Here is a 206,982-nt window from a genome sequence, read left to right on the forward strand (position 1 = left end):
GTATTATGATCCCAAACACCGTGTCAGTTTTCTATGTCAAAAGTCTAATAAAATCTTATAGCGCTAGATGAAGATAACATCTTGCCATCTCTCAGTGGGATTTTTCCTCGTCTTCCACCAGAGTTACGGCTAGAAACCAGAAAGCCCCTAATTTTAGGAGCATGAGCTGTCAATATACCCAGAATTTCTGCATGTGAACTGAGAGAAAGCAATTGAAGAACATGAAATGTTTATTATTTTCAAGAGGCAGAATATGAAGGTTGGGTTTACACCCCAGAAAAATTATGATGCATTTTGCAAAACCTTGTAGTAAAGAGGAGCATTACATTTTTAATCACTTGAGACAAGACAGAGCTCATTGTTCACTTTTATTTTAAAACTACTTTCTGTTTATTCTTTGGTAATTCATTGTTCCAGAAGTTCCTGCATTGCTGAGATTAGCAACATGAGCCATAGACCAGGCTGTCAGATTGCGAAATCCCATAACTGCTAGACTCCTCTCAACCTTTCTGCTTTTCGAGTCAGTATATGCCACTACAAACAAAGGTACTTAGCATACAAGGTGTAGAGCTGGATGAACACAGCAGGCCAAGCAGCATCAGAGGAGCAGGAAAGTTGACATTTCGGATCTAGACATTTCTTCAGAAATGGGGGAAGGGAAGAGGGTTCTGAAATAAATATGGAGAGACAGGGAGGCGGAAAGAAGATGGATAAAGGAGAAGATAGGTGGAGAGGAGTCAGACCTGTCAAAGAGGCGCGGATGGAGCCAGTAAAGGTGAGTGTAGGTAGGGAGGTAGGGAGGAGCTAGGTCAGTCCAGGGAGATGGACAGGTTAGCAGGTAGGAGATGGGAGTCGGGCTTGAGGTGTGAGGAGGGGATAGGTGGGAGGATGGATAGGTTAGGAAGGTGGGGACGAGCTGGGCTGGTTTTGGGATGCGGTTGGGGGAGGGGAGATTTTGAAGCTTGTGAAGTCCACATTGATACCATTGGGCTGCAGGGTTCCCAAGCGGAATATGAGTTGCTGTTCCTGCAACCTTCGGCTAGCATCATTGTGGCTAGGATGGACATGTTGTCTGCGGAATGGGAGGGGGAGTAGAAATAGTTCTTGACTGGGAGATGCAGTTGTTTCGTGCAAACCAAGCATAGGTGTTCTGCAAAGCGGTCCCCAAGCCTCCGTTTGGCTTCCTCCATGTAGACGAGGCCACAACGGGAACAGCAGATGCATTGCACCACATTAGCAGATGTGCACATGAACATCTGTTTAATGTGAAAAGTCTTCTTGGGGCCTGGGATGGGGGTGAGGGGGGAGGTGTAAGGGCATGTGTAGCACTTCCTGCGTTTGCAGGGGAAAGTGCCAGGTGAGGTGGGGCTAGAGAGGAGTGTGGAGCAGACAAGGGAGTCATGGAGAGAGTGGTCCCTCCGGAAAACAGATAAGGGTGGGGAGGAAAAAATGTCTTTGTGATGGAGTTGGATTGCAGATGGCGGAAGTGTCGGAGGATGATGCATTGGATCTGGAGGTTGGTGGGGTGGTAGGTGAGGATGATGGGGATTCTGTTTTGGTTGTTATTGCAGGGAGGGGGTGTGAGGGATGAGCTGCGGGAAATGTGGGAGACACAGTCAAGAGCGTTCTCGAACACTGAGGAGGGGAAAGACCCGGTCCTTAAAAAACAAGGACATCTGAGATATAAGGGAGTAGAATGCCTCATCCTGGCAGCAGATGCGTAGAGGCGAAGGAATTGGGAATAGAGGATGGAATTTTTGCAGGAAGGTGGGTGGGAGGAGGTGTATTCTAGGTAGCTGTGGGAGTTGGTGGGCTTGAAATGGATATCGGTTTCTATGTGGTTGCCGGAGATGGAGACAGAGAGATCCAGGAAGGAGAGTGAGGTATCAGAGATGATCCAGGTGAACTTAAGGTTGGGGTGGAAGGTGATAGTGAAGTGGATGAACTGTTCGAGCTCCTCGTGGGAGCACAAGGCAGCGCCGATACAGTCATCAAAGTAACGGAGGAAGAGGTGGGGTTTAGGGCCAGTGTAGGTGCGGAACAGGGATTGCTCCAAGTAACCTACAAAGAGGCAGGCATAGCTTGGGCCCATGCGGGTACTCATGGCCACCCCTTTTGTCTGTAGAGAATGGAAGGAATTGAAAGAGAAGCTGTTGAGGATAAGGACGAGATTGGATAAGCTGATGAGAGTGATGTCATCCGTGGTTGCTCCGACCGTGGTCACATGGCCAATGGTGGCGGGCACATTGTGGGGAAGGTCCTGGGTAGAGTTGGGAATTTGGGAGGTGGAGGATAGTAGGTACCAGTATCTATTTTCATATGAAAACAATCTAATGTCCTTTTTAGGACTAGATCGAGGCATCCCTTAATAGCCATTACTAACATTGTAGGCCCCACATTTCCAACTGGTGGTGGCTGCAAATCAGATGTGGCTTGGTCAGGTTTGAGGGTTTTTAATATCTCTGGTTCACTGAAATATTGTCACCAACAGAAGCTCAAAGCCAATTGAAATTCCAAGCACAAAATTCCAAAACTTCTGTTTTATGAGCACATTTCACACCTCACTTGTGAGTTGTATTAGACATCATATTATTGAAGCAGTTACAGATTGTGCAGTTAGTATCCACCCTAAGTAATCCCTTTTATGTTTTGCTTTTTCCTTGGCTTAGCCTAGAAAGGAATGGATGAACATAATGCTTTTTTTTGGAATAGAAAACAATACAATCTCCATCACTTGGTAAGGGATACCTGGCTCTAGAAGTGTGAATATATGCTTCTTCCCTTTTTTGGCAGATGCTGACTATATTCTGTGCTGGTTGCTGTCGTATACCATTGTTTATGAGAATGTCTCTTCCACGCTCTTAACTGAATGATAGTAATCTTATTTTTGATGACGTTACTCCTAGACTTCTGATGAGCCAGAGATTTGGCTGGCTTATATTTCTGCAAGTTTAACCCTTTCATACCTATTCACTTCATCTCTGTAGGCTCCATGGTCAGGATTAATTGCTCATATTTTACAGTTCAAGGTCATACCTGCGGTTTTGGATTATTTCAGATCTACGATTTCAGTTTAAGAACAGTTGTGACCTTCAACATGCAGATCACGTCTCTGTACTGTCGCTAAATTACGCATTGTTTCTCATTTTTGAACTGGCGGCTATGTGTATGATCGAGTTGTAGCGTTTCTTCATCATCACTCACCTCCTCCTTTCCCAGAATCACCTGGGCAGGTTGTGGTTCTTGGAATCTGAAAGGAAAACGATGAAAGATAGAGTGGCTAGTAAAAGGAAATGGAGGATCACAAGATATGAGCATTTATGCTGTCTGCAGCTGGTAAATTCAAGCAGATTGTTGTATCAAACGAAATTGGATGTTAGAAGAATTAAGTGTAGGGATCTCTTTTCTGCTGTTGAGGCCCTGCTGCTGGCCACTCCAGTGAAGAAGAGTTGTGCTGGATTTGAAATGCTAACTCTGTTTGTCTCTCCACAGATGCTTCCAGACCTGATGAGGTTCTCCAGCACTTACTCATCTTATGTTTAATGAAGACAAACTATTGGATTAGGAACAAGCAGATGGGCCTATCCTGACCATTTGCACCTGCAGCCTCCTGTTATGCAACAATTTGTCCTGCAAGTGAAAGTGTGTGACTGACTGTGGGTGATGTGATTATAATGGATGTATAGATAGCAGTGTTTTCCAAGCTGTAATGGCAATGTGAAATAACATTAATGGTGCTACCCCATAAATCTAGGCTCTCTGTTGAGGCAAGAACTCACTCAATAATGTAGTCACCACTGGCTGCATTTTAAAATTGTAAAGTTACTGTACCACATACATTAGAAATAATGGTCACAGATTCATCTGTGTAGCAATCTCTACATTCATTTTTGTGATGATTGAGTTTAGACTCCACTGTCACTCTTCTGACCTCATCTAATTTATTTCCCTCTCTCATCACAATTTTGTCATTGTTCTACTTGACATACAGTTCACACTACTTCTACCAAATCCTATTTTTGAGCTCCCATTCCTTCTTTATAGCAGAATCTTGCATTCTTATGCTTCATTAAATATTAGTAATTAAGCTCTTCACTTATTCCTGTGATATCCCTCCATCTACTTGTTCCAATTCATGTAGAAATAAAGCCAAAGCTTTGCTGACATACTGGATGAAGGAAATGTCATAAGCACTCATCCAGGGCTCAAAGTATACAATATCACTACTGCAAGGTCATTCTTTCTATTACTGTATTACAAATTGAATTTTATGACAATTCAACTTGCCTGTTGTCTTATCATCTATTGAAACTCGTGCAAGGTAATTTTGTGTTGCCCTGTCTAGTAGTGGTCATTTGTTAAGCTCAATTATGAACAGCCTATTTATTTTGTTTAATAAATGTAATTATGTGGAGTAAAGGACATTAATTTAACACAGATGTATAAACTTTTTTCTCTCCAATTCAGCATTACTGGCTGTTGTGGAAATGACACTGAATTACCAAGAGTGCAATTTAAAATCTATTACATAAACAAAATTAGACTCAAAGGACCACTAATGCTGGCATCATAAGGAATTGATAATTGTTTATACTGAGATTAATGGGAGCTCGCTGTGAGTATTTTAGTCATAACTTGGTTTCGCAATTATATTTATAGGAGCCAAGTTAGCTTAAAAAGTAAGGTCACTGGAGTATGACTCATACTTAGAATCATGACTTTATTGCTGATTATTGTTCATAGTAAGTGTTTAAACATTGAATAGAAAACAGCAGGTACACATTGTACTGTGTTAATGACTGAACATAAACTGATCTTTTCCAAGAATAGTAACTGGTTCTCTCACATGCAGTGTAATTCCTCATTGGGTGAAGTAAAAATAACTGCACCTTGCAAAGAAAATCACATTCAAAAATTACTGAAAGTAACATTGAGTATTAAGAAGGCCATGAAGGAAATCCAAACCACACAATGGGACTCATTTCTGAGAGGGCTGAAATTGCAAATCAGATGTTAAACTTGTGTAACAAATTAGTTAGATTATACTTGGAGTATGATACACAGGTCTATTCTTATGGAAAGGACATGGAGGCTATGGACAAGGTGAGAAAAAGATTCACAAGGAATATACCAGGACTGGGAACATATATTTATCAGGTGAGGCTCTACAGGCCGGTGTTCTTTTTTTACTAGAAAAGAGAAAGCTGAAGGTTGACTTGATGGAAACCTTTACAATAGTGAGAGAGGAAAGAAATGTTTCCACTCCACTGTGAGTCCAAATCCAGGAATCAGAATATAAGATAGTCATTCATAAATCTAACAGAAACTCCATGTAAAGCCTCTGATTTTGAAAGTGTTAAGAATATGTAACATGGTACTATAAATTGGAGTTGAAACAATAGCATTGGTACGTTTAATGGGAATTTAGATAGACACATGAGATACATAGGCTCCCTACAGTGTGGAAGCAGGCCATTCAGCCCATGAGTCCACATTGACCCTCTGAAGAGCATCCCACCCAGATCCACCCTATTCCTGTAACCCTGCATTTCCCATGGCTAAATCACCTAGCCTGCATATCCCCGTACACTATGGGCAATTTAGCATGGTCATTCCACCTAACCTGCATATCTTTGGACTGTGAGAGGAAACCAGAGCACCCAGAAGAAACCCATGCAAACATGGGGACAATGTGCAAACTCCACGCAGACAATTGCCCAAGGGTGGAATTGAGCCCAGGTCCCTGGTGCTGTAAGGCATCAGAGCTAACCACTCATCCACACAGGAAACAAGAGTAGGAGATGGCCATTTGAGCCGTCACATCTGCACAGCTATTCAAGGAGTTAATGTCTTCTACTTCAATGCTATTTTGCTGCACTATCCCTATATCCCCCGATATTTTTAATATTGAGAGACCTGTTCTCTCTGTCTTGAATATCTTCAATGGCTGAACTTCCAGAATCCTTTGGGGTAAAGAATTTCAATGATTCACTACTCTCTGAGAGGAAATTCACCTTCATGGAAATCGTTTACCTGTTATTCTGAGACTGCAACCCATGGTTCTAGATCCACCATCACCCAAACCAGGGGAGAAATCATTCCTGGATCTACCCAGCTTCCACAGCACTGTACATTAGAAAATTCATAAAATGCACCACCGTCTGAGTGAAAACATTTTTCCTCATCTCAGTAAATGGCTTGGCTTTTATTCTGCAACTGTGTCCCCTGGTTCTAGACCCCACAACTGGTGGATACATTTTTCCTGTATCTGCTCTGTTTATCCCTTCAAGAATTTTACAAGTTTTGATGATACTACCTCTCATTCTCCTAAACTCCAGAGAATAAGACCCAGTCTCCTCAATCTCCTCCATCTTCCCAGGAGTGTGAACCTCTGCTGTGTCTTTCTATGGCTAGCATATCCTCCCTTAGGCAAGAAACAGGACATGGTGAAATTTCACCACCATTCTACAGAACTGAAGCAAGACTTCTGTAATTTCTGCATTTAATTCTTCTTGCAAAAAGGCTAACATATTATTTGCTTTCCAAAATGTTTGCTACACCTGAACAACAGCTTTCAGCAACTTATGAATAAGAACATCAACACTTCCTCACCATTTAAGAAATGGTTTGCACCTTCATTCCACTGAACATCACCAATGTCACAACATTCAAATCTATCGGCCAAATGCTGCAGAGAGGGATTAGTGTACTGGGTAGGCACAGACTCAATAGGCTGAAGGGCCTCTTCTGTGCTATATGACTATATGACACTTACCAAACTGGATGACTTCACATTAATCAACATTGTATTCCATTTGCCATCCTCTTGCCCTCTCACTCATTCTGTCTAAATCCCATGGAAACCTTTTTGCATCCTCCTCACAGTTCTCATTCCCACCAAGTTTTTATATGATCTGAATACTTGTAAACATGACAGTTGGGCATAGGTCCAAATCGTTGATATAAATTGTAAATAGTTGGGGCCCAGACACTGACCCTGGTAGTCCTCCACTGCCTATGAACTGAAAATTCCTACTCTCCTTTTTCTGTCTGTTCACCAATCATCAATCCAGGTAGTGAGTTACTCCTAATCCCATGTGCTTTAATTTAATCTATAAACCTTCTAAATTCATAAAAATAATTCTGAAAGTTCAAATGCACCATATCCAGTGATTTCACCATTACATATTGTCCTAATAGCATTCTCAAAAAAAGTCTGACCAGGATTGTCAAACATGATTTCCTCTTCATAAATCCAAGTTGATTCTGTCCATTCAGAGAATTATTTTCTAAATATCCAGTATTTCACTCTTTACAATAGATTTTCCCTGCACTGACATCAAGATAACAAGCTCTGTAATTCCCTGTGTTCTCTCTCCCACTTTACTTAAAACAATGGAGTTACATTTGCAATATTCAAATCTACAGGCACCAGTGTAGAGTTACTAGAATTTTGAAGATAATCACTAATGTATCCATTATCTCTGTAGTTGCAACACTCTAGGGTAAAGTTCATCAAGTCCCAGCAATCTGTCAACTTTCAGTCTCATTAATTTCTCCAGTAATACCTTTTTACTTAAATCAATTTATTTCAGTTCCACACTAACAACAGGCCCTTAGATGTTCATTATTTAAGGGAAATTTCTTGTATCTTCCTCTCTGAAGAAAGGTGCAAAGCACTTATTTAGCTTCTCACCTGTTTCTCCTATTCTATTTTCTATTATAAACTCTACTATCTGGGAGGTTACATAGAAGAACAACGAAACTAAATACCCCTCCAGCCCCAAGCACAGAAGTTCTCTTCAGCTCTGTGACTTCACAAAAGCGTTAGATTTACTTTTCAAATTTACATTGTAATCAGTGAGCCTTTTTTAATATTTCATCCATTACTAGAACCCCTGCGGTGGTTGCGGTCAATGCATTAACCCGATTGCACAAGTAAGGGGAATCTCTTTAAAAAAGCCCCTTTTTCCTGGGAACAGCAGATTGTACAGTGAAATATGTCGGGTTACCTGCCTTCCCAAACCACATATAAATGAGTGGCTGTGGGCGAATGAGGCCCTTGGCCCCTGGGTAAGTGAGCAGCCTGGTGCCTTCCTCATCCACCCAAATATGGGAGATAGGTCAGGGCTTGGGTAAAAAGGTGATGGGAAGGTCACCCATGTCCCCCACCACGACCTTCAAATATTTTAGTTGGCATAAGGGGCATAAATCCAGTCCAATTTGTCTGCAGGAAGTGCAATGATACAAAATGATCCTTGCATATTGTGAAATGTGAACACTAGATGGCCCTATTTTGGAGTAATTGCATAGGAGCAAATATCCTTATTCCATCTTAATATCCTCATCCTTGTTCTCTTCTCCTTCTTCTGATATTCTTTAATGGAGGTTTATAGGGCAGCAAACTCAATAACTATGAGTTGTGTTTTTAAATACAGTGAAAAGCATAATATCTTAAGAACTACTTTGTTGTCATTCAAATATCAATAATATTGAAAAACACAGCAAAGACACATTTGTGGATGTATTCGCAATATAATTTTACTCTCATTTATGAAGGCCCACGCACAAACAACAATGAAATTGAGCATTTGAATATCAACAACACTTTACAGGTTTCAGCAAAAAGCCTGTGAACTGAATGATACTTTGTCACAAGTACAATGTTGATAAAAGTTTTGAAAAAGTCATTTAACTGCCATATGTGAGTGACTTGTCTGATTAGATAAACCATGAACAGTTGGTGCATGATGTCATTCTACCTGGCAAAACAATGCAGCTGTAATTAATTTTAATTGAAGCAAGTTTTCGATAGAATTTCCTATTTTTGTGATTTCACAAGATCTAACTGTCATCTGTTAAAAAAATCCACTGCCAGCAAGATTTTCAGAAATCCCAACTTCTGTTCAATTAGGAATACGCTTGGATAACTAGATATTTTCCAGTTAACATGGTGAAAGATATTATTACACAGTTCCAAGTAGGTAGGACTTGAACACAAGCCTCCTGGCTCAGAGGTAGGGACACTACTAGTGTGTCATGAGATCCCTCCTCATTTAAATAACTATTTGCTAAAGACTGGTAGAGAAAAATGGTATTCAATTGATCGAGCTCAAGACTTTAATGAGCCATATAGTTCCAGAGTAATAGGTTGATGAGCCCTGTTTATAGGGATTTGGAAGCAATCAGCAGTATGTTGTTATTGCAACAATTAGATAGCCTCGTAAGACATAACACAAACAGCAAACGGTTTGTAACGTATTATAAATATATATATTTCCCACACTAGACACTATAGGCAATTTACCATATCTATATAATATATAAAAGTATGTTAAAAAATGATTTTTTTGCAATTTTTAATTTTTTGTGAGAACTGATTAGGACTAAGGTAATTATATGCGAAAAGTAGAAACTAATCAAGGTGACATGGTCAGCCAGTCATCGGGGGAGACACGGTGCCTCAGTGGTTAGCACTGCTGCCACTCAGTTCCAGGGTCCCAGCTTCAATTCCATCCTTGGGCAACTGTCTGTGTGGAGTTTGCACATTCTCTTCATGTCTGTATGGGTTTCTTCCCATAGTCCAAAGACGTGCAGGCCAAGTGGATTGGCCATGCTATAGTATCTAGGGTGTGAAATGCAGAGATTGGTTCTGGGTGGAATGTTCTTTGGAGGGCTAGTGCACACTCATTGGGCTGAATAGCCTGCTTCCACACCAGAGGGATTCTACGATTCAATCAGCTGTGAGGTTAAATACACATCCCAACAATCTAATCACTCTTACTCCACCAGAACCTTTAAAAATACAATCAATAAGCATTTTCTGCATTTCTGATCTGTCACCAAGTTTCACTGCTTTCATTATCTCTCTGCCAATATTAATTAAACCACCCCAAATTGAACATGTAATCAAAAGTGTAGATTATTTTACGAAAGCTTAGCTCAAGGAGTAATGTGGGTGGTCACAGAGTAAGCTTAATATCAAAGAAGGTGGCAGAAAGAAAAAGAAAGTTATAGATAGATAGGGAACTTATCATAGGCTTCCCTCATTCATCTGTCACATTGCACTCATATTACAGGAAGCTGCACATTAATTATTGGATAACCTCAGATGAGGTTAAATTTCATCTCAGCACACAGTATCATACTGGTCGGTTACACAGCAATAAATGGAAAATAAAGAGCAAAAACCCTAGAGAGGAAATGTTAAGGGAAGGAAAACTTTAGCAAATAATGTTACTCTTGCCAAATTTCATTAACTATTGCATACTTGATATAGTTCTGCTACCACCGCTGTTTCACTTCCTGCAGCGGTTTGCTGTTAAGTTGTAATAATACTGAAAAGTGAACCATAAAATAATATAAGTGTACCAATATGTTAAGTCAGCAAAGGGAAAAGCGCATATACAGGTTTTCCAAAATAAACGCACAACTGAAATCTTAATGATTAAGTCTGAAGAACATTATTGCTTTTTGCAAATGCTTGGCATTGTACACTTCTGTTGACTGTGAGTGTTCTGTGGAGCTCAAGTGTGAGTGGGATTTTCTCAGCCTTAGTGATGGTAAGAAAATTAGGAAAATATGGTGTGAATGAAAACATCCAGATCACCGACATCAAGAAAAACACTTGCGATTTTTTTCCCCTTTAAATTTAAATAGAAAGCTCTAAACCCCACTAATAGCAGCAACTAACATATTTCCATGCATTTGCATGTAATTATTAGCTAATCTTTCCTCATTTGTATTCAGCTTACAATCCATCTTTCTTTGCCCAAGAGAGTGAACAGCATCGACTCCTGGCATGGAAGTCAAAGCGCTACCACTTGCTTCTCCAAACTTATAGATCTGGCTAGTCATCCTATCCGTGGCCCTCATGATTTTATAACTTCTATTACTTATTAGGCTTTGATGCTCCAGGGAAAAGAGCCCCAGCCACAATTCATCCACAAGGTCTACCACTGCTGCCAGAGAAACACCATGACATGTGGGAGATAAGCAGGCCATTCGGCCCATTGAGTCTGCTCTACCATTCAATGTGATCCTGGCTGATCTGATAATCCTGAACTTCACTTTCCTGCCTTTTCCCCATAACCATTGACTTGATTCACTTACTGATTAAAAATCTGTCTATCTCAGCCTTGAATATACAGAGAGGAGTCTCAGCACCAATCTGCAGTAAAGAATTCCACATATACTCTACACTTTAAGAAAAGAAATTCTTCCTCATCTGTCTTAAAGGTGCAGCCCCTTATTTTCAGATTATGTCCATTAGTCTCAGACATTCACAGAAGGGGAAACAACTTTTCTGCATCCACCCTGTAAGCCCCAGACATATCTTAAATCATAGTTACCGTTTTCATTAGACTACATCAGTTTCTAATCTCCCCTTACAATGAGGACAATCAAGTAGTCCAGGAAGTGGGATTCTCCACCATCACCAGCTACACCCAGGTACAGGGCAGTATAGCCAGCGTCCATACTGCTTTGACTATGGCCTAAAGCCAATCTGTGTGTTTTTCAATATTCATTAACAGGATGACAGCATCGCTGGCCAGGCAACGTTTATTGCCCATCCCTAATTTCCCAGAGGGCAGTTAAGAGTCAACCACATGGCTGTGGGTCTGGAGTCACATTTAGGCCAGACCAGGTAAGGATGGCAGTTTCCTTCCCTAAAGGACATTAGTGAACCAGATGGGTTTTTCCGACAATTGACAATAGACTTATTGTCATCACTGGATTCTTAATTCCATATAGTTTATTGAATTCAAATTCCACCATCTGCCATGGTGGGATTGAACCCAGGTGTCCAGAACATTATCTGTGTCTCTGAATTAACAGTCCAGTGATAATACCAGTAGGCTTCGGGGAGTCGATGGCCTAGTGGTATTATCACTGGACTGTTAATCTGGAGACCTAGATAACGTTCTGGAGACCTAGGTTTGAATTCTGTAGCCTCTAGTTCCAAGCTCCCGGGAAAAAGACCTTGTTATTCACCCTATCTATGCCTGTCATGATTTTATAAACCTCTATAAGGTTACCTCTCAACCTCTCATGCCCAGGGAAAAAGTTCAGTCTCTCCTTATAACTCAAACATTCCAGTCCTGGCAACCTCCTTATAAAATTTTTGGATGTTTCCCGGTTTAATGACATCCTTCCTGTAGCAGGACAACCTGAACTGTATGTAGTACTCCAAATGTGGCCTTACCAATGCCTTGTACAGCTGTAACATGACATCCCAACACCTGTACTCAATGCTCTGACGGACGAGGGTAAAAGTGCCATAACGTGAATAGCTGTGGTGCCAACACTGACCCCTGCATAACTCCTCAGTCACTAGCTGCCATCGCAAGAAAGACCTCTTTACCCATCCTCTCTGTCTTCTGCCAGGCAGCCAATCCTCTATCCTGCAAATGCCTTGCCCCTGACACCATGAGCTCTTATCTTATTTAGCAGTATCCTGTGTGGCACCTTGTCAAAGGCCTCTGGAAATCCAATAGGTCATGTCCACTGGCTCTCCTTGTCTAACTTGCTCATTACCTTCTGAAAGAATTCTAACAGATTTGTCAGCCATGACTTCCCCATGATGAAGCTGTGCTGACTCAACCCTACCTGACCATGCACTTCCAACTACTCTGCAATAGGACTCCATGTAATAATGTTATAGTGTCAGTTAAAGTCCATGAGCCTCAGGTGAGCAATGCTAGCAGTGGCAGAGTTAGAGTGGGTGGCAGTGGCACTCTACACAAGATAGCTGAGATAAAATGGTGACAACCTTTGCAGAGTGCAAAAAGGTCATTAACTGCTGGTTGTTGCATTTTACTTAAGTCACTGCACTCACCCAGGCTGCTGTCTGTGTCCAGACTGGCTGCGTCTGGCGATGTGGCCAATTTGACAGTCCGGAGGAAATAGCGCTGCCATCCTGTCCACCATGACTTACAGTCACTGCCAGTGATATGGGGTGCAATCTTCCCTTTTTGCGCCATTTCCTACTTTCCAGTGGTCCGGTGCAAGAACAGTTCCTGGCTTGCCACATCTCAAAGGTTGTGTTTAACCCATTTTTCTAATCAACCTGTACAGAGATGTTAGTACACACCTCTGGAGCAGGTGGGACTCGAACCTGGATCTCTGGGTCCTGGGATAGGGGAACCAACACTGTGAACATCACAATATCTAGTAGCACCAAGTGCTTTCCCTTTCCTTCCAGCTGATTCCACAAGCTGGGCACCATCAAGGCCTGTTGCATAATTAATTAGCTGACGAGCGAATAACAGAGAGTAAAGCTGACTTGGACCACAGACCACCCACAATGAATAGCTCCAAAATCAACACTTTGCCAAAAAATTCAAGAATTCAGCCCTTCAAATCTGAACTTTACAGCTCAGAATTTCGTGAATAAGAGGAAGTTAAACAATTACCTTTTCAAGTGGAATGCAGGTGAACTGTAGCTATGAAATATCATACTTTCTATGTGTGTGCTGTGTATTTCACATCACTGATGTTTTTTAAGGTGCAGTTCATAGAAAATTTTTTCTAATTATTTTTACTGGACTAGGAAATTGCATAAAAAGTAGTTGTGCTGCCAATTTACCAGAGATCTAAAACTCCTGAGTTAAACTTGTCCCTTCCAGGATTAATCACAACATTTTGGGTTGCATTTCACTCCTACTGGCAGGTTAGCAGTGGAGAAGCATTACTACCTGTCCATGTGTATCTATCACTAACCCATTAATCTTGACTCCCTTATTTGTTATATTGCCTGGGTTTGGAGCAATTGTACTGCCCTTAATGAGGTTACTACTGCTGGGAGGGAAGAAACGTCAATGCTGACCCAGCCTTTAAAAGGCTATAGCCAAATAAAGATGACCATAACCTTTCAGCAGTAGAAAGTACAAAATGTCTGAAAGCACAGTTCTTAATGGGTAAACAAACAGAGTTACTAATTATCTGATTTACCTCTGGATTGAATTCAATGCAAGAACATCCTGACACCCGGGCATTGAAAATCAGCAACGTCATTGGAGAACAATCAGTTTTTTTTATTCATTCACAGAATGAAGGCATCGGTGACCAGGCAGCATTTACTGCCCATCCCTAATTTCCCAGAAGGCGGTTAAGACTCAAACACATTGCCGTGGGTCTGGAGTCACATGTAGGCCAGACCAGATTAGGATGGCCATTTCCTTCCCTGAAGGACAAACCAAATGGTTTTTCCCACAATTGACAACGGATTCATAGTCATCATTAGATTGTTTGAAAGGATGTTGCAAAAGCTGACAATTCAACATCAAGCACTACTGAGCGCCATCATCCTGTTCTGCAAGATATGCCAAAGCACTAGTGCTAATCAACATTCCGCATGATTGACGAAACCTTCACTCACCTCCTTGCCTCGCACAATTTTTCTCTGTCAGAGAGACTCATCAGGCAAATGGAAACTTCTACAAGTATGCAAACACCACAGTGGGCAGACAAACAGCTGCCCTCAGCTATGGAGCCAAAGGACTTAAGTTTCATGGGCCCAATTTTTAAAAGAGTTCTGTCATATGCAAGCTAAAGAGATGTTTTGCATGTATAATGTTCAGATAGTAAAGAACTGGGATATGTCTACGACCCATATCTCTAAAAATATTGTAGAGATTTTCTATGAAATGTAGAACATCCTCGGGAGAGTGACAATCCAAGAACTTTCTGCAGCAGCTATGTGCTAGGAGCACACATGAACATGATAAACAACACTGTTGGAGTCTTAAGCTGTCTTTATTTCAATAGGATATTGTCTGAATGCTATGAAAACCTCAATGGAATAACCAATCAGTAGCATGTGTAAACTCATTCACTAACAATTTGACTGAATAGCTGTCACCCTTCTCCCTAAGGTCTCCCTCTAAGGAGCTGGCATGTAAGAGTATGGAAATTCTTATTGCAACTGTACAAGGGGCTGGTGAGACCACATCTGGAGTACAGTGAGCAGTTCTGGTTCCCTTATTTAATGAAAGCTATCATTTCCTTGGAGGCAGCCCAGAAAAGGCTGATTGGATAATTTCAGGTTTAGAGGGATTGTCTTATGAGCGAAGGCTAAACAGGTTGAGACTCTACTTATTGAAGTTTAAAAGAATGGGAGGTGATCTCATTGAAACATATGGGTCTCAACAAGTTTGACAAGGTAAATGTTGAAAGGAAATTTTTCAAACCCTATCCATTGCCACACCATTCCAGTTCCACATCAGCAATATTAATGCCCCACCCACCTCTTATTCCAATCTTGAAAGGTGGCCTCTCAGCATCCTGCTGAGGTCAAACTATTGAACGCTGCCACCCTGTCTCAGATCCAGATACTCACATCCGATTGCAAGACGCATTCCACGGCAGTCTTTTATTGACTACCAGTCCTCAGTCAGACAGGCAGAGTGTAACAAAGACTTACTTTGGAAGGCCTGCACTCCACTAATGTGAATTCTGCTTTGTACTACATCAATGCATCGCCCTACTTAATTTCAGGAAATATTTTGCATTATGCCTCGGAAGCCGTTTTCTTCCTGAATCTGTAGCTTTCTGTTTTTCTGCCACTTTTAAGTACTTATTCAAGTCATGCATTCCCCACACAGACTCCTGGTTAGACCATAGCAGGCGTATTCCAAGCATTGCACCTGCGAAAGGAAACAATGACCTTGCAGAAATTCTTGTGGCACAGTGGTGGTGTCCTTTTCTCTGGCCCAAAAGGTCTGGGTTTAAATATCACCTGCTCCACATATGTGTCATGAAACATCTGAACTAACTGATGCAAAACACCTACTCTAGTATATGATAAAGTGGTCGTGTGGGTTAAGATGACCTGCTAATTTATTGTGTTCTGAGCGCAGGAATTTGAATGCCATCCTTGTTGGTACATTGCTCATTATTACTTGAGCATATGTAGCAGAGTGGTAGTGTCCCTGCCTCTGAGAATGTATATCAGTTTGGTCTTTTCATTAGACTTGAATGCGAATTTTATTGTGGAAATTTGATTCTCATCCCAAAAATCCTATAGATGTTGATTTTTTTTCTGTTGGGACTCGGCATTTCTTCTCTTTTTCTATCACTGGATTTGAGTGTATTTAATTCAGTCCTGAGATGTGGGTGTCACTAGCTAGGCCAATATTTATTACCCATCCTTAATTGCTTAGAAGGCAGTTAAGAGTAAACTACATTATTGTGGCCCAGGAGTCACATCCAGGTAAGAATGGTAGTTCCCTTCCTTAAGTCGTTAGAAATATAATTTCAATTTTTTTATTGAATTGAAATCAAATGTCACCATCTGCCAACATAGAAATACTAGTCCAATGACAATAGGTCATCACCTCTACTTGATTCATTGCAAAAGCTCATTTGTTTGTTTTTATTTCCTCAGGGTTGGGGATTTCAAAACTAGAGGGCATAATTTTAAGATGACAGGAGAAAGACTTAAAAAGGACCTGAGGAGTAACTTTTTTGCACAGAGTGGTACATATATGGAATGAACTGCCAGAGGAAGTGATAGGTGCAGGTACAGTTACAACACTTAAAAGACATTTTGACAGGTACATGATTAGGATAGGTTTAGGAAGATATGGGCCAAATGCAGGCAAGTGGGACTAGTTTAGCTTGGGAAATGTGGTCAGCATGGACAAGTTGGGCCAAAGGGTCGCTTTCCATGCTGTATGACTCTATAACTCTGTTTCCCCTTGTGGGAGAATTTAGGACTAGAGAACATAGTCTCAGAGCAAAGGGGCACCAATGTAAGACTCAGATGCGGAGGAATTTCTTCTCTCAGAGGGTTGAGATTGTTTGGAACTCCTTGTCAAAGAGAGCCGTTGGGACAGGGTCCTTGAGTATAGTTAATGCTGAGATAGATATATTGCTGACCAGTAGGAGGTCAAAAATTACAGAGAGAGTGGACATGAGAGTTTTGGATTAGCCATAATCCTACAGAATGGCAGAGCAGGCTTGAGGAGCCAAATAACCTACTTCTGTTCCTATTTCCTATGATTTTACATTTTAGCAAAGCATCCATATGGCCCACTCTAATGCCTAATTCCAGACATGGACCGGTATCTCCTGATACTGGAAAAGAAAGGCTGCTAGAAGCTGCCTTTTCTATAATAACTGCTTCCCTGAAATTGGACATCATCCCAGGGCTCAAATACTCCATTGGAAATTTCCCAATCATCTATCTCGAAACATGCAAAGTTCGGGAACACCCCATAAAAGTAGCAGATTAGCAGCTTCAGCTGGCACAGAGGAGATCACATAGAGTTATAAATGGATTTATATGTATGCTTGCAATCTGTTAGAAAATGTCAGAGAAAAGAAATCTCCTGTACTATGTGCTTTTTGGCCTCTTCCCAGAACTATTCCTAAGTCCCAAGCAAGCTATTTTAAATAAATTAAAGGGTGGGAGGCAGTGGCATTGGGACTAGTGTTTCCTGAATTATTATACACACAGCACTGAGGACATGTTCAGCTCAGAATTATAAAATATTGTTGTTACCAGGATCAGCTGAGGCAGGCAGATTTGAACGACTGAAGAGTGTGGAGAATTTTAGTGTTTGAAGACTCAAGTAGCTTTTTGTTGTTGATATTCTGACACCATAGTCCTTGATTTGTTTCAAGCAGTTTTTGTAAGGGTGGGTCTATAGAGGAATGCGACCCTTCATTCCTCACACTTCATCCACAATGAGGGCTTCTTAATAACAGGGATGGTTCTTCTTATGCATGTAATACCCTTGCATTCAATTATCGTGGGGGAGAAGGAATATTGGTGGAAGATGAAGCAAAGGTAAGTCAGACAGCTTATACAGACAATGAGTCCAACTAACAATTTTTACCACCACCATAAAGGAAAAGGCAGGAGAACTTATATGAGGGCCTTAATAAGGAGATGTGTAGAAGAAGAGGCAATTGTACAGATACCACTTTACAAAGACCCACACTCGTTATCATAGAACATAGAACATAGAACATTACAGCACAGTACAGGCCCTTCAACCCTCGATGTTGTGCCGACCTGTCATACTGATCTCAAGCCCATCTAAACTACACTATTCCATGTACATCCATATGCTTATCCAATGACGACTTAAATGTACCTAAAGTTGGCGAATCTACTCCCATTGCAGGCAAAGCGTTCCATTCCCTTACTACTCTCTGAGTAAAGAAACCGCCTCTGACATCTGTCCTATATCTTCCACCCATCAATTTAAAGCTATGCCCCCTCGTGCTCGCCGTCACCATCCTAGGAAAATCATTTGTCTATGTAATCATTAGCTATGTACTGACATCTGATTTTATTATATATTTCATGAGAAATCATTTAATGTCAGTCAGGCTGCAACACTGATATGAAAAGCCATCAGGGAAATCATGCCAATTTTATGAGTTATTTTACCCCTCCAATTTTTCCCTCTCGTTTTCTCTTCTCAGCCCTTACTCATCTCACCCATAGTCACTTTAACAAGCATCACTATCAGCCTGGGCAATGACTGCTCGGTGAGCTACTTAATCCTGAGAAACTCTGATTTTCCACTAACTTTGTTCAAAATCTTCCTCCTTAGTTGGTACTAAATTTCAGCAATTAAGGAGATTTCATTCTAAAAGCTGTGCCCTTACTCTCACAAAGGAAAGTCTGCTGGCAGAAATTCTAGGTTCGAAATTGATTCAAAAGAACCCGTGCAATTATATTTTTAAAGAAAAAAAATTGGGATTAAAGGAAATGATACGACAAAACATTTTCTTAATCCATGGAAACCAATTCATAGTGAAAACCGATAACTTTATATGAAAAGGATTACATTGAAGCGTTGACTGGAACCATTTTATAGCCAGTATTGCAAATGGGTACCCTCTTGGACTCTTTAAAGTCTTCATAAAACCAGAAAATGGTGAAGGCTCACAACCCAGTGTTCCTCAGTATTCTTTAAACAGTTTATTGTAGCACCAATGACTTGCAAACATCAGTAAACTGCTTCATTCCAGTTAAATCAATACGTACAAATATTGCTGCTTTAACTTATGAACTGCATTCACTCAACCAATCCTTCAGTGTGTGTGTGTGTGCACGTGCACGCACGCGCACTCGTATGTGTCTGTGTGTATGGTGAATCCTGCTTGTGATAACCTTGAAGGTCACTGCCATGTCCCTAACCACATGTTTCTTACAGTATATAGATTGCACTCATGAGAACAGTTGCCATAAACCACTTCTGCTTTTGATTCTATACCTTTCACCAATCCCATATCTTGGATTCTTAAATAGTCCATTAACATATCAAAATGTTTGGATGGAGAAGATTCTGGATTACTAGCTTCATCAATAGGTGACTGAGTATCACTTAATGAAACAGTTTCTGGGAAGGAATGTTCCAAGGAACATGGGTGCATGGCCAGCCAAACCAGAACTCAAAGCTGGTTAGCTTGTAAATACGATATACAGTTCTCAATTTGATCATGAAATTCAGTGGTTGGCATAATCGCTTAAACCTTGGCAAGACACATATCATTGTGTGAGAAGAGTCTAGGCCCGAAACGTCAGCTTTTGTGCTCCTGAGATGCTGCTTGGCCTGCTGTGTTCATCCAGCTCCACACTTGGTTATCTTACATATCATTGTGCGGTCTGTTTGCATCTCCATCTTTTGATGAGTGTGTTCATGAAGTCACTTCACTATGTTTATATTGCATTTGAAGGATTACTTTTAAATCTATTCCAAAGTTCCATGGAATATTGGGAGATGAAATTTGGTTCATTTCTGATGGACACCCTCAGAAATGGTATTTTTCTCAAAAATATCATCACTTGAATTTTAAATTTTGGCTCCTTTAAAGTCAAATGTGCTTTTGCTGAAGTAATGACTACCACGTGTCTACTTACTTCATTGTTGGGTTGATAAATTCTTCAGAACTGTTCCCAATACTCCTATGAGAAGTGAAGCAGAAAGCCTGGTTAAATCACAAATCAGGTCCCTATTGCACTTCTGCAAAATATGCCCATCAGAATGGATACAACTCTGAGGAATTTCTTAATATTAGCGTTAAAATTTACATCTAATTTTTGTTTTTTTTAAGATATGGAGCATACAGCACATAAATGTGCAATTTAACCCACGCGGTCTATATTCTAGTTTTTACACTCCATGTGAGCCTCCCGTCAACATTTTTCATAAACCCTGTCAACATAATCTTCCATTCATGTGCTTGTTTAGTTTCCGTGAAATGCTTCTGTGCTATTCACCTCAATTACTCCTGTTGGCAGACAGTTCCATATTCTAACCACTTTCTGGATAAGGAGGTTTCTCCTGAATTTCTGATTGAATTTACTAGTAGCTGTGTTAATTCATGCTGAAAACTGATGGTGAAATAGAAAACCAGATGTTAATTTCTTTACTTATTTCTAGATTATTTTACAGAATCCAACATTACAACTTTCTGCCTTCTCTCTAACCAACAATCAGTATCTGAAAAATCTCTCTTCGTATGTACTCAAGGCAATTAATCAGTCAATGTCCTTCATCTGTGTATCCTTAACCTTAGTAAGGCAATTAATAGACCATTGATAGTTGTTTTGTATTTATAACCGCTACTTTTGAAAACCACAGGCCAATATTCCTGCTAATTACCTCTTCTTCCCAGTGATCCATAAGAATTTAAAGGGTGCAGATCCTTTAACTTTTTTTTTCATTGTCAAGCAAGGGTAATTATTGACTTGGACGAGGGGATTGAAGGATGGGTCAGCAAGTTTGCAGACGACACAAAGGTCGGAGGTGTCGTTGACAGTGTAGAGGGCTGTTGTAGGCTGCAGCGGGACATTGACAGGATGCAGAGATGGGCTGAGAGGTGGCAGATGGAGTTCAACCTGGATAAATGCGAGGTGATGCATTTTGGAAGGTCGAATTTGAAAGCTGAGTACAGGATTAAGGATAGGATTCTTGGCAGTGTGGAGGAACAGAGGGATCTTGGTGTGCAGATACATAGATCCCTTAAAATGGCCACCCAAGTGGACAGGGTTGTTAAGAAAGCATATGGTGTTTTGGCTTTCATTAACAGGGGGATTGAGTTTAAGAGTCGTGACATCTTGTTGCAGCTCTATAAAACTTTGGTTAGACCGCACTTGGAATACTGCATCCAGTTCTGGGCGCCCTATTATAGGAAAGATGTGGATGCTTTGGAGAGGGTTCAGAGGAGGTTTACCAGGATGCTGCCTGGACTGGAGGGCTTATCTTATGAAGAGAGGTTGACTGAGCTCGGTCTCTTTTCATTGGAGAAAAGGAGGAGGAGAGGGGACCTAATTGAGGTATACAAGATAATGAGAGGCATAGATAGAGTTGATAGCCAGAGACTATTTCCCAGGGCAGAAATGGCTAGCATGAGGGGTCATAGTTTTAAGCTGTTTGGAGGAAAGTATAGAGGGGATGTCAGAGGCAGGTTCTTTACGCAGAGAGTTGTGGGAGCATGGAATGCGTTGCCAGCAGCAGTTGTGGAAGCAAGGTCATTGGGGTCATTTAAGAGACTGCTGGACATGTATATGGTCACAGAAATTTGAGGGTGCATACATGAGGATCAATGGTCGGCACAACATTGTGGGCTGAAGGGCCTGTTCTGTGCTGTACTGTTCTATGTTCTATGTTCTATGTTCTAATTACTTAGGATGCTTGCACGAAAATTCTGAGTGGGTGCGTGGCTACAGTTCTGTGGTTGTGTGTAGGAGACTATCATCCTACTCAGCCTGGATCACAACCAAACCTAAGAGGGAAAGGTAAAAGCACAGTGTGCAATGCAAATCCCCTGGCGAAAGAGAGAGAGCTCGGTCAATGAGAGCTTCCAGTCTTTTCTGCCATTCAATTAGTTCATGGCTGATCTGTATATCGTCTCCATTTATCTGTTCTCTTTGGACTAACTAAAAGGGAATGGGCTTTAGTTTAGCACCTTGATTCCTGATATCATTATCATAAAGCACTGAACAGAGTATGAACTGTAAAAATACCTACCAATTTGTAATATAAACACTATATGTGAAGTAATGGAATACAATTTTTATTACAAGTCTGCAAATTAAAGCTAATTTACAATTCCTGTCAATGCTTTTGGGATATAAATGCAATTCTATATTCCTTCATCATGTATTTTCTGGGTCAGCATTACACATAATGAAAAGTAAAGTTAGTGCATTGTTATGGCAGCTGTGGATGTCAAGCAAAATGCAAAATTACTTCACTGCTATCTGTAAAAATGTCTCTGGCTTCCAAACTACCGTAACAGAGAATAATTTATCGATGTGTGCTAATGTGTTTTACTTCCATTTTGTTTTCCACAAAATGCAATTGGGAATAATTGCTTGATGACCACAAGTGGTTCCTTCAGTAACATTATCAAGTTAATTATTGCCAGCAATTGCCGCATTCCAAAACAGAACACAGCACTTAACCTAAATGAAATTAGCAGATGTTCTCGACTGAAATAAATGTATCACTTGCATTATGACTTGAGAATCATTTTATTTTTCCGTGTGCATAATGATCAATTAAACTATTAGAAAATCTGAATTTTGGCAGAAAGTTTGGAGATGGAGCTGGTAAATTGTGACCAGAATAGGCCATAAATAGTGTGGTAACCAAGAAATTGCTGATGGAAGTGAGAACAGAAATGGCTCCTTAAAGCTAACTCAAAAGGAGTGAAACTGCAGAACCTGAGGATTCTGAGATAATTATACAAAGTATCTAGCTACCTCATATCTAGTTTCTTTGCATTTAATGTCTCTGTAGTTCCTACTAAGTTTCAGTAAATAATTCATCTTTGATTTTTTTAAGGAGTGAGCAGAAAAGTAAAAATTTACTTTAGACCTATAAGTAATCACAATACAGCTAAGAAGTCTTTTTTCAATCCATAACTAAAATAAAGGAGCGTCTGCATCCCATAGCCTGCAATTTGCACCACACAAGTGCCAAGTAATGACCATCTCTAACGAGTGAGAATCTAATTATTACCCTTTGACATTCAATGATATCACCAATACTAAATCGCAGACTATCAATATCCTGGGGGTTACCATTGACCAAAAACTCAACTAGACCAGCCATTTATATACTGTGGCTACAAGAGTAGGCCAGAGGCTGGGAATCCAGTGGGAACTCACTTCCAGACCCTCCAATGACTGACCACCATCTGTACGGCATGAGTCAGGAGTGTGATGGAATATTTTCCACTTGTCTGAATGACTGCAGCTCCAACAACACTCAAGAAGCACAATACTATACAAGACAATGCTGCTTTCTTGATTGACACTCAATACATCACCTTCAACATTCACTGCCTTTACCACTCGTATGCATTGGGGGCGCTGTGTACCATCTACAAGATGCACTGCAATAACTCACTGAAGTTCCTTTAAAAGTACCTTCCAAACCCATGATCTCTATAGCCTAGAAAGATATTGTAGCAGGTGTTTGGTAACGTCACCACTGCAAGTCCCCCTCAGTCATGCACCATCTTGACTTGGCAATAACTCACCACTCCTTCATCATCACTGGGTCAAAATCTTGGTACACATGTCCTAACAGCACTGCAGGTGTACATACAGCTGGCAGATTGCAACAGTTCAAGGTGGCAAATTAGCTCCAGCTTCTCAAGGGCAGTTAGCGACAGTCAATAAACATTGTTCATAGCCTATAACTGAATAGTAAAGAAAAAAAAATCTAGCTTCAAATGAGTACATTAGGAGGGTTCAAGTTTCCCTGAAATGTGCAAGAAGTGCTTCCAAATGCTAAAATTCATGGTGAACATTCTCAATTTAATTGACAATGGAAGTAACTACAGGTTATACAGGAATTTGAATGTCTCCTGGATCAAATTTCCTTGTGGTGGTCACCCCGCAGACAGACAAGGTGAGAGTAGCAAGTGGGCCGCCAGTGGAAAGGGTAGGAAGGGGTAAATAGTGCAGGAATCGTCCCAAGATGTAGGGGTCTCAAGCTAAAATTCAGCTTTGTCTCTGTTAATAGTGGCAATGTTTCAAAGAGTCTCAAGGGTGGCAAGAGACTGCACCAGGGGTTATAGCAAAGTGTAGTAAGTGAGGAAGCAATGGTGAGAGGGCCTGGCAAGCAATCCAACTACTGTCAATGTGAAACCCCTATGATTTGTCACTTCCTGAGTTGCCAAGGCAAGGAACATCACAAAGAAGGCGCAGTATATTCAATGAGGTAAAAATAGAAATGTAAATGTGCTTCAACTTGGCTGCTGCTGATGTTTGTTTTTTTATTTACTTGTGGGATGTGGGCGTCGCTGGCTGGGCCAGCATTTCTTGCCCATCCCTAGTTGTCCTTGAGAAAGTGGCAGTGAGCTGCCTTCTTGAACTCCTGCAGTCCACCTGCTGCACATTGACCCACAATACTCTCAGGGAATGAATTACCTTCAAGTATACACAGTCAAGTCGAGACAAAAGAACCCAAAACTGTTAGCACGTCTATGTAGATATGTAACAAAGTTAGGATCTATCAAGCCCCCAGGTTTTACTCTGGGATTTGACAAATCCACAGTTGGATCAATCACTTGGCATGTACAACCTCCTGAATGGTATACTTTTATCCAGCTCACATCAGTCATCAGGCAGAGTGACCTGGTGAAGTGAAGGATTGGCCAATTGATGCATAGTCTTTCTAACACAAATGTAACACAATGGAAAGCAAATGGTATTTCCAAATAGTATTGTATCTGAATAGACTCTGCAAACATAATTTTCTAATTGTGCAAGATGTGCTGTGTTTGCTGATTCTGTACATTTCAATTTCTTACTAAACTTGATTTGACAAAGTTGACAATGTCCAGCATCTGGGCTTTTAGTCTAATTGTTAGGGTGTTCCAAGATCAAAGTGATCTCTATGAACTAATTAACAGAATAATGATTTACTTATGCACACCAGCATATAGTCACAGAGAAATACAGTCGAGAAACAGACCTTCGGTCCAACTCGTCCACGCTGACCAGATATCCTACATAAATCTAGACCCATTTTTCAGCATTTCGCTCATATCCCTCTAGACCCTTCCTATTCATGTACCGAACTAGATGCCTTTTAAATGTTTAAGTGTACCGGCCTCCACCATTTCCTTTGGCAGCTCACTCCATTCATTCACCACCCTCTGCATGAAAAAGTTGCCCCTTAAGTTCCTTCTATATCATTCCCCTCTCACCTTAAACCCATGCCCTCTAGTTTTGAACTACCCCACCCCAGGGAAAAGACCTTGGCTATTCATCCTACCCATGCCCTTCATGATTTTATAAGCCTTAATAAAGGTCACCCCCCCAGCCTCCAATGCTCCAGGGAAAATACTCCCAGCCTATTCAGCCTCTTCCATTCAGCTCAAATCCTCCAACCCCGGCAACATTGTTGTAAATCTTTTCTGAACCCTTCCTAGTATCACAACATCCTTCCTATAGGAGGGAGACCAGAATTGCATGCAATACACCAGAAGTGGCCGAACCAATGTCCTGTACAGCCGCAACATGACCTCCCAACCACTCCACTCAATGTACTGATCAATAAAGGCAAGCCTACCAAACACTTTTGTCACCTTCGTATCTACATGTGACCCTACTTGAAAGGAACTATGAAACTGTACTCCAAGGTCTCAATGTTCAGCAACACTCCCCAGGACCTTACAATTAAGTGTAATAAGTCCTGCTCTGATCTCCCTTCATTTCATGAAAATCATGCTTCAGTTCTCTGAGACAAGGATTTGCTTAAAGGAGTAACCCCTTTGCACTGAGCAAGAGAAAACACATTTATAATAATGAAAATGTCATAAGATTTAGACCATTGTTCTATGGCTAAGATGAGGGGGAGCTTATTTGCTGATTCCTGTCTGCTCCTTGGGGCATTATTCTATTTAAACTTAACAGATTTATTGTTATGAGCTCCCCAGTATGGGTTACAGTCTTCATTTTAGCCTAATTTTTGTCTTCACCATTGACTATAAAGCAAATTGCATTCAAAATTCACATAATCAATGCAGTGGGAATTTCTTCTTTCCTTACTGCGCCAGATCAAAGCATACCTGTAGGTGATGATTGCAAACAGGTAGGCAGCCAACCTAGAGAAAATATTCACACAGCATAAGCAGTATATTAAATGTACTTAAATTCCTTCACTTTTGAATAGAATTCACAGGTGGCAAAATAAGTGCAGATCCAAAGATCCAAAGGGATTGACCTCTTTGATTGTGTGTCCTAGGCTGTTAGAGGATGTCAGGGAGGATATAGCTAATGGGCTGAGGATGATTTTCCAATCCTAACTAGATTCAAGCAAGGTACCAGAGAACTGGAGTTCTACAAATGCTGCACCATTAGTCAAAAAGGTACGATAGGTCAAATAATTGTAGGCCAATCAATTGACTTCAGTCGTCATCAAATTACTAGAATCAATACAGGGAAACTGTTACTTAGAACCATACAACCCTTATACATCCTCAGATACAATGGGCCAATTTAGCATGGTCAATCCACCTAGCCTGCACATCTTTGAATGTGGAGGAAACCAGAGCATCCGGAGGAAACGCATGGAGACACAGGAAGAATGTGCGAACTCTGCACAGATAGTTACCCGTGGGAGAAATCAAACCTGGGTCCCTGGTGCCGTGAAGCAGCAGTGCTAACCACTGAGCCACCGTGCCACAGAAAGTCAGATTTATCAGGAATAGTCAGCATAGTCTTGATAAGTGGAAGTCATGTCTTACTAAAATATTTGAATTTTTTGAGAAGGTAACTGGGTGGATTGATGAAGGTAATGTATTAAATGTTGTCAACATGGGTTTTAGTAAGGCACTTGACAATGTCTCACATGCAGACTGGTCAGAAAATTAACTAAAGCTCTTGGGATATTGGAAATGTGACAAGTTAGATCCCAAATTGAATCAGTGACAGGAAGCCATGGGTGATGATAGACTGATGTTTTTGTCACTGGAAAGTAGTTTGAGTTCCACAGGGCTTAAGTTTGGGTCCCTTGCTGTTTGTGGTATGTATCAATGCTTTAGATTTAAATACAGAAGGTATGATAGGGAAATTTGCAGATTACATGAAGATTGACTGGGTACTTGTTAGTGAAGAGAATGGCTGTTTACTGCAAGATGACATCAAGACTTTGGTTGTGTACTCAGAAAAGTGGCAGATAAAATTTAATCCAAACAAGATTTATCAATAAGGCATCTAAGAAGACAACACACTCTCAACTCTGTCAGCAGCAATTATACAGACCTATCAAGATATCAGTTAAAGATCTATTTAAGAAAGCTATTCTTCAAAGGAGTACGTGGATGAGTATTTGTGGTGTTAAGTGTTGGCTTGTCTCAATGGTTGGATCTTTGCCACTGAGCCTTTCCCTTTTCTTAGTCCTACCCCTTCATATAACATAGACTGAATATTTACTGCAATGCCAAAGTAGTACTTCCATGTTGGAAATGCTGTTGCTCGGATGAGATGATAAGTGGAGATCCCATAGCTCTATTTGGAAAACATATTAGATCCCTGACCATTAATTAAGGAGCAGAACATTTCTTCTGATATCTGGGTCAACATTTTCCTTTTGACCATCATCACAAAACCCAGTGAGCTAGCCGATGATGCCATTACTTGTTTTTTGTGGCCCATTGTTCTATTGTGGTGACTATATTTGCCTATTTAATATGAGTACCACCTTTCATAAGTAACTAATTGTCTGTGAAGGACTTTGACATCCTGGTAAAATAAATGTAATCTATCATCACCAGCAAAGCAGCACTTAAACTGTCATGTAAAGGTGACAAAGATAATTTACGCTCTTAATATGGGCTCTTTCCAAAGTGGTAAAAGCCCCATTACAGCATACAGCAGATGACTGTTTTGTTCTTGAACAGATTTGCCTTGGTTTCTATGGGAAAAACATGAGGAAATCCTCAGTTGCCATCCAGGCTCCAGTAATTCATATCAAGGTATCTGGTTGGCTCTTGTGAAACAACGTTAATGCTCATCTCCCATTGTTTCGATATTCCCACAACATCTGCAATGGAGTGTAAAGGTGATGTCTATATTATAATGGAGAATATTTATGGAGCTATAACTAAAGGAATTTCTTTCTCCTATTAATTGGAACATTTCAGCGATACTCCTATTGGGAGATCAGTGCAATTGGTAGGAGACCCCTCTGGTGCTACAGAAACAATCCCAGGTAAGGAAAGTGCTTTAGGTTGTGGAATGGGGCTATCAGGACAGGAAAGGACCAAAGTGTTCTTCTGCAACATGGAGGAATAAAATGGATTTGCATTTTTATCTTACTTTTCACCACTTATCACAGTATTTTACAACCATGACACACTATTGAATGTTAAGTACTCTTAAAGTAAGAATTGCAGAAGTCAGTTAGTACAATCTTAAAGAGAAAGCAATGAGATCATGACGTGATAGCACATTTGTGTGATGTTGATTGAGGGGTATATATTGGCAAAGAGATAACTGTACTGCTTTTCTTTGAAGTAGCACCATAGGATCCCTTGCAGCACATTTGAGGATAGATAACTTGAAAGATGGCACATCCAACAACACTTTCTCAACACTCCACTGGAATGCCCTCAGCTTGTGAGCTTATGTCTTGAACATAGAACAATGTAACTCAGAGATAATGCCGCTCTGACCCTAAGCATGGTTAGTACCTATTTCCCTACAAGGCATCTTTAAAATGCAAAAAAGAAAGCACTGACCTCAGCACATAACAATAATCCATGATAAAGCTTATTAAGTGTTTCTGCATTTGTCAATTTTTACACTGGAACTGTGAGAGTTACAAACTTATGGTGCTTACTTAGCATAAACTGTTTAACTGAAAGAAAGATTCCATTGTTATGCATGCTATGCATCTACCACCGGTGAATATTTGTTTTAGCTCACTCAGTGGGAACTACTCAAAATCTCATGCTAAACAGGAGAACATTTTGGTCATCTATGCATTGATATTGGCAACTTTACCAAACACTCTGGTCACCAGCCTTCCAGTTTCCTATAGTGATGCCAACTTTTCCTTCTCTCATCCATCAAGTTCTTTTCAGTACAAAATGCTTTGCCAATAGTTGCAGCTCATTTGCAGCAAAATGCAAACACTGGAACTTTTTGAAAATGTTGCTCTATGCAACTTGAATTACTAGAAAACCGTAAATCGAACTAGGCCAGTATTGCTTTCCTGATTTTTTCCAAATCAAACAGTACTCCTGAAGATAAGTGAAGCTAAATAAATGAGCAACAAAGAAATAAGTAATAACTCAGAGAGAAGAAAAAGGTTTCCGCCTGTTAAATTTGCTAAGCACAGATTGTAGCATTAAAGGTTTCAAGTGTTTCATTAAATGAAAGTCAGATATATGGGTAATAAAAGTTAGATAAAATATTTTGGTTAACATGCCGATGACTTAATCTAGATTAAGAAAATAGGTTAACATTTAAAATATATTCCAAATGCAAGCCTTGAACCTAGAAGTAAGGGAACTTGAGTGTTAGGGAGAGAAATTTTTTAAAAATCACATCAAGAGATGCCTGCAGAATAAAGGAGTTGATTAAGTAGCTGCAGTCTCAGTTGAATGTTTTATTAAAGTTTACTTCTGTTACACTAGTTAATAGCCTAATAAACAGAGGTACCGCAAAGCACATCATCAAGTGTAGTTTGCGTCCTGGACAACGAACTGTGCAGAAAGTACCAACAGCTAGAGGATCCTTTACTCTACATTTTAACACTGGGGAAGCTGTTGGTATCACAAGGTATATCTGAGTACTATGAGGACAATCTTCCATTTGTTACATTTTCAAACACTTTAAAACCATGCCCTCTATTCTCAATTGTTTCATGAGTGGAAGCAGTTTCTCCCTGTCTACTTCAAGCTTCCATAAAATCTTTCCTCAGTTTTCTCCTCTCCAAGGAAAACAGTGCTGCCTTCTCCAATCTTTCTTCATCACTGACATTTCTCATCCCTGGAGCCACTCTCATAAGTCTCTTCTGCACTGTCTCCAATGCATTCACATACTTCCTATGGTGTGGTGCCAGACCTGTACACAATGCACCAGCTGAGGCCTAACTATTGTCCTATATAGATTCAGCTTAACCTCCTTGCCCTTTTATTCAATGCCTGAATCAATGAGACCTCGAGACTGTATGTTTTTTTTAAGACTTCTCTTCACATGTCCTGCCACCTTCAATAACTTATGTACATATACACCAGGTCTCTCTGCTAGTGCACAAACTTTGAAATTGTCCCCTTCACGCCAAGCCTTTATTTTACACCATTTCGTCATCTTCTTTGTACCAACGTGCATCATTTCACACTTGCCTGCAACAAACTTCATCTGCCATTTAGCTGCCACTCCACCAACTTTTCAATGTCTTTTTGAAGATCTACAAAGTCTTCCTTGCAGTTTACAATTCTTCCAAGGTTCCTGTCATCCACAAACTTTGAAATTGTCCCCTTCACACCAAGATACAAATCATTTATATACAGCAGGTAAAGCAAGGGTCCTAAAATCAACCTTTTGGGGAATTCCACTATAGACTTGCCTTTAGCCAAAAAAAACCCATTAACAATCACTCTCTGTTCAACATCACTCAGCCAACTTTATACCCACATTGCCACTATCCCTTTTATTCCATGACATATTACTTTCCTCACAGTCCAGTTGTGTGGCACTATATCGAACGCCTCTGGCTCAAAGTTCAGACCTCTAAAGCACATACCTCTCAACATGAACTGTATTCTGAATAACCTGAAAGGAAGTTTTCCAATTGGCAATGGTACTTGCATCAATTTCCAGCAATTGCTAATTGAAGACAGGTATTAGTATAATTTTGATGTCTTAGTAATTTCTGCTTATATATTTCTGTGACACCACCAAAATAAGAAAACTGCAAAATGATAAAAAAAGACTTCTACCAAAGGTCATTCTGGTAATATATTACATCTTCTTTGAGGCAGTGACTTGTATTTGAATAAAGAAAATGTTTTCACCAGGATTATTTCCTCTATGATAAATATTTTTACTCTCTCAAGAACATCTCACTTGATATCTATTTTAAATTACATTTCAAGAATTGTTCTTTGCGTTCTGTGGTCTTGTTTTCTTGATATATTTTAAGCTTGATATATTTCAGTACTCTTATTAGGCTTTCTTTAATCTGGCAAATGGCAATTTTAGAGATATGTGTGCTGTAGATCAGCTTTACCAAGGAATACAGGATCCAAACATTTTCTTCTCCTAGGAAGGGCTGAATTTTGGCATGACATGTAGCTTATTTTTCCAACATTTAGAAGTATGTTTTCATTTACAGTTAACTGTTTTCTACTATTGCATATGAGGGTTTGCAACTATATTTGATTCTAGCACTATGAAATATGGTCTAGAAGGAAAGTTTTAGGGATCTAAGGGATGTTAAGAGTAGATTAACTTTAGGCTTCAATATATTATTGCAATAAATCATTCAATAAACGGCTATTCATGCCATAAAAGATAACAGTTCACATTAGGAATCACAACAGACTAAACAAGGAAATTCTACACCATCATAGCTGAATTGAAAATATTTGCCTTTTCTTCATATTTTCATGATGAGGGGTAACTAATGTGAATTCAGCTGCTCATTGTGAACTTTGGGTGTACCATGATTGCAGCACCAACACTATTTGAGGCAATTTGAGTGCCAAGTGAGCTGTCTTCAGTGGAGAAACATCAGCCATGATCATATTGAATGGAGGTGCAGGCTCGAAGGGCCAAATCGTCCACTCCTGCACCAATTTGCTATGTTTCTAAAAGCAAATAGCATTTGCCCAAACACTACTTGTCAATCTTGATATCTGCAAAAATATACATTCATCAAATATTTTTGCATTCCTTCAAGCAAACCAAAAATGTTTTATAATTCTGCCATGAGGATAGTCAGTAATTTTCACACTGGTATACACCATCTGGTCCAGAGTGCTTTCCATCCTACTTTTAGAACATATATAACATAGAACATAGAACATTACAGCACAGTACAGGCCCTTCGGCCCTCGATGTTGTGCCGACCTGTCAAGCATTTCCACAATAACTTCAAAATGATGTGGGAATATTTGGGAAATGGTCTTTCCCCTTAAAGCATTAACATCTTTTGATCTTTATTAGGCTCAGAGTGGATTCTCAATTGGCATTGGATCCATCGGATTAACAATGCTGCCTCCTTCGTCAGCATAACATGTCCACATTTGATTTTTATTTTTCTTTTTCTCAGATTAGATTAGATTCCCTACAGTGTGGAAACAGACCCTTCAGCCCAACAAGTCCACACCGCGCTTTGCAGCATCCCACCCAGACCCATCCCCCTATAACCCACACACCCCTGAACACTACAGGCAATTTAACATGGCCAGTCCACCTGCCCTGCACATCTATGGACTGTGGGAGGAAACTGGAGCACCCGGAGGAAACCCACACAGACACGGGGAGAATGTGCAAACTCCTCACAGACAGTTACCCGAGGCTGGAATCGAACCCGGGTCCCTGGCACTGTGAGGCTGCAGTGCTAACCACTGAGCCACTGTGCTGCCCTAATTCTTTTAAGAATCCATCTATTCAGCCATTTTGAATAATATCTCATGTTATAATGCCAGCTGTTGGTAATACTGGACAAGTCAAATACCAGAGTTAAGACTTGGCTTGATAAAGCATAGTTTTATTCCTGCTACTTGTTTACCATGGTGGTCCGTCACTGACCATATTCATAAGAGGCTGTCAATGTAACTTAACCAAGGAACATTAAAATTATTATCCACAAAAGTAAAAAAAAAATAAACTATGTTACACTATACCTGAATTATTTGAAACAATCGTATTACAAGTGTCAGGAATAAAGATTCAACACCTTAACTCGCAGCAACAAGCTTACAGTCATTCAACCCTCAGTGAAGGATCATCCTTCTTCCACTGTGAAGTTTCATGGTCGTTTGGCATGACTGTAATTGGTGACTGGACTTAGTGACTTTAAAGCACACTCAGGAATTTTAAAAAAAGAGATTTCCATACCTCTCACTTCCAGCAGTTTTCTGCTTCTGGATTTTTGTTCTGAGCCACAGAGGAGCACTTCCCCAGACTTGGCGTCTTTGGAGACAGCTGAATTACGCATCCTTTTTCTCCAACTGAACCTGCAACACTGCCTGCCCTTCTGAACAATTCTGTCTTTCTGGGATACCTGTCACTAAGCAACTGCAGGTTTCTTTTTTCATAATCTTGTTTTTCACCTCAAGCTTCAGTCCAGCGAAGGTTTACCAGGCTAATTCCAGAGATTGTGGGCCTGATGTACAAGGAGAGATTGATCAGGGATTGTTTTAACTAGAGTTTGGATGAATGAGGGGGGATCTCATACAGACTTATAAATTCTAACAGGATTAGGCAGGGTAGATAGAGGGAGGATGTTCCAAAGGTAGGTGTGTCCAGAATCACGGGTCACAGTATGAGTATTCAGGGTAGACCATTTAGAACAGAGATAAGGAGACATCACTTCACCCAAAGAGTGGTGAGCCTGTGGAATTCATTATCACAGGAAGTAGTTGATGCCAAAACATTGAATGTATTCAAGAGGCGACTAGATATAGCACTTGGGGCAAATGAATCAAAGGTTATGGGGAGAAAGCAGGATTAGGTTATTGAGTTGGATGATCAGCCATGATCGTGAAGAACGGCAGCGTAGGCTCAAAGGGTCGATGGCCTCCTCCTGCTCCTATCTTCCATGTTTCTTTGTTTCTATATAAGATTACGAACCCTCAGTAAAAATGCTGTATCATCAAACTTTCAGATAACCATTTACTGACCTCAAAAAATGAAACTAAAACAATGTCCCTCTCTTCTAGATACATACATACACACAAACAATACAGATATTGTGTTATAGCTATTCATCACTTTTCCACTTTAGAAACCAACTTTCCAAAACATAATAAACTATAAACCATATTACAAAAGTTACCTTTATTCAGATACACACTGACATATTTCACATGTTCAATATTATTGCTTAAAACTGTAAATGTCATACTTCTTAACCACAAAGATTTGTCATAGTGACAAATATAGACAGTTAATCTTTAAAATCTTATCAACCAACATAGAAGAAACTGAATATAGACCTCATGACATTGCACTTCTATTTTCCTTTAGTTTGATAATTTTTTTTTCATTTGGCTCAAGCAAACTTTGTAATTGGCTCCTTATTGCTCATGGTGAAACACAGTGAAAACCATATTTTTAACTAAAGAGAGAGGCATAGTCCTATGTAAAAAGAGCTCAAATTTTTGCAGCGACCAACCAAGGAGGTGAATAGCAGAGAACCAGTTCATCATTTTCACTTCGTCATAACATTCTTCTTCTCCTATTGGTCTCTACAAATGCCTTTTATCTTTCAAATTTAATGTTTTTAATTATTAAAATTTAACTTCTTCCCTTTCCATTGACTGTTTACTTCATTATCTTTCTGACACTTGAAATAAGTATGAGACAGAATTATCACTAGCGCTTCCATTTTGACATGACAGTCATGAGCTACAGTAATGCAAGAACAAAATCATTTGTCTCATTGTTGCCACTAGATGGAAGTCTATAGCTTAATGTGAAATTATAGCAAAACCAATGTAGTTTTAAGTAAATAACAATGGCTGTGTGCTAAAATGCAATGCCAGGGAATGCAATGTAGTTTGTGGGTTATTAGACTTAGCATCACCTATGATGTTCAAGGTCATTAATTTTCAACATGCATTCTCTGTCATATATTTTCTTTTTTCTTTATAATAGGTTCAACCATTGATTTTCAACAACTCTTTTTCCAACACCAAGACTTCTAACATGATCTATTAATATTGTCATATTTTGATAATGCTCAAGATTAGTTTTTCATTCCTATGTTTGATTCCAAAATCAAGAGTTCTTTCACACTGATTAACATCAGATCATTGAAAATAATGAGGGCTTTCTTTCAGGAAAAGAACAGTGATACGCAGAGATTATCAATCCGGTGAGATGAATGCTACACAGGAAGTTTTGCACTCATAAAGTTTCACCAAATGATGATGCGGAATGTTGTGAGAAATGTGAGACAGTATAAATCACCCACAATGGAGCCCTGAAGATAATCAAAAATCTACCCCTGCATCTTCCACTATGTTTTATTGACTGATTGAGCCATTTCCCTGCTCTGAAAAGGTGCACTTTTCTCAATGCCAGTAAGAAAGTTGACCCTAGGACTCCAACCACTTGTCAGGAAGTCTTTGAGCTGTGGGGCCAAGTTGAGGGAGGAGAATGGCTGAGCAATGGTGGGCTGAATCTTCTGACACCACCAGAATGCCACACAAACTCTTACTTTTGTCCCCAGCCATGGAGCTCTGCATTTCTCACCACGAATTCTGAACCTGACCTCTTCATAAACTTCAAGTGTATACCGTTAGAGCACGATGGGTCAGAGGAAAGACAAGTCACACCATCTTTTTAGGACACTAGCTGCTGTATTCTGGCAAATTCATTCACAAATGAGGAATTTGAAAAAGATTTTTAGTGTATTAGTGAGGAATGAGTGCGAAGGCAGTAAGCGGGCACAGTTGGCTGGGTCGCAGGTTTAGCAGGATGACACGGTGACATGGTGGCAGCTGAGTTGAGTGGCTGGGTAAGGTGACAGAGAATAAGCTGGTGTGGTCAGCTCAGGGGATTGGAGCATTAGTGGGTGTAAGTGTGTGAGGTGGTGTTGGAGAATTGGGGGGTAGTGTGAAGTTTTGGAGTGGGGTGTTAGGATGAGGTTGTAGACTTGCTTGCCGAGCCAGTGTGTTTGATTGTATGTATCTTGTCACCCTTCTAGGTAACATCATCAGTGCGCCCCCAGTGAAGCATTGGCGTTCTGTCCCACTTACTATTTATATGCGTCAGTTTGCAGGGGTGGCTGGCATCACTTCCGTTTCTGTTTTTGAAGGTTTGTATATCGAGCCCAGTTCAGTGTCTTTGTTGACAGAGTTCCGGTTGGAATGCCAGGCCTCCAGGAATTCCCTGGCACGTCTCTGTTTGGCGGAATTCCGGAACTCCATCAACAAACACATTGGACCCAAAATACAAACCACTGAAAAACAGAGTCTGAAGTAATACCAACCAGCCCAGCAAACCGACGCATATAAATAACAAGAGGGACAGAACACCAACACTTCACCAGAGGCGCACTGACGATGTTACCTAGCAGGGTGACAAAACGTCTGAAATCAAACACCCTGGCTCGGAGAGCAAGTCTCCAACCACATCCACAGCCTGAGCTACAAATCTTCTCCAAGACTTTGGGGAGTTAGGAAGTTGTCAGAGGATGTCAGCAGTGTCCAGCGTGTGCCAAGGGGGAGTAAGGGGTTGGGTCACATGGGGAGTCCATGTATGTGTGCACCTTGGGTAGGGGGAAAGATAGGAAAAGAGGCCATTTAGCCCCTTGAACATGGCCTGTCTTCGGTAAGGACATGGATGAACTGAGGCTTAACTCCATTTGCCTGTCTTGGGCCTATGTCCCTTGATACCCTTGCTTAATAATTTTTAAAAATTGTCTATCTCGGATTTAAATTTTACACTTGAATTAGTATTGACTGCTGTTTCAGGAGAAGAGTTCCAAACCTTCACTATTCTTTATATGCAGAAGTGCATTCTAGCTTCTTTTCTGAATGGTCTGACCCTAATTCTTAGACGATGCTCCCTGGTTTTAGAATCATCAACCGGTGGAAATTGTTTATCTGTATCTATATGGCCTTTCCCTGTTAATATGCTTAAAACTTCAATTAAATCACCCTTTAGCCTTCCAAATACTTATAAACAACTAAGTCACTAACTAAATAAGGCTCATGGTCATTACGAGATCCAATTTTGCTTGTCCCCTTGTTGCACCCAAGACATATTGCCATAGGAAACTAAGATAACAAGGTGTACAGCTGGATGAACACAGCAGGCCAAGCAGCATCTTAGGAGCAGGAAAGCTGACGTTTTGGGCCTAGACCCTTCATCAGAGAGGGGGATGGGGAGAGGTTTCTGAAATAAATAGGGAGAGAGGGGGAGGCGGATCGAAGATGGAAAGAGGAGAAGATAGGTGGAGAGGAGACAGACAAGTTAAAGATGTGGGGATGGAGCCAGTAGAGGTGAGTGTAGGTGGGGAGGTAGGGAGGGGAAAGGTCAGTCTGGGGAGGACAGACAGGTCAAGGGGGCAGGATGAAGTTAGTAGGAAGGAAATGGGGATGCAGCTTGAGGTGGGAGGAGGGGATAGGTGAGAGGAAGAACAGGTTAGGTAGACGGGGATGAGCTGGGCTGGTTTTGGGATGCAGTAGGGGGAGGGGGAGATTTTGAAGCTGGTGAAATCCACATTGATACCATTGGACTGCAGGGTTCCCAAATGGAATATGAGTTGCTGTTCCTGCAACCTTCAGGAGGAGGCCCAAGATGGACATGTCGTCTAGGGAATGGGAGGGGGAGTTGAAATGGTTCGCGATTAGGAGGTGCAGTTGTTGATTGCGAACCAAACGTAGGTGTTCTGCAAAGCAGTCCGTAGGAAACTATCCTGGACACCCTCTAGAAATTCAAACCTTTCTGGCAGGTACTCGTCTATGTTAAGATTAGAAGCCCCCATCAACACTACTCTGCCTTTAGTACATAGTTATCTTGTACAATCTAGCATCTCTGAGCTGCTACCAGGTGATCGAGACCTATTGTGGTTATCGTTCAATCATGGTTCCTCAGTTCCTCCCATAAGATCTCCACTGGGTGTTTTCCCCTCGTTACATCCTCCCTCAACATAGAAGTGATTCTGTTTCTAATCAGTAATGCTACTCCACCCCCTCTGCCGTTTTCTCTATCCGTCCTATAAACTTTTTTACTTGGTGCATTTAGTTGCCAGGCGTGACCATCCTGCAGCAACGTCACTGTGATGATTACTATTATCGTAGATTTCAATTTGAATCTGTGCCTGCAGCTCATTTAATGTGTTCTTTACACTCGGTGCACTAATAGAAAGAATACTAATTTTAGCTGTACACACTGTCTTGTCCTTCAGAACATTTTTTAAAAAAATATTTCAGTTAGTTGTACAGTTACCCAGGAGTTAAGACATGCCTTTTTGCTTCCCCCTAGTCTCCAACTCCAGCTAGATTCGGAGACATGTTGCATTGGGAATTTAAACTAGCTATTCGGAGTAAGGGACATCCGAGGGGTCCAGATGCGTATGTTTAACTGTACGCCCGCGCACTGTGTGTTTATTTATCAGTTTGTTTTGTTTTTAAATTCATTGCTTGCCTCAGACACGTGAGCAAAACTTTCCCGGAGTAAATGCCCACACGCTGTGCTCGTGTTCCGTGTTGTTTTTGGCTCCCGGAGTTTAGGAATAGCGCAAACTGAGGCCGTTTGCAGAACTGCTAATACTGACCTCGGCTCTCCTACAACGTCTTGAAAACATGCTCACTATCACTGTAGCATCATTGTTGTATTATTCTGGTAAAGAATTATAAGAAGCATTTTTGTGTGCTAAGTAAACTGCCTTGTGAGTTTTTTTTAGGTGTTCCAGTTTGAATCAAAATATTGAAAAAATCCCACACATTGCAATTTGTTTTGCTGTTTATGTTTCATAGTAACTGTGCATGATGAAATTTTCAGATCTGGAAGAGTATCTTCCTTCGCGATCAGCTGCTCCTTTCCTGAACAAACCACTAGTATGTAACAGATGCAATTGTACTTGGCTGTCGTATGACTGAGTCCCGCCTGTAGGGCTGCAGAGCGACTATGTGACACCCCTCTGCACTGACCTCGAAGGGTTTGTTATTCACTTTTCCGCGATTGATTCGGGGATAGTGATTAGCCTGTGAGCCTGCAGAGGGAGCGACACAACTGCCGCTGAACCTCCTCACAATCTCTTCACAATTACTGATAGCTCACACACTCAACACTGCTCTTCCAGCCAGTGATTTTAAAAAAAGTCACGTTGACCAGGAGATTTGTGAAGACCTGCTTTTCTTTAAAGGTAACGTCATTTTTAGACATGTATCTGCCGCTTCTAGAAATAAAGTGATAAATAAAGGTTGAAGTCTGAGTTACAATTCTGTACCTTAGCATGTAGAAATGCTTTATTCATGTTCATTGTAGGCTATTTTACTAGCCTGTCATTTATGACGTACTTGAACTGTTACAATGGATTTTTATACATACAGGGTTAAAAATGCTAATAAGATATCAAAGATAGGTGGGAATTTAAATGTTCAGAGATGGAGAGAATATCCTTTTAGGTGAAGTTACCATCAAGTCATTGACTCTGAAAATACTTAATGCAATGTAAATTAATAGATTTAATTGAAAACATGTGTAGGAGGATCTGTAATAGCATAAATACTTTATTTTTCATAATGCACTGTTGCCTGTCAAGACTTGTCAAAGTGTTTAGTTTAAAATTGAACTCATTCCAATACAGCAGTGCAAAACAATCCTTTATATTCGGTTTTTGAATGATAAATATAAATGAATTGAAAAGCATGGTAGAGCTTGCTTTTGTTAACAATAATAGATTGCATGTTGTTATTGTCCAGGTACAAGATGTTGCAATGGTGCCTGCTGGTTGCATTTATTTTGAATACCATAAGGTCACAGGAAATTGATGAAACCATCACATATACGGTAAGATGCTACTAAGAACTGATAGTTAAGAACTACATAAGATTCTATTCTAATTTTGCTTACAATCATTCATCATTCACAATAATAAATGCACCATGCATTCAACTCTAAATACTTTTGTTCCAGTGTGTTTATAGTGTGTTCATTTAGTTGCTTGCAATTGAAGAAAAAACACCTTTCTTAATAACAACAGTTGCTTCTCACTAAAAACACTGAGTGAAATGGTGGCAGTCACTTATTCTTTCCCTACACTGTTATACAATATTATTTTCCTATTAACCCAGACACAGTGCTGCACTTTGAAATCTCTCTTTGTCCTTATGTTCTTACAGCAGTGTACAGATGGTTATCAATGGGATCCTGAAAGACAGCAGTGCAGAGGTGAGACCGTGAACTTGCAAACTGGGAAGTTTTTTTTCCTATCTACACTTTCGTATTTATTTGTCGTAATTTGCCATATATTTACTTAATTCAGGGTGTTTTATATGTTTATTTTGATAGTAACAACTTCAGAATTGTTTCAGCATTCTCATACATAAAATATCAATTAGATTCCAGAACTAGCAATTGTAATCCATTTTAATAAATGTACTGAATACAGCGATCATTGGAGCAGTATATTCAGTATACTGTTTGAAAGTAGTCACTGTTTTCAGGCAATGCAGAAATGACAATGGGCCAGATTTTGTTGAAATAATAACACAATATGAATGATGCATTCCATTATTAATGCATAAATTGGCCAACAATTTATAGGAAGTAAGATGTTCAGGAATTGCAAATTGTCACAAATTGCTAGCCAATATAAGTCTCTCTGTTGATAGCAGCATATTTGCAAGATCTTGCAACTAACCACTGAACAACTTTCATGAAGTTGCTGTTGTTGCACAGGAATTATCCAGTAAACATGCAACAGAAAGTCAAGTTGACGTGTAATAACACATATTTCCTTTTAGTGACTTCATGACTGCCAATTAATATCCCTTGCCCAGAATGAAAGCAGTTATGTGGAGTCTCATCCTTTTTCAGGTGTGAATTGCATTACAAGATTTTAAAAGCACCACTCTTTAAAATGAATAACAGGATTAAAGTAGGCAGAGATTTTCACTTTTCCCAACACTAGGAATAGTGAACTGTCGTTCCTATATTTCTTTAAAGTAAAATAGTTGCATTTGTATAGCAATTTTCCTGACCGTGAGATAAGGTTCCTCATGATAGACTGCGTGGCAAGGTTAGATCACACAGAATATCGGGACAACTAGACATTTGGATACTAGATTGGCCCAAAGTTAGGAGACAGAAGATAGTAGTAGAGGGTTGCTTTTCAGACTGGAGTCCTGTGACCAGGGATGTGCCACAAGGATCGGTGCTGGGTCCACTGCTTTTTGTCATTTAGATAAATGATTTGGATGTGAATGTAAGAGGATTGGTTAGTAAGTTTGCAGATTTACCCCAAAATTGGTGTTGTAGTGGATGCGAAGGTTAACTCAGAATACAATGGGACTTTGATCAGATGGGCAAATGGGCCAAGGAGTGACACATGGAGGTTATTTTAGATAAATATGAGGTGCTGCATTTTGGAAAGGCAAATCAAGGCCAAACTTACAGACTTAACAGTAAGGCCCTGGGGAGTGTTGCCGAACAAAGAAACCTTAGGGTGTTGGTTCATAGTACCTTGAAAGCAGAGTCGCAGGTATACAAAGTAGTAAAGGTGTTTGGTACGTTTGCCTTTATTGGTCAGTACATTGAGTATGGGAGTTGAGAGGTCATGTTGCAGTAATTCAGGACATTGGTTAGGCCACTTCTGGAGTGCTATGCTCAATTCTGGTCTCCCAGCTACAGGCAAGATGTTGTGAAACTTGAAAGGGTTCAAAATAGATTTATAAGGGTACTTCCAGGGTTGGAGGTTTTGAGCTATAGGCAGAGGCTTGAATAGGCTGGGGCTATTGTCCCTGGAGCATCGGAGGCTGAGGGGTGATCTTATAGAAGCTTATAAAATCATGAAGGACATGGATATGATGAATAGTCATGGTCTTTTCCTCAGGGTAGAGGTGTCCAAAACTAGAAGGCAAAGTTTTAAGGTGAGAGGGGATGATTTAAAAGGGACCTCAGGGGCAACCTTTTCACACAGAAGTTGGTGCGTGTATGGAATGAGCTGCCAAAGGAAGTAGTGGAGGCTGGTGCAATTACAACATTAAAAGCCATCTGGATGGGTATGTGAATAGGAAGGATTTAGAGGGTTATGGGCCAAATGCTGGCAAATGGGACTAGATTAACGTAAGGTATCTGGTCAGCATGGACAAGTTAGACCGAAGATCTGTTTCTGTGCGTACATCTCTATGACTACTATTAGAAGAGTGGGGGGAGTGGAAAGACCAGAAAATTACAACCCTGTAAGTCTAACGTCAATGCTGGGGAAGTTTCAAGAATTAATTCAGGTACAGAAAGCATGTGCACTTGGAGAGCCACAGATCAATCTGTGATAGTCAGCATGGACTTGATTGATTAATTTTATTGTCACCTGTACCAAAGTACAGTGAAAAGCTGTGTTTATGTGCAGTACAGGCAGATCACAGCAGGATCACATTTGAAAAAATTGAATTTTTTGAGAAGGTGTCCAAGATTGATGATGAAGGCAATGCATTGGGTGTGGCCCACTTTAGCAAGGTTGGTGGTAAGATCCTTCAAGCCAGATTGGTCATGCAAGTAAGACTCCATGGGATCCAAGATAAGGTAGCACATTGGATCCAAGTTGCCTGAGAAGCAGGAAGCAGAGGGATCTTTCTGTGAAGGTTCCCCAGCAATTGGGTCTGACATCCTTGCTGTCTATCATGGTGTATATTCACGGCTTAGACTTAAATGTAGAGGATATGCTTAAGAATTTCGTGGATGACACAAGAATTGGTAGGGTGGCAAATAGAGAGGAGGCTAGCTGTAACCTGCTGGAGGATACCAACAGACTATACAGAGGAATAGCAAGTTGAATTCAACCCAAAATAGAGTGAGATAATGACCTTGGGGAAGGGTTAATAAGGCAAGGGATTATCCCAAAAATGGTGAGCCCTGAAAATTACTGAAGATCAAAGGGATCTTTTTGCACAGATGTGCAGTTTCCTGAAGGCAGTGCAGCAGACATGTAAGATGGTTAAGAAGATGGACGGGATATTTGTCTTTATTAGACAAGTTGTAGAATATAAGGATAGATCGGTTATGCTGGAGCCATAGAAAATGCTAGTTAGGCCACAACTGGAGTGCTGCTTGCACTTCTGGTCATCATGTTATTGGAAGGATATGATTGCATGAGAGAAGGTGCAGAGGAGATTTAAGAGGATGTTGCTTGGGCAGGAAAGCCTGAGCTATGATGAAAGATCAGCTAGGCTGGGGTTGTGTTTTCCATGAAGCAGCAAAGTTTGAGAGGGCACTTGATAGAGATGCACAAGATTATGAGGGGCACAGTTAGGATGCATAGGAATGCAGGCTTTCCATCAGTAAATAAAGGACCAGTCGAGATGTAAAATGGGTATTAGAAAGAGAAAATGGCTCCATCATTTTGAAAGCAAAGCTAAAGTGAAGGACAGCAATCTTGCTCTGAGGTTGCTGAATTCACTTTTGAGCCCTAGAAGCTGTAAAGTGTCTGCACAGAATGATTTTTTCCAACAGTTTGTGCTGAGCTCCATTAAAACACTTCGGAGGCCCAGGATGAAAATATTAGCATGAGAGCAGGATGGTTTATTGAAATGTCAGGTTGCTGGAAAGCTAGGGTCATTTTTATGGACAGAGCAGAGATGCAGAGCAGTCATCAGTCTGTGCTTAGTCTCACCAAGGCAGACAAGGCCACATTGTGAGCAGCAAATGCCGTACACTAAATTGAACAAAATACAAGTAAAATGTTTCTTCCCTTGTTCAAGGTATGTTCAAGGTCTTGGACACTGAGGAGAGAGGAAGTGAAAGAGCACATGTTACATCTTCTATCATTGCATTCAAAGGTGCATGTGGAGTGAGAAAGTATTAGGACTGATAGAGGTGTGTACCAGAGTGTCACGGAGGGAATAGTCCCTGTGGAATATCGATAGTGGAGACAAGGGGAAGATGTGTTTGGTACTGGCATCCTGCTGGAGGTGTCGGATATGGCAGAGGATGATCCTTTGAATGCGTACGCTGGTGGTGTTGAAAGTGAAGATAAAGGGAACCCTATCATTGTTCTGAGGGAGGGGAAAGGATGAGGCAGTAGGCTGGGCAATGGGTCAGACATGGCTGAGGGCCCTTTCAACCATAGTGGACGTAATCCTTGGTTGAAGAAAAAGGATGACTTGTTGGAGGCACCCAGTAGAATGTGGTATCTAAACAGTTCAAAATTGATGAGATGTTGGGTAGGCTATCTCTGCTTAAATTTGATAAGGTGACAGAGACTGGATGAGATACATCCAAGGATCTTAAGAGAAGTAAAAGTGAAAATTGCAAAGGCACAAGCCGTAATTTTTTGATCTTTCCTAGGCACCAGCATGATGCTAGAGTTCTGCAGTGTTACAAATGTTTGCAACCTTGTTCAAAAAAAGGATTACAATACAAGTCTAAAAACGACAAGTTACTCAGTTTAAACTTGGGGTTTAAACCCAAGGTTAACCCTATCGCAAACTTTTTGAAGTGATAATTTGGCACATAATTAATGGTCACGAGGACAAATACAGGCTAATTAAGTAAAGCCACCATTGATTTGGTGAAGACAAATCATATTTAACCAATTTGCTTGAGCTTTTTGATGAGGTAACAGGGCAGATGAGGGGAATGCTGCTGATGTGGTTAACTTGGACTTCCAAAAGGCATTTGAAAAAGTGCAGCAGACTGGTAAGCCAAGTTAGAATTTGTGGAATAACAGAGACAGTGGCAACGTTGTTATGAAATTGGCTGAGTGACAGGAAACCAAGAACGGTGGTTAAAGGTGTACTGTGCACAATTTCAAAATTTGTGGATGATACAAAATGTGGAAGTATAATGTACTGTGAGGAGGTTATTGTAGGACCTCCAAAGCACATAGGTTAGTGGAAGTTGAAAAAGTGGCAGATGAAATTTAATGCAAAAATGTGGAGTGTTTCATATTGCTAGGAAGAAGGCAGAGAGATAATATGAACAAAGGGTGAGTTCTAAAGGAGGTGCAGGAGCATAAGTACCTGGGTACACATATACATAAATTATTGAAGGTGGCAGGACAGTTTGAGAGTGTGGTTAATGGAACTGCAGTCTCGCTTCTACTTATTTCCCAGTAAAACTATTCCTCTCTCTCTTACTTTGACGACTCCTCCAGTATAGACCTCATCTCTGCTCCCTTAAGTCAAAAGGGACAGACTTGAAAGGATATGGCAGGCACATGCATAAGTCATCCACTGTCTGATCAGGCTGGACACTCAAGCACTACCTGGTCTTGCTGAATGTGCTAAACTAGCTCAGTGTTCCAGGACCATCCTGGAAGGTAAAGATTCCACCTTCCCATTTCTTTTCATGACTGCAAGCTTCCTTCTTAAACCCTTCTCCCCTTACCTCACCCTCACCTTGAAAAATATATGCGTAAAATTCATGGCCCCCTTTGCTGCTAAGATTAAGACCATCCAATCTTGGCCATGTCCTTCCCTGCCACAAGCTAACTTGACAAATTTCTTGTCAAAATGCAATCAGTTATTTGCTACCTGAACTTGCATCTTTCTTTGGATTGTCTCCTCTGTCCTCCTTCATTGAGTTTTTCTTGAGCATAAGATGTACCTCTTCCCATTGAACTGATATCCACCTAACATGCCCTCCTAGATCCCATGTTAGATGCTCCTGTTAACACCTCTCTCTCTCTCTGTGTCTCTCTCTGTGTCTGTTTCTGTTTCTGTCTCTGTCTTCTGTCTCCTTCCCTCTCTCACTGTCTCTCTCTCTCCCTTCAAGTGTTGCCACTGTTTTCAAAATTTACCATTTGTCAAATGCTCTCCACAAAACCGAACCAACACAGGATCCCACTGTCCTTGCAAACTATGCCCCATTTCCAATCTCCCTTTCTTCCCAAAACACATTGTCTACAATTCATCCCAAGTCCTTCCAAATCTGTGCCCATCTTTCTCATGTTGTTATCCTATATGGGTCTTGGCCACAGCTACAGTACTGAACCAGTGCCGATCAACATCACAAATGATAAACTGAGCAAGTGTAGAATAACAGAAGGATCTTAGAAAGTTGGTCCACAGATTGCTGATGGTAACTGGACAGTTAAACAAGATAAAATGGTTGAAAAGCCGCACAATGTGCTTTCAATTTTTTGCTTATGACATAGAATATATCAACAGGGATGCTATGCTGGAAGACAGTATTAATGTTACTGCCAGAGTATTGTATATAGCTCTGGTCAGCATGGATGTTGCAAGAACTGAAGAATCTTAGCAATGAAGTGAGATCAGATAGTTTGAGTTTGTTCTCTTCTGAGCAAAGGACGCTAAGGGAAGATTGAGTTGAACTTATGAGTGACCTAGAGCTAGTTCCATAGCAGAGAGGCCAATGACCAAGAGGCATAGACTTCAGATAATTGGAGTTGAGAAAAAAAATCACCTAGTTGCTAGGATGGCTTGGAACTCTCTGCTTGAAAGCAAATACATAAAACAATCTTGGATGTGCATTTGAAACAATGTGCCCTTCTGGGATACAGATCATGACTGGGAAAGTGGAACTAAGGCCGGATACCTCTTTTTCAGACAGAACAGACCCCGTTGGCTGACTGGCCTCCTTCCTTGTTGTAAATTTTTCATATTGCTGTTGTTCTTTTTCTCTTCCTGTACCTAATTTGATGTAGCAGCAGACTTCTTTCTGAGTCCTTCCTCTGTTTCTATCTTAATTTTCTAATCCCTTTGGCTAAGGAGAAACGCTGTTCGTGCTGTTACACACTCGGGACCCGAGATGACTTGTTGCCTTTGCTATGCTGTCATCAGCTCACATTTTAAGCAAATTTGTAGGGGAAAATACGACTAAAACCTGATCATGATGAAAGAAATCTATTGACAAGGCATGCCAACAAAATCTGACCCATCTGTGACTCCTCTGTACACTTCTCAGTGTTAAGTAAATCTTTTGTTGGTTATCAGATATTGATGAATGTGAGACCATCCCAGATGCTTGCAAGGGAGAAATGAAATGTATAAATCATTATGGAGGATACTTATGCCTGCCTAAAACAGCTGTTGTTTTCCTGAACAACGTGACGACGGCTCCTCCTGTTGTTCCCGATCATGGTCCTGTTCCAACTCAACAGTATGCAATTTACCCTCACTTCCCACAGCGTCGATGTCCATATGGATTTACCCTTAATGAACAAAATCAATGTAAAGGTAAGACAGCAGCTTAGTAACTTATTTCTAATTGTTCCTTGGGGTACAAACATTGATGATATTGTACTTGTACTTTCTTGCAAAATATTCAATCGACATGCATTATTATTTAAAAGTTTTCCCTCGATCACAGAAACAAAATATTCATAATTAGAGTACAAGCTCTATTTAATTTGTGTTTCCACTGTCAGCAGACTGATTTTATTTTTCCTGGGTTTTTATCCTGCTTTGTTTCGTACTGGTTTGGAAGATTTTTTTGATGCTTCATGTTCCCTCTTGCCAATTGGGAAATTCAGAGCACTTGATGATCCATGAGTCTCCAGTGGAATACACAGTTCAAGTGGGGAAGTCAGCCAGTGTCACTTCTCATGATTTTCTCAAAGTTCCCTGTGTTTTCCAAACAATATTGTACACTTTAATGCAGTGGAGAGTTCTATACAAGTATAAACAGTGCAGTGGATCAGTAAGAAATGTCAGATAGTGGCTATGAGGCAATGTACTGGAATATGGTTTGAACCCACAGCCTCTCTGTAACTAATTTCCAATCCTGTGCATGCCACCAGTGAAAAGAGTTCAGCCAGAGTTATAAGGGAGGAGAATCATTTGAGAGAACCACTCAGTTTCAGAACAGTTTAGCACATGCTGCAATGATGGAGGCCTGGAAGTTGGTCACCCATGCTCTTGGCTACAGTAAATCATTGGCCTGCATCATGAAAAGTAGAGGGGGAATTGTTTTTATGAATAGACTGTTAAGACCTGAAAAAAAACCTACCTTACGAGATGAGTTGCTTTGAAATTTTCTGATTCACAAATGAGTGTTTACTTGATTGCAGATCATGAAAAGGTCAGAAGCAAGAGAGAGAGAGAAGCAAATAGATAAAAAGGTACTTTTGAAATGCAAAAACACAAGAGAGAAATGGAAAATGAAATGCCAAAAAACTGAAGGAGGACTCTTTGCCAAAAAGAGTGCTGAAACAGTGTTGAACTGTGTGTACATCAGTATTTAATTGCACTGGCACAATCACTTGAAAATACAAAATACTCTCTTTCCAAATAATTAGGTGCAAAAGTCTTAAAAGGTGGCAAGACAATTTGAAAAGGCTGTTGAAGCATATGGAATTCTTGTTTTTATAAATAACATCAGAGAAAACTGCAAAGAAATTGCATAAAATCTTCATAGAACGAGTCAGACTCCAACTGGACTTTTGTGTCTAGAGTGACCATCCAAAATGTAAAATGACTCATGCGTATGTGCAGGCATGAGCCATGACATCAACAGGCTGCAGAAGTTACCGTGTATGCACGGCTGAGATCTGCATGCCAGGATGCATCTGCACACGTGCATCGAGCAACCATTTGTTCCTTGTGCAGTGATTTCAGGAACACTTCATCCAAGGATGGCTCCCACTGAGGCCAACATGATTGCATATGAGCTGCTAATGTTGCTGCCCTTAGCATTGGCTAGGGTTGAGAAGGAAGCTGTGGCTGAGATGGACGTTGGGGCTCACTAACAGGAATTTCCCATCCTCAGTAGTGTCTCCTCATTGCCCAGCTCTCTAGGACCTCTACCCTGCTCAGGCAGGGATCCAACCCAGAACCAAGAGGCCCATGCTTGGATGTTGGAAATTGGATGAGGGAGAGCAGAAGGAACAGGGGAACCACAGCAGTAGTAATACTAGGCCCAGTCTGCAGCCTCTCAGCTCCAGAAAAGCCTCTTCCTCAGGTGGGGAGGCCTTTGTAAGGTGCACACAACAAAAGGGCAGCGGCCGAGGAAAGACTGTTGAGGGAGCTGGTCTTCACTTCCCACCTTGTCTCCTGTATGACACTTCCAATGAATTTTCAACTTCCAACAGATTCCAGAGACTGGCTCAATTGCTTACCATCACTTCATAATTACATTGAGTGCCACTTCACTCACACATGCACTTTGTGCCAGCTATAACTGGCATTCTTAGCATTTGCGCCCTATTCTGGGCACCACACTCTTGGAAAGATATCAAGGCCTTCAGCAAAAAACAGGTACGTTTGTATGGCACTTTCCACATACACCAGATATTCCGAAGTGTTTTACAACCAATGAAATACTTTCACAGCATAGGGAGCATAGTTAACTTAAAGCCAGATCTTTCCAAAGTGAAATTTGGAAATATTCCTTAATGTAAAGGGAGGAGAAGTTTGGAAGTCTCTTCATCAAATGTCAACTGAGGCCGAATTGGTCATTAATTTTAAAACTGAGATTGCTAGCTTTTTATTAGTACAGGAGAAGATGTGGAATGTTGAGCAAAGGCATGTATATGGACTTATAACACAGATCATTATTGATCTCAGTGAATATAAAAACAGGTTCAAGGGGCTTCAAGGCTTTTTAAAAATTCTTTCATGGGGTGTGAGCATTATCATCAAATCCAACAGGTATTGCACATGTCTTGTATTGCTGCTGTTTGCTTGGTCTAGACCTGCCCACAGTGCTGTTTGGAAGTTCTAAGCTTCTGACCTGGTATCAGTGAAAAAACAGTGATGTAGTTCCAAGTCAGGATGGTCTGTAGCTTGGAGGGGAACTGGGTGGCGGTGTTCCCATGCAACTGCTGTCCTTGTCCTTCTAGGTGGTAGTGGTTACGGTTCTGGAAGGTGCTGTCAAAGGACCCTTGGTGAGATGCTTCAGTACATATTGTAGAAAGTACACCTTACTGCCAATGTACATTGGTGTTGGAGACAGTGAATATTGAAGGTGTTAGATGGGCTGCTGATCAAGTGGACTGCTTTGACTTAGATGCATCAACTTCTTGAGTTTTGTGGATCTGCACTCTTCCAGTTAATTAAAAAGTATCGCGTCACATTCCTAACTTCTGTCCTGTAGATGATGGTGAGGCACTGGAGAATCAGGACATGAGTTATACCCCACAGACTTCCCACTCTCTGAACTAATCTTGTAGCTACAGTATTGAGATTGTATATCTGGTCAATGCTAATGCTTGGAATGTTGATGGAGACTCTCTATGATGGCAGTACTGTTCAATATCAAGGGGAGCCGGTCAGATTCTTCCAGACCTCCCAGCAGTTAATTGGACATTTCAGACCAAATGGTCATTGCGACTAAATTGCATTCACTAGCCAGAACCCCTCCCAAGCAGAAGCAACTCCCACATCAGTCCTGTCAGTAGAAACTTGAGCCTTGCCACAAAATTCAGATCATTAATACTGTGGCTATGAGACCAGTTCAGTTGCTGGGAATTTTGCCGTAAGCAATTCAATTCCTGTCTTCCCAAATCCAGTCCAATGTCCATAAGGGACAAGGCAGGAGTGTGATGGAACACTCTCCACTTGCCTGAAAAAGTACAACTCAATAATTATCAAAAAGCTCTGACACCATACATGATAAAGAAGCCCCACTTGACTGACCCCTCAGCCACGACCTCGTACCCTCCCTCTATAGCCAGCATATGCTGGCAGCTGTGTGCCATCTCTAAGATCCACTGCAGCAACTCAACAGGACGTCTTTGATAGCACCTTCTAAACTTATGAACACTACCGCATGGAAGGACAAAGGTGAGAGAACAGACAAATGGGAACACATTACCTGCACGTTCTTCTCCAAGACATCCACCATCCTGTCCTGGCTGTTCCTTTATCAAAATCTTGGAACTTGGTTCCAAATAACATGGTGGGCGTACCTTCACCATGTAGGTTGCCATGGTTCAAAAAGGCAACTCTACCAAGTTGGCAAAGAAAATCACAGTTGCTCAATAAATATTCTTGCGAGGAGTACCACATAATGGTGATGAATAAAAAAATTAAAATATAACAGCAGAATGTCCATAATGAATGTTCCACTTGCTCATTTTAACTTCAGTGAAAGAGAATAATTGCAGCACCTTAAAACCATTATTCCTAAGTTTTGTGATATAACTGGATTGAAATCAATAGAGGAAACAAATTAAGCAGTATATGAATGGGTCTATGACGTTCTGTATCACTTTCTTTAGATCTTCAGCATTATTTCTTTGTATTGAATTCAATGCACAACAACCTTTTGTGTGTTTGGAAGTCACTTGTGAAGTAATTTTGAATGTGAATTGAACACAAGTCCAAATTCACTCAAATGTCAAAAAGCGGGTTGAGATTAGCTAAGGTACATAATAGAGGTTCACCAGCATTGACTGCTTGCGAGGGAAAGCCCACAGTACATTTCAAAAATAGAAGGATTGCACTGAGTGGATACTGAGGAGATTCACCGGAATGTTGTCTGGACTGGAGTGATTCAGATATGTAGAGGGACTAGATAGACTGGGACTGTTTTCCTTGGAGCACAGAGTACGAGAGGGGATCTGATTGAGGGGCATAGATAGGAAGAAACTTTTCCCCTTCGTAGGAGGATCAATAACTTGGAGATGTCGATTTTAAGGTCCAGGTGGGATGTTTAGAGGACGGTTGAAGAAAAGCTCTTTTTTTCTCAGCTGGAGGATGAAAGGGTGATAGAGACATGAACCAGCGCAAAATTTAAGAGTATTTAGATGATCACTTGAAGCACCATAAAATACAAGATTACGAAGCCAAGTGCTGGAAAATGAGACTAAAATAGATACTTGCTTGATTAGCAGCATGGGTGTGATGGGCCAAAGGACCTTTCATGATGCTGTAAGACTGTACATGTGAAAGACACAGTTATACATTTCCTGTCACTGACGATGCCAATATTACTTTTAATAGCATAACCCAAGGTGTAAAGTTGTACAAGTAGATAAAAGGTTATGTCAACTTACATATTCAGAAACCTTATTGGAGTGACTTATGTCACAAATGTCAAGATGTCTTAAATAGACTAGAATTTGTCACAAAATAAGATAATATTTAGAAACAGAGGACAATAGTAAGTGCAAGGGAACAAGTTTCAAAACGGATAACTCTAGCTCTAGAGCCAGCACTAACATTAGTCTGATAGCTTAAATTGTCTCTTTCCGAACTATAATTTCTATGATTCTATATATAGGAGTAAAATGGTGTTTGAGCAATAGGGAATCCTTTTATTCATGGAAAAAAATAGTCATAGAATCAGCTGTCAGCCACACCTCAAACAGAATGATCTGGAAAAAGTTTGGCCTGCCATCAGCATTTTTCTGTGGGAAGCCATTTACTGGCAATTTGTTTCAAAGAGTCCAGTTCCAGATCCAGTCAAATACATTGAGGCAATGCCAAACAACTCACCAAAATGTGGAAAATGCAAAATTCTGGAACTACTTCACAAAGCGAACAGAATCCCCAATGCAAATAGCCAGGCCAAAGCCATATAGGTGATAATAAGATTATACTAGAGAATTTGAGGGGATAAAGAATTTGTAAGTTAATATTAACCTTCTGAGGGTGTTATATAATAAAATACCATTGCTTTTAGACCAAGTCCAATTCCAAACATTTTGTGGGAGCTTTACTTCAATTAACCATGCTGTGTGAAACTTTCACTATTAGTTACTAACTCACCTTATTTATACACCTAATTCATACCTAGTTATCCTTTAATATGTCCATCACCTCTTCCTTAGTTCCATATGATTTCAGAGATTCCTTCATACCATATTAATGATAACATTAGGCAAAAGGATAAAAGAGATAGGGTGAATATGAAAGAGTAGTTGAGATTGAAATATTAAAGAGCTAAATTCTCTTCAATGCAAATTCATTTACTAATCCGAATGCTTTTGTATCGATTTGCTATGCTAACTCACTCTTTACCATTGTCAGGCTGAACGGCTTTTATGGCAGTTAACCTTGTGGATGTCAGCAATGTGCGCCAATTAAAGCAAAAATATGCATTCATAGATCAATTGAATGAATATCAAAAATGCAAAGATCTCAGAATTATTCTTAGTTCTTTGTAACTGCTTGATTTTAAAGGTGGGTTTTATTGGTGAGACTTGCACCTTACTTCTTTAATGCACCTGGTGTGGAGAATATATCAGAGTATGAAATAAAATTGTCATTTTTTAAGTTCTAATAAGTGTGCAAGACAATGGAAATCATTCGAAATGGATATTATAGATTTGAAAATGTAATGATATATATGCATGAAGTATTTTATGTTACTGACATAAATCATGTTCTTTGCCAGAGCAGATCAATGGACTGAAAGTTGAACTTCCGTTTGTATTAAAGTAAAACAGTCAGATTAAAACTAACTAACATGTATCAATTTCCATTTGCTTTCTAAATTTATAAAGTGATGATCGGTTAATTAATAGATAATTTCCTGCAGATGCTTGTTTTTCCCTTTCTGATGTGGAGCTTGGATTCTTTCGCTGGATGTTTTTAAAATTTTTTATGCAAGAATTGTAGTTGAAGAACAGTTGCGTGATCAACTTTGGGCTCTAAGGACACTTTAATGCTGACATCATTGAGAAATCTGGAGATATTTTATATGGAGATTAGTGGAAGCTCCCATGTGTATTACAGTCAGAACTTGTTTGTTTGACCACATTAATCACAGTCAAATTAGGCAGATAAATAAGGTCAATGGTGTATGAGTCACATATACAATAATTATTATATGTTTCAACATCACACTTGTTAAAATAATTAGAATCCTTGTGGAACAGGGCTAGATTTTGGCACATGACTATATACTGAGTTTTTTTATCTTTTTGAGACCATCTCAGGTAAGTTATTTGGTTTTCTTCAGGAACGATTAGTGTATATTGATTTTAATATTTAACTTTCATTCTCCATATACTTCATCTGTTAAAGGGGAGCAGCAGTATGCATTCTTAAAACAGTCTGAGCAAATATATTACAAATATATGTAACAATGTTTATTCCTTCCTGTTTCCTACAGATATATACATCATGGTTGTAGATAGCATACAAACTGTCAACTCACATCTATATATTGTTGTATTCATATCTTCTAAATACTGAAGAATAGATCTGCTGTGTTAACTTACTTGGAATACACCAGGGACAAAAACACGAGATTAGAAGCAATAACAATTTTTCACGTACAACATGAACCCTGTAAAAATAGATGATGCGGAAATGAAAAGGGTATGGATTGGCCAAGACTGCCAGTCTGGCAAAAATCTATTTAATTGGCCAACAGTAAAATTAAAGACAGCGATAACATCCACTCTTGAAGTAAATCGTGCAAACAGAAAGACTAATTGAGGACACCAGTGGAAAAGATGAAATTGGAAATAAATTCAAAGCTGTTCTGTCTTATCAACATTGAATTTATGAACAGCAACCCACTAAATGTAGATGGTAACTTAATAACAAGGCAATAATTTAAATTGGGTTTGTTAAACAAAATGACTGTGGTGCAAGGTTTTGGATGTGTACACTTGACCCCTCAAGGGTCGAAGTGATGGTGGCACAAAAATGTGGCTGGACTAGTAATCCAAAGGCATAGACTAATGTTTTGGGGACATTGGTTCAAACACCACGATGTTATCTTGTGAAAACTAAATTCAGTTGATTGAAAGAAAAGCTGAAATTGAAATAATCATTAATTGCTGTAAAATTCCAGTGGGAAGAAAATCAGCCATCCTTAAGTTCCACCTATCAAAGATAGGTAACACAGGGCCCACTATCCATGAAAAAAAGTGAAACAAAATCTCTTCAGGAAAATTAATAGAACTGTGCAAAATACGCAGAAGAAAATTCAGTGAATGTAATGCTGTTATATAGCAAAATGAAACATTTCAAAAAGGAAGAAACAAAATTGAATAGCAAAACTTCAATAAATAATTTTGAACAAACATAAAAGAAACATAGCAGGAGGTGAGGAAACATTCAGGAGGCTAATCTTTCTGTCAGCTCTCTGCCACCAGCAATATTCTGCTGGAAATGCTCAGCGAATTCAATCTTTGAGTCAGTGTGGGCAGTAAGATTGAAATATAAATTACAAAGACATGTCAGATTCTGTCTCTTAACAGCGCTGCACAACATTTCTGGAGAATATCATTACTATGGAATGAGTGCAATGATTTGAATTTTAAAAGCCCAAGCAAGTATACATTTTAAAGTTTTCTTTTTAAAAGTCTTCACCCTATGAAGCATGCCATGCTATTATTACTATGGCCCCCAATGTAGTAATTTTCTTCTTTACCATCAAGAATGGAGCTTGACAGAGTAAGAATTATTACAGGAGCCCATCCACTTTGAGGCTTGAATTTACTCAAAGCTTGAACCGTTGTAATGGTGTGTCTACAGTGTGGGCTATTACTAAAGTGCAGAAACTTCAGAAAATTATGTTTTGAGTTATGCTATAACCTGATCCATGCATAATTCACTGCTACTTTGTGCTACTTTGCAGAGATACCAAAAATATTGAACAGCTAAGTATCATAGCTCACCTCCCTCAGTTAAAACAAGTGGTGAAATAAAATTTGCTGAATTAATGCCAATATGGCTCCACAGCAATGTTGACCATTGTACAATGGCACTGGAGGGCTCAAAGTTAACAAAATTTTCAACCACTATTTATTCAGCTCAAGTACTAAGCATGGGTTGCAACCAATTATTAAATGTGACTAGGGAGCACAGAAATCCATATGCCCTGACTTTTATATTTTGATTTCAGTTACAGTACAAATTCAACAATTTAATTCTGCCCAACCTGACCATTCTACGTATACATACTGTGATCTATTCATGTGTTGTCTAACTTAGAGGTGGGAACTCTACCACTGACCCAGTGGTTGTACCATCCTATTGAGTATCCTCCTGGGAATCGTGTCAGCATTTTTAAAAAATGAGCACTTGGGATTTTGACTTCATACACCGTAATAAGTGCACATCACAGAACTCTGGCAGTTACACATAGAACTGAAATTCACATTTCTCATTAATCTGCATGTGTAGGTTTCTGATACTATCCAATCTTGGGATTTATCTACAAATGAAAAAGCAGTGCTAAAAAATTGGTCTTTAAACACTTATTCACAATAACTGTCTACTGCCACATCTATAATATCAGCTGCTTCTCTGCTTGGATGGATTTGTTGCCTGCCATTCACCATCTTCAGTAAAACCTCAACTTGGCCAGAGCACCCTGTCTAAATCCTGTCGGCAGTACTGCTACCCTCGACCTTTGTTGACCATATTAGTTCCTGGTCCTTCAGTGACTCCAATTTCAAATTCTCTTCATTATATTTAACTCTCTTCATTGTTTTACGCCTCTGGCTCTTTCCTCCTATGTATCCTGTCTGACATTATCCCACCATGACTTCAATTACCTGAGCTTTAAGATCTGGAATTCCCATCCTAAATTTCTTCACCACCATAGTTACCTCTCTTTTAAGACATTGCTTAAATCCAACTCTTTGACCAAGGTTTTGGTCAATCTCCTTTTTATGTCCTTCTTTAGCTGATGTCTATTTTTCTCTGAATAAAATTCTGTGAAGTCATTTATTAAATTATAATTTCAAATAAATCAGCATTTCCAAACTTGCAGGTGCATAAAATTCAAATAAGATGAACCAATGGATAAGAAATACAAATATAAAAAAATTGACAATGACACAAGAGTCACATTTTCAATTGACCTTAGACTGTATACTGGATACTCATGGGTGGAACAACAGCATGTTCAGAAATTGCTAAAGAATAAGTTATGCAGAAACTGGAAGTATAAACTATCCACAGAGCTCCTGGGGCCACACTGGAGACATGTTAAAGTCATTTATAAGTAAAGCAGGAAATTAATGATGCTTTGATATTTTTCAGAGCTCCACAAAGACTGAAGTAGCCCCTGAAAACTAGAGAAAGTAAAGGTAGTCCTTGTATTGAGAAGGAAGCAAAATCTGGACCCAAAATATTAATTCTGCTTTTTCTCAACACTCAGCCAGATCTGTTGAGTTTTTCCAATGATTTTTGTATTTGCTTCTGATTTTCAGCATCCACAGTTCCTCAGGTTTTATTTTAAACTTAACATTTACACAGGGAAATGCTTAGGTCATTTGTAGTTGTAATACATGAATAGCTAAAGAGCACAATGTGTTAATAATTTGCATTTTTATTACTCCTTTCACAACTTGAGGACACTGCAGCCACTTTGTATTTTTGAAGTGTAATCACTATTGTAATATAAATACTAGGATCTTTAACTTCTTCCAAACTTCAATTCTAACGATTTACAGAATAACATGGGTATGGCTCATCATCTAGGTATTAATATGGTGGATACAACTGCCAATACATTTTCATAACACCCAATTGTCATCCAATCGAGTGGTACCCATGGTAACACCATTGAATGCCAAGGGGGGGTGGCTAGATCATCTCTTATTGGCTATGGTCATAGCCTGGCATTTGTGTGGTACAAATGTTACTCGCCACATGTCAGCCCATCCTGGATATTGTCCAGATCTTGCATTTGAACATGGACTGCTTCAGTATCCGAGGAGTTGTGAATGGTGCTGAACATTGTGCAATCATTGGCAAACGTCCCCACTTCTGAGCTTATGATGGAAGGAAGGTCATTGATGAAGCAGCTGAAGGATGTTGGGCCGAGGACACTACCCTGAGGAACTCCTGCAGAGATGCCCACAACCATGACCATCTTCTTGTGTGTCAGGTATGATTCTAACCATCAGAGAACAATGTTGGTAAATGCGAAGTCATCCATTTTGCTAGGAATAACAGCAAAATGGACTATTATTTAAATGATGAAAAATTGCAGCATTCTGCTATGCAGTGGAACCTGGGTGTCCTTGTGCATGAATCACAAAAATGTTGATTTGCAGGTGCAGCAGGTAATTAAGAAGATGAATGGAATATTGCTGTTCATTGCCAGAGGGATGGAGTTTAAAATCAGGGAGATTATGGCGCAATTGTAGAAGGTAGTGGTGAGACCACACCAGGAGGGCTGTTTTGGTCTCCGTACTCGAGAAATAATGTACTGGCATTGGAAGAAGTGCAGAGGAGATTCACCTGGTTAATTCTGGAATTGAGAGGTTTAGCTTATGAGGAGAGAGTGAGTAGACTGGGTCTATATGACTTGAATTTAGAAGAATTGTGGGGGGTGGTGGTGGTCTTATCGAAACATGTAAAATTACAAAGGGATAGATCAAATAGAAGCAGGGAGGTTATTTGCACTGGCAGATGAAACTAGAACTAAGGTCATAGCCTCAAAATAAGGGGAAGCAGATTTAGGACTGAGTTGAGGAGGAACTTCTTCACCCAAAGCCTCGTGAATTTGTGGAATTCCTGAAGCAGTTGAGGTGACCTCATTGAAGGCAAAGGTAGATTTTTGAACAATAAAAGAATTAAGGGTTATGGAGAGTGAGCGGGTAAGTGAAGCTGAGTCCATAAAAGGATGATCTTATTGAATGGCCAGCAGACTTGTTGAGCCAGATGGTGTACTCCTGCTCCTATTTCATATATAATTATTTGGTGAAACCCTCTAAGATAGATCAGAAATTACTTGTGCACTTACTGAATGGAGCCTTTTCTGTTGATAAATTCTACTATGTTATATGATGTTCTCAATTCAATGTGTGTATGGATTATAGCACCTTGTGAAACATATCTCTGTTCAGAAAGCTTAATACCTGGGCTGTAGTGCTGACCTCATCATGGAGAAACAAGTTGAAATGATGTAATCTGACACAAATTACATCAATAAATGCTTCTCCTTCACCTTAGCTCTGTTGAAGAGTCGTCTAGACTCGAAACGTGAGCTTGCTTTCTCTCCATGGATGCTGACTGACCCGCTGTGATGTCCAGTATTTGTTGCTTTCAGTTTACATTGATAACAGCTGTGATTCATTTGTGGTTTGAAAGACCCCACACAGTATTGCCAGTTTGAATCTTTGCAAGTGGCCAAGTTGCATAAAAATGGAAGGTGGCTATCACTTTGGCCAGGAGGACAGCATAGCCACCCACCCCTTCAGTTTGCACGTTCTGCTCCAGCAGGTTGTCCTGGGAGCTTCTCAGTCCTAATAATCTGTCTGTCATTTGGAGGAGATGGCATTAAGGACGGCAAGGTGGGGGAAAGCTTCAGCTGCAATGTTTTCATGTGGAGTCCCTTTGGCAGTCCTTGGCCCTGGACTCATTGGTGCATTTCTTGTCCTTCATTATTCTCTGTACCTTTGTTGTGCTGCGACCACAGTAATGATAACCCCTACTGTGGAGGGACCATTGAATCTGTGTTGAGAATATCAGAAATAGAACAGGTTCTTAGTAATGTCAGTAGTCTGCATTCACATCACCCTGAAATGACAACTTTATCATCATCCTTGAAACATTGGGAAATGGAGGACTCTATGAAGGAGAACCATGGATGCTTCTACATGGATATATGACATAGTGGACCCTATTCAGCTGTATGCAACTCTACCATGCTGCATTAGTATGAAAGGGGATTCTAAGTGCAGTACGATTATTGAAACCTTAACCTCCATCTGCCGCCAATCAACCAAGAAAGGCAGCATTGCATACAAGAGTATGTTGTCAAATACTTACAGTTCACAGTAAGAGGAAGTTAACTCTGAGTCCATGTGCAGTCTGGTAGCTTGGATTGTCTTTGTGAATTGTGGCCCACAAGTGACACTTTAAATGTTGCCTGTGATTATCACTTATTCACAGAGATGACTGTAGTCAATCTGTAATGTTCAGGATTGCTGGTGGCCAGGATTTATACTCAGCATAGTTGTTAACTGCATGTGCTTCATATGCAGAATTCTATGATTGTAAATATCTTTAACCTGTGATATACAATTGCCTGATTAGTGCAATTGTTAGTTGAAGGACTTTGCACAAGGGTGGTCACTGCTCTCAGGCATTAATAAAAGTACTCACTCTACCTACTTATGTTGTGGAATGCAGCCATTTCTCCATTTCCATTGTGTAGTTGTGATTTCAGTTGAAAATGCAACACAGGTTGCACTTCATGGAGTGAGTTGCCAGCTCAAAGCCCCCCAGCCCCACCTCCTGTACCATCATGTTTCTGACTTCCTTCCCCTTCCTGTTGACCCCATCAGTTTTAAATTTCTACATATTTTCACCAAAACCTTTCATTTAAATCGTGATCTCCCAACATTAGCTTGAGAGGTAATCTGATAGAAGTTCACCAAATAACGAGAGATATAGATAGAGTTAATGGTAGTTGTCTTTTCCCTAGAATGGATTAGTGGGCATATTTTTAAGGTGAGAGGAGAGAGCTTTACAAAAAAGACATAAAAAGCAAATTATTTACACAGAGGGTAGTTCACTGTGGAATGAACTTTCTAAGGAAGTGGTGGATACAGGTATAATTACAACGTTTGAAAGATATCTTTTGGAGGGAAATGGACCAGGAGCAGGCAAATGAGGCTAGTTTAATTTGGGATTATGTTTGGCCTGGAGTGGTTGGACTGACAGCTCTGTTTCTGTGCTATATGACTCTGACTCCATGATTTGCCCCATGCCAATCACAGCATTGTCCCTCTACCTTCCAGCAATGCTGCCTGTAATCTCCACAATTTCCTTTACTAACTTGCCCACCACAGCTCTTGCCCTTGATAACTCACCTTGAAGTTCAGTAAACAGACTCCTAGGACTGACTGGAAATACTGTTTGGGGAAAATAATTTTGTGGAAAGAGCCAAAAACAGAGTCTTCCTAATATTCAATCAGTTAAACAAAGCCAATCAAAGCAAAAATTGCACAATGTATTCAATGGTACAGAGTCATCTGCCACATCACATAATTGATCTGCGCATTCCTATTCAAGAGTTGGCAGAGAAAATAATAAAATAGAGCTATTTTCAGATGGGTTAGTGGAAATTGTGGAATCAGAACGAACAGTACCCCAGTAGGATTAACAGGTATGCCTCCTTAAAGAATAAACAATTTAAAAGATTATGATCCATCAAGACTAGCTGTAAAAATTACAATTGAATGAAAACAAGAAAATAAAGTCATAAGCATGAAATCATGGCTTTCAAATTCCAACACCATTGGGCTAAATTAACAAAAGTAATTAAAACAATTGAGAACTGTTTTGGAAGGAAGAATAAGGACAGGCAATAGGAATTATACAATTTTAAAGAGCGTGCAGGAGTAAAGAAGTCAGGAGGGGTTTAACAGACAAAATACTAAATCAAAACAATAATTACACATCTTTCCTGTCATAGGAGGCATCCAGAAAAGCATTGAAATAGCCTGATCTGGGGCTGGTAAAAGCAAAGGTGAAGATTTCAGTGGCCAAAAAGCTGATATAGGGGTACAATCAGGCATGTTGTGGAGTTGGAGTTTAGCAGCCTTTGGGATATAGTGATATAGCATTGAAACCTTAAGTCAGGATTGTGCAAGATGCCAAGGCTATATACTTCAGCCCTGGACTGTGGCCAGTGAAGGACTTGGAATCAGTGGCAAAGTTACAGAGTGTGTGGCAGAAGCCAAAGAACATAACTGGAGGATATTGTCGCTCATCCAAGGCTGGATGTCGAGCGAGCAGTTAAATGGGAGAGGGTGCATGTGAATCACATGGGGAAAATGAGCAGAATGAAACAAGAGAAACACACTGTTTCAAGTCTAGAGCTAGGGTTAATAGGATTAATGGGGCCTGGGGAGGGAAGAAATGGAGGTAACTAAATAGATGGTCTAAATTAAGATTAGCAACAAAGAAAATCACATGTTCCAGGCTCTTATTGGACTTTAATCACTGATGAATATAATATTTTCGGGATTACCAGCTCAGTGATTACAAAGCACAGCCCCACCCACTAAAACTCAGAATCACGACTACGCCTAAAATAATATTGAATCGCTTTGATCCAGGTTTTTATTTAGGTCTGTATAAATCTTGGTGTAGGGTTTACAAACTCATATTGGAATACCGATCAGCTTGAGGGGTGTGAACTGAAATCTAATCTAGCTGGAATCATAAAGTCTAGATAAAGATTATGATGCACAGATAATTCACAAACTGTTACACAAAGGTCTTGTGATGTTGCAGATTCCAGCTGAATTGATGTAAGCAGCTCATGTTCAAGTTGTTGGATGTCAGACATTGCTCAGGTTTCTTGATGGTGTTGACGTGTTGTTTATCACAGTTGTGTCGATTTGATTCTTTTGCAATTAACAACCCACAGCACATCTGTATGAAAGATCTGAGAACCTTTGTGAGGTGAATAGACAGCTATTCAATCTGCCAAGAGCATTCTTACTAACTAATCAACCCACCCCCTCCACAATAGCTCATATACGAAAGAAAACAAATACCCCACAAGTTCATACAGGACATTAGTCAGTAGAATATCTGATAGAACTTGGATCAATCTCAAGATTCTACATACAAGGCCAATTTACTGTGAAGTCAGCAGTGAAAAGTAAACTTCTAGCTACTTATTAAAGAGAAAATAAGCCTTCCTTGATTTATATTCTGTCACCAAAGTTTAATTACAAGCTAAAATTGGGTAAACTTTCCCAACTGCAGCCGACACTTGCTTGCATTGCATTCCAGGTAATCCTCGGACGAGTTTTTAATTTTCTTCATCGGGAATAAAACAAGCGTGTTTTGTGGACTTCAGTTTTGATTTACATGATATGGAATTTACTTGATAGTCCTACTTCCCCTCTATTCCTTCTGTTTGCTATATTTTATTTAGTATGCAGGTTTGCCTCCATGAGGTAATCCGCAGTAGACCCATATGCTTCATTATTGAAAAAAAAGCAAAAAACTGCAGACGCTGGAACTCTGAAACAAAAACAGAAATTGCTGGAGAAACTCAGCAGAGTCAGTGGAAAGAAAACAGAGTTAATGTTTCAGGTCCACTGATCCTTTTTCAGAACTAATTGGTGTCTAGGGGTAAAGATTGGTGTGTATACACAAGATGGGATTTGATGAAAGTAGAGGAGTAAATGATAGGTGAAGTTGGAGCCTAGAGAGAGACAACTGCAATTGGGCAAACAAAAGAATGGGTAAAGCTCAGCCTAGGACAATCAATAGCTGACAATGGCTTAATTGCAGTAGCAGCTCATGTGATGACAAGGCCTGATGTGTGGATATTGGGGGAATGCGCTCAGAACCTAAGATGATTAACTCAACATTGAGGCCTGAAAGCTACAGGGGCCCCAAACAGATATGAGATGTTGTTCTTCCAGCTTGCTCTGAGCTTCATTGGAGGACTGCAGCAATCCCAAAGCAGAAATGTTGTTGAGGGAACATAGCGGTATGTTGAAGTGGCAGGTAACCAGAAACTCGGGATCATTTTTGCCAACAGAACACAAAACAGCCCCCCAGTCTGTGTTTTGTGTCCCCCATCGAGAGGAGACAATATCATGGGCTGTGAATGAAGTAGACTAGATTATGTGAAGTACAGGTAAATTGCTGCTGCAGTTGGAAGGTGCGTCTGGGGCCTTGGAAGGTGAGAAGGGAAGAGGTAAACGGGTGGATGTTACACCTCCTGTGATTGCAGGGGCCAGTGCTGTGGAGGTGTGGGGAGGCAGTAGGAGTGAAGGAGGAGGGTACCACTATTACCTTACTAAACATGCTCACAACCTGCTTCCTCTAACAACTCCATTTCATTCTCCCAGTTTCTCCGTCACAACAGTTCTGATGACGCCAGCTTCCACAAGGCGGCCTCTGAAATGTCCACCTTTTTCCTTAAACAGTGGATTCCCTGCTACCATGATTGACAGGGACCTCAGCCATGTCTGACCCACCTCTCACACTTCAGCCCTCTCATCTTCTCTACCTCCCACAACACCGATAGGGTCTCAGTTTCCACCCCACAGCATCCACATCTGAAGGAGCTTAAGCCTCCATTTCCACCACCTCCAGCAGCATGGCACCAACAGACACACATTCCCATACTCTCCCCTCCCTTGTCAGTATTCCACAGGGAATGCTCTCTCCGAGACATCCTGGTCTACTCCTCCTGATCTTATTCATGTCGATGAAAGTATCCATTCGTGTAGAAATGTTGGTTATGGCCAACAGTAGCTCACAAACACTGTCTATGGGTAAGTATTTAAAGGGTAGCAGTGTTGGAGATTTGAGGAAGACATTGGAACTGAAGAGTAAATAAACAATTATAAATAACATATTGAAGCATATTCGAAAGGATAGGTATTACAGAAGCTTTTAATGAGCTGGATAAAGTCCATTAGCAGAACTAGTTAATGACAGCTCGAAGGTCAGGGATTTAAATGCTGAAAGATGGTGGAATGGACTTCTCTAGGCCAAGCACTCTGCATTTGTAAGAATAAAAAGCATTGGCTAGGAAAGATTTCTAAGAAGTACAGTACTGGACTTAATTCAAAGCAAGAATGGCTTTGGCTCCCTACACTATTGATTCTCACTCAAAATGTGCAGAATCGAATGATAGGTATGTGATTTTGTGCCAGAATTGTCTTGGCTCATTGAGTTTTGAACTAACAGAAATTTATGAAAGATGGGAGTAGAAAGCCAGCAGTCAAAGTATTTTAGAAATATAAGTTCAATGTGATGAAAGCTAAGACAAGGATATCAGAAATGGATAGTAGGGCTGGAGGATGAAACAAGCTTTTGGTGGAGATATGGCAGTGTTGGCATTGAGTTGTACTTCAAGTGAAAATGTCTCATCATGGCATAAAATGATCAAAATGGGTGTCAACTTGAGGAAGTAACCATACAGATTGGTGGAAATAGGAAGAAAGATTGGCTTTAGATTTTCTGTTTAGCGATAGGAATTTCTAAGTCATCCAGGTTCTGCTGGCATTTGGATATGTGGATAACACAGCAACAAGATGCAGTATTGGTAGAAGGCAGTCATGTCACATTTACAATAATCATATTTCTCTAGCAGCTAACACTTCATGTGACTCGTTGCCAATTTTAGGGTTTTCTTAATGCTCCATAATAAAATTAACCCGAAATATGTATCCCAAATAGGGGTTTAAGAGGAATCTCTCCAGCAGTTGGTATCAAACCTAGTGGTAGTGCTGATAGAAGGCTGTTGGAACCCTGTCCTAAGGACCTTCCTGTAAACGTTCTTCCATGTGGTTCCCTAGGTCCAGCTTTCTTTAGGTCCTTTATCTTCCTTCCATCATAGGCCAGAAATCAGCAGTCAATGTTCAATGCCACTTAGGTCTCCTCAATGAAACAGGTCATCTATATCTGTTTGCAGCAAAGCATGGACAACATTCAGATTTGGTCTGAAAAGTAAAAAATAACATGCATGCTGCAAAAATGGCATGTAATCCCCATCATGAGATAATTTAAAGCCTCTCCTTGACAGTCAATAGCATTGCCATATCGAAATCTACAACTTTCAATACCCTGAGGGTACCACTGACAAAAAACTGAACATGACCAGGCAGATAAATTCTGCAGTTACAAGAGCAGCTCAGAGGCTGAGAATTCTGCAACAAGCAACTGTCCTGCTGACTGCAAAAAGAATGTCAGCCATCTATGAGTCAGAAGTGTGATGAATACTGCTCTTACCTTGATAAGTTCAAGTCCAACAAAACTCCAAGTTTGACATCAACTAGGACATAGCAGACTACTTGATCTGCATCCCATCAAGTTCCACTATAAACACAAACTGACACCACTCACTAATCCTCCTTCAACAGCACTTCCCAAATTATGATCCCTAACACTTAGAAGGAAAAGGGCAGCAGATGCATAAAGGCAGCAATGTGGAGCTCGCTTCCAAGTCTCTGACCATCTGATTCAGAACTATTTCATTGTTTCTTCAGTGTTGCTGGGTCAAAGTCCTAGAACTGCCTTGTTTAACAGTTCTGTAGATGTACCCACACCACATAGATTGCAGAAGCCTAGAAAGGCAGCTCATGCCCCATCTGTCTCAAGGGAAATTGGGCATGGGCAGCAAATACTGCCTGTTCAACGATGTGAAAATCTGATGAACAAATGAGGAAATGCAGGAAAGATGATATGTTTGTCAAAATGTCTGAATGAAGAGCATCTTATCACCTAGGAGATAACTGAAAATCCAAAAGTGGTTGCCTAACACGAAGATAATGCAAAAGTACTTCTAGAAATTAGAACCAAGATATGGATGTATCTACAGCGATAGTTATTAGAGATTTGGTGAAAAAAAAGCTACTGAAACAGATCAGTGCTAGGAAGAATGTGGTAAACAATATTTTGGGTTTAAGCAAAATTGTTTCATATACATAATAATGAGAAGTGATACTCTGAGAAAAGATAAGAAGAGTATTTGACTGAAGGAATTTTGATCGGCTGATTCCCACTGTTTTCATGCTCACAGGCATAAGTGAACTATAATCGATCTTTGCTGCATGACACGAAACAACTCATGCTATAACCTAGAAATTGCCTTTGATGTGCTACACAATGGATTTCTGAAAGCTTTTCTTGCACAATATCATCTATATTCCATTTAGGCAAAGTTCTGCACATGAATATAGTGGACCATAATTTGTTAGTGCCCCGCAAAAACTTGGACGAGATCAAGATAGTTTATGGGTCAACCTAATTTGTATAATTATGCCACTATCTTAATGCTATCAGTTATTAGGGATTTGCCTCTTTTGGATAGAACTAACATATTTCAGGAAGATGTAAAGGCCAGCAATAGTTTAAGGAAGTTACAGTAGCTTGGATTGATTTGTAAGTAATCATTTCTGATTAATTTTTAATGTAGATTATTGGTGAAATATTGTTTACCCGATCAGACTTAAGTGCACAGTGGTGTTCTTCTGGGATTGGAATTGCACCCCTGTTAATTTTGATGTATATTAATAACCTGAAGTTGAGTGTTAAATGTTTGATTTCAAAGTAGGCCCTTCAGTCCATCATATCCATATTGATCATCAAACTTCCATCTATTCTAGTACCATTTTCCAACACATTGTCCATAGCTTTGGGTACTTTGGCATTTCAAGTGCTCATCTAAATGGTTTTTAAAGGTCTTGCAAATTGCTGCCTCTACCACTGTCTTAGGCAGTGAGTTCCAGACACACACATCCCTCATGGTGAAAAAATAATTCCTTAAGTCTCTTCTGAAACTAATAAAGACCAAAAGAACTACAGAAGCTGTAAATCAGAAACAAAAGCAGAAATTGCTGGAAAAGCTCAGCAGGTCTGGCAGCACCTGTGGAGAAAAATTAAGGTTAACATTTCGGGTCCAGCGACCCTTCCTCAGAACACTATAAACCTCCTACTCCTTACCTTAAAATCTGTACCTCACGGTTATTAACCACTGTATGAAAGGGAAATGTTTATCTCTATCTACCCTGTATGTACCACTCAGAACTTTTGTACACTTCAATCAGATGCCCCCCTCCACCTTCCCTACTGTAAGAAAAATAACCCCAACCTATCTGGTCTCACATTATAGCTGAATCAGTTCAACCCAGGCAACAATCTGGTGAGTATCCTGTGCAACCTGTCTAGTGCAATCACATCCTTTCTGTAGGACACTGCCCAGAACTGCACACAGCACTCCAGAAGTATCCTAACTGACATTATATACAGCTCCACCATAACCTTTTTGTTCTCATATTTCATGCTTTGACTAATGTCTTATCTACCTATGCCATATCCTGCTGCCTTCAAGGATCTATGGACAAGCAGACTCAAGTCCCATGGATCCTCTGTTTCCCAGCGTTCTACTATTTAATGTGTACTCCCGTGCCTTGTTAGTCTTCCCCAAATGCATCAACTCTCACTTTGCAGGATTAAAAGCCATTTCCCTGTGTTCAGCCCATCTGACCAACCCATCTATATTGTCATGCAGACTGAGGCTTTCCTCCTCACTAATAGCATACCACCAATTTTAGTGTTACCTGCAAACCTATTAATTGTCCTTCCTACATTCAACATTTAGGTCATAAATGCAGACAATAAACAACAAGGGACCCAGAGCCACACTCTGTGGTTTCTTCTGGATACAGGCTTCCAATCATTAAAAGCCCCCTTCAATTATCACCCACTGCTTCATGCCACTAAACTGATTTTGGATTCAATTTTCCAAATTCCCCTGGACCCCATGGACTCATAGCTTCTTAACCAGTTTCCCATGTGAAACCTTAGCAAAACCCTTACTGAAGTACAAGAGTATAGTGAAACAGGGGTATTAGACTGTTCAAATGTGTACAACCTATGGCAGCTGAAATTTTGAATGAGAAATGTGAATGATTACATTTTTGGAGGGAAAAATGAGGATAGGCAACTGAAATTAAATGATGCAATTTTAAAGAGGGTGCAGCAGCAGAGAAGCCAGGAGTGTGTTTAACATACAAAAATACTTGACAATGACAGGAAAAGTTGAAAAGATTATCACAAAATATACAGGATCCTACATTTTAGAAATGGAAGCATAGGCCAGAATATTACAGTCTTGTGGTGGAAGCAGGGTGGTGCAGGTGAACAGCACCCTAATATAGACTGCCTTGGCAGTGACAATGTCTCATGGCCCAACCTTCTGTGATTTTTATTTGCAGCAAGCAGCCTATTCACACATTGGTCACTCAAGGCTTTTAAATGGTCAATTATTGATCATTTAAATGCACTTTCCTGCCTTCACTAGAATTTTAATTGAGGGAGGTGTTTTCTTAGTATGTAATTGTCTGAAAGGATTAATACTGAGGAGTGCCTTAAGCACAACACAGTGAGAGTGATATCATATGAATTTGTGGGCAGAACAGCTTAAGACCTTGGAGCATTAAGACCCAACATCCAGGTCCTGCTCATAATCTCTGTAACAATGCCTGTTTTCTCAATGTAACCTACCTAGTTGCTAGCAGGCAATAAACCGCTGCTTGTTCAATACAAGAGTTTCTTCTAATTAGACCAGTAAGTGCTTTCCTGCACCACACTACAGTAAGCAGCCCCTGTAGATTCCTACACATAAAGATGATGGTATCAGCAAACCATAGTGAGCTGTAGACTCACTTCAGCTGTACATACAAATGGGGGGTAGCCGAGGGTCAAGTGTCTAGATTGCCAGAGGAAAGATGACAGATTAGTGGCCGGGCAAGGAGGTGGATACCAGAGGTATCCCGAAAGTATTTCCCCAAGTCCCCTACACCCAGCCCTTTCCGCCCCAGCCCTTCACCTGGATCAGCCACCTGGCCACAGAGATCCCAAATTTACCATTGCCTAAGCTCCATGTCTCTTTAGGAAATCATCTGGCAACTTTGAATTTTCTCCTAGGTGGGGACAACAGACCAACTTCTTAGCTGCAAGTTCAACCATGACACAAAGCTGACTGGAAGACATGTGCCGTGGGGAAGATGCATAGTGTCAGCAAAAGGATTTGGACAGACACAGAGTCAGCAAGAACATGGCAGATAGAATATAGTATGGAAAAATGTGAGGTTAAGCACTTTGAGAACAAAGGATGTACAGAAAGTCCCTTAAAAGACAAGAGGTTAGAAAGTGTAGATATAGAAAAGAGACTTGGGTGTCCTTGTCAATAAGCCGCTAAAGGCTAACATGCAGATGTAACAGGCAGATGTAATTAGGAAGGGAAATGGTATGTTTGCCTTTACCACATGTGGATTTGAATACAGAAGTTGTGAGGTCTGTCCTCAATTGTATAAAATATTGGTTAGACTGCACCTGAACTACTCTGTGCAGTCTTGCTCCCTTACCTCAAAAAGGATATTATTTCCATAGAAACAGTGAAACATTGTATATTGTTGTACATTGAAGATTAATTTGAGATCATTTTAATATAAGTTAATTCTTTATTTTACAACAGACCCATCTTTTGTCCTTGTCCCTTTTCTTAAACTTATTTGCATTAATAAAAAATAATTCTGTTATTGATGATCTATACAAAATGTTTCATCTACTGCCTTCTAAATTCAAGTAAATAGTATATCCTATGCATTGAAATTTAATTCTGGGGCCCACTACAATTGTTTATGTATTGGTCAGGTATTGTCATATTTATTCACAAGTCTGGATTTTACTGCTAAATCTGAGTAAAGTTTAAAAACATGTACATTTTGCTAAATTGCCTCACAATCCTATGTAATACAAAGGGAAAAGTCCATCAAAATATCAATATTTCTCAGTCTTCCAACATTACATAGTGCTGTAAAATAATTGGTTAGAAGCAAGAACCTGATTTTATGTAGTGTGTGGGGCAAGTATGTGCAATAGTTGGGCCAGAACCTAGTGAGGCTAAAGACACTCTGTGGTATTTGTGTGTAAATGGCACAACACTTCCAGGTTCGGAGCAGTTACTCAGTTAAATCCCAATATCTAAATGTTGCTGTCCAAATCCCAGTGTTAGCTTTGCCAAAACAGAATTCTGCTGTCTGCCTCACCATTTTCATGTATTGACTGATATGAAGTTGCTGTCTTTAAATGATAGATATAAGCTAATGCTACTATAGATATTTAAGTATCACTTTTAATGATGTAGTTAATGTAAATTTGTGCTAATCAACCTCTTTGGAATAGTAAATTAATTATTTCAAGTGTGAAGATTCATTCCCTCAAGTTTTGAAATTTTCAGGGAGACTTTTAAAAATGCCATTTGTTTTCAGATTCTTTCTTTACCTTTCTGTCTCTTTTTCACTTTCTTGATTCAATCTTTCCTGTCCTTCCTCAGATTTGACACTAAATTCATTCCCTTTAATTCACCCACCTCCTCAGTGATTCTGTTATCAATTCATCAATCCTTAAAGTTGATTTCTAAAGAAGATATCCTGTGGGTCACACTTGGACCCAAAGATGCCTAATCTCACTCACGTGCCATTATCAGTTCACACTTTCACTGATTAATAGGGGAATATGAGCCTCTGAACTGAACTGCTCCAGGATAATTCTAACTAATGGCAGATGTCACTAGAAGCCCCGAAGGCAGAGAAAATTCTGACTCATACTGCCAATGAATTGACTGGATTGCTCAACTCAAGCATACTAGTACTATAGAAGGGGGTCTTTTGGTGCAGTGATAGTATACCTATGTTTGGGACTAGAAGCTCTAGGTTCAAGTCTTACCCTGGGACTTGGCAGCCATGGAAGGTGTGTCATGATGCAGCCAAAAAGGCTGATTATCAATCTGTAAATCTCTCTGATGTGCCTATGACAGGCAGTTTGAATAAGAATGTTCCCTTTTCAGCCCAAACTGCGTGGTATTTGCAGTGCAACAATCTTCTCCCGTTAAAAGACTCCACACATATGTTCTTGCTAAGAGCAAGCATCATTCTTAGAGATAATCACAAAGACAACAGTGAGATATATTTTGAATAAAGGAGAGCAGTCTAGCTGCCATTGCAACAGATTCCAAGCTTACCCATTACAGGAGCAGATATTGACCAGTCAATCCATCAGCCCTGAACTTTTTCATCCTAACTCATCATCCTTTCTTCAAATCCTCTTGTATCTTACTTCCTAGTATCATCCTGCTAATTTTCAAATAGTTTAATTGATAAATATGTGTTACCTAAATGTAGAAAAATTGCAGAAAGCTGCAACACAAAGGGATTTGGGAATATTGTGCACCAAGCAAGAACTCTAGCACATGGGTGCAGCAGGTAATCAGGAAGGCTTATAGAATAAATGGCCCTTATTTCAAGCAGGTTGGAGTATACGAGTACTGCACCTACACAAGGTGTTGGTGGGATCACATCTGGAGCTCTGTGAGCAGTTTTGGTTCTCTTATTTAGGAAAAGATATAATTTCATTGGTAAATCACAGAAGGTTCACTTAGATGATCCCTGGTATAGAGGGACTGTCTTATGAGCAAAGGTTAACCAGTTTGGGACTGTACTCACTGGAGTTTAGAAAAGTGATCTCATCGAAACGTACGAGTTTCTTAAGATCCTTGACAGGGTAAGTGCTGAAAGGATGTTTTCCCTCATGGGAGAGTTTAGGACCTAAGAGCATAGTCACGGAATAAAGGAATGCCAAATTAAGACTCAGAATAGCAAGAATTTTTTTGGAACCCCTTGAGAGTTCTGGGGCAAAATCCTTGTGTATGTTTAAGACTGAGTTAGATTCTTGATCAGTAGGGAGATCAGGTTTGTGGGTAAAATCTAGAAAACTGAGCATAAAGAACCTCGGATCTGCCGTGATGCAGTTGACTGATGGAGCAGGCTTAAGGGGCCAAATCTTCCACTCCTATTCCTATTTGCTATATTCTCATGGAGCCATACATTAATCAGCTGAGATAACAAGGTGTAGAGCTGGATGAACACAGCAGGCCAAGCAGCATCATAGGAGCAGGAAGGTTGACGTTTCGAGCCTAGACCCTTCTGCCATTTTTACTTCACATACACCATTGAGTTATCTAAACAAAGTGAAAATTGGGATTCTTCATTTGGTTAAAGCCTCATTTTTCTGTGGCGAGTTAAATTCATCAAGAGATTGTAAATGGATTAATATCCAGAAATTCCTGCCAGAAGGTTTGTGTGTGTGGAATTAGATGAGTACAAAATTGGGCTTGACTGTGATGTTTCCCATCACTAGATACCTAGCCATTAATGGAAATGGAATAGCCAACATAGACTTCCACAACATTTACATTTTAATTATTAGCTAAGTTTATTCCTACACCTTTTCTTACGACTGCATAGAAAGTGATGATTAATGTTCTAAACTGCTGTGAATAGTTGGCATTCTCTCATAAAAAAAACAGGTCAGTGGTTCTAAGACATTACATGTGCATGATCGGATAACATTCCAATGTGCTGAGAGATAATAGACTTTTATAAACATAAAACCTTGTGAAGTACAGTGGAAATGTTTTACTAATCCTGGATACGAATAAATATGCTTTTGATCGCAGCAAATGTATTTAATGAACAAACCAGATCTTATTTTAGTAATGACTTCACCTATTTGCAATTTATCATCCTTTAACTCAACATCCATAAGAAATGAATATTTAGAAAACAAAGAAATTATTTTAATGTTGCGTTTTTTTTTTCCTGGCTATTCCACAAAAGAATTTGAGAGATCCAGAAGCTTTAGAAGCTTCTACAGTTACTTGTTCTCATTTGATGCAGGAAACATATACTTTGTTAGATTTGGCTCTGAACTTTTTGATGAATCATGCTTGGCTGAAAACTATACAAAATTGTTATTAAAATTGCTGAGATAGCATCAAATGTAATTTATAATACAAAATCACAGTGTTAGAGCACATTATCATCTGTCTAATTGATTTTGAAATATGTCTGCATCTGGCTTTGAATGTGGCTTGCAGAAAATATAACTTAATGCAAATCTCTGTGTTATATTGCATTATCCACTTCCCCAAACTCATAAACAAAAACATCAATTTCGAGGGATTAAAGATTATTATGGGTGGGCTATAAAGTGAAACATTAATCATCTCATGCTTTGTATTAAAGACTGGATGACTGTAATGCAAATAAATGAACAAAAACAATACAACTAAACCGTACGATATTAATACCATGCAAAGGACTCATTAGCTAGAACTATGGTTTCTTGCAGTATTTGAAAACTTAGAAAACACCTCGACATAAGTAATTATTTTTCAAAATATTGTTCCTGGTATCGTGGTTTTTGTTTTAGACAAAATAAGAAGAAACTAACTTATTTTCTCATTGACTTTAAAGGTCCAGTTTTTGGCAGTCATGATTGTATCCAACTTATAACCAATGGACTGACTACAGCTCAGATATAGAAAAATTTACGCGACATGCCTTTTAACAATAAGGGAGTGGGGACAATATTGTCCATGGCATATTAGAAGTTATCAAATCAGTTCACAACTTGTGAAACTAAATTAAAAATGATTAAGAAAAATTTGTGACTAAATAAAAACAAGAGGGAATTCCTATAAGTAAAAACTGTAGGAATTAGGGAATATACCACACCATGATTCCAGTTTGTTTTATATAATTGATTCTTAATAAAGTGTAGTCTACAAAAGATGGACATTAAATGCTGTCTGCCACAAAAACATTAAGATATCACAACAAATACATTTAGAATTAGTCAGAGGATTAGTTTCAATTTGTTTAGAAATCTGAATGCCAGCAGAAAGTCAAATTCCTTCTTGCTGCTAAGTCCTTAACCTGCAAAAGAGGTGTTTTAATCGAGCTTAACACATTTTTAAGTTAAACATGCTGTACAGCAGGAGAACTAGTTTGAAAAGTGCTCCTGAACGATGGATTATCAACAACACAGACTTTAGTCAGTTATAACAACCTGTATGTGCTTAAGTAATGGTGTCAAGTCTACTCATTCTAGCAGTAGAAAGTCCTTTGAACTCATGTCTTTTTTCATGATTGCACACATCAGTTGATGTAACAGCAAACCAAATTCTAATGTTTCTACTGTGTGAACAGAGAATCCTTTGTTACTTTAAATCTGTATTTTCGTCTCTTGCAGCTTGCTTGCCACTGTAGATCTAAATCCATCAGTAGGGAGGAACATTTTGACTCACAGTTGGCTTCATAATTGCAATTGCTGCTGTCCCATTATTGGCTGACCCAGTGTGTGATTAAAGCAGGAGAGTGAGGGCTCTTGTGAAACAATGGTAGTGTCCCTATCCTTGAACCAGGATGCCCAGGTTCAAGTCCCACCAGCTTTAGTGGTGCGTAATAACATCTCTGAACAAGTTGATTAGAAAATATCTAAAGTAGGAGAGTGATAGATGATAGTTCTGTCCAGTTTCCCTTCAAATTGAATGGCTATCATGTGACATTCCATTTAATCACCCGTCCAGGGACTGATAATTCATTCATTTGAGTGAAGATACGCAGGCATAGTGGCAACAGGACAGCTTGGATAAATAGAGATAGTAGGAACTGCAGATGCTTGAGAATCTGAGATAACGAGGTGTAGAGCTGGATGAACGCAGCAGGCCAAGCAGCATCAGAGGTGCAGGAAAGCTGACGTTTCGCGCCTAGAGCATTCTTCAGAAATGAAAATATTTCTGAAGAAGGGTCCAGACCTGAAATGCCAGTTTTCCTGTTTGATGCTGCTTGGCCTGCTGTGTTCACCCAGCTCTCTACGTTGTTATTTCAGCTTGGGTAAATACATGTGTAAATTTGTAAATCGTGATGAAGGGGATTCCACGCCCATTTCTCATTTCCCCCGCAATTTGGGCCTAAGTTAATGTTCATCACATGTTTGACATAGCACCATGTGACATCTTAATGTCCTTCAAACACAAAAGATATGTTTCATCTTTTGGATGGCTAAATGAAGGACCCAACGAAAGAAGTGTTGAGCCAGTTCTATATGTTTTCTATTTGCAGCATAATTGTGAACCTATATTTTCACATTTGTTACATCTGTAGTTACTTGCAGAATATAAATGAACAGAGTAGAATCAACGTTTATGTTCAGTGTTTGTTATTAAATACAATTCAATTGTTTGAAATGATAAACAATTTTTAAAATACCTGTTCATGGAATGTGGGCACCAACATTTATTGCCCATTTCTAATTGGCCAGTGCCAAGAGTCAACTACATTGCTGTTGAGTCTGGAGTCAGATGTAGGCCAGTCCAGGTAAAGATGGCAGATTTGCTGTCAATGAGCTAATCAACAGTGATTACATGGTGGCCATTAATCGAGTTTTTTAATACCGGATTTTTGTTTGTTGAATTCAGATTTCACCATCTGCCATGATGAATTTAAGCACACATCTCCAGATGATTAGACTGGTGTTGCTCATCTAGTGACATTACCTCTACATCACCACCTCCCCACAATTATTTGCGCTAAAAAAGTTTTCTGGAGATCCAGGGCTGGATTTTTGCTCCTGAGGTGCTCTAGTTGGAAAACCTTCTCAGTTTAAAGATCACTATTATGACCAATTTTCAATCCCAGGAAGTGGGACCTAGAGTCAGGGCTGCTGACCCTGAAAACCACACGAGTGGTAAATACAGAGGTTCTTTAAAAGGACCACCTTAGTTCTCCGGGACTTCGTCCTGTTTAATTTCAGAAACTGTTAAATGCCCCAGCCCTCATTTTCTTTTTCTCCCCCTTACACCTACACTCCCTATGACATCTCCATGCCAACTCCACATCACCTCATGTTCAATATCATCTCTTGCTCATCCACTTGGGCAAACCTAAGAGGTATGGTTTAAATGTAAAAAATGTTTCTTTTTACCGATCAAATAGAGTCATTACTCACATATATTTTACATAGAAAAAGATTCTATTTCATGAAACCTTTCCAAAGATTTTAAATTCCCTGTCAAGAGTTCAATCTGCTGTTTAAAAAATCAGACAAATTGCTTTTAGATAACCATGTCAGCTAGTTATTTAATAATCTCTTTAAGCTATCAATCAAAATGTGAACTCAGCAACTTGCTGAGGTCTGTGGTTTTAAAGCAACGACAACTCAACCAAGCATTCATAATGACCTCAGCTGTAATAACAGCCTTTAGAAATGTCAACACTGAGCTCTACAGTACTTTAGCCTATTTTTGTTTGCTTTTAAAGGGCAGGGACTTAAATCACTTAAGAGGATGACACATGTACAGACATATCTGCTTTACAAGAGCACTTACATGTACTCCACCAATGTTGAGTCCCACATTGTGGATTAAGGCCCTTGAAAAATGTAGTCTGATTCAATTCAGTGATAATTTTAAATCACCCTGCTGAGTTTGAATATGCAACCTGTGTGATTCGTGCCTCATCCCTTCAGCCTACCAGCAAAAGTTGACTTTATTGGATATGGGTGCAGGAGTTTCCCATTGGAGTCGTGCCATTTTTAGGGAACTCTTGCATGGCTCTAATTCCACAAAAATCAGGTCCCAAGTCACAGAGTTTTGGGCACATGTTTGTTTTATTTCTTTAAAAATGGAAGGAAAACTAGTGTTTTTTAACAGAAAATAGAATAGATTTGTAAGTATATCTGCAAATAAAAAGATGTACGGCTTTATTTGAAGGAAATGGCCATTCATAGCGAATGTGTACAATTCTGAAAGGCAATACAAATTTTTTAGAATAATTTTCTAGTATTGTGGTATAGTTTTGTGTTCCTCAGGTTAAGAATGTGAGTGTTGAGAAATTGAGCTGTAGATTTTTTCCATTTCTAGCCTTACAATCCACTCAGTTACAACATGCACAATCGCTGGGGGATGTTAAAGCCTTCCACAAATAAAAGTGCATTCCTACTCCACTGGTTTCACATTTCACATTCTCACATGAGCCATTTTTACAGTTTTTGAAATAAATGCCTGGTTTAAAGTAAAACGTTACTTAATTATCGTCAATTTTGTGCTGCAGACTCAACAACTATTATGAAGACATCTACAGAGAACATTTTGTAACAAGGTAAAGTTTGTGCAGATGTAATGTGCAAAAAATCATCAGACTAGACAACCCATAAAACAAAAGCTGCATGGATCATTGCCGAAGGTGGCTTACTGTCTCACAGATCCCAGATATTTTTGATAAATCAAACTTTCTACGTAATTATAAATTTTAAATTCAAAAAAGTGGTGCTGTACATTATACAGACTGATTGTTAGATTTAATAACAGATATTGTCCTCAAACCTTTTTGAATCTGATTAATGGCAGTATTAGACGTCAGACTGGTGGTTCTACTTGAACCTAAGTACATCCAAATTCATATAGTCGCAAAATCAAATAATGATTCCCAGTAGCATATTTCAAGAAAGAACTGCCACTATAATGCTGTCAGTATTTTATAACATTAACCAATTAGGGAACGAGTATATTGAAACAAGTTATCATCATAGCTCAGCTGGCTGTGAATCTTTTGAGTGTGAGACATCACATTTTCTCTCAATTACCACTTCTAGCAGCTGCCTGTTCATTGGCGTTAAACAAGAACTAACCAAAAGACCACCAGCGATGAAGAAAACCTCTATTGGACCACTGAACGCAAGAATGTAAATATTAAAAATTTTCAAAACAAGAAACTGTAATGGTCTGTGAGATGCCAGCGCACAGAAAAGTGTACTGCACATATCAATTGCCCTTTTCTAAGGGGTACCAAGCTTAATTAGTTTAATTGTGAACAAAAAGAGAACTATTTTGAATTCAGTTATAAATGTGTGTAGGGAGACAAAGATTAAATCAGCAGTCGTAGGTGTGGGGGTGAAGTGAGGTGATTGTGATGAAAACAGAGACAGGAGTGAAAAAGAGAGGTTTGAAGAAGACATTCATAATTGTTTTAGCACTTTCGGAGCAGATGTATTTCATTGCCTTTTTTTTCCCCACTATTGATGTAGAAAAGATCCAAGTGCTAAAAATTTGAATTCTTTAAGTAGTGAATCCAGCTAATTACATGCTGGTGAGCCTGACGTCAGTGGTGGGGTAATTGTTGGAAACAATACTGACAGATAGGATTTATTTACACTTGCCAGCAAATGGACTTGTTGGTGATAGGCAACATGGGGTTTTGCAGGGAAGGTCATGTTTCACCGAGTTGATTGAGTTTTTTGAGCAGGCGACAAGAATGTTTGATGAGGGAAGGGCAGTGGATGTTGTCTCGTAAGGCACTTGGTAAGGTACCTTATGGCAGGCTAGTGTAAAAGATAGAGTCTCATAGTATCCAGAGTGAACTGGCTAGATGGATACAAAACTGGCTTGCTCATAGAAGACTGAGAGTAGCTGTAGAAGGTTGCTTTTCAGAATAGAGATCAGTAACTAGTGGTGTTCCGCAGGGATTAGTGCTGCGAAGTTTGTTGTTGTCAATATATATAAATGATCTGGCAGAAAACGTAGGTGGTCTGATTTGTAAGTTTGCAGATGACGCCAAAATTGGCAGAATTGCAGATAAGTGAAGAGGATTGTCAAAGGATACAGTGGGATATAGATAGTTTGTAGATTTGTGCAAAGAAATGGCAGATGGAGTTTAGCCTGGACAAATGTGAGGTGATGCATTTTGTAAGATCAAATTCAGGTGCGAATTATACAATGAACAGCAGAACCCTCAGGAGCACGGACATACAGGGGGATCTGGGCATATGGGTCCACAGATCCCTGAAAGGACAACACAGATGGATAAGGTGATCAAGATGCCATACAGCTTGCTTACCTTCATCAGCTAGGGTATCGAATATAGAAGTTGGCAAGATACGTTACAGCTGTATAAAACTTTGGTTAGGCTGCATTTGGAATATTACATGCAGTTTTGGTCACCACACTGCCAGAAGGATGTAGTATTTTTGGAGGGAGTGCAGTGAAGGCTTCCCAGGATGTTGCATGGTCTGGAGGGTTTTCAGTGTGGAGATAAACTTGGACTGCTTTTCCTAGAAAGAGAGAGGCTAGGTGGCAACTTGATAGAGATCTACAAAATTAGGAGAGCGTAGATAGGTTGGATAGTCAAAGGCTTTTTCCCAGACTGGAAAGATCAAAGGCAAGAGGGCACAGGTTCATGATGAGAGAGGGAAAGTTTAGGGGAGTTCAGAGGGCGGTGCGAGCCTGGAACGCACTGCCATGGAGGTGGTGGAAGCAAGCAGATTAGCAATGTTTAAGATGTATTTTGACAGCCACATGAATGGAAGGCGAACAGAGGGATAGAAGCTGCGTACGGATCATAAGTAGTAGGCCGAAATAAGGACTAAGAATCGGCGCAGGACTGGTGGGCCGAAGGGCCTGTTCCTGTGCTGTATTAAAGACATGTTGCTGACAGATGTTTGAAATTTGGAGCCAGAACTGCTGAAAAGTGGTAATAAACTTAAGAGTGAGAGGACACAAAATGTCAGTTGTGAAAAGAAAAGGTGAGGGAGGATGCCAAAAATGACAGATGTGTGTAGAATCTTCAATCTAATGTGAAAAATAAGTGTGAGAGATAGCAGTATCCTGAAAATTACAACGGTGCCGCTGTACTATCACAGTGAGAGATGTTGCACAGGGAATGTAAATGTATTCCCAATGGAGAACTAAGCCAATTTTTCTTTGGCCACACATGTAGTCAAAGGTGGATGGGAATGAGCAGGGCTGCCCCTATTGGGTTGACCCCCCCCTGCGGGCAAATCATACTGGACGACATACACACAAAATCACATTGTACTTCCCAGATTTGAGCCCCTTCCTCCAGCTCCACCTGTCCTCCTTACGACTATGGCTCCAGACCCTGCCAGACCAGCTCACAGCTATCACTCACCTTCTCCTTCTTCATCTGTTCATAGATGCCTTGCCTCTCACATTCAATGCTGATAGGCTTAGACCAAGCCACTTGGCAACAGGCATGGGGGACTAGCAACCTCGGATTGGAGGAAGAACTCCCACAGAATCTGATTTCTCCCGGATCAGCCACCCGGCTCAATGGACGTTTCAGGGAGATGTTGGCTCTGACTAGGCCAATATTACCCCCTGCCTCTGGGTAACTTGAGAGTTGGCACCTGTGATCCCAAACATTGCCAGGCTCAGGCGCAAATTGCCTTGATTCATCATTTCCTAGGGACAGTCTTAGTACTGAGTGGAAGATAATACAATGTAAAAAGGGTCTTGATGAATTGGCATGATCACCAAAATCTGATCTGATTATATGAAGCAGTCCCAAAAACCTTGTGCTTTCAATGCACGACTTTGGTTTTGTTCTTCTGGATGAGGATTGACTCTTTTACTTCTCCCTATAGGCCAGGTTTGCTGCTGTGGTACCCTGTCTTTTGCAGCAGCCAACAGTTTCTGATATTCACGTTTGTAACTCTGTCACTTACTGTATGTTTTTATTTAGTGTTAACCACCACAAATTCATACAATTTGTCCCTATATTGTGATGTTGAAATTCTAAATAGTTTTCTATGTAAAAAGCACCACAAAGTAAAACAGCAAGGGCAGAATTTTCCCAATTTAAATTGAAGACTTCTTTCACAGGAGTTTCATGTTGCCCAGTTCACCATGGCACAGAGCAACTTTACTCTCAATTGTCCACTTTTTTAAAAATGTAATCAGGCACTTGGGCACTGTTTTCATGGAATTATGGATCCAGAGAAACAGAATTGCTAGCCACTGTCGGGACCTTCCAGTTTGCATGCCGTTGGCACCACATCAGGTACTGCAAGCTTGGAACTGCCCCTCACATTGTGATCCTTGACCAGTCACCAATGGCATGGCCCAAAGGAAAGGAAAGCTCACTCCCCACTTCATGGTCAGGGACCTGGTGATCTTAGTGGATGGTTCATGGAGAGGAGGACAGTCCTTCTTAATGAATACTACCACAAGAGGCCATGGCACCAGACCAAGCCAGTCTGGGTACAAATTGCAGTCTGGATCAGTGCTATGCTCCAGTTGAAGTGGGACACCCAATGTGGAGGAAGAAGGCCAGCCATCTCGCGTGCCTCACACAGGAAACTGCCACTGTCTTTGCTGTGCTATCTCGTACTTACAAGGCCACCACTCACTCGAATTCTGCTAGTGCATGCTCCTCTCACCCACCTCATCTTTTCACCCTTGCTGCCCTCTGCACTTCCTACCCACTCACCAACAACACCTCTCTACTGCTCCCGCATCACCATTAACAGCTCTTTTACCCACTCATATCACATACAGTCCCTTCCTGTGTCGCATCGCAAGAAAACATCAAGCTACCTTCCATATTGATGTCTCCACTGCACCCTAACTGACCTACCTAAATCCCTACACTCATTGCAGTGGAGCTGCGAGACTGACCATGACACAAATCCTGGATTTCAAGGACATAAATCCACAGATTCTGGTAGGATCATGTGCCTCATTGATTATGGCCAACACCTTGGACATTAATTGGACAAAGCCCTTTGACTGACTGTGGCAGTACCCTCTGACACTCTGTAATTCTCCTTCCTTCCCCTAAGACTTGTTTCCCCTTCGACTTTCAGACATGACCATTTGCAGGAGGCAAACACAGTGTGGAAGCTGCTGGCCCATGCTGCCAGTATGGGATTGACATTATATGGTGATGTACACTAACAGGCCCACCCCATTGAGTGTTCAGCATTCTCCACCAATGACAAGCAACCTGTCTCTCCCTCTGTGATAAAATGCAACGCAAGACACAGAGGGTGAAAAGCTGTTACTGAGCTCTGAAGGCCCTGTACACTGAGAAGGCAATGTAATACACACAGAGGCTGAGTGCTGAAGTTGGTGAGTGTGCACCAAGACAGCAATGTGAAGCCAGCAGCCTCCAAATAGCTGCAGCAAGAGTGAGAAGAAACAAAGCATTCTCAGTCATAGGCTGTTTTCTGTGTAAACATGTGAGATGCATGCGTGTCCCTGCACACAAGGCTACCTGACAAATGCATGTAAGCTATGTCAATGAGCTTCAAAGTAGATATTTAAGGGTTGAACTGGCGAGAGAGTCGCTCCAAGAGCAAGTTTGATGATGTGGTGAGGCTGAAGGTTTACCGATTTATGTGAATGAAGTGTCAAGGAGGGCAGTGTCTATGGGGGTTGTGAGGAAACAATTTGAGTGATGGCCGGGACAAACATTTGGCAAGATGCAGCCACCAGGCACCCGCCTCTGATTAACATGCCAGGAGTTTGTATCATCTAGTTTCTTAGGGAAGGAGAGGAGAGTTGTAAATGATGTATAAATAAGACAAGTTGGAGGCTTCAACGAGGTGCAAATACAGAGAATGAAGGCAGTTGTTTCTGGATGACATGATTCTGAAGTCACTATTGAAGCTTGAGGGGAAAATCACAAAAATATTTCTCAAAGTCACAATTCTGAACTTTTCCATTCGCTGTGTGCTTTAATACTTTACCTATCGTTGCTCACAACAGGGAGAGGAAAATTCTGTACCAAGAGTTAGATGATGTGATGATGGAAATCTGAATGAAAACCTTTACTTTGTAGTTGAAATTAAATTGAATTGAAAATAAATAAAGTTATCGACAAGGCAATAGATTTATAACAAATTGTAATGTGTATTTAGGCAAGTCCATAACAGCATATGATAGAGTTCTTAATACTTAAGAAAAAATAACTGCAGTACAGCTTGGGATTACTGACATATTTAGAATTTTGTTTGTGGGATTTTGCCAACCATAACTTATGCTTCTGATCTTACAGTTTTGTGATGACATAGCAAAAAGGAATTGAGCAATACTGGCATGTAGCAAAATAATAATCTTGTTTGGGCAAAGTGCAGTGAATCTTGCAAGCTGCACTGAGACAACAATATCTTACTTTTCATTTTGATCACTTAATTAAGATGAATCCATGATAAAATTAAGGGGCTATGTATTCCATACCATTTAATGACCTTTAGGAAATGCAACCAAAATCATGTCACTGAAGGCAGAAAAAATCAGATGACGATTGTTTTTTGTTCATAGAGTTTAATTCTATTGAGCATGCCTTGGTTAAAATTTAATCCTTTAAAGAAATAGTTTGGCTAAGTGATCCTGCAATGCTTTATCATGTTGGTGGAATTCAATGAGGCTTCAAAATGGGTATAGACACCACACCCATTGCTTCCGATGCATGCAATGTGTACCTTTTGACCTGCCTGCAAATTTTAATGATTGGAGTTACACAACCCAACTCTGAAAATGCTTTTGAAAGGCTGAAATGCTCAGCAGGGGGCCCTGAGATCGTGTGAAACTACCATAAACTCAAGATGCACTGTAGTGCATAAAGTTCACCTAAACAGAGAAGTCGTTCTGGCTGGAGCAGGCACAGGAGGTAATTGCAAAAGACTGTTTTATATGAGACAGACAAAAGAATGGTATAACGCTGCAGATAACAAGGTGTGGAGCTGGATGAACACAGCAGGCCAAGCAGCATCAGAGGAGCAGGAAAGTTGACGTTTCGGGTCTGGACCCTTCTTCAGAAAATGGGGGAGGGGAAGGAGGTTCTGAAATAAATCGAGAGACAGGGGGAGCCAGATGGAAGATGGATAAAGGAACAGATGGGTTGAGAGGAGACAGACAGGTCAAAGAGGCAGAGATGGAGCCAGTAAAGGTGAGGGTCGGTGGGGAGTTAGGATGGGGATGGGTCAGGCCAGGGAGGAAGGGTCTAGACCCGAAACGTCAGCTTTTCTGCCCCTAAGATGCTGCTCCACATCCTGTTTTCTTGGATTCTCCAGCATCTGCAGTTCCCATTATCACTGACACCAGCCCTAGCTGGTTCTACTACTTTCTGAGAGTTTGCCTGGAGGCATCTCTCCACCTCTGAATTTCCTTTACCAAGTGACCAAGGCTGCCAGTTTGAAACCCATTTCTGCAGTGTTAGGGTCTAGGCCCGAAACATCAGCATTTGTGCTCCTAAGATGCTGCTTGGCCTGCTGCGTTCATCCAGCTTCACACTTTGTTATCGAGGGCCGGTGTCAGTGCCAGGAAACCAGTTCCATGACCTGGATGCAGCACCGTAAGAAACTCAATAACTCAAACCTCTGCAAGTGTCTATTGATTTTTATCCTTGATTGATCTTTCTAAATCCTTACCAGTCATTGGTGTTAATTGACCAATCTGTACTTACTGGGATAATGGTAACTACTGATACTGGAGAATCTGAGATAACAACGTATAGACCTGGATGAACACAGCAGGCCACGCAGCATCAGAGGAGCAGGAAAGCTGACGTTTCGGGCCTAGACCCTTCTTCAGAAATGGGGGAGGGGAAGGGGGCTCTAAAATAAATAGAGAGGTGGGGGAGGTGGATGGAAGATGGATAAAGGAGTAGATAGATGGAGAGGAGACAGACAAGTCAAAGAGGCGGGGATGGAGCCAGTAAAGGTGAGTGTAGGTGGGGAGTTGGGATGGGGATAGGTCAATCCAGGGAGGACGGACAGGTCAAGGAAGGCGGGGATGAGGCTGGTAGGTAGGAGGTGGGTGTGGGGCTTGGAGGTGGAGGGGATAGGTGTGAGAAAGGACAGACCAGTTAGTGAAGCGGGGACGAGCTGGGCTGGTTTTGGGATGCGGTAGGCGGAGGGGAGATTTCGAAGCTTGTGAAGTCCACATTGATACCATTGGGCTGCAGGATTCCCAAGTGAAATATGAGTTGCTGTTCCTGCAACCTTCGGGTGGCATCGTTGTGGCGCTGGAGATGGCCCAGGATGGACATATCGTCCAAGGGGTGGGAGGAGGAGTTGAAGTGGTGCGCGACTGGGAGCTGCGGGGTAGTCCAGCAGTTTTACTAGGAGTGACCAACTCCATGACAGCAAATGCAGACTAATGTCTCACCTTCCATGATTCTACAAACAAAAATTCTCCGACATCTGAATGCTACAGCAGAAATTCAGTCTGCAGTCAAGCGAGATCAACTAAGTGCTATACTGCCTCAGCCAAATACCATCATGGCTGTGAATACTAACATTCAAAAAGGCTTTTGAGGGGTCATGACAATCTGTCCTTTCTTACTGGGATGCTACCCTGGGAAAGTGGCCTAAGCTTCATGGAGAACGAAACTACTCAGCTCTCTTAAGATGGTAGCATTCATCAACCACACTGCCACTCTGTGAGTCTCCCTGCTGGTGCCTGTCAGTCAGAAAGCCCACCCTGATGCTGTCTGTGCTGCTGTGGTACAGCCCCGGTGCTGCTCAACGACAGCCTGCAAAGCAATCTGCTTTCTCCCTCACAGATAGACAATAATCTACACCCACCACATTGCAAAGAGTAGCACTACGTATAAGCATTCAGACAGTCAAGGTACCAAAAGGGAAGCGTCAAGGAAATGTACACTGTTGACGATGTATTGAATATTGGATGATTTGACAGACCAATTTCATTTGGAATTTTGTGGTGGTCTTTGCTTTAGCACTGTGGCCATGAGGACACAGTGATTTTCAATAACAGGACAATAAGGTGTAGGACTGTTAGTAAACAATAAACTGAGGTTGAGATGGCTGGTACAGCAGGCAGATGAGATGATCACGGGCAGGTCGACAGAAAGAGGAAGTGTTGATTGTCTCCTCCTTTCCAACCACTCCAACTTGTACTTTTCCTCCTCCCCTTCAGGTGGACAATGCATCCATTGTGCTCATGGCTGAAACATGGTAATGGCAAGCCTGAGCACAGTGCAGCAGACTATCATGGCAAAAACTCTGGGGAGAACTTCAGTGCTGTCAAAGCAGCGGAAGTGTTACATAAACAATGCAGTGATCTTTTCAATGGCAGATGGTGTGGAAACACCACTTTCATTCCATTCACACTTTCCATGCGGCTGTGGGTCGTGCACCAGAGTCATGAGCCAAGTGGTCAGTAGATAACCCGCATCATCTTGTAGCCACACTCGTTGCATGTGGTGGTTAAAATTTAGATGGTGTAGTGATTTGAATGAAGGCATGTGGTTCCTACTCAGGTAGTAAGCATTGGCCCACAAGATCTGTTGATTTTGGTCATACACCACTGGACATTGAGGCAGTGGAATCCCTTCTGATTTATGGTATATCCAACAGTCAACATGTATTGTCTGCAAAGTGAAGTGAGTACAGTCAGCGGAACACAGCACCTGGGGAAACTTGCAATCCCGAAGCTATGTGCTCACTCCACTTACACATCTCTAACAAGGAAGAATGGAATGTATTCACCTCCCTTGGAATACAAGTAGTGGACCAGGCTTGAGTAGCTGCTTCACTTACTCCTGCTTTTATTTTGTATGTTCATGTAATTATATTTGAATGTTTGCATTGTGATAATTCATAAAGGTAATTTACCACAAGCACTTCAAGTTACTTCTTGGAGTCTTGTGTATCTACTAGTAATTGTCCTTTCTTCAAGAGTTGCCTCCATAGTCACTCCTGCTAATGGACAGGTATCTTTCATAGGCAGCCAGCTATTCTATTTGTGAGTTTCACTGATCCCACCTGGCTAGTTAGTTGGAAGTCCCAGAGCCTGCTTCTTAGTTGGCTGCTTCCAAGAAGAGAACATTTGATATCCCTCCACTTATGGTTTTCCAAACTGGAGTTCATTCCAATGTTGGAATCAACATGCGAAAGGCAAATTCAATTCTCTAATTGAGTACTGGATGGATTCTAAAGTCATTATATTTCCAAGGTTGGATTGCCAACACATGGAAACATATATCAGAAAATCGGCTCACACAGATGGGGAATAATCACCCTGTAATAAAGTAAAACTCCAAGGCTCCAACATGCTGTTAGTTTAATAGAGGTGCTAATCTATTTAAAATATAATAAATATGTTACATTAAAAAATCATTTACAGTATAAGCCACTTGACCCAACTAATCAATACTTATACTCCCAAACCAATTACCACTCCTCACCTGATGCCTGTATTTTCTTACTCCCTTCATCCTCAAGTGTGCATCAAGTCTCCTCTTTAAGGCATCTGTCTTGTTTATCACAATGGTCTAATTATTAATTGCTCATCCATGGGTTATTTTATTTAGACCCGTAAAATACATTGCTGGTTAGGAAGCAGACATTGCAGCAAACCTTTTTTATTTCTGTGTTTTGTATGTCTATCTGCAGTTTTCAAACCTACAGCAAATGAACTGCTAGGCAGCCATAATATTGTATACACACCACCAGAAGTCTTTCGGGTGAACTTTCTTAAAGTCAAGATGTGCAACAAAAGAAAGTTTAACAACTTACAATAACAATTCTATCTATGAATCTTTATATCATATAGATAATTTCCTGACAAGTCCAGGTCTTGCCATGGTGACGTTTTCTAGAGATGTTCTTGATTATTCCCCAATGATCATTGGTATTATCTGCCATTCCTATTTGTGTTTGGCACCTTGTACAAAATGCAACAGGACTAGGAGGCAGAGATAATGGGAACTGCAGATGCTGGAGAATCCAAGATAATTAAATGTGAGGCTGGATGAACACAGCAGGCCAAGCAGCATCTCAGGAGCACAAAAGCTGACGTTTCGGGCCTAGACCCTTCATCAGAGAGAGGGATGGGGTGAGGGTTCTGGAATAAATAGGGAGAGAGGGGGAGGTGGACCGAAGATGGAGAGAAAAGAAGATAGGTGGGGAGGTAGGGAGAGGATAGAACATAGAACATAGAACATAGAACATAGAACATAGAACAGTACAGCACAGAACAGGCCCTTCAGCCCACAATGTTGTGCCGACCATTGATCCTCATGTATGCACCCTCAAATTTCTGTGACCATATACATGTCCAGCAGTCTCTTAAATGACCCCAATGACCTTGCTTCCACAACTGCTGCTGGCAACGCATTCCATGCTCTCACAACTCTCTGCGTAAAGAACCTGCCTCTGACATCCCCTCGATACTTTCCACCAACCAGCTTAAAACTATGACCCCTCGTGCTAGCCATTTCTAGCCTGGGAAATAGTCTCTGGCTATCAACTCTATCTATGCCTCTCATTATCTTGTATACCTCAATTAGGTCCCCTCTCCTCCTCCTTTTCTCCAATGAAAAGAGACCGAGCTCAGTCAACCTCTCTTGTAGGGAGGGGATAGGTCAGTCCAGGGAAGACGAACAGGTCAAGGAGGTGGGATGAGGTTAGTAGGTAGATGGGGGTGCGGCTTGGGGTGGGAGGAAGGGATGGGTGAGAAGAAGAACAGGTTAGGGAGGCAGAGACAGGTTGGACTGGTTTTGGGATGCAGTGGGTGGAGGGGAAGAGCTGGGCTGGTTGTGTGGTGCAGCGGGGGGAGGGGATGAACTGGGCTGGTTTAGGGATGCGGTGGGGGAAGGGGAGATTTTGAAACTGGTGAAGTCCACATTGATACCATTAGGCTGCAGGGTTCCCAGGAGGAATATGAGTTGCTGTTCCTGCAACCTACGGGTGGCATCATTGTGGCACTGCAGGAGGCCCATGATGGACATGTCATCTAAAGAATGGGAGGGGGAGTGGAAATGGTTTGCGACTGTGAGGTGCAGTTGTTTGTTGCGAACTGAGCGGAGGTGTTCTGCAAAGCGGTCCCCAAGCCTCCGCTTGGTTTCCCCGATGTAGAGGTAGCCACACCGGGTACAGTGGATGCAGTATACCACATCGGCAGATGTGCAGGTGAACCTCTGCTTAATGTGGAATGTCATCTTGGGGCCTGGGATAGGGGTGAGGGAGGAGGTGTGGGGGCAAGTGTAGCATTTCCTGCGGTTGCAGGGGAAGCTGCCGGGTGTGGTGTGGTTGGAGGGCAGTGTGGAGCGAACAAGGGAGTCACGGAGAGAGTGGTCTCTCCGGAAAGCAGACAGGGGTGGGGATGGAAAAATGTCTTGGGTGGTGGGGTCGGATTGTAGATGGCAGAAGTGTCAGAGGATGATGCGTTGTATCCGGAGGTTGGTGGGGTGGTGTGTGAGAACGAGCGGGATCCTCTTAGGGCGGTTGTGGTGGGGGCGGGGTGTGAGGGATGTGTTGCGGGAAATGCGGGAGATGTGGTCAAGGGCGTTCTCGATCACTGTGGGGGGAAAGTTGCGGTACTTGAAGAACTTGGACATCTGGGATGTGCGGGAGTGGAATGTCTTATCGTGGGAGCAGATGAGCTGGAGGAATTGGGAATAGGGGATGGAATTTTTGCAGGAGGGTGGGTGGGAGGAGGTGTATTCTAGGTAGCTGTGGGAGTCGGTGGGCTTGAAATGGACATCAGTTACAAGCTGGTTGCCTGAGATGGAGACTGAGAGGTCCAGGAAGGTGAGGGATGTGCTGGAGATGGCCCAGGTGAACTGAAGGTTGGGGTGGAAGGTGTTGGTGAAGTGGATGAACTGTTCGAGCTCCTCTGGGGAGCAAGAGGCGGCGCCGATACAGTCATCAATGTACCGGAGGAAGAGGTGGGGTTTGGGGCCTGTGTAGGTGCGGAAGAGGGACTGTTCCACGTAACCTACAATGAGGCAGGCATAGCTGGGGCCCATGCGGGTGCCCATGGCCACCCCCTTTGTCTGTAGGAAGTGGGAGGAGTCAAAAGAGAAGTTGTTGAGGGTGAGGACGAGTTCGGCTAGGCGGATGAGGGTGTCGGTGGAGGGGGACTGGTCGGGACAGGAAGAAGCAGAGGGTCTTGAGGCCATCTGCATGCAGAATGCAGGTGTATAGGGACTGGACGTCCATGGTGAAGATGACGTGTTGGGGGCCAGGGAATTGGAAGTCCTGGAGGAGGTGGAGGGTGTGGGTGGTGTCACGGACTTAGGTAGGGAGATCCTGGACCAAAGGGGAGAAAATGGAGTCCAGGTAGATGGAGATGAGTTTGGTGGGGCAGGAGCAGGCTGAGACGATGGGTCGACCAGCGTAGGCAGGTTTGTGGATTTTGGGAAGGAGATAGCAACAGGCCGTGCGGGGTTGGGGAACAATGAGGTTGGAGGCTGTGGGTGGGAGGTGCCCTGAGATGATGAGGTTATGAATGGTGTTGGAGATGATGGTTTGGTGCTCGGGTGTGGGGTCATGATCAAGGGGGCGGTAGGAGGAGGTGTCGGAGAGTTGGCGTTTGGCCTCGGCGATGTAGAGGTCAGTGCGCCATACTACCACTGCGCCACCCTTGTCTGCGGGTTTGATGGTGAGGTTGGGGTTGGAGCGGAGGGAGCGGAGGGCTACCCGTTCTGCAGGGGAGAGGTTGGAGTGGGTGAGAGGGGACTAGGAGGCAGTTAAGGAACTGGAACAGACTTGATCTGTCCTCTGTTCTTTTTCACTGTTGTGCCATTGTGTGTGTCAACCTCATAAGATTGCAATTCAGAGCATGTTCTTGCCACCTTGGCTGGTTGTAATGCAAGTTCTGTGATACCCTGAAAGGAACTAGTTGCTTCCACCTGTCATTTTGGGAATTTTGTACTCCCATTTTTATCATATTCATCTTCTCTTAAAGATTTATAAACTGCTCTCACGCTAAAAAAGAATACTTCAGGTATGAGTCAGTAGATGGTATGCATTGACCTGGCAAACATGAGCTGTGCAAGTGATGAAACGATTGCATTCAGAGATGATGTTCTCAAGTGTAACATTGCAATGTGTAGATCTTGCTTAGTTTGCCTGCATTTGAGGATCAGATTTGTGACCATGCATTCATCTAAACCATTGAACCTGGAATAATGTGAAGAAAAAGTAGTGATTGATCCTCCATTTCACATACAGGCTCTGGACTGGCTTACCACTAGATTTCAGACCATTGTCATTAATGATTCACCTTGAATAAATTAAATATAGAGATGAGAGTGTGTGTGACACTTGAACCTGAACTTGAAGTAATGTACTATTGATGAATAATGGTGCCTATCTTTCCAAAAACTCTAATCAATGATGTAGCCATTCTGTGGACATGAGAAAGGTCAGATACAATGTTGAACCTAGGATGGGCAAGGATTTCATGTGCTATCAATGATTCTTTGTAGTAACTTGATATATGTCCTTGAAAACTTAACAAGGAATTTGATGTTGCTCTTGGTGATATCCAGCCATTGTACTGACTTAGTTGCAGGTTGTCTTGTCCAATCAATGCTTATGTTTGAGTGATGAAGTTATTGAGACAATCATCTCACAAAGGTTCTAGTATGGTGACACACCTTCCTTTAAGAATGACTCCTAGGGAGATACCTAGCTCATCCCAAAAAGGCCAATAGACTCTCATTTATTGGTGGACTTGCTGAATTGAATCTGAGTATCCTTCAATGTTATTTTTCCATCATTTCTGTAGTGTGGAATCCTTTGCTGTATCTTCTTGTGGAGCTTGGCATTGGTGGCGTTTAAAAGTCACTAGCTCAATTTGGAGAACATCTTCAGATTTGATGTCAATAAAGTCAAATTGCAGATCCAAGGATCAATATTCTGTTTTCACCAGGATGGATGGCTGTTAAGTGTATCCAATGTGACTATGAGATTACTTGGTTTGTGCCTTATGCCATGCTCGTAAACTTGGATTTTTATCAGGAGGCACTGCAATGTTGATCATGCATTGGCCAATGGTTTTCACTAAGTTTTCTCCAGTGGCTTGTGGTTGATCTCTACCATAAAGCTCTTGCTGAAAAGATAGGTATGAAAATGTATAACTCAAAAAACTGAAACTAATGTTTCCTGCTTACTGTTTGAAAAGTTTAACTGCACTATATACAGAGCTTTTGCAGCATCAGCAATCTGTTTGCCTTTTGCCGTATCCATGCTCTTAGATCTTTCTGTGAGGCACCTGTCTCTGGGTAACTTCCTTCCTAGAGTCATTAAATTGCATTTTTGATGCAATGATAGAGACTGTTTCAGTGCTGTGAAGAACTTAGTATTGGGAAAATGGAAGCCAACAGCTAAGTTCTTCTCTATTCCTTGACCTGTGACACCATTCCTCTCCTTAGTTCTATGGGGCTCTGTATCCTCTATCAATTAGAAATTAAGACCTTTTGGCATAATTAAGAATTTATTATGACAAGAAATTAAAGACACCTAGATATCTTCAAAGTTCATCCTTGTCTCGATTTGACATGGCTTTCACGTACTCCATTTAGATCAGAGTGTATGCCTGCACTGCAGTAGAGTCAAAAGAATTGATCAGTGACCTCCATAATAGGTCTATCTGTTTAGGCACTGTTCTCCTTTCCATTAATTTTTTCCTCATCATCTTTCTCAACAAAAAACAATCCTTGGTCCTTTTGAGATAGCAAGAACTGCAAATGCTGGAGTTAGAGATAACACAGCTTGGATCTGGAGGAACACAGGCAAGAGTCTTCTGAAGAAGGGTCCCGACCTGAAACATCAGCTTTCCTGCTCCTCTGATGCTGCCTGGCCTACTGTGCTCCTCCAGCTCCACACTTTGTTACCTCAATCCTTTTGTCCCTGCAGCTATTGCTCCATGCCCAACTCTGTAAAATCAATAAGTGTGCTGTCACTTCCCAAGTTCATGCCTATCTTTCCATGAACAAATTTGAATTCTTCTTGATCCCATGCAGTACCAAATGTTTTATAGAAGTCACAAATGATACCCTGTGTGACTATGTGAAAAATAAAGTATCCTTCTTGCTTCTCACTCTGTCTTGAGCCTGAAGGATGGTTGACAAACCTCCAACACCTCTGCAGATGAATGAGACTACACTCACGCTTTTATCAAAATATTAATAACTGAAGAATTTCCAACTATGATTTCCCTTCCCACTTGCACACTATTAATTCTGGATTTATCCTTGACCTCTCCAATTTGTTGTCTGCACACTTGTCCTTGGCAACATCTCGTAAGAACACAGTGTTTGATTCTATGTGTATATTGACAATTCTCAGCTTTACCTCACAAATGCCTCACTTAACCCCTCCACTATCCCGAAAGCATCAGATGGTCTGTATGCAATCCAGTACTGGATAAACTGAAGTTTCCTCCAACTAAATGTTGGGAAGATGGAAGCCAATAGCTGAAGGTCTCCTCTATTCCTCACCCAGTGACTCCATCCATCTCACTAGCATTTGACTGAGGCTGAACCACAATGTTCACAATTTTTAGTTCATATTTGACCCTGATATAAGCATCCAACTACACGTTTTTCCAAACACTAAGATGACCTAGTTTCAGCCCATAATATCGCCCGATTATACTTCTGCCTCAGCTAATGAAGCATTACCTTGCCTCTGTAACGCCTGAACTGAGCTATATTTTTACACTCTTGAACAAATTCCCGTGTCCCACACTCTGTAAATTTAAGGAGTTGTTGTGACTCCCAAGCTAGTGCACTGCAAATCAAGCCCCGCTATTCCCAGAGTCATAAAAGTTAAAGTTTGTAAAAAATATTCAAAATTTCCCAATTTACCTGTGCTCTGAATCCAGGTTAACAAAGTATAGACCAGGTTTCTGCACTTAACAATGTGATAGCTTATTATAAATAATTAGACTCCAGGTATAGGTAAACACTTTGAACTGTGGCATGTAAGTTTACTAATGAAAACTCTGTTCCCTTACAAGCTCCTCCTTACACAAACACAAACAAACATACACTCACAAAATCAAATGAATTATGGACAGGCAATTAAAGCAGTTCACTGGTTCTTGTTCACAAGCCTTGCTGCGATGACTGTAATGATTCTTGTGCTTGTCAGATGTTGCTTCTCAGTTCTTCTCTGGATGCTTCGGCTGGTTTACAAGAGGCACAGTAGGCTACTTCACCAACGAGACATCTCTGACTTATTAAAAGTCACAGTTTACAGCTACCGTTGAAAAAATCAAAATTGGTTTTCTTCAGGCTTAGTGTACTTGTTAATGCAGAGAACAGAGACAGCTCCCGAACTGGTGTAGTCCGAAAGCTTCTCTGTATCGTGCTCATTTAAGAAATGTTAGACAAAGAGTTGCAGTTGTATGGAATTGGGACTGAATGTAAAGGATATTTTACATGTAATGAAATATTTTTTAAAGCATGTTAACTCTAATTCCCACAAACAGCAAAATGATAATGATCAGATCATTTACTTTTTGTAATGGTGATTGAGGGACAAATATTGACCAAGACACAGAGGATAACTATGCTGCTTTTCTTCAAAATAGTGCTATGGGATCTTTTGTAGATGGAGGATCCATTGCACATCTGACAGTGCAATGCTCCACAGTTTTGCACTAGAACGTCAACCTTGATTTTTGTTCTTAAGCCTTGCGGTATAACTTCAGCCTGCAACTTCACATATAGTTTCTAATGAGCCTGTACAGAGATTATGCACTTGTGGAGCAGGTGAGATTTGAATCTGGGCTCCTGGTTCAGAGGCACAGACACTACCACTGCACCGCAAGAGCACTTCTGGAACTTTACATGTAATTCAGAGGCATCTGCACTACCAGCTGAGCAACCTGACTGCAGGTGAAATTACTCAATGGTAATGCATGAAATGACCCAACTATTTCATGGTAAAGTTTGCATTACAAAGGCCACAGTTAAATTTGTAAATAAAAATAACAGTCTTTTTTTGTTATTCATTCATGGCATGAGGGCATTGCTAGCCAGGCAGCATTTATTGCCCATCCCTAATTGCCCAGAAGGCAGTTAACAGTCAACCATATTGCTTTGGGCCCAGAGTCACACATAGGCCAGACCAGGTATGGATGGCAGTTTCTTTCCCTAAATGGGATTAGTGAACCAGATGAGTATTTCCAACAATCAACAATGAATTCATGGTCATCATTAGACTTTAAGTTCCAGATATTTATTGATTTCCAACTCCACCATCTGCTGTGGTGGGAATTGAACCTGGGTTCCCAGAACATTATCTGGGTTTTTGGATTAACAGTCCAGCGATACAACCACTAGGCCATCACCTCCCCATTATTAATAAATGAATTATTTTATCATAATGTGTATTTTACAGTAAGAAACTAATAAAATACAAAGAAAGACTTCCATTTGTGGCCACAATTTGGCACCATTCTGAATAATTTTAAAATAAGGGAACAAAATATAGCTCACAGTTTAGTTTATGACCTTACAATGTGACCTTTTTCTTTCTTAACTGGTATCCTAGTATTTGTGAAGCTAACTGCACAAATCTCATGTTAATTGAAAACCAAAAAACTGCTGCTAACCCAGAATTTAAATCACCTTTCTAAAGGATGCAGCAGGAGGCATTATGAGTGTGAAATATCTTGTGGAAAATGTTACATCAAGTTGCATATGAAGTGCTGGAGGCAATTATCCCATAAAAGGTTCTGTTCCTAATGTAGCATCAGACCGTGGAAACTTGTTGACAGTAAGTTGATTAAAAGCATATACCAACCTTATCTTTAAGCTAACCTTGAAAACAATAATTACATAAATGTAATCAAATATGTAATTCATTTCTCATGAAGACTAAGTTCTCATTTGTGCTTTGTTGAAAACCTAAACCTTTGCATTTTCTATTTTAACCAGCGTAGGTGACCTATAACAGAGTGACTGTTCTGCTGTCTCTGGGACATTAGGTTAATGGAGTTTATCCACAAAAGGAGTAGGCCAGCTGATCACTCCCGAATCAGATGGTGGAAGTTGGCAAAATATCTGACTAGTTGCTGCATCTTTGGGCAAAGTTTGTCCAAATGTCAGGATTTTCATTCTGGGACTTGGGGGGGGGGGGTGGTGGTGGTGGGAGGATGATGTAGGATGGAAGTGGGCCTGCCCCCCGCAAAGAAGCAGATCAGAGGAAGCCACAGGGGCTGCTGGGTGCTGACGTGATCTGTTAAAAAGGCCGATCTTGGTTATCTTGGATAAAAACCATAAGAACTGCGGATGCTGTAAGTCAGGAACAAAAATGAAGTCGCTATAAAAACTCAGCAGGTCTAGCAGCATGAGTGAAGGAGAAAACAGAGTTAACGTTTCGGGTCCAGTGACCCTTCCTGGTTATCTTGGACTTTGTCTCATTTAGGTTGTTGAATAATAGTCCCTGTAGCCCTCATCTCTGACATGTCCATCATATAGCTATTCACTCTTCATGGGCTCTTCTAGTTATCTTTGCCAGTTGAATGCCAGTGCCTGCCCCCATCCACCCTGCCCCTTTTACCTCCAGGTGAAACTTGTAACTCACATTTGCCCTTCCTCCTTTCATGTCAATTTGCCCAATATTCACTGCAATGAGACCACGGGAGTCTTGTTGAGACAGAATAAAATATAAGTTTAAATATCCATTACACCTTGTATTACAGAAAAAAAAACTCTCATTCATTAAAGCCCAAATGAAAGCTTTCCAATACTAAATCTCTAATAAAATCAAGTGGTCAAGTATTTATAAATCCACATCAAATTCAGCTAATCCTTTAATAACCTCTTTCAGCTGCCCATCACAATGTGAAACGGTACCCTAACTGAAATATTGATAGCTTGCAGAAAGCAACTGAGCATTAATAATAACATAATTATAGCATTGGGGTTGTGTCAACAACAGTAATTGTAACTTCTGGGCATTTTTTTTACTCTCACTGATACGGTCAGTGTAGTTGTAAAAACAGTTAAAGGGTTGCATATTTAAAAAACTGGACGACTTGACTGTTCAAGAAACACTATCCACCTTCCACATCTTTTAATACTTCTCTGAACACTCATTAACCTCATACTACAGGTTAAGGCCCTCGCTAGAGCAAAAATGAGGTATCATTAAACTCAGAACTGAGCTCCAATGGCCCAGCTAAGTCAAGATTACACCATGTTAATCAGATCCCCCCACCCCCCACCCCTGCCTAACTTTCCCCTCTGGTGAAATTGGAACCTTACCAGGGTTTCCAGATCCACTGTCTAGCCGCATTTTGGAGTCTCTATGGCTTCCATTAAAATCCAGACCTGTGTCTCCGTTTTGTCATCTTAAGGACTCCAACTCTGATCCAGTGGCTTTATTCCTTCAAAGACAAATTTACAGGATATTGTTTTCATCTAAAACAAAATAAATAGGTAAGGCAAAGAAACAAGTGGTAACACTATTCTAATCTGAATATACAGGTGATTCTTACCCAATTTGTCAACTGGACCCGATCAAATCTTCTGGGTTCAGCTTGCATTATTTATTCTGTACACATTCCAAACCTTAAACCCACCACTGACAAGGAGCTTGTTGCTTGAAGCAAGCATTTAACATTCTTTAGTAACAGCTTAATGAGGAGTACACTGCTCCAAAACAGTCCAAAACTGTTTTGTAACACTTGTTCAGCACTACATAGTATGGAGATGGAAACAGTGCTGTGTTTCCTGACACAAAAGTGGAAATTCTCCTGGAAGAAGAACAGGAAGGCTCTCTTTTTAAAACTTAAGAGTATCTTCTTCACAGAAAACAAACCCAGGGTACTTTGAAATTCAGACAGAAACTCAGCAGGTCAGACAGCGGCTGTGGAGAGAGAAACAGAGTTATGTTCCAAGTCCTGTATGATTCTTCAGAACTCGAAATCCAGTGGCCGCCCTGCCGAATCTTCACCATCCCCCCAGACCTCCCACTGACTGAGGACGAACGGTCAGTCCTGAGCAAGGGGCTCACCTTTGTCCCCCTACAACCACACATCAACGAATACCAGTCACGGTCGGACATAGAGCAGTTTTTCCGCCGTCTTCGCCTGCATGCCTACTTCTTCAACCGGGAACCCAACCCTCCTTCCACTGACCCCTTCACCCGCTTCCAACACAAGTCCTCCTCCTGGACACCACCCCCAGGCCTCCTACCCTCCCTCGACCTCTTCATCTCCAACTGCCGTCGAGACATTAACCGCCTCAACCTCTCCACCCCTCTCACCCACTCCAACCTCTCCCCCGCAGAACGGGCAGCCCTCCGCTCCCTCCGCTCCAACCCCAACCTCACCATCAAACCCGCAGACAAGGGTGGCGCAGTGGTAGTATGGCGTACTGACCTCTACATCGCCGAGGCCAGACGCCAACTCTCCGACACCACCTCCTACCGCCTCCTCGATCATGACCCCACACCCGAGCACCAAACCATCATCTCCAACACCATTCATGACCTCATCACCTCAGGGGACCTCCCACCCACAGCCTCCAACCTCATTGTTCCCCAACCCCGCACGGCCCGTTTCTATCTCCTTCCCAAAATCCACAAACCTGCCTGCCCTGGTCGACCCATCGTCTCAGCCTGCTCCTGCCCCACCGAACTCATCTCCACCTATCTGGACTCCATTTTCTCCCCTTTGGTCCAGGAACTCCCCACCTATGTCCGTGACACCACCCACGCCCTCCACCTCCTCCAGGACTTCCAATTCCCTGGCCCCCAACACCTCATATTCACCATGGACGTCCAGTCCCTGTACACCTGCATTCCGCATGGAGATGGCCTCAAGGCCCTCCGCTTCTTCCTGTCCCGCAGGCCCGACCAGGCCCCCTCCACCGACACTCTCATCCGCCTAGCGGAACTCGTCCTCACACTCAACAACTTCTCTTTTGACTCCTCCCACTTCCTACAGACTAAGGGGGTGGCCATGGGCACCCGCATGGGCCCCAGCTATGCCTGCCTCTTTGTAGGTTACGTGGAACAGTCCATCTTCCGCACCTACACAGGCCCCAAACCCCACCTCTTCCTCCGGTACATTGATGACTGTATCGGCGCCGCCTCTTGCTCCCCAGAGGAGCTCGAACAGTTCATCCACTTCACCAACACCTTCCACCCCAACCTTCAGTTCACCTGGGCCATCTCCAGCACATCCCTCACCTTCCTGGACCTCTCAGTCTCCATCTCAGGCAACCAGCTTGTAACTGATGTCCATTTCAAGCCCACCGACTCCCACAGCTACCTAGAATACACCTCCTCCCACCCACCCTCCTGCAAAAACTCCATCCCCTATTCCCAATTCCTCCGCCTCCGCCGCATCTGCTCCCACAATAAGACATTCCACTCCCGCACATCCCAGATGTCCAAGTTCTTTAAGGACCGCAACTTCCCCCCCACGGTGATTGAGAACGCCCTTGACCGCGTCTCCCGCATTTCCCGCGACACATCCCTCACACCCCGCCCCCGCCACAACCGCCCCAAGAGGATCCCCCTCGTTCTCACACACCACCCTACCAACCTCCGGATACAACGCATTATCCTCCGACACTTCCGCCATTTACAATCCGACCCCACCACCCAAGACATTTTTCCATCCCCACCCCTGTCTGCTTTCCGGAGAGACCACTCTCTCCGTGACTCCCTTGTTCGCTCCACACTGCCCTCCAACCCCACCACACCCGGCACCTTCCCCTGCAACCGCAGGAAATGCTACACTTGTCCCCACACCTCCTCCCTCACCCCCATCCCAGGCCCCAAGATGACATTCCACATTAAGCAGAGGTTCACCTGCACATCTGCCAATGTGGTATACTGCATCCACTGTACCCGGTGCGGCTTTCTCTACATTGGGGAAACCAAGCGGAGGCTTGGGGACCGCTTTGCAGAACACCTCCGCTCAGTTCGCAACAAACAACTGCACCTCCCAGTCGCAAACCATTTCCACTCCCCCTCCCATTCTCTTGATGACATGTCCATCATGGGCCTCCTGCACTGCCACAATGATGCCACCCGAAGGTTGCAGGAACAGCAACTCATATTCCGCCTGGGAACCCTGCAGCCATATGGTATCAATGTGGACTTCACCAGTTTCAAAATCTCCCCTTCCCCCACTGCATCCCTAAACCAGCCCAGTTCATCCCCTCCCCCCACTGCACCACACAACCAGCCCAGCTCTTCCCCCCCACCCACTGCATCCCAAAACCAGTCCAACCTGTCTCTGCCTCCCTAACCGGTTCTTCCTCTCACCCATCCCTTCCTCCCACCCCCAGCCGCACCCCCAGCTACCTACTAACCTCATCCCACCTCCTTGACCTGTCCGTCTTCCCTGGACTGACCTATCCCCTCCCTACCTCCCCACCTACACCCTCTCCACCTATCTTCTTTGCTCTCCATCTTCGGTCCGCCTCCCCCTCTCTCCCTATTTATTCCAGTTCCCTCCCCCCATCCCCCTCTCTGATGAAGGGTCTAGGCCCGAAACGTCAGCTTTTGTGCTCCTGAGATGCTGCTTGGCCTGCTGTGTTCATCCAGCCTCACATTTTATTATCTTGGCCACTTGGTGCTGCCTCCTTTAGATAATTGTAAGGTACTGCCAGCTCTAAGATGAGCGGCTACATTACTCCACTGGGGGGTACAAAATTGAGAGACACCAACATGAGTTCAAGATAGCCTGCACTCCTTAAAACTAGGCTGCACCTTTTAAAGGCAAGCTTTCGTCTGGCTGGTGTCATTGATGGAGCTGATTATAGAAGACAGTTTAAACAAAAAGAAGAGTGAATTATGGTGTAACATGGCAGAGACCGAGCTCCTAACATATCCAAAAAGTATTCTGGAAACCTAGGTTATTGAGGTGCCAAAAAGGAGAGATGTTATCTACTGCAGGGGCCTGGCACAAACTTTTAAAATGCAATATGACCAGCAGCTATTGTGGTTGATGCCAGGAGTCAAGCCACAAGAACCTGGAATCAAAGCCGCAATAAGTTCACTGGTATCGCATGAGTGGCCAAGGTCAATGAATATAGAAGTGAGGAATATACAGTGAAGAAGGTTATCTAAGGTTACAAAGACCTATCGATCAATTGGGCCAATGGGCTGAAGAGTAGCAGACGGAGTTTAATTTGGATAAATGCAAGGTATTGTATTTTGGTAAAAGAAACAAAGGCAGGTAATACAAAGTAAAGCCTTAGATAGTGCTGTAGAACGGAGAGACCTAGGTTAGTAACATAATTCTTTTAATTTTGCATCATATATAGATGAGGTGGTTAAGAAGGCATTAAGCACACTTGCCTCCATTACTTAAACCTTTGAATATAGGAGTTGGGACATTATGTTGAGGTTTTACAGGATGTTGGTGAGGCTTTTCCTGGAGTATTGTGTCTAATTCTGGTCACCCTATTAGAGGAAAGATATTTTTAAGCTGGCGAGGGTTCAGAAGAGATTTACTGGGATGTTGCCAGGAATGGAGGGTTTGAGTTATAAGGAGAGGCTGGGTAGGCTGGGACTTTGTTCACTGGTGCGCAGGAAGTTGAGGGGTGACCTTACAGAGGTTTATAAAATAATGAGGGCTATAGATAAGGTGAATGGCAGGTGTCTTGCCCCTAGAGTGGGGGATTTCAAGATTAGGAGGCATATTTTTAAGGTGAGAGGAAAAAGATTTTTTTTAAAAAGACATGAGCGGCAATTTTTTATACAGAGTGGTTCATGTGTGGAGTGAACTTCCAGAAGAAGTGGTGGATGCAGGTATAGTTACAACATTTAGAAGACATTTGAATTGTTTTATCTATTCACGGAATGTGGGTGTTGCTGGCTTGACCAACATTTATTGCCCAGCCCTAAATTGCCCAGAGGCCAGTTAAGAGTCAACCACATTGCTGTGGGCCTGGAGTCACATGCAGGCCAGACAAGGTAAGGATGGCAGATTTCCTTTCCTAAAGGATATTAGTGCACCAGATAGGTTTTTCCTGACGACTGGCAATAGTTTCATGGTCATCATTAGACCCTTAATTCTAGATTATTATTGAATTCAAATTCCACCATCTGTCGTGGCAGAATTCAAATCCAGGTCCCCCGAACATTACCCAGGTCTCTGGATTAATAGTCTAGTGATTATACTTCTTGGCTATCGCCTATACCTAAATACATGAATATGAACTATTTGCAGAGATATGGACAAGTGCAGGCAGGTGGGACTGATTTAGTTTGGGATTATGGTCAGGGTCGACTGGTTGGACCAAAGGTTTTGTTTCTGTGCTGTATGACTCTGACTCTTTGACTCTATGAATGCACTTTCACATGCCACAGGCTACAAGCAGGGTGAAAGGTAGTGTAGTCAATGTAATTGCGACAGTCACTAGGATTATTATGGATGTTGTTGACAGCCGAACCCCAGATAAAGCATTAGAAAGGAAAAAAGCAAGAAAGAGTCTGAAATTCACAATATGACTGGGTGGAAAGTTTGAAATAGAATGAAATTTTCCAGTTTATCGGTCAGTAGGAATTGCTACTACTAGAGTCATTGATATGCCAGAGAAAGAGGAGGGGTAGAACAAAGAATGTTCCACAGATTGTATGAAAAGGAATGTGTAGCCAGCACCAATATAGGTTTCAGTAATGGCAGTTTTTATCTGGAGGGAGTGAGCAAAGTCAAAGGGAAAGTTTCTCATATGTAACAAGTTCAACCAAGTGGAGAAGGTGGCAGTGGGTGGCCACTGGTTAGGCCTTATTCATCAAAGAGGCAGGGACTCCTTAGAACCCCCCCCCACCCCGCATTGGGGAATGGAGGTCTCAATAGAATGGACTTCCAGAGGGAGAAGGAGACAGTTAGAGTCAGCAGGCTGAAAACTGTGAAAATAATGGAGGCTGTTAGAAGAGCCATGGATGTAGGTGGGAAGAAACTCATAAGAGAGGAAGAAATAGTTAACTTTGGAAGATATGAGTTCTATGGAATATAAACAAACTTAAACAATAAAGCTACCAGGGAAAGCCTGTTTGTAGATTCTAGAAAGGGAATAGAAATACATTGTTAAGTGTTGAGGGTCTGTCAATACAATGGGATGGGAACATTTCTGGAAGAGAGAGGTCTGTAACAAATGAGAAACAATCCTTCCGACATTCTACCCTTGACTTAAAAACATCCAAACTTTGCTGCCTCTGTTCTAAGTTATTATAAGATTTGTTCAGCCGTTACTCCAGTATCATTGATTTCAGGTGGCTTGGGAATTGCCTGTTCAACTCTATACCATGCTTTCGTCCTTTAGGACATAACCCTTAATACTTATCTTTTTGGCCAAGCATTACCATCTACCCTAACATCACTACATGTGACTCAATATTAACTTTTGTTTGACACCCTGCTGTAAAAAGCCTGGAAATAGTATCAGAGATAATGGGAACTGCAGATGCTGGAGAATCCAAGATAATAAAATGTGAGGCTGGATGAACACAGCAGGCCAAGCAGTATCTCAGGAGCACAAAAGCTGACGTTTCGGGCCTAGACCCTTCATCAGAGAGGGGGATGGGGTGAGGGTTCTGAAATAAATAGGGAGAGAGGGGGAGGTGGACCGAAGATGGAGAGAAAAGAAGATAGGTGGAGAGAGTATAGGTGGGGAGGTAGGGAGGGGATAGGTCAGTCCAGGGAAGACGGACAGGTCAAGGAGGTGGGATGAGGTTAGTAGGTAGATAGGGGTGCGGGAACAGCAACTCATATTCCGACTGGGAACCCTGCAGCCTAATGGTATCAATGTGGACTTCACCAGTTTCAAAATCTCCCCTTCCCCCACCGCATCCCTAAACCAGCCCAGTTCGTCCCCTCCCCCCAGTGCACCACACAACCAGCCCAGCTCTTCCCCTCCACCCACTGCATCCCAAAACCAGTCCAACCTGTCTCTGCCTCCCTAACCTGTTCTTCCTCTCACCCATCCCTTCCCCCCACCCCAAGCCGCACCCCCATCTACCTACTAACCTCATCCCACCTCCTTGACCTGTCCGTCTTCCCTGGACTGACCTATCCCCTCCCTACCTCCCCACCTATACTCTCTCCACCTATCTTCTTTTCTCTCCATCTTCGGTCCGCCTCCCCCTCTCTCCCTATTTATTCCAGTTCCCTCCCCCCATCCCCCTCTCTGATGAAGGGTCTAGGCCCGAAACGTCAGCTTTTGTGCTCCTGAGATGCTGCTTGGCCTGCTGTGTTCATCCAGCCTCACATTTTATTATCTTAAAAGCCTGGAAATGTTTACTCTGTTAAATGCGCTGTATAAATGTAATATGTTGATGATATTCACTGGTTGAGTTGTGGATGAAGGGAGGTAAGGGAAGATGTCTGAGAATTATGATTTGACCTCTATGAGATCGTGGCCAGATCACAAACAAATGCATCACCCCCTTAAGCAGGCTTTATGATGATGTCAGAAGAGCAGCATCAAATCAAAGTAGATGATGCTGCAGTTGGTGCTGATGCAAGTTTAAGGATAATTCCTCTGCCATAGCACTGATCAACTAACGGTGGATCCCATAGAATGCTCTGCCTGTTTCTCCTCCTGGGTGGCTTTTTATTGCTGCCTTTCCAAGTAGGCACTTGTTAATTACCATGTCTTCGTTGTGTAGCGTATACTATTTCAAATTCTGCAAAACGCTTCTACACTTTAAGTATAATTCAGCTATTCAAACTGTCAAATTCTCAATTTAAGAAGCCCTGTTACACAATTTTTGAAGAAAAGTAATAACTTAGACAATTGTGCTGCTGTTTAATTCCTCAAATTCCCATTTCAGAACTAAAACACATAGATTTTACAAAATCTGGTTGTTGTTTCTGGTACTTCAGATGCTTTTTTCCTTGACAATATGTGTTGTCGATCTAAGCACACGAAAACTTTCAACTTAAACAAAAACGAGGATTGCCTACTTTGAAGAAAAGTTGTATCTGAGAGATTTGCTGGATTTTTCTTTCCCTAAATTGTCCCCAGGTCTGCTATTGATGACATTCCGAGCTCACCCTGTCAAATGCCATCTACTGAAGTTCAAATTTGGTTTGTTAACTGAAAGTTACACTTGCCCATTATCCAGAGGATTTGTTTACCCAGACTGCAGGCTCCAGCTATGGCACTTTTCCAAAATTACATAATTCTTTCTTTGTGCGTGTTGCTCCAGGAAACAAAGAATAATTTTGTAATATTCATGGGGAATGCAATACAGATTGAATTTTCAGATCGCCATTTATTTCCTATCTTGTGTGCACACAGGCACACAGGCATATCTACATTTTTTCTGTATGATATATAATAATTAAAAAGTGAATACTTTCAGGAACTGTAACGTTTCCTTTTTATTATAAATTAATCTCATATCACAGAATAGTGTGCCAGTATGCTGCACAGTGAAGTTGCAAAGCTTAACTTAGTGGTTAGTGTTGCCATGCTACCAAGGTGCCGATTTTAACAGAGCAATCTTAGATGGAAAATAATTTGAGGTCAAATATTTCTTCACAAAGAGGATTGGAGACAAGTTGTCCTCTTGTACCTCCAAGTGTTTGTTGACTGTGCAGCATCTGCACTGGACACATGATGGAGCATTCTTTCTCATTGTAGGTAATCAAAGGCTTTATTTTAGTGTCAGCATCACAATGCATGGTCACCCCATGCCCAGTCCCATTGAAAGAGGCTGTACATCCATGCTGCCATTCATCTTCATTTCACAGGTTATGCTGCTGACTGCCTGTACACTCAACAAGGGACCCAACAACATATGTAACTAACATTACATAGAGTGCAGGAGCAAGCCATTCAGCCCATCAAGTCCACACCAACCCTCAAAGGATTGCCCCACCCAGAACCAGCCTCCCTACTGTATCCCTGCAATCCTGCATTAACCATGGCTAACCCACACAGCCTGTTCATCCCTGGACAGCACGGGGCAACTTAGCATGACCAGACCCCCTGACCTGCACATCATTGGACTGTAGGAGGAAACCAGAGCACCCGGAGGAAATCCATGCAGACATGGGGAGAACACACAGTTGCCCGAGGGTGGAATCGAACCCAAGTCCCTGTTGCTGTGAGGCAGCTGTACTAACCACTGAACTACCATACCACCCCAATATATTGACAGCCTGAATCTCTTAAGGACAACATACCAGAGCTGCTGCAGACTGAGCATGGCTTGTACACGAGCAGAAGAGCAGAATATGAAGCGACAGGCAAGAGAGAGAGCAATCATAGGATTTCTGATATTGCTCCAGAGGTATTAGTCAAGAGTTGGAAAGGAGAGCTGCAGTAATCCTGCTGGAGTCAGGAGGCCTTCAAGATGCAGCCTGAGAAGAGAAGGGAGCGGGTGTCCGGCGAGGTTACTTTTGGAAAGCCTGGTCCCACAGACCCAGCAGCAGTGTCACAATTGGTCACTCAAGACAAATGCAACTCAAAAAACATTTCATATCCACTGCACCAGCAACCTCTCATGCTACGCAATGCACCAAACACCTAACACTCACTGGTCAGTAAGACTCTACCTAACATTCACCACTTCTCCTCACCCAGTGCCAATGTTTTGAGGTACATGAACCTGCTGTCCTTCCTATTAGCACATCACCTCCTCTGCTTGCCGATGTCTCTCATCCAGCCATCGTGCTGTTCTCACTTGGGCTAATGCTGGAGACGAGTATTATGCCAGGGATAGAACACTTTTCCCCAGTATCCAGCCTCTTGTTCTTCTTGATGGTTACATCACAGAATGAAGGTGCTGCTGCCACGGCATTGGGCATTCACCAAGAGCCTCTTCTGTCACCATCGTAAACCAACTTGATGTTAATGTCTTGCAGCCAGAGAGCATCTCCCCTTTAACGGCTCCCACAGCTACCAGTAGTCGATTGCACACGGTGCTGTTGGGAATCCCAATCATCTCTCAGAGCCATGAGCTCTTCTCCTGCTACTCCCTGATCAGTGGGAAGTTAGCACAGAAATTTTGCATCCACATGTGATGTCCTCCTTGATGTAAGAGATTGCTGATGTGACCTGTTCTGAAGGATCACTGATATAGAAATGATTGCGGTCATGACTCACAGGATCACAGCGCCCGGATGTGACCACAGGCTCACAGGGCCCGGGTGTGACCACAGGCTCACAGGACCCAGGGTGTGACCACAGGCTCACAGCGCCCGGGTGTGACCACAGGCACACAGGGCCCAAGGTGTGACCACAGGCTCACAGGACCCAGGGTGTGACCACAGGCTCACAGCGCCCGAGTGTAACCACAGGCTCACAGGGGACTAGGGTGTGACCACAGGCTCACAGTGCCTGGGTGTGACCACAGGCTCACAGGGTCCAAGGTGTGACTACAGGCTCACAGGGCCCAAGGTGACCACAGGCTCACAGGGCCCAAGGTGTGACTACAGGCTCACAGGACCCAGGGTGACCACAGGCTCACAGGGGACTAGGGTGTGACCACAGGCTCACAGGGCCCAGGGTGTGACCACAGGCTCACAGGGGCCAGGTGTGACAACAGGCTCACAGGGCCCAGGGTGTGACCACAGGCTCACAGGGCCCACGGTGTGACCACAAGCCCACAAGGCCTGGGGACAAGTACAAGCATTCTCCTACAGGGCATCTGCCTCCACCCTGTGGATCCTCTGTGTGGTTTTGTTCAAGAAATCACAGTTTACTCAAAAAAGCGATCAAAATCATTGTTGATTTTAAAGCAGTTAGCTAACAGTAGTTTAGATGTGATGCAAGAGGTAAGTACATCAAACAGACATCCATCCTGTAACACATGAGAACAATTTAGTGATTCCCACAGGGAATGAATAGATATTGGAAACAGGAAGATGCTGATCACCAGTTTGCTTCGAGCAGTTTGCTGGTCTTGTGTTAGACAAACAGATGGCTGAAATTTATAGCTGGAGGTTCCAGTTTCTCCTGTTCTCAATCTTCTTGAAACTACCGAAGTTTTCAGCCCATGTCAGCAATGATCATTTAAAGAAAAACTCTCCTTTGCCATCTTGTGCTAGGTTAAGGCACTTCAATGATCATTCACCCACTACATATAATATACAAACAATGAGCCCTATGGTGAAAGTAATTTGTGTAAGGAAAAACATTTGGATGGAATTCTTTGAAAACTTTGCAGTATGTTGAAATTAACTTTTTTTGTTACAGGGCAGTAATTTTGTTAATGGTCTTGACCAATTTCAAGGGTAGGTGATGGCCCAGTGGTATTATTACTAGACAATTAATCCAGAAACTCAGCTAATGTTCTAGGGACCCGGGTTTGAATCTCACTATGGCAGGTGGTGGAATTGGAATTCAAAAAAAAATCTGGAAATAAGAATCCACTGACCACAACGGAATCATTGCTGATTGTTGGAAAAATCCATCTGGTTCACTAATCACCTTCAAGGGAGGAAATCTGCCACCTTCATCTGACCTGGCCAATATGAGACTCCAGACCCACAGCAATGTAACTCTGAACCTCTGTCTGAAATGGCCCAGCAAGCCACTCAATTGTACAATTTGCTACAAAAACTCAAAGAAATGAAACCAGACCGATCACCTGGCATCGACCTCGGCACTGGAAAAGACAACGGCAGAAACAGCCCTGCTGGCCCTGCCAAAGTCCTCCTCACTAACATCTAGGGTCAATGTCACAATTGGGAGAGCTATCTCACAGACTGGTTAAACAACAGCCTCACACATTCCTACTCACAGAATCATACCTTCCAGACAATGTCCCAGACACCACCATCACCATCCGTGGATATTTCCTGTCCCACCAGCAGAGGGGGCGGCACAGTGACATACAGTCGGGAGGGTGTTGCTCTGGGAGTCCTCATCATTGACTCCGGCCCCCATGAAGTGTCATGGCTTCAGGTTAAACATGAGCAAGGAAACCGCTTGCTGATTACCACATACCGCCCTCCCTCAGCTGATGAATCAGTACTCCTCAATGTTCAGCAACACTTAAAGGAAGCACTGAGGATGGCAAGGGTACAAAATGTACTCTGGGTGGGGGATTTCAATGTCCACCACCAAGAGTGGTTGGGTAGCAGTATGACTGATCGAGCTGGTTGGGATCTAAAGGACATAACTGCTAGACTGGGTCTGCGGCAGTTGGTGAGGGAAACAAGAGGGAAAAACACACTTGACCTCGTCCTTACTGATCTGCCAGCTGCAGGTCCATCTGTCCATGAGAGTTTCGGTAAGAGTGACCATCGCATAGTCCTTGTGGAGATGAAGTCCTGCCTTCACATTGATGACAGCCTGCATCGTGTTGTGTGGCACGATCACCGTGCTAAATGGAACACAGACTTTGCACAGATCTAGCAAATCAAGACTGGGCATCCATGAGACGCTGTGGGCCATCAACAGCAGCACAATTGTACTCCAGCACAATCTGTAACCTCATGGCCTGACATATCCCCTACTCAACGATCGCCATCAAGCCAGGGGATCAACCCTGGTTCAATGAAAAGTGTAGGAGGGCGTGCCAGGAGCAGCACCAGGCATACCTGAAGTTGAGGTATCAACCTGGTGAAGCCATAAAACAGGACTGCCTGCACACCACGCCGCAAAAGCAGCAAGCAATAGACAGAGCAAAGCGATCCCACAACCAGTGGATCAGATCTAAACTCTGCAGTCCTGCCACATCCAGATGTGAGTGGTGATGGACATTAGATAACTCACTGAAGGAGGAGGCTCCACAAATATCCCCATGCACAGTGATGGAAGAGCCCAGCACATCAGTGCAAAAGATAAGGCTGAAGCATTTGCAGCAACCTTCAGCCAGAAGTGCTGAGTGGATCATCCATCCCAGTCTCCTCCAGTGGTCCTCAACATTACAGATACCAGTCTTCAACCTATTCAGTTCACTCCATGTGATATCAAGAAACCATTGGAGACACCAGATACTGCAAAGGCTACCAGCCCTGACAACATTCCGGCCATAGTACTGAAGACTTGTGCTCCAGAACTTACCGCACCCCTGGCCAAGCTGTTTGAGCACAGTTACAACCCTGGTGCCTACCTGACAATGTGGAAAATTGCCCAGGTATGTCCTGTACACAAAAAGCAGGACAAATCCATCCCAGCCAATTACCACCCCATCAGTCTACTTTTGATCATCAGTAAAGTGATGAAAAGTGTCATCAACAGTGCTATCAAGCAGCATCTACTCAGCAATAACCTGCTCAGTGATGCCCAGTTTGGGTTCCACCAGGGCCACTGAGCTCCTGATCTCATTACAGCCTTGGTTCAAACGTGGATAAAAGAGCTGAATTCCAGAGGTGAGGTGAGAGTGACAGCCCTTGATATCAGGGCTGCATTCGACTGAGTGTGGCATCAAGGAGCCCGAGCAAAACTGGAATCAATGGATATCAGGGGCAAATGCTCTGGTGGTCGGAGTCATACCTGATACGTAGGAAGTTGGCCGCGGTTGTGGGAGGTCAGTCATCTCAGCCCCAGGACATGTCTGCAGGAGTTCCTCAGGGTAGTGCCCTCAGCCCAACCATCTTCAGCTGCTTCATCAATGACCTTCCCTCCATCATTAGGTCAGAAGTGGGGATGTTTGCTGATGATTGCACAATGTTCAGCACCATACGTGACTCCTCAGATACTGAAGCAGTCCATGTTCACATGTAACAAGATCTGGACAATATCCAGGCTTGGGCTGACAAATGGAAAGTGACATTCATGCCACACAAATGCCAGGTTGTGGCCATCACCAATAAGAGACAATCTAACCACTGTCCCTTGACATTCAGTGGTGTTACTATCACAGAATCCCCCAATATCAACATCCTGTGGGTTACCATGGACCAGAAACTCACATTAACACAGTGACTACAAGAGCAGGTCAGAAGCTGGGAACACTGTGGCAAGTAACTCACCTCCTGACTCCTCAAAGCCTGACTGCCATCTACAAGGCACAAATCAGGAGTTTGATGGAATACTTCCCACCTGCCTGGATGAGTGCAGCCCCAACAACACTCAAGAAGCTTGACAACATCCAGGACCAAGCAGCCCACTTGTTTGGCACGATATCTACAAGCATTCACTCCCTCCACCACCGACACTCAGTAGCAGCAGTGTGTACTATCTACAAGATGCACTGCAAAAATTCACCAAAGATCCTCAGACAGAACCTTTCAAACACATAACCACTTCCATCTAGAAGGGCAAGGCCATCAGACATGTGGGAACACCACCATCTCCGAGCTCTTTCCAAGTCACTCACCATCCTGACTTGGAAATATATCACAATTCCTTTACTGTCACTGGGTCAAAATGCTGGAATTCCCTCCCTAATGGCAGTGTGGGCCAACCCACATCATGTGGATTGCAGCAGTTCAAGAAGGCAGCTCGCCATCAACTTCTCAAGGGCAACTAGGGATGGGCAAGAAATGGTGGCCGGCCAGCAACACCCACATCCCACCAATGAATAGAAAAATGAAAAGGAAACTGTTCATTGTGACAACCAATTCAGTCAAGTGGAGGAGTGTCGCGGTGGATGGGAACTGGTTGGGGCTCCATTCAAGGAAAAAAACAGGAAGCTCTCAGAAAGTTTCGCTGATGGTTGGAGACATCGAGGGATTGGATGGAACCAGTGAAAAGAAAACTTTTACGGCCAGAAAGCTGGAAACTATTGAAGTGACAGAGGCATTGTAGGTGTCATGAAAGTTGATTGGGAAGAGATTGGACAATGGGAAATAAAACAGTTGCGATCAGAACATTAGAATTGGAGTACAAGTAGGCTGTTCAGCTCCTCAAGCCTGCCTGGTCTTCAACAGATTGTGGCCGATTATATCCCAGGCTTTAACTCCCCTTTTGTGACATATCCTTATAGCCATGAACTCCCCAATATTCCAAAAATCTATTTACCCCTTCTTTAAATGCCTTCAGTGATCTACCCTCTCTACCATTCTGTTGCAGAGAATTTCAGACATTGATTACTCTCTGAGAGAAGAAATTCCTTCACATCTCTGTTTGAAATGAGTGTCACCTTATTCTGTAACTGTCTGTTTGTTCGAGGCTCACCCACTAGTGGGAAACAGCTTCTCGACATGTCAACCTCACGCACCCCCCCCCTCCGGAATGTTGTATGTTTCATAAGATCACCCTTCATGCTTTTTAACTCCAATGATTAAAGGTAACCTGTTTGGCTGTTTTTGATTAGTCAACCCCTTCATTCCAGGAATCAGCTAGTGAATGACTTTTAAACTGCCTCCAAAGCCAGTGCATCCTTTCCCAAATATGAAGACCAAAAAGTGCATACAGCACATCGGGTGCAGCCAGGTCAACATCCTGCACAGTTGGAATAAGACTTCCCTATTTTTAAATTCCAGCCCCCTAACAATAAAGGCCAGAATGTCATTTGCATTCTTCATTACCTGCTATACCTGTATGCTAACTTTTCTTGCTTCATGCACAAGGACTCCCAGATTCTCTGCACTGCACACTCTTGGAGCCTCTCTCCATTTAAATAATAATATTATGCTTTTTGATTCTTCCTACCAAAGTACATGACCTCACAGTAAGTGTCAGTGAACAGAGACTTCTTTGTCTATATCCAGTAGCTCTCCTTGAAATTCCAGAAGGTTAGTAACCAACCTCCACAAATACAACACAATACTTCCACTAACTTGCAGCAGAGCCAAATTCACAGCCATTGCTTTCTGACACAACATGGAAAGTATATGTAGCTATACAATTGGAAAGCTCAGCACTAAATTCTGAACTGTTACCGATGCTCTCTCAAAAAGTGACATACTCGCTAAGAATGATTTATTTTGTCCATTTACCTTCCCACCTAAAGAGCATCTTAGAAATAAACACTGTTCCTTTACAAACTTTGATCCTTTATAATTGAATGTTCAATTTGGCATGATGCTAGGAGTCAGAAAATACATCTGAACTGTGCTGCACAATGTTCTATCTTGGCCCAATAACTCTGCCCTGAAATCTAAATTTATTTTCTTTCATATTCACTTGTGGTCTCAGGTTTTTTAATTTTTTTTTAAAATTTCTTTATGGAAACTACAATCATTGCCCAACACAGCTTGCTGCCTCTACAACATTGAGGTGCTTTAATCACATCTCAGACCACGACATTTAGGTAAATCTTTAACTTGTCACCTAGCTAATAAGCTGGTATTGTGAATCAATGGTTTCTACAATGCCACTTTTATACACAATGGTGATTTGAAAATTGAATTCATCATTACAGAGTCCTGTTGTCTGAGATAAAACATTTATTGCTGAGCTCCCTTCCCCGTCCCCATTTCTGAAGAAGGGTTCCGACCCGAAACGTCAGCTTTCCTGCTCCTCTGGTGCTGCCTGGACTGCTGTGTTCCTCCAGCCCCACACTGTGTTATCTCTGACTACCACATCGGCAGTTCTTACTATCTCCAAATTTCTGTGGCTGCCTTTTTCACCACTTAACAGGAGTATCACTAGATTCTACTCATTGTACCAGATGATCAGAAGAGAAAAGGCGAAGGCAGCAGACACAAAATTCAGCTTGATGCCATTCTGCCCAATGTTCTATCTTGGCCAATAACTCTGCCCTGAAATCTAAATTTATTTTCTTTCATATTCACTTGTGGTCTCAATGCATTACACTAGTTGTGACAGCTTTAAATTTCTGATCCAGTTCATTTGTGTGATTTTCAGTTTCTCACGGACAAAGAAAAAGTTGCATTGTGGAAAGAAATGACTGTAACACACAATTTTATAATACACAATACCATAATGCAACATTTCACTAAGATCTTTGTGTCTCATTCAATCTCCCATGTTATCTTTGATGCAAGCAAGTTTAGAAGTTTTAAGATTTCTTCAGATAATAATAAGTATATGAGAATATTTGCTGGTAAACCAGTTTGAATTGTGTTAGTTCATTCTTTAGAAGGAGAGATAAATGATTGTCTGTTTAGGATAGGCTTTGGGCTTTTCAAAGATGAAATAGAAACATAAATCTTTGTGCCCTGTTGGTAGAATAAAAATGTTAGCTGTGTATAGAACTTGGTTAAGTTTCAGAATGTAGGGAGATCAAATACATGTTTCATGTAGATTTATCATCATTAAACTTCTATTTGTGATTTAGTTACTTTCTCAGAAGATAGAGGTATATTCTGGATAGTGTCCATGGCAAGGAAAGTAAATGTCCTATATGAAAAAACAAGCTCAGAGATCCAGACAGCCTTCTTTCATTCTTAATGTTTGTAACTTGGGACCATTGGTTCACATCTTTCCTTAAAGCCTCAGTTCTGATCATTTGTAAAATCTCAAATGAGCAAAAAAAAAAAGCCTATTGACTTATACTCAAGACATCTATTATGTATCGTTTAAAAGTAATCATGACTCAGTGATTTGTTGAAACATAAGCCACAAAGTGACTTCTTGGCAGGATAACTGGAATTATAGAATGACTGAGTCAGTGGTTTTGTTTTCAGGAATTCACAAAGCTCAGATAGTGTATTTCTCATGTAAATTGAGGGCTGAAATTGCACAACAATTAAGGGTTTTCTGCCACTTTGCTGGAGCAGAGCAAGCAAGTGGTTCAATGTTGTGGCAGCTTTAAATTTCAGATCCAGTTTATTTGTATGATTTTCAGTTTCTCATGGACAAAGAGAAAGTTACATTGTGGAAAGAAATGACTGTAACACACAGTTCTGTAATACACAATACCATAATGCAACATTTCACTAAGATCTTTGTGTCTCATTCAATCTCATAATACAGGTTGTAAATTTATAAACCCTTCTATCACCCAGGTAAGGGAAAAATGGGTTATGGGTGGTGCTGTAACATGGACAGTTGCAAACTAATAGACAGTTTTACACCTGACTTGTCAAACCAGTGAAAGAAAAAATCGGCATCAATATAAAGCAGGTTGCTTATTTCCTTTTCTCAACTCTGCATTCATGCGTACAACTGATTTCACCCCTATAACTTTTATTCTGGTGACTTAAGTTCTGTTAGCTCAATCTGATTGTGCCGTGTACAATCACAGGCACCCAGTGTGCACACATGCATTGCTGTGCCCTTTCATCTTCGAACTTTGCAAAGTTTTATTTCTTCTGCTGGAATCAAATGTTGATATTGAAGCTCATTCGCAATCCTGGTCAAATCCCTCTAGTACGTTAGGTATTTTGTGCAAAAGCCACCCCGGACTATGGTGCCCCATGTCACTTTCATCACAAACAATAAGTGTACCTCTGGTGTTCAGTATGGAGACTCTCCCTGTCCTCCAGCTGTCCAAGCGAGAGAAATCCCAATGAAACATTGACCCTTGCTGCTTGCTACTGCACATTCTGGTGAAACACTCCTGAATGGTCTGGTAGGTGGCACCAAATAAGAAAGCTACAAAATAAGTCTATGTACTTGAAGTCAAAATTGACTGACAACAAAAATTCTTTGGATTGGAGAGGTTTGGTCAGGAATTGTGCCTTGTGGAGACAGGAATTTCAGGAGTAGTCTAGACCCATTTGCATTTTTTAAGCCATATGTTAACTGCAGAGTTAGGGCAGAATGGCATCAAGCTGAATTTTGTGTCTGCTGCCTTCGCCTTTTCTCTTCTGATCATCTGGTACAATGAGTAGAATCTAGTGATACTCCTGTTAAGTGGTGAAAAAGGCAGCCACAGAAATTTGGAGATAGTAAGAACTGCCGATGTGGTAGTCAGAGATAACACAGTGTGGGGCTGGAGGAACACAGCAGTCCAGGCAGCACCAGAGGAGCAGGAAAGCTGACGTTTCGGGTCGGAACCCTTCTTCAGAAATGGGGACGGGGAATGGAGCTCAGAAATAAATAGAGAGAGGAGGGTTGGGGCTGGAAAAGGTAGGCGGGATGGTGGTAGGTGAGTCGAGTCAGGAGTGGTGAGGATTGGTCAGTGAGCTGGGTGGAGTGGATAAGTGGGAGAGAAGATGGACAGGTTGTGTCAGGTCAAGGTGGCGGGGATGAGAGGGAGGGTTGGTCAAGGATTGAGGCTGGGGGTGGGGAGATTTTGAAATTGTTAAATTCCACATTGAGACCTTTGGGTTGTAGGCTCCCAAAAGAGCGCAGGTGCTCTACAAAGTGGCCTCAGAGCCTCTGCTTGTTCTCACCGCTCCTCCCACTTCACTGAGCATTCCCCATCACTCCCTACCTGCGCTCAACTATCACGATCCTACCTCCCTTCCCCAGCCCCACCCCTCCTCTCTCTATTTATTTTGGAGCTCCCTTTCCCCTCCCCCTTTCTGAAGAAGGGTCCAGACCCAAAACATCAGCTTTCCTGCTCCTCTGATGCTGCCTGGCCTGCTGTTCATCCAACTCCACACAGTGTAGCCATGAAATTTAATTGTGCGGGTGTCAAAGTGGCTGTTCTGTGACAGTGAGGTGCAAGTTGTGAAGTAATTTGTACTGGATTAAAGACAGCCTATGGTCCCCAGTGGCAAGCAATGGGAATCTATTTTTAATATATTAACATTTTTATTAGAACTTAGTCACGACATTAAACTGCCCTCAAACAGGGCACCATGGGGGACATGAATGGAATCTCCCAGTCAACCACACCCACACATGCATAAGGAGCTTCATCAATGATGTGTTTAAGTAGACCCATGTTTTTGTGCCATTCACAGGAGGCCCTGAGAGCCAGGAAGCCAAACGGTCAGATTTAGTTCCATAGCTGTCTTGATTGTGCTGAGAGCTCCCTGAGAATAGCCATCATCATCCATAACACACAGGCTTCTGCCACCTTCCTAGTGAGGTGGAACTGAGGGATAACTCCTGGATGACAAGGGATATCCTCAAAATGATCTATCTTATGAAACTAGTCCAGAACTCTCTAGAGGAGCCATACAAGAGCAACAACAGAACAGAACCATTGGAAGCTGAAGGTGAGGTTCTGCTTTCTAGACTGCTCAGACCAAGTGCGTGCTACACATAGTCTTCAAGATCACTCAGTCTCCTGCACCATACATAGGTGACACAGATGGCTCTGAGTCAAATTGTTGGTGCCCTTAGTCCTCTCAGAGGACAAAAGCTCCACTCTGACCACAACAGAAACAGGAACACTAGAGGGTGGTTTAAATACCTCAGCCCCTCCTGCCTAGCCAATGGCATCCAGAACCCGAAGCCAGAATGATGGGATATGTGTCCAATGCACATTCTGGCAGCCACTGAATGTTCTGCTAGACCTGGACCCTGTACCAATCACCACCCTCTCCATGAAGGAAGCCATAACAGAACCCTGACTTAGATTGGCTCCTCAGCTATTTGCTGAAGACTCTGCATAGCCTTGAGCACCTCAGTCAGATGTTCCCCTGCCATCCACAACAGGTTTCTTCTGGCTGTACCCTGTGGCCTACCATCAGCACAACTTCATTCCAGGTCCCCTCTGAGTGCCAGGGACCTCTGGTGTCACATCCTCCACCAATTGCTGTGACGTGTTAGTGATGTGTTCCCCAGATTGAGGCCCCAAGCCTAATCACTAACACATTGCCACTAAAGAGGGCTAATGTATCCTCTGGATGTTCTTCTTCATCAATAGTAGTGCTTCTTCCAGCTTGCTGCAGACTCTGAGTAATGTAAGTATTGGCTTTCAATTACATATAGTCCCATTTCCCAATGCATGTCTTCTCTATGCCTCATTCTTGACACCAAGTTAGAGACAACTCTGCTTTGTTCTGTTGACACTTCAGTCTTGCTGCTCACAACTGAGTGTCCATCTTGTTGTCTGGCCAGTTCAACTGCTGCCTTCTCAGAGGCATCAATGTTCGGAGGTCAGGACACCCGTCTTCAGGGGCTCCCTGACATTTCATGCTCAATTGTCCTGCACACAGATGTAAAGATTCAGTATCATCTCAATCACCTTTAAAAGCAGGCAGATATACAGCAAATAGTATCACCTCCCACAATGATCTACAAAGCATTCTCCTGACACCAGTATAACTGGCTGCAAGACATTCTTTCTTTCTACATATTCCCTCTAATCTTGAAGCCTGGAACACAAATGCTTGCCTCCTATACCTCTCCACGTGCACTTCTACATTGCTTGCTTCTGTAATGAGTGGCACTTTGTACACACATCCTTGCAGAGTGCAGCGAATCATTGAGCTTTTTACAGCATTGAACCCAGTTTCGCTCGTGGCTGCTCACTTCTACTGCAATCTCCACCCAGAGCACCTTGGTCAGGTGGGAGATACTCTTGCTGTGATCTATCTTTGGAAGAAATTGTTTTGGCTAATGTTGATATGACATTTGTTTACTGTTGAAAACAAAGCCATGTTTTCTTGCTGCTGTCGTGAGTCAATGGAGGTTCAGGTCGTGTTCATGTTTATTTCGGCTGGGGACTGCAATGTCATCTGTGATACAGAGAAATTCTGATGGATTCTTGATGATATGATCCATGTATTTTTTAATATATTTTGGGTGATGGGTAATCCAAATAATAGTCTGAGGGGAAAAAAAATTCCACTGAATGGAGTTCCTGTGAATCCAGGGAAACTTTACAGGATCAAAATCTATTGAGCTTTAGAAAAGTGTTTGGCTCCTGGGAAGCTCATCCAGTGTTTAAATTTTGAATGGGCATCTTTTTGGTGCACTATTTGGTTGACTTGAATCTAAACATACATATCCCTTGCCACCTTTCTTCTAAACAAAAGTAATGGTGTGTTACTAGTCAGTATGATGCTCAACTTTGTAGACAATATTGCTTTATACAATGGATCCAATTCCAGTCTGAGCTTGCCTTGAATCTGGATGCTGCATTTACAACAAAGGCCTGGACTGGATTGGTCATCATCTTTCAGATGTAATACCTTTCGGTTGCTGATAACATCAAACCTGTCTGAATAAAGCTAATCAGATTTTAATTAGTGTTCATAAATGTTCATTTTGGCATAGAATGCCTGTCATCCATTTGCTTTAGCGTGTATTGCTTGGATGCAGTTAGAGGCTTAAGTTTTTCTGATAATGTTCATGTGACGTGTCAAATTAACCACATGTACTGTCTGACTGGGCTATGCCAGCTATAAACATCGCAGTTACTTCTTTAATCTAATTGACATTGCTGTTTCCCATGGATGGAACTTTGGAAGCATTCTTGACAATGACTCTTTGTTAGTCCTGCTAAGAAGGACTTTGTGCTTAACTGTGGATTTCTCTGGGAAAATCTCAGCGCATTTTAACCCAATATCCTCAACTAGATCACAGCTTGCAAATATCACAAAAAAGTGGATACAGCTTGGTGGGTGAGACGTGGGTGTGTACCTCGTGCAATAATTGGAAGTTTTACTGACCCTGTTGACTGCTGCAATAGTTGTTACAGAGTCAGACACCTGAAGATGCCACTGGCCTCGTTAAATCTTTACCGGTGGTACATTCTTTGGGTTTGTCTAGAAGCACTTTTCTTTAGGGTTTATTAATTTAGTAGCAATGACTAATTACATAAGGCTTTCAGAACTGAGAGAAATCACATTCCATTCCTTCGCATTAACAACTGCCTTTAATTGATCAATTGTTTCACTTGATTGTTGTCAATATGACATGAATAGAAATGTACATACCGTGAAGTTGACCCAGACTTTAATCTGGTCTTCTAAAGGGTAAAAAGTCTTATCAGGATTTTTGAAGTCATCACCAGAAATACCTGAAGAACTGACTCTTCATCCTTTGTTTTTTCCAAATCAATAAATTGTTTGCCTACCATTCCTTTATCAACTATATGTTGATCCATGAAATAACTAAAACTTTGGCAAGACTTCAGTGGATTGCCAGTCCACACTCCAGTATTTCTTTTGCATATCTCTTTGTATTTATGTGCTCTTTAAATTACCAACGCTAAAAATCTGAATTGCAGTATAGCGCCTTTTATATGTTGTTGGCTTCTCTTTTACATATTTCTTTGCTGCTTTAAAAGTGGTAGGCTTGTATGGTGTTCATGCCAAAACAGAAGTTGAGATGATGTCACTAGAACTTTTTAGTGTCTTTGATGCTATTTCTTACAAAACAAAATGGTGGAATTGGCTAATGTCAGGTGGAGAAAGGAATCTAGCAGCTGAGAGAATGAGTTATTTTTGCAGTTTTGACTTTGCTTTTCCAGAGGAATTCTGCCAGAATGGAACTTATTTGCACCATTTCCAGAACTCCCAGTTGTCTAGCACTGAACCTTATTGCTAATCTGGTGGGTTTGTGTTTTTGGTAGATCAACAGATAAGCCGTAATTTTTTTTGAATGATATTCAAATATTCTAATATCTCTGTTGAGGTTATTTTGCGTCAGAACAACTCTGATCACTTTGGTTCAGTTTCTTGTTCGTGAACCTCAGCTCTGAACTCACCTAAGTGATGATCATTAGTGATGATTTTGAAAAGTCTTCACAACTGCCAAGGATGTTCTTATCTTTTAGTAAGAGCTAGCTGTCCCCAGCCATAGTTATATGTCTATGGAATGTCATGTATCATCATGTCATCCAGCTGTCTTAAATGTATACTGCCTGTCTGGTCTGGAAACTATGCAATAACACCACAGTTTGAGTTCAAGAATGTCTTCTAAGACAGGTGGAATGATGCCACTGGCTTGTAAGAACAGCTGTCTGTCCAAGTACAGTTTAAAATTGGCACCTAGACCTTCAACCCCATGAGTAATGCCACAGTGGGCAACAGCCCCCTATACAGTCAGCCAGGACACTCGCCATCACTGCTACAGGATTCCTCCCTATATAACAGACATAATTACCAAGACGTACTCATAATTTAAGTGAAGTTTATGAAAGAAAATTGCATGGAATGCCTATTTAATGGGCCCAATTAGTTAAGGGCAATTAGGACCAAAAATCTACGGCTGCAAAAGAGTTATTAGGAGACCATAAGAAGACACAGATGAATCAGGTAATATAAAGGAATGGCAAATAATCCTAGTTAAACATACGGCAAGATATATAGACTCAGGCACAATTTGTCTGACATGAGATGGATTTTGGAGCTGGCAAGTCAGTCATGAAGTTGTGGAAACCTGTTGATTCCTGAAACTTAAGTCAGCAGCAGATTACAGCAGACAGCTTTGAACTTTGATGCAACAAGCTCCTTCCAAGTAAGATCGAGGGATTTTTTTCCCAGGTCTACTAAATAACTACTTTGTTATAGAACACAACTCTCTCATGAATGCTTAACAAAGCAGCTCAGTTTTGTTCCTCGACACAGGACCTAAACTGATGATAGCGAGCGCGATAAATGTTCATGGGTTGATTGAATTCTCTTTTGGGGTTGTGGAAGCTCTATCCGTGTAGTTTTATGGACAACAAATATTAAACCTCATATTTATATCAGTAGAAAAGAGTATTATTTGTGATGAGCCTCAGTTTCCTACACAGGAATTCCAAACATCACAGGAAGCATTATGATGTTCAAATACTTGGACATTCCAATTCTATTTCAGCAGCCACAGCAAGGAGAAAAGATTTGCTGTTGAAAAGTGATAGCCTTTACTCCCATGGCTTGTCCTGCCTTTGCATAATAATAATAGACCTGCACGGTTTCAATACAAAAATTTCACAATAAAAGGTGAGGATTAAATAAGCGATTAGAATGCTTAAAAGAAGATGCCAGCTCCTGCATAGGTCCAGAGGTGTACTACAATTGTACCAAAAACTGTCTTTTAAATTGTGGTGACAGCTTGTGTGCATAACAGTTGTAGTCACTAAGGTTTGGTGGTAGATTTCCTGTTTTCATATAGACTAATAACTGATGCTGAAGACAAGACCCACATTTGCCATGAAGCAGTACAGCGTGGCCAGTGTTGCTGCACATTGGAGAGCCACATTAAAATCAGGAGACATTCACACATGTGTGAAACATCATTTGTTGGAGTCTAAGCCCGTGAAAGCGCAGGGACTTACTTGCAAGGGGCTTTGATACCGTCCTCCCCCAAGACTACGGCAAAATGATTGATAGCACAGCTCTCAGCAAATGCTGAATTGTTAGCACACTTGCCTCTGAATCAGCTGTCTGTAGGCTCATGCTCTACTCAAGGACTTGAGCACAAAAATTAAGACAAGCACTCTGGTGTAGTACTGAGGGAGTGCTGCACTGTGGAGGTGCTGGCTTTTGAATGAGGTATCAAACAGAGGCCCTGACTTCTGATGTCAGGTGGACATAAAAGAACCCTGTAGGGGGTTATTGTGTGCAAGTTGTTTCTTGTAACACTTTATGATGTCTGATGGTCATGAAAAGTATTATAGAAATTCACGCATTTATTTTTATTTAGCAGCTGAAGTTTTTTCCTGCTTTATTGGAACAGATATTGATGAGTGTGCATTAGGAAGTCATAATTGTGGTCCAGAACTAACCTGTGTAAACACAAGAGGTTCATTTGCGTGTCGCTGCAAATCGGGCTATCAAAAGCGTGGAGATCAGTGTTTGGGTAAGTATAGTAAAACTACTTTTGGAACATACTTTTTTGTTGCTTTGATTTATGAGTTTCTACAGTAACATTTTAACTTTGTGTCAATAGACGAGCAACCCAACTTGGAAGGTGGTTATGGACACATTGCATAATTTTTTACTCGTTCATTGAAATCAAAGCAAATTGTAGAGTTGTAAAATTACTTCTAATAACAAGTTTAAAATGTTTTTTTTAAATTAAAGACTTTTTTTTCAAAACTTAACAGTAAATTGTCAATGTAGGCAAGCTGTAATATATACGTTACTAGTTTGCCAAGAAATATTTTGCTAGGCTCAAGGGGGTAAAGTTCAACTTCAGAGGGGGTATAATATTGGCAGTAACTGATCAAATACTTGGACTCCATAGAACAGGAGGCTCATTCACCCCTGCCTGATTATACATCCACCAAATTATTATCTTCCCCCTTAGGATTTCTTTCAACTCCAGATATATAAATAGCCACTATTGGAATGCAATAATCCCTTAGAGTAATTGAGAAAAATGCTACATTATATTGTAAATTGTCACCATATGAAATAACCAAAAGTTACTCTGTCAATAATTAATAGAAATGGATATGATTGTTTGCATAGAGCAATCAATTCTGCCAAATATTTCTACGGTCAAACTTTGAGATTTTGTAATTCATTTGTCACCAATCTTTAAATACCAGCAGTTACATCTGCCTGAACTATCTGGCATATTGCAGACAAAGTCTAACCTGAACTCAGATTTGATTAACTAGATTGAGTAACTTCTCCACTAACTAATATCAAATGCTATTTTATCAAGCATATTTCAATGACATTTCTTATGGTGAGTCAAGTGTTATGCAATTGCCGGGTGAAGGTTGTATATGTAATGAAGGGTACATTGAAAGAAATTGGCAATACATTTGTAAGTTTCTCCTACTGTACTTTCCTGTTACTGAGACCATTCCCATTTCATTGTGGAGCGAACGTCAGCAAGAATAAGATGGTATGGACGCTGGACCATGGCTTTCAATTTTCAATTTCGTCTTAACGAACTACCATTTAGATCTAAAAAGTGGGACAAAATAGGGCCCGTTTGTTGAAAATGTTCTTCCTGTTCTTAAGGTTTTTACCATCCTTAAAACATGATCCTTGGGACTCATTTAAATACTTGTAACAAGTTGCCAATATCTTCCTATATTCACATGGTGCCAGCTATCTCACTGACAGGAATCCTATGATAGGTGTTGAGGGGAGGGGATAGCAAGAGGCAACCAAACGGCAGATATGAGGAATGCTGTGGTGTTGGGAGGAGGACTCTGCCTTTTCTGGTTCTCCTTCAATCAAAACAAATTAAACTTCTCCTTTTGGTGCAGCCTACAGATGAAGCCCCCATAATGGAAAGATAAGCAACGGGATAGCATGTGTACAGGTGGATTTAAGCTTGAGGCAGACAAGGAATACAGCAAAAAGAAAGGACAGCTTAAGACATCTTGGTATTTCCAACCTCTCTAATAATGATAAGAAAGTTAGCATTAAGGCTCTATCTAAATGCTCGTAGTATTTGCAACAAAGTAGATGAATTAACAGCACAAATCCTCTTGAATGATTATGATGTGGTAGAAATCACAGACACATGGTTGCAGGGAGTTCAGGACTGGCAGTTAAACATCCAAGGATTCACAACATATCGAAAAGACAGGGAGGTGGGCAGAGGGGTTGGGGTTGCCTTGTTAATTAAGAATGCAATTAAATCAACGGCACTGAATGACATAGGGTCACAAGATGTGGAGTCTGTGTGGGTGAAGTTGAGGAACCACAAAGGCAAAAAAACTGAAAAGGGAGTTATGTACAGATCTCCTAACAGTGATCAGGACCAGGGGCGCAAGATGCACCGAGAAATGGATAGGGCATGTCAGAAAGGCAAGGTCACGGTGATCACGGGGGACTTCAATATGCAGGTGGTCCGGGTGAATAATGTTGCCGGTGGATCCAAAGAAAAGGAATTCATGGAATGTTTGCAGGATGGCTTTTTGGAACAGCTTGTGATGGAGCCCACAAGGGAACAGGCTATTCTGGACTTAGTGCTATGTAATGAGCCAGACTTTATAAAAGACCTTAAAGTAAGGGAACACTTAGGAGGCAGCGATCATAATATGGTAGAGTTCAGTCTGCAGTTTGAAAGAGAGAAGGCAAAATTGGATGTAATGGTATTACAGTTAAATAAAGGTAATTACAGGGGCATGAGAGAGGAATTGACGAAAATCGACTGGAAGCAGAGGCTAGTGGGGAAGACAGTAGACCAACTCTGGCAGGAGTTTCTGGGTGTAATCGAGGACACAGTACAGAGGTTCATCCCAAAGAAAAGAAAGATTATCCAGGGTGGGATTGGGCAGCCATGGCTGACAAAGGAAGTCAGGAAATATATCAAAGAAAAAGAGACAGCCTATAAAGTGGCCAAGAGCACTGGGAAATCAGAAGATTAGGAAGGCTACAAAAACAAACAGAGGATAACAAAGACAACAATAAGGAAGGAGAGGATCAAATATGAAGGTAGGCTAGCTAGTAATATTAGAAATGATAGTAAAAGCTTCTTTCAATACATAAGAAACAAATGAGAGACAAAAGTAGACATTAGGCCGCTCCAAATTGATGCTGGAAGGCTAGTGATGGGAGATAAGAAAATAGCTGAAGAACTTAATAAGTACTTTGCGTCAGTCTTCACAGTGGAAGACATGAGTAGTATGCCAACAATTAGGGAGAGCCAGGGGGCAGAGTTGAGTATGGTAGGCATTACAAAAGAGAAAGTGCTAGAAAAGCTAAAAGGTCTAAAAATTGATAAATCTCCTGGCCCCAATGGGCTACATCCTAGAGTTCTGAGGGAGGTGGCTGAGGAAATAGTGGAGGCTTTGGTCGTGATCTTTCAAAAGTCACTGGAGTCAGGAAAAGTCCCAGATGATTGGAAAATTGCTGTTGTAACCCCCTTGTTTAAGAAAGGATCAAGGCAAAAGATGGAAAATTATAGGCCGATTAGCCTATCCTCAGTAGTTGGTAAAATTCTTGAATCCATTGTCAAGGATGAGATTTCTAAATTCCTGGAAGTGCAGGGTCAGATTAGAACAAGTCAGCATGGATTTAGTAAGAGGAGGTCGTGCCTGACAAACCTGTTAGAAATCTGGATGAAGGGACTGGGGGCAATCTGGCGAAGTTTGCCGATGATACGAAGATAGGCTGACAGGCAGGTAGTACTGAGGAGGTGGGGAAGCTGCAGAAAGATTTAGATAGTTTAGGAGAGTGGTCCAGGAAATGGCTGATGAAATTCAATGTGAGTAAATGTGAGGTTTTGCACTTTGGAAAAAAGAATACAGGCATGGACTATTTTCTAAATGGTGAGAAAATTCGCACAGCAGAAGTACAAAGGGATCTGGTAGTGTTGGTCCAGGATTCTCTGAAGGTTAACTTGCAGGTAGAGTCCTTCATTAAGAAAGCGAATGTAATGTTGTTGTTTATCTCAAGATGGTTGGAATATAAAAGCAGCAATGTGCTTCTGAGGCTTTATAAAGCTCTAGTTAGGCCCCATTTAGAACACTGTGTCCAATTTTGGGCCCCACACCTCAGGAAGGACATTCTAGCCTTCGAGCGTGTCCAGCGGAGATTCACACGGATGATCCCTAGAATGGTAGGTTTAACGCATGATGAACGGCTAAGGATCCTGGGATTGTACTCATTAGCGTTTAGAAGGTTGAGGGGAGATCTAATAGAAACTTACAAGATAATGTATGGCTTAGAAGGGGTGTACGCTAGGAAGTTGTTTCCGTTAGATGGGGAGACTAGGACCCGTGGGCAACAGCCTTAAAATTTGAGGGGGTAAATTTAAAACGGAAATGAGGAGACATTTCTTCAGCCAGAGAGTGGTGGGCCTGTGGAATTCATTGCCACGGAGTGCAGTGGAGGCCAGGACGTTGGATGCCTTCAAGGCAGAGATCGACAAATTCTTGATCTCAGAAAGAATCAAGGGCTACGGGGAGAGTGCAGGGAAGTGGAGTTGAAATGCTCATCAGCCATGATTTAAATGGCGGAGTAGACTTGATGGGCCGAATGGCCTTACTTCCACTCCTATGTCTTATGGTCTTATGTTTAGAAGGCTGCGTAGATCAGCCCTATTTCCCAGACAGGTTCTAGAAAAGTAGCAAAACACTGTGTTATCATACCCTGGACATCTGAAAAAAGGCCTAATTCAATTGGAAACTTTTCACGTATTTTGGACCATGGCACATTGGGAGTGCAACAGTAGTCAATTTCAATAGTCAACAGTCACTGCAAATTGCCCATTCATGCTGTTTTATGTGTAAAATGTTTTGAAACCTTTATCTGCTGGAAACTAAATTAAGAATATCTAAATCACATGCTACTAATAGACAAGAAGGTTTAACTGCATCTGTTTGCCTTGAGTCAAATAAAAACTTAGAAGTGAAAAGGCATTGAACTACAGCTCTAATATATGACATTTTAATATTTGCAATTTAGATCCTTACTGAAGTGTAACTTTAACTGAGTTGTAACCAATTTGTCAGCACTTGTCTGATTTTACAGTGTAATTCATTTATATAAATTAGATTTCTATTAACAATATTCTTTAATTCACTTGGGGAAACTTTTGATTGAAACTAAATTAGTTCAAGAATGTAAATTTAATACATTATACATGCAGGCATGTATTTTAAATCCTTTAGTACGTAGAATGGGAAGTAATCATCAAGTTTATTACCTCGGATCAAATGAAAGTCACTTGATCAAGTAATTTTGTTACAATAAAGTTAAACTAATGGAATTATTATTATCCACATCAAAAGCTGTGATTTCTCTTGATGTTTAAATACATTGTTTCCAAGTAGGTTGTAGCTGTCATTACATCATCGGGACGATCTGTATTCCTGGAAATTGACTAAATTTAAGGGCTTAGCGTAAATCAAAGGAATTGCATTCTATGTATTCTGTATGTCAAATGACAAACAAATGTTGCTGGCGAAACGTTGTTATCAACAAAAGCAAAACAGATTTTCATCCAGGAATACAACTTTCCAAATACTAGATTATTCATTTCTTTCAATTCATATTTCAACACTTATTCTTTGTCAGAGCATTTTGTATAGAATAACAGTTGGCCAAGAGTGTGCTGTAAAGCTCAGTTGAGATTACACTTAATAAATCAGACAGTTTATAAATAACTCCATTGGAGCTTTAAACTACAATCTCGCATACATTTATTCCATACCAGGTGACCTCTTTTGTTATTGCTCATGGAGAGTTGGAATTTTTATTAGAGCAGAGAGACTGGCTCTGATCTTAAGGAAAGCATAGCTAGGTTTTTTTTGTAGAAGTACTGGTTTCTGTTCTGTTAAATTGCTTGGTAAGAACCAGGTGACACAGTGGCTCAGTGGTTAGCACTGCTGTCTCACAGTGGTGGGGACCCAGGGTTGATTCCACCCTTGGGTTATTGACAGGGTTTTGTGAACTTTCTATCAGAGGAGCTGGATCCCTGAGCCTAAAAAGGCCAGAAAGTAAATAAATACATTTTATTTTAGCCTTCCTTATGGTTCAAGTAAAATAATCTGACAGCCTAACAATGAAGCCTTGTTTATTCACTGTACCAGATGCCTCTCTCCCAGTATTTGATCGAGTCTTCCATCCTCCCTAAACTGCTTAAGCCTATTCACCACAGTGGAACCCTACCCTCCATCCTGACTTCCCTGCTCCCTGTTGTGTTTAAAAGCCTCCTCTCAATCCTAGCTGGGGTAATCAGCTACTGGTTACAATGGATCAGCAAGATGAGAAGGACAGGATCAGAGCGGATCCTGAGGGGAGGATGTGTTCACCAAATCTAGCAGGTAGGGATAATCCAGAATAGGAATGGAGATTCGGATCCATGTTTCTGGGTGCTGTCTGATCTTTAGACAGGTGACTGATCCCCACACTGTTGGTAGGGTTGAGGTTGGGGGTGGAGGATGAGTTTGATGTCGGGGTTACAATGGGTGGTGGTGGATGAGGGAGGAGGGAATTCTGATCCCAGGGAGTCTAATTCCTGATCCTGGAGCAGGTACCCAATCCCAAAAGACTCCGATTCCCAATCCCTGGGAGTCTGTAACCTGGGATGGAGTGCACTGTCTAATCCTGGGCTAGACCTGTCCCTAACCCCAAGAAGCTGTCTGAACCCATTGTGGAGCGAGTGAGAACCTCAATGCTGGCAGATATTTTAAGAGAGAGTAAAGGGAAAAGTACCTGCTCCTCTTGGCCAATGAGAAAAGCTGTGTATGAGCTTGCTTTGTCACCCTGAGGTTTCTGCAGGCCTCTGAAACCCAAATGGTCGCAGTTAAATCTGTAAAACAGGTTAAATTCAAGTTTGACAGACTTCTTATGTATTGAACAATTTAAATTGCCAGCCAACCTAACTGCACCCTGCTACTGTCACACACAATTACACCAGGAATTGGTGAGGTAGATTGGGATCAAATTTTAGATTATGGAATTTTAACCTCTGACCCTTACATATCTAATTGTTTGCAAGGATAGAGCCTCATACCTCATAACGTTGCCATGCCAGATTGAGAATTTGGATACTTTTTTAAAAATGTTGAAGTCAAGAGCTCGTAACAATAAAATTAGATATGTCCCTGCTGTCCTTTAGTTAATGTGACTTTACAACATTACCCAGTCTAGTTTTATTTGATTCCGGTTCCATACATGTTACATGTTTGGCATGTAACTGTCTACTGGAGGAAGCGAGTCCTTCAGCTTGGCAAACCACTACAAAATTATATCAGGACAACTTGATTAAAAGCAGTCCAAGATGGTTCACTTGACTGATTCCTGGGACAAATGAGGAAAGGTTGGACAAATTGGGTTTACGTCTGTTAAAAATAAGAGGTGATCTTGCTGAGACGTTAAAAGATCCCTGAGGGGACTTGACAGAGTGGATGCTAAAAGGTGTTTTCCCATTATGGGAGAGATGAAACTGAGGAGACACTGTTTTTTAAATATTCAAATAGAGATGAGAATTTTTTACCTCATACGGTCATTAGTCTGTGTAACTGTCTTCAACAGACGGCAGTGGAGATTGGGTTAGTGAATATTTTTAAGGTAGAACTGGAATTGAAGGGTACATAAGGAGGCAGGAGAGTGGGATTGAGACCACAATATGACAGTACAATATTGAATGGCAAAATGGACTGGGCTCCTGAGTTATTTGTTCCTATGTTTATTAAAGAAAAGCACCATAGGAGTTACAGTAGTCCAACAGAAAGGTCCACCAGCCTTTTCACGGCAATAAGGTAAAGCAGTATATGTTGGCCTTACTGATTCTGAAAATTACTGTGTTAATATTAAATGATAATGCTGAATTAAAGTTTCAACAGAACTTGAGGAAGTGACTGATTTGATCTCAAAACTCTGATAAAGTGATTTTATCGTACCTATAGTTAGCAATACAGCTGCCACTGGGCTGATTAATCCAGTGGCCTCATACCCCCCTGTTATAAATGTGTTTGTTCAGCACTAATATAGTTTGAAATGGAAGAGGAAATAACCAAATCCAAATTGCTACCAGACTGCAGCTTTTGAGTTCTGGTGAAGATTAGTAGGCTACTTACTAAAGAAGACAGAATGGATCCAAATGTTAACAATAAAATGTGACTTGAAACAGAACGAAAAAGGCAACCTTACTGTGATAATATTACATCATTGGGCAATGGCCCTTGGCATTAATCATTCTGGGTGTCTGGCAATGATTTTCTTAAATATGAGCAGTTGTGTAATGTATTTTTCATTGATTATGCAGACATTGATGAATGTAACATAGCCACCTATTGCCATCATGGATGTGTCAACACACCCGGTTCCTATTACTGTCAGTGCAACACAGGTTTTCAGCTGGCAAGCAATAATCGCACATGTCGAGGTAAGCCTCCGCTGTTCCTCCTCATAGTGTTGGGATAGTGTGCAGAAATCTATAAAACATCACCTACAGCGATTCCAGTATTAGCATAAGGAAGTTTTTCCATCTGCTTTCTTAGGCCTTAAGAGCATTTTAAGAGTGTCTCGCTTGCATTTAAAAGCAGAAATAAAGTTTTGCAGCATATTTAATTTTAATTCTCCTAAGTCCTCCCTCTCTTTTACGCTGTAAAGATACACAGCCATTTATACTGTTGAATGGAATATACTGTCTATTAATTCACATGCAGCCTAAAGTTAGGGTGAAGTTCTATTCTTTCAGGTTTATTCAGTCACTTCAACAATAAGGAATCTTTCAATCTCCACAGTGACATCATTAGAAACTGGCAGTCATTATACCAGAGTAATTTTGAACCACTTTCTTACACTGTGAGCAATACCCCACAGAAATGCTTTCCTACTTGTGTTTGCCAGGTTGGCCTAAAGCCACAGGTCATAGTAATTCTTGGTGTTCCAGTAATTCCACAAAAAAAATCTCTTGTAGGCATATGAAACAAGCTGTCTTTATGTGAAAAGTGTAATGTAATAAGAACTTCTAATTAGCTCCCCTGATGGCTTACTGAGTAATTGCATTGCCTATTGTGGCACTGAGCCATTAAGATCTGGAATACCCTGGGTTCAGTCAGAAGTCTGGATTGAAGTTAATCCCTGCTGGATGGCAATAATGCACTTTTAGTTAGTCTCAGGACCGCTGGCCTGGGAAGGGAATAAATCAGCTGGACTCCTCACTCCTGACTGCAGTTCAGTGCCTTCTGTTATACACATGTGCTAACAGGCCAGAAATTGGCAATTGTGCCGCTTTGATCCTTGGTGAATAACGTATTCAATAACCTGGAATTTCTTGGGAGCTGCTTCCATTCTGTCAGCCTAACCCTCCCAGACATGTACCAGGGACTCCAGTTATCACACTGACAGAGTCTGCATTGTACTTCCACCAGTGAGGCACTAAGGAAAATCTGGGCCAGTTCATATGCTCTTAGCAGACATGGCCATTTGGGAAAGGTACTGGGTGGCTTTCAAAGCTTATGAGACTGAACCTCAGTGAGACCAGGAGAGAATTGTGGAAGGAGAGACCTTCTTAATAGAGCATGCTTAACAGATGCCTTATTGTTACTTCTGTTTGGCAGAGGGATGTCAAGTCAATCTTTACATTTTGGCTTTTTCTTTTAGGAGTAAACACAGATTTGGCCTTGATTACTGTACTGCATTCTGTACTTTACAGTAGATATTTTGGTTGGACACCTATAAAAACTGTTTTCTTAAACTGACAATTCAGTGCTACTAAGGAAAAATCAAAATAAATGAAACAATATTTCAGGCAGAACCTGAGGGAATCTGGAGATTGTTACTGTGCCTTGTGGACTGTTCTGGATAAATAGACTGAATAAATTAAACCTTGGCTTTCTTTCTATTTAGGGTATCCCAGTCTGAATGTCCACTGTTGTGAATGTTAATCTCTATTAAAGTGGAGAGGTTTTGCATGCCAAATGAAACAGTCAGCAATCCTTTGAAAAATGTAATAATTTCCTGCAATATTTCAAAAAAAAAGTCAGAATTTACTGAAGTGGAATGAAAGTCTACTGTTAATGTAAAGTATTGACGGCTTTGAAGAAAAAAGATAGCCTCAGGAGAACATTAGATAAAAGTGTCCATGTTAACATTGGCTTAAAATCTCTGCACAGCCATCATGATCCCACCAAGCCACATCCTTTCTCTGTTAGGATACTCCGTAACATTAAGTGGCTCCATAAAAAATATATGATGGTTGAAACTTAATCCAGATCTGAAAGCTACTGCAGACCATTACTATCCAAGGAAACTATACTACTCAATGGATAATTTGCATTGTTTGACTTTGGTGGGCCATTTCCAGGTCAAGCATTTCCAGAGTGACTTTCATCTTAATCTGAAATTACATTCACTTTCTGATGAGATTTTGAATGCACTGGTAAACTCCCTTTCAGTCACACTGCCTCACCAAAAGAGGTGGGTCTAACACCTACTCAGCAAACCTCCATTTTCATAACTATACTGCCTTCTTAAAATATAGTAATCAAATTATACTTGAGTGGGAATGGAGTACTGGGAAAGAATTTCATGAAAGGGCTGAAAGCCTCTCGGTATAAATGTGCCTTTAAAATTAACATACAAGCTCCTCATGAAGAAAGTGATATTCTATTAAAGGTGACTGCTGTGACCTATCTGCACATGCCCAGTTGCATTTTGTGGGAGAGTAAAGAACAGCTTTTCAACAAAGGTCTGGTGAAGCAGTAAAGATAGAATGCAGACATCAATGACATTTGTTGCATTGTTCTGAAGCAATTCTGATTTCAGTGTAAGGCAAGGTATATTTCGGAACAGCACACGATGGATAGGAATTAACAACAAAGAAAATGCTGGAGAAACTCAACAAGTCCGATGACAACTGTGGAGAAATACGTAGAGTTAATGGTTTAAATATTATATTTCTATTTCCCCTCTAGATATTAATGAGTGTGAAACAAGTGCCCCATGTGATCACCAATGCTTTAATATTGTTGGTTCATTCATCTGCCAGTGTGACCAAGGATATGAGTTAAATCCAGACAAAGTGACATGCAGAGGTAATTATTGAATGGTCTCTCAATATGTAGGATAATTTATAACAAATGTGTAACGGTTCTATTTCCTCCTGTTTTGTTAATATGTAAAAATGAGAAGGTTATCATTTTGGCCATTTTAATAATGCTAAAAATTAATAACAAAATTGTTTGTTTATTTTAGCACTTACCAGAATTCAGCCTGTTTGGTAATAAAATGTGAGGCTGGATGAACACAGCAGGCCAAGCAGCATCTCAGGAGCACAAAAGCTGACGTTTCGGGCCTAGACCCTTCATCAGAGAGGGGGATGGGGGGAGGGAACTGGAATAAATAGGGAGAGAGGGGGAGGCGGACCGAAGATGGAGAGTAAAGAAGATAGGTGGAGAGGGTGTAGGTGGGGAGGTAGGGAGGGGATAGGTCAGTCCAGGGAAGACGGACAGGTCAAGGAGGTGGGATGAGGTTAGTAGGTAGCTGGGGGTGCGGCTTGGGGTGGGAGGAAGGGATGGGTGAGAGGAAGAACCGGTTAGGGAGGCAGAGACAGGTTGGACTGGTTTTGGGATGCAGTGGGTGGGGGGGAAGAGCTGGGCTGGTTGTGTGGTGCAGTGGGGGGAGGGGATGAACTGGGCTGGTTTAGGGATGCAGTGGGGGAAGGGGAGATTTTGAAACTGGTGAAGTCCACATTGATACCATATGGCTGCAGGGTTCCCAGACGGAATATGAGTTACTGTTCCTGCAACCTTCGGGTGGCATCATTGTGGCAGTGCAGGAGGCCCATGATGGACATGTCATCAAGAGAATGGGAGGGGGAGTGGAAATGGTTTGCGACTGGGAGGTGCAGTTGTTTGTTGCGAACTGAGCGGAGGTGTTCTGCAAAGCGGTCCCCAAGCTTGGTTTCCCCAATGTAGAGGAAGCTGCACCGGGTACAGTGGATGCAGTATACCACATTGGCAGATGTGCAGGTGAACCTCTGCTTAATGTGGAATGTCATCTTGGGGCCTGGGATGGGGGTGAGGGAGGAGGTGTGGGGACAAGTGTAGCATTTCCTGCGGTTGCAGGGGAAGGTGCCGGGTGTGGTGGGGTTGGAGGGCAGTGTGGAGCGAACAAGGGAGTCACGGAGAGAGTGGTCTCTCCGGAAAGCAGACAGGGGAGGGGATGGAAAAATGTCTTGGGTGGTGGGGTCGGATTGTAAATGGCGGAAGTGTCGGAGGATAATGCGTTGTATCCGGAGGTTGGTAGGGTGGTGTGTGAGAACGAGGGGGATCCTCTTGGGGCGGTTGTGGCGGGGGCGGGGTGTGAGGGATGTGTCGCGGGAAATGCGGGAGACGCGGTCAAGGGCGTTCTCAATCACCGTGGGGGGAAAGTTGCGGTCCTTAAAGAACTTGGACGTCTGGGATGTGCGGGAGTGGAATGTCTTATCGTGGGAGCAGATGCGGCGGAGGCGGAGGAATTGGGAATAGGGGATGGAATTTTTGCAGGAGGGTGGGTGGGAGGAGGTGTATTCTAGGTAGCTGTGGGAGTCGGTGGGCTTGAAATGGACATCAGTTACAAGCTGGTTGCCTGAGATGGAGACTGAGAGGTCCAGGAAGGTGAGGGATGTGCTGGAGATGGCCCAGGTGAACTGAAGGTTGGGGTGGAAGGTGTTGGTGAAGTGGATGAACTGTTCGAGCTCCTCTGGGGAGCAAGAGGCGGCGCCGATACAGTCATCAATGTACCGGAGGAAGAGGTGGGGTTTGGGGCCTGTGTAGGTGCGGAAGATGGACTCTTCCACGTAACCTGCAAAGAGGCAGGCATAGCTGGGGCCCATGCGGGTGCCCATGGCCACCCCCTTAGTCTGTAGGAAGTGGGAGGAGTCAAAAGAGAAGTTGTTGAGTGTGAGGACGAGTTCCGCTAGGCGGATGAGAGTGTCGGTGGAGGGGGCCTGGTCGGGCCTGCGGGACAGGAAGAAGCGGAGGGCCTTGAGGCCATCTCCATGCGGAATGCAGGTGTACAGGGACTGGACGTCCATGGTGAATATGAGGTGTTGGGGGCCAGGGAATTGGAAGTCCTGGAGGAGGTGGAGGGCGTGGGTGGTGTCACGGACATAGGTGGGGAGTTCCTGGACCAAAGGGGAGAAAATGGAGTCCAGATAGGTGGAGATGAGTTCGGTGGGGCAGGAGCAGGCTGAGACGATGGGTCGACCAGGGCAGGCAGGTTTGTGGATTTTGGGAAGGAGATAGAAACGGGCCGTGCGGGGTTGGGGAACAATGAGGTTGGAGGCTGTGGGTGGGAGGTCCCCTGAGGTGATGAGGTCATGAATGGTGTTGGAGATGATGGTTTGGTGCTCGGGTGTGGGGTCATGATCGAGGAGGCGGTAGGAGGTGGTGTCGGAGAGTTGGCGTCTGGCCTCGGCGATGTAGAGGTCAGTACGCCATACTACCACTGCGCCACCCTTGTCTGCGGGTTTGATGGTGACGTTGGGGTTGGAGCGGAGGGAGCGGAGGGCTGCCCGTTCTGCGGGGGAGAGGTTGGAGTGGGTGAGTGGGGTGGAGAGGTTGAGGCGGTTGATGTCTCGACGGCAGTTGGAGATGAAGAGGTCGAGGGAGGGTAGGAGGCCTGGGGGTGGTGTCCAGGAGGAGGACTTGTGTTGGAAGCGGGTGAAGGGGTCAGTGGAAGGAGGGTTGGGTTCCCGGTTGAAGAAGTAGGCATGGAGGCGAAGACGGCGGAAAAACTGCTCTATGTCCGACCGTGACTGGTATTCGTTGATGTGTGGTTGTAGGGGGACAAAGGTGAGCCCCTTGCTCAGGACTGACCGTTCGTCCTCAGTCAGTGGGAGGTCTGGGGGGATGGTGAAGATTCGGCAGGGCTCAGTTTGGCTGTCTTCTCTGGGGTTGCAGGCTGTGGAGGTTGTGGGCGGAGCGATGATGTCGTCGGCCGTGGGCGGGGTTCCGTCGGCTGTGGGCGGGGTTCCGTCGGCCGTGGGCGGGGTTCCGTCGGCCGTGGGCGGGGTTCCGTCGGCCGTGGGAGGATCGGGGTGGGCGGCAGCAGCTGCGGTGAGGGTGGTGTGTGGGCTGTAGTACCTGGACGTGGAGGTGGTGACTGCAGCAGCGGTTCCGGAAGTTCTGTGGCCGGCGGAGGCGGATGTGACGTCATCGGTGGGGTCTCCGGCCGTGTCCTCATGGTCAATGGCGGCGGGTGCATGGTGGGGGAGGGGCAGGGACAGAGTCGGGATTTGGGTGGCGCAGGAATCCTCTTGTGGGTGGCAGGGGCCAGTGAGTTGGTTGTACTTACGATTTTTGGTGTCCAGTAAAGCTGAGTGGAACTGGGTGTTCAGTCTGTGGATCCTGCGGAGGATAAAAAACAGCAGGGGTCCTTTGCAGGTCTGGGAGAGGGAGGCTCTGAGCTGGGGCAGGCTGGATTGCAGTGCCTGGAGGTGCCGGCGCATGGCTGCAAGTGTCTGTTTCAGGACTCGCAGAGAGAACTGCTTCTGAAGGGTCTGAATGTTCTGGGTGTAGAGGTGGTCACGGTTGGGGACAAATTGGGAAGGCTGAAATGTGGACTGTAGTCCCTTGGGGATGATCTGGTTCCGTAGGCAGGTGCTTTTTGTTACTTCATTATTCATTAAATGTTTCATTGCTTTCAATAAATTTTACTAAAATGCCAGATGTCGCTGATGAAAGTCAGAATTTTCTATTTCAGTTATCCATTGCAAGACTAGGTAGTACCAGATGATGTATATTAAAGTAAGATGCACAGTAAATATCACACTACATCCATACAGAATATATTCCAATCCACTTTGGGGTGAATGAATTCAGTTCTTATTCTGGTCACACTATATTTCTCAATGCTTCAAGAAGTTTTGAACAATTTACCTGTAATAAGTTCCAGGGTTACAGTTGACATGACTCATTTTCTGCAAATGTTTGTGTACAGTTATCATTGCAAGAAAGTATTAACTTATGCTGCAAATTTTATGTTTTTTTTCTGTAAACTGTAAAATTATGTCTTATAATGCAGATATTGATGAATGTGCCTACTCAAGCTTCATGTGTCAGTACCAATGTATAAATGAACCAGGACGATACTCCTGCCTCTGTCCTGAGGGATACAAACTCCTGGGTTCCAGAATGTGCCAAGGTATGGTAATCCAAGCAACAATTTCTATTTTCTTATATTAGAAAACTACATCTTATTTTGGATGTTGAAAATCTAAAATTACGACTTGCTTGCTTCTAATAATAAACACCTCAAAGGGACCACACATCCTTAAAAATGTTGAACATCAGCTTTGATAATTTATTACATGTTAACTTAGCCACGCTGGTAGATTTCAGTGTTCAATTAACAAAATGTTAACATCCCAAAAGTGGTTACATTGACTAGGTCAGCAATAAAATCTGCTAATCGTCAATGAGTAATCAACACAAAACTGAACAATAATTGCGAATTTTTTCAAAGCCATACAGAATTACTTAATCAAATTAATCAGAATTACATAACATGTGCTTAGTATTGGTTCGACTATTCTATGCGGGTGTTTATGTGCCACTGTACTTCAAATCAATAGCAATATGTTTTATTCCTTTCTCCCTTACATATGCCATTTGCCTCAATTACTCTTTGCAATGCCAAGTTCTTCATTCTAATTGTTGTTTGAGTAAAGAAGTTTGTGCCCTTTTTTTAAATTTATTAGTGACTATCATTCAGGTATTGATGTTTCATCTTCTTTCAGCTGTTAAGTCTCTTTTTAAAGCACTGACTGTACACATGTCAAATTAATTTGTAAGATGATGTATGTGTTAATTGTAGGTAGAAGGATGAGATCACCAATCTTCTTTGCTTTGATGGGGTACAAGGGACTAATTACTTTTCATTGGTAGAGGATCGACCATCATTATGCCTTAGCAAGAAGATGTTGTTGTCTTAACAGTTTATTGCATGACATAAAAAACCACAAGTCATGTTAGTTCATTAGATACTGTCACTCAGACTATGTGGAGACTTTGAGTATGAGCCTGCAGCCCATAAGGTTCTAAGATTTTCTGCCTTATCCAATCCAAGCCAATATGATATATTATCAGATTGTGTGGAGCTTCATGCAGTTTCCAATATTAACCATTTCAGAATCATTATTTTGTATAACAGTATATGAGTAGATTTTCAAAGGAATTGTTAATTTTAACCTTAAACGTATTAATTGGACCAGATATTACATTGTGAAATATCTCACAATCTGTCACATTAGTTAGACTTGTTTGTGTGCATTTTTGTTTTGAAACATTTTATCCAGAAAGTTAGAGATAACCAAGATGTAGAGTTAGATGAACACAGCAGGCCAAGCAGCATCAGAAGAGCAGGAAATCTGACATTTCTGGCCTAGACCCTTCTTCAGAAAAGGGTCCAGAAGAAGGGTCTAGACCCAACACATCAGCTTTCCTGCTCCACTGATGCTGCTTGGCCTGCTGTGTTCATCCAGCTCTACACCGTGTTATCTCAGATTCTCCAGCATCAGCAGTTCCTACTATGTCTTGTCCAAAAAGTTGCTGTGTATATGTGTTGGGGGAGACGGGTCTGAGAATTAGTGACTAATCAAACCAGCAGTATGTATTTTTTTCCTGTTGTTTTTCTTCCCTGGACTGAGCTATCCCCTCCCTACCTCCCCACCTATACTCTCCTCTCCACCTATCTTCTTTTCTCTCCATCTTCGGTCCGCCTCTCCCTCTCACCCTATTTATTCTAGACCCCTCTCCCCATCCCCCTCTCTGATGAAGGGTCTAGGCCCGAAACGTCACCTTTTGTGCTCCTGAGTTGCTGCTTGGCCTGCTGTGTTCATCCAGCTTCACACTTTATTATCTTGGATTCTCCAGCATCTGCAGTTCCCTTTATCTCAGAGAACATGGTTCAATTGTGCCAGTCCACAGGGTCCAATGTGGTATACTTTTGCTGCTTCTGAGCCCTTCTGCTCTTACATTTTTCTCTTTCCAAATCTCTCTGGCTTTTCACTGAAGACACAGGGCAGTTGATAGACTAATTATTCAGCCTCTCACTAGTTATAGGCAGCTCAAAGGCAAATCGTGAGTGAGAATCTTCCAATTCTGTGTCGCTTCTCTACAGGGAGAGAGAGTTAACAGTTGGAATTTAGACCCCTTTTGCCCTTTTTTTACACATTGGCTCATGGGCAGATAAGCAGTCTGTCAGAGTTGTTGTCATGCTGTGCACTTCTAACCCATTCCTGATTGATTTCAGTCAACAGATTGTCTTTGGGTAAAACTGCCCTTAACACACACACATGGTGCTGATGAGTAATCCTCCCCTACTGCTTGAACAAAGCAACAGTGTAAATATGTAATGAAATAAAACAAGGAACAGTGGATGCTGGAAATCTGAAACAAATAGAGAAATTGCTGGAGAAATTCAGCAGGCCTGGCAGTCCTACCTTTCATCAGATCACTGTAAATATAACACACAATAAGTTTAGTAATTATGTTAAAACTGCTACATCTCCTTCCGTGGTTTTGTTAGTTTAAGCAGTATCCTTTTCCCATGTTGTCCACAATAAAGAAAAGTAATAAAGATGAGATCATTCCAAATATGTAATAAGAAAAACCTAATCAATAACCTACCTGAAAGGCACTCTTGTGGAACAAAGTGAACATAATATGATAAAATTTTACATTAAGTATGTAACTCATGTAATTCATTCCAAATTGGTGTTCTTAAGATTTGAACAAAGGAAGCAATGAATCTATAATGGGCAAGTGGGCTATGTGAATTAGGAAAGTACACTAAAAGATTTGCTGATGGACAGATAATGGTTCATGTAAAGTAAGTATTGCATGGATTGTAACATGTATACATTCATCGAAGATTTAAGAAAAGACACCCAACAAGATCATTGAAAAATGGCTAACAAAAGAAGCCATTAGATCAGAGGAGCTGGCTAATGAGGTAGCCATAAACATCAATAAGCGTGAAGATCAGGAACAATTTAAAATCCAGCAAACGATAGCTAAGAAACTGATAAAGGTAAAAGAGGATATGAATGCAAGACAGAAATGAGAAACAAAGGTGAACTGCAACAGTTTCATTAAGTATGTGAAAAGGAAAAGATTAGCAAAGACAAATGTGGGTCCATTGTAGGTGGAAGCAGGAGAATTTGTAATGGAGAATAGATAAATAGCAGAGAAACAAAGCAAGTACTTTGTGTCTGTCTTCATGAAGGAAGATGCAGCAAGTCCTCCAGAAACACTAGGGCATCAGAAGAGTTGTAAAAATAAGTAATTTAATGAAATTAATATCAATAATGAAATGATACTCATAATTTAAAATTGATTGAAGGTTGATGGACTGGATAAGCTACATTTAAGTGTGCTTAAGGCTTTAGAGATAACAGATGTATTGATGGCACCTTTTAGAATTCTACAGATTGTGGAAAGATTCCCACAGACTGGAAAGTATAAACTGTAACTCTACTGTTTAGGAATGGATGAAGAGAGAATATAGAGAACTGATAGACCTGTTAATTTGATGTCTGTAATGGAGAAAATGTTTGAATTGGTGATAAAGGTTGTGATAACTGAACACCAAGAAATTAATGATATGATTTGGCAAAGTCAATAATTGATTTAAGAAAGGGAAATTATGTTTGACAAACGTGCTGAAGTTCTTTGAAGATGTTATTTGAAGAGCAGACAATGAAAAAACCAGTAATATATTTAGATTTCCAGGTATTTGATAAGGTTCTGCGTTGAAGGTTAGCAAACAAAATTAGCACATGAGATTGAGAATTGGTTAACAGACAGAAAACAGCGTAGGATTAAGTTGGCCGTTCTAGGAATGCCAGGTTGTTGCTAGTCGAGTACTACACGATCATTCCTTGTTAACATGCTACATCAATAACGTGGCTGTGAGGAATAAATGTAATATTTCCATATTGCTGAAGACACAAAACTAGGTGGGAACATACATTGTGACGGAGATACAAGGAGGCTTCAATGAGAATTGGATGGGCTGTGTGAATGGGTAGCATGTGCAGATGGAATATGATATGAAATATCTGAAGTTATCTGCTTTGATTAAAAATTATTGCAAACTTCGTAAATAATGCAAGGTTGAGAAATGTCAATATCCAAATAGACCTGGGTGTCCTTATTCACCAGGCACTAAAAGCTAGCATGCAGATATGGCAAGCAATTAGGAAGGCATCCAAAGCATTTTGTACAGTTTTGTTCTGTTTATCTAATGGAGAATATACAACCATAGTGGGAGCACAACAGAGATTCACCAGACCAAACAACAGGGTGGCCAGATTATCTTATAAGGAGGCATTGAGGTTACTGAGCCTGTATTCTCTAGAATTTCAAAGAATAAGAGGTTATCTCATTGATATTTACAAAGTTTTTACAAGGTATGACAGGGTGATGTAGCTGGGATATGTCCCCTGGCTGGTGAGTTTTGAACCAGGAAATATAGTCTCAGAGAAATAGTAGGGCATTTAAGACTGAGATGAGGAGGAATTTTTTTTCATTCAGAGGTAATAAATCTTTGGAATTCTCTATCCTAGAGGGCTGTGAAAACTCAATCATTGAGGCATGTTCAGGACAGAAATGGATTGTAATCACATCAAGGGGCATAGAGATAATGCAGTAAAGTGGCATTGAAGCGGATGATGCCCCATGAGCTAATTGAATGACTGACCATACTCAGCGTATTGAATAGCCTGCTTCTGCTCCTATATTCCTTCCTACCAGGATGTTGCCAGCTGTGGAACATTTGAGCTATAAGGATAGGCTGGAGAATTTCTATCCAGGGTGACCTGATAGAAGTTTATAAAATAATGAGAGGTGTAGATAAAGTTGATGGTAGTTGTCTTTTCCCTAAGATTGGGAATTTCAGGACTAGGGGACACATTTTTAAGGTGAGAGGAGACAGATTTACAAAAAACACGAGAGGCAATTTTTTTTATACAGAGGGCTGTTCGTGCGGAGAATGAATTTCCTGAGGAAGGGGTGGATGTGGGTAAAATTACAATGTTTAAAAAACATGTGGATAAGTAGATGATTAGGAAAGGTTTGGAGGAATATAGGGTAGGATCAGACAAGTGGAACTAGTTTCATTTGAGACTATGTTCGCCATGGACTGGTTGGACCAAAGGGTAGCTTTCCGTGCTATATGACTCTATGACTGTGTTCCTATTAGGCATTGAATATAGAGCAGGATGTACAGATCAGAACTTCAGTCATGTTGGAGTTGCATCATTACGAAGCTGCGAAGGCCATATGGAACACCAGAAAGAACTACCCAGAGCATGAGAGAACATGTTAAGGAAATATTCTTTGTGAACACAGCAGGCCCAGCAGCATCTCAGGAGCACAAAAGCTGACGTTTCGGGCCTAGACCCTTCATCAGAGAGGGGGATGGGGTGAGGGTTCTGGAATAAATAGGGAGAGAGGGGGAGGCGGACCGAAGATGGAGAGAAAAGAAGATAGGTGGAGAGGAGAGTATAGGTGGGGAGGTAGGGAGGGGATAGGTCAGTCCAGGGAAGACGGACAGGTCAAGGAGGTGGGATGAGGTTAGTAGGTAGGAGATGGAGGTGCGGCTTGGGGTGGGAGGAAGGGATGGGTGAGAGGAAGAACAAGTTAGGGAAGCAGAGACAGGTTGGACTGGTTTTGGGATGCAGTGGGTGGAGGGGAAGAGCTGGGCTGGTTGTGTGGTGCAGTGGGGGGAGGGGACGAACTGGGCTGGTTTTGGGATGCGGTGGGGCAAGGGGAGATTTTGAAGCTGGTGAAGTCCACATTGATACCATATGGCTGCAGGGTTCCCAAGCGGAATATGAGTTGCTGTTCCTGCAACCTTCGGGTGGCATCATTGTGGCACTGCAGGAGGCCCATGATGGACATGTCATCTGAAGAATGGGAGGGGGAGTGGAAATGGTTTGCAACTGGGAGGTGCAGTTGTTTATTGCGAACCGAGTGGAAGTGTTCTGCAAAGCGGTCCCCAAGCCTCTGCTTGGTTTCCCCAATGTAGAGGAAGCCACACCGGGTACAATGGATGCAGTATACCACATTGGCAGATGTGCAGGTGAACCTCTGCTTAATGTGGAAAGTCATCTTGGGGCCTGGGATAGGGGTGAGGGAGAAGGTGTGGGGGCAAGTGTAGCACTTCCTGCGGTTGCAGGGGAAGGTGCCGGGTGTGGTGGGGTTGGAGGGCAGTGTGGAGCAAACAAGGGAGTCACGGAGAGAGTGGTCTCTCCGGAAAGCAGACACCACCCAAGACATTTTTGCATCCTGCTTTCCGGAGAGACCACTCTCTCCGTGACTCCCTTGTTTGCTCCACACTGCCCTCCAACCCCACCACACCCGGCACCTTCCCCTGCAACCGCAGGAAGTGCTACACTTGCCCCAAGTGTACATCTTGTCCATCCTGGGCCTCCTGCAGTGCCACAGTGATGCCACCCGAAGGCTGCAGGAACAGCAACTCATATTCTGCTTGGGAACCCTGCAGCCCAATGGTATCAATGTGGACTTCACCAGCTTCAAAATCTCCCCTTCCCCCACCGCATCCCAAAACCAGCCCAGTTCGTCCCCTCCCCCCACTGCACCACACAACCAGCCCAGCTCTTCCCCTCCACCCACTGCATCCCAAAACCAGTCCAACCTGTCTCTGCTTCCCTAACCTGTTCTTCCTCTCACCCATCCCTTCCTCCCACCCCAAGCAGTACCTCCATCTCCTACCTACTAAACTCATCCCGCCTCCTTGACCTGGCCGTCTTCCCTGGACTGACCTATGCCCTCCCTACCTCCCCACCTATACTCTCCTCTCCACCTATCTTCTTTTCTCTCTATCTTCGGTCCGTCTCCCCCTCTCTCCCTATTTATTCCAGAACCCTCACCCCATCCCCTTCTCTGATGAAGGGTCTAGGCCCGAAACGTCAGCTTTTGTGCTCCTGAGATGCTGCTGGGCCTGCTGTGTTCATCCAGCCTCACATTTTATTATCTTGGATTCTCCAACATCTGCAGTTCCCATTCTCAAGGAAATATTCTTTCCTGTTGACAAAGTAGCACTATCAGTTTCATAGTTTCCAAAGTGGTTGCTCCTGTCCTTATTATGTTCAATCATTGTAGTGGTTATCTTTGCAACAATTGTCACAACTGACCCATGGTCACCACCACAACAGCATTTCATGAATTTATTAGAATTCAGGGGTTAAGATTCAACCTCAGGTTGATTCTTTCAGTTTTCAATATTTTTTTCCCCCTTAAACAGATATAAATGAATGTGAAACAGGAAATGTTTGTCTGGAACAAGAGAAATGTTGGAACTATCATGGTGGATATAGATGTTACCCTCGAAATCCATGCCACGAACCTTATAACCAGATGTCTGAAAAGTAAGTATATAAACATTTCAACTCTCTTAATATGGTTTTGATTTCATGATTCAGGAGGGAAACAAATCAAAATGAAAGTGAACTTCTAACACTTGAAAATCAACCGAGTTATAAACTATCTTAAAAATATTGGGCATGTCACAAACAAGTGATCATCATTACCTCATCCTGAAACATACACTCAAGTGAGCATTTACTCTTTGGAGGTGCACAGTCATTTACCTCGACTAAAATAGATACAGTTAATCCCAACCAATTTTCAACTTCCCTAACTGCATATAGCATTTTGTATCATAAAAAAAGCGTTTTTTATTCTACAGAATTTAGAGGAGGTCCCCTAAAGCACCTTAATGTTTGACCTTAGAATGTTACATTCTGAGTAACTTTTAGCACTTTTTTTCACAGTGAATAAATGCTTAATTTAATTAACATGAATAAATTGACATGTAGGTCCTTGAGAGATCAGTGAGACCTGAAAACGATGTCAACAATCACTCACTTATCCAAATTTAGTTTGCATGGAGGTTATCCAGTCTACTTGATCACCATTTGAGCAGGAACTCCCATTATCCTCCAGTGTTCCCAATTCATGTATGGCCTCTCTCCCCTGTAAACAATTCAGAGCAATTACTCTCACTTTTCAAGCTGGTATTCTTCTACTGTCCATTCCAAGCTAATGCTGGTGCTACATATAAACATAGAAAATAGGTGCAAGAGTAGGCCATCTGGCCCTTTGAGCCTACATCACCAATCAATGTGATCATGACTGATTATGAAATTTCAGGATCCCTTTCCCGTTTCCACTCCATGTCCCATGATCCCTTTAGCAAAAAGGGCCATAATCCAATAAACCAGGCCCAACAGTTTTGTGTGGTAGAGAATGCCACAGGTTCACAACTCTCAGTGAAGAAATCTTTCCTCATATCAGTCCTGAATGGCTTACTCATTATTCTTATACTGCAGCCCCTAGTTTTGGATTTCCCCGATGCTGGAAACATTCTTCCTGCATTTAGCCAGTCCGGTCCCATCAGTATTTAGCATGTTTCACTGAGATCCCTCCTCATTCAATACAGTCTTTCTTCATATGTCAGTTCTGTCATTCCGGGCATCAGTCTGTTTTTCCTCTCTCAAGTAATATTGGTACCTTCTTCCCTATCTACAGCCTCAGACCCCAAACTATGCCCCTTTTCAGATTTGCCGTCTTTTTCTCCCCTTATCAAGGATTACTTCCTACTTCTGAGTGCTTCTGTCCCTTTCACATTTCCCTCCCTTCCCTTTTCATTTAATTGGCATCCTTTCCCCTTCCTTTTCCTCTTCATTACAATCCATTCTCCCTCTTCGCTGGCCACCCATTGTGCCCTCCTGCAATGCCATCTTACTTCATTATCATCCGTTTCACCCTCTTCATTACCATTCACTTTCCCCTACTTCTTTTCCTTCATTCCAATTTACTGAGCCATAATGAAACTGCTACCAATTTGTGGAAAGGTATAGCTACTTCACATTACAGCTAGAAATGACAGTCCTTGCAAGAATTCCCAGTACAGTATGTAGTGTACAGAATCATTTCCATTAGCAGTAGAAGCAGCATCTAAAGGAGCAAAATTTGGTCTGGTTCAGTGGTGCTGGGACTTAAACAGAAGTAGAACTGAGGAGAGGGAGCTGACCTGTACCAAGTTATGTCAGCAAAATCTGTGATATGCAGCTTCTAAGTGAGTATCTTTATTTCTAGTGATACCGAGAAGCATGCATTTCTGGTAATTAGATATAGGAGGGTTTCTGGTATAAGCAACAGCTTATATACATAAAGCATATGTAGAATAATAAAATATCCCCAGGAGCTTAATGAAAAGAACCAAATGAAAATATATTTTACACCAAGCTGCAGAGGGGGATAATAAGCAGCAAGACACATGACCTGAACCCAGTTCAAAAGCAGCACCTTAAAAGGAGAGAGGCATAGAGAAGTGGCAAAGATTACACAGGGTAACTCTGGAGATTAGGATCAAAACTGCAGAATATGGTCAGAAATAGGGCTGCAATTAAAATCGGGGATACGGGGAAAGCCAGAACTGAAGGAGTGGAAAACCCCACCAACTTGTTAAGCTGGAGGAGACTATAGAGGTCGTGAAGGGCAAAGATAAGGGTAAGTTGTTAACATTGAGGTATGGTCAGGTGGGGTATCAATAAAGGCTCACTGAATGTGATTTAGAGTGGGTTAAATACAGTCATCAGAGTTTTGGATGGGCATATTATTTTCCCAGGTGAAAGGTGAGGCAACAACCATCAAAGCATCCGATTAGCCAAGTCTCGAGATAACAAAGGAATGGGCTACAGTTTCAGCAGCAAGCAAACTGAGGCAGAATTCAAGTAGAGTGATGTAATGGTGCTGAAAGTAGATGTTCTTTGTCATGCAGTTATGTGGTCAAAACTCAATTCAGAGTGAAACACGGCTCTCCAATTGCAAATGGACTTCTTCAGAATAAAGAATTTGCCAGGATATTAATGCTGGGCAACAAATGGAGTTATGTGGTGGTGAACAAAGACAATGATTTCAGTATCCCTAATATAACATAGATGAGATTTCTGTTTTTCCAGATTAGATGTTGGACAAGTTGTATGAAAAATCAGCTAGTGGGATCTGAAGATATGCTAGTTAGTGGTGCCATTGTCCTGTATTTGGAAACTGATTTAACTTCAGATGTGATCATCATGTGTCTGTGTGTAGGTCTGAACTGAAGCAATGGTAGGATGCTTGGTGTATATCTGAAGTAACAGTGTAAGGGATTAGAAGAAGCCATTTCCGGGCCTCTCTATCCACCTTTAAATAGGCAAGAAAGGAATTAGGCTAGAGTAGTGCTGCTTAACTAGACAATACAGGAGGCGTAACACACTGTGGAGCTGGAGGAACACAGCAGGCCAGAGAGCATGAGAGGAACAGGAAAGCTGATGTCTCGGGTCGGGACCCTTCTTCAGAAATGGGGAAGGGGGAAAGGAACTTTGAAGTAAATAGAGAAGGGGGTTGCTGGGGAAGATATGTGGGATGGTGATAGGTGAGTGCAGGAAGCAGTGGTGGGGATTGGCCACTGAGGTGGGAGGAGCGGATAGGTGGGAGAGAAGATGGACAGGTAGTGTCAGGTCAAAGTGGCGGGGATGAGAGGGAGCATTGTTCATGGAATGAGGCCGGGGTAAGGAGATTTTGAAACCGATAAAATCCGCACTGAGACCATTGGGTTGTGGTCTCCCAAGGTGGAATTGACACAATGCCACAATGACGCCACCCGAAAACTGGAGGAGCAGCACCTCATGTTCCACCTTGGAGCCTGTAGCCTAATGGTCTCAATGTGGACTTTACCAGTTTCAAAATCTCCCCACCAACCACCACCACTCCCCCCACCCCCCCCCCCCCCCCCCGCCACACCCCCGGCCTCATCCCATGACCAACACTCCCTCTCATCCTCACCACCTTGACCTGACACAATCTGGCCATCTTCTCTCCCACTTCTCCCACTCACCTATCACTATCCTACCTACCTTCCCCAGCCCTACCCCTCCTCTTCCTACTTATTTCACAGCTCCCTTCCCCCTCCCCCAATTTCTGAGGAAGCGTCCCAAACCGAAACATCAGGTTTCTTGCTCCCTTGATGCTGCCTGGCCTGCTGTGTTCATCCGTTTCCACACTGTGTTATCTCTGACTCCAGCATCAGCAGTTCTTGTCATCTCTGAACACAGGAGGGTTGCTGAGCACGAAGGTATGTGCTGAAAGGTGCAGAAAGATCAAGAAGGACAAAAGGGACAGTTCGTCATGACCGCTGTTAACAAAGAATGTTGTTTGCAAATTTCATGGTAGCTGTTCCAATGGTGCAACCTAATTGGAGGTACTCCGACATAGAATCAAAGAAAAACTGGGCATGGATTTGGGAAATGACAACACATTCAAGGATTTTAGAGAGCAAAGGGATTTTAGAAATGGGACTGCAGTTTATTACGACAGATATTTGATTTCATTTGTATGGACATACTGCACTATAACCTGATTCCACAATGTGTACCAATTAATTCTATAGCAGTATTCCTAGGAAACTGCAGGATATGCTGATGCCTATTTTTCTTTTATTTTAAATTCAGTCGCTGTGTCTGCCCAGCAGCAAATGCAGCTTGCCGTGACCAGCCTTATTCCTATGTGTATAAATACATGAATGTTCGATCAGACAGATCTGTCCCATCTGATATCTTCCAAATTCAAGCAACAAGTGTTTACCCCAATACCTTCAACACCTTCCAGATCATCTCTGGAAATGAAGGCGAGTTCTATCTGAGGGTGAGTCACAATTACATTTTCCTATCAACTACTTTTTTTGATTTCAAGATGTGGGCTTCAAAAATCTGTATGATAGTTGAAATTTTCGCAGTGGGAGTCTGTCCCAATTGCTTCTCAATAGATTGCATCTCACCACTAAAGGGAGTGCTTCTGCCTTTCAAAGAGGCCAGAAGTTAACATATTGCTGCTTGGTCCCAGATTGAAGGAGGGAGGGAGGATGGAGTGTGAAAAGTTGCGGGTTTGCATCTCCCTAGAAAAAATGATTTGTTCTCCCCCCATTCCCTGTTCTGGGGAGAACAGTTTGAAAATGTGGTAAAAATCATGCAACATTTCCATTGGGGTTTCAGACCACAGAGCCACCAGATGTCATGGAGATACTCCTGATCTGACGAAGTGATTCTGTCGCAGTGCTCTCTCGGGCCTAGTAAAAGCTTTAGACCTGGAACAGACTTCATTCCTTCCTGTGCCTGCCTCCAGGTTTGAGGCTCATCAAGGTTCAGTTCAATAGTTACCTGCAATAATTGCTTTGCCTATATTTTGACTATGTATCTAGACCTGACCCTGAGAACCCACTGGTACATGTTCAATTATTTCTCCCACATCATATCTGCCAGTGCCTTCCAGCATGGACACCAGTCAATCTGAGGTGCCAAGCCATAAAGGTACAACTCTACTGTCAACTTAGCCAGAAATTCTGACACCAGTGAAATCAGGGGCCAAATCCCAACCCCACCAAGGTCTTGCTTGCCCCTCTCTGTCAGGGTGGCATTTCTTTAACAATAAGGCTGCAACCATTCTTTGGGATGCAATCCACTTGCTCCAACTGAACCCTCTGAATCCATCATCTGGAAGTGGCTTGGTATTTTCTAAGAAGCAAGAGTAAAATTAGCAAAGCAAACCCCTGCCCCAGGCTTCTCAATATCAAAGGCCTGGGAAGACTTTCTGTCCCTTAACTGGCAGAAACTGGATCTCTAGCCTTCTGCCTTATTTCTATTACATGATGTTACAGTGGGTGGCTGTCAGAATTCATGAATACACTTTGGCCTATCTATGTCTTAAAAGTATCAAGTTAAAAATACTGGCACATAAATCTTTCAGGTTTTTCCTCTGTGAAGTTTATTTGGGACAAGAATACACCACATGACACTTTAACCTAATGAACGCTCAATCCTGACTCTTTGCTAATATAAAATATATGCATTGGTTCTCTGTTCTCACAGGGATTGCACCAATTTTCCACTTTGCCTCTGTAGTGAAACTCCATAGCCAATTGTTTTCAGCTTTAATTTGGTCATAGGATGTGGGCATCGTTGGCAGAGCCAACATTCATTGCCCATCCTTAGTGACCTTTGAGAAGATGCTGGTGAGCCACCTGATTGAATCACTGCAGCCCCTGTACTCTAGATATAGCCATCAACCTATTGAGAGGTTGTTCAAATGTGTTTGTATGTGATTTTCAGGCATACCATTTCACCAGGCGTTCTGCTAATCCCCCTTCAAAAAACACAATGACAACCATTGTGAAAATTGAGGCTATAGGGATTAATGCCTTTCTTTAGGCAACAAACTAGGGACGTCTATTGTATTTGAGTCAAGAAGCAGCAAGGATTTTGAAGGTCTACCTTTATTTACATTGGCCCCGCAACCTTTGGAGCATAAATCAGTTATCCTGATGCCAGTTACTAGATTGAGGTCTCCCAGTATTGGGTCTCTCCAACTGCCAAATAAGAAGAGCATGGTGAGGGCAAAGCAATTGCTGAGGGTGAGGATCCCAAGCAGGGTTAGCTAGAAATACTTCTGTGAAGTTGGAAGTTGAAGTTAGAGTTGGAATCTTTCTTCTCTGAGCCTGCTTCCACCTGCTTTTTACAGATTCTATGATTTAAAGGGCGGCACGGTGGCTTAGTGGCTAGCACTGCTGCCTCACAGTGCCATTGACCCAGGTTCGATTCCAACCTCGGGCAACTATCTACATGCAGTGTGCACATTCTCCCGATGTCTGCATAGGTTTCTGGTTTCCTCCCACAGTCCAAAGATGTGCAAGTTAGGCCATGCTAAATGGCCCATAGTGTTCAGGGATGTGTACATTAGGTGCATTAGCCATGGGAAATGCCGGGTTACAGGGATAGATCAGAGGGATGGGTCTGAGTGGGTTGTATTTCGGAGGGTCAGAGTGTCCTTGTTGGTCTGAATGGCCTGTTTCCACAATCTTGAGCCCCACAAGATTAATACTTAACTTGGTTGGCCATTGTGTTTGCATTGTGTGTGGAACAGGTGCTAATATAAAGCACACACTACAACAGTTCTGACTTTTTAAGGCAGTGGAAATTATAGATTTGCACACTAAAAAGCATCTACTGCATTAAATAGGCCAGTACTTAGGCTGGGAGACCCAAGTGATGCTGACATCCACATCATTGTTATCAGACAGTGACAGCTGATCAAAATGTTGGTTATATAATGGTATATTGTACCCTGCAGTGGTGGGACATAACTTGCATGCCAGTAATGCTGTTGCTGTTGACTAATGAGTGACCAATCTCTACTATTTCTTTAAGCCGGAACTGCGATGATGTTGAATTGAAATTTCACAGGTTGCATATGCCACTGATTTGTGGCTGGCCCCTCTCAAAGCACATGGGAATCAATCTCTTTGGATTCAAATGCTATCTGGCTTCTGCTTGGTGGTACCCACTTGCATCACTTCATGAGACATATGACTCCAGCTCCACATGTATACACCAATGGTTATTCCAGAGTTATATCTCCCACCATACCCCATACCCAACTTTCCAGGAATGCTGCTAGAGGAGGAAGGGCAGATAGAAGTGCTCAAGCTCACACTCAGATTTACCCAGTAGCCAGTTGGAGCGATGTTCTACCCCATTCAACCTTCCCATTTCAGAGGCTGCTGCCTTAGAAAGGAAATCTATATTTTTTTAAACTCTATTATTTACTTATTTCCCATGTTTGTTTTCCTGCAGCAAACAAGCAATGTGAGTGCAATGCTGGTCTTAGTGAAGCCTTTAACAGGACCAAAGGAGTACATTGTGGATTTGGAGATGTTAACAGTCAATGCCGTCATGAACTACCGGACTACCTCTGTGTTGCGGTTGACAATAGTAGTGGGACCTTATTCATTTTAGTTAATATAACACAGACAAGAATAGCCAAAGTAAAGCATTGATTACCACAGCAATTAACATTTTGATGTGTTTATGTAATTTGCTTTATGATTCAGTTTAACTTTCACATTTGTATTTTTGTGTCTTTTTGTACAAAGTGCCTTTAATAGTGTGTGTAGAGATAACTTACTGAAATAACGATACATTACAAATTAATATTTAAAGCTACATAAAGTTCTATAATGTCTGCTATCCAGCCCAAAATTACTTAATATCATGATGTACAAAGTTGTTTTCTAATCAAATAAAATGTAGTTCATATATTAATTTGTTGTAACAGAGTCATAGAGATCTACAGCACAGAAATGGGCCTTTCCACTCATTCTGTCATTCTCTTTGAAATAATTTTACTACCACTAAATAAAATTACAATATCGTGACTATAAATCATTTACCTTTCATATTAAAACTTCATAAACAGGACTAATTTTGAATTAAATTGATTCTTGCTGTAACATTCATTCCTGTAAGGGTTAATGTATTGATTGCCTGTCTTCAATCGACTTCGAGTTGAAGTTTCACTACTATATTAATAATAGAGTTTCTGTTAACTGTGATCATGAGGTCATTGTACAGCTTCTAAATGTTATGTTATAGATATAACGTGTAGTTGTTTGGCAATTGAATAGCTTAGTCATATGAACCCTGAGAAACCTTGGGCCTGCTGTACTGGTATAACTAGCAAAGCGAGAACTGGAACCCTATTCTATCAATGGCCATTGTTACTTGACTGAATGAATTATCTAGATTCAAGGTAGACTCAAAATCACCAGTTGGCATTGATGCCACTATTGATACAATGTGGAAAATCACTGGAGACTGGAGAAGCCAAACTAACAAGCCACTTCTGAAGGAGGCCAGCATCAAAGATCAAGGGGAGAATCTTACATGAGTCTGAGCAATGTAGACTGTAGCATGATGTGTGACAGAATCAGTCCAGGTATTCAACAAAGGATACCTCAACATTGAAATCATCTCACCGCATCTTTCACGCCTTTTTCAAGTGGTGATGAGACTTTTAATAGACAATGGTGAGATCTCAATTCAGACTCATTTTTTTGTTAAGTGCCCACCTCATCTTTTTCATATTCCTGTTGCTATTATACAAACAAACTAGCCACTGGAAACCTCAACGTGGAAACCTGAGCAGCTTCTTGGCTGTGTCAACTCACCATAAACTCCATCTTACCCACAAGCAAACTGCAGAGCAGAGCATGATCCACCAGCTACATGTACCCTTGCACCACATCCATTGGCACTTCACTGACAGGGGCCCATTGCCATCATTCTGGCATCATCCAGTGGACTAGCAAGATGCCTTGCAAGGGCAGACTAGTCTACCAGGGTATACAGACAACCAGGTATATACAACAGGGCAGAGAAAGGAACCTAGTTCACAGTTTGGATCAGGATGCCTACCAGAACCACTCTCTTGCTCTTTCAGAACATCTTGGTGCCTACCAGCATACTGGCAGCATGCATGCCTATCCTTGCTTGCCCTGCTGTACCTCGCCTTGCCCAGACATGCCTGACTTTGACAATTGGTGCAGTCACAAGCCAGAGGAGGAGATGACCTAGTGGTGTTATTGCTAGGCTATTAATCCTGAAATGCCAGTGATGATCCAGGGACCCAGGTTCAACATCCTGCTATGTCAAATGGAGTCTAATGGTGACCATGAAACTATTGGCAATTATCAGAAAAACTTATCTGGCACGTTAATGTCCTTCAAGGAAGGAAATCTACCATTCTCACCTGGCCTGGCCTACATACAACTCCTGACCCACATCAATATGGTTGATTCTCAACGTCCCCTTGAAACAATGTAGCAAGCCACTCAGTTGTAGCAATCACTATGAAGTCTCAATAAATAAATGGAACCAGACAGATGACCTGGCATTGACATAGGAACTGGAAAAAACAACTATAGAACTATATAGAAACTATAGAAACTGTCAATCCTGCAAAGCCCTCCTTACCAATGTCTGGGGGTTAGTGCCAAATTGAGGGAGCTGTCTCACAGACTACTCAAGCAACAGCCTGACATATTCACACTCCTGGAGTCATACCACACAGACAATGTCCCAGACACCACCATCACTATGCCTGCATATGTCCTGTACCACAGACAGAACAGGCCCAGCAGAGGTGGCAGCACAGTGTATACAGTCAGAAGGGACTTGCCCTGGGAATGCTTAACCCTGAATCTGGACCCCATGAAGTTTCATGGCTTCAGGTTAAACATGGGCAAGGAAAGCTCCTGCTGACCACCACCCTCCCTTGGCTGGTGAATCAGTACTCCTCCACTTTGAACAACACTTGGAGGAAATACTGGGGCTTGCAAAATGTACTCTGGGTGTGGTATTTCAATTTTCACCACCAACAGTTGCTCGGCAGCAGCACGACTGACAAAGTTGGTTGGACCCTAATGGACGTAGCTGCTAGACTGTGTCTACGATAGGTGGTGACAGGAACCATCAAGAGGGAAAAATCATACTTGAGCTCACCCTTACCAATCTGCCAGCTGCAGATGCATCTGCCCATCACAGTATCAGTACGAGTTGCCATCACATAGTTCTGGTGGAGACGAAGTTCCACCTTCACACTGAGAATAACCTCCATCGGGTTGTGTGGTACTCTCACCTTGCAAAATAGGACAGGTTTCCAAAAAACTTAGTAAATCATGATTGGCCATCTATAAGGTACTATGCGCCATCAACAGCAACACAATTGTACTGCAGCACAATCTGCAAGCTCATGGTCTGGCATATTCCCCTTATCAATCACTAGCATCGAGCCAGGGGATCAACCCCGGTTCAATGGAGGATTCAAGAGGCTATGATGGGGCAGCACCAGGGACATACCTAAAAGTGAGGTGTCAACCTGGTTGAGCTACCATTGGGACTACTTGCATACCAAACAACATACACAGCAAGTTATAGATCCAGCTAAGCAATCCCACAAACAACAGATCAGATCTAAGCTCTGCATTCCTGCTATATCCAGTTAAGAATGGTGGTGGACAATTAAACAATTCACTGGAAGAGGAGACTCCACAAGTATCCCCATCCTCAATAAAGGAAGAGCCCATAACATCAGTGCAAAAGATTAGCCTGAAGCATTCATAACAGTCTTCAGCCAGAAGTGCCAAGTGGATGATCCACTTTGGGTAGCACTGTAGACTCAGCAGTTAGAATTGCTGCCTCACAGAACCAGTGTCCCAGGTTCAATTATGCCCATGTGTGACTGTTTGGAGTTTGCATGTCCTCCCCATGTCTGCTTGGGTTTCCTCCGGGTGGCCCAGTTGCTTCCCACAGTTCAAATATGTGCAAGTTAGGAGGATTGCCCATGCCAAATTGTCCCATAGTGCCCAAGGGTGTGCATTTCTTTGGGAAAAACATGGTCATAGGGTAGGGGAATGAGTCTGGGTGGAATGCTCTTTGGAGTGTCATTGTGGACTCAGTGGGCCAAATGGTCTGCTTTCACATTCTAGGGATTCTGATTCTATGATCTCATCCCCAGCATCACAGAGTTCTGAGGAAGAGTCACTGGACCCAAAACGTTAACTTTGTTTTTTCCTAGCGAGTTTTGAGAAAATTTGTAGCTCAGGTTGAGGTTCTGGATGTGAGTTTGCTCACTGAGCTGGAAGGTTAGTTTTCAGACATTTCATCACCATCCTAGGTAACATCATCAATGAGCCTCCAACGAAGCGCTGGTGTTATGTCCCACTTTCTATTTATATGTTTAGGTTTCCTTGGGTTGGTGATGTCATTTCCTGCATTGGTGATGTCATTTCCTGTTCTTTTTCTCAGAGGGTGGTAGATTGGCTCAAAATCAATGTGTTTGTTGATGGAGTTCTGGTTGGAATGCCATGCCTCTAGGAATTCTTGTGCGTGTCTCTGTTTGGCTTGTCCTAGGATGGATGTGTTGTCCCAATCTGTTTTTTCCTTCACAGATGCTGCCAGACCTGCTGAGCTTCTCCAGCAACTTTGTTTTTGTCACAGATACCAGTCTTCAGCCAATTCAATTCACTCCATGTGATATCAAAAATGGTTGGTGGCACTGGATGGTGCAAAGACTATGGGACCTGACAACATTCTGGCAATAGTAGTGAGGACTTGTGCTCCAGAGCTTGCCACTTCCTTAGCCAAGCTGTTTTGGTACAGCTATAACACTAGCATCCATCTGACAATGAAAATTGCTCAGCTATGTCCTGTACACACAAAGCAGGACAAATGCGACCCAGCCAATTACCGTCCTATCATTCTACTCCTGATAATCAGTAAAATGAAGGAAGGTGTCATCACTGGTGTCATCAAGCAGTACCTGATCAGCACTGACCTGCTGAGTGATGCCCAGTTCAGTTTCCATCAGGGTCACTCAGCTCCTGACTTCTTCACAGCCTTGGGTCAAACATGAGCAAAAGGTCTGAATTCCAGATGTGAAGTGGGAGTGAAGGCCTTCGACATCAAAGCTGTGTTTGACCAGCTGTAGCATCCGCCATCCCAGCAAAACTGGAATTAATAGATATCACCAGCAAACTCTCTGCCAATTGGAATCATACCTGACAAGGAGAAAAATCGTTGAGGTTATCAGAAGTCATTCATCTTGGCTTCAGGACAACTCTGCAGGAGTTCTTCAGGATAGTGTCCTAGTTCTAACCATCTTCAGCTATTAATGACCTTTCCTCCATCGTAAGATCAAATGTGGCGATTTTTGGCAACGATTGCACAATGTTCAGCGCCATTCACAACTCCTCAGATTGTTGTCCTGTTGCGTCCTCTTGCTGTAACTAAAAGAGAAGGGGGCTATGGTTGTGTTGAGGAGAAGTTGTAGCCAGGTGTATACACATATACACAGTTTGGGGAATGGCCTGGGGTAATGTGAATCCTGTGGGGTTCAGGGAATGGGCACTGAGGAAGCAGAGCGTGATGTTGGGGCTCTAAGTAACATATCAATGATAAGCCACTGGCTTGGTGTCATTTTAATCATAAGGAACATGGAAAGTGTGCAATGTTGAGGGGAAAAGTCACGAACAAAGTGTCAATTTGCAGGAAAATTGGGCCGGCTTATGTGGCAGAGGGCTGCATTTGCAATTGCTCAGTGTAATTCACAGAAGGGTAACATTGATCACGAGCACGTGATATGTTGGCCATACAGGCATGCAGATTGCCTATTCCCTGCCTCTTGCAGTGAGGACTCTTCTCTCAACCACTCTGTCCACAAGGACCTCCAAGTCACTCTATAGGAAGCATGTAGCCAGCTTCTCTTCTCTGGCATCTCTCCTGACTCTTTTCACAACCAAACAGGACTGTTGCCAAGTGCCAGCTCTCCTGCTGGTGCCCTGCAAGCTTTGAAAAATGGCCAGAATGAAAGGGGTACTGGTTTTAGCACAGATATCCAGTGAGTGGCAAACTTCTCCAGAAATGGCATGTGGTAAGATCAGGTGGAAATTAAATGTGATATTCTCCATAAGGGTGGGAACACCAAGTCAAGTGGTGAATTTGGTAAGATACAATGAATAAACTCTTTTAATATTACAATGAGAATCTCTCCAGATAACAGGACATGACTTGACCCAAAAATAATGTAAGATTCAGCCCCAGGCTTTCTTTTAATGCAGCCCATTCACTCCATTTAAAATGTTCAGTATTCATGAGGGTTTCAGCATTTTACAAGGGTGTCCAAGCAGGGCCCAAGCCTGGATACCAAGGGCGGTCTCACTTCCACTAAAGTTGCCCAGATTCTCAGATCTTCCCAGGAAGCAGAGAGTGGGTGGGAAGGAGATAACAGCCAAAGGAATTCCAGAAGGGAAGCTGTTCGGAGCACGGTTTCTCCAACATGAACATGAAATGAAAACTGTTGGAATGTTCTCTGTTAGGTTCAATCCATTTACCAGCCCAACTCCATCTCCTGAGGATATGTCTACATCTCTTATTAGCCAGGATGCCAAGGTGAAATTACACCAGAGAATGATGGAAGCTCAGGTTGGAAGATTTTCTACTGCATTCCCACTTGAAGGAAAGTCTACCCCACTTTGCCTCACCAGGAATGGGAAATCTTACTACCTTTCAACAGCCACATCCATATCGATGTACTGCTGGGCTTCAATTTACTGTAGATTTTCCTCGTGTCTGCTCCATTTAGCACTGCTTCCCACTGGGAGGATGTAATAGTTGGTCCCAGAAAGTGGCTTAACCCTAGGCTTTCCCAAGTGAAGTTCTTTTCACAGTGTCCTGCCTAGCTCTTCACACATTGCCACTAAAAGGACAATCCTGACCATTAATTCCTTCTATCATTTGAAAAACATTGAACTTCAGATTTCTTTAGCATTTTGCTAGCATTAAACCTAATTCAATAAGCTTTTCTTTGTGCCTGAATGGTACAAACTGTCATGTTTGCCACAACTGAATTCAATGTTACCTGGGTGGGCTCAATACTGTTTGACAAAGTATCAGGATCAGGAAATGAGAACCTCACTAAAAGATTCCATAAAGATTTTGAATATCGGAATTAACAGAAAACATAAATATAGCTGCACAGCCCAATTGAACATTATAATATCATAATATCATAATACAATGCTGAAAAGCATTGTGATCAAGTCCTGCAAGAAGCAATTGTATCAAAGAGAAAGAAAATTATCCTCTCAGCAAATGTCTTGAAACAAACAGCAAAATAAACTGTATTGAAAGATGCTCAATTCCTGCAAAAACATTCAGGCGGAATCCAAGAAAATCTGCCTCTTAAAAGTGAATCCGGTGGCGGACAAATTATTTATTTAAGTTCTTCAAGCATGATTTACAGTTCTCCAAAAGTTTGCAAATTCAGTTTTTTTTAAGCTATTGTGTCTTTTTTTAAATAATTGAACACATTTCCCTTGTTTATATGACTGAAACATGAGGCTGAATCATTCCATACTTTGGAATTCCATTCTTGTTGAGTTGCATACAGAATTTCTCTGCATGAAGGCTAACACATTTTCTTGGGTGATCATACTTGCCACATTATCTCAGCACTGTGCTGCTATGGTGCCCCTCTCATCCAATGCTAGCCTGATTCTCTTACTCACCAAAGCTGAAAGTATTTGCCACTGTCAGGATATTTGGCCTCTTGAGCATCCGCGCCACATTTAAAAGATCATTGCACAACCAGGCAAGCTCTGTCAAGCAGGACCACCAACAGTCACCCCCAAACACAGGGCGCCTTCAGCTTGTTCCAGAGATAACAAGGTGTAGAGCTGGATGAACACAGCAGGCCATGCAGCATCAGAGGAGCAGGGAAGCTGACGTTTTGGGTCTAGACCCTTCTTCAGAAATGCCTACCTCGTCAGCTTATTCTAGATGCCTCTTCTACACAAGAAGACAGGGCAGTGTCAGTGGAACCCAACCAGAGGAGAGAACACACAAAGGCCCTGAAGTCTTTTCTCAGGTCATTCCAGAAGTGGCTGGGCTTTCTACATCCATCTTGCCTTCCACCCTGGGGCCTGTGACAGCTTAAACTGAGGAGGGTGAAATTCTCAGATCATACTCTCAGGTCATACTCAGAATGTCTCAGCCCTGGAGGTGCAAACACCCCTGGGGTCACCTGACCAAACTTACAGGGCCAGCAGTGCCCACTGTAAGGCAGGCTCACCCCCATCCCAACTGTGGAACCTGGGTCTGCACTGAGGTCGATGAAGTCACGTAAGTTGCACAGATGAGACGTCGATGTAAATTTGTTAAAATAAATGTTCACTTTTCATCCTCATTTTGTGTGTGTGTCTGTGTGTCCCTGCAATGACAGCATTGAATGTACAGAGACCACCCATCCTTATTCCTCCTTACTGTTAATAGCCCAAGGGGAATTGAGCAGCTCCTGGTAGTGCACTGTAACTCCACTGAAGCCAGGGTGCTGCTTATAGTCAATGACCCCTCCCCCTTTCCCTACCATGCTCTATCATACCATGCCCTTAATTCTAGAGTTCCCTTCTCCTTCACTATTGTAATCTCCTCTGCACACTAGCATTCTCCATTATTCTGTTCTTCACCCTCCCTCCCATTTATTAGCCCCAATTGTAACTTTTAGCAGATAGACCTCTAGGCCTGACTTGGTCCAACCTCTTGAATGACTTAGGCAGACAGTCCCAACCAACCAGTGATCAGGCCCCTAAATGATATCTGTTGAGTCCTCTGACTGAGTTCCTGAAACTCCCCAGAGTGGCTGCACTGGCCTAACTGACCATGGCCCACTCCCCAGGCCACAGACATATGGACCTTCTGATCTCTTACTGCTGCAATCCACAGCCTGGCAGTGCCTAAGCGCCTGGACTGATATCAAAGGCTGTCCTTGACTGACTGGGCTGCACCGCCCACCACACATCCAAACCTGCCCCCAATTCCCAGGTTGGCAGAAAGTACAGACCAGATTTCTGTACTTAACAAGAAAGCACAATTTATGACAGGTCAGTAGATTCTAGCCACAGGTAGCAATTAACTAAACACTACAAATTAAAACTCTGAACCCTTCATAAAGTTCCCCTTTCACGCACTGACAGACAAATGTAAACAAGAAACAAAAGAACACGGGGAAAGTGCAGAGGGTAAACTAGGAAAATAACTCCACCACATTTGTCCCCAGATCTGCTGGGTTGGTCCTTGCTGATCCAAACACCTCTCCTTGGCCTTCCTTTTCAAGTGCTTCCTTTGGTTTGCAAGAAATACAGGGTGGCTGATCCTCTAATGAAAAGTCGCAGAATCGGTCAACGCATAGTCACAATTTGCGACATTTGCTATAGGAAAGTTAAACAGTTAAACTGGTTTTCTTCTGGTTTAAAGTGACTAACAGCACAGAACTAAGATAGAGGGTTTTTTTTGGCTGCTACAGACCTGATGGTTTTCCTTCTGGCCTGAGCTATCTTTTCACTGTCTTGTTCACAGGCCAAGCTGTCCAGCTACCTCACAACCAATCACATAGTTGCTGACAGACAAAAAAAAACCTCTTCATTGATAATTGGCCCCTGGCCCTTGTCAATCAACTTGACTCGTAAACAACCCCATCATCTCCAGTTCATCTGCACACTGCCAGAACCCACTGACAGACAAAGTTCACAATATTCACCAAATTCCTTACATTCAAAGCACACAACCATCTTTGTAATTTTTTTTTACAGGACTTTCTCATTTCGGTCCACAGTTTCAAAAAGCGCTCAGGTAAAAGCAATGTGGTCTTTACAACTTGAATACAACTTGCAGATTAGGCTTTAAGTTAAATAGTGGGGGGTCAGTTGCTTGGAAATTTTTAAGAACAATGGTAAAGCAGAAGATAGCAGTGCAGGTACAGGTAAGTGATGGGGATGATTGTTCGCAGAAAATGAAAGGAAGAATCAGAATGTATGAGTTATATTGTACCAAGGAGCCCTAAAAGTATAGGAAAACTCAATAATAGAATACAAGGCTTTGTACCTTAAAGCATGATGCATAAGGTAGATGAGTTGACAGTGCAAATTGAGATAAATGAACATGATCTCATAGCCATTATGGAAATACGTTTTCAAAGAGATCCAAGCTGGAAACTTAACATTCAGGGCTATTTGGCCTTTAGGAGAGACAGGAGGGATGGAAAAGGTGGTGGGGTAGCAGTGTTGGAAAGAAATGTAATGAAGACAGTTGTGAGAGGTGATCTGAGCTTGGATGATGTACAGTCCATTTGGACAGATGCAATAAACAGCAAAGGAAATAAGACATTGATAGGAATACAGACAGTAACCAAATTGTGGAAGAGAATATAAATCAACAAATAATAGGATCATGTAAAAAGAACAGAGCAATAATTTTGGGTGACTTTAATCTTCATGTTGCATTGTAGGATCATAAAAGAAGTAGCTATAGAATTAGTAAGTACATTGGTTGTAATTTTTCAAAAATCTTTGGATTCTGGAGAAATACCAGGGGATTAAAAAACTACCAATGTGACAAAAAGAGGGTAACTATAGGCCAATTAGACTAAAATCTATTTTTGTAAAAGTATTGGTATCAATTTTTAAGGAAGTAATAGTAGTATATTTGGAAATTCATAATCTAATCAAGCAGAGTCAGCATGGATTCGTGAAAGGGAATTCATGTCTGACTAATTTATTTGATTTTTTTGGAGGAAGTCTCAACCAGAGTGGATAGTGGGCAACCTGCAGATGTGTTGCATTTGGACTTCCAGGAAGTATACGATAAGGTTCCTCATAAAAGGTTAAGTTTGCAGATAAGAGCCTACAATATTGGTGGTAGAATATTGATGTCGATAGAGTGTTGGCTCATGGGAAAAAGTAGTGAATGAGGATAAGGGGTACTTTATCAGTTTGGTGAACCATAACTAGTGGGGTTCCACATGGATCAGTGCAGGGGCCATAACTGTTTACAATATATATTAATGGCTTGGATGAAGGAAGTGAGTGCACTGCAGCCAAGTTTGCAGAGAACACAAAACTACGCGGAAAAGCAAACTGTAAGAGATTTACAAACACTTTACAGAGAGATATTGATAGGTTAAGTGAGCGAGCAAAAACTTGGCAGATAAAGTATAATTTGGGAAAACATGAAACTGTCCATTTTCGAAGGAAGAACAAAAGAACAATATTATTTAAAAAGAAAGAAACTGCAGAAAGCTGCAACACTAAGGGTCTTGGGGAGGCTTGTGCATGAAACACAGAAAGCCAGCACCCTGGTGCAGTAGGTAATCAGGAAGGGTAATGGAATGTTGGCCCTTATTTCAAGTAATTTTGACTAAAAGAGTAGGGAAGTCTTACCGCAACTGTACAAGGTGCTGGTGAGACCACATCTGGAGTACTATGAGCAGTTACATTCCCCTTATTTAAGAATGGATGTAATTTCATTGAAAGCAGTTAAGAGAAGGTTTCTTAGCATGGCCCGTGTTTTGAGGATTTCTCTTACGAGCAAAGATTAAATAGGTTGGGACTCTACTCATTGGAGTTTAGAAGAATGAGCGGTGGTCTCATTGAAACATATGATTCTTAAGGGGCTTGACAGGGTAAATGCTGAGAGGGTGCTTCCCCTTGTAGGATAGTGTAGGACCAGATGGCATTGTCTCAGAATAAAGAGGCATCAATTTAAGATTGAGATGAGGAGGAACGCCCTCTCTTGGCAGATTGTGAGTCTTTGGAACTCCTTACCACAGAGAGGTGTTGGGCAGAGTCCTGGTGTATATTTAAGGCTGAGATAGATTTTTGATCAGTCGGGGAATCAAGGGTTATGGGGAAAGGACATGAAATTGGAGGTGAAGAATGTCAGATCAGTCATGATCCTATTGAATGATAGACCAAGATTGAGGGGGTGAATGAGATATTCCTGTTCCCATTCGTGACAGTCATATGAATAACGTCTTGCATTACAGCACCATGATCAGTTGGCTCTTCCACCAGTAGCATCCAAATAAACCAAAAGTATGTCAAACCTATCGGACAATTGCAAAGGTTATTCCTTCTTCCTGGGTGCCCTTACCCACCTCACACAAAGTTTCACTTTCTTGTCAATGAACATTGGCTAATTCAGAAGTCCTAACAGGTGTGAATGCTTCCTGATACGAAGAAATTCTTTTAAAATCCCATCACACATACCTACAGACACTGGAAGATATACAACAAGATACAAATTATTACAGGTGGGCAAGAGAAATAAAAGTCAGAGAGGGATAGGTCTGGCACTAGTTCAGATCACAAACTTGGATCAGTTATTTTCTTTCAGCCTTCTTTTGACTCCTTCTGATTTCTTTGTTAAAAATTTAAGGTTGTGGATATATCAATTCTCAGTCTTCTATTCCTTGGTTGGGAAATGGTCAAGTCTCTTTTTTATTGGATTTTCCCCTTTTTCCTTTCAACAAGGGAATTTGCAGAACAAGCAGTTTATAGGAAATTGTTGAGTGAGAATAGCTCAAGGGAATTTTCCATGACTCCTCCATACTGAGAGGAAACAGGGAAAGATTTAGGTACTTACTCTGTATAGGACAGAAGCTTCTCCAGTATTGTTCACACGCAAGCTGTAGCCATGTGCTTAGGAACAAATTAAGAAGTTGTTCCTGTGCTGAGCTCGTCTGAACCCACACAAGTGGACAATTGAAAAACCAACCACATAACGGTTTAAAAATCTTTTTTTTTCTGTATTTCTGATTATGGACACAAATAGAAAAAGGACTGTTTCAAAGCAAGGATTACAGGAAGAATTGCTCCACTTTTAAGAAATAAGTTAATCAAATTCATTGTCGGTCACATTTACACCGCAGCTCTGTTTGAGCATTGGGAGAGTCTGTTTGTAGACAGGCTATTATTGGGGGTGTGTGCAAAGTGAGATTTGGCTGGAAACAGACTGCTGATTGGTTTGTGGAGTTGTAACCACTTGTGGGTATCAAAGGCCACTAGCTTAACAACAACAATCTAATTGGCTCCTGGGAAGCCAAGCAGCTTGTAGCTGTGTACAACACTGGCAGGAGCCTTCAGGAAGTTGCAAGGGCAGATGTTGTGTCTTTCTCTCTAATAAAGTTTTAATTATATGTCAACAGTTCATAATCGTTTGCTTATTTCTTTATAATAGCAGTAGTTCCTCTTAAATACAGCAACATAGACCCTGTTTTCTTGTTGCCTGCTTCTTTTCGGCAGATAAATTTGGGATTTTGTGTACTTTGATAAAATTTCTAACTTTTGTGATGTCTCCAGGAATAGTGAGGCTTGATTTCTTGTGTTCTACCCCAGGGACATATGGCAATTGTATGTGAACAGAATTGCCATGAACATATCCACCTATGGTGTTAATGTGGCTAGCACACTTTCCCAGCTATTGAATAGGCAACACTGTATATAAAATGCATAATGTGCTCCAGTAATCTGCTTTTAAAAGCACAATGGATCCATGGATTAAAGCAGTATCTTTCCTCATTTTTAGCCCACAGACCATTAGATAAAAGTAACCAGTACACTACATGTTCTCAATGAGTGAACTTTCAAACTCATGAAGTGAATGAATGTTAATGTTTCCCTTCTATTCTGTCCCCCAGGGAATGGAGAGAGTCACTTTGCAGGTAAGTTTTGCTGAAACCATGTGCTGGGTACCCTGGCTATGGAAACCCCAGCCAGGCTTACACCTTTGGCTCCTGCACTCCTGTAGATGCTACTTATCTCTCAGCCTGAATTCCTTGAATTGTGGGCTTAATGTGACTGTTCCCAGGCCCAATATTTTATTGTTGAACTGATGCGACAAAGTATGAATGCTACTTCTACAGCTTTGACAACACTGTCCAAACAGCCACAGTTCACAGGGTTACATGAGGGGGCGATGGCACACACTTAGAAATGTAGCCAATAAGAGCAGGAGTAGGTCATTCAGCCCTTTGAGCCTGCTCTGCATTCAATGTAATCATGGCTGATTGTCCAACTCAGAACCCTGTTCCCATTTCCTCCATTATCTTTTGATCTCTTTAGCTCTAAGAAATCTAGTTAACTCCTTCAAAACATTTAACATTTTGGATCAACTGCAACATGATGCAGAGAATTCCACAGGCTCACCACTCTTCAGGTAAAGATATTTCTCCTTGTCTCGGTGGAGACTGGAATGTTTCATATCCTCAAACCACAACACCAAGTTTCAGTTTTCCCAGCCATTCGGAACATCCTTCCTCTGCAGAATTTTATAGGTTTCTGTGAGATCTTCCCCCACCCTGTTTTCTAAATTCAAGGGAATATAATCCTAACTGATTTACAATTTCTTCATACATCAGTCCTGCCATCTCAGGAATCAATCTGATGATGTAGTGAGACACTCAAAAGTATTCCAAGAGGATAGTGACATTTCATTTTAATGGCTGATGATGCAGCACTGCTTTCATATCAGACCACTATATAGGCATCCAGCAGGGAAAAAAGACTACAGCAGTGAAGAAAAACATGTATTTACACATGTAAGATTCCTATACATGAGTGAAACGTCTCTGCCGCCGCGGTATCCTTTAAAGAATTCCTTCTTCTGTTGCTTACAGCAATGCCCAGGTTGGGTCCTGACATCTGCAGCTGGGATAGAGACAAAGACAGCAAGAATTGCTGATGCTGGAGTCAGAGATAACACTGTGAGGAGTTGGAGAAACACAGCTCACCAGGCAGCATCGGAGGAGCAGGAAAGTTGACATTTGGTGTCGGGATCCTTCTTCAGAAATGGGGAGGGGGACGGGAGCTGGCAAATAAATAGAGGAGGGGTGGGGCTGGGGAAAGGTAGGTGGGATGGTGATAGGTGAGTGCAGGTAGGGAGTAGTGGGGATTGGTCAGTGGGATAGGTGGATGGATAGGTGGAAGAGAAGATGGACAGGCTGTGTCAGGTCAAGGAGACGGGGATGAGAGAGAGTTGTACATGGGATGATGGCAGGGGTGGAGAGATTTTAAAACTGGTGAATTCCATGTTTAGGCCATTGGGCTGCAGACTCCTGAGATGGAATATGAGGTTTTGCTCCTCCAGTTTGCAGGTGGAGACAGCCTGCTGCTTTACACCCCCTTGTTACTGTAAAGATTTTGGTGAGTGGGCCCAGAGGTCCCAAGGCTGCTGAGAGTCTCCAGCACAGTTTCAGATGTATCTCCTTTGGCCCGATTTGCTAATGGGAGTCACTGGCAGAGGGTTGATGGAGTGGCAGGGCACCTCTGCAATGATCTTGAGATAAAGCTCAGTATGCCTGTCTGTCATTTCTGCTCCTTATATGTGCTTGCTGAACAACCCTGTCTCTTTGGTAAAAAGGGGCTTCAAAGGTGAGGACAAACCCCCTCACTTCCCTTTCAACTTGCCATTGATACTGAGGATCAGGAGCTTGAATCATGGACTGCACATCAAGCTCATTCTGCTGGACCTGGGTATCCAAGATGCTCACCATCTTCTCCATAGAGGCAGCCAAGTACTCACAATACTAAAACCACCATCGTAGACAGTAGACGGACAGACTGGTCCATGTAACATTCCATTGCAGTGAGGGTTCTGACATCCACGATGTTCCCCTGCCAATCTTCTGTTTGATTTGTTCATGGAATGTGGGTGTTGCTGGCTGGACCAATATTAATTGTTGCCCCTAGTTGCCGTTCAGAAGGTGGCAATGAGCTGCCTTCTTGATCCACTGCATATGCTGTGGGTAGACCCACAATGCCATTAAGGAGGAATTCCAGGATTTTGACACAGTGACATTATAGGAACAGTGATATATTTCAAGCAGGATGGTGAATTACCCTTTCAAAAGTGATGGAGAGCTGACTCCTTGAACCACTACAGTCTCTGGGGTGTACCTACATCCACAGTACTGTTAGGGTGGTAGTTCCAGGATTATGACCTAGCAGCAACGCAGGAACCAATGATGAGTTTTTCCTTTGATTCCCATTGACTCTGGTTTTGCTAAGCCAATTCTTGCCACACTTGCTCAGACGCAGCCATGATGCCAAAGCCAGTCACTCTCATTCTCACCTCTGGAATTCAGCTTTATTATCCATGTCTAAACCAAAGCTGCAATGATGCCAGGAAATGAGGTACCTAAATGAAACACAAGTTGAGGATCAGCATGCAAACAAGTGGGTTGGGAATTAAGGCTGGGGATATTTGTGGAGTCTCTTCCTCCAGCGAGTTGCTTAATTGTCCATCATTGTTCACCATTGGATGCAGCAGAATTCCAGATCTTAGATCTGATATATTGGTTGTGGAATCACTCTGTCTATCAATAGCAGCCTGGCACACAGGTAGTTCTGTTTATTGCTTTCACATCTCATCTTCAAGCATGTCTGGTGCTGCTGTTGGCATGCCCTCCTGCAATCTTCATTGAATCAGGGCTGATCCCTCAATTTGATGGTAATGATGAAGTGGGGTATATACCAAGCCATAAGGTTCCAAATTGAGTTGGAGTACAATTTTGCTGCCCCATGGATGCCCAATCTTGAGCTGCTGGATTTATTTAAAGTCTATGCCAAGGCAGGCGTTGAAGTGTAGAAGTGAAGACCAGTTTGTAACAGAGTTGTAAGTGAAGGGATGGCCAGGTGGCCTTTATGTCTGGGACCAGAAACTCTGAACAAGGAAGGTGCCAGTAGGAGTAAGAGCCTACCATAGCCTGTGCTATTTAAATCACCATGAGCAAAAATGCAGATGTCTGCTCCAGAAAATGCAACTTGATCCTTGGCGAATGTAGCACATCTAAGGCAACTACTGCCATACTTTAATACAAAATTGGAAAATGCCAGTCAATATGTTGACAGTTTGGCCGCACCATATTTAAGGTATTTATATGCTCATGTTGGATTCCTGGAGGACATGGATTCTAATCTTTTGGGAAACAAGGACCAGCTTGTTATACTTTGGTACTTTTGAGATTTGGTCAGAATATTTGAAGTCATCTCTGCTCCTAGTTCAGCTTTACTGAGAGAATGGGTTTCCCAATGAAGTCCTGAAAAATATGCGGCACCATAGCATGTGGGAGTGCATTGTCAGGGTCAGAAGGAAACACAGAACCAGGTACAGAAGCAGTTCCTAATTTTCTTTAGTAGTTTAATGAGGCATTAGCAGCGGCAAATATGGTACTGGATCAAAGAAATGACGCCTTCGTAATGAAGAGAGTGAAAGGAAAGAACAGGCTATGTGGAATCAAGAATTGCAGAGATAGTTTGCTGTTGCAGCAATTATCACTTTCCCTTGAATCTTCTGAGTCCTTTACACTACAAGAAGAGGTTTTACAACTTCACCAGAGCAGCCAAGATAAGCTGGATGAGTCAGAGGTAAAAATTGGACTTGACAGAGGGGATTGGAGGCTCCACAGAAATTAGCTTCTGGATCCTGAAACTACAGAGTCAGATCTCTGGAGTATTGCTGTAAAAAATTGTTGGATGTGTTTCAAATTCATATGGAAGTGTTGAAAGTCACTTAAGAGACCAAAGACAGATGGCAAGAGCTCAGTGAAGTATAAGACCATCCTCCTTGCCAATAATTGAGAAGGATTCAGCACACTGCAACATTATCTGGAAACATCTGCATTAATTCTCTCCTAATAGAAAAGTTGCCAGACTAGTCAGTGCAGATATGGTCCATTGCCTTTAAGCCTTGCAGGATGTTTGGAAAGAACAATGACAATTGTTTTTCAAGGGAATCAGAAGATCATTTCCCAAGGTCATTACAGTTGAATCAAACACATCAAATCTGCCCATCACTTAGTAATTAGCATGAAACCCCAGGATTCAGCACAAGGGTCATGGCTGGAATCTACGGTGGTGATGCCATCCTCTTGCCCAGCCAAGAACTCATATGATTTATTTGGTCTTTGTCTTTACACACCTGCTCCTGTTAGTGCCAGAGGTAGGGTCAGCCTCCCCACACACCTGTATGGCTGTCACAGACTCAAAAGCCTTAAGAAACTTTGATCACAAGAGATTGACAACTTTGCAGCAGAAAACTCACTGGATCACAGTTATCAACTTAGCTTTAGGAATAGTACAGAGAATTATTAACAAGCATAGTGATATTAAAAAGCACTTTGTCTAAAATATAAAAGTGCACAATAACACTATGTTGTGCAATGACATTAGTGTTTTAGGACACATCTGTTGCTTTTTGCATCTGTTCAGAAATTTAGAGGGAGAAACAAGGCTAGAAAAGCAGACTACTTGAATTGTCATTCTAAAATATACTCATTACTCCAAAATGGCACCCATAGCCTACATATATACATCTATTGTATCACTGGATGCCACACTGGTAGGGGCTTCAGAATACAAGCTGCGACCATACTCTGAAAGTTTACAGAGCAGGCAGACTATGGCACTAGACAGGGCACATTGTTGATTTGGCTCCAGGTGGCCATTTTAAACACCACAGTTCCAGCCAATGCCCTCTTTGCACAAAGTTGATCACATATTCCACAGCTGAATGGTCCCTCAGTCTATGAAAGTCAGATTATCCACTACTTACTGGTTATTTCCTGGTTGATTTCTTCTGGCTCTACCAGCATTTAATGTTTTCTAGAATTGTGCAAATTTTCATAAGTCTACAGACAGTGGCTTGAAGCGTGTTTATAGGTCTGACTTCAAGGCTTCTACAAAAAACAGTTGCTTCCAAACCTGGATACACTAGTCAGCATTCACTTTGGAATACAACCTGACTTGGAGGTCAGCTGTTAGAAGAAGGAAGAAGATGAAAGGGAAAGTTTGTCTCTGCCAAAGGTCACATCTACCCAGGGTGTTCAGACAACATTGTTTCTTTGTAAACCTCACGGGGAAGCAATACATGAGATATCTCTACTTCTGTAACAATGTCATCATTGAAATCTGCTGCCATGCCTGTAATGTTAAAATGGAAAAGGACTACAGTGTTAGTGGATCTAAAGGTGACATTGGTGACACCATTATCTGTATGACTTTGTCTAGGCTGGAGCTGGAGATACTTGACAACTCAGAATCAGCATTTAATGTTTCATGAGAACTGTTTGCAAAACAACTTGAAAGAGTTGCCAAAGACAACTTTTTACTCAATTAAAAATAATGACTGTTATTTCTCTCTTGACAAACAGTAGCGGGTAGAGTAAGCACACTGATTTATCATCCTCACAGAATTCCCCATGTTGAGGGTAAGCCTATACAGTAACCAAAAAGCACCTGCGGGGCAATAAAGGCCATCAAATGACAGTACAGTTAATATCTCTAGTATACAAAACACAGGCATGCATTTGCAGTGTGCATACAGTAAAAAACAATGCTGCCCCACTAGATGAGAGACAGTAAAATGCTGAAACAGTTCTTTCCCCGCCTGGGCTGCTCGGAAGGAATATTGAAATACTGGGGAAAGTGCATGTCAGACTATGTGGTGATCTGCTTCATGCTTCATAATCTGACCATCATGGAGACACTGCCCCTGCCACCAGCAGACATTGCCGAGGTGAAAAAGGAAGTAAAGTAAGCAAAAGGGAGAGAATAACCTGTAAAGGTCTTTTCTGGGCAGCTGCCTGGGACAAACTCATCTGATCATGATACCAGTAAATATAACCCTTGATTACAAACCATCACAATAATGGTCACAATGCAACATTAAAGCCATTACGAATTATGTGTTTCAAATGATATTGAATACAATCAAATTATCTTCCTCCATTCCCTCAGTCTGTCCCCAGTTTGTTTTTGCTTGACCCTAATGTTACTATCAGTCCCACACCAGTGATTGCACCAGTAGCTGACGGAAAGCTGCTGACTGTTAGTGGGCGCATCTGCAGATGGCTTTGGAGGATGCCCTTGATCATCTCAGCCTGGCAATAGACTGCATTAACTTGGTACAGATAACAGAAGTCAGGTCAGCTGCCTGACTGTCAGACAACCGCAAGGCCTAAGAGTTTCAAGAAAGTGTCTGCTTCTCAGGGAGGTCTGTGCTCCATGGAGCCACTACCATTCCCTTAGGTTTGGGTGCAGCTTCAACAACACTCAAGCTTGACACCATCCAGGTCAAAACTCGATGGGTGCCACATCCACCCCCGCCGCCACCATACCCAATACACACTGCTGCTACTACTATCTACAAGATGCACTGAAAGTCTTTGTTTTTATGAATAAAGTATGTTTTTGCAACAAAAACAATTTCACCAAAGATCCTTGCACAGCACCTTCCAAACCCATGGCCACCTCCATCTAGAAGGCCAAGGGAATGGAATACCTTGGAATACTATCACCTTCAAACTTCTCACTATCCTGACATGGAAATATATCACCATTCCTTCACTGGTGGGTGAAAATCCTGGAATTCCCTCCCTAAGGAGCACATGGAGTGCAGTGGATCAAGAAGACAGCCCACCACCACCTTCTCAATAGCAGCTAGAGACTGGCAAAATATGCAAACCAGCCAGTGCCCAGTCCTGTGAGTGAACTTAAAAACGAAAGTAGGCAAGCCCTCACAGATTTACTAGTTTAGAAGTCACTTTTTAAAAGACTAAGCACACATATGGTTTATGTATACTTCAAATGATCTCTTGTTGAATGAGGCAGGCACTACTCATCACTGGAGTATAAACTGATGATGCTACATTATGGTCAAGCCTTTTTCTCAATGATTGAGTCCCTCGAACAGTAAGTGGCTGATTTCTACGCTAAGTGGCCTTAATCCTGACGGCTTGATTGCGTGAAATTTGCTGCTTACAAATTTACTCGAGGTCGAGCACCCAAATAACTCCTCATCCTATTCCAAATTGCCTAACCTGATTTAATGAGACCTGGGTGTCCATGCACATCAGTCACTGAAAGTAAGTACGCAGCTGCAGCAGGTAGTAAAGAAGGCAAACTCTTGCCTTTATAACAAAGGGATTCAAGTTCAGCAAAAAGGATGTCTTGCAATTGTACAGAGCATTGGTAAGGCCAAACCTGGAATGTTGTGTGTAGTTTTGGTCTCTATCTGAGGAAGGATGCTCCTCCTGTAGACAGAATGCAGCATAGGTTTACCATATTGCTTCATGGGGTGGCAGGACTGAAGTCTGAGGAGCGATTGACCCAGTTATATACAGAGATTCCTTGGAAGTTCTTTTTTTAATTGTGTGATTATCGGGTTTAAAAGAAACACTTCTGGATTAAATATTTAAACTTTGCTATTACTAATCTATTTGATAAGTTATGAAGTTGCCTAAAATAAGCGTTCGCTTATTCCTCAATGGAAGCTGTGATATTCACCATCAGAGATGCATTATGATTGGGTCCAGACGATGAATCAGCTTTCCAAATTATAAAAGATGTCTTTAATATCTGCACAAAGTTGGTGCTGGATTTCACCCTGCTTCCCTGCCATTGGCACCCGACCTTCTGACAAGCCTGTCACTGCACTAAGAGTTTGGCAATGCGTACCCATCAGAGTTCTTCCCATCAAGGTCCCAAAGTGAGTCCTCTGCAGTAGAAAACCGTGTGCGGTATCATCCTCCTGTAGTCTAGCACCTTTTTCCCATCCAGGCTGTGCCTGTTATCCCACCACATGCAGAAAGAATGCAGACAAGCACTTTAATCACCCAAACATTCAATGCCATGGGCCAAGTGTTGAAAGGTGGGATTAGTGTAGATAGGTCAGCATAGACTGGATGGGCCAAAGGTCTTTATTACTCTAAGCAGAACTCATCTCTGGTTAGAAATTGCACAGTGTCAGGATTTGAATGGTGCTTGAGCAAGCATGAAATTTAGCAATGATGTTTCTCCTTTATCATAGTTTTCTCGCTGCTCATCTCCTTCCTGACTAGGTTGCACTTCTTGAGTGTCTAAATGGGAAAGCATTGTGCAAGGCTTCACTGTTGGAGAAAAGGGGAGTGAATATTAGAGGTGCATGCTTACAGCATCTCCATTTTGCCTGTCAAGACTGCACGAGAGCAGACAGACATCTCAAGCCCTCGTAGAGTCATACAGCATAGAAACAGACTTGTCCACGCCGACCAGTCACCCCAATCTGACCTAGTCCCATTTTTCAGCATTGGATCAATATCCCTCTAAATCCTTCCTAATCATTAACCCATTCAGATGCCTTTTAAATGTTATCATTGTGCCACGCCCATTACTTCGTCTGGCAGCTCATACCATACATGCACCATCCTCTGTGTGTAAAAGTTATCCTTCAGGTCCTTTTTAAATCTTTCCCCTCTCACCTGAAATCTATGCCCACCAGTTTCAGACTCCCCCACCCTAAGAAGAAAATCTTGGCTATCCATGCCCCTCATGATTTTATAAAACTCTTTGAGGTCATCTCTTAGCCTCTGGCTCTCAAAGGAAAAAAGTCCCAAGCTATTTAACCTCGCCCTATAACTTAAACCCTCCAGTCCCAGCAACACCTTGTAAATATTTTCTGCACCCTCTCAAGTTTAACAATATCCTTCCTATAGAAGGATAACCACAATCATGCACAGCATTCTAAAATTGGACTCATCAATGTCCTGTACAGTTGCAACATGACTTCCCAGCTCCAATATTCAATGTTCTGACCAATGAAGACAAGCACACCAAATGCTTCCTTCACCACCCTGTCCAGCTGCAACTCCACTTTTAAGGAACTATGCACCTGGATCCCTAGGCCTCTTTGTTCGGCAATACTGACAGGGCCCTACCATTAGCTGTATAAGTCCTACTCATGAGAATGTGGACAAAGTCCTGATGGTAACCAAGCCATGCAAAATGCATGATGCAACTGCTCTGAGCAAGTTCTGATGCCAACTACTCATGGTGAGGCCAGTTTCTGGAAAGTTATGAGACATTGACTGCTAATGTTGACTTATCCTGTGTCAATGGCACACAATAAGTCAGAGACATACTGCTGAAAATCTTGAAAATCATCTCTATATGAAAATCCTACAGTGTGGTCAGCAGTAAACAGTTCTAATATCAATCATGGAGATAAAATCAGCAATCCAATGCATGACCAACATGGATAAGTCCTCATCCTAACTCTTTTCAACATACATACCAGCAGCATCCCTCCCAAATAAATCACAGCTCTTTAATCTATGTTGGAGACTTGGTCCCGTATTTCCAAGCTAAAGAACTACAGAATATTGAGGAAACACTCACTAAATATACATGCTTCCTGGAAGCCAGCTTCAGCAAATAGAGACTGTGACCAAGTATTTTTGATTCATTCTCAGGGTGTGGACATGTCTGGTTAGGCCAAGAGACATTGCCCATCTCAGATGGCAGTTGAGAGCCAACCACATTGCTGTGAGTCTGAAGTCACAATTAGGCCAGAATAGGTAAGGACAGCAGTTTCCTTTCTGAAAGGACATTAGTGAATGAGACGGGCTTTTCTTGACAATGGTTTCATGGTCATCATTGGGCTTTTAATTCCAGACTTTTCTGGAATTCAGATTCAACCACTTGTCATGTCAGGATTGAATCTGGGTCCCCAGAACATTACCTGGTTCTCCGGATTAATAGTCTAGCGATAACACCTCCCCTGAGGCAATGGCCTAGTAGTATTATCATTGCCAAGACTGTCATTTCAACAATCCACCTGAACAACCCAAAGGCTAAGGAAGAACTTAATGTACGGCTCGTGTCCAGTTCTATGGTTGACCACTCACCCACAAACCTATGCCAAAATACTTTGGCACCATTCTTAACTATCCAAAGATCTACTAGCAATACTTCCAAGACATCAGAACCAATGACAAGATCAGAATGATCAAGATGATGAATCTCATACAGAGGCAGGTAGGCACCACCTGGCGAATGTGATGCACTACTTCCTTCACTCTGGGTCTGTCCAACAATAGAGTGCTGCTGCTCAACTAAGTTCTGCAAAACTGAGACCATTTAGCTTGAATGTGGATTCCTATGCTTGCTCATAATTACCATCCCATTGTCTAGGAAAATATCCTCCTCAAAGGTGATCACTGCTATCCATTAATGAATCAAAACAATTAACACAGGATTTCAATGAAAACCCCACAAGGTCATCTGAAATCTTGCAGTTCCTACCAGAACATACTTCAACATCCTAAAACCTGGCACCAGCTCCACTGCCTGATGGTACATGTCCTGGTTGAGTGCAAACATCACCAACTTCATCCCTGGAACTAACATGAATGGTGAAGGTGATAAAATGTGAGGCTGGATGAACACAGCAGGCCAAGCAGCATCTCAGGAGCACAAAAGCTGACGTTTCGGGCCTAGACCCTTCATCAGAGAGGGGGATGGGGGGAGGGAACTGGAATAAATAGGGAGAGAGGGGGAGGCGGACCGAAGATGGAGAGCAAAGAAGATAGGTGGAGAGGGTGTAGGTGGGGAGGTAGGGAGGGGATAGGTCAGTCCAGGGAAGACGGACAGGTCAAGGAGGTGGGATGAGGTTAGTAGGTAGCTGGGGGTGCGGCTGGGGGTGGGAGGAAGGGATGGGTGAGAGGAAGAACCGGTTAGGGAGGCAGAGACAGGTTGGACTGGTTTTGGGATGCAGTGGGTGGGGGGGAAGAGCTGGGCTGGTTGTGTGGTGCAGTGGGGGGAGGGGATGAACTGGGCTGGTTTAGGGATGCAGTGGGGGAAGGGGAGATTTTGAAACTGGTGAAGTCCACATTGATACCATATGGCTGCAGGGTTCCCAGGCGGAATATGAGTTGCTGTTCCTGCAACCTTCGGGTGGCATCATTGTGGCAGTGCAGGAGGCCCATGATGGACATGTCATCAAGAGAATGGGAGGGGGAGTGGAAATGGTTTGCGACTGGGAGGTGCAGTTGTTTGTTGCGAACTGAGCGGAGGTGTTCTGCAAAGCGGTCCCCAAGCCTCCGCTTGGTTTCCTCAGTTCGCAACAAACAACTGCACCTCCCAGTCGCAAACCATTTCCACTCCCCCTCCCATTCTCTTGATGACATGTCCATCATGGGCCTCCTGCACTGCCACAATGATGCCACCCGAAGGTTGCAGGAACAGCAACTCATATTCCGCCTGGGAACCCTGCAGCCATATGGTATCAATGTGGACTTCACCAGTTTCAAAATCTCCCCTTCCCCCACTGCATCCCTAAACCAGCCCAGTTCATCCCCTCCCCCCACTGCACCACACAACCAGCCCAGCTCTTCCCCCCCACCCACTGCATCCCAAAACCAGTCCAACCTGTCTCTGCCTCCCTAACCGGTTCTTCCTCTCACCCATCCCTTCCTCCCACCCCCAGCCGCACCCCCAGCTACCTACTAACCTCATCCCACCTCCTTGACCTGTCCGTCTTCCCTGGACTGACCTATCCCCTCCCTACCTCCCCACCTACACCCTCTCCACCTATCTTCTTTGCTCTCCATCTTCGGTCCGCCTCCCCCTCTCTCCCTATTTATTCCAGTTCCCTCCCCCCATCCCCCTCTCTGATGAAGGGTCTAGGCCCGAAACGTCAGCTTTTGTGCTCCTGAGATGCTGCTTGGCCTGCTGTGTTCATCCAGCCTCACATTTTATCATCTTGGAATCTCCAGCATCTGCAGTTCCCATTATCTATGAATGGTGAAGGCCCAGGTTTCAAAATATGCAGAAAGTCTGAACAACCCTTGAGGATGGATGGTTTGTTGCTCAAGTGGAATGTGAGAAAGAGTACAATTTATGACTGAGGCCCTCCAAGTCAGACTATCCCCAATGTACCTGCCCTGACAGATCCATTCCTGGTGACCATGCAACCTTCATGCTAAATTAGTGAGGCCATTATCAATGAGAAAAGGATGTGGAATAAAGGGAGGATAAGATGTGTGAAGGAGGACAAAGTATACAGATTCTATAATCTTCGATGTTTTCAGCCCTGTCATGGGCCATATCCTCAGGTGTCTATTGTAGTAATGACAAGCACCATCTCTTCCATGTGGTTAAGGAAATATATGCTTATGTGTTCCTCTCCAGTAAGCTCTTGCTGTTTTTCATAAAGCTCAACTTTATTCTGAAAGAGAAGAGCATTATTTCAAGTGTGCGATCCAATGAATTTATGTGGCTGCCATGGTTGACTCACTGACTGTGCAATATTTAGAAATATGGCTGGAGTGAGGCTTGTACCAGCCCTGTGTATGTGAGGTACAGTAGAGAAAGCCAATTTCAGGTATGAACAAGAGATTGTTAGTAATTGAGTGATGGGGTGTGGTACATTAAGTAGTGTTGGAGACTAATATCGGAGGCTGGCTGTATGGTGCAGTGGGGGGAGGGGACGAATTGGGCTGGTTTTGGGATGCAGTGGGGGGAGGGGAGATTTTGAAGCTGGTGAAGTCCACATTGATACCATTGGGCTGCAGGGTTCCTAGGCGGAATATGAGTTGCTGTTCCTGCAACGTTCGGGTGGCATCATTGTGGCACTGCAGGAGGCCCATGATGGACATGTCATCTAAAGAATGAGAGGGGGATTGGAAATGGTTTGCGACTGGGAGGTGCAGTTGTTTATTGCGAACCGAGCGGAGGTGTTCTGCAAAGTGGTCCCCAAGCCTCTGCTTGGTTTCCCCAATGTAGAGGAAGCCACATCGGGTACACTGGATGCAGCATACCACATTGGCAGATGTGCAGGTGAACCTCTGCTTAATGTGAAAAGTCATCTTGGGCCCTGGGATAGGGGTGAGGGAGGAGGTGTGGGGGCAAGTGTAGCATTTCCTGCGGTTGCAGGGGAAGGTGCCGGGTGTGGTGGGGTTGGAAGGCAGTGTGGAGCGAACAAGGGAGTCACAGAGAGAGTGGTCTCTCCAGAAAGCAGACAAAGGTGGGGATGGAAAAATGTCTTGGGTGGTGGGGTCGGATTGTAGATGGCGGAAGTGTCGGAGGATGATGAGTTGTATCCGGAGGTTGGTGGGGTGGTGTGTGAGAATGAGGGGGATCCTCTTTGGGCGGTTGTGGCGGGGGCAGGGTGTGAGGGATGTGTTGTGGGAAATGCGGGAGATGTGGTCAAGGGCATTCTCGACCACTGTGGGGGGAAAGTTGCGGTCCTTGAAGAACTTGGACATCTGGGATGTGTGGGAGTGGAATGCCTCATCTTGGGAGCAGATGCGGCGGAGGCGGAGGAATTGGGAATAGGGGATGGAATTTTGCAGGAGGGTGGGTGGGAGGAGGTGTATTCTAGGTAGCTGTGGGAGTCGGTGGGCTTCAAATGGACATCAGTTACAAGCTGGTTGCCTGAGATGGAGACTGAGAGGTCCAGGAAGGTGAGGGATGTGTTGGAGATGGCCCAGATGAACTGAAGGTTGGGGTGGAAGGTGTTGGTGAAGTGGATGAACTGTTCGAGCTCCTCTGGGGAGCAAGAGGCGGCGCCGATACAGTCATCAATGTAACGGAGGAAGAGGTGGGGTTTGGGGCCTGTGTAGGTGCGGAAGAGGGACTGTTCCACGTAACCTACAAAGAGGCAGGCATAGCTGGGGCCCATGCGGGTACCCATGGCCACCCCCTTAGTCTGTATGAAGTGGGAGGAATCGAAACAGAAGTTGTTGAGGGTGAGGGCGAGTTCGGCTAGGCGGATGAGGGTGTCGGTGGAGGGGGACTGGTCAGGCCTGTGGGACAGGAAGAAGCGGAGGGCCTGGAGGTCATCTGCATGCGGAATACAGGTGTACAGGGACTGGATGTCCATGGTGAAATGAGGTGTTGGGGGCCAGGGAATTGGAAGTCCTGGAGGAGTTGGAGGGTGTGGGTGGTGTCACGGATGTAGGTAGGGAGTTTCTGGACCAAAGGGGAGAAAATGGAGTCCAGATAGGTGGAGATGAGTTCGGTAGGGCAGGAACAGGCTGAGACGATGGGTTGACCAGGGCAGGCAGGTTTGTGGATTTTGGGAAGGAGGTCGAAACGGGCCGTGCGGGGTTGGGGAACAATGAGGTTGGAGGCTGTGGGTGGGAGGTCCCCTGAGGTGATGAGGTCATGAATGGTGTTGGAGATGATGGTTTGGTGCTCGGGTGTGGGGTCGTGATCAAGGGGTTGGTAGGAGGAGGTGTCGGAGAGTTGGCGTTTGGCCTCGGCGATGTAGAGGTCAGTGCGCCATACTACCACTGCGCCGCCCTTGTCTGTGGGTTTGATGGTGAGGTTAGGGTTGGAGCGGAGGGAGCGGAGGGCTGCCCGTTCTGCAGGGGAGAGGTTGGAGTGGGTGAGAGGGGTGGAGAGGTTGAGGCGGTTAATGTCTCGACGGCAGTTAGAGATGAAGAGGTTGAGGGAAGGTAAGAGGCCTGGTGGTGGTGTCCAGGAGGAGGATTTGTGCTGGAAGCGGGTGAAGGGGTCAGTGGAGGGAGAGTTAGGTTCCCGATTGAAGAAGTAGGCGTGGAGGCGAAGGCGGCGGAAAAACTGTTCTATGTCCAACCGTGACTGGTATTCGTTGATGTGTGTTTGTAGGGGGACAAAGGTGAGCCCCTTACTAAGGACTGACCTTTCGTCCTCAGTTAGTGGAAGGTCTGGGGAATCTTATTAAGTACTGTTTGCTTCAGTTGGGCCACCAGGAATCGTGTATGAGCTTTAGTCAAAATGTAACGTATGTTCAGTCATTAGAATCTTTTCCACACTTGTGTAAGGTATTCCTGTTTCATCCCAGCTGACATCAGCCAAATTATCCTGGGACCTGATACCTGTAAATGTTACTTTGTAACAAGTCATTCTGGGGTTATGCAAGTTTAAGTTATCTCTGATATTCACACTATTTCCCTCAGCCTCCCTCTCTTGTAATTGCCTTCAAACATGGCCAATTTTGAAACAGATTCTATGGGCTGTTTAGAACCAAAATTGCCTATTGATTTTACAGGACACAAACAGGCCTTTTAGCCGAACTTGTCCATGTTAGTTAACAAGGTGCAGAATTTGTTATCTCAGGTTCTCCAGCATCTGCAGTTCCTACTATCTCTTGTCCATGTTAGTGTTAATTTTCCACGGGAGCCTCCCCTCCAATCTCTTAATGTAACATTATCCACTTACAATTCTTTTCCTATTTCCTTGTGCTGCTTCCTTAAATGTAGCAATAATAAGCACACTGTGAAAAGCTTTAACCCGTACAGCACTATGCTGCCCATCATTATTTTCTTGAATACGTTTCTAAATATTGAATATTTGACAGAGAAATCAATTTTAATTTTTTCAAAAACAATTAAATAAACATTTGCATTTCAATGGAATGTTATTTATCATGATAAAAACTGTTGCCCTCTTGCATTTTGAAGCTCTGTCAGTTGTTGACGATCACTTTCTGAAAAATATAAATCTCAATCAGTAGACCATTATAAAGCTCAACACTGAAGATTACTTTGAGTTATGAAAATTTTTGTTTCTTTGCGTTTCCATGACATCAGGTATTGTTTATGTGCTACATGTTCTACATATTTCGAACTTTATGGCTACCTCCTTCCACTGGAGAGCAGCTGCTGCTGGGTACATGCAGTCCTTCACTTAGGGACAAAATTATTATCACCAGGGAATTTAGCAATGACCTCAAATTTTTGATCCATGGGGACATCACATTTCTATGGCAGCACTCCATGCTCTCTGGGTGGGGGGAGCACCTGTGTTTTAAAAAACAGTACATGGTCACATCTGGAAAAGGCACTGCTCTCTACTCATCTGGTCTGCACATTTAACAAATTACAGCTCCGAAGCCACTAAACAGAAAAGGAAACTTCAATTCAGCAATACCCTGCTGTGTACATAGAGCCTTGGCTCATTTAAGAAGTCAGTATTTATTTATATATTTTGGTCTCTGCATGTAACTTATGGAGTGAAATATTAAACATCACAAGTGAAAACATTCATTTCTACTAGTGCCTGGCAAATTATGTTACCTGGTGGTTGAACAGAGTTAAATCAGCCAATGCCAGAGACCACAGATTGAAAACTGTGCAAAGCCATGTAAAGATGTTCGGCTTTCACTCTCTCACGATAAGAGAAATGATTTTTATGCAAGAACAGGAAGATTTTATCTATCCATTTTTTAACAACATAAAACATTTCAAAAATAACAAAACGATAAAGGCACACAATGGTCAAGTTATTTGATTTTGTGTTTTGTTCAGCAAAAGTGTTATTTTCCTAAAATGAAAAATATTTCCTACCGAAGTATCATAAGATCCAGGTCAGGTCACTTTCCTTGGCACTTTGGAGATGATAGGCCAGCAAGAATTAAAGCCAATAAAAACTTGAAGAGTGCCTTGAAGAGCAATCTTTCTGTACAAATCAGGCCTGCCAAAAGCGTGTCTTCTATAAATTTTTTGTGAATGAAAAACAGAAGTGGACGCTTAGTTCCATCAAGACCGATTCCAACAAGTAACATGTTTATTTTAGCAGCCCACCAAAAATATTAAAACAAAGAGAAACGTTTCCTTCCTTACAGCTTCTGCATGCATTTATTTGTCCTACGGAGATGGCCCACAGAATTTTAGTGTACTGATTTGCCAGTCATAGTCCCAGAAAGGTAATTAGGTTAAATGCAGTCAGCAAAAAATATAAATAGCTATTCACATTCTTCTTATCATCAAAGAAATGGTCATACAAAAGCTAAATCAACTGAAATTTTGCAGAGGAGCAAGCCCAGGTGTGAGGGATCCAGGAATGTATTGATAAACAGAACTAAACTAATAGGGAGTAGGCTTGTTAGATTTGAAAATGGTATGAGGGAGTAAGAATATCAGAAGCATTATCCTGGTGATTATAAACCTTCTAGGCTGTTTGTAAAGGACATCATGGAAGTACCAGGCAAATCTCAAACAATTTGATTTTATGACAGGTTACCAGTGACTAACAAATGTATTGAAGACAATGAAGAATGATGACCATTTACAACACATCTTATTCCCAGAAACATGTTAAAGCATTTCACATTCACTGAACCACTTGGAAATGCAATGACATCTTGTTATAATGTGGCACCTATTAAGCACACAATAAAACCCTATGATCCTACAATGAGATTACTGATTGATGCTATTGAGTGAGAAAGGAATGTTGGCTGGAATACAGAAAAAACTTGTTTCCTTTTTTGACACAGTGCTCTGGGCTCCTTAACATCTGCCTCGAACCCCCAAACATCAGAGATTTGTTTAGCCAATCAGGGTAAAAGTTTTTATGGTATTCTCTAGATTTCTTGCCATAAAACTTCAGCAGAAGATTGGGGAAACAACACAAACAGAACACTGACAAATTCCACGCACTTAGTGCCACAATTTGTCAACCTGATTTTGATATTAAAGTGTCAATTGAATTAATATTCTCTTGGCACGAAGAATTGAATCAAACGAGCTCAGTCACAAAGTACAGCAGAGGTGCTAAGTACCACATGTCCAATTATGGGAAAAATGGATTTGGGATTGCTGTTTATGCAAACACTTTATCAGATTCAACAATGTCAATTTATTTGAATAATTATCACATGGCCCTTATGAAGATGTGACTCAAGACAAATAGGGTACCATTGTCCCAACAACTTCTTCTTGCTACTGTTCAAACTCACTCACTCATAGTAAGAAATAGGAACACCTGCCCAGCAGCAGAATGGCCCTTGTTACTACATGCACAGCTATTTGGCATCATGCCAGCAGCAACCCAACAACACCCCCAGAACTCTACATTAAGCTAAGTCTGATTCCTGTGCATCCCCTATTCCCTTCACCCAACTTTTGACAATCTTGCCTTCAGCACATTAGCTCTAAACTCTAAAATACCCACAGGAAACCTATCCACCTATCTCCTACTTTAACTCCTTTCCCAAACCTACTTCTTTAACCAAACTATTAAGCATCACATCCAACTTCTTCTAGTTTGATCAGTGCCATTTTCCACAGATTACTGAGGAGCACTGTATAAGTTTCCATGTTAAATGACCTGTGCGAAAGCAATTTGATGAATTACTGATGCTTTCTTTTGTGTAGAGACATTCCATGACTACCCCAGAAATGAGCAGAAATCTAACACATACACTTACCTGATAGCTACTGCTGACTACACCAATCCAGTTTAGGTGCATCCCTCTCCACTGAATGAAAAAGGAAGTGTCAGAGTAAAGTCTGAAAGCGGAAAACATATCGGTTGGTTTAAATGAGGTAGACTTAACAAAAGGGTGAATTGTGAGCTAACAATACAATGGAGAGGTGGATGGAGTGTGAGAGTCCAATGTTATAGGCCCCATGCTACATGTAAGTTATGGAAGATATGAAAAGGAATAGGGTGCTATTAAACAGCATACTGGATTAGTAATGAAGACTCTGCACTGATGTTCTTGAGACAGGACTTCAAATCCCACGATGACAGAAGGAGAATTTAAATTGAATTAATTAATAAATTCAGACCAGAATGAATTAATCTCAGTAACGATGATCATGAAACAACCAGGTAGTCATAAAAACATGCCTGGTTCATTAATCACCTTCAGCGATAGAAATTTGCCATCCTTACACAACTGACATACATGTGAGTCTAGACCTACAGCAACGTACCTGACACTTTACTTAGCAATCTGTTGTACCAAGCCAGTGCAGAAAAGTTGATGAAGGATAAAACTGGACAGACCACATGGCATTGTCCTAAGCAACAGTAATGACGAAGCTGAGCCCTGCTCAATGAAACCTGCAAAGACATGTGTCAAAATTGGGACAGCTGTCCCTTGACTTGTGAAGCATCTATTTAACATAATCACACTCAGTGAATCACTGAATCCACCTTTACAGCACATGTCACAGACTCATTCATCATGATCCTGGGTACATCCTGTTCTAACTGAAAGGCAAGCTTGCAAGAGGTAGCAGCAGAGTAGGATACAGTCAGGAAAGAGTGGGAATTGTAACACATATTTGCGAAATTCAGAACCCAGGAAGTCACTTCATAGATCAAACATGGGTAAGGGAAACTCCTGCTAAATAGACTCCTCATTCAACAGATCAATTAATGATCTTCTGTATGGAAAATATAGAGTCATATCTCAAAATATAGACTAATGTTTCAAAAATTAATAAGATGGGGAAAAATTAGAGTACAGAATAAAGTTAGCTAGAAATATAAAAAGCAGACAGTAACAGCTTCTAGAGATATTTTAAATAGAAAACAGCTTAAAAAAAATGAACACTTATCCTAAAGAAAGTGAATCTGGGAAATTAATAATGGAAAATAAAGAAATGGCAGAAGAATTGAATAGACATTTTGCACCGGTTTCCAATATTGAGGATACACTTTACATCTCAGTTTGAGTCTGCAGCCTTCATATGGTCCATGTGCTTATTGAGAATCATTGAACCCACTGAACTTTATACTTTACAGGAACTGACCTCGCATCCACCATGCCTCTTCCCAAGCAGGGCCATTCCCGTGGGTCCTAAACTAAACTTTGTCCCATGCAGTAAACTGTCTCTCTAGCACAGTGGGGTTTTGTGTCCAGCATTGGCATTTCTGATGCTGTTTCACCCTCCACCACCAGATCCAGGAAGATTAGATTTAATCTGGCGTGGAGTTTTCTCCCCATTAGCAACCCTGCTGGAGCTATGCCTGTAGTTGCATGAGGCATAGTTATGTGATCAAAAAGGAACTGGGACAGTTTGGTATCTAATGAAGCTGTCACTGTTTCTTTAAATCTGCTTTCAAAGTTTGGACTAGTCTTTCTGCCAGACCATTGGATGATGGATGGTATGCATCTGTTCTTATATGATGAGTATAATTTGACTTTAGGAAATGCTCAAATTTCCTGCTGGTAAATGATGGTCTATTGCCTATGAGCAATGCCTCCACGCGTCCACGTATTGCAAAAGATACGTGTAGTTTTTCCAACATCATCCTAATGTTTGATGAACGAGCTCAATGGATATCCAGCCATTTTGAGGGGGCATCCACAATGGCTAAGAATATTCAGCCCATCTGAAAGGATCTGCATAGTTGGCGTGTAACCGAGTCCAGGGTTTACTTTGCCATTCCCATGAACGTGGGGAGCTGCTGGTGGTAATTTCTGTCCTTGTTCATACTCGAGGTTGTAGCACTACCTCTTGGGTGCCTGGAACACACATTGGTACCCTACCAATGCAGCTATGTCTGCATCCAGTCCTGGCCAGCAGAAATAACCTCTCGCCAACATCTTCATTTAGGAAACCCTGGGTGACCCTGGTGGAGTTCAGCTACTATCTGGCAGTGACCTTTGCTCAGGACAATCACTCTTGCTTCCCATAATAAATGCTTTCCTCTACGATGATCTGGTCTCTCTGGGTCCAGAAAGGATTCAATTCTGGCTGTGATGGCCCTTTGGTTTGCTCCATCACCACCAGCTCTTTCAGTTTTGCCAGGACCAGGTCTTTCTGCTTCCAAAATCTGATATTGTCAGGTGTGACTGGATGTGTGTCCACAAAATTTAAAACCATTACGGACTCTTCCAGTTGTGGTACCACCGATGGATTCTGCCAGTGGAAGATAGCAAATGCAGATGCATTGAGCCACGTGGCCTCCCAGACAATGTTCCAATTTATAATTTAGTGCACTTATTATTATAGCCCACTGCTGACTCCAAATATGACGTCCAAACCTTCCTTCTCTAACTAGGCATAGTTGCATTCTGCGTTAACCAATAGCCAAAGCTTTTGGGTGTTCCTCCCCTTTGAGCCACATTTGAGCTAATACTACCTCAGCATTTTACAGAGAGGCATCGCATATCAATACCAGATCTCACTTGGGATCATAGTGCGCCAAAACCTTAGAGGATGAGTGATGTTTCTCCACTTCCTTGAAGTCCAGGGCTTGGTTTTGCAACAATTTCCAAAGCTAATCCTTCTTTAGGAGTTGATGCAAAGTGCCAAGATGGAGGTCAAGTTATGTATGAGCTTCCCATAATAATTCATCAGCCCAAGGAATGACCTAAGCTCTGATACAGACTTGGGGGCCAGGGCACCTTTAGATCATCTTCACTTTATTTTCCAACCAGTGTAACGCGGTCGTGTTGAATCTGTAGCCCCCAAGTAGGCCTCTTGGATGCCTGGAACACACATTTTTCCCTTCCAAACATCTAAGGATTATGTCCAAGTTCTCTACGTGCTCCTTAATGGTCTTCCCTGTTATAAGCACATTATCTGGATAAGTGCAACCTACAGTGGATCTCATAAAATGTTCCCCATTGTCCACTAAAAAATTGGACAGGTTGCCAGCACCCTAAATGGCAGTCACGTATATTGGTGTAAACCCTCATGGGTATTAATTATGGCATACTCCTGGAAATCATCACCTAACCACAATTGCAGGCATCCATGGTTCATGTCCAGCTTCTTGAAGGACAGCCCCATGCCAGCTTTGCACATGAATCCTCTATGTGAGGGATTGGGTATTTATCCAGCTGCAAAAAGCAGTTTAAAGTTTGTTTAAAATCTCCACAAAGGTGAATTGATCCTCAGGCTTCATAATCGGTACGACCGGTGCTGCTCATTCCACAAACTGAACTGGCTTGCTGATTCCTTCACTTCCTAGCCTCCTGATTTCTGCATCTACTTTTGTCCATAAGGCAAATGGCACTGGTCAGGCATTGCAGAATCATAGAATTGCTTCCTGGTCAAATGCATGCTGGCCTTCGCTCCTTTGATGATCCCTAGACCTTCCTGAAAAACTTCCCGGTATTTCATTAGGAATTCACTCAGGCAGCCATTTTCTAATTGAAAAGTGTTGAGCCAATCTAGGTGAATTTTTCTCAACCAATTTCACCCCATCAAGCTCAGGCCCGAGCCTTTTACTACAATCAGTGGTAACTGAACCAGCTGCTTCTCATAAGAGACTGAAGCCAAAATTGTACCCTTAATCTGGAAGGGTTCCCTGGTAAAGATTCTCAGTCTCACTGAGGTCTTGCACAAACTTAACAGTTGGAGTACAGGGGAATTTTGTTAAAGACTGGCGAAAGGTTGAAGAATTCTGAGAAAGTGTCACTTGGCACAAAATGTCAAGGAGAAACAGATTCCACAAATATCTACATCCTCAGTGTTGGAAAACTGAAGCATGTCATTACAAAGGTCGAAGCTGCAGAATTTGCAACCAATGTCAGCCAGAAGTGCTGAGTAAATAATCCATATTGGCTTTCTCTGATGTCCCCAGCGTCAAAGATGCCAGCCTTCAAGTTGTTTAATTCATCATGAATGATATGAAGAAGTAGCTGAAGGCATTGGATACTGTAAAAGCCACAGGCGCTGACAACATCCTGGCTGTCTAACAAACTGTGCTTCAGAGGTAGTCACACACTCAACCACTATATGCAAAAAACTACATCCCTCAACAATTTGTACAGTATGTTCTGGTCACGAAAGGCAAAATGAATCCAATCTGTTCAATTACTGTTGTAGCAGCGTATTTACAATGAAAAGCAAAGCGATAGAAAAGAGTAATTAACAATGCTATAAAGTTACACTTACCAATAACTTCATCATGAATGTTTAATCTTAAGTCCTTTTGATGCCACTTTTGCTCTAGACCTCATTATAGCCTTGGCCTGTACATCAGCAACAGGGCTAGATCCCAAAACTGAGGAGCGTTTTATTCAACTGAGTGTGGCATTAAGGAACCCTAGCAAAACTGGAGTCAATAGGAATTAGCAGGAAACTCTCTACTAGTTCGACTTATACTTAGCATAAAGGAAGATGCTTGTGGTATAACAGGCCAATCATCTCAGTCCTACGACATCAATGAGGATCCTCCTCTGGGTTGGGCCTTAGACCCAACCATCTTCACCAGCTTCATTAAAAATGTTCTCTCCATCCTACGGCCAGAAATGGGGATATTCACTGAAGATTGTGCATGTTTAGCACTGTTTATGATTTATTACATACTGAAGCAATCTACTTTCATAGTTTGGAACATTTGGGTGGCATTCAGGATTGGGCAGATAACTGGAATTAATAGTCAAATTACATAAGTGTCAGGCAATAACCAGCTTACACAAGAGAGAATCTATAAATATGCCCCTAACATTCACAGCATTATGAGCAGTGAATCCTCACCATCAACATCCTGGGGATACCATTGACCAGCAACTGATCTGATCAGACAAGTAAATACTGTGGCTACAAGAGCAAGTCAGAAGCTATGAATTCTGTGACAATTATCACACCTCTTAACTCTCGAATTGTTTCCACCATGTACAAATCACAATCAGGAACGTGATGGAATACCCTCTACTAACCTGACAAGATGCTGTTCAACAACATTCAAAAGTACTGGTAGCAATATATACCATCCACAAGAAGCAGTGCAATAGCCCACTAAAGCTATTCAACACATTGCAAAGCCAGGACCTCTAAGAACAGGAAAGACAAGGGCAGCAGATGCAAAGGAACCTGCAAGTTTCATCATCTGCAAGCTCCCCTACAAATCACACACTATCCAAACTTGGAACAACATCATTGTAAGTTTGCAGTTGCTAGGTGAAAATCTGAAATTGCTCATCTAATAAGTGAAGGCCTGAACTATGTGGACTTCATCTGTTCAAGGAAGTGGCTTGTTATCACCTGCTTAAAGGCAATTAGGGATGAACAACAAATACAGGTGCCGGTGACATTCACATCACATGAATAACTTAAACAAGTCTGTGCAGGCTTCCAAAGGTTTACTTAAAAACTACAAATAATGAATGGAGAAAGTGACATTTTGCAGAGAGTCCCCAGGGATCCATGGGATGGTCAGTCAGCAAGAGCATTGATATTGGACTTATCATTCTGAAGTGGCGACTGTAATTATGTTTCATCCACGCCTAACCCAATATTCCCCTCAGTGGGCTGAAGAAGCAGCAAATCATAACCAGGAGTTGCCATACGGTGCAGAGCTGAATTGTCCTCCATCAATGCAGAATCATCTCATGATATTGTATAGAAGTTAGGATGAACAGTATGCCACGGATCTTCCATTAACAATCAACATATTTCATTACATGCCATTGCATTTACTCTCCCTTTCAACATCACATTTAGAAGTATCACATAATAAGGTAAGAGGATCACCAGAGATAGTAAGAACTGCTGATGCTGGAGTCAGAGATAACACAGTGTGGAGCTGAAGGAGCACAGTGGGCCTGGCGGCACCAGAGGAACTGGAAAGCTGATGTTTCGGGTCATTTCTGAAAAGGATCACCACCTCTACCTACTCCAGAAAGAAGGTGCACAATAGAAGGGTATAATAAAGCACATATATAATTTGTAAAAGAGGTAAAAATTGGCTGACACAGGTCATGATTTTGTAAGATTAGTCAAAACAAATGTCAATGAATTAAAAGCCATTTCTCTTCTCTCCTAGATAACAAGGTATAGAGCTGGATGAAGACAGCAGGCCAAGCAGCATCAGAGGAGCAGGAAGTTCCTACTATCTCTGATTTCTCTCCTACTTGCTATTTTCACTCATCTCAGTTGAGCAGGTTTAAAATTTCCATCTACAAGTAAGTAACTTAGGTGTTTGTAGATGTCCCTGCTCCTTCTCTGACTGGTTGCTTCAAGGCACATAGAGTTAAACTGTCTCAAACTTCTGTTTTAAACACTCATGGAATCAAAGAGTAAATGCTCTTAACCATAAACATGCCATTAATGAAAGGAAAGCCAAAATAATTCTGCAATATATTATTATTAATTTCAGGAAACAACATCAGCATTTGAAAATAAGATTGATGTTGCATAAAAAACACAACGGTCAGCATTTGTATTTTTGGAAAAGACCAAGGGATGACTCATTTTCACATCAAGGGAACTCTTTCATCAGCAAAAACTTGATATATAAAAGGCTGGAAAATTCCACTCCAAGCTTCTTGCTTCAATAATCTGAAAGAAAAAGCTTCCACTCAGTCCAAGTAGCATTATTGTCTTTCCATGATCTGTCATTCCATATGATTCTTTGTAAAATACCACAAATCCTCTTATCACAAATGATTAGTTCAGTTAAAGGTTAGCATGTTACGATAAATTCTCTCAAGTTAACATATAAGCCATGTTTGAGTGAGAGGTAAAGTAAGATATGGTTGAAAAAATCCTATTTGTCAGTAATAAAGCAAATAAATCCAAGATGTGAAACAATATTTGTTAATTCCAAATAAGCATGTATAAGCTTTATCAAAATGTCTCCTAGCCAGTATGAATCAATATTTAAATTTGTCTACGATGGATGACTTTGCAAATGCATTTAATATCTGCATATCTGCATCTGAAACTTACATTAAATACATTCTGCTCAGGAAAAGGCGAGAACTTATTGAAGTAATTGACTTTTGAAAAAAAAAGTATTGGTGAGAAATTTGATTGTAAACATAGAAACTAGGAGCAGAAGGCCATTCAGCCCATTAAACCTGCTTCACCATTTATTATAAACATGGTTAATCCTCTATTTCAACACCACATTTACTCTTTCTCCAATTTGAGTAACTTGGAATCCACAACATTCTTTTTTGGAGAAGTCCACAGTTTCATTGATCTTCCAAAGAAGAAAATGGCCTAACTTCAGTCCTAAATGGCCTTTCCATATCCAGAGATCATGACTCTTAATTCTAGATCCCCCAACCAGGGAAAAAAATCCTACCTGAATTTCGTCTGCCCAGTCCTTTTACAATTTTATTCATTTAATCAGATTGTCTGTCATCCACTTAACAAATGCAGATCCAGTTAAACCAATCTCTCCTCAAAAGTCCGTCCTGCCAACTCTGGTATTAGTCTAGTGATCTTTTGCTGCACTCCCTCTATGGCAAGTGTATCTTTTCTTAAGTCGGAAGACCAGAACTGTACATAACACTCTCAGCGTGTTCTAACAAAAGCCCTGTATAACTACAGTCAGACATCCCTACCTCTGAACTCAAATCCTCTTGTGATGAAGACCAATATGCTATTTGCTTTCCTAACTGCTTGCTGCACTTTCTTGTCTCCTTTCGATGATAAGTGTATGAGGACACCCTGATCCCTTTGTACATCCACATGTCCCATACATCACCATTTAGATAACACTCTGTCTTCCTGTTTTTCAGACCAAAGTGTATACTTTCTCATTTAGCTACATTTTATTGTTTCTGCCTTGTGCCTCCTCAAAATTCATAATCCTTCCATTTTTATGCTATCAACCAACTTGGAGATGTTGCAAGAACAAAAGCAAAGTTGCTGGAAAAGGTCAGCAGGTCTGGCAGCATCTGCGAAGGGAAAAAACAGAGTAAACATTTTGAGTCTGGCGACCCTTCCTCAGAACCAATTCATCAGAATCCAGTTCTGAGGAAGGGTCACCGAGCCTGAAACGTTAACTCTGTTTTTTCCTTCACAGATGCTGCCAGACCTGCTGAGCTTTTCCAGCAAATTTGTTTTTGTTCCTGATTCACAGCATCCGCAGTTCTTTCGGTTTTTATTGGAGATGTTGTATTTGGCTTTCTCATTCAGGTCATTTACACATATTGTGAATAGCTGGGCCCAAACATTAATCCCTGTGGTACAGCATTACTACCCAGCACCTTATAAAAAAACACTCATTTATTCCAACTCCTGTTTTCCTGTCTGCTAAGTAATTCTCAATCCATGCCAATATACCCCATCTCCTGTATGCTTTAATTTTGCCCATTAACCTCTTATGTCGGACTTTATCGAAAGCCTTTTGAAAACCCAAGTGTACCACATTCACCCGTTCTCCATTATGCATACTACTAGCTAGTTCCTCAAAAAACCTGAGTAAATTTTTCAGGCATGATTTATTTTTCATAAATCCATATTGGTTTTGTCCAATCCAAATAATGCTTTATAAGGGCACTGCTGTCACATATTTTATAATAGATTCTTGTTATTTTCTTACATACTGATGTTAGGTTAAGCTGGTCTGTAATTCTCTGATTTTTCACTCCCTCCATTTTTAAACAGTGGAGTTACATTTACCACCACCCAATCTGTAAGAACTATTCCAAATTCTGTAGAATTTTGCAAGATGACTACCAGTGCATCCAATATTTCCTGGACTACTTCCTTTCATCTGGGATGTAGATTATCTGGCCTCAGTGATTTGTCAGCCTTTAACTCCATTAATTTTCTTCGCACTATTTTCTTTTTGGTGCTAATTTCGTTCAATTCCTCCTTCTCGCTAGACCCTTTGTTCCTTAACATTTACAGTAGGAGGTTTGTGACCTCTTTTATGAGGGTAGAGCTAAAGTATGAGTTCAATTCTTCTGCCATTTGTTTGCTTCCTCTTTATAATTTCACCAGTTTCTGGCTGTAAGGGATCTATATTTGTCTTTGTACTAATCATTTTCCTCTTCACACATTTATGGAAGCTTGGCATAGGGATATCAGCACATAATCACACCGTATGCACAATTTGAGCTGCTTGCTCATCTAAATGGTTCCAGCATGTAACCCAGCAGGCCCAATAAATTGTGGCTAACATGATGTTCAATTATGCCATTTTGTGGTTTACTATGTGTTATTCTGCATGACATATACCCGAGATAGTCAGATTCTTCGGAAGGCAGATGTCTGAAGTTTATTTACAACACTAACAATACAAGACTATGATACCACAGACTTACACACATGACATAGTCTCTATGCTTACTGATGCTACTGAACATTACAAATACATATAACTGATTGACTACACTGGTTTCTCGAAACAGAGACAGTGACTGCAGACAGGATATGTACCTTTATATGAGAATGTCATGTAACGGTCTTAAAAGTATCGAATCTTGGGTCTGGAATCTTTGCCAATTTACAAAACACAACTAGCCTGGACCTCTTAAATAATTGCTGAACTCTTGCAAAGAGAGATATTGTAACAGTCTCTGGAAGATTTCTTTAACAGGAAATGGACATCAAATAGTGCAACAAGCAGTGGAAAATTCTCCCAAGATTTCCCATTGAAAGCAATGACAAGGGAGCTTGAAAGAAAAGGAGAAATGCCATGTTTCCACAGGAGGACCAGGAGGCATGCAAGGCACATCCTGGGAGGTAGCATGCATTGATGAGCAGGAATATAAATTCCTGGAGAACCACAAGTGTCATAACAAGTTTAATGGCATCTTGTACTCACATTGTTCCCTCTCTCTTTCAGGACAAGGCATCCTGAAGTAGCAGAGAATCAGAGTCATAGCCACGCATGCGTCTTCCTGATCCTGACAGAGACATTGGTGCTCAGCATTATAATGCTAGCTATTACTGAGACTTTTACAACCACAATTGCTGAGATCAATTGAGATGATGGTAATTTCTACCTGCTGCCCCTTCTACCTGGAATATAGACTGCAGTTTGTGTCACCCCAAAATCTACCCACCAAAACCCTTCCCTTCAGCACATCTGCTTTCACGTACTCAAGGACTGCCACATGAACAGGCAGTGCAGCCTTATGAGGAAGGTTGATAGTTTCAATTGAAAGTAACCCATATCTTCGTCTGAGAACCCCAAACATCAACTTAGATTCTGGTATCGTTCAAATCTTAGAAAATGGCGTACCGTCAGAATCAAAATATGGTGAGTAACCAGGCATAAGTGGGCTAAGTTCAGGTCTTGGAAAGTGATAGCTTTTATGCCCAAGTCAGTGGAGGATAAGATCACAGACAAGTTTTTCTACAGGAAACACAGCTGATGATTGGTTGAAGTTGCTTATAAGAGGATGCTGATGGCCACACAAACCAAGGGCTCTTAGCATATGGCAGACCTATCACAGAGCACTAGCAAGAAGCATAGAGGTATCTGGCTTCAGACTGACACAAAACTCTGTACAGAGTTTGAAGCCTGAGCTTTTAGGTGTAGACATGATAGTCAACTGCATGGCAGCACTTGTGGATTTACCCATGATGCAATGACTGGTGGCCAATATCTCATTTGCATTGCTGCCTTGGGAAATTACCCAGCATCCAATGCAGCAGTGAAAGTGTGTTGCCATAAAAGCCCAACTTGATGCAGCACAGGCTCTGACTACTGTATCATTGGTTGTGGGTTATTGGTTGTGGGTGGGCCATGCCCTCATGGCAACAATTCACAGAAAACTCAGCAGGCCACCAGGAACTTGGATGCAAACTGATGGTTCCCCCAGGGAGGGCAAACAACAGAACCAATGCCAGTGGTTTGCTCCACAACATTCCTGGTTGCTGCATAACTTTCATTCTGGGAACATTATCCTCATACGATTGGGTGACAGAGGGAGTCATTAGCCAGGCATACTGTGGGCATCAACCAGCAAACAGCATCTTATTTGGCAAGGCAAGCCCAAGATGTCAGGAACATATGATTGTCTGGACTGAATGTATTATGGCTGCTGTCAGGAAAGTCAGACATTCATTGAAATTTCTTGGGCATTAACAATGTGGTTGCTGCTATGATGATAGAAAATCTCCCCATTAAAATGTAAGGCCTTCAGAATCGCATAGGTACTGTTGATCAACACACTGCGTGAATGGGAATACCACCTGCCTTGTAAGTTCATGCTTTCTCTTTCTTCTTCGCTCTAATCAGTGAGAAGATGGTGAAGGCTTCTCTTCTTCTGCATAGGGCCATTGTCATCTGCCAAGTGCAGTCATTGACAGAGAATTTTCAGACGCTGCTGATGTCATGGACTCTACCTGACGTAGAAATGTAGGCATGAGAGTTACCAGCAATGCAGTTCTCACACTGCTATGCAGTTCCAGGTGACAGATCAGGAGTGTCATCACCACTGGGGAGGTGGAGATGCTATTGAGAGCCCTCCTATTCCTTCTCCCTCTGTTCACTACCATCATGCTCTGCGACCAGTGCTCCAACCCCAAGTTATCCTGCAGCCCCAGAGGGGCTGCAACTAGTCTCATTACTGAAACAGACTTTCTCCAGAGACATCAACCAACTTCTGCAACATTATCAAAGTCCAGCATCGCGTTTTGACGATGCAAACAGTTCGTAAAATTCCTCCAATAAGACAGAAATAGTGCAGACATTAACTTTGCACCAGAACAAAAGCAAGTAAAAAGCTGTAATTTGGTCTGCCAGTCTTATATATGGCTGTAGGGATAAGGGGTGGGGCGTGCATTTGTGCAGGAGCATTTGTGGATTCTCTTCTGCATAGGAAATGATAAAGGCTGCTATGTGGATCTGTTGGTTCAAATTGGCAAAATCAGTGCCAAATCAACATTATTTTCATGTCATGATCCACTTACAATGCTTCCCGTGCACATGGCACTACTCACTTTGGCACCCTGTAAATTAAGGCACACTGTGCTCACAGCAACAGGAAGCATTATAGCCAATATTTCCTTAGGTTCCAGGTATCCATAACACTACAGAGCCAAGTTGAGTTGTCTTACAGTCTTATAAATATGGACTAAGTTGTCTACCACAGCAGAGTTAAAAATGTTATTGCATTTTTTACTCATAAGAATGTCAACACCCTGCCACTCATCAGAAATAACAGCAGTGGTATTCATTTCCTCTGAAATCAGGATGGCTGTCTTCCAATTTTATTTCCCACTAAGAAACATAGTTCACCTCCCCAACGTCAGTGAACAACCTAACAACAATTACACTCTTAGCCTCAAACTGCCTTGGACCCTATTTCCCATCAATCATACAGTCAACACTGAAAAAAAAACAGAACTTTTTCAAGATGATGGGAAGTGAGGGAGTGTCAGGGATTTACAATATTTATTTATGAAATTAGAACAGTGAACAGCTTTGTTTAACACCACTAAAGTAATTTACATGGAAGTTCCAATGGGATGTTTAGATGTGAATCATACAGCCATCAGAGACCTTGAGTTACATTTTCCATATTGCACAAATCTGCTCAATATGGAGACCAGCAAACAAGTGATCTAAATCAAAAATGTACCACCTCCAGAGATTCAAGTTCAAATTGAGCCAGGGGACAGTTAATGAAGATTAGCTCCCCAGATGGCTGTTAAGGGTTACAAGAAAAAGTTGCTGACAATTAGAATTCAGTCCCAGTGGATATGACTCCACAGCAAAAAAATGCCCAGTGTTTGGTAATCCCTATTTCAAGAGAGTTAGATTGAGCAACTCTGAAATTGCTTGTTATCATCTGATGATCTTTTGAGGCAACACAATCAATCTTAAAAGTCCAACATTTGTGCCCAAGCCTGGATCAATATAGCCCATTCAGCATCTCCTCTTATAATTTTACTTTCCCAATAATATAGCCTTATTTCCTTTCAGCAAAACTGAATCTGCCTTTAGATTTCAGATTTCAGTATATCTCTGAGTATTTTCTGCTTCTGTATGTCATGTAAGATAAACAAATATTTATTTACATTTATACTGGAATTACTTTTGGCTGATATTAAATAACAGTGCCTGTATCAAATTTTCTGAGATTTCCAGTATAGTTACAAATACATTTCAGGTTTGTGTGGAGATTGTAATAACAAATAGGTGTGAAAAACGGCTTGTAAGTGTGATTTAAAGAGATGGGGCAAAAGAGGGGACTGGTACAATTTGAAAACATAATGTGAAAAACTTTGGATGTCTCAAGACGCATGTAGGATCATAAGCAGCCTTTTCTAGGGTAAGAGGAAAAAGCAACTAGGGGTTGTTAACAATTGTTAAGTGCTACTGGTCAAACAATGTGAGTTTTTAATTGCAGTACTAGTAAAAGAATAATGTGATAGGGTGCTTCTAAGGAACCATCTAATGGTTAAATAGGTAATCATATGCCATAACAATGCTATTGCAAATCCCAACCTGTTTGAGAAAAAGAGCTTCCTGCTCTACACTAATTATTCATCAAGTTCGGTATTCTATTATGATCCGAACTGATGTTATTACAAAACAAGTAAAATCCCAGACTGAATTCCAGCTTAATAGATCATATTTTAATTAATGAGGTGGTTTTTCTCTAAAACACAACTACTCAATGCTTAGGATTTGATTTTAACCACAAAACAGAAGTTTATTACACAAATGAACTGATGATAAAATAGAATGAACCATGCTATCTACATATAACCTGTATTTTTATAGATTTTTAAACACAATAAAAACACAATTTCAACTATCCCAACATTACTACTTCACAGTGTTTACAAACCAGAGAGAGTTCGCTTCTCTATCATATCTGTAGGTTTAACTTCACTGTTTCTTAACTTTAACTGTTTCTTTTGATTCTCACTTTGGATTGGATATCTTCTTCCTTGATTAGTCATATAATTTAGACATTCTCCACTTCAGAAATTGCCTCTCAGGTTCAAGCATTTCTAGCCTGCAATCTTCAAAATGAAATCCTTACACTGAGGTAATATATTTCCTAACTTTTCTGACTTAATTATTTTCTCAAGGAGAAGTTATTCACACAAGCTTTTCAAACAATGGAGTTTTAGCCCATGCAAAATAAAAGTCTTGATCTTTCGAAATTGAAAACAAGCTAACACTCCTCAATATTTGTTTTGTCCACTCATATAACTATCGCAATGTAAACAAATTCCTATTGCCATACAAGGACTCTCTCTGCCTCTCGTACTGAAATAAAAAAACATAGCACCTGAAATCCTGACAAGTTAATCATTAAAGTCACAGTCCGGCTAGACCATAGGGCTGCTCTCTAATTTGAGAGAAAACACAAGTGGTGGTTTAACCTGACGGTCATCATTCCTCTGCTAAGAAAGAGGTTGAGAAGGACCATCCATCATGGTGACCTCAGACAGTGCAGGAATTGAACCCATGCTGTTAGCAGCACTTTGCATCACAAACTTACTGTCCAGCCGAGTGAGCTTTAATGGGATAGCACGAGATGCTCTATGACAAGAGACCAGCACATAAGGATCTAAGAAATTATAGCAGAACAGGTCAAAATCAAATACTTAGTGATGATGTTAGACTTCTGACAAAATGGCTGCAACCATGCACACAAAACCAACATGGATCAGCATTAACCTTTTGCAGGCCTTAGTTGAGTGCCCAAAGATGAAATATGTCCAGAGTTAATAACTCTTGGGAATTAAGGTGATGCCCATTCTGCCACAATCACACAGGAGAACTCACTATTACCTTGTCATTATTTCTCAACTCTGTAGATTGCCAAAGAGCTTTGTTGGAATGAGGACATATATTTCTTGCTTTGTGACATATTTTAGGAACAACAATTTTTGTTGGGGCCTCGATTGCAGTTAATTTAGGCCATACATTATTAATGTTAATGTAAAAGTTAGCATGTTGACTTAAACTTTTACTCCTGGATGAAATTCATTTATATTTTATAGACAAACAACCTTAAAGCACACTCACAGTTTTAAACTGCTTCGAACAAACAGAATTTCTCAAAGTCAAGTAAATGGCCTCAAGAACTGAACTGAATTGAATTGAATTGTTTATTGTCACACGCATTCAGCATAAAATACAGTGAAAAGTTTATACTGATGCCACGAATAGGCACCATTCTCACTAATTTAAAATAAAATAAGAAATGAAGAAAAATGACTTAAAAAGAGGCCAACTTTTCCTTCTAAGCCACTACAGTCCTGTTCCAGGCTTCAGCAACCCATGCCATGCCACTGCCACAGGGTCCCACTCCAGGTTTCACCAGACCATGCCATGCTGCCACCAGAGACCTGCTAAGATTCCATGTGCTGGTCCATTCTTCATCAATTATCAATGTTGAAACCTGCTCATCATTCATATCACGACAACTTGAGGAAGCAAAGCAAATGCAGCACAGCTATAGACTCTGCACTCGTGAATATCTGTTACCAGCTCTGCAAGATTTTTCAAAGAAATGGGATACTGCAAATTCTTCTTTCTTAGAACTCAACCACACGCACATAAACAAGTTCTATTTATAATCTATTTTCATGTTATATTATTCAATCACTTAAATCAAATAGGCTGGTAATGTGAAGCCAGGCATCATTGTTTTGAGTATTTGCTGTTCTTAAAAGTCAACTAAACCATACAGCTTCCCCATGGACAATTTTCACATATCATTAAGGACAAATCCGCATGGACGTTAATATGTAACTCGAGCTGGTGTATATATATGTGAGCCACTTAACTTCACGTTTACAAAGTTTTAATTTCTGACTCTCTCAGTTCAGTCATTGTGTTGACTTCCATCTGTTTGGTCAGTGTTTTCTATTCATGGCACTTACCTATCAGACCAGGGTAAAGCAGTATATAACATCACCTATGGCACTAGTTAAAAATAACAAAGCAGCTGTAAGAAATGCATTGTGCATGCCAGGCAGCCACAGTTACCACGTGAAACATGAAATAAGGTACCAGAACTGAGAGGCTGCTCAGCCAAAAGCTCTTTTCTCAATGAGAAACAAGGCTAGAAAGTGATCCCAATAGATGCCTTTAAAATCATTCATAGCTTTGATGGGGTATACGTAAAGAATATAGCTCAGATCTCCAGGTCTCCAAATCATCAGAGAATGGGTGTACACCTTAAGATATGTGCCAAGATCACCCCAGAGGACTCAATGCACTAACTCCGTGAGAACTGCACAGGAAATCTGAACTTGCAGCATAAATTCCTCTGTTCCTCAGAATCCTCTGAGAAACTTTTCACCTCTAAATTATAGACAGAGAGTTCAAACACGTACCTTCCTGAACCAAATGTCTAACTTCTGGTTAAATGCACAACCAAAACCCCAAACCCTCAGCTGACCCCTGACTTGTTCCCTGTCCCTCTAACTATCTACTGATCCTCCAACTACTTTCCTGACTCCTGACTATTCCCAGACACTTGACCCCATAATCAGCTGACTCCCTGATTCTTCAACCCTGAATTGATCACTGGCTCTCCCAACCCCTGAATTCCCTGACCACAGAAGACCCTGTGACCATCAACTCCGTCTTGACTCACTCTGAATTGCCCTGGCCGCCAAGTGCCCTTCCTGATGTTCTGATCCCCCAAGACACCTCAGGCTTCCTGTGATGGTCCAAACCTCCCCCAGTCCCTCAACTTGACCTGATTTATCCACCCCACCCACCTACACCCTACAAAGCCAACAGCCTGCCTACCTACCAGAGTTAGTACTCCCCTCAAGTGGAAATGTTGGCCCAAATCTTTCAAAGAGTAGCAATGACCATTAATTTGTCTGTCTGCTACTATTTTATGATTGTCAGGGAAGGTTTGAGGGGTTTTGGGGGATTGGAAGGGTGTTGGAGGGTCTCAGCAATTCACAGTGAGTACCACGAGGTGTCACAAACATAAGGCAATTTCTAGTATAGATTTGAGGGAAAATTATCCTCACCAATACAGTGGTTAGAAGATGGAACGATTGAGGGAAATGTCACTGGTGTCATTCAGGGGAAGCTTTAAGTACTTGAGTAGGAAAGGAAGTGAAGGATATGCAGATGGGATTAGTTAATTTCAAGGAGTCATAAACATTGCTATGGATCTAATAAGGGAAAAGGCCTGTTTCTGTGCTGTAAATTCAATGTACTTCGATGGAACAACAATGACAACATACCACTTTCTCTCTTTTGACACTCCTGCCAAGTGTTATATCATTTGGAAATATCACATCTTTTTCCAGGCATGTGCATTCCATGGCAGGAATGTTCAAAAGGGCATTGTTTCATCTATAATTCACTGACAGTGCATCATATTGTCTCACTAGGGAGTGCTTGCCTGATAACATGTCATAGTTTAACAAGTTAACAGATGGTATCAATGTATGAACACAAGAATATAATGAACTCCAGGAATTCTACATTGTAGCAACTTTAAATAAGACCAAGACCATTCTAACATTTCAAAGTGACCTGAAGTCTAATCAGTTATAGAAAGAAAAGACTGAAAGATTTTACTTTGATTTAATGTATTAGCATTTCTATCAGAAATATTGAAATCAAATGATTGAGTTGTACAGCATAGAAACAGAAAACATAACGGCAAATTAGTGGCTGATCTGTTTCTTCCTCAGTAACATCGGTTGAGGAATGAATGTTGGTCAAAAACACTGGAAGAACTTGTTTTAATTTTTCAAACAGTCACCTTTAAGTTCCACTTGAGCCACCAGAACAGGTAAAGATAACACAACAGGTCAACATGTATACCTATAGAGTCATGGAATTAGAAAATCACTACGATACAGAAGGAGGCCTTTCAGAACATCATGGCTGTGCCAGCAGTTTACAATAGCAGACCCACATAGAAACATCTAGTCCCATATCCATGTTCTTCCCCTGAAAGCCTGCACATTCTTTCCCTCAGGCATTTATTTAATTCTGGTTGAAAGGCATTATTGAATCTGCCTCTAACATCACCTCAAGCATTGCATTCCAAATTTGAACCACTCACTGTTTAAAGACATTTTTCGTCCTATCATTGGTTCTTTTACCAATCATCTCCAATCTGTGTCTTTTGGTTCTTAACTATTTTATCAATGAGTAGTTTCTCTCAACAAAGAATGTGTAGACCCCACAAAATTTTCAACATTTCTATATAATCTTGTCCTATCTTTCAGCTCTCTCAAGAGTACAACTCCACTATTTGGAGCCTATCATTACTAAAATTCTTATTATAATTCTTCTCTACAATCTCTCTAAGTTCTTTCACCTCCTTTCAAATTGTCAGTGATCAGAATTGGACAAAATGAGGCCAAACTTGTATTTTATAAAGGCTCATCATAAATTCCTTGCTTTTGTATTCTGTTTCTGTTTCTATGATCCCATCTCCCTTTTTAAACACTTACTCAACCAACCCTGCTACCAGTAACAGTTTGTGCTTATATTTCCATGACTCTGAATTACTGTACCCTCTAATTTTTATTGATGCCCTCATTCTTCAAACCGAAATGAGTCAGTACTCTCTTCCCTGTGTTAAACTTTATTTGTCAGCCCATTCTACCGGCCTGTCCGTGTTCCCTTGAAGTTTATCATTATCCTTCACACAGTTTTATATTAATTCCAGGTTTTGTGTCACCTGCAAATTTTGAAATTGTGCCCTGTGCACCCAAATTTGGATTATTAACTCAGAAACTAGCCCTACTACAATCCCTGGGAAAGTCTATTGTAGAATTTCCTCAACAAAAATATTCCCACCAACACATTTTGTTTCCTGTCATTCAACCAAACCTTTCTATGTTTTTCAACTTTGTTGACAGGTCTATTATTTGGCACTTTATCAAATCAATTGAAGTTAATCCATACCACATCAAATGTACCTTTTTCATTGTTCATCTCATTCACTATTTCATTTGTCATCCAGTAAGCTCTGGCTCCATATGCCAGACCTTTTGCCTCATTGTAATGTATCAAAACCACCTCCTCTTTAGGGGTGGTTTATTATTCCAAACTTCAATTTCAGCTACCTGGGATCTGTTCTCACCTCATTGACAATAGCTATCCTCAAATTAAGCATTTTTGGTTAGATTGCTTCATGTATATTTCCATGACTAACCTCAATCTCATAACACAATATGATCACTGTTGCTTATATAAGTGACACTTGAACCATCTCATTCCCTAAAACCAATGTCTCTGTATTATTGGGCTACAAATGGTGATCATGAGAATAATCCTGAACAAACTTCTAAAAGATTTCCCTCTCTCTGCTCTTTAGCCTAAAAATATCTCAGTCTATGTTAGGATAATTAACGTGCCCCATTCACAACTTTGTTCATGGCTGTAACTTCCTCTATATCTTTCCCATTGGTTTGTAGCCTATGGAATACACCCAGTATACACTTCTGTTGTAAGCCAACTCTCTAATAATGTTGATTCTGCCCCTGACCTTCAAGAACAACCTCTCACTCCTTAATCAATTCTGCCACCTCCTCCCCTTTCTTTCCTCCCCTATCTTTCCTGAGCAATTTGAATTCAGGAAATTTAAAACACTGCCCTCCACTTTCTGAGCAGGACTCTTCTTCAGAAAAATGGTCCTGACCTGAAATGTCAACATTCCTGCTCCTCTGATGCTGCCTGGCCTGCTGTGTTCCTCCAGCTCCACTCTGTGTTATCTCTGACTCCAGCACTGGCTGTTCTTACTACCTCCATTTTCTGAGTCAGGTTCCCATTAACACTACAATATCATTTTCTCAGTGGTTATTTGTAGGTGCAATACACCAATCTTATTTGCCAAGCTTTGTGCATTTAAATAAATGCAATGTTAACCTAATTTTGGCCTTAATATATTCTCTTTTACCATGACAGCTGTAGGACTGTGATAATGATGTTAATTATTAGATTACTATATTGGTTTGAAGGAACATTATGATTTTGTTTCAGTTATCTTTTTAGAAGTTTTGTTTGAACTTCTGCTAGTGAGGGAGTTAACAGTTAAGGAAGTTACTTATGAGATGAAACTTAAATGACTTAATGCTGTCAAAAGATTTGGTTTAAACAATTGCATCTGGTGTAATTCAAGTTTTGCTCTTCAACATTAAAGAAATAAGTACAAATTATCAGCTGAATTAGTAACTTGCATGAAATAAGATACTTCTATATAAAGAAAAACCATGGGAAGAATCTTCCCAGCATTGAATGGCGTGTGCCATAGCAAGAAAATTAGGAAAATCAAAGGAGATGGCTAGCAAGGAGCTTTTCCCATCTACAGCAATAAGTTCTGTTTTCTAACCAAGTGCTGAATGGCAAGATTGATTCTTTTTAGTGAGCAGCAATAGGCCTATTTCCTTCTTAGCAGGTCATTAGTAGTTAACCTCACCTTACCTGCAATGGTATGTTGTTTCCAATTCCCCCACCTGCCGAGCAGGAACCAGACTGCAACAATTCAACAAGCAATGAGCCAGACTTTATAAAAGACCTTAAAGTAAGGGAACACTTAGGAGGCAGCGATCATAATATGGTAGAGTTCAGTCTGCAGTTTGAAAGAGAGAAGGCAAAAATCGGACGTAATGGTGTTACAGTTAAATAAAGGTAATTACAGGGACATGAGAGAGGAATTGATGAAAATCGACTGGAAGCAGAGACTAGCGGGGAAGACAGTAGACCAACCATGGCAGGGGTTTCTGGGTGCAATCGAGGACACAGTACAGAGGTTCATCCCAAAGAAAAGAAAGATTATCCAGGGTGGGATTAGGCAGCCATGGCTGACAAAGGAAGTCAGGAAATATGTCAAAGAAAAAGAGACAGCCGATAAAGTGGCCAAGAGCACTGGGAAATCAAAAGATTGGGAAGGCTACAAAAACAAACAGAAGATAACAAAGTCAGCAATAAGGAGGGAGAGGATCAAATATGAAGGTAGGCTAGCTAGTAATATTAGAAATGATAGTAAAAGCTTCTTTCAATACATAAGAAACAAATGAGAGACAAAAGTAGACATTAGGCCGCTCCAAATTGATGCTGGAAGGCTAGTGATGGGAGATAAGGAAATAGCTGAAGAACTTAATAAGTACTTTGCGTCAGTCTTCACAGTGGAAGACATGAGTAGTATGCCAACAATTAGGGAGAGCCAGGGGGCAGAGTTGAGTATGGAAGGCATTACAAAAGAGAAGGTGCTAGAAAAGCTAAAAGGTCTAAAAATTGATAAATCTCCTGGCCCCAATGGGCTACATCCTAGAGTTCTGAGGGAGGTGGCTGAGGAAATAGCAGAGGCTTTGGTCGTGATCTTTCAAAAGTCACTGGAGTCAGGGAAAGTCCCAGATGATTGGAAAATTGCTGTTGTAACCCCCTTGTTTAAGAAAGGATCAAGGCAAAAGATGGAAAATTATAGGCCGATTAGCCTATCCTCAGTAGTTGGTAAAATTCTTGAATCCATTGTCAAGGATGAGGTTTCTAAATTCCTGGTAGTGCAGGGTCAGATTAGAACAAGTCAGCATGGATTTAGTAAGAGGAGTTCGTGCCTGACAAACCTGTTAGAAATCTTTGAAGAGGTAACAGGTATGTTAGACCAGGGAAACCCAGTAGATGTTATCTATCTAGACTTCCAAAAGGCCTTTGATACGGTGCCTCACCCGAGGCTGCTGAGCAAGGTGAGAGCCCATGGTGTTCGAGGTGAGCTACTGGCTTGGATTGAGGATTGGTTGTCTGACAGAAGGCAGAGAATTGGGATAAAAGGCTCTTTTTCGGAATGGCAACCGGTGACGAGTGGTGTCCCGCAGGGTTCAGTGTTGGGGCCGCAGCTGTTCACCTTATATATTACTGATCTGGATGAAGGGACTGGGGGCATTCTGGCAAAGTTCGCCGATGATACGAAGATAGGTGGACAGGCAGATAGTACTGAGGAGGTGCGGAAGCTGCAGAAAAATTTAGACAGTTTAGGAGAGTGGTCCAGGAAATGGCTGATGAAATTCAATGTGAGTAAATGTGAGGTTTTGCACTTTGGAAAAAAGAATACAGGCATGGACTATTTTCTAAATGGTGAGAAAATTCGCACAGCAGAAGTACAAAGGGATCTGGAAGTGTTGGTCCAGGATTCTCTCAAAGTTAACTTGCAGGTAGAGTCTGTGATTAAGAAAGTGAATGTAATGTTGTCATTTATCTCAAGAGGGTTGTGCTTCTGAGGCTTTATAAACCTCTAGTTAGGCCCCATTTAGAATACTGTGTCCAATTTTGGGCCCCACACCTCAGGAAGGACATGCTAGCCTTCGAGCGTGTCCAGCGGAGATTCACACGGATGATCCCTGGAATGGTAGGTTTAACGCATGATGAACGGCTAAGGATCCTGGGATTGTACTCATTAGAGTTTAGAAGGTTGAGGGGAGATCTAATAGAAACTTACAAGATAATGTATGGCTTAGAAGAGGTGGACGCTAGGAAGTTGTTTCCGTTAGGCGGGGAGACTAGGACCCGTGGGCACAAGCTTAAAATTAGAGGGGGTAAATTTAAAACTGAAATGAGATGACATTTCTTCAGCCAGAGAGTGGTGGGCTTGTGGAATTCATTGCCACGGAGTGCAGTGGAGGCCAGAACGTTGGATGCCTTCAAGGCAGAGATCGACAAATTCTTGATCTCGAAGGAATCAAGGGCTACAGGGAGAGTGCAGGGAAGTGCAGTTGAAATGCCCATCAGCCATGATTTAAATGGTGAAGTGGACTTGATGGTCTGAATAACCTTACTTCCACTCTTCTGTCTGATGGTCTTAATTCCTAACATGGAAGTCAGAACAGTTACTTGGCATCTCCATGCACCAACATCTCAGGGCATGAGCAACAACCACACATATTCCCCATCTACAGGCTCCTGGCACAATTCTGACCCAATTATTGTATGGTTCTATACTTCAATGCTGTACTTCGGAGTACACTGGCACCATTCATTAGACGATAAGACCTAGGAGTGGAAGTAGGGCCATTCGGCCATTTAATCATGGCTGATGGGCATTTCAACACCACTTCCCTGCCCTCTCCCCTTAATTCCTTGTGAGACCAAGAAACGATCAATCTCTGCCTTGAAGGCATTTAACGTCCCGGCCTCCACTGCACTCCGTGGCAATGAATTCCACAGGCCCTTCACTCTCTGGCTGAAGAAATGTCTCCTCATTTCCTTTTTAAATTGACCCCCTCTAATTCTAATGCTGTGCCCATGGGTCCTAGTCTCCCTGCCTAACGGAAACAACTTCCTAGCGTCCACCCTTTCTAAGCCATACATTATGTTGTAAGTTTCTATTAGATCTCCCCTCAACCTTCTAAACTCTAATGAATACAATCCCAGGATCCTCAGCCGTTCATCATACGTTAAACCTACCATTCCAGGGATCATTCAATGGAATGCTGCTGCAAGGACATTGCAAGCAGGGGTGGCCACCCAGCTTACAGTTTGCACCAGATTGCACCTCAAGGCTGCTCATTTATTTACTTAGCACTTACTATTTTGTGCCAACCTAGATTTTTGTAGCATCTTTGCCTTGTCTTTTGATATTTTTCTGCCTCAGCCAGGAGTGATGGTACTTCATAGAAACCAAAAGAACTGTGGGTGCTGTAAATCTGGTACAAAAACAAAGAACTGGTGAAGGGTCACCAGACTCGAAATTTTAACTCTGTTGTTTCCTTCACAGACGCTGCCAGACATGTTGAGCTTTTCCAGCAACTTTGTTTTTGCTCCTTATCGTACTTCAGTCTCATCTAGCTTTTTAGCACAGACACAAACCCAAATAGTATGTCATTGCTATCGACTGTGATCAGTCGTGGGGTGGACATATTATAGCACGGCACCATGCCATGTCACCCACATACCTACAACATGTATCAACAGCATATACAACAAATACACTGCATGTGCATCAACTAAATGGCTGC

General features: G+C 41.9%; 1 protein-coding gene across 4 annotated transcripts; it reads left to right on the forward strand.

Moving 5' to 3' along the window:
• Window positions 1-38,682: 38,682 nt before the first annotated feature.
• LOC125454944 (EGF-containing fibulin-like extracellular matrix protein 1) lies at window positions 38,683-151,908 on the forward strand. 4 transcript variants are annotated; one of them, XM_048536307.2, is made up of 11 exons: window positions 38,683-39,044; window positions 39,604-39,691; window positions 40,024-40,072; window positions 46,798-47,040; window positions 121,887-122,042; window positions 129,870-129,989; window positions 132,526-132,645; window positions 136,619-136,738; window positions 143,867-143,990; window positions 148,119-148,311; window positions 151,293-151,908. In XM_048536307.2, the coding sequence occupies exons 2-11, from the start codon at window positions 39,611-39,613 to the stop codon at window positions 151,452-151,454; spliced, it is 1,368 nt and encodes a 455-aa protein (XP_048392264.1). In that variant the 5' UTR covers window positions 38,683-39,044; window positions 39,604-39,610; the 3' UTR covers window positions 151,455-151,908. The 4 variants fall into 4 exon arrangements, with proteins under 4 accessions (XP_048392264.1, XP_048392268.1, XP_048392265.1 ...); XM_048536308.2 differs by having other exon boundaries at window positions 38,687-39,044; window positions 121,920-122,042; XM_048536310.2 differs by lacking the exon at window positions 121,887-122,042 and having other exon boundaries at window positions 38,687-39,044.
• Window positions 151,909-206,982: the final 55,074 nt, after the last annotated feature.

Source organism: Stegostoma tigrinum, chromosome 9 (assembly GCF_030684315.1).
Source record: "Stegostoma tigrinum isolate sSteTig4 chromosome 9, sSteTig4.hap1, whole genome shotgun sequence".
NCBI classification, from domain to species: Eukaryota; Metazoa; Chordata; class Chondrichthyes; order Orectolobiformes; family Stegostomatidae; genus Stegostoma; species Stegostoma tigrinum.

Coding starts and splice junctions, on each gene's coding strand:
- LOC125454944 (XM_048536307.2), top strand. CDS start 39,611: ATGTTGCAATGGTGCCTGCTGGTTGCATTTATTTTGAATACCATAAGG. Junction 40,073..46,797: donor TGAAAGACAGCAGTGCAGAG/GTGAGACCGTGA, acceptor GTTGGTTATCAG/ATATTGATGAATGTGAGACC. Junction 132,646..136,618: donor AGACAAAGTGACATGCAGAG/GTAATTATTGAA, acceptor CTTATAATGCAG/ATATTGATGAATGTGCCTAC.